Here is a 245,993-nt window from a genome sequence, read left to right as displayed (position 1 = left end):
GCAAAAGCATGGTAATGGAAAGAGTACAGCATCAACCTGTTCAAATAGTGCTTCTGTGCCATCCAAAAGAGGATCAGGAGGATATCGCTGAGATGGCTGAGGTGGTCGGTCACTGTCCATAGGGCAGGGTCAATGTTGAGTCGCGGACAGATTGTGTCAGTTCTTCCAGAAGCCCGCTGCATGTCTGAGCTGCCTCAATTACATGAATGGTGTCAGGGCTTTGTCTGCCAGGGTCTGGATAGCTTGGGTCATGAACTGGAAGTGGCCAACTGTACCAGTGCCATCCAGCGTATCCCTGACTCTGGTCAGCCCTCTGTTACAAGTTCTTTCCTCCCTCGGCCAGTGTAAATTGGACTCGAGGAGGAACCTGTTCCTGAGCAGTGGTTCGCTGGTGAGAGCCATCACTCCCGTAGGAGGGAGAGCTCCGGTGTGAGCTGACCATGTCCCAGACCAAGCAAAAGACACGCAATTCCTGGAAGAAAACCCAAGGCTGGGACCATACCATCAACAGGAACTGTGTTGTAATGGAGGCCGTGTACCTGACAGAAGAAAAACTTCATCAGAGTGCACCACCTTGGAGGAGGCTTGATGTAGAAGTATTGCGTCAGGGTCTGAAGACAAAGTCACTTCCTGAAGGCAAAGGCACACCAGCACTTGACCATCCTCTTTAAGCGGGAGACTCGGAACTGCCGCATTGACCCACTTAAGTTTTGTCCCAGAAAAACCCGACCAGCTTTTCTAGATAACAAAGTGTGAAGCTGGATGAACACAGTAGGCCAAGCAGCATCTCAGGAGCACAAAAGCTGACGTTTCGGGCCTAGACCCTTCATCAGAGAGAGTCTAGGCCCGAAACGTCAGCTTTTGTGCTCCTGAGATGCTACTTGGCCTGCTGTGTTCATCCAGCTCCACACTTTGTTATCTTGGATTCTCCAGCATCTGCAGTTCCTATTATCTCTGATCAGAGCTTTTCTAGATGGTTGTGACAAAGCCGGGGGAGGAACCAAAGTGACCAGTTGGTACCACAACATGGCGGCCACCAGCTGGTTTATGGCTGTCTCTCTCTACCCACTGAAAATAGAACCCTGCTATGTAAAATAGCTGCCTCACACATATGTTTTAAATTTGTCCCCTTTCATCTTAAACCCATGCCCCCAAGTATTTGAAATTTCCAACCTGGGAAAAAGACTGACTATCTACCATAGCCATACGCCCCTCATAAATTTTATATACTTCTATCACATCACTTCTCGGTCTTTGACACTCGAATGAAAAATTACATCCAAACTCTCCATATTGTTACTATATTTCAATCCAGGAAATATCCTCCTCTTTCGCACCCTCTCCATAGCCTCCACATATTTCCTATGATGTGGCAGCCAGAACAACACACACCACTCCAAATGTGGCCTAATCAATTCATGTACAGTTGTAACTTGGTTTGACAACTTTTTTATACTCAATGCCCTGACTAAGGAAGGTAAGCATATCGTATTCTACCTTTACCATCTTATTCACTTGTTGACACTTTCAGGGAGCTATGAGCTTGCACTCATGATGCCTCTGTTTATCATACTCCTAAGGGTCCGGTCATTTACTGTATAATTTTCTCTTGCTTTTGACCTCCCAAGATGCTCCACCTCACTGAGCCAGGTTAAACTCCATCCGCCATTTCTGTGCCCAACTTTCCAATTTTTTTAATAGTCGTGGGATATGGTGTTGTTGGCTGGCTAGCATTGATTGCTTGTCCCTAGTCGCTCTTGAACTGAGTGACTTGCTCAGCCAGTTCAGAGGGCAGCTGAGAGTCAACCACACTGCTGTGGGTATGGAGTCACATGTAGGCAAGTACAAGGTGAGGATGGCTGATTTCCTTCCCTGAAGAACATTAGTGACGCAGATGGGTTTTTTTCCAACAATCGACAATGGTTTCATGGTTATCAGTAGATTGTTGATTCCAGACATATTGTTTTTTTTACTAAAATTCCACCATCTATTGTGGTGGGATTCAAACCATAATCTCCAGTACATTCACTGAATTTCTAGATTAATAGTCTAGCAATAATATCAATAGGCCATTGCCTTCCCCCAAATGGTGCATATCCTGCTATATCTTTTGATAACCTTCCACACGATCCAGATTTCCACCAATTTTTGTGTCATCTACAAATTTAATAATTAGACTAATTATATTTCATCCAAATCTATAGTACAAAAAGTATTGGTCACAGACCTCTAGTCAGAAGAACACTGCTCCATAACTACCCTTTACGTCCTATGGCCATGACAATTTATGAATGGATTCAATGGATGGAAGGCTGGTTTGTGTGATGGACTCGGATGTGTTCACAACTCTGGTCATTTCTTGTGGCCTTGGGCAGACCAGTTGCCATAGCAAGCTGTGATGCATCCATATAGGATGCTTTCTATTGTGCATCTATAAAAATTGGTAAGAGACATTGTGGACATGAGAATTTCCTTAGTCTTCTGAGGAAGTAGAGACGTTGGTGTGCTTTCTTGACTGTAGAATGGATCAGGACAGATTGTTGGTGATCATCACCCCTAGGGACTTGATGCTCTTGACCACCATCTCCACCTCAGTGCCACTGATACAGACAGGGGCATGTTCTCTACTCTGCTTCCTGAAGTCAATTACCAGCTCCTATATTTGGTTGACATTAACGGAGAGATTCTTGTCTTTACACTATGCCACTAGGCTCTCAATTTCTTTCCGGTACTCTGTCTCGTTGGTGTTTGAGATCCTACCTACTGTGATGTCATCAGCAACTTGTAAATGGAGTTAGAGCAGAACTTGGACACATGGCCATGAGTGTGTAAGGAGTACAGTAAGGGGCTGAGTATGTAGCCTTGTGGGTCACTGGCATTGAGGATTATCCTTACTGATTGCGGTCTATGGGTCAGGAAGTCAAGGATTGAGTTGTAGAAATGGGGAACAGAGCCCAAGTTCTTGGATTTTGAAGGTGAGTTTGATTAGAATAATGGTTTTGAAGGTAGAGGTATAGTCAATAAGTAGGAGTTTGATGTAGGTGTCCTTGTTATCCAGATGTTCCAGAAATGAGCATAGGACCAAAGAGACAGCAACTGCCGCGGAACAATTGTGACAATAAGAAATTTGTAGTGGATCAAGGCAATCTGGGAGGCTGAAGTTGATATGTGCCATGACTAACCTCTCAAAGCTCTTCATAATGATGGATGTCAGATTCATTGGGTGGTAGTCATTAAGGTACGCTGTCTGATTTTTCTTTTGCACCTGGATGATAGTGGTCTTCTTGAAGCAGGTGGGAAAATCAGATCAGTGAAAGGAGAGGTTACAGATGTCTGCAAGTACTCCCGCTAGCTGGTCTGCACAGGATCTGTGTGCGCAGATCCCTGTTTGCCTAAGTGTTTTACAAGACACCCAAGACTTATTGCTTCTTAATATTGACATCTCCAAGAATATCAATATATTCCTCCCTAATCTTATGTCTTACATGTCTTTCTCCTTGGTGAATATCAATGTAAAATACTCACTAAGGTCTCACCCAATTTCTCTGGCTCCATTTGTAAATTCCGTCCTTTGTGCTTGAGTGGAATAAATCTTTCCTTAGCTATCCTCTTCCTCTTAATATACATATAAAATGCCTTGGCGATTCTCCTCAATACTACTTGCCAAGAACATTTCATGGGTCCTCTCAATCCTCGCAATTCTTTAGGTTCTTTCCTGCTTCCTTTATATTCCTCAAGGGAATTGTCCAATTTCAGTTTCACAAAAGTTACATACTCTTTCTTCCTCTTCTTGAAAAATCTTTCATCATTTCTTGCCGTCATAGGGTTCCTGAATCTTACCATTCTTATCTTTCATCCTCATATGCTGATCCTATTCTCTGATCAACTAGTTCATAAAAGGGTCCCATACATCGGATGTGGATTTACTGTCAAAGAGCCACCCCCAAATCTAATTTCTCCAGCTTCTGCCTAATACTGTTGTAATTAGCCTTCTCACATTTTATTATGTTTATTTATTCACAATCTACTTTCATATTCTATATTTCTTCTCTACATCAAAGTCAAGTGATGGGGAGTAAATGACCTTGACAACTAGAATGAGAGGTCATAGTTTTAGGAGTAGCAGATTTATGACCAGAAGCAATAGGAACAGGAATAAGCTGTTCAGCCCCTTGAGCCTCCTCTGCTATTCAATCAGATCATGGCTGATCTGACATTCCTCACATCGGTTTCCTGCCTTTTCCCTGTAAACCCTACTGATCGAGAATCATAGGAACATAGGAATTAGGAGCAGGTGTAGGCAATTCAGCCCTTTGAGTCCACTCTGCCATTCATCATGATCATGGCTGTTTTTTCCTTGTCTCAACTCCATTCTCCTGCCTGCTCCCCATACACTTTATCCAACTTTCCATCAACATATCTATTTCCTTCTCAAGTCTATTGATTCTGCCTACACTCCATTCTGGGGCAATGAGTTCCACAGATTTGCAATCCTGGGAGAAGTAGTTTCTGCTCATCTCAGTTTTGAACCTACCTCCTCTCAGTTTATATCTATAAACTCTTGTTCGAGAATGCCCCACAGTGGGGATCATCTGTTCAACTTCCCTTTAGCATTTTATATCGTTCAAACAGATCCCTCTGATTCTTCTGAACTCCAGTAAGTACAAGCCCAAGCTGTACAAGTGCTGCTTGTATGACAGTCCATTCATCCATGGAATCAACCTGATGAATCTCTTCTGAGCTGCCTCTAGTGCACTACATTCCTTCATAAAGTAAGGAGACCAAAACTGGATATAACATTCAAGCTGAGGTCTCACCAAAGCCATATATAATTTTAACAGTACATTTTCAGTTCTTTAATCCAGTCCTTTTGCTATAAATGTCAGGATTCCATTTGCCTTTCTTAGTATATGCTGCATCTGCAGAGCCACTTTCTGCAATTCATGCACAAAAATGCCCACATCCCTCTGCACTGACACACTTTAAATGTGCTTCCCATTTAAATAATAATTTGGCCTTTTATTTTTCCTGCCAAAAATGGACAACCTCACACTTAATACACATTAAACCCCATCTACCAGATTCTGGCCCATTCTCCTAGCCTGTCAATATCCATCTATAAACTCTTTACCTCCTCGTCACAGGCTGCTTTCCCATGTATTTTAATGTTATCTGCGAGTTTTGCTATGTTACACTCTGTCCCTGCTGGCAGATCATTTATATAATAGTTGAGGACTGAGAGACCATTAGTTACAGTTTGCCATTTAGAGAAGGACTGATTTACCCCAAGCCTCTGATTTCAGTCAGTTAGCCAACTCTCTATCCAAGCCATTACTCTACCCTTAATTCCCTGGGTCAGTATTTTATGTGGAACCTTGTCAAACGCCTTCTGGAAGTCTATATATACACCACATCCACCAGATTCCCATGACTCGCCTTGCTGATTTGATTTCCCAGCAAGTTTGTCAAGCGTGGCTTGCCCTCATGAAATGATGCTGACATTGGTGAATTCAGGTTTGTTTCTCCAAGTGTTCAGTTCTCTCTTCCTTTATGATTGGCTCTGGTAACTTCTCCACTACAGAGATCAAGCTAACTGGTTATTACGATGTGGAGGTACTGGAGTTGGACTATGGTGTACAAAGTCATAAGTCACAGGGCACCAGGTTATAGGCCAACAGGGTTTATTTGAAAGTACAAGCTTTTGGAGTGCAGCTCCTTTGTCAAATGAAGTTGCTTAGTAAATTCACCTGGTGCTGTATGATTTATAACTGGTCATTGTACAACATTCAGCACCATTCCTGACTTCTCAGGTACTGAAGCAGTCCATGTCAAAACGCAAGCAAGGTCTTAGCAAGAACGAACTTGTATCTCACTGCTGACATTCCCTTTAGCTTAGTCACGAAATCATGTCAAACAAGGAGGTGGCCAATGGACTCTTGCTCACTATGGTCAGGTTCAACTGCCACATGGAAGGGAATGAACTTCCAGACAAATGGAAAGGTTCTTTAGCGGAGCCATCAACCAACTCCTAAGTTAGACCACGATGTCGTCAAGCCAAACTTCTGAATCTATATTTATTTTAAATAGACAACCTAAACAGCCAGCCTTCCCCTTCCTCGTTGGCTCGAACCTGGCCATTGATTGGTCAACACAACCATCACTCATCCCTTTCCCATCAGGCGGCGCCAGCCGTTAAATTCACATTTAGTCCCGCCTCCGGCTCGCCGTCATTACTCCAAATATAGATTGGCCAATTAATCCATCAATCACTGTCATTGTCCGTTCTTTACTGGTTAACCAATCCATCAATTAAACCGGTGACGATCTGTCCGGTCTTCAAACTCCCGGTACTTTCCGACCGTGGATTGGTTCGTCTGTCCATCAATGAATTGAAGGGCGTTCAAGCATCGTGTCCGCTGCCTCGGTTGGTCCAATGTCTCCCAGACACAAACGGTTTTCATTGGCCCAGTGGTCACAAATACCGATAGTCGATTGGTTAATATTTCAATCAACCAGCAGTCCGCGCGCGTGGGGATGACGTAAGGTTCGGCGCTCCAATTTGGACCTGCCCCACCCACTGTATTCCAATTGGTCCTTGGGGCCAAATGTCGATTGTCTATTGGTGAACGGGGCCGTCAGTCAATCGGTTGGAGGCGGGGTGGCTGGTGCCGTCAGGTTTGGTTGAAGGGGACTGGTTGTGGGCCATTACCCTTGGCAAGATGGCGGTGTTTGCCGGTTTTGGTGACTGTGACCAAGTCTGTTTTCGTGTATATTGCGGTTAGAAGCCTCTTAGCTGTCCATACGCTTTGACGTGGAGTAGACTGGTTTGGTGTGTTTGGTGCTCGAATTGACTTGGCAAGAAGTGCTTTTCCTGAGCGCTTCTCCTGCTCCGCTCCCATTATATTTTTCTCTCTGCCTAATAAAATGGCAACCATGGAGAAATTGATGAAGGCCTTCGAGTCACTAAAGTCATTCCAGCAGGGACCGTCCAGTGAGGAGCCGGGGCAGAAACCGTGAGTAAAACGATCCTGGTGAGAGAGGGCTGGGGATGGTTTGTAGGGGAGCTGCTGGTGAATCCCGCTGACATTCAAGTACTTACAGAGATCTACAAACAGCAAAACGCGTGCGCGCAAGGATTAAATAACTAACGCAAAATTTCACTGTGGGATGGATTCCAATGTACAAAAATCGCACCCTGACGTCTGGTGTGCATTGGCATTTCATGGTGTCCTTCTGTACACTGGCGTGTCAGAGTGTGATTATGTACCAAAACATGCCGTGGAACCCATAGAATTCCTCCAGGGTGAAAGGAGGCTATTTGTCCCCTTGAAACCGCACTGACCCATTGAAGAGCATCCCACCTAGAACCACCACCCCCCCGCCCCACCTCTACCCGGGCCCTGACGTCCTAGTGTACAAAAAAATGTGCTGGCACGCCAATATGTAAAATCGTATACTGATGTACCAATGTACAAAAACACATGCTGGTGTGCAAGCTTATAGCTTGCCATGCTGATGTAGAACAGTACTGATACACCCATGTATAATAAGTGAACACTGACTGTCTGACATACAAACCAGGTGTGTTGACATTGGTACCCAAGTGGCTGGAAATAAATGATAGACAACTTGTATACAATTACACTTGTGCACAAATCAGATATAGTTCCAGGCTAAGAAATCTGGGAGATGATCATTAGTCACTCCTTTTTATTGTCTTATTTCTGTATATATTGAAATGACTCCTGTTGCAGTGGTGCATGTGAGATGTTTCTGCTTTGCTGGATGGTTAGAGATGGGAAGGAATAACAAAAATAAACTGCAAATCTACAAGTGTGAAACAATACTGTAAGCACTTGCTGTGCCAATCAGCATGTGGGGCAAAAACAAATGAGGTAATGTTTGCTGAAGATCCTACACCTAAAGTGCTACTGTTTTTGATCTCCATATGCTGACTGACTTGCTGAATGTTCCTAGTTTTTGTTGTTACTTTCTAGTTTTCAACTTGTACAGTGTGTGTAAGTTATGGATGTATATCAGTTTCTTGTTTTCCCTGGGAATATATCAATATTTGTTGTAGAGGCAGACAATGATGTTGAAATGGCTTTGGATTTATTGGGCAATGCTGAGTTTTTGTTTACAATGACGTGAAAACTCAGGTTGTGGAACGTGGAGTGGTGGAAGGGATATCAATACGTGATGTTTCCTTGGTCTTTATCCATACACAACAGCATTGTTGTCATACTTCTCATAGAAACTCAGCAGGGAGATGGGGAAAGAATATTTTAACTGCCAGGATTTCCACTTGCCCAGCATGTTCAGTCACTTTTTGTGAATCCAGCTCTGTAGCACTTTTTGCACTTGGTGCAATTCTGAAGAGAGATATTGCATTTTGCTGTGCATGAATGAGTGAAGATAATGATAAAATTAGTGGAAGTTGGGTGGGGCAGGTAACATAAAAAGTGAAATTGACAAAACTAAGTGGAAGGTACATCGCCTGGTGAGCATGTTATCTTTTTATGTTTTTGATAAAGATCTGCATTTGATACTGGACCTTGGTGAAATCCTTGGATTTCTGTGCATTGACACTGAAATACTTGCTGATTGATCTGTGTAATATGAGACTCCAGGCCTTGTGTGCCTCTTTGCGATTTTTAAGATGCAGTCGAGCTATAACTATGATTGATTGTTTATTTCCACTTCTGCATTATTTAAAATGCAGACATCTTCCAAGGTAAATATTTTTCTGGAAGTGTAATTTCTGCTTTTGGAAGCGGAACTCAATGAATGTGCTGCAGTTCTAGAAAGTCAAGGATACCTGTTTGTATAGCATATTGGCAAATGGATGATATCCACGAGGACAGTGCCTCCTTGAAATACAAGACATCAAGTTCAGGTAATCCTGTGAGAAATATGTTGAATTGCCACCATTATCTCATGTCCAATATTTATTACAAACAGTATATTTTCTTGCTTAATTGGGAAATCACGAAACTAACAAGGGTTCTTTTGGGAAGTAAAGCTGCTATCTCTACTTGTACTGACCTACATGTGACTCAAGACCAACAGCAATGTTGTTGACTCCTAGCTGTCTTCTGAAATGACTTATTAAGTTAGTCACTTCAAAAACAGTTATGGATGGGCAGCAATTGCTGGGATCGTCAGCATTGCTCATATTTCTGGAAAGGATCAAAAGATATTGCTTTATTGCAAATTGGACTTTATTCTTTGCATATAACCACTGATGTTTGCCAGTGGTTGTTAAGCAGGTGACTGCGTGGGTTTGTTGTAACCTTAAAGATGTTAATGGTGTCTGACAAGAGCCTGGGCGTTCTCTATTGATCACTTTGCCATAGCAGAGTTTATATCTTTTTATATGGATGTTTATTTGCAAATCAGTAATAGGATTGAAAGATCCTTTGTAGCTTGGGCTGGAGGAAAGGCAAATTCTTGTAATCTCTAAATAGTCTCTCCGTGATTTTATATTCTTTTGTTGTCTGTGGTGGTGGAGATGACTTTTCACTTGTAAATTCTGATCAATCTTGGAGTCAGGAGCAAAGGGGAGCCAAAATGCTAAGTCAAACAGTTCTTGAATTGACTTTTAGCCAAGAATTTTCCTTTGAGTAGTTGTGTGGAGTGCTGAGTGGCAAAAAGGCATTCATAAACTCAAATCATCAAGCCTGTTCCATCAAAAATTCCTCCACCTGATGGTAACTCCCACCTCTGCACTATCTCGTGCCGCCTTATTGTGCACTTTATGGTTGCCTTTAGAAAATAAGGATGGAATTAATTTAATCACCTTTTAATATAGTTAATAAATTGTTACTCGGGCATAAACAGTGAAAACCCTGCTTACTTCACTGTAATGCAAAGTACCTTTACTGCTATCAACGGTACTTGCCATTTATACCCCTGGCCCTAATTGCTAGCTTAGTAATATGGTTTTCTGCACTTTTTATTCATAATGTCAGAAAAATGATTTGACAGTTAATGAATTGGCCTCGTGCAGTTTTTGAAACTAAGTGATAAAGTTGCAATTAAAAAATGTGAATTAATATGGAAAATGTAATTTTTACCTGCCCAGATAAATTGTTCAGAGATAGCATAGGAAATAATTGTAAACCTTTCCAGTTTTTGAATTTTGAAATTTGTTTTTTAATTTGTGGTGAGTGGTAAGTGAAAGCCTTCGGTAACTTGTCGTTCAGTTTAAACTGCCTGGGGAAAAGAAAGGCTAAATGTTTTTTTTTATTAATTGGAAGTATTGTTGACTTGTTGGTGCCCTCAGAAGTGGTCCAGCAGATCTCTCAGGTTTACCTGGGATGGGCAATAAATGTGACACTGTCAGTAGTACTCAAATATAAAACAAAAAGTTGAATTATTTCAAAGTAAGGCATGGTGCATTGCCAGTGGGTTTAGATAACCAGTGAGTTGTAACCCAGATGACCGAGTGACTGACTAGTTTGCAATCTGAGTGGTGCCAACAGTTCAGGTGCAGTACCTGTATTGCTGAAGTGTGGTGACCCTCAGGTTAAACCACCAGCTTTAATGAGAGAGCAGTAGTATGGTAAGCTGGGACTAAGATGACTACTTTATTATGAAAAGTAACACAGATGGACATGGTGCTTCCAAACAGTGAGAGATTGTTCCCTCAGCTCTGACTCAGCAATTTTGCAGCAGCCAGTCATAGAGTCATACAGCACAGAAATGGACCCTTCGGTCCAACTTGTCTGTGCCGACCAGGTTTTCCAAACTAAACTAGTCTCAGTTGCCTGAGCTTAGCATACATCTCTTTAAACCTCTCCTATTCATATACCTGTTCAAATATCTTTTAAATGTTGTAACTGAACTTGCCTCTATGAACGAATGAGAGGATTTGAATATAGGAATAGCAAGTCTTGTTGCAGTTATGGCTTGGTGAGGCCACACCTTGAGCGTCGTGCAGTTTTGGTCTCCTAGTCTGCGGAAGAACAAGCAAATGGGACCAGTTCAGTTCGGGAAAACCTGGTTGGCGCAGACAAGTTAGACCAAAGGGTCCATTTCCATGCTGTATGACTGGCTGCTGCAATGTTGCTGAGGAAGTAGATTTTTGCTATTGAAGGAGTGCAGTGAAAGTTCACCAGACTCTTTCCTGGGATGGCAGGACTGAGGCATGAAGAAAGACTGGATCAATTGGATTTGTACTCACTGAAATTTAAAAGAATCGGTGGGGATTTCTTAGAAACGTGTAAAATCCTGATAGGCCTGGACGGGCTATATGTGTGAAGAATGTTCCTGATGTTGGGGAAATTTAGATCTCGGTGTCACAGTCTAGGAATAAGGCATAAGCCATTTAGAACTGAGATGAAGAAGAATGTTTTCACTGAGTTGTGAACCCTGTGGAATTCTCTACCACAGAAAGCTGTTGGGGCCAGTTCATTAGAAATGTTCAAGAAGAAGCTGAATGTGGCCCTTGTGGCTAAATGGAATAAGGGGTATGGAGAGAAAGCAGGAGTGGGATTCTGAAATTGTAAAATCAACCTTGATCATATTGAAAGGTGGTGGCCTACTCCTGCACCTATTTTCTGTTTCTATTATTTCCTCTGGCAGTTCATTCCATATATGCTAAAGTCATACAGCTTGGAACCAGACCTTTGGATCCAATTTGTTCGAGCCTGGGAGCAGTTTAACATAGGTTCAGGTGCGGGAAGCTGCTTCATCCATTTTTCACAATATTATCTCAATGGCCTTATTATTGGCATTTTCATGGGTAGTTGCAACTTTAGTCCTTTGAATAAGGAAGGTAATCTTGAAAATTCAGCATTGCAACAGTGATCTTCATTCTTCCCTTTCTGTTCTATGGGCAGGCTTTGCATCCTCCATAAATCTGAGCTCATTTTCAACAACTCCCAATAATACTCCTGAGGATCTTGTGTTGTTTCATATCTCGTTATACTAGCTGATGACATCCCAGTGATTGGATTTGTGGAAGCAGCAGTAGCTAAGTTGCAATGCCTGGTGATTGGGGTGGCAGCAAGAATACAACTTCTTCTGGTAATTGATTTTGAGGCTGGCAGGCTGTTTGAGACTCCAGGCCATACGACTTTTTCTTTCTTTATGGAATGAGTTGTCGGAGGAAATGGTGGAGGCTGGTACAATTACAACATTTTTTAAAAGCTATCTGGATGGATATATGAATAGGAAAGGTTTAGATGGATATGGGACAATTGCAGGCAAATGGCACTAGACTTATTTAGGATATTTGGCAAGTTAGACTCAAGTGTTTATTTCTGTGCTGTATGTCTCTGACTGTGTGTTTGCAAGATCTGGAATTTTTCTCTCATTTTGCTCTTTCTACTTTTTTAAAATTATGGTTCTGATTTTTAAAGAAATTATGGTGTAAATAAGCTGGTGCCAATGAATGGTGACTTTGTACACTTTTTCACACTAATCCTTTTTTTTGTAGAAATGCAGAACTGCAGGTGCTGCAAGTCAGAAAAATAGAAATTGCTGGAAAAGCTCATTATGTCTTTTGTTTTTTGGCTAGACATCCTCCGTGTTTTAAAGCTCTCAAGTTTGTTTTTGGATCTCTGAAAAACTGTCATGTCACTCCTTTCCGTAAGCTCTTAAGCCTCTGCAACCTCCTCCAATTCTCATAGTCTGTGCATCCCCAATTTTAACTACACCAGCACTTGGCAGCTGTGCTCTCAACTGCCAAGGCCACAACTTGTAATTCTTTTCAGAAAAGTATTTGTCTCTCTACTAACTTCTTTCAGGTGGCTCCTTTTAAAACCTACCACCTTGACTAGGGTTTTGGCCACAAGTTCTAATATCTCCTGATCTGGATTGCAGTGAACATTTGATAGCACTTACATGAAATGTTTAATGACATTATGCAATGTTAAAGGTCCAGTAGAAATGCCAGTGGTGATTGGGTTCAAATATTGTTTCAATCCTGCAGCCTGCAGTCCTAAAGGTGAGAGCTAATCGAATCCAAAGATGTTTTACCTGCTGTTTATGAGCAGTGAGGAACCAGTAAATGATTGTGATATATTTTGGTATTTTACAAAAGGATGTGGCCCTCTTTGATTTCTTTTACTGAAAATGAGAAAATCATCTGCTTTTGTTCCAGTAAATATTATTTGTTTTAGTGGTGTGTGTCTGGCATTTTCTGAATAGATTTTTAAACTACTAGGGAGTTGCGATTTCTGGTTTATGAAATGAAGTTAAGGCCACAACTGCATAAGCCACTATCTTATTGACTGGCTCAATGGCTGACGCATACTGCTATTTCTCATGTTCTTATTTACTGTATTCAGTATTGACAAGAACTGCTTAATGGCTTCTTATGAAATTTCTCTTTAATCATACTCCGGTGCAAAAACTGGTACATTGTGAATCATTATCTTAAGAGATTTGTTAAATTTAGTAGTTTGGTTATGTATAACTTGAATATTGCTGGAAAAGAGGCATGTTGAAGCTCTTCATCTTGCATTCATCAGAACATCGGAAGCGTACCTGTATACTGTGTGAGAGGAGCACATTGATTGATAGAAGGATTGCCATGGAAAATTAGACTGATTATTGACAGTTAACTTGCAGTGTTTGTTTAAATATTAAACTAGGCTGATTTCTTGGAGCAATACTCTGAGAAATGAACCAGTGAATGGTGGTTATCCGTCCTGAGTTTCAAATAGATGCATTGCATGACACATGTTTTCTGTCTTCAGAAAACAAGCTTGTGTATTAATATATATTAAGTTTCACTACTTGCAAGTATGCCACACTGTAAGCCCAACGAACAATCTAAAATTAGCTGTTAGCCAAATCTTCACACATTGAAAATTATCTAGGAAGTGCTAGAATCCAGCAATTAGATGTGATTCTGTAATTGGACTACGTTTATCCAGCAGGTTACGAAACTGTGATTGACATGTTTATATTCAACCATCATTTGAAAATCCATATTGAAATTAGGTCTCAAGTCAGCTGAGTAATAATCTTTTTTGGTTTTGTGGCGGTATTTGCAGTACTAAATTGTATCTATTTGAAATAGAGGAAACTGCGTTGTATGACTTTTTATGAAGAAAAGCAGATGGAATGTTTAATATAATAAGTACACCATGGAGTTCAGGAGAAACTTTCTTATATTCAGAGCATGGAACTTGTTATTACACAGGATGGGTGAGGTGACTAGCACAGATCTGTTGAAGGGGAGACTAGAACAACACAAGTGAGAAAGAGACAAAGATTCAGGGATAAGCCTTATTGAGAACATATATTTTAAGTTTTTCATTTTGCAGTTATCTAGAAGATGTGCAAGACCAGAAACCTGGATGTTTTTTTTCCCAGTAGGAGTTGTTTTTTTAACTACCAGATAACTATCTATTTTATATAAAGATGAGGAAAAGTGCACAAAGGTGTGATGTGGCTTCTCTGGATCATAAACACTAGTGCAAGCACAATTGGAGGTCATTCTGCCCATTGTGACTGATTTGGCTTTATGAAATTGCAATCAATCAATCCTACTGGGACAAGGAGAAAATTTAATAGAAACAGATCAGAGAACACAATTAAATAAAATCCAAGTGCTGGAGAAACTCAGTCTGACAGTATTTGTGACATGAGAAACACCTCTAAGTTGCTTAATTAGTGGTACTTTTGGACTGCAATTCAAAAGGTGGTTGACATTTTGAGTCCAAAATTACTCTTCATTGGACCTTTAGCTCATTGTACAATGTTTTGGATTGATAGCTCAGGCAGGTTCAACAGTATCGCCCACATTAGTCCTGAACAGTACTAGACATCGAACTGGAATAAAATAATGGCTTCTAAAACTAAAGTACATCTATAGAGCATAGAACATTACAGCACAGTACAAGCCCTTCGGCCCTCGATGTTGTGCCGACCCGTCATAGCAATCTCAAGCCCATCTAACCTACACTATTCCATGTACGCCCATATGCTTGTCCAATGACGACTTAAATGTACCTAAAGTTGGCGAATCTACTACCGTTGCAGGCAAAGCGTTCCATTCCCTTACTATTCTGAGTAAAGAAACTACCTCTGACATCTGTCCAAAATCTTTCACCCCTCAATTTAAAGCAAAGCCCCCTTTGTGCTCGCCGTCACCATCCTAGGAAAAAGGCTCTCCCTATCCACCCTATCTAACCCTCTGATTACTTTATATGTTTCAATTAAGTCACCTCTCAACCTTCTTCTCTCTAATGAAAACAGCCTCAAGTCCCTCAGCCTTCCCTTGTAAGACCTTCCCTCCATACCAGGCAACATCCTAGTAAATCTCCTCTGCACCCTTTCCAAAGCTTCCACATCCTTCTTATAATGTGGTGACCAGAACTGTACACAATATTCCAAGTGCGGCCGCACCAGAGTTTTGTACAGCTTCACCATAACCTCTTGGTTCCGGAACTTGATCCCTCTATTAATAAAAACTAAAACACCGTATGCCGCCTTAACAGCCCTCTCAACCTGGGTGGCAACTTTCAAGGATCTGTGTACATGGACACCAAGATCTCTCAGCTCATCTACACTACTAAGAATCTTACCATTAGCCCAGTACTTTGCCTTCCGGTTACTCCTACCAAAGTGCATCACTTCACACTTGTCTGCATTAAACTCCATTTGCCACCTCTCAGCCCAGCTCTGCAGCTTATTTATGTCTCTCTGCAACCTACAGCATCCTTCGTCACTGTCCACAACTCCACCGACCTTAGTGTCGTCTGCAAATTTACTAACCCATCCTTCTACGCCCTCATCCAGGTCATTTATAAAAATGACAAACATCAGTGGACCCAACACCGACCCTTGCGGTACACCACTAGTAACTGGTCTCCAGGATGAACATTTCCCATCAACTACCACCCTCTGTCTTCTTTCAGCAAGCCAATTTCCGATCCAAACTGCTATATCTCCCACAATTCCATTCCTCCGCATTTTGTACAACAGCCCACTGTGGGGAACCTTATCGAATGCCTTGCTGAAATCCATATACACGACATCAATCGGTTTACTCTCATCTACCTGTTTGGTCACCTTCTCAAAGAAGTCAATAAGTTTTGTGAGGCACGACTTTCCCTTCACAAAACTGTGCTGACTATCCCTAATCAATTTATTCTTTTCTAGATGATTATAAATCCTATCCCTTATAACCTTTTCCAACACTTTGCCAACAACTGAGGTAAGGCTCACTGGTCTATAATCACCAGGGTTGTCTGAACTCCCCTTCTTGAACAGGGGAACCACATTTGCTATCCTCCAGTCATCTGGCAGTATTCCTATAGACAATGACGAGTTAAAGATCAATGCCAAAGGCTGGGCAACCTCCTCCCTGGCTTCCCAGAGGATCCGAGGATAAATCCCATCCAGCCCAGGGGCCTTATCTGTCTTCACCCTCTGAAGGATTTCTAATACCTCTTCCTTGTGAACCTCAATCCCACCTAGTCTAGTAGCCCGTATCTCAGTATTCTCCTTGACAACATTGTCGTTTTCTAGAGTGAATACTGTTGAAAAATATTCATTTAGCGCTTCCCCTATCTCATCTGACTCCACACACAACTTACCACTACTATCCTTGATTGGGCCTAATCTTACTTTTGTCATTCTTTTATTCCTTAAATACCTATAGAAAGCCTTAGGGTTTACTCTGATCCTATTCGCCAACAACTTCTCATGTCTCCTCCTGGCTCTTCTGAGCTCTCTCTTTAGGGCTGGCTACCCCGTAGCCCTCAAGTGCCCTAACTGAGCCTTCACATCTCATCCTAACACAAGCCGCCTTCTTCCTCTTGAAGAGAGATTCCACCTCCTTCGTAAACCATGGCTCCTGCACTCTACAGCTTCCTCCCTGTCTGACAGGTTCATATTTATCTAGGACACACAGGAGCTTTTCCTTGAATAAGCTCCACATTTGTAATGTGCCCATCCCCTGCAGTTTCCTTCCCCATTCTATGCTCCCTAAATCTTGCCCAATCTCATCGTAATTGCCTTTCTGCCAGCTAGAACTCTTGCCCAGTGGTGTACACCTATCCGTTTCCATCACTAAAGTAAACATAACAGAATTGTGATCGCTATCACCAAAGTGCTCACCTACTTCCAAATCTAACACCTGGCCGGGCTCATTACCCAGTACCAAATTTAATGTGGCTTCGCCCCTTGTTGGCCTATCCACATACTGTGTCAGGAAGCCCTTCTGCACACGCTGGACAAAAACTGACCCATCTATACTACTCGAACTGTAGTGTCCCAGTCAATATCTGGAAAGTTGAAAGTACCCCATGACAACTACCCTGTGTCACTCACTCCTATTGAGAAACATCTTTGCTATCCTTTCCTTTACATATCTGGAACTATTTGGAGGCCTGTAGAAAACTCCCAACAGGGTGACCTCTCCTTTCCTGTTTCTAACTTCAGCCCATACTACCTCAGTTGACGAGTCCCCAAATATTCTTTCTACAACTATAATACTGTCCTTGACCAACAATGCCCTCCATCCCTTTTACCAACTTCTCTGTTCTTACTGAAGCATCTAAATCCCGGAACCTGCAACGACCATTCCTGTCCCTGCTCTATCCATGTCTCCGAAATGGCCACAACATCGAAGTCCCAGGTACTAACCCATGCTGCATGTTCACCCACCTTATTCCGGACACTCCTGGCATTGAAGTAGAGACACTTCAATCCAACTTCTTGCTCGCCAGTGCCATCTTGCGTCCCGAACCTTTATTTCGGACCATCCTACTCTCAACCTTTTCTGTAGTCGAACTACAATTTTGGTGTCCATCCCCCTGCTGAATTAGTTTAAACCCACCCGAACAGCCTTAGCAAATTTCTCCCCCAGGATATCGGTACCTGTCTGGTTCAGGTGAAGACCATCTTGCTTGTAGAGGTCCCACCTACCCCAGAAAGAGCCCCAATTATCCACGAATCCAAAATCCTCCCTCCTGCACCATCCCTGTAGCCACGTGTTCAACTTCTCTCCCTCCCTATTCCTTGCCTCACTAGCATGTGGCACAGTCAACAAACCATCGTCCTAGATCTACGCTTCCATCCTAGCTCCCTGAATTTCTGCCTTAAATCCCTGTCTCTCTTCCTACCTATGTCGTTGGTGCCAATGTGGACCACGACTTGGGGCTGCTCCCCCCCCCCCCCCCCCCCCCCCTTAAGGATCCCAAAAACACGATCCGAGACATCACTCACCCTGGCACCTGGGAGGCAACACCCAACCGTGAGTCTCTTTCGTCCCCACAGAACCTCCTATCTCTCTCCCTAACTATGGAGTCACCAATGACTACTGCTCTACTCCTCTTCCCCCTTCCCTTCTGAGCAGCAGGGACAGACTCTGTGCCATAGACCTGTGCCCCACTGCTTTCCCCTGGTAAGTCGTCCCCCCCCCCAAAAAAAAACAGTATCCAAAACGGTATACTTGTTGTTGAGGGGAATGGCCACGGGATCCCTGCACTGCCTGCCGGTTCCCTTTCCGTCCCCTGACCGTAACCCATCTGCCTTTTTCCTGTACTTGAGGAGTGACTACGTCTCTGTAACTCCTCTCAATAACCCCCTCTGCCTCCCGAATGATCTGAAGTTCATCCAGCTCCAGCTCCAGCTCCAGTTCCAGTTCCCTGACGCGGTTTTCAAGGAGCAGGAGTTGGGTGCACTTCCCGCAGATGTAGTCAACAGGGACACTAGTGGTGACCCTTACCTCCCACATTCTGCAGGAGGAACATTCAACTGCCCTGACCTCCATTCCCATTATTCTAAATTCCCAAAGAGACTGCTGAAAAATAAAGAATAAAAAATAAACTTGTTACCTTACCAATCAGGCACACAGAACCTTTCTTTATTGGTTAGAGGAGGAGGATGGGTGGGTGATACTACCCGGGTAGTGTTTCGGGCAACGCAACCACACAAATATATTACCTCACTCACTCACCAGTCCCGTGTCGGCTCCTGCTCACCGTCCCTCTGCCTATTCACGAGGTAAGCTTTTTAACGACTCAAAAACAGTGACTCACCGGCTTCCCGACAGGCCCCTGCTCCAAGCTCCCGCTCGCGCTGGCACAGTAAATGACAAACTGCAATGTAAAATTTTTTAAAACACATTTTTGTTATCTTGCGGACAGTTGTGTTCAGTTGTTTGAGTAAGTTGGTGATATTGTGCTAATAACCGCAGGTTAACTGAGATATTACGCTTTGGTTGAAACAAATGCAGCATCAAAACTTAATCACACATCCTTTATCTCTTTCTCACTTGTGGTCTTCTAGCCTCCCATTCATTACATATTTACTTTGCCCAGTATGTGCAATGTCAAGTTCTAACCACATTCTGAATTTAAAAAAAGTTTCTCCTGAACTCCATATTTTACTTGTTATGTTAATCTTCCTTTGTTATCCATGAACCTGAAACATGATAGGTTCAGGTGGCATAATAGTAATTGTTTGGAAAAGTATTTGATGCTGGCATAGTTATTCAAATACTGCTGCAATTTTTTAACTATCAGCTCAAAATGGAATTTAAAATGATACTACATACACAGGCCAGGTGAACTGTCACTCTTGAATTGTGCTAGAATCAGTGTGCCCATTGTCTTTAGTTCTTGCTACAAGCCTTATGGCATCTGACTTCACTCATCTCTCTAGCCGTTGTCCAGGATTGAGCCAGATCTCCCACAGTCTTGGCATTCTTATTTGACCCCACGCTGAGCTTTAGACCTGGTATCCTCTCCTCATGGTCTCCCTACTTCTACAGCTTTCATTTGTTTTGGCCATGACCTTGGCTCATCCTCAGCTGAATCTCTCATCCATTCCTTTGCTACCTGACAATTCTAATACTTTCCTGACTGGCCTCCCTCAGAGTATTCCCTGTAAACTGGCTTGTTCAAAATTATTCTGCCTGCATCTGCGCTTGCAGCAAGTCCCAGACATCTGTTGCCCTTGTATCTGTTGATCTATATTGATCCATCAGTTTCGCTCACTTTTTGAATTATCTTTGATTGGAAGAAACAAGTCTTTGAGGAATTCAATCTCTAACTTTCTTGAGACCTACAATTCTTTTGTTTCTCCAGTTCTTAGCCCTGTTTTAATCACTCTACCATAGATGCCTGCGCCTCTAGCTGTCTAAGCCTTGAGCTCAATTCTGTCCCTAAACCCTCTGTATTCCGCTTTAAAATGTTCCTTAAAACCTTGCTCCATGATTACCTATACTTTAATACGACTGGATATCTGTTGATATTGGATGCTGTATTAGTCAAGTGGGTTAGAACATAGAGCAGCTCAGAAATAGACCTTTCAGCCCACAATGTTCTGCTGAACATGATGCCAAACGAAACTAATCCCTTCTGTCTGCCGTTAGTCCACATCCCTCCGTTCCTGGTATATTCTGAATCTGCACAGCTAAGTCTTTATGGATCCCATGCATCTTAATCTTCTGGATGAGATCACCATGAGGGACCTTGTAGAAAGCCTTACTAAAATCCATGTCAACAACATCCACAACTCTACCCTCATTGGTGACTTTTTCAAAAAAATTCAATCAAGTTAGTAAGACATGACCTGCCATGCTGATTGTGTCCCTAGTCAGGCCATGCTTTTACAAATGTGCATAAATCCTATCCCTAAGAATTCTCTCCAATAGCTTCCCAGCCACTGATGTGAGACTCATCGATCAATAAAACAAAGAACAGGACAGCACAAGAAGAGGCCCTTTTGGCCCTCCAAGCCTGCACTGATACGTTTTGCCCTTCCACACTGAAACTGTTTTTACTTACAGGATTCATATCCCTTTTTACCCTTCCTACTCATGCATTTGTCCAGGTGTTTTCTGAATGCTGCTGTTGTCTGCTTCCACCACCACCTCCAAGCATTCATCATCCTTTTGTGTGAAAAATGTGCCTTACACAATTCCTTTAAACTCCCCCCAGACTATGAACCTGTGTCCCTAGTAATTTTCTTCATAGCTGTAATCACCCATACCCAGCAACATCTTGGTAAATCTTTTCTGTGCCCTCTCCAAAGCACCTGCATCCTTCTGGTAGTGTGGTAACCAGAACTGTATGCAATATTCCAATTGTGGCCTAACTGAAGTCCTGTAAAGCTGCAAGGTAACTTGCCTATCCTATAACCAGCCCCCTTCCAATGAAGGCAAGCATACCATAGGCCTTTTTTACCACCTTATCTACCAACTCTGCTGCCTTCAATGATGTGTGGACCTGCGCACCCAGATCCCTCTTATATATCAGTATTCCTAAGGGTTCTGCCATTCACTGTAATTTACACCTGTGCATGACCTTCCAAAATGTATCATCTGACATTTGTCCAGATTAAACTCCATTGACCGTTTTTCCACTCTTGCCTCCAACTGATCTGTATCCTCTGACAATCCTTGTTATCCACGATTTTACCAATCTATATATTGTGTACGAACTTAGTAATTAGACCAGCAGTGTTTTCCTCCAAATCGTTTATGTAGACCGTGAAAATCAGATGTCCCATCACTGATCCCTATGGAACATCACTAGTCCCAACCCTCCATTCTTAAAAAATATCCTTCCACTGTTACCCACTGTCTCATATGTGACTAAGTCAGTTCTGTATCCATCTTGCCAGCTTCCCCCCCGATACCATATGACCTCACCTTTTGTACTAGCTTCCTGGATGATCCCTATTTCCTTTCTTGAACAGAGAAACATTAGTTACTCACTAGTCCTCTGGAACCTTTGCAGTGGCTAACAAGGATACAAAGATGTTGGTCAAGGTCCCAGCCATCTCCTATCTTGCCTCTTTCAAAACCTGGGACTTATCCACCTTAATGTTCTTCAAGTGACCCAATGCCACTTCCTCCTTGATCTCAAAATGCCCTAGCCTTTTGGCATGCTCTGCATAAATCTTGCTGTCCTCCAAAACTTTGAGTGAATACCAGCGTAAAGTACTCATTTAGAATCTTGCCCATATCCTCTGCCTCCAAGCACAAGTTCCCTCATTTATCCTTGAATGGTCCTACCTTCTCCCCGGTTATCCTCTTATTTTTAATGTATGTATAGAATGTTTTGGGATTCTCTTTAACCCTAGTTGCCAAGGACATTTCATAGCCCCTTCTTGCACTCCTAATTCTCTGCTTGAGTTCTTTCCTGCTTTCTTTACATTCCTCATGGCCTGGTCTGATTTTGAACTTGCTAAACTTTACATGTGCTCATTTTCTTTTCCTTTTGATCCGCTTGGGAACCCTGCAGCCCAATGGTATCAATGTGGACTTCACAAGCTTCAAAATCTCCCACTCCTCCACCGCATCCCAAAACCAGCCCAGCTCATCCCCGCCTCCCTAACCTGTTCTTCCTTTCACCTATTCCCCCCCCTCCCACCTCCTAACCTCCTCCTGGACATGTCCGTCCTCCCCGGACTGACCTATCCCCTCCCCACCTCCCCACCTATACTCTCCTCTCCACCTATCTTCTCCTGTATCCATCTTCAGTCCGCCTCCCCCTCTGTCCCTATTTATTTCAGAACCCTCTCCCCAACCCCCTCTCTGAAGGGTCTAGGCCTGAAGCGTCAGCTTTTGTGCTCCTATGATGCTGCTTGGCCTGCTGTGTTCACCCAGCTTCACACTGTTATCTTGGATTCTGCAGCATCTGCAGTTCCCATTATCTCTGATCATAAATTTACAGTCTCCCTTGTTTTCCCAGGGTCCCTTGCCTTGCCATCCTTGTCCTTTCCCCGTAGTGGAACATGCTGGTCCCAAATTCTGATCAGCAGGTCTTTGAACAATTCCCACATAGCCCCTGTCTGATACTGATGTAATTTGCCTCCCCCAATTTAGTACCTTCCCACTAGGTTCTGACTTATCCTTATTCATAGCTATCTTAAAACTTAAGGAGTTGTGTTCACGGTTTCCAAAATGCTCTCCCACTGAAAGGTCAGTCACCTGGCCAGGCCCATTAGCCTTAGAACAAGTATGGTCCTTCCTGTGGCTTGTCTATCCACATACTGTAGCCAGAAGCTGTCTTGGATGCACTTGACAAATTCTACCCCGTCTAAGCTTAAGTGAGTCCCAGTCAATATTGGGAAAGTTAAAGGCACTCACTATGGCAACCCTATTGTTATTACATCTTTCCATAATGTGCCTGTGTATTTGTTCCTCAGTGTTTAGGTGGCTATTGCGGGTTCAATAGTATAATCCTATCAGAATGATTGAAGCTATCTTATTTTTGAGCTCTACCCCTGTAATCAGGTGAAAAAAAACCCAAAAGAAATGCGTATGCTGTAAATCAGGAACAAAAACAAATTTGCTGGAAAAGCTCAGCAGATCTGGCAGCATCTGTGGAGGAGAAAACAGTTAACGTTTTGGGTCCGGTGACCCTTCCTCAGAACGGTTCTGAGGAAGAGTCACCGGACCTGAAACGTTAACTCTGTTTTCACCTCAGTAGGTGAGCCTGTTTGATTCTGGGTGGTTTCAGATGTCTTGAGTGATACTAGAGCTACACTCATCTGGGCAAATGAAGCGTATTCCATCATTTATTCAATTAATACCTTTTTGATGGTGAACATGCTTTGGAGAGCATTATGCTTGATGAATTGCTCTGTCAACTTGTTCTGCCTCCTTCAGTGTGCATGCACAACCGTGTCCGTGTGCTGCTCCATCACTTTTAGAATTATACCCTTGAAAAATACTGCAAATTGAGTAATTTAGATGCGTCCTCTGTTGTAACATGAGAAACATAACTGTTGACTTGAGCGTATGAAGTTTCGATGGACTGTAATGACATCTGTTTTCAGGTGCTTGTTTATGTGGGGGAAATAAATGCTCGCTAGGATCCTGAGCAACTCTAATGCTGTGAAATTGCTGGCCATCTGCTTACCAGGTAAATTATCCAAGGCCTGAAAATAAGCAATAAGCAATAATCAATCTGTCACTGAGACTTGGTTGCCAGTACATTCACAGTTCAATGGTTTCAGTGACACAGCAGGGAAAACTTTCTTGCATTATCCAGTGATCCATGATATGTCTTTGTGTGTGAGTGCACAAAGAGATTGAGCATTGTGGATGTGACACCCCGTATGAACATCTGCTCTGCAACCACTTGCTGTTGAGTTTTCCACCTGAAATGAAGCCACTTGGTTTAGAAATTGGAGGCTAATCAAGTCCTGATGTGCATCTCCCTAAATAGGTATCCTGCAGTGAAGAAAGTAAGACTGTGAATTAAAATAAAAACACAGCTGGATGGTGCTGTGATGCAACCTTTGTGAAGAATTGCACGCAATATTGATAAACCCTCTTGTGCGTCGTCGTTGTGTGCAGGCACATGTCTGCTTGTTTGGGGAAGGGTGGGAGAGGAAGGTCAGTATAAGAGTTCATTAATGGCCAAAAAAGCAGCCCTCCTCACTTCTCTTGTTAGGGACATGAATAGCCAAGAGTCAAATGTCTATACCTCTGAGCAATCAGTTCAATTACACAGTTTCCTGCCTCATCGCATGTTGCCCCTGTTAGTGTTGATGTTTATCTTCTATTGTAGCTCGCGTTCCCACTTTGTTCTTGTTTCCTTTTTTTTCTGATTTATTTCACTCACCTATTCAGTTGAATGTTCAATGCCCAGATAGCTTCTGCCTTGGCCACTAACCTCGTAACTAACTTATGCAGCCGTCTAAGTCAGTGCATAGTTTCAATTGTGGCCTCTCGTTCTAACCCCTTAACTACTGGAATCAACCTGCTTCTACCTATCCAGGTACAAGTTGGGGTAATTAAGCTCCTCCAGTCTGTACTGCTACTCCTTTCTGTCCATTATTGGAATAGCAAGGTCAGTATCATTGCTAATTTCTGCTTTTGAAAAGTTGATAATGAGCCACCACTGCCTGCTTGAACTGTTGATCAGGTTTATTTGATTCTGGTTTTGAGGAAACAGCTATCGGGTGGGCTGTTAGTGAGATGGGGGTATCTTATGGAGCAAACATCTTGTGAACAGTTGCTTCCTGACATCCCTCCTGAATGACCTAACTTTAATTTTTAAGATATGCCCCCTTGTTCTGGACTTTGCCAATGATTTGTTTGATTTGGCTTTGGCTGTATTTCCACAGCAACATATTGTGTATGTGTCTTTGAACAATGTTTTCTTCTAAGTTTAAAGTTTAAGCATGTAAATCAGGTCATTAAATAGAAAATATGACATGGAAGTAGTCTTTGGCTGACAAATCATTTATCCTTAACTTAGCTATTTAACATGCTTTCCTTCTGAACACTTGCCTAATCTACACTTAAATATTGACATGGTTACAGCTTCAGACACCAACTCCAGCATTGCACGTCCTGACAGTTCTCTGATCAAATTGGTAACCGGTATAAATGAATACAAGAAACTTTAAAGTGGGAAGTTTTTGAATGAAGGGAAACCTGTAAATGCTTGAAGGGGTGTAAATGATAAGAAATAGTTGGGGATTCTTCCAAAGAGCTGCAGCACAGAGCTGTTGAACTGAACGGTGTTTGGTCACGCAACATTCCTTGATCCTCTAAACAGTACTGAGTACTTTACTAGTACCTTTGCAGACCAGTAACCTTTACTTCATGTTTTTCAACGTTTTGGAAAATCTTATTTTGAAAAGAGTAATTCTGTCCCTTTCAAAGCATGCATTGATTGGAGGTGGCCAATTACTGTTCTCACTTCTGTTTTCTCTAGGAAGAAAGAATCTGCCACAACGAAAAAGGACCGTGTAACTCACTGCCTGACTATATGTGAAAACATTGTTGCACAGTCGCTTAGGTAAATTAATTGCATTTTAACATTTGTTGAATTTTTGCTTGAGGTTACTCACTTGCTCTCTTCAAATGGGATGATAGTAATTGCCTGTGAATTTTGAAATGACCCACCAAACTTGATAATACTGGAGCATTCTTGTGTGAATCTTGAAGTAAATATCCTATTCCACTGAAATCTGCAGAGTCTGGTTTTGCTGAGGAAAAAAGAGTCAATAAGGAGACATGATGGATATTCTGTCATAGGGAAGGTAACTACCTCGCGGTATTATTACTGGACTGTTAATCCAGAAGTTTAGGCAGTATTTTTGAGACCCATGTTTGAATTCTGCTATGGCAGATGGTAGATATTGAATTTGTATTGAAAAAAGATTCTGGAGGTTCTTTTAATGGAGGACTGATGGTAATGTTAATTAAAAGGGATGATAGAATAAGTCCAGGGAGCATTTACCCAGTTATTTTTGCATCAATCACTTATTTAAATGTCTAACGTACATAAGCACAGGATAGAACATTCATCCCCTCAAGCCTATTCTGCCATTCAGTGAGATCATGACTGATTGTGGCCTAACTCCATATATCTGCTTTGTGCCTGTATCTCTTAATACCTTGCTTAATATCACAGATGAGCAACTATATGTTGAAAATTTGATATAGTCAGCCCAGATTTCAGAACTGAACGTGTTTTGAGTAATGCTACTGAATTATCGGAAGAAATGACATTTGGATTTTCACAATGACTTCATGATCCAATATTCCTTTTACTAAGGTGCGAGCAAATGGAGTTTTCAGATAGATAGCAGAATAAATAGTAACTTTGCTTTTAAAAAAAAAACAGAAAACACAGAATCACAGCTGTGTTGTGATGCACAAGGAGACCATTCAGCCATAATGTTTGCACTGATTCTCCAAATGAGCTTGATGACTTTGTATTATCCTGTTCCTAAGCTGATTTTGTGTATGGTTTGTTTGTTTGTTTGTGTGTGTGTGTTTTTAGATAATCATCAATGCCCTCTTGAATCTGTCTCTTCCAAGGAATGCATTCCACAGTCGTCTTCTCAAATCACATTTGCCACTTTTGTCAATTGCATTAAATCTGTACCCTCTCATTTTTGATTCCTGACTCTTACGAGACTGTGTGCATTCAGTGGCTTAATATTCCGATTGGAAAAGGTGGGCAGTGGTGTTTCACTGGAAAAGGTGGGCACTGGTGTTTCACGTCACTGAACTTGGGGCTCAGAATAAGATGTCAAAATTTGCAGGTGAATTTGAGGTATGACAATGGAAGTAATACTAAAATTTGATTTTATTTTTTAAAAGTGCACAGTTGCCAAATAATTTCCTTTATGAAAAGTGGGATGGTTTTTACCAAATACAACAGTTGCAGTTCATGATCTTCAAGGGATGTCAAATTAGACGGAGCTACAATTTTACAGCTCTGTGATGTGACGAATGAGATGTTGTGATATTCCAGCTTGTCTAAAAGTGGTCCTTTTTTTTAGTCTGACATTAGTTCAGAACCACAGAGATAATGAGAACTGCAGATGCTGGAGAATCTGAGATAACAAAGTGTGGAGCTGGATGAACACAGCAGGCCAAGCAGCATGGCTTTTGTGCTCCTAAGATGCTGCTTGGCCTGCTGTGTTCATCCAGCTCCACACTTTGTTATCTTAGCTCAGAACCACTGTGTTCAGACACTTGTCAAATGTAGGTCAGTATGAGCAATCTTATACATGGCTGCCTCTTTTTCCTTAATGCTGTAATCTCCTAACTTTACAGCCATCGGAGAGTCCTGTATACCTCCAATTCTGACTGACTATGCATCCTCAAATTTAGTTTGTTTTGCCATTGTCTTCAGCTTCCCTCATGCTATCCTCTGGAATTCTATCTCTGAATCCACTTTTTGTTCTTCCTCTTGTTAATCTTTAATGACATTTCTTCAAACTTTCCTTGAGCATGGATTGTCCTTATTTAAAGTTGATTGGTGTCATAGTTTGTTTGCTTTCATTAGCATTGTGTGTCTTTATTTTATTTCATTCTGTTGAAGGAACTTAGGAATATTGTTTACTCTTCTCTCCTATGGCTAGAGAACAGCTGGGGCAAAATGATTTGCAGAGCTGAATTTATGGACAAATGCAAACATTTTTACCCAGCAATCCCTACTTGCATTTCTTTTTTCAGAAACTCACCAGAATTTCAGAAGCTTTTGGGGATTGCTATGGAAATGTTTCTGCTGTGCTGTGATGACGCAGAGTCTGATGTCCGAATGGTCGCAGATGAATGCTTAAATAAAATTATTAAGGTAAGTTAGATATCTCGACCAGAGCAGTATCCCATTAGTTTGTCTCTGTCAAGCAGAAGACTTCAACATGAATTTGATTGTGTTCCTGTACTTGCACAAGGAAGAGGACCAAGTAACAGAAATCCAAATTCACAGCACTGACATCCCTGAGTTAAGTGGTGATGTCCGTCAAAAATGGCCCAAAGCAAAGAAAGTTTGACAGCAAAATGGAGGTTTCCCAGCTTGGATTTTAACAAATCTACCCACTGCTATGATACTGATTTGTTTGTGCACAGTAATAAGAAAATGAATCGTTTCTATTGTTTGGCAACCTAACAGTCTGCTTTCAGAACCTATATATTGAACAAGGTAGTGGGATGGTTAGTGAGTTTACACCTGTGATGTATGTTGCAGCGGGTATCGTCCAGGACAGTATGTCCTTTATTGAAATTGACAACCAAGATACATGGTCCAAGTGTCCTGTCTAAGGCCTCAACTTTGTAGAGACTGAAAGAGAAAATTGCCTCAATTGCATAATCATGACTCCAATCCAGGGGTTTGTAAAAGGCTAAGGATTTTAGGAAGAAGGCAAAATTGAAGAAATCTGGGGACAAATAAATTAGATAGGTATTCACAAGCATGAAGGGCATGGGGTGGAGCAAAAGAAGTAATGAGCATGGAAAATTATACTTCAAAGCCTTATTTTATATATGAACAAGGTGTAATAGTATGTTCTTCATCTTGTCAAATGGCAAGGTGGAGCCAACAAGATTATACCTGATCTGCTTGTGTTTCAGATTCCACATTCCCACTTACCTTGATTTTTATTTTCCTAGCGACAATATACGTATGTATTAAAATAATTCAATAACCCTGCTTCCAGTACCTTCTGAGATAGAAGGTCTTTGAGAGATTTTCTTGCCCTCATTTCTGTCCTAAAAAGTTGATCACTAATTTTTAAACAGTGCCCCTTAGTCTCGACTCACCCAAAGAGGGAATATCCTTTCCACATCAACCTCGTCAAGACCATTCAGGATCTTGTACTCTTTAGTCATTCTCTTTTTTTTTTCCCCTTTTATTCATTCACGGGATGAGGCGAGGCAGCATTTATTGCCCATCCCTAAATACCCAGAGGGCAGTTAAGAGTCAACCACAGTGCTGTATGTCTGGAGACACATTTAGCTAAACCAGGTAAAGGATGGCAGTTCCCTTCCCTAAAGGACATTAGTGAACCAGATAGTGTTTTTTTTTTCCCACCAATTGGCAATGGATTCATGGTCATCATTAGATTCATAATTCCAGATATTTATTGAATTCGAGTCTGCCATGTCAAGATTTGAACCAGGGTCCCCATAACGTTATCTGGGTCTCGGGATTAACAGTCCAGCAATAATACCATTAGGCCATCACCTCCCCATTTCTAAACTCGAGTGAAAACAAGCCTAGCCTGTTTAGCCTTTGCTCATAAGACTATCCACTCATTCCAGTTATTTATCTAGTAAACCTCCTTTGAACCCTCTCCAACACATTTATGTTCTTTTCAATAAAGAGATCAAAACTGAACACAGTACATCAGCTATAGTCTTAACAATGCTGTATATTACTGATGCTAATATGTTGAAATTTGTTTCCTGCCATGTGAAATTATGCCAAGTGGAAATTATTGAAATATATGTGAATGATTCATGACCCTTTTTTTTTTGTTTTAGCAGGCCTTAACTGACTCAAATCTGCCTCGGTTACAACTAGAATTGTATAAAGAAATTAAAAAGGTTAGTAAATGATTAGAGGAATGTTTCCAGTAAATGCATCTAAGAAATAATTACATGCAGCAAGCTTTTGGTGAGTTTGCTGTAATTATGTATTGTCTCTGGGATGTTTTTAAATTGGGCTTCACAAAGATAGTTTTGGGAGTGGAATGCATAGTCAGATTTTAAAGAAGTTTGAATATCTGTGTTTTAATTACTATTTAGTGCATCTTTGTGATTTATAGAGCTGACGAGGGTCTAGACCTGAAAGTCAGCTTTTGTGCTCCTGAGATGCTGCTGGGCCTGCTGTGTTCATCCAGCTCCACACTTTGTTATCTCGCACTCTCTTGTGTGAGTATTGGTCTTAGTGTAAGTGTTAAGCTCTTGCCATCCATGCTTGTTTGCATTTGAACATTAACAAATGTTGCAGATGGCGTGATACAAGGTGTGTGATTTATATATGTTAATTTTTTAAAGTTGGGATTTTAACCTGGTGGCATATAGGTGTTGGTTTTAATTTTGTGAAAAAGGTTTACAAGTTAATTAGTTCAGTCTTTCTGCAACCATGATTTAAGATTGGTGTGTGTCAGAGAGCAAGTCTGCAAGAATCCTGGACTATTTATGTTGTGTCGGTTTATAGCAAGAGAGAAAACATTTAAGCCATTAACTTGTCAAAGTCTCAGATGAGTATTTTTTCTCGATAGTTTTAAAAATACCTTTTTGTGGGGTTGGGGGGGTGGTTTGCATGTTGCCTGATTAGTGTTGTCTCTTCTAGAAAAGGATGTGATTTGGAGCAGTTAAGTGTTTCAGTTTGTGTAAGCCTCCAGATGAGGAGAATTTGGTTAGAAACCTGCACTGGTTATTACAACACTGAGGACGTCTGAGCTGAATTGTGTACGTTTGCAATGGAGGAAACATTGCAGCTCACAGAATAGGAATTGAGAAGAAGTAGTTCAGTCAAACTGCCATTTTGATAGGGAATGAAAATTTCCCTGGATTTGAGTTAACTGTAAAGTGCTGTTTGTTTTGAAATCTTTCAAACTGTTTATATTTACACAGCCTAGTTTATCTTTTTTTAAAATTTGTTCTGTGCAAAAGAATTTTATTCAGAACAAATCTGCAACTGCTTGTTCTAATGTTTCAGTGAAACATAATGTTAAATTTATAGTTTGTGTTTACTAATTTATTGAGCCAGATCTCTTTCCAGGATTTAACTTGTCCGATAGTAAGGTCAGCTAGGATTATGACAGCATTTGCCCTAATACACAGCTGGAAATATTTAGAGGTGTTGTTTGACTGTATTAGGATTCCTCAGGTACTGAGTTAAAATGATTTGGGTGTATTCGTTACCGATATGGTTAAATTTAACTCCTATTGTTACGGAGTGAAATTGGAACACATATATGCTATATAGTTTAAAGCTGAGTAGCATTGAAATTGAGATGGTGGGGATTTGGAACAATTTTATTGGGCAAGTTGAGATGATGCTGTCTTGATAGATGCTGAATTGAATAATAGGAATAATGTATTGTAACTGTATTTTCCAGTTAGTTCATGAGCTATGATGTATTTGGCATCTCCAAGCTCTTGTAATTTGGAGTTCAAAATAAAATTATTACCCGTGAATGATGTTAGTTGGGCTAGTACTTGAGAAAGCCAGTTAGGAACTTGGAGCATCCTAGAGCACCTTATTCAGCAGAAGTACTTTTTGTTCATTATAATGTGGGAAATGCAGCAGCCAATTTGAACACAGTAAACTCTTTTGAGCAGCAGTTAGAGAGTGGGAAAGCAGATAATCTGTTTTAATGACATTCATTGAGAGATGGTTATTTGCCTAAGCTGAAATAACTCCCCTGTTCCTCTGTAAAATAATACTGTCAAATCCAGTAGGCCTACCTGAGCAAATAGGTGGGGCATCTGTTTAGTCTCGTATCTGAAAGGTGGTAACTCTGATAGTGTGGTAAATTTCTCAGCACTGCCTGGGAAAATTGCCTAGATTATTTTCTTGTGCGCAGAGCTCAAGGTTAATAATATATGGTGACTGCACTTTCTAGTTAATTTATATGATATACTTATCTGGGCTCCTCAAAAGTTTTTGTAGTTGGAAATGTATTCTGGGATATTAACATTGGCCTGGCCAGTACCAAAAAGGAAGCATTCGGAGTCAAGCCAGGGTGCTGCCCACTAAACCATAGAGGATATATGCCCTTCCATAGTTATCTTCCAGAAGATGATAGTGGGTCACATTCTTAACTGCTACAGCCTGTTTGATAATGGTGCTTCCATATTGTGTTCAGTACAGGTTTCAGAATTTAAACCCTGTGATTACGAAATATTGGTGATGTACATTTGGCAGAATGGTGGGGAACTTAGAAATGGGAATTTCTCTTGGTACCCTGGCTACTGGTCTTTTCGATGGTTGCGTTTTCTGTTTTGGGAGGGGATTTGTTTTCTGTTTCCAACATGCAATCATGTGTTGCTTGAGCAACTATTCTTTTTCCCTTCGTTGCACAGAATGGCCCACCAAGGAGTTTACGGGCTGCACTTTGGCGGTTTGCTGAGCTGGCTCACCTTGTCCGTCCGCAGAAGTGTAGGTCAGTTCCGTGTGTGTATATTTCATTTAGTTGGTTTCTGCTGTCTTCAGACTAGAAGACTATTCCAGATCACTACTGCCTTTCTGTTAAATCAAACTTAATTTGGGTGTTTTTAAAATGTTTAGTTTATTTAGCATGAGATGATCATTCCATTAGGCTGAACACGTGACTGATTGTTAGGGTGAGCAAACTGAATTTTATTATCTGGAAACCTACAATACCTGAAATTCAAGTCTGTCCATCAATTTAGCACTTATTTACAGTCGAATTCAACATCTCCAAACTAACTTGTAAACTCAAATGTTTAAAGCATCCATAGTGTGGTGCAAAATTGTTCATGAAAACAAGTACAGTGATTAACTTCAAGCCTTTGTGAGCACATATTTTATCCCAATCCATCCATTGTTAATCCTTAAGATCTATGAGGGCTCTGTTCCTGAAAATGAAGAACTGCCACAACATCTAGTCAGTAGAAAGGCGAAGCTGAGGTTTTTTATATAGTACTTTTAGTACTTTGTGTTGTCTTCCCTCTTCTTTGAATTTTTCAATGGAATTCCTTGTTTTCATTTGGTGCCTACTGCAGCATGGCAGCTGGGGTTAAGAAGGGTCACAGAATGTCAGCTCTCATTCATCCACTTCATGCTGTTGTATATGAGAGCCCCTCTGTATTTTCCTATGTTTATTATCACGCCAAACTCTGATGTTTGTGCAAGGCACCGGGCCTAACTAGGTAACCAAATAGGCCAGACCATTTTGAATGTCAAAGCGTGAGTATTTTCTTCTGAACATCGTCTTGAAGATGCTGTATGATAAATGTTACTGCTTAATGTCAAAGAAATTGCAGAAAACTGTTTAATTGTCTAGGTATATATTCTAGAGCTGGTAAGTTTTAAAATCTGATATATTAGGACTCCTCAATAGTTTCATACTGTCTGCAGTGATTACAGTTGCTTTCTTTCCCCAACCCCTCTTCCCATTCTCATCTAGGCCATACCTTGTGAACCTTCTTCCCTGTCTGGCTCGGATCAGCAAGCGGTCAGAAGAATCAGTGCAGGAGACACTTGCTACTGCTGTGCCAAAGATCATGATGGCTCTGGGAAACTTTGCAAATGATAGTGAAATCAAGGTATTTTGCTTGGTCACTTTGTAGAGAAAACACTGTTTAGTTATTTTACTGTATATGCATACAGCACTTCACTGAATGTGTTAAACAGAGGGAATTCCACTGAGTTATGATGGATCGCTAACTCTTGGGTCTCTATTAAAACAGGGTTTGCTGGGATTTAATTAGTTAACTCAACTTAAATAGTTTCGCACCAGTAACTTGTACAGACAATTTAAGTGGTTTGGTGATTCTCAATCCCACCTATTATGTACCCTGTTGCCTCTTTGCTTGCTGACAATCTATCCAGTTATGCCTTGAAATAATTCAATGATTCTGCTTCCACTGCCTTTTGAGGGAGAGAATTCCAAAAATTTCTAACCGTATGAGAAAAAACATGTTGCCTCATCTCTGTCTTAAATGGTAGCCACCTTAAATTTCTTCCACAAATTTAATAAAGCCACTTTACATCTATACTGTTAGGCCCCATCAGGAAGTGAGTGTGAAGGGCTATTTTTAATGCTAGAATTAAATCAAATCTTACTGTCCTCATCTCCAATGGATAAAAGTCTAGCCTCCAATGTTTCCTTCAAAGATAACTTCTGCATTCCAAATGTTAGTGTTGTAAACCTTTGTCGGAACTGTTTTTGAATGGATTTGCATCCTCCCTTAACTTGGGAGACCAGTACTCCTGATGTGATTTCACCAATAACCTGAAAAAAATTTTCCTTCTTTTGTGTTCAATTCTGCTTGCAGTTATCAACAACATTCTATTAAGTTTCATGTTACTTGCTGTATCTGGATAATAATCTTTTCCGATTCATGTATTTGGATTCTGAGATGCCTCTGCATCTCAAAAGCCTTGATGTCGCCATTTAGATAATATGCTTCATACCTAAGTGGGCAATTTCACGTTTCTCCCCCCAAATACTCCATTTGCCAGATCTTTGCCCACATACTTAGACACATCTAAATGCCTTTGTAGCCTCATGCCTTTGTTCTGCTATTTGATAAGATCGTGAATAACCTGACAATGATTAATTCTGCTTTCCTGCCTTTCTCCCACATCCCTTCACATTCACTTGATGATCAAAAAATTATCTTAACTTGCCCTTGAATATATTCCATGACCCAGTCTCTCCTGCCTGCTGGGTGAGAGAATTCCATAGAAAAATGACCACTGAGAGAAGAAGGTGGTCCTCTATTGGAAAATGGTGCCTCCTTAAATTGTATCTCCTGGATTGAGCCTGCTTTGCTAACTAACATAATTATAGCTGATCTGGCTAAGATTTCAACTCGACTTTCCTACCTGCCCCATGTTTAATGTATAACTCCCTTGTCTGTCAAAAATCCACCTAACTCTGCCTTAAATGCATTCAGTGACCTAAACTTCACTTTTTTGGGAGAAATGCTTAACTGATATTAACAATCCTGTCAAAAATGTTTGTCCTGTCTCTGCGTTTGAAAGTTGACCTCAAGCCATTAATTGTTCGGCTAGCTTTAATCTTCATGCATGCCGCGCACGCCGCCCGCACGCACACTTCAGAGCAATATTCTCGTGGCATTTCCCATCAAGTCCTCCCACGGTCTTACAAGTTTCATAAGATCTCTTATAAATTCTAATGGGTAAAACCCCAACGTGCTCAACGTTTCCTCATAAGAAGAGCCCTCATTCCCAGGTATCTGTTAAATGAATCTTCTCTGAACTGATCTAACGTAATTTTAGCCACCTTCAATTCAGGAGACCAAACTGTACACTGTGCTTCAGATGAGGTTTCTCCAACGCAGTGTACAACTGTAGCAAAACATCTGTGTTTATATTCTGTTCCCCATGCAATAAATGACATTCCATTTCCCTTCCTAATCATTTTCTGTACCAACATACTAACCTAACAATTCATGTATCAGGACCTCCAAGTTCCTCTTTCGCACTGAGTTCTGTGCTCTTGCACTCTTGGTACTGCTTTTCTGTTCTTTCTGTTAATGGACAATTTCATTTTTCCCACATTAGACACTATTTCTCAAATATTTTCCTACTTTTTAAACTGTCTTGTATCCTTTCCCATACTCTTCATGTCCTCTTCAACTTATTTGTCTACCTAACCTATTGTCGTTGGCAACTTTAGCTATCATATTCCGTCTCTTTATCCATCTCACTGAGAGGGCTTGTAAATAATTGAGGCTAGAACTGATCCTGTTGGAATTCACTAGTTACTGGCCAATCCTGAAAAAGACCCATTTATCACTGTTGTCTGTTGTCAGAATAGAATCCCTACAGTGTGGAAGCAGGCCCTTCAGCCCAGCAAGTCCACAACGACTATCACAGCATCCCACCCAGACCCATCCCCCTATAACATCCCTAGTCTACACATCCCTGGACAGTACGGGCAACCTAACGTGGCCCATCTACTTCGCCTGCATTTTGAACTGTGGGAGAAAACTGGAGGAAATCCCCGCGCACATTGTCTGAGCGAAGTTTACACATTCTCCCAATCGCCAGAGGGTAGAATCGAATCCAGGTCCCTGATGCTGTTAGGCAACAGTGCTAACCACTGAGCCACTATGCTGCCCCAATATGGTAGTTGAGGGAAGTTTTAAACAAGGAATGGTGGACGTAAAGCAGAGGCACCACTAGGATTTGAATCCAGGATCTTCTGTTTACTAGGTGGGCGCATTGACAATCTAAATCCTGGCACCGAGGCTTCCTGTCAGCTAACCAATACTCTATCCATGCCAGTATTTCACACCATATATTCTTATATAGATAATGTTTGATATGGTAACCTAGCTCATTTTTTGGCAATACAGTAGACCATATTTGCTGGTTCTCCTTTATCCACTTGTCCTTTTTTTAAAAAAAGCTCAAGTAAGTACTGTTTCCCTCACGTAAAGCGATCTTGACTCTACCTGATCGCATTACAATTTTTGAAATATGTTTCTAGAACCTTCTCAGTAATGGAATCTAGCAACTTCCTGATGACAGATGTTAAGCTAACTAACTAGGCATACAGTTTCCTGCATTTTGTTCCCCTCCTTTCTTGAACAAAGTGTTACATTCTCTTCCAATCCCCTGGTACTCATATGCAATCCTAAGAATTATGGAAAACTATAACTAAGAAAATGCTATCTTTTGCAGTCACTTCCCTTCAATGCAGGTTATTTCCCATCCACTTGAATGTGCTCCCTCTCTCCGCTTGCTTGCTTGGTCTCCACCCTTCTGGCAAAAACGAATAATACATGGATGCTGACCTTCTGGATCCTAATAATTGCCTCTTTCTCAACAACACCCTCCTGTCTCTGACCATTGTCTAAATCTGAAATACCTAGCCTGAAGGAATAAATGTCTCCTGGAACAAATGCCCAGGTAACTTGTCCCTTTCTTGATGCTTCAGAGTCTGAATCTTGGACTCCAGCTTTAATAACTCTAAACTTCAGTTTATCTACATCTGATACTTGGTGCAGATGTGATTTCCCTGGATCTCTCAGGTGTCTGTCACCTCCCACCTGCCATAACTACAACATGCCACCTTTTGAGTTTAAAATATAGCAATTAACTGTGTAGTATTATGGCGTTTAGCTAGTTAATGCTTGTAAATGTAAACGAATACTTGCATCTTTCCGCTACTGGTCTAATCACCACCTTGCTCACCTAATTAAAGACTTTGGGTGTCACTTCACTGGTCTCCAAGTCTCTGACTTCCTGACTTGGGCCATTCCTTCTTATAAACAGTAGAGTAGCACCACCCCTCTGGCTGCACCGAATTTCTTTCTTACCAAATTCTAAGACTTAAGCATCTTGCTGAACTAAGTCCTGAGCTGTTACCTTTGTGTGACTATTGTTTGTTTTAATGACATTCACCCAAAAGAAGAATTACCCTAAACAGGAGACTCTAGTTGTAACTCTGTATATTTGGAGTTATTGGTGAGTCTTGTATTTAAAAAAAAAAGGACAGATTTAACTGTGTTAGGATATTCAGTTGCTATTGTAGTCAACACAAGGGAATCTTAAAAAAGGTAATACAGTGTGGAGCTAGAGGAACACAGCAGGCCAGGCAGCATCAGAAGAGTAGGAAAGTTGACATTTCTGGTCGGGCCCCTTCTTCAGAAATCTGAATTGATTATTGAAGAAGGGTCCTGACACGAAACACCAGCTTTCCTGCTCCTCTGATGCTCCCTGGCCTGCTGTGTTCCTCTAGCTCCACACTGTATTACCTCTGACTCTGGCATTGGCAGTTCTTACTATCTCTGAGGGAGTCTTAATGTCTTTTTAAAACCTTTAAAATAACCTTGTGCAAGTTACTTGCTCTTCTTGAGACTGTTGAATTACAGACAGGAAACATCTTCCCTGATATGAAACCATAGTTCATGGGTGCTCAGTAGGTCATCACAGCGAGAGGATTTGAGTGCTGAAGCGCGATGTGTCTTCCTGCAATTGTACAGAGCCTCGGTGAGACCACACCTGTAGTATTGTATTCAGTTTTAGTCTCCTTACCTGAGGTAGAGTCGTCTTGCTACAGAGACAGGGCAATAGAAATCTTTCAGACTGATTCCTGGGATGCAGGACTTCAACATGAAGAGAGACTGAATTGGTTACAACAACACCCACTGGTGTTTAGAAGAATGAGGGTGATCTCCTAGAAGCCTATAAAGCACTAGCAAGACTGGATGAGGTAAATGCAGGAAGGTGTTTGATGATTGGGAATCCACAACCAGGGGTTACAGTTTCAGGAAATGAAGTAGGCATTTAGGATTGAGATGACGTGAATTTGCTGACCCAGAGAGTAGTGAGCTGTGGAACACTCTGCCGCACCGAGCAGTCGGGGCCAAAACGTGGAATATTTTCAAAGAGTTAGATATAGATCTAGGGACTGAAGGGGTCAAAGGGTACTGGTAGAAAAGGGGAACAGGATATAGAGTTGGATGATCAGCTGTGATCTCATTGAATGGCGGAGCAGGCTTGTAAGTTGGAATGGCCACCTCCTCCTCTTTTCTGTTTCTATGTTTTTACCACTTTTGTTTCATTCACCAACTTGGCTACAGTACATTCACTTTCCTCATCCAAATCATTAATATACACTGTAAATAATTGTGACCTCAGCACTGACTCATGTGTCATTCCATTAAGACTGGCAACCTTAGTCCTACACTATTCTATCAGTTAACCAATCCTCTATCCATGATAATACAGTACTTTGAGTATGGACTTTTACCTTGTAGTCTAATTTGTGGTATTTTATCAAAGTTTCCTGAAAATCCAAAAGATCACATTCACTGCTATCCCTTTATATATTCCACTTGTTTTCCCATCAAAGAATTGTAATAAATTTATTGGGCATAGTTGCCCGTTCGTGAAGCCACATTGACTTTGCTTGATCATATTAAGTACATCCAAATGCTCTGCTGTTTAAATCCTTCACAGTAGATTCTTATTTTTCCCAGCAACAGACAGTATGATAATTGGCCTACTTTACCTTTATTTGATGTCTGCCCTTTGTAAGTACGTGTTACGTTAGCACTTTTCCAATCCTGTTGGACTTTTCCAGGTTCTAAGGATTCCTAAATGATTACTGCCAATGCATGAACTATCCTGTGGTTGCTTCCTTTAGAATCCTAGGATGCATCCCATTGATTCCAGAGGGCTGATTGTCATTTCCTGTTTTCCTAGTCTCCTTCCCTAATGAGGACCTGTTCACCACGGAGTCTGTTTATTTTGGTTTCTCTCTGTTTTATATGAAGCTCTTGCTGTCTATTTTGATGTTAGTTGCAAGTTTACCTCCAAAGTTTATTTTCTCCTTTTTTTTATTAATTTAGCTGTCTTTGATTTTTAAAACTTTCTCGATTCTTTGTTTTACCTCTAATCTTTGCGCTGTATTTTTTTTCTCTATTTACTGGGTTAACCATGGTTGCCTTATCTCATTTCTAGAATCCTCTTTCCTTGCTGGAATTTCTTTTGGGAGCCGTGAATTATTTTCTTTAAAACTATGCCATTGTTTCTTGACTGTCTTTGCTGCTAAATACCTTTCCAAGTCCCCTCCAGTTGATATGACCAATGATTTATGTGTGTCTTTGGAGATTAACTCTGGCAATGATAAGACCATAAGACATTGGAACAGAAATAGGTCATTCAGCCCATCAATTTTACTCCACCATTAAAGAGATCATGGTTGATCTGATAGTCCTCAATTCCACTTTCCTGCCTTTTCCCTTGAACACTTGATTCCCTTACTGATTAAAAATCTGTCTTGAATATGCTTAATGACCCAACCTCAACAGTGTGCTGTAGCCAAGAACTCCACTGAGAGAAAAAAATCCTACTCATCCATGTCTTAAATGTTTAACCTATTGTTTCTGAGATTATGCCCTTTGGTACTAGACTGCCCCATAAGGGGGCAACAACCTTTCAGCATGTACCACATTATGCACCCCCCCCCCCCCCCAAAGAGTCTTGTTTCTTCAATCAAGTTGCCCCTCATTCTTCTTTATTCTAATGAGTACAGGTCTAATCTACTCAACCTCTGCAAGACAGTCCCTCCACACCTGTTATCAACCTAGTGGACTGTCTCCAATGCCAGTTGATCTTTCTTTAGGTACAAACCATTTACAGTATTTAAGTTGTGGTCTGACTGTGTACTTCCTTACGTAATTTTAAGAAAACCTTTGCACTTTTATACACCATTCCCTTTGAAATCAGGACTTAATGTTCCATATGTCTTCCCTTTTACCTGCTGCACTTGGATGCTGGGCTTTTGTAATGTGTGAACTAGGATTCCCAAATTCCTCTGTCTACAGGTTTCTGCCACCTTTCTCTCTCTATTCAAGTATTCGGCTTGTCTATTCTTCCTGCCAAACATCACAATGGTAGTGGAATTGACCCTTTCTCCCTTTGATTGTGGGATGATATCACCAAAGACTGTTTAATGTTGCTGCCCACTTGCAGCTGTTGAAATATGAGCATTTTGAGACTGGACTAGGCAGTCATGGTCCCCACTACTGAACAATCTGCTCAGATGCATTCTTTGGTTTTGTACATGAAGGTTGTAAATCAGGACTGGATGTGCACCGAGAAAGCTAAAAGGAATAATTTTCGAGTAATGCATTATTTGAATGTTTTACCATAAGTGAGTCAGTCTTAAATTTTAAGATGCTTGGCCAGCACCTTAACCGGACTGGCCGTATAAATACTGTGGTATTAAGAGCAGGCCAGATACTGGATATTCTGCTGAGAATAGTGCTCCCCTAGACGAAACAAAACCCGTCATGAACTGCAAGGTGTAATTTAGGATTGTGATAGAATTCTCATTGTTTGCCTGGATGTGTGTAGCTCCAACAGTACTTGAGAAACTCAGCGGCGTCCTGGGCAAAGCTACCCATTTTGATTAGCATACCATCCAATTTTTAAATACTTGTACTCTGCCCACTAGTGCACAGTGACAATAGCGTGTAAAATCGACAAGCTGTACTGTTGTAACTCATCCAATGTCCTTTGATAGCACTTCCCGAACTTGTAGTCTCCATCACCTTGAAGAACAAGAGTAGCTAATAAGTCGAAACACCACGTTATGGAAGTTTTGTCTCAGTTCAGACACTTTCCTGTATCTATCATTCGTTATCCTGGATCCAAATTCTGGAACTCTCCTCCCTCATAGTTCTGAAGGAATATCTCACCATATGAAGTGCAGTGATTTGAGAAGGTGGCTTCTCAATACTTTCTCAAGAGCAGTTAGCAATTGATGATGTCTATCTCAAAAGTGAATTTTCAAAGAAGTGTTAACGAAATTGTTGGACTATGGGGATAACAAGAATGTAATTGATATTTGTGGATTTACTGTGGACATGACATAAGGAGACCAAGTGGCCATTTCCTATTTGCCAGATATTGCTTGTAAAACCCCTTTTTCATACCTTTTCAGACCGTTAGGATCCTCGTTGAGCCTGATGATAGCTTTAGATGAAAATTACTGAAGGATAGGCTCTCATGTTCAAAGACCTTTACTGCAGTTATCAGACAACTTATACAGAAAAATAAAAATCTGCTTGCACACTAGCCATTAAAGCTAAAATATGCCTTAAAACATTTTTACATGGTGCCTCCTACTGGTATAGATGTGTATCATTAAAAGTCCAGACCCCAGCTAGTTGTAGTATTTGTGCAAGCTCACTTCCCCTCTCCATTGTAGTTTTTTAAAACTAGTGTTTGAAAATTATTCCACTTGGGCTGTGTTTCAGAACCAACTTCCACCAACAGGGTGGCACTACTGTGATGCCTTATTCCTTGCAATCCCAAAAGCCTGGCTGTTCCACCAATCTCTCTTTGGAAGGAGGTTTGGCATCCTTCTTGGTAGCTAACAAGAAAATCTATCTTTGCTCTTTATGGCAACAACTGTTTTGCGATGTCTCTCTCAAAAATGTCATTGTCTCCCTTTGTGTTAAGCTGTGGAAACTTCCATTTGATTTTCTGTAGGTTTCAGTTTGGATTTTTCACCCCATTACAAGCAGATTATGGTCCTAGGTAGGTGTGTTGTATGACCACCATCCATCTTTTAGAATGTTCTGTTTAACGTAATTTTTAAAAGATATTTTACAACATTACCTTGCAAAATCCTGTTTTCATAAAACAAAAGTTTTAGCCTTGATCTGACTTATTCTTCTCTCTTTTGAGGCTAGCCCTATCTGTTCCTTCTCCATTGTTTGTATTTTTTCTTGGCCTGATTCTCAGAATTCAGTTCAGGATTCCGAAATGTTGCCTGACCATTGCGTTGCCAAGCTCTTTGTGTAACCATGGAAGAATGCAGTTCTGGCGCTATAATGCTATGTTAGCTTGTCCTTGAAGCTTGACTAGCTAGTGTCAGCTGAATCTCAAGGCTAAATTGTAATCTTGAGCTATTCCATTATGTTATAAGATATACCGCTTGAATCCACTTTGGAACAATATTTATGCTGGCAGGTGGCTCTTTTACCCATTCTATGAGGCAGAGTTTTATCAGGAGATAAATTATCTTGACTCAGTCTGAAAGGTTAGTTGGCACCTTTGCTGACCAACAGTCTGGCAGCCTTGTAGAAATACTACCCTAGGGATGGCCTAAAAGGGGTCAGAGTGGGACTTGGGTCTCCATCTAGGAGGCAGCCCTGCCCTTGAAAACTGCGGGCTGGCAACTCTGTAGTCTAACTGCATCAGAGAAAATGGTCTCTGCTGGGATTATAAGCACTCACAAGGAAAAGAGATGTCCCCTGAACTTGAGGCAAGTGTGGGGAATTTGGGCAGGCCTGGCTGGGAGACAAAAGATGTGACAAGTCATGTAAGGGAAGCAGGGTTGTGGGATAGAGGGGTGTGATCTTGGACATGGTGTGACATAGAGGACTCTCCCTAGCCTCCCAAAAGCAGTGCCTCACCTTCCTGCTTTACAGCATCCGATGCAGTCAAAGACTAAAATGGTACAATTGAAAGGTTGTCTTGAACCTCCACCTTCAACTGCTGTGTATCAGTTTAATAAAACCTGAAGATAGTTAACAGACCCAACCACATCGGCGTAAGGTTGGAGTCCCATACAGGCCAGACTAGATAAGAGTGGCAAGATTTGTTTCCTTGGGTTTTTACAACAATCTGACAGCTTCTTAGTTACTTTTATTGAGATCACTTGTATTTGTTTTTCAGAATTTAAAATTCTTCAACTACTGCAGTGTCATTTGAACTTGTTTTCTAGATAATTGGTCTCCTGCAGTGTAGAAGTGTTTTATGACTTCAACCTGAAAGATCGCACTCTAATTTTCAGCCTGTGCCTCCCGGTCTTAGATTGTCTGACCAATAGAAATTAGTGTTTTTTTTCTTGTACTGTCCATCAGCTTCCCCTTAAGATCTTGAAAATGTCAGCCACATGAACCCTGACCCTTGTAAATTCGGATGTTTAGGGAAGAGGTGCAAAGGGTGATGAAAAGTTCAAATACAATGTTGGTCTGTATCTTGAGGCTGGATTTCAAAAGCGACAGATGCGTCAGTTGTACTGGTCGTATCTTGTCGGGATCACTGCTGTCAGGCATTATATGTTAGCTTTGAGGAAAATGTAAATAAATTGAGTAGGAATAGACCATTCGCTCTTTGACCCTTCTGAACCAATCTCAAGAACTTTGCTGAACTGTCACAATTCCTCCAGTTACAATATCACTGTATTTCTTTAGTAGTGAAGAATTTGTGGACCTCTGTCTTTTGATATGCTTGAAGACTGGACATCCATAGCTCCCTGCGGTAGACGTAGAAGAACTTTCATTCCCTAACCAGGCCACGGCAGTGAGTGCCAAAACTTAACCTCTAGGTTACCAGGGAACGCAGAGAATTATAAAAATTCAAAACCTCTGAAATTTTTCCTCGCGCCAGCCCTAAATCCTAAATAATAACCTTTTATTTGTTTGTAGATTGCCCAGGTGGAGAAACATTTTTCACAGTAAGCACCCTTTAAAGTCCCAAGCAATTTTCAACACTATTCATTCATGGTATCCCTTCTACTCTTAGCTTCTCTCATAAGTCAATTACCTCATCCTGGGTTTTGTCTAGTAAATCTTTTACTATCCTTCCCTAAGTAAGGAGGCCAGAACTGCATATGGTTCTTTGTTTCTCTTCATTAATGTGTTGTATGTCTCATGTTTGCAGAAATATCTGGATTAAAGATTAAGTTAAGGTTAAATTATGAGGACAGGATTGGCATGGATGCATGGGACCTGTAGGAACAAATTACTGCAGATGCTGCAATCTGTTCTGAAAACAATAAATGCTGGAGATTGCAGTGGGCCAGATAGCATCCATGGAGAGACAGCAAGCTAACATTATGTCTCTCCATGGGTGCTATCTGACCCATTGAGATCTCCAGCAATTATTGTTTTTCAGTACATGGGACCTGTGTTTTATGATTGTGTGTAAACCTGGTTTTCATTGTTGTGATTAAAAGGGATGATCTGCTAGAGGTGTTTAAAGTGCTAAAGGTTTGATTTGGTAAGATGGATAAAATGTTTTCTGTAGTGGAGGAATTGATAACAAAGGGGCATAATCTGAAAAACAGTTAAGCTGTTTAGCAGTAAAATAAAGAAGCATTTCTTTACTCAATTTTATTGGTTGATTTTCTAGGCATGGTGTTGATATGAAATTCCATAACTTGCCAACATAAGCCCACATTGGGATGTAAGTTGCTGTTGTATAGGGCTTTCCACTTCCGTGGGTTAGGTGAGGGGTCTAGTATCAGATGCCTTGCACTGAATGAAGGGGGAAGATGACATGATAGCTGGAAGTACAGGCTTTGTGGAGAGTTTGAAAGTAGCAATGTGTTGGTGAGGCAGAAGGTTAGGAGCTTGCAGAAATGTTCAATCAACGTGCTAATTCTGTGTTGCAATTATTTGTTCTTCTCCACGTTGCAAAGATTTAATTGGGAATTATATGGTGTTTGTTAGAAATTTGTTGTTTTTTCCTCTGGTTGTCAATTCAGAAGTCAGTTGTGATTACTGATAACTTCCTTAAGTTAGTGAAAATTCTGACAGCTCGCTAGAAAATGAATTTGATAATAAACTAACTCTCCTTGTAACAACATGTGAGGCTGGATGAACACAGCAGGCCAAGCAGCATCTCAGGAGCACAAAAGCTGACGTTTCGGGCCTAGACCCTTCATCAGAGAGGGGGATGGGGGGAGGGAACTGGAATAAATAGGGAGAGAGGGGGAGGCGGACCGAAGATGGAGAGAAAAGAAGATAGGTGGAGAGAGTATAGGTAGGGAGGGGATAGGTCAGTCCAGGGAAGACGGACACAATGATGCCACCCGAAGGTTGCAGGAACAGCAACTCATATTCCGCCTGGGAACCCTGCAGCCTAATGGTATCAATGTGGACTTCACCAGTTTCAAAATCTCCCCTTCCCCAACTGCATCCCTAAACCAGCCCAGTTCGTCCCCTTCCCCCACTGCACCACACAACCAGCCCAGCTCCTCCACTCCACCCACTGCATCCCAAAACCAGTCCAACCTGTCTCCGCCTCCCTAACCTGTTCTTCCTCTCACCCATCCCTTCCTCCCACCCCAAGCCGCACCCCCATCTACCTACTAACCTCATCCCACCTCCTTGACCTGTCCGTCTTCCCTGGACTGACCTATTCCCTCCCTACCTCCCCACCTATACTCTCCTTTCCACCTATCTTCTTTTCTCTCCATCTTCGGTCCGCCTCCCCCTCTCTCCCTATTTATTCCAGTTCCCTCCCCCCATCCCCCTCTCTGATGAAGGGTCTAGGCCCGAAACGTCAGCTTTTGTGCTCCTGAGATGCTGCTTGGCCTGCTGTGTTCATCCAGCCTCACATTTTGTTGTCTTGGATTCTCCAGCATCTGCAGTTCCCATTATCTCTAACTCTCCTTGTATATTTTTAAATTTAGTCTTTGTTCTATTTGCATTATGAAGCTGGATCTTTGATTACTCTTGTTAAAAGCCAGAGCTGTAAACATGCCAGAACAGCTTGTATGTTATAACTGATGTCTAGGGAACGCAATGGTGCATCATGAGCTAAATCTAGTGACTGATGTCATGTATTTTCTCTCATTTTTGATGGCTGTCTTGTGAGTCAGACAGATTTTAAGAGATCTAGTATGAAATAAAAACACACAATTTTGGGGTCTGTTCCCAAAAATTAGACTTCTGTTTTCCTCCAAATATCATGGTAAATGTGGAGCTGGAGAAACACTGAGGGTCAGACAGCACCAGAGATTCGACATTTTGGGCTTAGACCTTTCTTCAGTCCTGATGAAGGGCCTAGGCCTGAATCGTCTATTCTTCTACCCCTCTGATGTTGCCTGACGTGCTGTGTTCCTCCAGGCCCACGCTGTATTGACTCTGACTCCAGCATCTGCAGTTCTTGTTATCATCGCAAGTGTACAAGTTTCAGGCTCTGCATTAATCAGATAACAAATCAGAGGAAAGAATTATTAACATTCAAAACTTTAATACTTTTAAAAATGCAAGTATTTTCTGGTCATCATGCCTCCACTGTTAACTTTTGTCCCAGCAAAGAAAATCTTCACAGAAACCATGGCCTTTTTGCTGCAGTCAGCAAGTTGTGTTTTGCGATTCCAGTCAGTGGCATTATCTGCTGGGAACGGTGCAGACATGTGGAGGGAACAGTCTGGTTGGGGGACCGGGGAGGATTGTGGGGAAATATATTTGTTTGAGTGAGCGGTCATGGGCAGTGATGAGCCAGTGTGCCCAGATAATTGTTACGTAGGAGTCAAGTATATTTGCTGGGTTTATTAAGCTTAAGAGACTTGGAAACATCCAAATTCTGACCTTTTAATAGGTTCTTTCAAAGATCATGAGACATGGGAATTACTCATTGAAAAGTTTAATTTTCCTGAGTAATTCTCATAGAGTCCGCTGTATCATTGTGCTGCATAGTCAAAATGTCAAGCCCAATCGACACTGCTTTGATGACACTCTGGCTGTTGGGATATCTGGGCCACCAGCTGAACCACTATTTCAGTGAAATTTAAGATGCAACGGTCTTGAGATTTTGTTTCTCTCAAGCTCAAGCTATCTTTCAACTCAGCGCACCTCGTTACATTGTGCAAACAGAACTCCTGCACCCCTCTCTACCTAAAATACATGTTGACAGTTCTTTTACAGCATTTTTGCTTCTACTCCCTGAAACTGTTTCAGGTATTGAAGTATTGTGTGTGGCAGTGGTCTTTGATACCAGTCTTGATTTACTCTTTGTGATTTATTGCCCATCTCCACGGCTGTTGCTGAAATACTTACTAGTGTACTCGTTCGCAGTAGACTTGACCAGTCTGTTGCCATGCTGGCTTACGTCCCAAGTTGCACTCACTGTAAACTGAAACTTTGCTATAATTCCACTTCCATATCCTAACCTACTCCCGTTTAGCTCTGTATCATCACTGCATTCCCTGAAAGCTACTCTTGGAATAGCTTCTGAACACTGTTATAATATTTCTTTATTTAACTGTGTCACATTTTGTCTGAAAGCTCTTGTGGAACTGTTTTGGATATTTAACTTTATGAATACTGTATTAACTACATTATGTCCCACTCACCCATTGCCCCCATTGTCTTATGACTTAACGAATCAATATTAAAATTCCCACCTCCTGTTTTAGAACCCTCCAAGTAATCACTGCCATTCTTATTTCTGCAATCTCCTCCAATATTGTAGTCAACGAGCCAAGGCGCACAGTCACTTCAGGTCTTTTTCGTACTTGCTCCACGACTGGTGGGCCAGGAGTTCAGCCTCTTGGGTGCCAGGCTCTGAAATTCATGCATGCATTGTCCATTGCCCCAGCGTTCTACCTTGTCTCGTATCTCGGTGTCAGGGACCTGGCTTTGATTCCAGCTTTGGGCAACTATCTGTGTCGAGTTTTCACATTTTTCTCATGACTGCATGAGTTTCTTCTAGGTGCTCAAGTTTCCTCTTGTGTCCAAAGGTGGATTTGCCATGCTTAAAAATTGCCCCATAGATGTGCAGTTTAGGTGCATTAACCATGGTTAAAAACAAAAAAAAAAACCTGCGTGGGGATGATAGGGATTAGGTGGGGGTGGGGGGGGCTGGTGTTGGTGATGCCAGTCTGGTTGGGATGTTGTTTGGAGGGTTGGTGAAGAGTCGATTGGCCGAATAGCCACCATAGAATTTCTATCATTCTAAAAACATATGAGGTTCATTGATAATAAAATGTGAGGCTGGATGAACACAGCAGGCCAAGCAGCATCTCAGGAGCACAAAAGCTGACGTTTCGGGCCTAGACCCTTCATCAGAGAGGGGGATGGGGGGAGGGAACTGGAATAAATAGGGAGAGAGGGGGAGGCGGACCGAAGATGGAGAGTAAAGAAGATAGGTGGAGAAGGTGTGGGTGGGGAGGTAGGGAGGGGATAGGTCAGTCCAGGGAAGACGGACAGGTCAAGGAGGTGGGATGAGGTTAGTAGGTAGCTGGGGGCACGGCTTGGGGTGGGAGGAAGGGATTGGTGAGAGGAAGAACCGGTTAGGGAGGCAGAGACAGGTTGGACTGGTTTTGGGATGCAGTGGGTGGGGGGGAAGAGCTGGGCTGGTTTAGGGATGCAGTGGGGGAAGGGGAGATTTTGAAACTGGTGAAGTCCACATTGATACCATATGGCTGCAGGGTTCCCAGGCGGAATATGAGTTGCTGTTCCTGCAACCTTCGGGTGGCATCATTGTGGCAGTGCAGGAGGCCCATGATGGACATGTCATCAAGAGAATGGGAGGGGGAGTGGAAATGGTTTGCGACTGGGAGGTGCAGTTGTTTGTTGCGAACTGAGCGGAGGTGTTCTGCAAAGCGGTCCCCAAGCCTCCGCTTGGTTTCCCCAATGTAGAGAAAGCCGCACCGGGTACAGTGGATGCAGTATACCACATTGGCAGATGTGCAGGTGAACCTCTGCTTAATGTGGAATGTCATCTTGGGGCCTGGGATGGGGGTGAGGGAGGAGGTGTGGGGACAAGTGTAGCATTTCCTGCGGTTGCAGGGGAAGGTGCCGGGTGTGGTGGGGTTGTAGGGCAGTGTGGAGCGAACAAGGGAGTCACGGAGAGAGTGGTCTCTCCGGAAAGCAGACAGGGGTGGGGATGGAAAAATGTCTTGGGTGGTGGGGTCGGATTGTAAATGGCGGAAGTGTCGGAGGATAATGCGTTGTATCCGGAGGTTGGTAGGGTGGTGTGTGAGAACGAGGGGGATCCTCTTGGGGCGGTTGTGGCAGGGGCGGGGTGTGAGGGATGTGTCGCGGGAAATGCGGGAGACGCGGTCAAGGGCGTTCTCAATCACCGTGGGGGGGGGAGTTGCGGTCCTTAAAGAACTTGGACATCTGGGATGTGTTTGATGCCTTTTTACGGAAGGAAGTCTGTGATCCTAGGCTGGTTTGACCAAATACGATTTCAGACCCACAAGAATGTTGCTTTTGCTGATGCTTAATCGCCCCCTGAAATGGCCGAGCAAGCCACTCTGTTTCGGGGGCATTTAGAATTGGGCAACAAATTCTGGTCCTGCTAATGATCCACATCCAATGAAAGAATAAAGGTGGGGTGGAGGGGGCGAAATGTGATTATAATTGCACGTTGCTGTGATTGGAGCAGTGTCTTGGAAAATAAACCCAGAAGGATATTTTACTAAGGTAACTATTCCACTAGTTAAACATTACAATATGATTCTGCAAGGATGTATGAGCATTTGAAGCAATATCAGGGTGGTTCTGAAATGTTGACTGACAAAATGTTAGGTATTGTACTATATAGTGTTGCTTGTTTATTAAATGTTCTTAGAAAATCTTATTCAGGACAATTGCATAACTATACAGAGGTTTTAACCATCTCTATGTATTTTCAAAATTTCAGATGCTACTGAAGACCTTTATTGGGAACCTTAAATCAAGTTCACCAACCATTCGTAGGACTGCAGCCAGCTGTGCAGTGAGCATCTGTCAACATTCGAGAAAAACCCAGTACTTCTACACTTGGTTGTTGAATGTGCTTTTAGGTAAAACTATCATGGTCAACCATTGCTATTAACATCTATATATTCATTAATTTTATGTCCTCCTCCCCCAACTCGGTCAGAGTGCTGTCATCACTAGCCAGACTGACATTGTTTTTCTCATCAAGATGATGGTAATGACCCTTCTACTTAAGTACTGCTGTCCACATTGTGAATGTGTTTCCATTGTGCTATTCTAGGCTTTGGTCCATGAAGCAAAGTTACTATGTCCCAAGGATAGGTAACTGTGTGAATTGTGGGTGCCAGTGTTCCCTAAATATTGCTGCTCCTTGTCCTCCTGGTGCTCTCCCTAGTGTCTGAAATGATACTCTTCACCGAGTCCTTTTTTAAAAAAAAGCAGAGCATAATCTGCTTTTGCTTCTTTATCTTCACTCTGAAGGTCACGCTGAGTACAAAATAATCCAGTCTTTATCTGAGGAATTTCTTCTGAGAGCAGAAGCAGTTCAAGGAAGTTAATAAAATGTGAGGCTGGATGAACACAGCAGGCCAAGCAGCATCTCGGGAGCACAAAAGCTGACGTTTCGGGCCTGGACCCTTCATCAGAGAGGGGGATGGGGAGAGGGAACTGGAATAAATAGAAAGAGAGGGGGAGGCGGACCGAAGATGGAGAGTAAAGAAGATAGGTGGAGAGAGTATAGGTGGGGAGGTAGGGAGGGGATAGGTCAGTCCAGGGAAGACGGACAGGTCAAGGAGGTGGGATGAGGTTAGTAGGTAGATGGGGGTGCGGCTTGGGGTGGGAGGAAGGGATGGGTGAGAGGAAGAACCGGTTAGGGAGGCACAGACAGGCTGGACTGGTTTTGGGATGCAGTGGGTGGGGGGGGGGAAGAGCTGGGCTGGTTGTGTGGTGCTGTGGGGGGAGGGGACGAACTGGGCTGGTTTAGGGATGCAGTAGGGGAAGGGGAGATTTTGAAACTGGTGAAGTCCACATTGATACCATTAGGCTGCAGGGTTCCCAGGCGGAATATGAGTTGCTGTTTCTGCAACCTTCGGGTGGCATCATTGTGGCACTGCAGGAGGCCCATGATGGACATGTCATCAAGAGAATGGGAGGGGGAGTGGAAATGGTTTGCGACTGGGAGGTGTAGTTGTTTGTTGCGAACTGAGCGGAGGTGTCCTGCAAAGCGGTCTCCAAGCCTCCGCTTGGTTTCCCCAATGTAGAGGAAGCCGCACCGGGTACAGTGGATGCAGTATACCACATTGGCAGATGTGCAGGTGAACCTCTGCTTAATGTGGAATGTCATCTTGGGGCCTGGGATAGGGGTGAGGGAGGAGGTGTGGGGGCAAGTGTAGCATTTCCTGCGGTTGCAGGGGAAGGTGCCGGGTGTGGTGGGGTTGGAGGGCAGTGTGGAGCGAACAAGGGAGTCACGGAGAGAGTGGTCTCTCCGGAAAGCAGACAGGGGAGGGGATGGAAAAATGTCTTGGGTGGTGGGGTCGGATTGTAAATGGCGGAAGTGTCGGAGGATGATGCGTTGTATCCAGAGGTTGGTGGGGTGGTGTGTGAGAACGAGGGGGATCCTCTGAGGGCGGTTGTGGCAGGGGCGGGGTGTGAGGGATGTGTTGCGGGAAATACGGGAGACGCGGTCAAGGGCGTTCTCGATCACTGTGGGGAGAAAGTTGCGGTCCTTGAAGAACTTGGACATCTGGGATGTGCGGGAGTGGAATGTCTTATCGTGGGAGCAGATGCGGCGGAGGAATTGGGAATAGGGGATGGAATTTTTGCAGGAGGGTGGGTGGGAGGAGGTGTATACTAGGTATAGCAGTTCAAGGAAGGCTAGTTTGGGGCGTATGTCTAAGGGGGGAAAATTGCATGCAAGGGGGCAGAATTTTTTTAAAAATTTCACACTATGGGCAATTCTCAGTAATGAATGATGAATAATGTTTAGCAAAACAACTAACAACAGTGGAAAGTCAAATACCTCTTATAGTGATGGAGAGGAATGCCGACTGCCACTTCAGCAAATGTGGCAGATTCTTTTGAGTGGAGAAAGATCCCACTGACTAGGTGAAAAGCTGATTATGGCTGTTTAATGTTTCACTGGTGCCAGTGAATTCCCCAAGCACTGAACTCCTTATACCAGCTGAAGTCAGACAGATTGACACTTGATAAAATCCAGTGTTTTGAAGGACATCCTCATCTTCAAAAGCGTTAGAAGTTGGGCCATTGAATATTTTTATGGCAGAGGTAGATTGATTCTTGTCAGATAAGAGATTTAAAGGTTATCTAGGGTAGATGGCAATGTCCAAGTTGAAATATAAACAAACTGGCTGTGATCTTATCAATGCAGAGCAAGCATGAGTGTTCAAATGACTTGCTTCTGTTCCTATTTTGTATTGTCCGTATGACCTGTTAAACTCACCTTCCAGCACTGCCATGCATAGCCTGCAATCGGAGAACCCTGTGTCATTAATCTGACTCTCCAGCAGCATGTGTTTCTGGCTGTGACTTTGCTATTTCTATGAATACTATCTTGGCATCCTTCAAAAGTCAGCCACCTGGAAGAAAAGAGGGAGTGAGCAATAAAATGGGGATAGTTGTTTGTGATATAAAATTCTGTGGGATGCAGTCACCTCTTTCTTGAGATGATACCCTAAATAGTCTAGTGTAGATCAGTTCTCTTAATAATAATGTGCTTGAGCTGTTGACAACAGTTAATGTATGTTCTTCAACTGTGGTTTTGGACCAAAACTGAGACTTCTGTTTTACTTCAGTGAGCTAACAATTGTTAGTTACTGCAACCTGTGAAGTCTCCATGTACCCCTATGGGAGTGTCTATAGATGAGATGCTATATTCGAAAGGAATGTGATTACTGTATATTTTTATGACATTGTAGTTATCAACTTGTCAAGAGGACTTAATTCAGTGTACTTTATTAAGATGGGTGACTGGTTTGGTACACCGTGTATTTTCATGAAAAAGCAATCTGTACGAACTGAAGAAAGAATACTTACGATCTTTTGGACCATTTCAGCCCCTTGAGTCTATTTCACTGTTCAGATGGGCCAAGTAAGTGCGATATGTGTCTTAATGGGAGCAAGAGGCTGGGCAGTGCGTCCAGAGCCACAGTGCATTGAATGGCTTAGATGTCATTCAAAATTAAGGAGTTTCAAAGAACAAAAAACTTAAGTTACTACATGCTAAAAGCCTAACCCTTCATGCTATGTAGTTTGTCCATTAGGCAAAAGTATTTTTGAACAAGTTTTTTGTTTGTATTTGATGTTTTGACTTTCCTGTATCTGTACAGCCACGTCAGGAAAAAATACATTTTTAACAATGGAGAAGTATATCAGAAATATTCAGAATTGTGTACAAATACTTGGGCTTTTTGTTTAAAGCTGAAGAAATGGGGCTCAGATACAAGACCATCGCCATCAACTGCTTCATCAGTGATATTTCTTTCACAAGGTCACAAGTTGGGATGTTTGCTTGCATAATATTCAACCCCTTTCAAGACTCTACTAAAGCAGTCCATTGTCCAAATGCAACAAGATCTGGACCATATCCAGGCTTGTGATTGGCAAGTAGCAAATAACATTCATGCTACTCGAGTGCCAAGCAATGACTATATCATACAAGATGCAAACTAAATATTGCACTTTGACATTCAAAAGTTTTACCATAATTGAGTCCCCTACTGCCAATATCCTGGGATTAGTGTTGATGGAAAACAACTGGATGAGCCATGTAGATATAGTGGTTATGAGAACATGCCAGAGGCTAGGAATACTGCAGCAAGTAACTCACCTGCTGGTTTTTCTGAAACTTGCCTGCTAGTACAAGGCCTGATTCAGGATGTGTGCAGTTCGCACACACTCAAGTTTGACGCCATCCAGGACAAAATCACTTGGCACCGCATAATGTCAGGCTGGCAGCGGTGATGGAGATAGTGTTCGGCTTCTGATCCCACAGCTCGGCTACTTGTGGGCACAATGCAGTGGAGCCGGCCGCATCCGCATCACCTTGCACATCATTGTTTGGTGGCTTTGTTGTCTTTTTGTGGCCATTTTCTCTGCGGGGCAGTTGGTTGGGGCTGGGACCTACACTGTCCCAGAACCATGGCTGACTCCAGCTCTGGCCGTCATACTGACGCTGCAGTAGCTTTAGAGTTGGGAGTGGAGGAGCCTTGAGCCAGAACCCTGGCGGCAGATGATGGGCCGTGGCATCTGGAGAAGTGTTGAAGGGGGAGGAGGAGATAAGAGAACTCAATTGCAGTAAAATCTTGCATTATATTCAGTATTTCAAGATGGTGCTGGATCATGGCACCACTTTGTCTTTTGCATAATAAAAATACAGTGAAGTGTTTTTAAAAACATATAATAATCTAAATCTAATCTAATTCACAAAAGCTCGCTTCCCGCTTCAGTGGCATGCAGTGGTAGTATGGCAGCAGCGTGTATCACCTTAAAGGTGAACTCACCAGGGTCCTCCCAAACCACATTCTAAACCCATCAGCTCTACCGCCTAGAAGAATGAAGACATGAGGAATATAGGAACAGCACCACCTGAAAATGTCCCTCCAAATTCCACACCATTTGACTTGGAACTATATTGCTATTGTTTCACCATAACTGTCTAAATTCTGGAACTCCCTCACGAACAACACTGGATGTATCATCAACTTCTCCAGAACAGTTAGGGATGTGCAACAGAGATAACAAGATGTGGAGTTGGATGAACACAGCAGGCCACACAACATCAGAGGAGCAGGAGAGCTGACGTTTTGGGCCTAGACCCTCCTTCAGAAATGGGGGAGGGGAAGGGGGTTCTGAAATAAAGAGGCGGGGGGGGCAGGCAGTTAGAAGATGGATAGTGGAGAGGACACAGACAGGTCAAAGAAGTGGGGATGGAGCCAGCAAAGGTGAGTATAGGTGGGGAGTTAGGGCGGAGATAGATCAGTCCAGGGCGGATGGACAGGCCAAGAAGGCAGGATGAGGTTAGTAGGTAGGAGATGGGGGTGGGGCTTGAGGTAGGACCAATAGATGCAATTGCTTGTAATGGTCATATCCCATGAACAACCTTTTTTTTTTCTAAACAAAACATCAAACTGGTATTGCCTAAGAACAAGTGGCCTAAAGTAGCCCTGCTTCATTGTAACCACAGTGTCCATTTAAAGATGAGAATATAGGAAATTTATATAGAGGAAGTGCATAAAATAGGAATAATGTGGGTTCTCATTGGCATGAAATCCAGGAAACTTAATGTTTAACCTAAAGTTGTGCAATATTTAAGCCAATTAATTGCTTATTCTGACTTTATTTCGGCAACTTGGCACTTATGATTGGGGGTAATTGCATGGATTGTGGATGAATAGCAGAAATCAAAACATTGAATGAACGGTACCAAATCAGGTGTCAACCATTTTTGAAGCCATGAAAAATTTTCTTCTCTTCCAGATTTGCTAGTCTTCTGGAATTTTCCACATCAGGGAACAGTGCAGATTCTCTGACATTAAGTGTATTCAAGATAGCGATCATTAGACTTTTGAACATAAGGAAATCAAATGATATGGGGATAATGTAAGGTGGGGTGGAGCAAGAGAATTGACCACTCCCTTATCGCAAGGGAGATCAGGTTCAAAGGAGCAAAAAGCACTTTCCCTGACATTAGAACATAGAACATTACAGCGCAGGGCCTGTACTGCCCTTCGGCCCTCTGCACCTGTGAAACCAATCTGAAGCCCATCTAACCCACACTATTCCATTATCATCCATATGTTTATCCACTGACCATCTAAATGCCCTTAAAGTTGGTGAGTCTACTACTGTTGCAGGTAGGGCATTCCATGCCCTTATTACTCTGAGTAAAGAACCTACCTCTGACATCTCTCCTATATCTATCACCACTCAATTTAAAGCTATGTCCCCTCATGCTAGCCATCTCCATCCAAGGAAAAAGGCTCTCACTGTCCACCCTATCTAATCCTCTGATCATCTTGTATGTCTCTATTAAGTTGCCTCTTAACCTTCTCTCTAACGAAAGCAGCCTCAAGTCCCTCAGTCTTTACTCATAAGACCTTCCCCTCCATACCAGGCAACATCCTGGTAAATCTCCTCTGCACCCTTTCCAGTGCTTCCACATCCTTCCTTCCAGTGAATGCAATATTAAAAGTGCGGTCGCACCAGAGTTTTGTATAGCTGCAGCATGACCTCATGGCTCTGAAACTCAGTCCCTTTACCAATAAAACCTAACGCACCGTATGCCTTCCTAACAACCCTATCAACCTGGGTGGCAACTTTTAGGGATCTATGGACATGGACACCGAGATCTGTCTGCTCATCCACACTACCAAGAATCATACCACTAGCCCAGTACTCTGTATTCCTGTTACTCCTTCCAAAGTGAATCACTTCATGCTTTTCCACATTCTCCTCCATTTGCCATCTCTCAACCCCGCTCTGTAGCTTGTCCACGTCCCCCGTAACCTGCAGCATCCTTTCGCACTATTCATAACTCCACTGACTTTAGTGTCATCTGCAAATTTGCTAACCCATCCTTCTATGCCCTCATCCAGGTAATTTATAAAAATGACAAACAGCAGTGGCCCCAAAACACATCCTTATGGTACACCACTAGTAACTGAACACCAGCATGAACACTTCCCATCAACCACCACCCTCTTGTCATCTTACAACTAGTCAATTTCTGATCCAAACTGCTAAATCACCCACAATCCTATGCCTCTCTATTTTCTGCAATAGCCTACCATGGGGAACCTTATCAAATGCTTAACTGAAATCCACATACACCGCATCAACCACTTTACCCTCGTTCTGTCTTGATTTTTAAATTAAAGAGTGTTGACTCCGACTGATCTGTTTTTTTTTTTGGAAAGATAAAGGATTTGATTTGATAACACCTGTAAATTTTGAAAGTAATGAAAACATAAACAGTGCCATCAGTGGTCACAATTTCACATTTGTTTAGCCTTAGTAATTAAACATGGTTTCTGCCAATTGATTTTACTTCGCTGTGAGAAAGTATGTAATGATTGCATATATTCTGCTGCAGGCTTTATGATCCCTGTGGAAGATGACCGACCCACTCCGCTTATTCTGGGAGTTATGCTCACCTTGCGGTACCTGATGCCCTTACTGCGGCAGCAAGTGAAGGACACTAGTCTACGAGGCAGCTTTGGTGTGACTCGGAAGGAGGCTGAAATTTCTCCATCCTTGGACCAGCTTGTACAGGTGTTGCATTTGGGTCAAACATAATAGAAGTGTTCTGAGAGGTGCTTATATTGTCTAATTGGATAAAGAGAATTTGGCTCATTTAATTCTTCTGTTGCAGGTATAGACCATCTGTTTTATCTCAGTTGAACGTAGCTCCTCTTAAAATCATGTGATTTAATCAGTCAGTGCCATTCTCCCGTATTTCCCGCAACAAGTCTCTCACACCCCGCCCCCGCCACAACCGCCCAAAGACGATCCTTCTCGTTCTCTCACACCACCCCACCAACCTCTGGACACAACGCATCATCCACCGACGCTTCCGCCATCTACAATCCGACCCCACCACCCAAGACATTTTTCCATCCCCACCCCTGTCTGCTTTCCGGAGAGACCACTCTCTCTCCGTGACTCCCTTGTTCGCTCCACACTGCCCTCCAACCCCACCACACCCGGCACCTTCCCCTGCAACCGCAGGAAATGCTACACTTGCCCCCACACCTCCCCCCTCACCCCTATCCCAGGCCCCAAGATGACATTCCACATTAAGCAGAGGTTCACCTGCACATCTGCCAATGTGGTATACTGCATCCACTGTACCCGGTGTGGCTTCCTCTACATTGGGGAAACCAAGCGGAGGCTTGGAGACCGCTTTGCAGAACACCTCCGCTCAGTTCGCAACAAACTACTGCACCTCCCAGTCGCAAACCATTTCCACTCCCCCTCCCATTCTTTAGATGACATGTCCATCATGGGCCTCCTGCAGTGCCACAATGATGCCACCCGAAGGTTGCAGGAACAGCAACTCATATTCTGCCTGGGAACCCTGCAGCCTAATGGTATCAATGTGGACTTCACCAGTTTCAAAATCTCCACTTCCCCAACTGCATCCCTAAACCAGCCCAGTTTGTCCCCTCCCCCCACTGCACCACACAACCAGCCCAGCTCCTCCACTCCACCCACTGCATCCCAAAACCAGTCCAACCTGTCTCCGCCTCCCTAACCTGTTCTTCCTCTCACCTGTCCCTTCCTCCCACCCCAAGCCGCACCCCCATCTACCTACTAACCTCATCCCACCTCCTTGACCTGTCCGTCTTCCCTGGACTGACCTATCCCCTCCCTACCTCCCCACCTATACTCTCCCCACCTATCTTCTTTACTCTCCGTCTTCGGTCTGCCTCCCCCTCTCTCCCTATTTATTCCAGTTCCCTCACCCCATCCCCCTCTCTGATGAAGGGTCTAGGCCCGAAAAGTCAGCTTTTGTGCTCCTGAGATGCTGCTTGGCCTGCTGTGTTCATCCAGCCTCACATTTTGTTGTCTTGGATTCTCCAGCATCTGCAATTCCCATTATCTCTGACCCCAGTGCCATTAGCAATATGGTTCTTATGTATTTTTGTGTGATTAAATGTATACAGTCAGAATAGGAAGGAGGGAGTGCAGTGGTATGATTTCTAAATGCTAACTTGCAGATAGTTGGCTGATTTCTTGTAGCCCTGCAAGGGTTCCTGTTCGTACGGAATTTTACAGTACTGAATTGGGCCACTCTTCCCAAGTGGTCTTTACCAGTGTTTATGTCCTGCACAGGCTTTCTCTCATTTTGGACCTTGCTGATCCACCATTCCCACTGGTATTTTCTTATCTTATATAACATGGTTAACAAAAATAAGTTGTTGCTCCTTCACACATCCTATCGAAATATTTTATTTCTTTCTTCCTCGTGCAATCATCTAACTTTTTTTTTATTTTTCAAATATTTAATCTAGTTTCCTTTTGAAACTTCCAAATGATCTAATTTTGACTTCATTCTATCCCCTTTGATCCCGGAACTTCCTTCCTATATTCGTGACACAACCCATGCCCTTCACCTTTTCTAAAACTTTCAATTCCCTGACTCCCAACACCTCATCTTCACCACGGAAATAGAGTCTACACACCTGTATCGCCCACTCTGAGGGCTGCTTCTTCCTCTTCTGTAGGCCCAGCTAGTCTCCCTCCACTGACACATTAGCTTGTCTAAACAGGTGCTCGCTCACTCAACAATTTCTCCTTCACTTCCTATAAACCAAAGGCGACTGTGGGCACCCACATGGGCCCGAGCTATGCCTTCCTCTTTGTAGGATTTGTGCATCAGTCCCTCTTCCACAGCTACCTTCACCTTCAACTTCACCTTTTTCTCCGCTAGATTGCTGACTGCATCGGTGTGACCTAGTGCTCCCACGAAGAGCTTGAGCAGTTCATCAACTTCACCAGCACCTTCCACCCTGTCCTCAAATTCATCTGCACTATTTCTGATGTTCCCTCCCCTTTCTGGACCTCTCCATCTCCATCTTCGGAAACTGACTCACCACCGACATCCATTTCAAACCACGTTGACTCCCACAACTACTTTGACTACACCACCTGTCATCAGCCATGCTGCAAAAATGCTATCTCATACTCCCAGTTCCTCTGTCTCTGCCACATCTGCTCCCAGGATGAGGCATTTTAGTCCAGGACATTCCAGACATACTGGTCCTTTAAGGTCTGTAATTTCCCCTCTGGAATTGAGCAGGCAGAGACAATGGGTCGACTGGGGCAGTCAGATTTATGGATTTTGGATAGGAGATAGAAACAGGCAGTGCAGAGTTGGGGAACTAACAGCTTTGGTAGGTGTGTTCAGTGATGAGGTTGTTGATTAGTCCTGGGAGATGATGGTTAGGTGATCTGAGGTGGGATCATTATTGAGAGGACGGTAGGAGGAGATATCAGAGTGTTGGCGTCTGGCCTCAGTGCTGTGGAGGTTAATACTAACACCATGCTACCCTTGTCAGCAGGTTTAATAGTGAAGTTTGGGTTGAAGTCAAGGGAGTGGAGGGCTGCCATCTTGCCTGGATGAGTGCAATTCCAGTAACACTCAAGAAGCTTTACAACATCCAGGGCAAAGCAGCTCACTTCACTGGTAGCACAACCACAAACATCCACTTCCTCTTCCACGGTGGCACTGTGGTTAGCACTGCTGCCTCACAGCACCAGGGACCCGGGTTCGATTCCAGCCTCGGGCGACTGTCTGCGTGGAGTTTGCACGTTCTCCCTCTATCTGTGTGGGTTTCCTCTGGGTGCTCTGGTTTCCTTCCATAGTACAGAGATGTGCAGGATGGGTGGATTGGCCATGCTAAATTGCCTGTAGTGTTCAGGGAGGTGTAGATTAGGTGGATGGCTCTGGGTGGGATGCTCTTGAGGTTCGATGTGGACTTGTTGGGCCGAAGGGCCTGTTTCCATACTGTAGGGATTCTATGATTCTGCCTTTTAGATAGCACAGTATAGGTTGTCACAGTTTGTTGAGCAGACGAAATTCTCTTCTTCTCATCCTCAATAACTTGTAGATTTTTTTTGTACTGGTATACAGTTGCACTAGTATTACTAGTACATCTCTCCCTTTCTGTCCTTGTCTGCTTTTCTCTACCTGCTAAAGTGCTTACTCCTGTTCCTATTTTCTATCTTTCTTTGTGTTTATTATCTCTACCTTCACTCTCCACTCTTCTACTTATGATTTTCTTATGCGTCTGCTGGTGATAATAAGATGAAAAGCTTCCTTAGATAGCACCTCTAAACCCACGATTATATCCTTCCAGAATGGCAGCAGATACGTGGGAACTTGTGCTGTCCTCCTGTTAGGTCACTTGTCATCCTGATTTTGGATTACTGGGTTAATATCTTGAAACTCCCTCCCTAATGGCATTGTAGATGTACCTGCACCGAATAGACTGTAGAAATTCTAGAAGGCAGCTCACCGCCGCCACTTCAAGGGCATTTAGGGATAAGTGATAAATGCTGGCTGAGCCAGCAATGCCCATCCTGTGAATGAGTAAAAATAATCTTCTAATGAAGATTTAGCCTGCCGGCTTTGCCTATCTTCATGTGGTTGGCTGACCCATGCGTCTGTAGTATGATCGTTGCTAGTAACACTTCAAAAATATATTCTATCAAAGTTCCACTGAATGGAAAATTTGCCATGTTCTTGCCAGCAGAAATATCAAGAACTATGAGCCTCTTTTGTTTTGTTTGGTATAGGCTTATGAATTGACATTACACTACACCCAGCACAGGGATCACAATGTGGTGACGGCGGCTTTGGAAATGCTGCAGCAATTGTTCCGTACCCCACCTCCCGATCTGCTCCGGGCCCTGACTTCTGCTGGCAGCATTACTAAAGTTAGCATTGCTCGTGATGATGTCTCAAACCGTGTTCGCAGCGGCAGTATCGTCGAACTCATAGGTGAGTCGTGTCTGTGTGTCTGTGTGTCTGTGTGTCTGTGTGTCTGTGTGTCTGTGTGTCTGTGTGTCTGTGTGTCTGTGTGTCTGTGTGTCTGTGTGTCTGTGTGTCTGTGTGTCTGTGTGTCTGTGTGTCTGTGTGTCTGTGTGTCTGTGTGTCTGTGTGTCTGTGTGTCTGTGTGTCTGTGTGTCTGTGTGTCTGTGTGTCTGTGTGTCTGTGTGTCTGTGTGTCTGTGTGTCTGTGTGTCTGTGTCTGTGTGTCTACACACCTGCAGCCTGATAAATTTAGCAGTTATTGAAGTTTGTTTAACTATTTTGTCTTTCGTTATGGTATACAACCATGCCATAGCTGATAAGCAAGGCAGATGGATGGAGTTCAGATACAGTTTAAAGGGAATCTGATAGAATGGCAGAACTATTTTGAGGAGTTGAGTTGCCTTCTCCAGGTCTCTGACTGCTTGAATAACTGGCAACTGAAATGTTTTAAATTATAGTGGATAAATGCACCAAACATAATTGTCACTTCTAAGTGATTAGAAGTATATAGTGACTTAATAGAGCCAAATAAAGTCAATAAATGCTTTAATGTTAGAATTTAGGATCCTAAGTATCTTTTATCCTTGTAGAATCAAGGACCAAGAAATATTACAACATCTAATCAATAAGTTCTGGTGATAAACAAACCAACACAGCTTGTTGCATGCTGTTGAGGTTGATATCAAATAACATAAAAGCTTAGCAGTGATCAAGGCCAATGATCAGACTTCTCTTCCTGTCTCTCAGTAGTCCTGAACCAATGATATAGTGTTCCTGAGGAATTGCAGTGTGCCATGTACTTGTATGATTTGAGTGCTGAATTCATTATTTTAATCTGGAGTTATAGTGGACTTGAAATGTTAACTCTGCTCTCCACACGTGCTGCCAGATGCGCTGAGTTTCCCTCTTTATTTAATTGTGTCTTTGGTGTAAATGCAATTGCCACATCAACTTGTTTAGTTGTGAAGTCAACTGTTACCATTTGGTTTATATCAGGTTGAAGCCTCCTGTACTGTGGATGTTCCTTGTGCATCACTGCTTATTGGGATTCTCCATTACCTGTAATCTTTAATCTCTTCAGCGCATGAAGAGAGTTATTCTGTCATTATAATCCCCAGATGTCTTCCAGACAATCTGGTGTCTCTCCAGTAACCAATATTCCTTTCAAAAATACCTCTGTGGTTATGTATTTGTCTAAAGTGTCTTTTAATGTAAAACCCACGGTTATTCTGTCTTAATAGCTATATATCTGTATATAACCATCAGAATAATGCAATATGAAAGGTAATTTTGCCCATCATCCCAAAAATTCTGTATTTCAAGTCTTTTCCATTGATTTGTTAGTTTTAATTTGCTGGCAATATAACCTTAGCGAGTACTTAGAGCAGAGCAGTATTAATATCATAACTTTAGTCTAAGAAAATTTGTGGAGGAATTTCTGTTCCTCCAGTCAGTGTAAAGGCAGAGTTGATGCTATTTGACGTCACTGGTAGGTACCAAATCCACTTGTTTTAATTCTGTACTACAGACAAACTGTTTTTATGACAGTTAGCTTCAGCCAGCTGAGTTGGGTAGAGGTTGAACCTTGTCCAGAGTTGCCTAGTGACCCTGATTGGAAAGTATGGACATTTAAGTACCACCACCACCCCCCCCCCAAAAAAAAAACTTCAGGCTCCACTATCTCAGCTCATGCAGGAACAGTTATTTGGAACAAGATACTGGAGGTAACTGGTGTCTGATTCAGCACCATTGGAGCAATTGACAGAATCAACGAGGAAAAAGAAAAATTGGTGCAAAAATGGGAAATGGTCCAACAAAGAAATATTCCATCTTTTCTCATGGCGCACCACACTAATATTTTTGAAAAGTGAGACTAATAAAGGTACATGATCATTTATTAAGTTGCTTATCCATATTCAACTTTAAATCTGTGCTCTTTACAGTAATTGTGTACCTCTTGTGCTTCTGTAATTTGAATGAGCAATAATATGGAGTAGGAGAATATTGCAGAATTCTTTCAATGCTTAGTTCTGTCTATGGGGAAAGGAGGTAGAAATACTTGCTGTCACACTCTCAGGATGTACATTCCAAATATTGAGAAATTTTCTCTCCCTCTTTTGTTTTGGTTTGGTAATTCAATATTGATTTATCTCTGTGCTAGACCCTTTACAGAAATCTGATGAATATTTTAATGTCGCTAAGCTTTTATTCTGCACCCTTGCCCTCATGGCCTACAGCCAGTGTGGGAAGAGAGCACTTTGAGTCATGCTGAGAAGCAGAATGAAATGTAAGCAGTGGAAGTTCAGCTGATGAAGCCTCTGAACTCTCTCTTTTTTGCATGCTCAGAAGTCTACAGTGAAGTAATGCGCACACGTTCATGCTAGGGCATCGTGTTATGCTGATGCGTGCAGCTTGCCGTGTCAATAAAAGATGTGTTTTTTTTATTCATTATTTGTGGGCTTAGAGCATTTGCAATTTACTGAATTGAGGCAGTTCATTTTCACAAAGAATTTTAACTTTGGCAGTGATAAATAATTGGGATTACTTGACTGCCTACGCATTGAGTTTGAGCTGGGCTGTTAGTTTTACAAGATTAGATGGAAGTGAAAAGTAAATAGTTGTGAATCATTTTAATTGAACAGCATCTACAATAGTTGTAGACAAATCAGGTATTTAAAAAAATGGGAAGTAAAATGACTATTAGCCCTGTAGTGAGACTGAGTGAGTCTGGGAAATTAAACATAGAAAATAAGGCAATAATGAATGACTTGGACAGAAACACTGCATCTGTCTTCACTGTGAAACAACAAATAACCTCTCGGAAATAATTGTAAATAAAAATGAGAAGAGAGGAATTTAAACCACCTACTGATAAAATAGTTAGAGCAAAATGCTGGCACCCCCCTGAGTAGGGGTGGCATAGTGACTCAGTGGTTATCATTGCCTCACAATGCCAGGGATCTGGGTTTAATTCTAGGCATGGGTGATTGTCTGCCTGTCTGCCTGTCTGCCTGTCTGCCTGTCTGCCTGTCTGCCTGTCTGCCTGTCTGCCTGTCTGCCTGTCTGCCTGTCTGCCTGTCTGCCTGTCTGCCTGTCTGCCTGTCTGCCTGTCTGCCTGTCTGCCTGTCTGCCTGTCTGCCTGTCTGCCTGTCTGCCTGGTTCTCCCTGGTTCTCCCTGCATCTGTGTTTGTTTCCTCAGGGTGCTTTATTTTCCCCCGCCATAGTCCAAAGATGTGCTGCTTAGGTGGAGTAGCCGTGCTCAATTGCCCACAGTATCCAGGGATACAAAGATGATGATGCTGATGATGATGACCATGAAACATTGTCAATTGTCGGTTAAAAACCCATCTGGTTCACTTACGTACTTTTGGGCTAATTATCTTATGCGACCTGGCCTACATGTGACTCCACACTCGGATGTGGTTGAATATGGGTGGTTTATGAAAGAGCAATAAATGTTGGCCTAGCCAGCAATGCCCCCATCCTGTGAGTGATTTTTAAAAATAACATGGGCGTTGCCAACATGTGCTGCTGTTGTTGAGAGGGTGGTGTTGAGATGCCATCTTGATCTTGAAAATCTACCAAGCTGTTGTGGAGGAACTTGTAAGATTTTGGCATTTTAATGGTTTTGGCACTGAAGGAACAGTCAGGATGAGGGGGGTAGTGTCCCCATATATCTGCTGCCCTTGCAGTTCTGAATGGAAATAGCCGTGGGTTTCGACAGTGCTGTCAAACAACCATTGGCGAATTTCAAGTGCCTCTTGTGGATGATACATGTTACTGCTGTGTGTTGGAGGTAAAGGGAATGAATGTTTGTGAATGTGTTTACACAATTGCCAGCTTTTTAAATTTTTAATTCCGTGTAATTTAAGTTTTCTTTATTTTTATTTTCAGATTTTATTGAATTCACATTCCACCAGCTGCTCTAGTGGGATTAGCACATTCCCAGAACCATTTTTACATGCCGAGTTTGAGACACCTTGAGAAATTCTTTTGTGGGGTGTGATTATTATTGGCAAGGCCAGTATTTGCTGCCCATCTCTAATTGCTCTTGAGGAGGAGGTGGTGAACTATATTCTTGAACAGCTGAAGTCCATCTAGTGTAAATACACCCCCAAAGTTGTTGGGAACTTCCAGCAAGAAAGCATATATCATTCAAAATCAGCTTGCAACTTGGCTGGGAAGGGAATATCTTGCATTTCAATGTTTGAAGGTTTCAAACCTTCAACCAAAAAGCTATGATACTTGAAAGTATCATAGCTTGCATTTATCAACCCAGTTTCTTTCAGCCCCTTTTGAAGCTTAAAACTTCCTCCCTGCTATATTCCTCCAGGTTACCTTTGATACCTCTTTCTGTGGCTAGTAATGGTAACCAATAATCTTTAATTCTGTACAGTGCTTCCAATCTTTTGCCAAGAAGGTAGTTGTTCTCAGACTTCGTATTTTGGCCTGACTGCAGTTTGTGGCTTTATCTAACTGTGAATGACCAGGAGGAATTCAAAGTGATTCTCCTTCAGCATAGTCATCACTCAGTTTTGTCTGTTTCCACATGCGCTCCATTCTTCCTCTTCTGACGGCCTGCAGGTAACTGAGCACCACTCAGCACGTCACTGCTTCTGGGTCACTTTGTTTTTTCTATTGAAGCCGTAGTGAGAGCAAGTTGCTAGTGTTAAGATTGTGGTCTCTTGGGCTGACAGATTGCAATATATTGAGCATGCAATAGAGGAAAACTGCAGCAAACTCGAATTTCTGATATTGAAGTGTCCTCCACCTATAAATGAGAGTTGTTAGGCTTATTTACATGCTAAGTGCAGAGGTGATTGGCAAGGAAAGTGAGTTTTTTTTTTGACTTGTGTTTTAGATTTGTTTTGTGTGGGTTACCATTTGAGATTGTTGATTGCAGACTTTTTTAATGATGCTGTTTCATTGTAGGTTGCCTTCTCTTTTCATGGCTCTATATTTCTTGTCTTGTTTTTTTTCCTTCTTCTTCTGTTCTGTTGCATGCAGCTGGAGGGGGTTCTCCATGCAGTCCAGTTATCCTCAGGAAGCAGAAAGGTGACTATCCACAATCCTTTCAATATGTATTATTGAACTATGAATTTCGAGCTGTACCATTCTTTGTGTCCTTTAGCTATAAAAATTGTTTTTTATGAAAATATACTGTGTGGCTGGATTTGAGTGAAACTTGTTTAATGATAGATGACATTTTCATGTTTCAGGAAAATGCCCAAACATTTGCCGTTTTTAACTTGCTGTGTGACTTGAACGCTGCAACTGTACTTTGGTTGATGTAAAAATAAGAATCTTGAGAGTTAATACCCTACTGTATTAGAGCTCATTATTTTGATCCCAGCTGATGATGTTGCTAGGCAAGTTAGATCCCAGTTAGGAATCTGGCTTAATAGGTCATATTTTTATTTTTGATTTTGTTTCGACAAAGTGGTTTCTTACTGAAATGTAAGCATGCAATGTTGCAGATTTTGCTTCAACAATAAAATGTAAGAATTTTAACAAAAGGATTGAAGATTTATAGGACCAATTCAATAATTTTAAAGTAGAAGTATAATATCATTAATCTCAAATCACTCCTTTTATAAGTTAAGAAGAAACTGTACAGTTTTTGTATAGCACCAAAACACACCCTGGCACCGTTCGCAAAGCATCACTTGTAATCACTCTAGTGTCCTTGTGCTTAACACGTCAAGTAACATAGACTGAACTGCAGTGGCTTTTTCCTGGAACTACCATACATCTGAGCTTCACTGTCCTCCACTTTAAATATTCACTTTAGGGTGTTAATTCCTTACACCACTACTGTGATTAATACTAACTCTTCTCTCCGGGTAATCTAATTCTGTGTATCAATCATTCCCTCCACAGGAGAACTGCTGTATGCAGCCATCCTGTTCTAAAGATGCACAGGACTGTCCCACTCGAAGTCAAACAGTAAACAAAAACTCTGTCAATTGACGTGAAGCTGGAAAGCGCAACAGGTCAGACAGCATCTGAAGAACACGAAAGTCAACATTTCAGGACTTGATGGGGAGGGGAGCCCAGAAGTAAGGGGGGGCGGGTCCACCTTCCCACTGACTGATCACAGTAACTTTCCATGTGCATCTGCCTATCACCATCCCATCTACCCTTCTGCCCCCCACCCTTCTCTATTTACGACTGGGCTCCCCTCCTCCTCCAAAGCCCTGATGAAGGGTTTCACCCTGAATCGTTGACTTTCCTGCTCTTTGGATGCTGCCTGACCTGCTGAGCTGCAGTCCTTACTGTCTCCAAGGTTGTGTGTGTGTGTGTGTGTGTGCGCGTGTGCGCGCGCTCGCTCGCTCGCTCGCTCTCCCGCGCGTGCTCGCTCTCCCTCTGATGCTAGCTCTTTGATTCGTGCTTTAAGATTCCTAAATCTATCTCTGCTGCAGCTTTCTCTTAAATCTTTCTAAAATATATTAAATAAGTACTCGGACAACAGCTGCATACACTAATGAGGGAACTGTTGTCAGGAGGCATTCTCCTTTGCTGCTGAGTAAATTGTGATGCCTAGCTCTGCACTATAATAATGAGGCTAATACTGCAGTGCGGTTTGACATGCTGTCATATTGATTTTTGACTTGTGCATTTCTTTTTTTGCAATATTTTGACATTTTGCAATCTTGAAATTAGCTGTGGGTGAGTGGAGACATGACGAATAGTTCAGCATTGAGTGCCTTTCAAACTAATTGCAGACACTTTAGTGTAATGCCCTGAATTTGCCTGCATCAGTCCCTGGATTTCAAAGTGAATGGAAAAATGCTTCACGTGCAAGCTCTGACAAAAACCCCAACCTGTTTCTAAGTGTGATGTCTTTAAGGTTATGGAAAAGCTTAGGTAGGTGGATGCAAAGATATTTCCACTTAGAGGTTAGCTCAGAATTCTGGACTATAGTAATAGTCACTATAAATTTGAACAAGGAATTCAGGAGAGAGAATGAGATGAGGACTGGAAATGGCAAGAAATAGCTGAGGTGGGTAACATTGATTGTATTTAAACGGAAGACAGGTAAACACAGGAATGACAGCAATAGAAGACTGGAAGTTCAGCATGCATCTTGCAGCTGCTCCTGGAATTGCAGGCTTAGTTCAAGATTCACTTAGTTTTTTTTACAATTATTAGTCATTTTGTTTCATTAACCTTCCAAAAAATCACAATTATGTTGTTTTAAATGGATTCTGCTCTTTTAAAATGAGGTTTTATGGGTCTACAGTGAATGGCTGAAGTTTTTAATCCTAAATTCACAAGTTAAAAATGTCTGTTTTAGAGGTGCTTTTTTCACATTGCAAAGGTTTCTTTTTTGATAAATTGAAATATTTTGAAATAAGTTATTTTCATTTCGGGGAGCTCGACACAACGTCACCTCTGGAGAAGACTATTTTCATTTGAGGAATTTATTGACGAAGCCTTTTTTATACAGTTAATCAGCTAAGTGGATGATTTTAAAGTTTTGTATTTAATGTATATTTTTAAAATTTTTCCATGTTGATATTTTCTACAGGCAATGAAAGGTAGCTTATTTTATATATAAGGTGTTATTGAAACCTTTTTTAAGCCTTCATGTTATTAAGGGCATATGAGGTACAGAGTAAGATGGCGAATAGATTTAGATAAGTTATTACACAGCAGGATCAGTCAGATAGACAGGTGACTGTTGGGAAAGGTAAGAAAGCAGTTCAAACGCCTTGGTGGCTATTCCTGTACCAAATAGATATTCACTTTTTGGAACTGTAGAATGGGATAGTCTCTCCAAGGAAAATGGAATGGCCAGTGAGTCATTGCACTCTTGGAATAATAATGTTAGACAGCATTTGAGAAGATTTAATAGACTTTTTTTTTACAGCGTACTCTCCTGTCAGGAAAAGACAGGAGATGCTACGGCAGAGAACATGAAATAGGATAGTTTGCTTTCCTAGTGTTAGGGTTAAGGATGTCTCTAAACGTTTCAAGCATATTGTTAAAGGTGAGATTGAGAAGCTAGAAATTATTGTACACATTGGTAGGAATGACGTTTTCAGAGAAAAGATTAAAGCAAGACAGAGAATTTAAGAGGTTAGGTCAAAGATTAAAATATCGAGCCTTGAAAGTAGAAATTTCTGGTTTACTCCCAATGCCAACTTGAATGAGCGAAGGAACAAAAGGTTAAAGGAGATTAACCAATGGTTGAAGAGCTGGTGTATTGTTCAGGGATTCAGGTTTTTGGAATGTCTTTTGAGATGGCAAAGACTTGTTCAAAAAGGATGGGTCTGACCTAAACTGGAAAGGGACCAATAACTTAGCATGGACATTTGCTCATTCCATTAAGGAAGACTTTATCCTGATAGGAAGGGGAGTGGAAGAATTCTAAGCAGCAGTCCAAACAGAAGGATTGATCAGGAAGGTTCTAAATGTGGGGAGTCAGTTAGTAAGGAAGGACGAGCTAGTCAGAGGATGTAGTAACTCTGAAGAACTAAATTTCGTTTATTTCACTGCAAGGGGCCTTACAGGTAAGGCTGATGAACTTGGCAGGTTTAAGATCATAGGATTGGCACATCGTAGCTATTACAGAAACTTAGCTGAGAGTTGAACAAGAATGGCAGCTCAGTGTTGTTGGTTTTAGATACTATAGGAAGGATAGAAAAGGAGGCAAGAAAGTGGTGGGGGGTGCATTGGCCTTTTTGATTAAGGAATACCGAATTTCTGTTAAACTGTCCAGTGAAAATATGACACAAGTTACAAACAAAAAAAACCTTTGGAATTGTCATATAAGGCCCCCAACAGTAAGAGGGAAATTGAGAAACAAATATAGAACACAGAACAGTACAACGCAGTACAGGCCCTTCGGACCACTGTGTTGTGCCGAACGTTTACCCAAAACCTAAGGCCTATCTAACCTCCCCCGCTACCTTATACTAGCAACCATATGCCTATCTAATAGCCACTTAGATGCTGTTAATGAGGCCGACTCCACTACCTTCTACAGCAATGCATTCCACACCCCTACCACTCTGAGTAAAGAACCTACCTCTGGTGTCTCACCGGTATCTACCTCCTTTCACTTTAGTACTCTGTACCCTTGTAAAAGCTACCTCCACCCAAGGAAAAAGTCTCTGGCTATCTACTCTATCTATATCTGTGATCATTTTGTACACCACTATCAAGTCACTTCTCATCCTTTGTCGTTCTAAAGAGAAAAGCTGTAACACTCTCAACCTTTCCTCGTAAGACCTTCCCTCCATTCCAGGCAACATCCCGTTAACTCTGCTCTGTACCTTTTCCAGCGCGCCCACATCTTTCCTGTAATGAGGCAACCAGAACTGGACACAATACTCCAGATGTGGCCGAACCAGGCTTTTGTATAGCTGAAGCATAACTTCACGGCCCTTGAAGTTGTGGAAGCAAGGTCATTGGGGTCATTTAAGAGACTGCTGGACATGTATATGGTCACAGAAATTTGAGGGTGCATACATGAGGATCAATGGCCGGCACAACATTGTGGGCTGAAGGGCCTGTTCTGTGCTGTACTGTTCTATGTTCTATGAACTCAATCCCTCTATTAATGAAAGCTAACACGTCGCCTTAACATCTCTATCCACCTGGGTGGCAGCTTTCGGGGAGCTTTTGGACAAGAACCCCAAGATCCCTCTGCTCCTCCATACTGCCAAGAATCTTTCTGTTAACCCTATGTTCTGCTTTCAAGTTTGTCCTTCCAAAATTAATCACCTCTCACTTTTCAGGGTTAAACTCCATCTGCCTCTTCTCAGCCCAGCTCTGTATTCCATCAATGTCCCTTTGTAACCTAGAACAGCCCTCCGGACTGTCTGCAGCGTGATGCACCTTCGTATCATCAGCGAACGTGCTGATCCACCCTTCCACTCCTTCATCCAAATCATTTATAAAAAGTCACAAATAGAAGAGGACACAGAACAGATCCATGTGGTACACCACTCGTAACTGGGCACCATGTTGAATATTTTCTGTCCACTACCACCCTTTTGTCTTCTAAGGGTCAGCCAATTCTGAATCCAATCTGCCACATTTCCCCCATCCCATGCCTCCTTACTTTTTGTATGAGCCTACCATGGGGAACCTTATCAAACGTCTGACTTAAATCCATGTATACCACATCCACTGCTCCACCTTCATCCACGTGTTTGGCCATCTCTTCAAAGAATTCAATAAGGTTTGCGAGGCATGATCTACCCCTCACAAATCTATGCTGACTATTACGAAACAAAACTGTGTGCCTTTCCAAGTGATCATAAATCCTGTCTCTGAGCCCTTTCCAATAATTTCCCCACCACTGATGTAAGGCTAACTGGCCTGTAATTTCCCGGGTTATCCTGTTTCCCTCTTTGAACAAGGGAATGATGTTTGCCTCTTTCCAATCTTCCGACACTATACCCGCGGACAGGTGAGGACGAAAAGATCATCACCAAAGCTGCTGCGATCTCTCTCTTCCCTCGCTTCCCATCAAATCCTTGGATAAATCCCATCTGCCCCAGGGGACTTATCTATCTTCAACTTCCTCAGAATTCCTAACACACCATTTTTACTAACAGCAGCCTCCTCTAGTCTATCTGCCTGTTTCACAAAGTCCTCCTCTATAACTAAGTCCCTTTCAGTTGTGAATACTGAAGAAAAACATTCATTAAGGACCTCTCCTATCTGTTTAGGCTCTGTGCACAAATTCCCTTTGCAATCCTTCATCAGCCCTACCCTTTCTCTGGTCATTCTCTTGTTCGGCACATATGTGTTAAAAAGCCTTGGAGTATTCCTTGATTGTATCTGCCGAGGTTATCCCATGTCCCCTTATAGCTCTCCCAAGCCCGCCCTTCAAATCCTTCCTGGCTAATGTATATCCTGCTACAGCCATTTCCGTTCCTCTGTTCCTAAACCTTACATAAGCTGCCGCCTTCATCTTAACCAGTCGTTTGACCTCTCTCAAGAACCATGGCTCTCTCACTTGAATGCATCTTCTCTGCCTGCTAGGGTCAAACATATCGAGCACATGCAGTATGCATTCCTTAAACAATCTCCACATTTGTGGTGCTCTTTCCTGATGGCGTCTGTTCCCAATTTGTTACCCAGTTCTTGCCTAACTGTAGTAATTACCGTTTCCCTAATTGTAAACTTTACTCTGCCATTTGTACCCATCCTTATCCATGACTATGGTAAAAGCAAGAGTTATGATCCCTACCGCCAAAATGCTGTCCTACCAGCAGGTCCAACACTTGGCCTGGTTTGATGCCAGGCACCAAATCCCAAGTGGCCTCTCCTCGTGTTGGTCTATCTACATACTGTCAGGAATCCTCCCTAACTGCACTGAACAAAATCTGCTCTATCTAAACTATTACAACTAAATGTTTCCAATCAACATTTGGAAAGTTGAAATCACCCATGACGACAACCCTGTGACTTCTGCGCCTTTCCAGTATCTGCCTTCCAACTGCTCCTCTACTTCTCTGCAATTATTAGGGGGTCTGTTTTCTGAAAAAAAACAAGTGACTGCTCCTTTCTTGTTCCTGACCTCAACCCAAACTGACTCTCTAGACATTTAATTCTCTAATTGCTTTTCAGTAGCTGCTTTTTGCACCCTGACTAGCAATGCCACTCCCCCACCTCTTTTTCCACCCTCCCTATTTCTTTTAAAGCATCTAAATCCTGAAACTTCCTCTCCCTGATTTTGCCCAAGTTTCTGTAATGGCCACGACATTGTAATTCCAAGTACCGACCATGCTGTAACTTCATCCACTTTATTTCTGATACTTCTAGCATTAATGTATACACACCTCAAACCATCTGTGTCCGCAATTATGCTCCATCGATCGCATTTCTTTCTCACCCATCTCACTCCCTGTTGTGTCTGTCGGAAGGCCGACTGTAGGGAGACCTCAGATATATGTAAGCATAATACGGTTGTAATAATGGGGACTGTCAATTTTCCAAACCTTGACTGGGTCTACCACTGTTGAAGGTTTGGGTAGTGAAGATTTTGTCAAATGTGTTCAAGAAAATTTTCTTTATCAATATGTGGATGCTCCTCCTAGAGAAGGAGCAAAACTAGTCCTTTTGGGCAACAAGGCAGGGCAGATGACTTAAGTAAAAGCTGGGGAATACTTTGGATCTAGCAATCATAGTTCTGTTAGTTTCAAAATGGTTATGGGAAAAGAATAAGCCCTGCAGTACAAGAGTAAAGCAAATTTTAATGGTATGAGACAAGTACTTTCAAAAGTTGATTGGAGTAGACTGTTTGCAGTTAAAAGGAAGTCTGACAAGTGGGAGGCATTCAAGAGTCTGCGAGTTCAGAGGCATTTTATTCCTGTTAGGAATGGAGGGTAAGGCTGGTAATATTTAAGAACAATGGATGAGTAAAGATGTATTGAGGTTCTAGTCAAGAATAAAAGTGAATTGTATTTTAGATGTAGACACCTTGGTTCAATTGAATCTCTTAATCAATATAAAGAATGTAGGAGCATTCTTAAGAGAAATTAGCAAAGCAAGGGGGTGTATGAGAGAGCATTGCAGAAAAGATTAGGGACAATCCAGAGAGACACGTCAAAAACTAAGAGCAAGAGTGTTGGGCCTGTTCAAGATCAAGGAGGTCATCTTTGTGTTGAACCCCAGGAGATGGGACAGATAATAAATAAATATTTCGCATTAATTTTTACTGTGAAGAAGGAACTGGAGTCTAGAGAATGCAGAGAAATAAACTTTGACATTTTAAATACAGTTCACATTACAGAACAGGAAGTTTGGGAGGTCTTAAAGAATATCAAGATGGATAAATCTCTGGATCCTGATTTGAATGTGTCACAGAACATTGTAGGAAGTAAGGAAGAAAATTACAAGACTCCTTGCAGAAATGTTTGCAACATCTATAACTATGGTGAGGTGCGTGATGACTGGAGGGTGGCTAATGTTACATGTTTGTTGAAGGATTATAAAGAGAAACTGGGGAACTATAGCCGTGAGTCTGCCTTCGTTTGCGTAAATTGTTGGAGGTGATCATAAAAGCTAGGATTTATGGACATTTTAGAGAGGCAGGGATTGTCTCTGGATAGCCTGCATGGTTTTGTCTGAGGAAAATAGCATCTCTCAAACTTCATTGAGTTTTTTTTGAGCAAGTTACCGAAAAGATTGGCAGAGGAATAAATGTTGTTTATTTGGATTTTAGTAAAACCTTTGACAAGGTTACACGTGGTAGACTAATCAGTAAAGTTAGGTCACATGGGATTTAGGCTAAGCTTGCCAGTTGGTTTCATAATTGGCTTAATGGCAGGAGACACTTAATGGCAGGAGACAGTAAGGGTGAAGGGTTGCTTTTTGGATTGGAGGCCTGTGACCAGCGATGTTCCACAGGAATCAATTCTGGGTCCTCTTTTGTTTGTCATTTATATAAATAATTTGGATGAGAATATAGAAGGTATAATTAGTAAGTTTGAGGACAGCACCAAAACTGGCACAGTAGACAGTGAAGAAGGTGTTCCAAGATTTCAGAAGAATCTTGATCAAATGCATCATTGGGCTAAAAATGGCAGATGGAGTTCAAGCTGGATAAATGCAAGGTATTGCATTTTTGTACAACAAACAAGGGTAGGACTTGTGCAATTAATGGGTAGTGTTGTGGAACAGAGGGACCTAGGGGCGCGCTTACATAGTTAATTTAAATTTGCATCACAGATGGGTAAAAACGCCTTTGGCACGCTTGCCTTCACTGTTCAGCCCTTTTGAGTATAAGAGTTGGCAAATCGTGTGGAGGCTGTATGGGACGTGAGGCCTTTTCTGGAACACTGTCCAATTCTGGTCACCCAGTTACAGGAATGATATTATCAAGCTGGAGAGAGTTCAGAAGAGATTTACCAAGATGTTGCTGGGTATGGAAGGTTTACGTTATAAAGAAAGGCTGGTTAGGCTGGGACATTTCTTAGAGGAGTGTGGGTGGTTGGAAGTTTATAAAATAATGAGAGTTATAGATAGAGCTAATGGTCGTTGTCTTTTCCCTAGGGTGGGGATTTCAAGACTGAGGCACATTTTTAAGGTGAGAGGAGAGGGATGTTTAAAAAAGACACGAGGCATGTTTTTTTACAGAGGGTGGTTTGTGTGTGGAACAGACTTGCTGAGGAAATTGTGAATGTTGATACAATCACAACGGTTCAAAGATTTTGGATAAGTATGTGAGTAAGAAAGGTTTGAAGGGACATGGGCGAGGAGTAGGCAGGTGGGACGAGTTTAGCTTGGAACTATTCCGCATGGACTGGTTGTACCAAAGGTCTATTTCTGTGCTGTATGACTCTGACTTCAACTCAATAACAGATTGTGATAGAATTCACTCCAAAATTTGAGAGGGAGAAACTGGAATTGGATGCACTTTCCATACATCCCTCAAAGTTGCGGCCCAAGTTGATAGGGTTGTTAAGAAGGCATGGTGTGTTGGCTTTCGTTGGCAGGGGAATTAAGTTTAAGAGCCGTGAGGCTATTCTGCAGCTCTATAAAATCCTAGTTAGACCACCCTTGAAATATTGTGCTCAGTTCTCGTTGCCACATCGTAGGATGGATGCGGAAGTCTGATTCCACAACGAAAGATATCGTTCCCTTGGCACCCCTGTCTGTCTTCCCCAGGGACCATTCTGTCCATGACTTGTCTGCTCCACACTCCCCACTAGCCCCACAACCCGGCACCTTTCCCTGGAACTGCACAAAGTGCTACACCGGCCCTGACACCTCCCCCCTCTCCTCCATCCAAGGACCCAAAAAATGTTTCCACATCACGCTAGGTGGATTGGCCATGCTAAATTGCCCGTAGTGTTCAGGGATGTGTAGATTAGATGGGTTATAGGGTGATGGGTCTGGGTGGGATGCTCAGGGCCGGTGTGGAAGTGTTGGGCTGATGGGCCTGTTTTCGTACTAGGAATTCTGTGAAATCTATGAATCAGGCAGATGTTCACCTGTACCTCTGCTAATGTGGTCCATTGCATCCGCTGCCCCTGATGTGGCATCCTGTACATTAGTGACACCAAGCGGAGGCTTGGAGACTGCCTTTGTAGAGCACCTGTGCTCCGTTTGCGACAAATGACAACACCTTCCGGTTGCGATCCCCTTTCCCCGATCCCCTGACGACATGTCCATCCTGGGCCTCTTCCAGTGTCACGTTGATGCTACCCAGAAACTGGTGGAGCAGCACCTCATATTCTGCCTTGGGATGCCTACAACCCATTGGACTCAATGTGGACTTTACTAGCTTCAGAATCCCCCCCCCACCTCATCCCATGACCAACCGTCCCCCTCATCCCTGTCTCATTGACCTGTCCGTCTTCTCCCCCACCTGTTGGCCCCCCCACCTCACTGACCAATCCCCAGCACTGCCTACCTGCACTCACCTATCACCATTCCACTTCCCTAGCTCTACCCCTCCACTATTTATTTCAGAGCTCCCTTCCCCCTCCCTCATTTCTGAAGAAGGGACCCAACCATGTATCCTTTCGCCTCTTACCTCCCAACTGATGCCCTCAATTCCCCAACCCTGGGAAAAAGACTGAATGCATTCATGCTATCCATGCCCCTCATGATCTCATATACTTCTGTAAGACCAACCCCCCCCCACCCCAATGCCCCCAGCCTCCTATGCTTGAAAGAAAAAATTCCTAACTTGTCCAACATTTCCCTGTAACTTTGTTCCTTGAGCCCTAGCAACATCCTTGTAAATTTCTTCTGCACTCTTTCCAGTTTAATAACATCCTTCCAATTGTAAGGTGACGAAAACTGAATATAGTACTCCCAGGTGCGACCTCACGGATGTCGTGTATAACTGCAACATAAGTTCCCAACTTCTGTACTCGATGCCCTGACTAATAAAGCGAGTGTGTCAAAAGCCTGAACTCCAAGGTCCCTCTGTTCCACCACGCTCCTTAAGGACCTACCATTCCCCATGAAACTTCTACTTTGATTTGACTTTCTAAAATGCCCCACACAAAGCTTAATTTAGGCAAACACGCTTTGCTATTTCTTGGCCTATTTCCGCAGCTGATCAAAACCTTGCTGCAATTTCTGATAACCTGCCTCACAGCACCAGGGATCTGGGTTCAGTTCCAGCCTCGGGTGACTGTCTGTGTGGAGTTTGCATGTTCTCCCTGTCTGCGTGGGTTTTCTGTGGCTGCTCCAGTTTCCTCCCACAGCCCAAGGATGTGCAGGCTAGATGGATTGGCTGTGCTAAATTGCATGTAGTGTTCAGGGATGTATAGAATAGGTGGGTTATGTGGGATGGGCCTGGGTGGGATCCTCTGAGGGCCAGTGTGGACTTGTTGGGCTAAGGACCTGCTTCTGCACTGTGTAGGACTTCTATGATAACAAACAACAATGGGTTCAGCACTGCCCCCTGAGTCACGCCACTACCCACAGGTCTCCAGTCCGACAAGATTCTTTCTGCTATTACTCTTTGCTTCCTGCCATAAAGCCAATTGTGTGTCCAACTTGCCAGCTGTCCCTTGATTCTTAGCGATCTAGCTTCCAGAGTAGTCTACCACGTGGAACCTTTTGAAAAGCCTTAGAAATCCATACGGGCTACGTCTACTGCCGTGTCCTCGTCAACCTTACTGGTCACTTCATCAAAGAACTCTTAACAAATTTGTGAAGCATGATCTCCCAAGCACAAAGCCATGCAGACTGCTCCTCATCAAACCCAGTGTTTAAGTGCACATTTCTCTTATCCCTAAGAATCTTCTCAAGTAACTTACCTACCACAGATGTTACGCTAGCTGGTTGATAATTCCCAGATTTTTCCTCTGTAGCCCTCCTTGAATAAGGGCACAACACTCACTGCCCTCCTGTCTTCCGTGACCTCACCCATGGCAAACCATGATGCAAATAAATCTTAGGATTAAATTTAAGTTTAATGAAGTTCTCCTAGCTAACAGTCAGCTCTCAAATGGCACCACCATAAGTTTTTTAAAATTATTTTAACTAAAGTTAATATCTTGGTTCAGTGGCAACATCCTCACCAATGAGGAAGGAGCTTGAGCATTGATCTTTCAATTTAGGATCTTGTATGGATAGTCAAGGCTGAATTTTGGCATTATAGGACACTACATTGCCAGATGACTCCTTCACAAGTCCTCTTTGCCCTCTCGGTTTAATGAAATTCTCCTGGCTATCATTCAGCTCTCAATCAGCAGCACCATGAATTGATTCACTAGTTGTTTATCTATCACTTTTTGTCCCAAACTTTCAGTCTCTTCTTATAACTGGTAATATTCTCAGAAATCTCATCTGCATTCTTGTTGATATCTTTCCTGAAGTGTCAGAATTGGGCACACTGCCCCAGCTGGAATCAAACCGTTGATTTATAGAGGTTTAGAATTTCTTTCTTGTATTTGTACTCTGTAGCTCATTTTATATCTAAGCATTCTTTTAATGCCCTTAGAACAATGTTCATCACTTGCGTGGTCACCTTCAAGGATCGTGTATATTTACCAATTATGTTCATGGTGTCTGTCTACAAAGTAGGAGTGTAGTGGAATATTCTCCACTTTGCAGCCACATTCAAGAAGTTCAGCACTGTCCGGTACAAAGCAGTGTGCTTCATTGGCACCTCAGTACACAATCTTCGACATCCAGTGCTTTCGCCAAGGACAAGTAGGGGCAGTACTGAATGTATGGATGGATTAGGAATTTCAAGTATTACTACAGAGTGTGCTTACCAATTTGGATGATTTGTTTTTGATAATTAATTTTCTGAACTTCTAAATAATGGGTTTGGCAGTTTATGCAAAATATTTCTTGGTTTACACTTGAAACTTTATTTTTACCCAATGTGTGTTAATAGGTAAAATGGTTTCCGGAGAAGAGGACGGGCTTGAAGATGATCCGGAGACCCGGTCAGAGGTCAGCTCAGCTACTTTTCCAGGTAAGGATCAGCAGTGTGTTCAGTGCTCGTTTCCCATGCTTTGTGGTCCTGCCACTTCCTCTACACTCCTCTGACTCTCTCTCCCACCTTCTCTTTCTCTCCCCCCCCCCCCCCCCCTCAAAAAAACCATGCCTGGCCCTGCTGCTCCCCCTGCTCCAAAAGTATATTGCCAGACAGTACAATCTCATGGAATTTCAGGACCAGGGTTTGCTGTTCTGTGAGCACAAAAGCTAAACTTTCCAATGAAAGGATGAGAACAGCTTGGTACGTTTATGTACTGGATCTCATAACAGTGTGAGAATAATCTCATTTCATAAACGTGTTAAGGTCTGGTATTTATTTTTAAAGTACATAATAGATATAAGCTTGCTAATGTGTTATTTTCACTCTCATTTTTAGGTTCAATGAACAGTGAAGTTGATGTTCCATCTCCTTCAGGGGTTTCAAACTTGGGGTCGACAAACCCACTTCCAGAAACTGCTGGACATGATATCATCACTCAGCAGCCACGTTCTCAGCATACTCTGCAGTCTGCAGAGTCTGTCGATCTCAATAGTTCAGCGACATCGGACTTGACAGGCCTTGCAGTTGAAGGGGACGTTGATGAGGCACTGAGCCGAAGTTCCAGCCAGATCAGCACCATTCAGTCAGATACCAATGTAGACCAGAACGATAGGACCAATCAGGCCATATCTCCGCTCAGCGAGAGCTCGCAGACCACCGAGGGCCCAGATTCAGCTGTGACCCCATCCGACAGTTCTGAGCTTGTAAGTGTGCAGTGGGCTGAGGGGGGCTCCCAGTCCTCCACTGAGGGTCCTGACATCTCTCACAGCTCCCCCATGGAGGGCTCAGACTTGGATACTACCACTTTCTCCTCCAGTTCCTCAGCTAGTGGCAGTGACAAGGTCAGCAGCTTGTACCCATTGAAATAGCTTTTGTTTTTTAAAAAAAAACTACTTTCCAAAGTCGCTGCTGTGACCCATCTGTGGCTGTGAGGTCATCTGGCTTCTGAACATCATCTGATGCTGGTCGCAAGTTGCACGTGTGGCCTAAAATGATTTTCCTGTTTTTGTTTTTCTTCATTTCACCCCCTCACCACTCAGTCTTGATCTTCTGTACCTCCCCACCATCCCTCCCCTCCACCCACAGCCACAACACCCGTGCCCCCCCCCCCCCCCCGCGACTCCCCTATTCCTCTGACACGTTTACTGTGACTCACCCCCTCACTTTATGCCTCCTCTCCTTGCTTCCCGCGCTCCACCCTCAAATTGGAGTTTCACTGGTGGTTCGCCTTTTACCCTGTCACTGCCAGCACCCCTTCACATCTCCTTGTGCCACTGACTCCCTCCCTTCCCCCTCTCTCTCACTTTGTGCCTTTTTTAAAAAAAGTTTTTGCTTGCTTTTGCTCCCTGAATAAATGCCTGGCCACAACGTGACCCTTCCGGTACAGCATCTCGACTGAATTCAGGAGCTTAGTGTGCATGGTTTGTTGGTGCTGGCCCACATCACCACTGCTGCATGCTGGCCTGAATGCTTTGAGAAGTTAAGTTGGGTTTTCCTGAACATTTTGGTGCCATCCTTGGATTTTACTGGGGGCTTTTAGCATGCAAACATTTTTCGTAAGTTGAAAAGGTATGCTAAGAAGACTTTTTTTTATTGAATCCTAAGTATGTGAAGTAAAAATTGTCACTTACATAAGATGGCTTTGACCAAATTTCTCAGTCTGATGCTGCCTTGAGAATTGAGTAGAACATATAGCTCCATATTTACGTACCTTACCTTCGTCCAAGAGTCTGTTAATTGAAATATATTTTCAGTATTTTTTCCGCTCATGTTTCATAGGTGGTGTGCCTTACTTAATGCTATTTGCCTCTTGTGGTTTTTACCTTTGTACTACCCACTTGTTGGTTCTGTTATCAACTGACAGTGATAGCAAAATTAATTCTTGTAAATCATTTTTCTTTAAATTCCAGAATCATTTCAACTAAATTAGCTGCCAGCTGTCAGTAGATGACACATGTGACAGTAGCTTTTAGAAGTGGGCTAGATTATTGCATAAAATGTCCTGGAGATTACAGAGAAATGTTGGAAATACTCAACTGTAATATGTGTAAGGGCAAAGAAGTTCCTTTTTTTTTTACCACTTGAACCCTTGGCTGACCTCAATATTTGACTTGCTGTGCATTTCCAGCTTTTAGATTCTCCACTTTTATCATTCCATAAATCAGCACAGAAGTAATGTATGATTTCACTGCTTCTGGCCACCGCTATGCCCGGTCCCCACCGCCAAACCCAGTATTGAACTTGATGAACTGTTGGAAAACAAACAACCTTTTGATGCAAGATCACAGTGGTGCTGTAATTAAGCATCTCTTTCCAGTTACTGCAAACCTCTCGGCATTTTTTTTGCAATCAGCAAAATAAAGTGAAGATCCACAAATACTGGAGATCTGAAACAAAAACAGGAAGTGCTGGAGAACCTCACCAGGACTGGTTGCATCTGTGGAGAGAAAAACCGCGAATGTTTTGAGTTGTGATCTTTTGTCATTATGGACCCTTCTGGCTGAAGGTCGCTATATTTGAAACATTGACTCTGTTTTACTTTCCTTAGAGTCAGTCAAACCTACTGAATTTCTCCAACTGTTTCTGATTTTGTTTTGCAAATGCCATTTTATTTTCTTTTTTGAAGAATTCATGGATTCTGCTGTAGCAGACCATCTATCTTCTCTTGGCTGCATAGTGATGTCAGCCCTCCCAAATATGACCGTACTCGGTTTTGCCCTTTATAATTGGAACATAACTAGCCTCAATTTGCTGCCTTTTCCTGGAGAAATCACTCTGCTTTTGTCTGGAGATATTGCCATGTTTCTCTTCCGCAAACCAAACAGTCTGATAGACCACTTGCCTGATTTATGAAGCTCTCTTAATTTTGGAGATGTGCCATCTGTTTATCTTTAGTCTTGCCAGCTTTTATCAGTTAGGTAAGATGATTACTGATCCCTGCAACCATCAAGGGAGTGATCAACACCTTTATTGAAAGGAAGTTGGAAGAAATGAGGATTCAATTAACTGGAAATGGTACAGATCTTGTGAAAAGTGTTGCAAATGAATACTGGATCTGCTTGTTTGAACCAGGTACTCGATGGGACAGATAGTCAGTATTCGGCTATGCAGATTGGACAGCTTCAAGATGAGGAGGAGGATACACCAAATACTCCTGGAGATGCACTTCTTGACAGTTTTGCAACTTCCACCCTCGGTATGTTGTCTTGACGTATTGAAACAATCCTAGGTATTAACAGCAGGGACTGAGCTGAGAATTGATATGACATCAATTTTCAGGTTGGTTGTACCTCATCACAAATGGCATTATTGTTCAAAATCTAATTGTTGACAATACTAAAGCATGTACTTGATACTTTTAACAATGTATTACTTGACAGTCTTCATGATGTGCTGAATTCCTCTTGCTCTTTATTTGTAACCATTTGCATGTTTCTCCAGCACTTTTGTTTTAGGGGTGAGAAATAGCATCATATTAGGGAAGACATCTTCATTTGTATTGGAAATGAAAACTAAGAGCCATATGTATGAAATAATCACTAATAAAAAAAATCCAATGGGAATTCAGGAGAAACTTATTTACCTAGAAAATGGTAACTATGTGGAAATGTCCACTACAAGGAATAGTTGCAGTGAATACAATAATTATCTTTTAAGAGCAAGTTAGGTTAATTCATGTTGGAGAAAGAAATAGAAGGATGTGCTGGCAAGATAAGATATAGTAGGGTGAAACGATGCTCAGGTTAAGTGTAAACACTGGTATAGTTTCTATGCTGTAGAATCTATGCAAAATAATCAAGACATAATCAATATTTTTAAACTTGATCTCTGATTTCTGTTGACAGTCATATTTTGTAAGACAGGCTTGATGTGTTGAATTCTGATGGAAAACAATGAAAGAAACTAATGGGCATGATCTGATCAGCTTAGTACATTTACTAAAATGTATTAACATTATGTAGATTATATTTGCTTGGACTTGCCCAATATATATGCTAGGCTTAGTTTCTACAATACACTGTATTGTGTGGTTTTCCTGAGAATTTGCAGAACTCTCCCTGATGAGAGTTGCTGAATTCAGATGTTACAAGTTCACAGCATAATTGAATTGACTCCAGCCTTTCACTTCATTTCTTGTGAATAGAGTAAACATCTCCTTCATCAACTGCAAAGGGAAGTTAGGTAATTATACAAGGCAAGAAGGAATAGAAACACATGCTGGTAGGGTGAAATGCAGTAGATTGCGAGGAGGTTCAGATGCAACTTGTATTTGGCATAAACCAGTTAGGCTGAATGACCTGTTTGTACCATATGTATAGTATGACAATTCCAGCAGTGCTGGCTAATGTCCCACATGTACTGACATGTGTTAACTTGCATCAAGTTTCATTTGCTCTGTGTTCACTGCCCTGTATTGGCTTCATGATGAGCAGTATCTAAATTAAAATTCTGAACCTCACTTTTACAGCCCTGCCCCCTCTCCTCCCTCTTCCCCCTCTGATATCTGTGTTCCTTCAAATCTTGCCTGTTCAATATCCCTTATTTTTAATTGTTCTCTTAGCATACATATAAGCTTACAGCTGTCTGGGCCCTCAGCTCTGGAATTCTTCCTCTTAAACTACCTGTCCTTCTTTCCAACCTTTTGGGAAACCCTTCAGAACTTAACACTTAGCATTAGTACCTCCTTTATTATTTGTTCTCAAATTTTGTGATTATGCTGCAGTGAATATTTATAATATTTTAGTGATCTATAAATGAAAACTTGTTATAAATGCCACATGTATGAGATCTTATGAGAATTGGAACACTGTCAACTGGGCCTCTGCTTCTCTGTCTGGAATTGTTAAAGGGAGCCTCACAAACACAAAAAGTCAAACAAAAGATGAGTTTTGGGGAAAGGACCAGGGCTATAGCCCTAAAATGTTGCATTATGATGTGCATGGTCTAAACCTGTCAAACCTGTGATAAAATGTTTTCATGTAGCCAAACTTTGACCACTTACTTTCCAAACCCTGACAGTATTTCCAGCAGTTTTGCTAAGGTTTCCTTAGATCTTGCTGTCTGTTTCCCAGTATACCATTTACTTTCCTTTGTTGACCTGCATGATGTTTAACTCCCCGGTTTGAGGAGGTGGTCAGGTTTGTAAGTCCCACGTTCTGAATTATATCCTCCAACATACAGGATTTTATGGAGAGCCAAGAGGCAACTGTAGATTTTTCTAGGTTAACAACTTTAGTTTTAAAATTAGAATGTTTGACTCAATATTCGAAGCACAGGCCGTTACCAATGATGGAGGGTCAAGATAAGTACACTAATTTGGCAGAATGTGCCTAACAGTGACCTATTGGGGCCTCACCTATTTGCTATTTATTATTAATTCAAGCAATAAGATAGAGAACCAAATATTCAAATCTACCAAAGTCAAAACATGGGTGCTTTTATATGTAGTACAGGTGAAGCCATATGAAGAGATATTTTTGAAATATACAAGTTTTTGAGGCTCTTGCTAGAGTGGATGATTAGAAAATGCTTCCTTTTTTTTTAAGGGAATCTAGAGCCAGGGCTGTCTTATTGAAGATGGAGATATTTCTTCTGTCAGAAGGACATTGATCTTTGGTGTTCTTTACTTGAAGGAGCAGTGAAGGCTGAGTTATTTAATATATTCCAGGCTGTGCTGGACTCATCTCTAATTGAGGGAGTTAAGGATTATGCGGACTGACAAGGGCAGTAATGAAGATCACAGTCAGATCTTACGTGATTTTATTGACTGGTGGAACAGGCTTTGTGAGGTAAAGTGGTCTCCCCCACTAATTCCTGTGTTCTTGTATCAATAAATGGTGAATGGGTAAAATTGATGCAAATGGATTTCAATTTGAGATGATCAACCTTAAAAAAAAAGATAAATAAGGATAGATCAATTCTGAAACGTTGTTTGGAGCTCCAAATAAAATTTGGTTTGTCTGAATATAGGTTATTAAAACTTCATGGATAAGTATGCAAAAGAGGTTGGTCTTCATATTTACAAGCTTGGATAATAATGCTGTACAATTTTGTACTCTGAGTTGAGATGAGGGGTGACCTCACTGAAACAAATAGAATTCTTAAGGGATTTGGCAGGGTCACTGCTGAGAGGATATTTCCCCTCATGGAAGATTTTAGGACCAGAGGGCACAGTCAGACTAAAAGGGTACTAATTATTTAAAACTGAGATGAGGAGTTACATCTGAGGGTTGAAAGTCTTTGGAACACCTTGCCGCAGAGAGCTGTAGGCAGGCAGAGTCCTTGTTTACATGTTAGGCTGAGGTAGATTCTTGATGATTAGTGAGTCGAGGGTAATGGGGACAGGACAGGAAAGTGGACATGAATATCAGACCAGCCATGATACTATTGAATGGCAGGGCAGGCTTGAGGGACAGAATGGCTTATTCCAGTTTCTATTTCTTATAGCTGTTTTTGGGATGAAGCCCTCACTTTGGTCAAATTGGATACTTGTTTGGTCTTTATTTATTAGGATTTATTGATCTTGGATGGTGTACGGTGCAGATTTACCAGAGTGACACCTGCATTCCGACAGTCAAATAACAAGGCCAGATTACAAAGTTGAGGTGTATTCTCTCAATTTGAATAGCTAAGGGGTGATTTACACAGATGCTCAAGAATTGTATAACTGAGTTGTATTGGGCTTTAGTGACATCACACACAAGTGACAATGGTTAGTTCTGGTCTCATTACCTGAGAAATTATATCTTTTTCACAAGGAGTGAAACAAAGACTTTCATCCCCTTACTTGCTGATGTACACCAACACCAAGTTAAGCATCTCCTCTGCTTTCAAATTCATATCCTTGTTTCTAGATTCCTCCATGACCTTGCTTGTCCCTATTTCTAAACTTTTCCAGTCCTGCAACCTTCCCAGATATCTGCCAGTTCTCCAATTCTGATCACTTCAGCACCGTCTATTTTAATATTTCCACCACTGTTGTTCTTCTTCAGCTGCTAAGGCACTAAGCTCTGGAATTCCCTCTGTAAACCTCTTGGAGTCTTCAACTACTTTTTTTCTCTTTTAAATGCTCTTTAAAGCTTCCGCCTACCTTAATGTCGTCATACTTCCTGTGATGCAATTTTAATGTTTTTCTGTCTTAAAGGTACTGCTTAAACTGCAGTTATTATAGAATTTTTCCTGGTATAAGTGACTATCTGATGGGCTGAGATAATGTATGATGTTCTTTGAAGTTAAGGAGAATGAGCAGTGGTTAAATTCAAGTGCACAGACTTCTTAAGAGGATAGGATAGATGCTGCGAGAGGATTTTATCCCAGTTGGGAAATTTGGAACTAGGAGCCATTGTCTTAGAATAAGGATTTAACCATTCAGATATAAATTTCTCTGCTCTGAAAGTAATAAAACCAAATTTTAGGCTTTGCCTCCTATTATCAAAACGAGTAACCCTTACTTCCCCACATAATAACACGTGCTACCTTGTTGACTGCTCACTTAACCTGCCTATGTATGTATCCTCTTTACAGTTTATAGTGCCACCTAACTATCAATGGCAATTCTTGGTTTGTTATTGTGGGGTTCATTATCTAAGTCATTCATGTGGATTATGTGTAGCTGGAGGGCTAGCGCTTATCCAGGTGGCACTTCACTTATTGCAACCTGCCATTGTACTGTGTATCATTCACCCTTCTCCTCTTCTCTCTTTTAACCAGCACTCCCATCTATGTAGTATATTACTTCTAACTACATGAATCTTGCCTGTTAACCTTTTGTGTGGCACCTTTAGCAAATGTGTTTTCTAAATCTGTGTATTACTGGTCTTCCTCACCAGTTACATCTTCAAAAATTCTTAACAAATTTGTCAAACAATATTTGTAAACCTTGTTGACTTTGTCTGATCATACAGTGCTTTTTGAGGTGTGTTGTTAAGACTTATTTAAAAATAGATTCCAGCACTTCTGCAATGACTGACTTAATGTCAGCATAAAAACTGAAAGAACTGTGAGTACTGTAAATCAGAAACAAAAACAGGTTGCTGGAGAATCTCGGCAGGTCTGACTGCGTCTGAAGAGAAATCAGTTGATGTTTCGGGTCTGGTTAACTATCCTCAGAATTGAGTGTTCTAAGGAATGGTCACCAGACGCAAAACGTTAACTCTGATTTCTCTTCACAGATGCTGCCAGACCTGAGCTTTTTCCAACAACTTGTGTTAATGTCACCGTAACTGGCTTTTAGACCCCTACTACTATTCCTTCTCTTGAATAGAGATGTTAGATTTCTGTTGTTGGAGAAAGGGTATTTAGAGATTTTGGTGAATAGTGTGTTAGAGTTGGGTGCTGTATTGACTGTTCATTTCATGCAAAGTGGGGTTATGTTAAGCACCAACAATATTTAGTGTGGCATACTTCATTGCGTGATGTTTGAAGGGTTGAGTGTGTTCAGAAAGGAAGTTTTCCAGCGTGTTTTTCCCTAACTCATCCTGTTTATTTCCTCAATTTTCTGCATCATAAAATATCTTCGTGTTTATATTGTCGTCATGAATTGGTGGCAAGCCTTTCAAATGGAAGATCAGAAGAGCAAGAGGCAAAGCATCAAATTATTGTGAACTTTAGTAATTGATAAAGTGAAGAGAATTTTTCAGTCCTAGACTGTCATAGGTATGGTGAGAGAGGTGCTGCACTGTTGGAGATTCCATTGCCACCATCTCCTAGAGACCCAGTTTCACAAGAACCTTTGTGAAAGGCCAGTGAGGTATCTTGAAAGTATTTTTGGTTTCATTCCTTTTTCCCCAATGCATCAACTCAGTCATCAAGTCTTTGCTCAAACCTAGCAACTTGTGAACCTGATATGAATGTGTTGTTGATAAAGCCAATCAAACTGTCCACTTGACCCTCAACAACCACTCCTGCTTGGTGAAGTGCCTTTCTTCATCTAACATGTAAGACCAAGGATGCGGTTGAAATTGGAAAACTCAGCAACTGTGATACTGAACCAGCATGGCAGAGGTACTGCCATCTAGTATTCTAGCATGCTGCCTTCCTAACTAATGTTTTCATGGTGCTAGAGAAGTGACCAAAACACACTCATTGGAACTCATGTACAGTGAGCACACGAAATAAAAAGCACATGTGGTGTTCTTAGTTGTAACTTGTAAGCCCTAATTCAGCTACATAGGAAAACCTATGTAAGGTAAGTGCAGGATACATGGAGGCTGAACTAATCTTTCTTGTGCATTCTCACTGACCGGAAGACGACTATAGTGCATTGATATAGCGCCTTATTGCGTCTCTCAGACGTATCAAAGCGCATCATGTACAATGCATTTTCTTTGAAATTCAGCAAATAATACGTTGGCAAAGGCAGCAGCCATTTGTACAACAAGATTCTGCAGGAAGCAATGAGGTTAATAGCTATTAATCAGTTTTTGATGGTGTTGTTGAGGAAGCAATGTTAGATTAAGGCACTAGGAGAATTTTTGAAACTTGTTTGAATAGTGCCATGGTGATTTTTACCTGAATCGCCAGAAGGGAGCAAAGGTAGTTAGGCCTCGTGCAATGTGCTGAAGGATTTCCCTGCCATGTTAGTGTCAGCCAAGGTAGTGGTGCTCAAGACTGACTGCAGCTTAACTTGGTGGCTGCCTGAGAGTAGGTCATCTGCTTCTAACTACAGCCAGGGAGTGGCACAAGTTGACCTAGAAAATTAGGGAGAAAATCTTGATATTTTAATTTAGAAAAGCAGAGTAGAAAAATAATTTCTCTTAATCTTACAGCAGTAAACAAATCTCATTTGTTAAGTCACATGGGCCACAGCCGGCAGTCCTCTGACAGCAGTGTTGATCGTTTTGTCTCGAAGGATGACTGCGTTGAGTCAGCAGATCTTGATACCAAGGTGAGAATCTTTATGTTGTACTTCTTAATCAAGGTTTCAATAGAGTAAATAAGGAGAAACTGTTTCCACTGGTGGGAGACCAGAATGCACTGTCTAATTATGAGTATCATACTTGTAGAAAGGATGTTGAAGCCTTGTAGAGGGTGCAGAGACCATCTCTGAATTCCTCCCAATTCAGACCTCTTATGCATCCCCAATTTTAACTCCACCTTTAGCAGCTATGTCTCTATCTGCCAGGGCCTCAAACTTAGTTGATGCCCTAGATCTCTTTTACCTCTTTCCCATCACAATATGGCACTCTTTAACATCTATCTCCTCATCTGTCCTGATGTCAACTTTTCAACTTAGATGTATTTTCAAACACAGTCTGACATTGTGAAGTGCTGTGCAAGTTTTATTCTATGAAAAGCATTTTTAAAATGCAACTTATTGTTGGAAGGCCATAAGAATGCAAGAATTAATTTTTAAGTTTTTATTTGAGAGAAAGCAAAACTTTGTTAATACTTAAGTAGTTAAATCAGTGTTTGCCTTATAGAAAGTGAGTTATGGAGTTGATGAAAAAATAAGGATGTGGCACATGATTGACTGTTATTTTGAATTGGTCTACATAATACAGGGTACAAATAGCATCTCAAAAATTGTTCCAAATCAGGAAATGGAAGGAAATGGGGAACTTGAGCAAAAAAAAAAATCCATTAGGGAAGTGGTACTGAACAAATTGTTGGTATTGTGGGCAGGTCCCTGTGTCTTGAAGAACTTTAATTCTAGGGTTTTAAAAGGAGTGGCTAGTGAGATGTTATGGGTTGGAAATTCTAAAATTTCCTCCATTCAGGTAACGTTCCACTAGATTGGAAAAAGTAGATGTAACTCCAATTTTTCAAAAATAAAGGAGTCAGAAAGCAGGAAGCCAAAGGTTAGTTAGCTTAATATCTGTCAGAACAGAGATGTTCAAAACTACTGTTATAAATGTTATAGGGCACTTGTAAAGGTCAAAATAATCGGGCAGGGTGAACATAGCTTTGTGAAAGGGAAATCTAGTTTAACCAGTTCATTGGAGTTCTTTTGAAAAAGTAACATGCTGTGTATAAAGCTAAATGTTGAATGTACTGTATTTGGATTCCCAGAAGTCGTGGTAGGGTGCCATTTCAAAGGTTTTTGTGGAAAAAGAAGCTTATGGTGTTGGTGTAGTCATACAGGCAGAAACTTAGCTATCTAGCAGGGAGCCAAATAGGCAAAAGTTGGCTATTTTCTCTTGGTAATAAGTAATGTGTCTCAACTTATTGCTATTTACATAAATGATTTCGATGAAGCATCTGAAAATATCATTGCTAAATTTCATGATGCAAAAGTAAGTGGGAAAAGTCAGTTGTGAAAAGGAAGGGGCTATGGAAGGAAGAAGGAAAAAACATATCTAATGGTGAAAGTTTGCAGATAGATGTATGTCCTCACACATGAATTACAAGAAGGTCAGTATGAGGGTACAACAAATATCTACAAAAATAATAGGATGTTATTGTTTATTGAGTTGAATACCAAAGTAGAGAGATCATAGTTCAGTTATACAAGGCATTAGTAAGACCATATCTGGAGTACTGTGCATAGTATTGGTCATTTTATTTAGGGAAGGATATAAATAAATTGAAATTGGTTCAGAGAAGGATAACTGGATTAATATCCAGAATAGTTCATTTGTCTGAATGAAGGAAGATTGGACAGGCTAGGCCAGTACCCACTGGAATTTAGAGTAAGGGGTCACGTATGAGATCCTGAGAGGTGCCTGTAGAAAGGATGATTTCTGTTATGGGAGAATGTAGAACTAGGAGTCACTGTTTTAAAACAATGTGTCCATTTAGAGCAGATGAGGAAAGATTCCTTCCCTGAAAGTCATGACTGTTTGGATCTTATTCTCGCAAAACATGATGAAAGCAGAGTCCTTGAATATTTTAAGGCAGCAGTTATATTTTTGATAAGTCAGGGGTTGAAGGTTTTCTTGGTCGGTGGGAATGTCAATTAAATCGGGGGAGTGATTGACTTGAATGACAGAGCAGGCTTGAAGAGCTGAGTGGGCTCCTACTTATCCGAATTTTTTCATTTGAAAAGTTGGAGGAATTGCAATTATTGCCACCTCACCACAGAATAAGTTTGAAGAAAGTATAACTGAACATTCAAAATAATGATTTTGATGACTCAATAAGAAAGAGTGATTTCTGCTGGTAAGAGTTGGTCACCAGCGAACAAACTGATGACCTGGAATCTATTGCCTAAATGTCTGGAATAAGCAAATTCATTTAGTATCCTTTAAAAGAGTATATTGAAAAGGAAGAATGGGAAGGAGTGAGTTGAGGCTAATTGTACAGTTCTTTCAAAGATCCATCTCAGTATAGACCAGTACTCTGCCAGTGCTGTATCATTCTATTGTACACAAGATTCCAAATGTTTCTGTTGTGAGGTCTTAACATTTGCCAAGAGAACTTTTCTGCTGTTTTGCCCTGCAGTCATTTTCTCTGCAGTGTTAAAATTTTTCAACTTTAACAAGGAATTGATGGTTTACAATGTCATTATTTCAATGACCAGTAATTACTTCCCAGAGAATAGTTTGTATCCTAACATTTCTGCAGTAGCCCTTCCTGCAACGTTCCATGTTCAGTCAGTGATGGATATAACTGTTTTATGGTGGATATTACTCTGACTATTTTCAGAGATGTTGTATGCTTTGTGAGACTTTTGATAATGTGGTGATGGCTAGCTGCTGTAGAAAGTGTTGGTTTACGAGTTTGACATTTGGAGTCTTGTTGCTGTGCATCTGTGTTGAATTATCCTTCATCTAAAGCTCTTGAACCTGCATAATGTGGTGAAAAATGTCACTAGCCACTCTTAGGTTCTTTAGCAGGGCAGGGTAAGTGAGTGTGTTCGTGATGAACATGGAATTTCCATGTTGAATGGAAATGTTTAATCTCATTTATCTTGCTTTTTAAAAGAAATTATTGATCGGAAAGTTTGACTAAACACCTTTCTCCTTCCCACACTTTAAGAAGGAACATCCTTAGGAGATTTAATGGGATGGTACCATGGCTGGGAGATTTTTAACTGCAAGTTTTTGCTGGAGAAACAGGAATTTTCTCCTTCGAGCAAAGGTACTCGAGGAGTGCAAGTTTTGTGTCAGATTTGCATAAAGTAGACGTGGAAGAATCAGTTTTGTTAGATGTTGTTACAAGGAAAAGGAACAAATTTTAAGATTTTGAGCAAAAGATAGAGGAACTACTCAGGGACAAAAAAATTACAACACAACGAATGATAATGACCTGAAATATTGTCTTTGAAGATGGTGGAAGGGGAGACAATTAATAATTTCATAAGAAAATTTGAGTCCTGGAAAGAAGAAACTTGTAAGGGCTACAAGGATAGAGTGGGGATAGGATTAATTGGCTTGCTCCATAGAAAGCCAAAGAGTCTTGATGAGCTGAATGGTGTCCTTTCTTGCTGGTAAATAACTGACCCCAGTATCTTGTGTTCTACTCTTTGTGATAGATGTGAAGTAGAAAATGAAAATAACACGAAACAATTGTAGCTTGGAAAATGATTCAGTTGTTTGTATATGTATAAGCTTTACTAAATAGAAGCAAAGGAATAAGAGTAGGCCATTTAGCCCCTTGAGCCTGTTCCTCAAATCACCTGAGATCACGGCTGACCTGTGGCCTAACTCCACGTACCTGCCTTTGGCCCATATCCCTTCGTACCTTTTGCTTTAGAAAATGTATCTATCTCTCTGATTTAAAATTTAACAATTGATTCAACACCCACTGCCATTTGTGGAAGGAGGTTCTAAACATTTACCATCCTGTGTGTGTAGAAGCACTTCCTGACACCCCTTCTGAATAGTCTGACCCTAAATCTGAGTAGGCCACTAATTCTAGAATCCCAATCGTTGGAAATAGTTATCTTTTTATTCAGCTTTTTCATTTATCAGCTTGAAGAGTTTGATCAGATCACCCCTTAACCTTCTAAATTCTAAAGAAAACAGGCCTCATTTGTATAATTTTGCCTCATAACTGTATTTGTGGTGTTACAGTAAATCAGGTTACACAGCATATCGAGCCACCAGTTAGCAAGACAACAGTATTCACTGGATATGCGATGCTGGCTGGAACAGCAGTTATTGTTCTGCCTAGCTGCTCTGGTGAAAATGGGAATGAGCTGCAGACTTGAACCTCTGCAGTCCGTTTAGACTCTCAATGCTATTCGGGAGGGAGTTCCAGGATTTTGATCTAGCGACAAGTGAAATGAAACAAAAACAAAAGTTGCTGGGAAAGCTTAGGTCTGGCAGCATCTGGGAAGGGAAGAAAAGTTAACCTTTCAGGTCTGGTGACCCTTCCTTAAAACATTGAAGCAATGGTGATTATATATTAGGATGGTGAGTGGCTTGAAGAGAAACTTGTAGATAGTAGTGTTGCCACACCTCAACCAAGCTTGTTCCTTGAGATGGAAGTGGGTGTGGGTTGGGAGGTGCTTGTTAAGAAGCCGCCTTAATTATCCTCCTAGATTTGCATTCCTTCAATTCTGACCCCCTAGAACATTGCTGATTTCCTTTGTCCCACATTTGGTGACTGTGCTTTCAGCTGCCCAAGCAATTAACTATGGAATTCCCTGCCTATACTACTTCACTTCTGTACCCATCCTTAAGATTTGGCAAAGCTTTTTGTAACCTGTTCCTAATATTGTCTAGTGTCAATTTTGTTTTTCCAATTCTCCCTTTTGTGGAACTTGACTATACTTCAGGATATTTTATTGCTTAATCAGTGATCTATCAATGCAGGTGGTAGTTGCCTGGTTTTCCATGCATCAGCAGGAGGCACTAAGATTCCAGCCATCCTTGCTTCCTATGTGGGGACCTGCACCATCTCTCCACTTCTGGGCTGTTAAATGTAAAATCTCTATAGTGTTGTTGTAAAATAGAATCAAATTACTGAAGAGGCTGGAGATCAGAAGGAAGAACAGAAAGTGCTCAAGAAACCCAGCAGGTCTGGCCGCTATTTATGGTAAGAAAAAAAGAAGTTGATGCTTTGAATCTAATACGACTCCTCTTCTGGAAGTGTTAATTCTAGAGTTTTCTCCCAAGTCACGTCAGAGTTGCCAAGTGAAAGCACTTGGATCCAAATGTAGTCTTTGCAACAATGTTAACTTTCACACATTAAGTGCAGAGTAATCTAATTTGCTTCTTGCTATTTTATAGTACAGGGATGTACGTTAGGGATAATTAGGAGACTTGTGGTCTTGAGATCAGGTTGGTGCCCCACCCCATTAAACTGTGTTTTAACATAGCCTCAACTTCAAAGAGCTGGCAGCGACTTCACACACTCCACATTGATTGTATCTTTAAATATAAACCCTTGGTAGTTATCCTATATCGATTAGTTCAGAACCTCAGCACGGAGTAATCAGTGATCTTTAAGACTGCTACTACCCATTCTCCCAGCAGGCAAAGGGGAAAAAATGGCGTAGGCTTGATTGGAAGCAACATGAGGCAGTGAGTTGCACCTTTTTTGAAGTCGCATTTTAGTTTTTTCTTCACCAAGATCGCCCTTGCAGGTTTTTTAAAACTGAACTCTATCTTATTGCATGCCTCATTTAATGAATAATCTCGTCAATGCGAATTGTGGTGCATTAATGGCTATATTTTGGAATGTGATAGTGTAGTCATCTAAAGAACAAAGTTAGAAGTACTACTCAGCAAGAACTGCAGATGCTGGAGTCAGAGATGATGACAGTACGGTGCTGGAAGAATGCTGCAGACCAGGCAGCGTCAGAGGAGTAGGTAAGTTGATGTTTTGAGTTGGGACCCTTCTTCAGAAATGGGGAGGGGAAAGAGAGCTTAGATAAATAGAGAGAAGGGGTGGGGCTGGGGAGGATAGGTGGGATGGTGATAGGTCAGTGCAGGTAGGGAGTGGTGGGGACTGGTCACTGGGAGTTGAGTGGTTGGGGGGGAAAGAAGATGGATAGTTTGTGTCAGGTCAAGGAGGTGAGGATGAGAGAGGGGTTTGGACATGGGATGAGGCTGGGGATGGGGAGACTTTAAAACTGGTGACATCCATGTTTAGGCCATCAGGTTGTAGGCTCCCAGAAGGTGTTGGCATTTGTCGTGTACAGAGCGTAGATACTAAAACAGATACACAGATTATATAGGTACCCTACACAGGGAAGCAATGGATTGAACACTAAATTTAATGTTGATGAAGCAAAGTGGGAAAACTCTGGTGTGGAACAGAGGCCTATGTTTGATGTTACTGTGTGGTTTAAGATGAATCATGATTTGATGTTAATTTCTTGACTGCTGTTGCCATGACAGCTGAGGACTAGTGTGTGGTTTTGCAGTTTAGATGTTTGCCTGTCGGCACGGATATGATCAGTATTCCTAGTTCCCACCTAGTTAAGATTTGATGTTTCCAACTTGCATGTTTTGGCAAACTTGCGTGTTCTCTACAGTTCTTCCCATGCAATAATAAGATGACACAAAGATTGAACTTTGACTTATTCTTCAGGCCTTGAGTTGCAGAAGGAAGCAATTTGGGTCATTTTTCTTGTTGAACAAGTGCTCTCTGTTTTCTAAAATGGACCATTTTCTCATTTTTGGCTTACTCAATTGTAACCATTATAGAATGTACTGCAAAGCACTGAAACTGAGACTAATCTGACCATGTCATCCAACCTAATCCCACTTTTCAGTTTTTATTACATAGCCTCCAACTGTTTATCCAAATATTGTTTGAAAAATGTTATAAGGACTTTTTCTCTATCACCCTCAGGCAATGAGCTCCCATTCCATACCACACTCTGGGTGAAAAATGTACTCATTGAATTCTCTTTGAATCTCTAACTTATCCTATATTTATGTTCCTGATTGTGGATTCCTTAACTGAAATAAATGGGATTTTTGGGATAATGGGAACTGCAAATGCTGGAGAATCCAAGATAATAAAATGTGAGGCTGGATGAACACAGCAGGCCAAGCAGCATCTCAGGAGCACAAAAGCTGACGTTTCGGGCCTAGACCCTTCATCAGAGAGGGGGATGGGGAGAGGGAACTGGAATAAATAGGGAGAGAGGGGGAGGCGGACCGAAGATGGAGAGTAAAGAAGATAGGTGGAGAGAGTGTAGGTGGGGAGGTAGGGAGGGAATAGGTCAGTCCAGGGAAGACGGACAGGTCAAGGAGGTGGGATGAGGTTAGTAGGTAGCTGGGGGTGTGGCTTGGGGTGGGAGGAAGGGATGGGTGAGAGGAAGAACAGGTTAGGGAGGCAGAGACAGGTTGGACTGGTTTTGGGATGCAGTGGGTAGGGTTGGGGGGGGGGGGGGGGGGAGAGCTGGGCTGGTTGTGTGGTGCAGTGGGGGGAGGGGACGAACTTCTTCCTCCGGTACATTGATGACTGTATCGGCGCCGCCTCTTGCTCCCCAGAGGAGCTCGAACAGTTCATTCACTTCACTTCAACACCTTCCACCCCAACCTTCAGTTCACCTGGGCCATCTCCAGCACATCCCTCACCTTCCTGGACCTCTCAGTCTCCATCTCAGGCAACCAGCTTGTAACTGATGTCCATTTCAAGCCCACCGACTCCCACAGCTACCTAGAATACACCTCCTCCCACCCACCCTCCTGCAAAAATTCCATCCCCTATTCCCAATTCCTCCGCCTCCGCCGCATCTGCTCCCACGATAAGACATTCCACTTCCGCACATCCCAGATGTCCAAGTTCTTTAAGGACCGCAACTTTCCCCCCACAGTGATCGAGAACGCCCTTGACCGCGTCTCCCGCAACACATCCCTCACACCCCACCCTCGCCACAACCGCCCCAAGAGGATCCCCCTCGTTCTCACACACCACCCTACCAACCTCCGGATACAACGCATTATCATCCGACACTTCCGCCATTTACAATCCGACCCCACCACCCAAGACATTTTTCCATCCCCTCCCCTGTCACCTTTCCGGAGAGACCACTCTCTTTGTGACTCCCTTGTTCGCTCCACACTGCCCTCCAACCCCACCACACCCGGCACCTTCCCCTGCAACCGCAGGAAATGCTACGCTTGTCCCCACACCTCCTCCCTCACCCCCATCCCAGGCCCCAAGATGACATTCCACATTTAAGCAGAGGTTCACCTGCACATCTGCCAATGTGGTATACTGCATCCACTGTACCCAGTGCGGCTTCCTCTACATTGGGGAAACCAAGCGGAGGCTCGGGGACCGCTTTGCAGAACACCTCCGCTCAGTTCGCAACAAACAACTGCACCTCCCAGTCGCAAACCATTTCCACACCCCCTCCCATTCTCTTGATGACATGTCCATCATGGGCCTCCTGCAGTGCCACAATGATGCCACCCGAAGGTTGCAGGAACAGCAACTCATATTCCGCCTGGGAACCCTGCAGCCATATGGTATCAATGTGGACTTCACCAGTTTCAAAATCTCCCCTTCCCCCACCGCATCCCTAAACCAGCCCAGTTCATCCCCTCCCCCCACTGCACCACACAACCAGCCCAGCTCTTCCCCCCCACCCACTGCATCCCAAAACCAGTCCAACCTGTCTCTGCCTCCCTCACCTGTTCTTCCTCTCACCCATCCCTTCCTCCCACCCCAAGCCGCACCTCCATCTCCTACCTACTAACCTCATCCCACCTCCTTGACCTGTCCGTCTTCCCTGGACTGACCTATCCCCTCCCTACCTCCCCACCTACACTCTCTCCACCTATCTTCTTTACTCTCCATCTTCGGTCCGCCTCCCCCTCTCTCCCTATTTATTCCAGTTCCCTCTCCCCATCCCCCTCTCTGATGAAGGGTCTAGGCCCGAAACGTCAGCTTTTGTGCTCCTGAGATGCTGCTTGGCCTGCTGTGTTCATCCAGCCTCACATTTTATTATCTTTAAATGGGACTTTTGTTGTCCGCACTATTTAGACAACTCCAAATTTTATATACTTGGTCTTCTGTCAGTCTCTTTCCTCAGATGCTATATCTTTAAAAGATTAGATTGATTTTTGACAGCTAAACAATTTGAGCGTTATGGCAGGTAGACTGCAGCAGATTTGAAAGGCCAGACAGTGTACTTCTACCTGAGATGATAAAGTGTGGAGCTGGATGAACACAGCAGGCCAAGCAGCATCTTAGGAGCACAAAAAGTGATGTTTGTACCTCACTGTTCCAAAGAACACGATCCTAGCCTATCTGATCTTTCCTCACACTAACATTCTGTGGTCCGAGGAACCCAAGACTCAGGTATAGGAACAGAATTAAGCCATTCAGCCCATCAACTCTGCTCCACCATTTAAACAGATCATGGCTGATCTGATAATTTTCCACTTCACTTTTTCTTACCTTTTAAAAGCACAGCTCCTGTCCCTTGCGGAGGGAAATTAGCCCTACTTTTGGGTCTGTCTTATGTGTCACTCCAGGCTCACAGCCCTCTGAAATAGCCAAGCAAACTAAAATTGAAAGTTACAACTGAAACTGAACCGAACTGGGTACCAGCAATAGCAGAGGCAAACTCTACCGTTTTAACCTGCAGTGGGCTCCTCAATACTGCACAGTGTAGATGGCACTAAAGGGTGTTTCCAAGTGTATTTACCAGCAATCGAGGAACGCTTTGCAGAACACCTACACTTGGTTCACACTAAACAACTGCACCTCCCAGTCATGAACCTTTTCGACTCCCCATCTCATTCCACAGACAATATGTCCATCCTGGGCCTCTCGCAGTGCCACAACAATGCTACCTGAAGGTTGCAGGAACAGCAACTCATATTCCGCTTGGGAACCCTGCAGCCTATTGGCATCAATGTGGACTTCACAAGCTTCAAAATCTCCCCTCCCCCTATTGCATCCCAAAACCAGCTCAGCTCGTACCCACCTCCCTAACCTGCCCTTCCACCTATCCCTTCCTCCCACCCCCATCTCCTACTTAGTAACCTCATATGCCCCCTTGACCTGTCAGTCCTCCCTGGATTGACCTATCTCCTCCCTATTTCCCCACCTACACTCCCCTTTACTGGCTGGATCACCACCTCTTTGACCTGTCTGTCTCCTGTCTCACAAGCGTCTATGGGCTTGTACCAAAATTCGGATAATTATCCCATAGACCAGTGAAGCAAAAGCTTGTTATAGTCGTAACTACAGAATTGTAATTTATGGACACTACTCCAGACATCACCATTTCAAAAGGCAAGGCTAATGCATTTGCATCTATCTTTGGCCAAAAGCTCTGATGGATGACCCATCTCCTCCACCACCCTATGGTCCCCATCAGAGATATGTCTTGAGCCAATCTGATTCACTCCACAGTGTGTTAAGAAATGGCTGAAAGTGGAGAACTTACCCAGGTATGTCCTGCCCACAAAAAAACAGGAAAACCCTATCCAATAAATTGCTGTCCTATCTGTCCATTTGCAGTTGTCACCTAAGTGATGAAATGGGTTGCTAAGAACGCTAAGAAGCAGCATTTGCTCAGCAAAAACCTGCTCCTCAATGCTGAGCCTGAGTTCCATCAGTGCAGTTTAACTCCTCTCCTGATTATTACTTTGGCTTAAGTATGGACATGAGAGCTAAATTACAGAGGTGTGAGAATGATTGCCCTCTTCGTTGTAAGGATAGAGGAAGGGATGTTTCTGATAATGCATAATATTCTACACCATGTGTGACATCTCCAGGTATTGATGTAGTTTGTGTTTGTATAGAATCATAGAATCCCTTCAGAATGGAAGCAGGCCATTTGGCCTATCAAATCCACACTGACCTTCGGAAGAGCATTCCACCCAGACCCAACCCCCAACTGTATCCCAGTAATCCTGCATGTCCTATGTCTAATCTACCTTGCCTGCACATCCCATATACTATGGGCAATTTAGTATCAATACACCTAACTTGCGCATATTTGGACTGTGTGGGAAGACACTGAAGCACCCAGAGGAAACCCACACAGATACAGGGAGAATGTTTGAGAGAGTTTGCACAGTCACCGGAGAGTGGATTCAGTCTTGGGTCCCTGGCACTCTGAGGCAGCGATGCTAACTATTCAGCCACTGTGTATCAAGATGTGGCTTGGGCTGATAAGTGTCATTGACGCTCTACTTGTGCCAGGTAGTGACATCTGTAACAAGATGGAATTGAACTAAAGTCTCTTGATCCTTTATGGTATTTTCTTATTATTCATTCACAGGATGCTGGAACTGCTAGCTAAGCCAGTATTTATTGCCAAGCCCAATTTCCCTGGAGAAGGCAGTAGTGAACTGTCTTTTGGTACTGCTGAAGTTCTAGAGTGGTGGGCCACCATTTGTACTTTCCAGAAGGGAATCAGCTTCACCGAATCTCCCTGCTATCAACTCTTTGGGAGTCACCACTGACAAGAAACTGAATTGTAGCAACTGTGTAAATACTGTGACTATGTACAAGGCACTCATCAGGCATGTGATGCCATACTGTCACAACCCACTATAAACTGGCCCCACTATTTCTGGAGTAGTACCAGATATATTAAGGCTTTTTTTAAGGAATGCACAGTATCCCAATTTACTTGACTTTCATACCAAGGTCAGTAGAAAACCCAGGCTGGGTTTCTGTACTGAAGAAGAATTATTATTTGTTAAAAGTGATGGGTCTATCGCTACAAGTAAATAGATATAAATCATTGGCATGCAGCACTAATAACTAAAACTCTAATCCCCTCAACGCCTCCTTAGACATGCGCACAGACTAATGAGGAGGATGATTTATTGGCAGAGGAAAAGCTGGAACATAAGTTCCATGATCTTTATGTAGCACTGTACAGCAGAAGAGTGGGCTGTTTGGCCCACCATGTCTGCACTGACAATGCCATTCCAAACTAATCCCACCCACCTGTGCATCGTCCTTATCCCACTATTCCCACCCTGTTTATCTGACTGTCTAAATGCCTATTAAATGTTGGTATTGTAGCTGCTGCTACTACCTCTTCTGGCAATGTGTTCCAGGCACCTAATACAGAGTGCAATTTTTTAAAAAACTTGCCCTGCAGAGCTCCTTTTATACTTAACCGCTTTCACCTTAACCTGTGCCCCTTGTATTTGACATTTCTGCCCGGGGGGGGCGGGGGGGGGGGGCAACTATTCATCTTCTCCATGCCCCTCATCATTTAGTGTACTTCTATAAGGTGGCCTCTCAGCCTCCAATATTCTAGCAAAAACAATCCAAGTGTGTCCAACTTCTCTTTTTAGTTCATACACTTCAATCTCAGCAGCATCCTGGTAAACCTCTATTTTCACCCTTTCAAGTCTCCTTCCAATAGTGTGGCAACCAGAACTGCACTTTGCTTCTCATTTTCATTTGAGGGCCAGACACTTGGTGTTCAGTTATCTTTTTCTGGAAGCACAGGGGCTTGTAAGAAGTACTGACTAATTCAGTTGGAAAATGTCTCTTAAAAACCTGAAACTTCAAGTCACAGCTCATAGCAGCTGCTACAGGAAAGCTATCTTCTTTTATAAGATGTGAGGCTGGATGAACACAGCAGGCCCAGCAGCATCTCAGGAGCACAAAAGCTGACGTTTCGGGCCTAGACCCTTCATCAGAGATCTTTTGTCAAGTTTAAACTGAGTGTCTTACTGCAGAGAACAGGCAGCATCTACTGGAGAGAACAAGTGTCTATCTCTGTTTGTTTGTGTATGTGTGTCTCTAATTTGTTTTAGCCTGCTCAGTTAGATAAGAACCAGTCAGCGTTATTTGTAAACAACAACTCTGCTCCTGCACATTGTGGGGAACCGTAACCACAAAAGAGCTCACAATAATAGGTATTGAATTCCTTGCTTTGAAATTATGCAACCATCCTGGTAAATCCCTGTCTTTAAAAACTGCCCCTTCTCCTTCTGGTCCAGAGTTTTTAAAGTCACAAAAATAAAAAATCACAATTCTTACAATACTCTAGATAAGTGCATCTCCATCAGTACTGCAGAAGCTCCACATCATCACTTGATTGATGCCAAATCCACACACATTCACTCCCTCTATCACCAATGCATGGTGGCAAGTGTATTTTTTCTGCAAGATACATTGCAAATTTTTCCTCTGAAAACCTATGTGATACTCAGCATCACACGAGTGCAATCCATTTGTTTTTGTGGAATGGATTTATACAATGTATTACTTTTTGAAGCTTGCTGACTAGATGCATGAAAAGCAACAAAAGCATTATAATGTAATTAATTTCCAATCATCCATTTATAGCTGATTAAGTTCTTCCAAATCAGCTGCTAATTTTGATATTGTTTGCAGGAAGTATATTGGCCAGGGGACTAGAAAATTCTACACTACTGTTGAGTGATGACCAATATTTATTGGAGCAGAATAATGGAGTATTCATAAAAGGCATCTCCCAACTGTGCAGTGTTCCCTTCGAGTCCTCGAACTTTTACGTTTTGGAGTAAAGCTGTTCAGCTCATTGCATTCATGCTAGTCACTAAGCTTCCATCTATTCTTATCCCATTTTTCAGCACTTGGCTCACTGTCTTGTATCCCACAGTGTGAAATAAATATATTGCAGATGCTGGAAGTCAGGAAAAAATGGCAAGATGTTGCAGGTACTTGGTATACTTGGAGAGAGTGAGGTTTCAAACTGATAAAACACTATGGATTCTGATGAAGGATCATCAACCTGAAGTGGTAACTGTTTCTCTCTCCATGGTCTGGATATTTCCAGCACTTTGAGTTTATTCTCCCAAATTAAAACGCTGAGGAATTTCAAATGCTCATCTAAATAGTGTGTTTTGGCCTTAACTACCTCAAATCCCCTCTAAACTTCCTTCTCATTACCTTAAAAGATGCTCCTAGGCAATTGACTTCTACCCTCCTCCCAATTTTTAAGTGGAAAAGTTTATCCTTCTCTAACTCATCTATATCACTTGTAACTTCTACATCCTAATCGGGTCCCACACTTTGCTTTCTATACTCTGAAGTAAAACAACCACAACCTATCTAGCTCTCCAAGGCTAATTGCACTAGCCCACGTAACATCCTGGTGAGTCTGCTCTGTTCCCTTCTCTTATGCTGAGTCAGCCCTGATTGTGTGCTCAAGGCTTTTGTGAGTATTAAGCTTTCAAAGTTCTGAACCAGAAGTGAAAGCATAGCTAACTTATATTGGTGCAGGGTGTTGGAAAGAAGTACAGAGATTCAGGTGAGAGGAGTTGGTGCCTTGCCATCACTAATTGCTCATTTACTTGAATATAGCAATTCAATGTAAATAACTTTGCCATCATTTTATTGTGGATGTGATTAATTTTGGGGAGTTAAAACCGAAGTAGTATTTGCATGTCAAAGTTTCATAGTTTGTAGATTTTGCTTTTACCTGAAGTTTCTCATGATCCTTCTGTTTATAGAGTTTTACTTTAACAAGTATTTCTGCCTGAATTAATTTGACATATTGGGGCAACAGAGGGGTTCATTTCAATGTATCTGTTTTGGTGAAGCCAAATATCTCTCGTGAAAAGTCAAAATATTACAGATGCTGGAAGTTAAAAATATAAAGGCAAGATGTTGCAGGTAGTCAGCATGTATGGAGATGAAAACATTAAGGTTTCAGATTGATAACACGCCATTGGTTCTGATGAAGGGCTATAACTACTATTTCTCTACCCACAGTCTGCTGGATATTTCCAACATTTTCAGGTTTTATACCTCAAGTTAAAATGTTAATCTTGGCTATTTAATGTTTGAGTGAATTTGCATTAAGTGAACTTAGTCGAGGCACAGATCATAAGACCAGGGAAGTATGTTGGAACTATGTAGGAATACATCAAACGATGGTGGAATACATTATCCAAAATCTTGTGGTTTCTCCTGTTTTTGGTGGAACTTGAAGGTGCTGACTATTCTGTCAGCGATTAGGAGGTGTGCTTCTTTGATGTTGAGTTGTTGTGAAAGGTTAAAGCCAGAAGGCAGTCAATGGCCTGTGCAGCGTGAATCTTGTGTCTTCTGTTGCTACACCCTGCAACTGGTCATTTCTTGCATGCTATCCTTCATTACTTTGACATTGCAGACGGCTCTCACTTGTCCACATGCTTATTTGAAGGAGAGGTTGCTGCCTAGCAGGTGGGAGTGCAAAATCTGGCCAGATGCCTCCTGCATAATTGTATCTGTTAGTCAGATCAACAAAGGAGATGGGAGTGGAACACTGGACCACTCTGATCAGAACAAGTCTGCTATTCGTTTCAGTAAGCAGCTAAGTGACCGATAAAATACTTTATGGGTTTGCATATTCTAGAAAAGTACCACATTTGATTTCATAAGTACAAAAATTGTACACCTGTCTATTTTTATCTAAAAACAGCCATGCCGGATAAAAGGAGACATTGGTCATTATACGGATGAGAATGCTGCCCCTTTGGTCCATTGTGTTCGTCTGCTTAGTGCATCATTTCTTTTAACGGGGCAGAAGAATGGTAAGCAAGATAATCTTGAAGCTTTGAACATTCACTCACTGTTTTGTTTTTGCCACATAATATTGACCCACGTGTTGAACTTTGCCTTGGCACAGGTCTTATACCCGACAGAGAAGTGAGGGTCAGTGTCAAAGCATTGGCAGTGAGTTGTGTTGGAGCAGCAATTGGACTTCATCCTGAAGCTTTCTTCAATAAACTGTACAGGACCCCACTTGAAGTTCTCGAGAGTCAGGGTAATGGAAAAATAATGTTTCGAATAATGCGTGCGTTCAACACAGCATGGTTCATTCATTTATTTTCTGCTTGAGTTTGAAGAAGGGAAACTTCACTATTAAAAATGTGAACTGTCCTCTCCATTTCTGCCTACATCTTTGTCCTTCCATTTCCCCCATGTTCATTGCTTGTAAATTGTTGTTCCTAACTCTCCACCTCAACCTTTTATCTTTCTCCTCTTGTCTTCCTCCCCACAATCACTCCATCATCATCCTCCTCCTTCGTTGATTCCTACCCACCTGCTCCTGTTTTCCCATGCTTAACTATTCCCACTCATCCCAATATTATCCTTGCTTGTTCCCTCCCTCTTATCTTTCTGATGATTGATGGATATCTTTCTGATGGAAAATGCCATCTTGAAACTTTAACTTTCTCATTTCCCAAAGATGCTACTGGACCTGTTAAGTAGATCCAGCATCTTTGTTCGTAGTTTAGCTTTCCAGTGCTGCAGTACTTTACTGTTAAATATTTGTCGCGTATTTACCTTCGTAATTATCAATTATGAGCATGTACTCCTTTGACAGTCCACTCATTTATAAGTATGAGACAAATTCTTAGAGTGTAGTGTGTCTAGCCCAGTCACAAACGATTCTTCAGTTCTCCTCTGCAGTTTACAACAAGCAGTTGGGAAACTTTGTTATAATACCTTGTAAGTTATTCCATGGTTTCAATGTAAAACTTGGCGAATACATGTTGAAAATTTTGGCTTGCAAATATATTTGCTGTTCTTTGTAAAACTGTTGGCTACAACTTATGGTGTGGCAGTAGAGAAAGAAATAATTGCAAAAGTTGGAAATCTGACATTAAAGTTGCAAACAGTTTTCTTGGAAGAGGCAGGACCGGCTAATGTTGAGAGTGATAATACCCTTGAGTCACAGCCATCGATCTTGTGTATTTCCAGAATATTCTATTTTTAATTGAAGATGAAATGGCTACAGAGGTCATTCTCAACACCCTCAAAGTGCATACTGGAAATCCACTAGTGTGTTCATGAAATGGAAACTTTGAAAGTAAAAAATGAACATATGCACTGTGTTGGAATGATTCTTGGCAAAGCTTTTTCAAATATTAAATATTATTGTCCATCCCTCGATGAGCATATGCTTATCTCAAGGTAGCTTAAGAGTCAACCTCTGTGATCCAGACCAAGTAAAGGTCAGCTTTCCTTCCCAAAAGAATGGTCAAGAAACCAGTTGTACTTTTTACGACCTGACAGCCTCATTGTTGCTGTTAACTGCTGACAGTCAGATTTCTAAAACAGACTAATCAGAACGAAGGGTCTAGGCCTGAAACGTCAGCTTTTGTGCTCCTGAGATGCTGCTGGGCCTGCTGTGTTCATCCAGCCTCACATTTTATTATCTTGGATTCTCCAGCATCTGCAGTTCCCATTATCACTAATCAGAACTCTCAGCTGCCAAGATGGAATTTGAGCTTTTTTTCCCGGTATTATTAGTCCTGACCTATAGATTTTCTGGATTCATAATCACTATATACTGTGGTATCTGACACAGAATTAATTGGTTATTTCCAATATGAACATGTGTAGCAGGTATAGACCATGGCTGATCTGATTGTAATCTCTGATCTATATTCCTGCCTACTTCTGATCACCACAGGCAGGCAGGTGCGCGCAGGCAAGACTGACACATGCGCGCCCCACCCCCCAGTGACCCTATCTTCTCAATTCTCCCAACAGAATCATCACAGGGCCTTATACATCTTAATCAAGTTGCTTGTTGTTCTCCTAAACTCCAGTGCATCCAAACTTAACCTTTTCAACCTTTCCTCATGGGACAGTCCACCCATTCCAGTTATTAGGCTAGTAAGCCTCCTTTGAACCCATTTCAATTTATTTTTACCCTCCTAGTATCTTGTGAATAAACTGTTGATCTGGTACACATCTTTGATTCCTTTCGTTCTGCAGAGGAGCAGTGTATTTCGGATATTTTAAAGTATGTCGACCATGGAGATCCACAGATAAGAGGCGCCACTGCCCTTCTGTCTTCAGCCTTCATTCACTCTGTTCTGACCAAGACCCGGTTTCATCCAGAAAATTGGCTTGCCATAGTACGAAGCACAACAGGCAAGTAGACTGTTTCACATTGGTTTTAATTCCATCTCTATTCTCTTCAGGTTTGCTTCCAGGGATACTGTTTGATTGTGCACCCTTAGTAATTGCTCAGTTGGAAAACAGACTGGCAGAAGGCCAGTGGGGATAAAGGGATCTTTTTCAGGATGGCAGTTGGTAACTAGTGAAGTTCTGCATAGGTCGGTGATGCAACAACATATTAACGATCTGGAGACAACGAACTAAGGACATTGCTTCTAAGTTTGCAGATGATACCAAGATGGAAGGAGGGACAAGTAGTGTTGGTTAAGCAAGAGGACTTGGGACAGGCTCAAAGAATGGGCAAACAAGTGGCAGATGGAATACAATGTGGGAAAGAATAAGATTATGAACTTTAATAGAAAGAATAGAGGTGTAACTGTTTTCTAAATGGGGAAAGGCTGTAGAAATCTGAAGCATGAGGTGACTTCACAGAATCCTGAACAAAACCCATAAGTTTAACATGCACGTTCACTTGGCACTAAGGAAGTCAGATACAAGGTTAGCATTCATTTTGAGAGGGCTAGAATACAAGAACAGAGATGTACTACTGAGGCTGTATAAGGCTCTGGACAGGGCCGCATTTGGAATATTGTGATCAGTTTTGGGCCACATATCTAAAGAACAATGTACCGGCATTGAAGGGCATCCAGAGGAGGTTTACAAGAATGATCTGGGGAATGAAGGGTTTTAGCATATGATGAGCTGTTGGAGGCTCTGTCAGTCCTCTGAGTTTAGAAGAATGAGGGGGGATCTCGTTGAAACTTAGAAACCTGGATAGAGTGGCCGTGGAGAGGATGTTTCTACTAGTAGGAGACCAGGACTCAAGGGCCCAATTTTGGATTGAAGGGGTGACCCTTTAGAACTGAGGTGAGGAAAAATTTTATCAGCCACCTCTGTGGAGTTCATTGCTGCAGAAGGCTGTGGAGGCCAAGTCATTGAGTGTGTATAGATTCTAGATTAGTAATGGGATCATGGATTGTGGGGAGAAGGTAGGAGAGTGGGATTGAGAAACATGTTAGACGTGACCAAATGGCAGAGCAGACTTGATGGGCAAAGGCCTAATTCTGCTGCTAGTTCTTATTGCCTTAACTGTACTTTTAGTTTCCCTTCTACAATTCTGATAGTTGCATGATGATTTCACAATGAATCCGTACAATTTTAATCAATCAGTTTTTAAGATTTTAAGCAAAAAAAACGTGAGAAACCCCAGAGCTGAAGAGCTTTGGATGCCATTGGTCCTCTAATGTGCCACTGGAAGTGAAGCTTTAGTCAGCTCCTGAAATTTCTGTCTGTACCTCTCTGCTTTGTTATAGTTTCTCCTCATCAAAAGCTTTTTTGAAAAATTAGCTGTTCAGGCGCACATTTAGTTACCTTCCTGAAATTTCCCTCCTACAACTGTTTGGAGTTCATAGAATCATAGAATTCCATGGTATAGAAGCAGGCTATTCAGGCCAGCAAATCCACAATGACCCTCTGAAGAGCATCCCACTCAGACCCATCTTCCTAAAACTGCATTTCCTGTGGCTAACACGCCAAATCTACACATCCCTGAACACTGGATAATTTTAGATTGGCCAATCTACTTAACTTGTACGTCTTTGCACTGTGGGAGGAAACCAGACCATCTGGTGGCATCCCACCCAGACACGGGGAGAAAGTGCAAACTCCACACAGACAGTTGACCGAGGCCAGAATCGAACCTGGATCCCTGGCACTGTGAGGCAGCAGTGCTAACCACTGAGCCACCGTACTATCCTCCTTGGAGTTGTCAGGTGCTTTGGGTAAAAGTTAATACTGTGTAAATGTAGGTGCAAATTATTAAAGTCTTTCTTCCTAAAATGTAAAAGGCCTGTTCCTTGTCCTTTCCTTTCAGGATGTGGAATCTCATTGGAGGATTGTGTGCCTTTACTTCAGAAAACACTGAAAGATAAATCATCTGTAACTTGCAAACTGGCCTGTGCTGCAGTCCGGGTATGTGTTCATCTCCGTCCTAAAAAAAACTGTCTTAAAGCTTTCAGGTTGCCATGATGAAGTCTGAGCATTCACCGTGTGGAGTACTATTTCTATTTCACTATGGGGTGCATGTCCAGTTGTATAATCACTATGTCACAGTATCTTGCATAGTGAATCAACCTCATCTTAAACTAAACTTGTGCCCCTAGTTTTAGTCCCCTGCTAGAGGAAACGTTATCCTGGTATCCACCCTATATGGCTCATATGTTTTAATAAGATCACCTCTCATGCTTCTAAATTCCACTGGGTATAGGTGTAGCCTGTTAAACCGTTTTTTTATAAAATGAACTCTTCATTCCAGGAATGAGTCGAATGAACTTTCTCGGTACACTTTTTCTATTCATACAGGGGATCTGGGCCAGCCTTTTATTGTTCATTCCTAGCTGCCCTGTTTATTGTAGGTGTACCCACAATGCTAGACAAACAGGAGGCTGGAAGAGCACAGCAGGCCAGGCATCTGGAGGAAAGGAGTAGTCAAAGTTTTGGGTAATACTGTCCTTCTGGACTGGATGTGGGTTTAGGGGGAGCTGCAGATGAGGGGGAGGGGTGGAGATAGAATGGAGGTAATAAGTGGACATTAGTGGTAGGTGCGATCTGGTTGGTGGCTGGAAGGGAGGGTTGGAAAATGAAATGGAAAGGAGGAGGTGGAGAATGGCTGGGGAGGTTATTTGAAAATGAACTTGCTGTCGAGGGGTGTAGAGTGCCCAGGCAGAATGTAAGATGTTGTTCTTCAAATTTGCATTGAGAGTCTCTGTGACACTGCAGGAGGCTGAGGTTAAACATGTTGGGAAGTAGAAATAGGCAGTGAACAGCATGTTAGATTGACCATTACAGGCCAAGTGAACATACTCAGTGAAATGATCACCTAGTCTGTGTTTGGTCTCACCGATGTAGAGTAGGCCACATTAGGAGCGCTGGAGGAGACGCCGGTGAAGCTCCGTCTCACGTGGAAGGACTGTTCAGGACCTTGATGGTGAGAGAGGTGGTGTATGGTGAGGTGTTGCATCTCCGGTTACAGGGGAAGGGCCTAGGTGGATTGGAGTGGTTGGTGGGGAGTGTGGTGCAAAGTAAGGAGTGGTGAAGGGAATGGTCCTTGTGGAAGGCAGAGAGGGATGGGAAGTGGAAAGTATTCCAGGTGGTAAAGTCTAGTTGGCATTGTGGAAGTGTTGGAGGGATGATATTTTGGATGTCGAGGCTCGTGGGGTGGAAAGTGAGCACAAGGGAGACCCTATCTTTCTTGTGTTTGGAGGGGGCATGGTGGTTAAGAGGTGTGGAGCGGATGGAGGACGCACAGTGGAGGGCTATCTGGATGACTGGAGAACAGACATCTAGGATGCTTGGGAGTGGATTGCCTTCTCTTTGGAGTAGATGCAACGGAGACAGAGGAATTGGGAAAACAGGGTGGAGTTTTTGCAGAATCCAGGGTGGGAGGTAGTGAAGGGTCAGTAGCTATGGGAGACTGAGATAACAAGATGTAGAGCGAGATGAACAGAGCAGGCCAAGCAGCATCAGAGGAGCAGGAAGGCTGAACCTTTGGGCCTGGACCCTTCTTCAGAAATGGAGGAGGTGAACAGGGTTTGTTGGTCTGTTGGTTTATAGTAAATGTTGGTTTGTAAGCCGTCACTAGAAATGGAAATGGAGAGGTCGAGAAACGGGAGGAAGGTGTCTGAGATAGACCAAGTGAATTTGAGGGTAGGGTGGAAGTTGTTAGAAAAATTGATGAATTGCGCCATGTAGATGTAATGGTGGCAGTTGAGAGGAGGTTCACTAGATTGATTCCAGAGATACAAGGTTTGTTTTATGAAGAGAATAGTGGGATGAAGCACTAATTTAGCCATTGATGTAACAGTGTAAGAGTTGGGGAACAGTACCGGCATACGTACTGAAGAGGGACTGTTGAACATTAAGCAACAAACCAGGCGAGTAGGGCTGGCACCCATGCACCATCACCAGCATCTTGATACCTGAGTCTTGGCTGACTTTTCCTATACTCCCCCACCCCCCTGCGTCACCTCTCTGTCAAACTACTCTTCTCCCTTCCATTCTTTTGATAGAAAAGCTGTCGGTTCTCAGTAGCTTCGGTTTTGGACGGAAGATGGGATGCTTCTTTTGGTGGATGAATGCACCACCTGGTGGGTCACTAATGAACTTCAATTGCAATATCCCAAGTCAACAATTGTTTGAATATACATCTGGAGGATGGTTTCCTTTTTATTTGGTGATCTTTACGTCATAAAGTTGATGATTTGAGCAGGCAGTGTTTGTAACTTCTTTTAGGATAATTTGTAAGGTGAGAATTTCAGATAATGGCGATGTTGTGGGTATTGTCCTCCTAGATTTCCATTATGTTGTTAATGGTCTGTCATCAGAAGCTAGAAAATAGCTCCTGTATTGTTCTAACACTCAACTTCTCTTTCTAATGACAGAAGTTATTCTAGTGCGTCTGCATCTGGAGTATCGTCAAGAGTTTGGCCCCCATACTTGTGGATGTAGATGTAATGGTGTCAGTTCAGAGAAGGTTCACTAGATTGATTCTAGAGATGCAAAGTTTGTTTTATGAAGAGAATTTGAGCAGTTTAGGCGTGGTCTCTGGGGGGTTTGGAAGAATGCGTGGAGATCTCAGAGAATCATAGACCTGTACAGCATGGAAACAGCCTTCAGTCCGACTTGTCCATGCTAAACAAGTTTGATAAACTCACCTAGTCCCATTTGCCTGTATTTGGCCCATATCCCTCTAAACCTTTCCTATTCATGTCTGGTTGTCTATTCAACCTGTCAAAATACCTTTTTAAATGTTGTAACTGTACCTGCATCTACCACTTCCTCACGCAGCTCATTCCACATACGAACCACCATCTCTGTGGAAAAAGTTGCCCCTCAGGTCCCTTTTTAAATCTTTCTCCTCTCGCTCTAAACTTATGCCCTCTGGGTTTGAACTCCCCTACCCTAATGAAAATACCTTTTCTATTCACCTGTGCTACCCAATCCGTGATGTTATAAACTTCTATAAAATCAGCCCTTAGCCTCCTGCTCTCTGGTGAGAAAAGTTCTAGCCTCTTCTAATAACTTACACCTCCAGTGCAGGCAATACCCTCCTAAGTCGTTTCTGAACCCCCTCCAATTTAGAACATAGAACTTTACAGCACAGTACAGACCCTTCGGCCCTCGATGTTGTGCCGACCTGTCATACCGATCTCAAGCCCATCTAACCGACACTCTTCCATGTATGCCCACATGCTCGTCCAATGACGACTTAAATGTTCCTAAAGTTGGCGAATTTACTACCATTGCAGGCCAAGCGTTCCATTTCCTTATTACTGCTCTGAGTAAAGAAACTACCTCTGACATCTGTCCTATATCTTTCACCCCGCAATTTAAAGCTATGCCCCCTTGTGCTCGCCGTCACCATCCTAGGAAAAAGGCTCTCCCTATCCACCCTATCTAACCCTCTGATTATTTTATATATTTCAATTAAGTCACCTCTCAACCTTCTTCTCTCTAATGAAAACAGCCTCAAGTCCCTCAGCCTTTCCTTGTAATACCTTCCCTCCATACCAGGCAACATCCTAGTAAATCTCCTCTGCACCCTTTCCAAAGCTTCCACATCCTTATAATGCGGTGACCAGAACTGTACGCAATACTCCAAGTGCGGCCGCACCAGAGTTTTGTACAGCTTCACCATAACCTCTTGGTTCTGGAACTCTATCCCTCTATTAATAAAAGCTAAAACACTGTATGCCTTCCTAACAGCCCTGTCAACCCGGGTGGCAACTTTCAAGGATCTGTGTACATGGACACCGAGATCTCTCTGCTCATCTACACTACTAAGAATCTTACCATTAGCCCAGTACTTTGCCTTCCGGTTACTCCTACCAAAGTGCGTCACCTCACACTTGTCCGCATAATTTAATAATATCCTCCTTTATAGCAGAGCAACCAGAACTGTACACAGTACTCCAAATGTCGCCTCACCAATGTCCTGTACAACTGCAACCTGATGTCCCAATTCTTGTGGTCAGTGGTCTGAGCAATGAACACAAATGTGCCAAACACCTTTATGATGAAGTAAACGTAGAAAGGACGTTTTCTTGTGGGGCAATGTAGAATGAGTGGTCATAGTTTTAGGATAATGGGTAGCAGATTGAAAACAGAGATGAGGAGAAATTAAGCCTCTAGGGAATCTGAGAGGTTCATTAACCTAGAGTGGAATGGATGCTAGGACATTGAGTAAATTTGAGGAGGAGATGGACAGATTAATTCGTAAAGGGTGGAAGGATTATGCAGAACAAGCAGGAAAGTGAAGTTGAGACCAGCACGCGATCAGCCATGATTGCATTAAATGGCGACACAGACTCAAGGGGCTGATAGGCCTAAATTGCTGTTAGTTCTTACGCTGTTTAAAGTAATACACCAAAGGCACAGTTGACAGTAGGCTCCAACCATACGACAACTATCATCTACAACAGTTAGGGTAGTAGATATGTGAGCACACCACTGCCTGCAAACTTATTACTGTAACTAGGAAATATATTGCTGTTTCTTCAGTGTTGTCAGGTCAAAATGGAAGAAGTCCCTCCTTCACAGTATTGTGGGTGTAACCACAGCACATAGACCGCAGCTGTCCATGAATGCAGCTTACGACCATCTTCACAAGGACAGCTAGCGGTGGATAATAAAGTGCAGCCCCAGTCAGTGATGCCCACAGTCTATGATTAAATATTTTTGAAACTGTGATCTGATGTTGTATTGGTTCAGAATTGGACAACATTGTGTAATTTAGATTTTGTACTGAGCTCACTAAGTATGGTTGTCTTCATGTGATTTTCTTCCAGCACTGTATCACAAGCCTTTGCAATAGCAGCTATAGCGAGTTGGGTTTACAGCTCACAATTGACCTCTTGACCTTGAAAAATAACTCTTACTGGCTAGTGAGGACCGAGCTATTAGAAACTCTGGCTGAAATGGACTTCAGGTAAGCTTGCTGACTGCTTAAATTAGTGGAGAAATGCAAACTGTTGTATATTGATGGACAAGTGTATTTAAAGCACCTGATCAATTGAGGGCAATTAAGAAGGGCAGAATCGCAATTGTTCTGGTGCACAAGAAGCTCATTGCCTGCACTAATTCTGGCTTAGTACCAATCTCCTGTCTTTTCTCCATCCTGAATGTTGTTCAGTTTAAATGGCCGGGTTGTCTTGGTCATTCCCTTGTAAAATGCCTGAATTGAATCGGTCTTTGCCACCCTTCCAGAGAGTGCTTTCAGGGTCTGTCCAGTCAGTGTGGAAGTATTTATCTTGCTTTTATGTTTAGCTTTCTTGGAAAACATTGCCAGCCTCCCCTCACCCTGTTTTTCAAATGTTGTCAAAGAATCATCAGTGTCCATGGTGGGCAGAAAAGGACTTGCCTGGAGGACAGTACTGTTGCCATTGCAGCACTCCCTTAATGCTGAACAACCAGGTTCATTTAGCTTACATTTATAAGCCCAGGAATGTATTTTGACTCATCAAAAAAGGAGCTTCTGGAAGACCATAAGACATAGGAGTGGAAATAAGGCCATTTGGCCCATCAAGTCCACTCTGCCATTTAAATCATAGCTGATGGGCATTTCAACTCCATTTCCCTGCACTCTCCCCGTAGCCCTCGATTCCTTCTGAGATCAAGAATTTGTCTGCCTCCGCCTTGAAGGCATCTAACGTCCCGGCCTCTACTAGAAGGATGCGAGGTTTATGAATCGAAGTTCTGGAGATTGGACCCAGACAACTGAAGTCACAGGAAACCATTAGAGATGTGCAAGTGTCCATGTCAAAGGAATGAGTCAGTCTTTGAGGTTCTAGGGTCGGAGAAGATGAGGGCTGATCAGACTGTGGGTGGATTTAATATAAATATGGAAATTTTCAGACAGAAATATCTATATGTACTAGGTGCTGTTCTAATTTTGCAAATAAGGGGAAATACCAATACTATTTTGGCATTAACCGGAGTGGTGGTGAAACCTTTGTTCCTCAGGCTAGTTGGCTTTTTGGAGAGGAAAACAGTGGAACTTCATAGAGGTCAACATCACTACACTGGGGTAAGTTTTCCACCATACTTCTGTTTCTTACAACTAATGCTGACAGTCTTTTTGCAGTCTTATAGTTATGTTGACAGCTGTGGTCCTGAGTGTTTTATTTTGTTTATTATTCTTAACTTGTTGTCCACCATCTCCTCATTCCCTCTAATGCAGGTGCTTAATTTAGACTATGCTGGGGTCTTGTTTCCGGGGTACCTTTCAACTTCTGGTGCAGTTCTTCTGTAATCTCACAGTGAGAGCTGCAGACTATTTAATCAGTAAGGATATTACAGCCAGGCTCACAACTGGTAGTGACCAGGTGCAGGAATTATCAAATGTGCACCCACACAAGCTTGGTTTTTGGCCCAACTCGTCTCTGCCAGTGTTGATGTGCTATGTGGGCTAGTTAATACCCTTTCAGCATAATCCTGGATTCTATTTTCGTTGTGTTTACCTGGCTTCACCTTGAGGACATCTATCCTTTTTGCCTCTACTGCTTGTGAACGCAAGTTTCACAATCTAATCACTGTCAGGGTGAAGAAGTTTATCCTTGCTGGGTTTGTTGATGGTTATGTTAAATTTTTGGTGGCCTGGATAATCAGAAATACTTCTCGAGCTGATCAAGCGTCCCCACCACCCCAGTTTTGTGTCTCTATCAGGTTGAGAGATAACCACTACAACACAGCTTGAACCTCTAATGCACATTTGATGGCACTAGGCCTGACCCAGGCATTTGACAAAATTTGATAGTAGGTTTCTTAAGGAAGGTTTGCTATACAGAGCGGTGGAGACAGTGGCTGGTGAATTAGGTAGGTGGTTGGGATCTGAAGACAATGATGCTGCTATTCCCATTAATCAGATGGAAAGAGTTTCAGCTGATCCTGTAATGGATGTCAGATGAGCAGTTTGTTTCTGTTTCTGTTTCTGATTTACAGTTTATTCAGCTTTTATTCAGATAAGTTAGCGTTGAATGTGGCCAGTGTGACTTCTGGGACCTGATGCCATGTTTCTGGATGTTGATGAGTGACGGAATGGAGATGAGAAATGGGAAGGGCCAAGGGCAGATTTTTGGGGTCTCCAGAAATGCTGCTGCAGTATATAGTAGAGAACTGTATAGGTGCAGGTGATAATTTGATGCTGGCAAGATCAGTCATTGTGAAAACAAGCAAATGCACTTGTATCCAAATGCTCAGTAGTTTAGGAGAAGGAAGATGTCAGAGGATATAGGAGGAACAAAGAAGAACAAAGAAAATTACAGCACAGGAACAGGCCCTTCAGCCCTCCAAGCCTGCGCCGGTCTAGATCCTTTATCTCAACCTGTCGCCTATTTTCCAAGGATCTGTATTCCTCTGCTCCCTGTCCATTCATGTATCTGTCTAGATATATCTTAAATGATGCTATCATGCCCGCCTCTACCACTTCCGCTGGCAATGCATTCCAGGCACCCGCCACCCTCTGTGTAAAGAACTTTCCACACACATCTCCCTTAAACTTTTTCCCTTTCACCTTGAAATCGTGACCCCTAGTTATTGAGTCCCCCACTCTGCGGGGGGGAAAAACCTTCTTGCTATCCACCCAGTCTATACCTCTCATGATTTTGTAATTCTCAATCAGGTCCCCCCTTAACCTCCATCTTTCTAATGTAAATAATCCTAATCTACTCAACCTGTCTTCATAGCTAGCACCAGGCAACATCCTGGTGAACCTCCTCTGCACCCTCTCCAAAGCACCCACATCCTTTTGGTAATGTGGTGACCAGAACTGTACGCAGTATTCCTAATGTGGTCAAACCAAAGTCCTAGACAACTGTAACATGACCTGCCAACTGTTGTACCCAGTACACTGTCCGATGAAGGAAAGCATGCCGTATGCCTTTTTGACCACTGTATTGACCTGCGCTGCCACCTTCAGGGAACAATGGACCTGAACATCAAGATCTCTCTGTTCATCAATTTCCCCAGGGCTTTTACAGTTACTGTATAGTTTGCTCTTGAATTGGATCTTGCAAAATGCACCACCTCGCATTTGCCTGAATTGAACTCCATCTGCCATTTATCTGCCCAACTCTCCAATCTATCTATATTCTGCTGCATTCTCTGACCGTCCCCTCTACGATCTGGTACTCCACCAATCTTAATGTCATCGTCAGCCTTGCTAGTCAGACTATCTATACCTTCCTCCAGATCATTTATGTATATCACAAACAACAGTGGCCCAACGTGGATCCCTGTGGAATACCACTGGTCACAGTTCTCCCTTTTGAGAAACACCCTTCCACTACTACTCTCTATCTCCAGTTGCCCATCCAGTTCTCTATCCATCTAGCTAGTACACCCTGGTCCCCATGTGACTTCACTTTCTTCATCAGCCTACCATGGGAAACCTTATCAAACGCCTTTCTGAAATCCATGTACATGACATCTACAGCCCTTCCCTCACCTATCGGCTTTGTCACTTCCTCTAAGAATTCTATCAAGTTGGTAAGACATGACCTTCCTGGCACAAAACCATGCTGCCTATCACTAATAAGCGCATTTTCTTCCGAATGTAAATAAATCCTATCCCTCGGTATCTTCTCCAGCAGCTTTCCCACCACTGATGTCAGGCTCACTGGTCTGTAATTACCTGGATTATTCTTGCTACCCTTCTTAAACATGGGGACAACATTAGCAATTCTCCAGACCTCCAGGACCTCACCCGTGCTTAAGGATGCTGCAAAGATATCCGTTAAGGCCCCGGCTATTTCCTATCTCACTTCACCTCCCCCACAACCTGGGATAGATCCAAGATGGTGTCAAGATTAGAGTGTTGTTAGAGCTGCATCATCCAGGAAAGTGGGGACTTGTCCACCCTAATGCCTTTTGGAATACCCAACACTTCCCTCTTCTTTATGCTGACTTGACCAAGAGTAATCAAACATCTATCCCTAACCTCAACAAGATTGATGATTAACAGTTTGCTTCTATCAGAGTCACAAAGAATACTATCTGAGGTGTTTGGTGTAATAGTGTGGTGGAAATCTGGAGGATCCTTGATGTTTTGGGAAAGATTGTATTTGGAATGTGACTGCATGTTCAAATACTTGAGACGATTACGGAGGTTGAAGTGGGTGCTGATGCTTGCATGGATTGTGAAGTGTTGGACATTGAGGAGAGTGAACAGCATGTGTCTGGAGATAATTCTCAACAATAATGTTGAGATCTAGGGACAGAGATTAGGTGGTCAACAGTTTCTCTTTAGAAGTGTTTATGTGGGTTTTGTTGGCTTGGCCAGTGTTTATTGCCAGTCCTCAGTTGCCCTTGAAGGTGGTGCTAACTACTTTCATGCCTTTGTATACAATAAATAGACCCGCGGTTACTTCAAGGAGGGAGTTTCCAGGGTTTTGACCAAGCAGCACTGAAGGAACTGTAATTGGGTGAAGTGGGGAGGTGGTACTGCTGCTGCTGGCTGGACAAATTGTGAACCTTCTACAGAATCCTAGCCTTTGCTGATATATATTTTTAAAGTATAATGTTACAAGCTGGTAATTACTGGAGGACATGTTAGAAACAATTGATAGGGTTATAACACTTGTCCTTTGAGCTTCAAGTGCTAGAGGGTTGGGGAAGTCCTGCCTAAGGTGCCTTGGCGAATCTTGCAGATAGCACACTCTTGCTCCTGAGCATCGGTGGTGGAGGGAGTGGATGTTTGAATATCTGGTGGCAGTCAAGCTGGCTGCTTTGTCCAAGATGGTGTCAAGATTCGAGTGTTGTTAGAGCTGCATCATCCAGGAAAGTGGGGAGTATTCCACCACACTCCTTATTTCTGCCTTGTAGATAGCTGACAGGTTTTTGGGAGTTATGAGGTGAATTATTTTCTGCAGGATTCTTTAGCCTCTTACCCAGTCTTGTAGTTCCTATTTATATTAACCAGACTAGTTCAGTTTCTGGTTAATGGTAAACCCCAGGCAGTTGATAGTAGGAATTCACATAGAGTCATAGGGCTATACAACACAGACCCATTAATCCAACTCATCCTTGCCAACCAGATATCCTGAACTGATTTGCCAGCATTTGGTCCATATTCTTCCAAATGCTTCTTATTTGTAGACCCCTCCAGATGCCTTTTAAAATGTTTTAATTGTACCAGCTTCTGTTACTTCCTCTGGCAGCTCTTTTCGTACTCACACCATCCTCTGGAGAAAAAAATTGACCTCCTGGCCCATTTTAAATTTTTCTCCTCTCTCCTTAAACCCATGCCCTCTAGTTTCAGACTCCCCTACCCTAGAGATATGGCCCTGGCTATTCACCTATCTAGGGACATGTTTACGTTTTCTCTTGTTAGAAATGGCTATTGCCTGGGATTTGTGTGGTGTGATTGTTACTTGACACTTTTAGCCGAAGTCTGGATATTGTCCGTGGACTGCTCAGTATCTGAGGAGTCATAAATGGTATTGAACATGATGTAGTCAGCAGCGAATATTCCCACTTCTGATCTTTATGGTGGAGGGAAGGTGAGTGGTGAAGCGATTTGTAGACTGTTGGGCTGAGGACATTACCCTTAAGAACCCTGCGGGGATGTCCTGGAGCTGAGATGACTGACTGGATTGAAAGGCGAGGATTTTGTGTGTGCTGTTACCTGGGTCCAGAATGCATCCTGATAGTCAAGCACAATCATGGGACAGTCTCAGGTGGGCATCAGAGTTGAAATTTAAAAAATGGTATTCATGGTGTAGTACAAAGTAAGAACAGTTGGAGATGGTCAAGAGCATCAGGTTCCTTGGAGTGATGGTCATGAACGATCTGCCTTGTTCCACCCATGTTGATACCACTGTCAAGAAAGCGTATTAATGCCTATACTTCCTCAGGAGGCCAAGGAAATTTGGTAGATCTGTAAAGTGTTCATGTTACCAATTTTTATAGAAAACAGTGTGTTCTGTTTGGATGTGTCGTCGCTTGGTATGGCAACTGCTCTACCCAGGACCATAAGAAACTGCAGTGTTATTGAATATAGCCCAGTCCATCACGCAACCAACCTGCTACCTATTGCCTCCATCCATACTTTGTCAGTGCCTAGGAAAGGCAGCCGACATAATCAAAGATCTCTTCCAACCTCTTGCATTGGGCAGAAGGTACAAAAGCTTAAACGTGCTTACCAACAGATTCGAGAACAACTGCTTCCCCACTGTTATTAGACTTCTAAATGTACGTCTTAAATTTTAAAGTTTGATATTGACCTTGCTCTTTGTGCACCTTCTCAGCAGCCACAACATTGTATTCCCCCTTCTGTTCTGTCACCCTGATGTGTTTGGTATGGTATGATCTTCCTGAACTGCATACAGAACAAAACCTTGCACTGTACCTAGGCACATAATAAATAAAATCAAAATAGACAATGCTGGAAATAAGCAGCTGGCCTGGCAGCACCAGTGGAGAGAAATGAAAATAACCTAACATATTGACGACCTTTCGTCAGAACTGAAACTTTATTTTTGCTTATCTCTATTGACGCTATTTCCAGTGTTGTCCATTTTTTAATTTAGATACCCAGTGTTTGCGGAAGTTTGCTTTTACTATGGTATGGCCCAGTTCTGGTAACTTTTTCTTTTTTAAGTTGTAAATCACTCACAGGATGAAGGCATCACTGGCTAGGCCAGCATTTATTGCCCATCTGTATTTGCAATTAAGAGCCAACAGCATTGATGTGTGGTATGCAATCGCATCAGCCAGACCAAGTAAGATAGCAGTTTCCTTCCTTGAAGGACATTGGTGAACCAGATGGGTTTTTCCTGACACTAGACAAGGGATTTATGGTCATTGTTAGCTTCTCAATTCCAGATGTTTTGAATTCAAATTCCACCATCTGATGGGATTTGAACCTGGGTTCCCAGAAAATTATATCAGAGATAATGGGAACTGCAGATGCTGGAGATTCCAAGATAATAAAATGTGAGGCTGGACAAACACAGCAGGCCAAGCAGCATCTCAGGAGCACAAAAGCTGACGTTTCGGGCCTAGACCCTTCATCAGAGAGGGTCTAGGCCCGAAACGTCAGCTTTTGTGCTCCTAAGATGCTGCTTGGCCTGCTGTGTTCGTCCAGCCTCACATTTTATTATCCCAGAAAATTATGTTGGTTTCTGGATGAACAGTGCAACGATAATACCACCAGGCCATTGCCTCCCTGCTCATTCCAATTAATGGATAGTTTCAGTTCCACCAGGCTTGCTCTGATTTATTCCATGTTCAGACTTTACTGAGCAATTAAGATTTTTTTCATTGTTACAAGGCATGCAGCTCTGGAATCCACGTTATAAGAGGAATGTGATTGTACTGGTGAAGGTGCTCAGGGGATTTGCCAAATATTACCTCGGCTGGAGACTTTTGAGAGCGATTGGATTGCTGTGGTTGTTTTTCTTGGAGCAGGGGAAACTTAGGTTGAGGGGGACCTGATTGAGATGTATAAAATTTAGAAGCACAGGTAAGGTAAACAGGAAGGAACTTTTCTCCTTTGCTGGAAGGGTTCGTCTGAGGTCATAGATTTCACTTAGGGAGGAGATTTGTATGGGATGTGAGGAAAAGAATTTTCACTTGGGGTGGTGGAAATCTCAAGCTCCTTACCTTCTGAGGGTGGTAGAGGCAGAAACCATCAGAATATTTAAGACGTATTTACGTGTACACTTGTGGTGCCAAGATATGCAAGTCTGTGGGCTAAATGCTGGAAGATGGGATTAGAACAGTTGGGTAGTCGTTTTTGACTGGCATAGATATCAGAGGGCCTTTTTCAGTGCTGTAGACTTTTATGACCCTGGGTGGTAACTAAAAAATCTAAGGCATTCGGGAGAAACCTCTTGATGGAGAGACAGTTTAGAATGGGGAACTTGCTGCCCCATGGACTGGTTAAAACAAATAGCATTGATTCATTCTAGGTGAAGCTACATAAATAGGTTAGGGAGGAAAGAATACAGGTTATTTCAGTAGGAACAGCTGGGTTGGGAGGAAGCTTATGGAAGCATTAAAGCTAACGCTGAACAATTGGACCAAGCATCTCTTGCTATGCTGTGGATTCTGTGTTTCTGCGTGTCTGCAATGGGACATTTTGATATGTTTCTAAATGCACGCTGCAGCTTATCTAATCAAATTCCTTTTAATTTGAAGATGTTGAAGCTACAGGAACGAGCTGTTAATGATGTCATCATTCATTTGCTTGGAGATGAGGATCCAAGGGTACGACATGTGGCAGCGACAACACTTGTGAGGTAATGATGGAGCAGAGAATGTTGGTGGGATGGGCTCTTGCTGTATCTCGATGTATGTACTTGGCCAAATGATGCCCAGTTCCATTTGCTAGGTGTCATTCCATGTTGCTACCCCTCTTAAATCATAGGAGTTGCTTCTCAGGAGGAAGCTGCTACCACCTCTTCAGCTGGAATGGTCTACTCTGACCCTCATTGCGTATGTGGCTTCACACTAGGTGCTTGTTGATGAACTTAACACGGGGCTTTTCTACGCAAATAAAATTGGGTCAGAAAGAGCACCAACCTGACAGTTAAATCATCTTCATACTCAGTAGCTGAAGCATCCTGACTAAATACCAACCTCTACTTCTCCACTGCCCTGTCAAAATCCATTCATATTATCTTCCATCTGGTTCAAGTCTTACTTACTGCAGAGATATTTAAAAGCATCTTTGAGAAGGCTAATTAGAAAATGTCTATATATTATTATGCATTTTATCTATCTCTACAGTACAAAGCACAGGGAGAAACACCACTTTGCCCAATGTGCCTCTCTTACCTCTTTGAAGGAGATATCTAGTTTGTCTCATTGCCCTGTTCTTTTCTAGTAGCTCAGAAATGTTTATAATGATACATCTAGTCTTTTCCATTGATGGTAAATATTGTGGTTTAATGTAACGTTCCAGAGACCTCAGTGCTGACACACCATTCTAATACTGAGGGAGCATTGCACTGCTGGACATTGTGGAACAGTTCTGAAGAAGTGTCACTGGACCCGAGATGTTAATTCTCCATGGATGTTGCCAGACCAGCTGAGTTCTTCCAGCAATTTCTAAGTCTTTTTGAGGAAATTTCAAACAGAATAGATAAGAGAACTATCGGTATGTTGTATTTGGCCTTCTAGAACATGTGTGACAAGGTACCGCAGAAAAGGTTAAGTCATAAGATGTTAAGCCTATGGTGTTGGAGGTAGTGTATTGGCATGGATAGAAAATTGGCTGATGGCCGGAAATGAGCGGATATAAGGGGTTGAGGTCCTGCAACCAGTGGGGTTCCACAGGGATTAGTGCTGGGACCACAATTGTTTAAAATTTACCTTAATTAACTTGGAAGAAGGAAGCAAATGTATTACAGATCAATTTGCAGATGAAACAAAGATAGGGCAGTATGTCGGTGCAGGCTTGGAGAGCCAAAGGGCCTGCTCCTGTACTGTAATTTTCTTTGTAGGTGGAAAGGCAAGTTGCATGAGGAATGCAAGCAGTTTAGAGAGCTATTGATAGGTTAAGTAGGTGAGCAAAAAAGTGGGAAGTGAGGTTAATTTTGGAAGGGAGCACAAAAGAGCAGAATACTATTTACTTGGAGAAAAGCTGCAACACAAAGGGGCTTGGGGGTGCCCCAAGCAGAAAACTGGTGCACAAATAAGGCTGATGGAAAGTTGGCCCTTATTTCCGAGGGGTTTGGAGTAGGTAACTCTTATGGACATTATCCATGGTGCTGGTGAGACCACATCATGAGGAAACATAATGAAAGATAGTATCTTTGAGGAAAGGTGGTATTTCAGTGGAAGCAGTTCACTATTAATGTCACCATTGTTTTTTATTCGCCAGCTATTTTAAGCAGGCCTCTTAATTTAACATGTGTAAACCCTTCATAATTTTAAATGCTTCTGTCAAACCTCCCCTTCTCCCGCTTCACTCATTTTCAAGTAGAATCTAGTACTCACTTAATTGTGGCTGTTAAAACTGGCACAAAATGAAAATTATTTGGGAAAGGCTCACAAAAGCTACTATCTTCTGTCTCGGGGAACTAATTAGCTGCTATAATATCCGTGCATCATTCCACCTTTATGGGTGGATTTTGCTATTAAGTGCAAGGTTGACCCCAGTCCTGACCCATTATATATGAAATCATAATTCAAATGCTTTGCTCTTGAACATCTAAATTTCGTTTTCTTCCCTTTGTTATTGCAGGCTGATACCTCGTCTCTTTTTTGATTGTGACCAGGGACAGTCGGATCCGGTGGTAGCTGTAGCCAGAGACCAAAGCAGTGCATATCTGCAGCTTCTTATGCATGAGACTCAATCTCCATCTCACCTTGCAGTTAGTACGATCACCAGGTACTGACCCTAATGAGTTACCTCATTCATTTAAGGTTGCCTCAATTATTGAATCCACTACTCTTTTTGCATGATTTATTTACTGTACTTCCAGTCACCTATCTGCCCTTTTAAGACCCTCTTTTACACCCTGCCTTTTTAACCCAGCTCTTGGTCACAAGTAATAACATTTTCTTCGCCTCAAAATTAAACTACTTCTGATAATGTCTCTTCGTTGGAGCACCTTGGGATGCTTTCCTCTTGAAAGTGCCATACAAGTGCAGTTGTGTGTAAATTGTACACCCTCCATGAGGAAGATACTAATTTTTGTCAGAATTGTAGTAACTAGTAATTGTGATCGTTGTAATAAAAACTGAGTGAGTATTTTGTTTTGTTTGGATTCTAAAGTCGAGGTAAAATAGCTGTGTGGTTTCAGTTCTGTGAAGTTAACTTTTCTTTTTGAAGAGAAAAGAAAATCATTTTGAATAGTAAGCCAAAGATACCATTGCCCGAAAGGCTTGGAATTTCAGTGCTTAGTAAGATATCTGTGGCGTTAGTTAATGAATGTTACAAAGTTGAACTTGTGTGACGTTTAGAGAAGCCTAATAGTTTGAGTTCAGCTCCGAATCAAGTTAGAGTTCAGAATAAGAGTTTGACCCCTGCAGAAGGTGAAGGTTAGTTTTTGAAGTCTTCAAGTTGTGCAAATTTGTATGGAAGTTATGAACTGATGGAGCTGCAAGGCATTTAGGCCATCATAATTGGAAAGGAATCAAAGGTCTCAAGTGGGAAGAAGTGTCCAGGCATCAAATATGAAAACAGGTAGTTCACAAAGAAATTAGAGTTAAGATAGCATGATATTTCTTGGTTTGAATACCTGTAAAGTATATGGCTAGAAAACAGTTGAACCTTTGCCTCTGTATTTAAAATGTGAGAGTTCTTTTTATATGCATGTTTTTTTCTCTATTGCAATAAACTTGTGTTCATTCCTTAAAGAATGTTGGCAACCTGAAGTGGATATGTTCATTGACTAATTATCTTGCTAGCAACTGCAGAAATTAAACTTGGGATTTACAAAGTCCCCTTCCACTCGAGGATTTGTCTTGTCCAGTTTGGATCATAACATTGGAAGTACTGACTAGTTTGTCACTTCGTCATGCAGTGAGCTTTAGCCTCTTTAGTAAATGAAGAGCGTAAAGAGTTTCATGTACAAGCAAGTCCACAGCAGTGGAATGCATCAACGAGTTTGTTCTCCAGTAGCTGGGAGGATCTATTGGAGAAAGCCAGGGTCTATTCAGTATTGTGCCTTCTCTTGGAGGCCAATATGGAGTTTCACCGTTCCAAATGCCTGCTATGTGGGATTTTTGTCATATTGAAATCAAACATTATTGTTTTCTACTGGATGGCTCATTGCCCTGAGCAGATTGGCTGTACCACTTGTTTGTATTATTTGTATGAAAGAGGTTGGTTGAATAGCCGTATTACTTTGCCAAGCTTAATACTTGTCCTTCTGCAAAAAATATCAGCCTTAATGTTCAAAGTTTAACCACTTTGGACTTGTTCTACTTTAGTGTGTGTGTGTTTGTGTTTCATTATATTGGTTATGTAAGTGGCCAGTGCTGTTCAAATTTGATGCCAAAAATTGTAGATACCTGACAGACTGAACCCTTGTACACAATGGGGCAGGGAAAGGATTGCCTCAACAAGACAGCAGTCCAGCGACTCACTTTTTTAAAAATTGCCTTGTAAGATGATTATAGCACATACTTGAATGTATAAATTGAATTTCTCTCAAAGTTCATATCTGTTTAACACACAACCACAAAGTTTTTAACCATGCCTGCAAATTGAACATTTTTTTCCATTTAAACTGCTAGCTTTGAATGAATTTTTTAAAAGATTATTTTGACTTTGACTCTGGCTTTTGTGTCTATTTTTTTTCTGCATTATCCAGAGCTTACAGGGGATTTAACATTTCACAAAGCACCACTGATGTGACGATAGAGAACAATCTGTCCCGTGTCATCACTGCGGTGTCTCATGCATTGACCTCGTCTACCTCCAGAGCACTTATAGTGAGTGATAACAGGGTTTTTAAAGACAATTTGCATGCTGTCTCTTCAGTAGTTTTGTGAGCCTGATCCATTTTAATACCTTACATTGTTGTTGGTAGTGGTGACTGATGGGTAAGCATATTGGCGTGACTTTGGTCTAATATTTTGGGTGGATTGATTATTATCTATCTTTAAAATAATAGACAGTTAAATCCTTCAATTTGTTATGTTTTCAATCACAAGTCCTGTCAATGAAGATTTTTAGATGCACTTACTGGGCATGGTCAGCTGCCGTTTTGTTTTGGAACATGCAGTGTGATTACATGGCCATTAGAGGGTTAATGCATGGGTTTGGGGCTTGCTTTCCATATACAAATTAATTTTTTTTTAGGATTTGGGACATCCCTGGCTACCCTTTGCTACCCATCCCTAATTGCCCTTGAGAAGGTGGTTGTGGTGGTGAGACGATATCTTGCGCTGTTCAAGTTAACATGAAATTTGGATGCCACAGTGTTGTTAGATTAGATTAGATTAGATTACCCAGAGTGTGGAAACAGGCCCTTCAGCCCAAAAAGTCCACACTGCTCTTGGAGCATCCCACCCAGACCCATCCCCCCGCAAAAACCACACCCCCCCGAACACTATGGGCAATTCAGCATGGCTGATCCACCTAGCCTGCTCATCTTTGGACTGTGGGAGGAAACCCACGCAGACACGGGGAGAATGTGCAAACTCTGCACAGACAGTTACCCAAGGCTGAAATCATCCCTGGCGCTGTGAGGCTGCAGTTCTAACCACTGAGCCAGGTTGGAAGTTATCAGTGAAGAAATAGTGATATGTTCCATATCAGGATGATGGAATTGTTGGAAGTTCCATGCATTTGCTGCCTTTGTGCTTCACAGTGGTAGAGGTCACATGTTTGGAAACAATTGCCAGGGGACCTCAGTTTTTTTTTTATTCATTGGATGTCAGTGGCATCGGTGACTGGACCAACATTTATTGCCCATCAATCATAATCAGTTGCCCTTGAACTAAGCTGCTGAGTAGGCTGTTTCAAAGGGCGGTCAAGAGTCAGCAACGTTGTTTAAAATCTGGAGTCATGTCTAGGCCAGACCCCACACAGAGATGGCAGGTTTCCATCTCCAAATTGGGTTTTTCCAGCAATTGACATCATTATACATTTAATTCCACACTTTGACTTTACTGAATTCAAATTCCACTATCTGTGTGGCGGGTTTGAACTTGTGTTCGGGCCCTTACATGGGTCTCTGGTTCACTAGTCTAACAGCAATGCTACTCCGTCATTACCTCCACTGCAGTTATTGTACTGCATTTTGTCAATGTACAAGCTGCAGCCACTATGCCTTGATAATGAAGCAAGTGAATGGTGAAGATGATGGTTTGGGTGCCAATCAAGAGGGCAGCTTCATCCTGGATGATGTTTAGCTGCTTGAGAGTTGTTGGAGCTTCACTCATCCAGACAAGAGGGTAGTGTTTAACTGCACTCCTGACTAGTGCCGAGTGGATAATGAACAAGCACCAGGGGATGAAAACCTTCCACCGCCGAGAACCGCTGGACTCTTGGAGTGCCAACAGCACTTCCTTCACAGCTGCCTGGTAGGAGATGTGGCTGTTGTTGTTACGTAATCGACAGAGTATCCCCAGAATGAAGATAAGATTGTAGGGCTGGGATCTGTTCCTGATGAAGTGAGGGTGCAGGATACTGTTGAGGGGCTATGTGAGTACATGACCTTATTGGGCAGCTGCATATGACCAGCACAGTCATGCAAAAAGGGGTCTTGTGACTTGAGGATTTGTGTGTTGCTGCTGTGCAAGGTCCCACTTCTTAGGAATTTCTGATTTACTGTCACCTCTCCACTTAACCCTTCCCTTTAACCAACACTCTTCCTGTAATTGACTGTTTCCTCATTTTGTGGCTGTGTTTTGATACCTGTTGTCTTGCTTGCAGCTTGGTTGCTGTGAAGCTTTGTCTTTGCTCTCCTTGAACTATCCTGTGTGTAACTGGTGCATCGGTTGGCACTGTGGCTATACGACCAACAGCTCTCAAGCATCCAGAAGCCATCTGTACAAGAACAGGGGGCGTTCATTCAGGTATGGGACAGAATTCAGCCTTGTCATAAAATTATCTCTTGTCGTTAATAACTGTTGGACCTTGTCACTTTTTTCTACCTCTAAGCTATCAAATGCCTAAAGCTGGGTCCTTGAAGTTGTGTAAGATTACTGTCTTAATGCTTCCCGTGCTTACAAACGTAAGAAATAGGAGGAGTAGTGGACCGTAGGACCCTTTGAATCTACTCCTATTCATTGTAGCTGAACTTCAGCCTCACCTTCAACTTCATGCCCTCTCTCCATATCCCTGCTTTCTCTAAAAGACCAGAAACCTGTTCACCCCAGCATCAACTTGCCTAAAGTTCATCTACACACGGTGTTTAAGGAGAAACTAACCAGTAAAGTGCATAGATCAAGTCTTTCGTTAAAACAGTAGTAAAAGATCTTCATGAACCTGCTAAGTGCAGGTACTGAGAACAACTGAAGTTCACAGAACTTTTTGCTACAGCAGTTCAATTCTCCCATTACCTGTACTGTCTTCCCTTTGTGCCTCTTTCCAATATATATCCACTTTTCCTCTAAAATATTCTTGATTTTTCTCAAAATGTGGAAAAGAAATCGGCAATAAAAAAGCAAGAGCTTGTTTCAAGCCAACAGCTTGATGCTTGATATCTGTAAAACTGATTTTAGTATTTTTAAGCTGTCAGAGTTTAACATGAGTCAGGCAACTCAGCTGTTTCGTTAATTCAAGAAAAGGTTATAATTGTAAAAATGAATCCGTAGAATCATCAGGAAATAATCCTTCTGTCCTTTCTTTATTTTGTCCACGACTCGGCTAATTTTATAACTTGACCATCATGCAAGAGGAATATTGACAATCTGTTCGTGCCATAATTGAACCAATCATCAAAGGCCTTGAGGGTAACGCTAAAATAATCCTGCCAGGACAAATTTGAATGATGCTTTGTTTTTGAGTTTCTTTATAATTCTTAGTATCTGGGGTTCACTTGAGATTTGTGCCATTTGCAAGTGTACATTAGTCTTCAGTATAAAAGTCAATATTATCTTAAAGATGCTAACGTTATTACATATACTACTTCTCCTTGTTTTATTAGTACAGTCATGTCCCCTCAAAGCATCCACACTCAATGAGCTGTCAGTAATACTGATCAAAATGTGATAATCATGAACCATTTGCATTAAGACCAATTTCAGCGTTTTCTGATTATTGAATCTTAGGCTTTCCATTAATTTCAGACAGAAACAGCTATAATTACTCAGTAATTCATTGCTTGTTAAGAATAGAAAACAAGAACAAGTACAAGTAAACACATACTAATAAAAAGAAACAAAGAGCTGCAGATGATAGAGATGAGAAAAAAAAATCACTTTGCCAGGAAAAACTTTTATCAGGTCTGGCAGTATCTGTAGAAAGAAAGCAGAGTTCATGTTTAAGGTCCAGTGACCCGAATATCTTATTGTTAAATGTTCAACTAAGTACTCTGGCCTCTCTAATTCAGTGTTAGTTTATAGTTTATATTGATGTAGCTGTATCCCCTACCCAACTCAGTCATACCAAGTTTAAAGGTGAAACTGCTTAAATGTGTATGCACAAATTTAAACAGGTCATAATCCCTGTGTGCGGTGTTATTATGTATAGACATAGAGGTATACAGTACAGACACAGACCTTTCAGTACAACTCATCCATGCTGACAAGATATCCAAAATAAATCTAGTCCCATTTACCAGCATTTGGCCGTATTCCTGTAAATCCTTCCTATTCATCTGTCCATCCAGATGCCTTTCAAATGTAATTGTAACTGTACCAGCCTCCACCACTTCTCCTGGCAGCTCATTCCATACAAGCACCACCCTTTGCATGAAAAAGTGCTCCTTTGGTCCTTTTTTAAATATTCCCTCTCTCACCCTGAACATATGCCCTCTAGGTTTGGACTTCCCCACCCTGGGGATTTACCGTATCCATGGCCCTCATGATTTTACAAACCTCTAAGGTCGCCCTTCAGTCTCTGACACTCCAGGGAAAATAGGCCCAGCCTATTCAGCCTCTTCCCTCTAGTTCAAACCCTCCAACCCTGGCAACATCCTTGTAAGTCTTTTCTGAACTGTTTCTAAGTTCAAAACATCCTTTCTGTAGCAGAATTGCTTTCAGTATTCCAAGAGTGACCTAACCAATCTCTTGTACAGCGCAACGTGGCCTCACAACTTCTTTACTCATTGCACTGACTAATAAAGGCAAATGTACCTAATGCATTCTTCACTATCCTTTTCTACCTGTGACTCCACTTTCAAGAAACTGTGAACCTGCACTCCAAGGTCTTTGTTTGGCAACGATCCCCAGACCAAAGTTGCAGGTCATCGTGGAGTTGGAAACTGAGTAAAAGATTATTTGTTGGAGTACTATGTACCATTCTGCTCTCCCTGTTATAGGAAGAATATTATTAAATTGAAGAGGGTTCAGAAAAGAGTCACCAGAATGTTGCCAGGGCTGAAGGGTTTGAGTTACAGGGAGAGGTTGGATAGACTGCTACCTTTTTCATTGGAGCGTAGGAGGTTTAGGAGTGACTTTATAGAGGTATATAAAATCATGAGGGGCATAGAAAAGGTGAATAGCAAAGGCCCTCTCCCCAAGATCAAGGGATTCAAAACTAGAGCGTGTATTTTTAAGGTGAGAGGAGAGATTTAAAAGGGACCAGAGGGATAATGTTTTCCACAGAGGGTGGTTCATACGTGAAATGAACTGCCAGAGGAAGTGGTAGATGCAGGTACAGTTACAACATTTAAACAGATAAATGAATCGTAAAGGTTTAGAGGGGTATGGGCCAAATGGGGACAAATGGGACGAGAGTAGTTTGGGAAACTTGTTGGTACGGATGAGTTTGATTGAAGGGTGTGCTTCCATGCTGTATGAGTCTGTGACGGTATATGGCAGTGTGCTAGCACAGTACTCCTGTGTAATACCTGACCATGGCTTGCAGATCACCATAGAAATGATATAGCACTGAAAAGGGCCATTTGGCCCATCTTATCCATGCTGACTCAAAGACACCCAGATGCCCTTTCTAATCCCATCTTCCTGCACATGGCCCAAAGCCTTGCAGCTTATAGCATTGAAAATATTTTTTGAAAGACCATAAGACATAGGAGTGGAAATAAGGCCATTCAGCCCATCGAGCCACTCCGCCATTTAATCATCGCTGATGGACATTTCAACTCCACTTACTCGCACTCTCCCCATAGCCCTTAATTCCTTCTGAGATCAAGAAAGAGTTTAGCACCTCTGCCTAAACCACCAACTCAAGCAGTGAATTCCAGATGCTCACCACCCTCTATATTTTAAAAAAAAAACTCCGCCAATCCTTCAGCCACTTTGCGTGAAGCTATGACCCCTAGATTATAATTCTCTGCCCAGGAAAACCAGATGCCTCCTGTCTACAATCTTTAACCTCACAGTTTTATGTATTCCTCAATCACATAGCCGTCAGCTTTCTCTGTTCCAAGGAAAACTGCCCCAATCTCTCCTCATGGCTACAATTCTCCAGCACTGGCAACATTCTAGTAAATTGTCTTTCCATTCTCCAGACCACTACGCTATCCTCTATGCAACCAATTGTTGGGTCAGCTGCAAGTTTCCCAGTTGTGCCCCTCTATGTTCAAGTCCATATTGTTAATGTATAAAACAAACAGCATGGATCTCAACACCCCAAGATCTGTGGAACACCAATTGAAACAGAACAGACAGACCTAGGGTTGCAGGCATATAATTCTTCAAAATTTCTATCACATATAGACAAGATAATTAAAAAGGCGCTTGGCATACTTGCCTTCATTGCTCAGCCCTTTGAGTGTAAGCGTTTGGGACGCTATGTTGTGTTTGTACCGGACATTAGTAAGTCGTCTTCTGGAATACTGTGTCCAGTTCTGGTTGCCCAGTTATAGGAGAGAGTTAAGTAGGAGAGAGTTCAGAAGAGATTTACCAGGATGTTGCTGGGTGTGCAAGGTCTAAGTTATAAGGAAAGGCTGTGACTTTTTTCACTGGATCATAGGCGGTAGGGAGGTAACTTGATAGAAGTTGATAAAATAATGAGAGTTATAGATAGAGTTGTCTTTTTTCTAAGATGGGGAATTTCAAGACTAGGGGGCACATTTTTAAGGTGAGCAGAGATGATTTTAAAAAAGACGATTTTTTTTTACATAAGGTGGTTCGTGTGTGGAATGAACTTCCAGATGAAGTGGTGGATGCGAGTAGACTTACAACGGTAAAAGACATTTGGATGGATAGATGAATAGGAAACGTTTGCAGGGATATGGGCCAGCAGCAGGCAGGTGGCACTAGTTTAGTTTGGGATTATATTTGGCATGAACTGCTTGGACCGAAGAGTCCGTTCCCGTGCAGTGTGGCTCTGACTATGCTAGGGCAGCCATCAATTGTTACCCTTTAATTTCTATTCCTTAACCAACTTCAGATCCAATTCTGTGCGTTAACCTGTATCCCATGGGCTTTTACTGTGACTTTGTCAAAAGCCTTTCTAAAATCCATGTCGACGACATCCACTGCGCTGCCTTTATCAATCCACCTTGTCACTGCTTCAAAGAATTCAATCAAATTTGTAAGGCGTGATATCCCTTTATAGCCATACTGACTAGCTTGACTAGTCCACATCGTTCTAAACTGACAGTTTATCCTATCTGTCAGGATAGATTCTAACAAATTGCCCACTGCTGAAGTAAGATTTCCTGGCCTACAATTGTTTGGCATTTTCTTTTGTACCTTTTTAAAGCAATGGCACCACATTTGCATTCAACTGTCTGGTGAAGACGGAAAATTAATCCTTAGCATCTGCTATTTCCTCCCCTGACCACCTTCAACATCTTACGAAACAAACAAACAATCAATCCATCCCTGGTGACTTATTCATTCCTTTAACCAGGTTTCTGATCTAGCAATGACGTTGTACTGTCATGTGTCTATTATGCCCTTAGATCATGTGCCTTGTTTGTAATAATCCTGGCATTGAGGTATAAACAGCTTAGCCCCGTCAATTTCTTTTGGATGTTTTTTAATCCTCTTTTCTTTTGTCTTTCTGAGCCATTGACAGCATCACTAACAAATATTTCATGTCCCATTTCCTGATCTGATTCTGACCCATCTAAACCTATACTTAGGTTTCCATTGCCCTGCCATTCTAGTTTAAAACCTCACCAATAGAATAGGCAAATGGCCCCACAAGGATATTTGCCTGGATGCAACCTGCCGGCCTGGTGCAGGTTCCATCTCCAGAAACTGTCCCAATGCCTCAGGTATCTAAATCCCTCCCTGGTACACTGTTTCTTCAGCCACACACTCATCTGATCTATCTTCATGTTCCTACTCTGGCTAGCACATGGCACTGGGCGAAATCCTTAGATTGTAACATTTTGAGGACCTACATTTTAATTAATCTCCTAACTTCCTATATTCAAATTGCAGGTCCTCATCGCTTTTTGTTTACGTATGTGTACCATGACCACTGGCTGTTCACCCTCCCACTCCAGAATATTCTGCAGTTGTTCTGTGACATCCCTGAACTTAGCACAAGGAAGGCAGCTGCCTGTACCCTTTACTGTTGAATCCGCTATCGCCATTGCTGTAGTGCCTCATGTTCTCCTCCTCCTCTTCTGTGCACCAAAGCCACCTTTTGGTATCATTAACTTGGCTGATGCTGCTTTCTCCTGAGAGGCCAATCCCCTGCAACAAGAAATAAACATTTCCCTCAACAGTTTGAAAGGGGGTCTCCTCCACTTCCTCCTGAGTCTCTTACTTTGACTGGTCACCCATTCTCTTCCTATGTCATCCTGACCTGCAGCGTGACAATCCCAACCAATTGCTGTCTGCAACATTCTCAACAGCATGGCTGCTCCACTGTTAGACCACCTGCAACTCTAGCTCCAAATAACAGTCAGCCAGCAGCTACGGCTAGACACACTTGTTGTGTACATAGTCATCATGGACTTTGAAAGTCTCACTTATTTCCTACATTGCAAAAGAGGAACATAACATGCGTGTGAGGCCGACTGTCATAGCTCCTCTCTACATTAAGCTAGTTACTCTCTTTAAGAGAATTTAAGGAAGCTGGGGACCTTCCTTTGTTTCAAACACTTGTTATAATTTAAAGCCCCTACCTTTTATTTTGACTACTATGTTATAATTTAAAACCTGTAAGAAAATTCACTACAGGTATCACTGACCAATTGGCTGTTTCCATTGGGACCGTGTCAGTTTCTGAAGCCCAGATTGAGACGGAACACCACGCTGAGTCTTTTAGCTTCACTTACTCCCTGACTCATTTAACTCCCTTTTTTGACCCGGCTCCAAAGCACGCTTATTTTGCCAATCATCCCTGACTGTGCTTGGTCAATCCTATGAATGCATACAGTGCCAATGATTTAAATCTGAGTCTAATAGATTCCAGTTTTTGTTAGATTTGGTATGTGCTGCTGTTACTTAAAAGGCAGGTTGACATCAGGTTAACAACAACTTATTCTTTGACTTCTAGTTTATCACAGAACAGTCCGACGGATGAACCCCGTAAAAACTGTACTGTCGGGATGGTCAATATGATACTGTCTCTGCTTTCCTCGGCCTGGTTTCCTTTGGACCTTTCCTCCCATCAAGATGCCTTAGTATTGTCTGGAAACCTGCTGGCAGGTAAGTGGAAACTGAAAGAATTGCGGATACTGTAAGTCAGGAACAAAAGCAGAAGTTGCTGGAAAAGCTCAGCAGATCTGGCAGCGTCTGTGAAGAAGCAAAAAAACAGTTCATGTTTTGGGCCCAGTGACCCTTCCTCAGAACTCTGAGGAAGGGAAACTGGACCTGAAAGGTTAACTCTGATTATGTATTTTTTCACATGCTGCGGACCTGCTGAGCTTTTCCAGCAACTTCTGTTTTTTCTTGGTAAGCAAGCAGACTGGTTTCTCCATTTCTCAGTTTGATGTTCTTAGTTGCTCACCAGCATACTTACTGCAGGTTGCCTTTTTTAGTCCCCACACTCTGTTGAAAGGAAATAGTTGTGTAGAATTTTATTTTGTTAATTCTCTCTTTTTGGTTCTGTTGAAGATGTTGAGTAGCATTGCACAGGCTTGAGTGAAGGACCTCACGTTGCAATCCAAACAACAAAGCCACATTGTTCCAGCTTTCTGAAGGCCATTGTTTCAATGGATTGTTGAGCTTGAAACAAACCAACCTGCGACCCAATGACACTTGGCCAATTAGAAGGGTTATGATCATGCTAGATGGAAGATAATGTGGGAATACGTGAGCTTATGCACTTTGGCAGGAAGAATAGAGGAGCTGAATATTTTTAAATGGAGAAAGATTGCAGATAGCTGCAGCGCAAAGTGATTTGGAAAACCACATGCATGACTCTCAAAAAACTAGCATACAAGTTTAGCACGTAATAAGGAAGGCAGATAGAACGCTGGTCTTTACTTCAAAGGAAATGGAGTTTATTAATAGGGAAATCTTGCTACAACTATACAAAACATTAGTTAGACCTCATCTGGAATATGTGAGCAGTTTTGGTCTCCTTATACAAGGATTGTTATACAGGTGTTGGACGCAGTCCGGGAAAGATAAACTAAGTTGATCCTAAATATGACAGATTTTCTTATGAGAAGAGGTTGAGTGGCTCTGGTCTGCACCCATTGGAGTCATGAAGGATGAGAAATGACCTCATTAAAACTGATGTTGAGCACTAGTTGCTTGGGGGGTGGGGGGAAGTGGTTAGAGTTGAGGACCATCTTGCATAATCTCAGTAGGGGGTCACCCAGTTATTTCCTCCAAGAACATAAGATATGGGAGAAAAATTAGGCCAGTCAACCCATCAATTCTGCCATTTTATCATGACTGATATGTTTCTCAACCCCATTCTCCTGCCTTCTCCCTGTAACCTTTGATCACCTCACAGATCAAAAACCTATCCATCTGTCTTAATTACGCTCAATGACTTGGCCTCCACAGCCCTCTGCTGCAGTGAGTTCCACAGATTCACACCCCCTGCCTGAAGAAATTTCTCCTTATCTCAGTTTTAAAAGGTCGTCCCTTCACTCTGAGGCTGTGTCCTTGGGTCCTAGTCCCTCTTACTAGTGGAAACATCTTCTCCACATCCACGGTATTGAGACCTCTCGCTATTCAGTATATATCTCCCTTCATCCTTCCAAACTCCACTGAATACAGATCCAGAGCCTGCAACTGCTCTTCGTATGTCAAGCCCTTCATTTCCAGGATCCTTCTTGTGAACTTCCTTGGGACTTCCTCCAAGGCCCACATATCCTCTCTTGTATATGGGCCTATAAACTACTCGCAGTATTCAAAATGTGGTCTGACTAGACATTTTATAACTTCAGCAGTACATCTCTTGTATGCTGGCCCCCTTGAAATTTAATGCTAACATTGCATTTGCCTTCCTAACTGCCAATTGAATCTGCACGTTAACCTTAGGAGAATCCAGAACTCCTCAGTCGCTTTGTGCTTTAGATTTCTGAAGCCTTAGCCCATGTAAAAACAATCTGTGGGTAGTCATTCTGTGGAATTCATTACCACAGAAGGCTGTGGAAGCTGGGTTATCAGTATATTACAAGCTGAAATAAATTTCTAATCTGCAAGGCAATCAAGGGTTATTGGGGAAAAAGCAGAAAAGTGGAGTTAAGGATTGTCAGATCAGCAGTGATCTCACTGAATAGCAGAGCAGGTTCAATCGGCTGTATGGCCTTTTGCTGCTGCTACAACCTGTGATCTTATGACTGCTGTCTAGCTGAAGATTGGTGAACTTGGTGCAGACCTAGACTCTTGGTTTTTTAACTAGTTGCTGTACTCTGGGAGCTGTGCTGTTCCACCTTTTGAGGAGATGTGTAAAATATAGCAACCTATAATTTACACATTTCAAATTCCCATTCACCAAGGGTTATCTCAATGCGATCAGAGATGGTCAATTACTGCTGGCCTCATCAATGACATACCCTCTCAGTGAAAATATTGCAAATAAATACAGAAGGAAAACTAATATCCCATAGATATTTCCCTTCTTTCCACCTGGAGGTTTTGGTTTCTTTCACTCATAATCGTTCTTGCTGTAATTTAATGAAAATGCAGGGACAGTACCTCCCAGTTTTTAAGTCTCCTTTCAAAACAGATGTGCTTGTGCAGTTTTCCTCGTTTGTAATGTCTGCACAGCCTTCTTTTGTTACTTTTAGTTTAGCTATTGACACAATCAGTAGTCAGACAAAGCCGAACCTCCAGACACTAATATTGGAAAAGTGCATAAACTATTATTCTTTGCTTCCGCACAGTTTTTCAATATATTGTTGGAAATGCATGAATACTTCATGTTATTCTAATTTGGTGATTAGTAATATCCCCAAAATATAGGAAATGGAAGAGCAATGAGCTTTCCTGCAGTTGGTGAGGCTTTCAGCTCTGTTCAGAAAGTTTTGCATCCCAATCCAGCCATACCAATGTAATTTTAGTTGGCAGAGATAATGGGAACTGCAGATGCTGGAGAATCCAAGACGACAAAATGTGAGGCTGGATGAACACAGCAGGCCAAGCAGCATCTCAGGAGCACAAAAGCTGACGTTTCGGGCCTAGACCCTTCATCCGAGAGGGGGATGGGGTGAGGGTTCTGGAATAAATAGGGAGAGAGGGGTAGGCGGACCGAAGATGGAGAGAAAAGAAGATAGGTGGAGAGAGTATAGGTGGGGAGGTAGGAGGGGATAGGTCAGTCCAGGGAAGACGGACAGGTCAAGGAGGTGGGATGAGGTTAGTAGGTAGATGGGGGTGCGGCTTGGGGTGGGAGGAAGGGATGGGTGAGAGGAAGAACAGGTTAGGGAGGCAGAGACAGGTTGGACTGGTTTTGAGATGTAGTGGGTGGGGGGGAAGAGCTGGGCTGGTTGTGTGGTGCAGTGGGGGGAGGGGACGAACTGGGCTGGTTTAGGGATGCAGTTGGGGAAGGGGAGATTTTGAAACTGGTGAACTCCACATTGATACCATTAGGCTGCAGGGTTCCCAGGCGGAATATGAGTTGCTGTTCCTGCAACCTTCGGGTGGCATCATTGTGGCACTGCAGGAGGCCCATGATGGACATGTCATCTAAAGAATGGGAGGGGGAGTGGAAATGGTTTGCGACTGGGAGGTGCAGTAGTTTGTTGCGAACTGAGCGGAGGTGTTCTGCAAAGCGGTCTCCAAGCCTCCGCTTGGTTTCCCCAATGTAGAGGAAGCCACACCGGGTACAGTGGATGCAGTATACCACGTTGGCAGATGTGCAGGTGAACCTCTGCTTAATGTGGAATGTCATCTTGGGGCCTGGGATGGGGGTGAGGGGGGCGTTGTGGGGGCAAGTCGCCTCTTGCTCCCCAGAGGAGCTCGAACAGTTCATCCACTTCACCAACACCTTCCACCCCAACCTTCAGTTCACCTGGGCCATCTCCAGCACATCCCTCACCTTCCTGGACCTCTGTCTCCATCTCAGGCAACCAGCTTGTAACTGATGTCCATTTCAAGCCCACCGACTCCCACAGCTACCTAGAGTACACCACCTCCCGCCCACCCTCCTGCAAAAATTCCATCCCCTATTCCCAATTCCTCCGCCTCCGCCGCATCTGCTCCCGTGATAAGACATTCCACTCCCGCACATCCCAGATGTCCAAGTTCTTCCAGGACCGCAACTTTCCCCCCACAGTGATCGAGAACGCCCTCGACCGCGTCTCCCATATTTCCCGCAACATGTCCCTCACACCCCGCCCCCGCCACAACCGCCCAAAGAGGATCCCCCTCGTTCTCACATACCACCCCACCAACCTCCGGATACAACGCATCATCCTCCGACACTTCCGCCATCTACAATCCGACCCCACCACCCAAGACATTTTTCCATCCCTACCCCTGTCTGCTTTCCGGAGAGACCACTCTCTCCGTGACTCCCTTGTTCGCTCCACACTGCCCTCCAACCCCACCACACCCAGCACCTTCCCCTGCAACCGCAGGAAATGCTCCACTTGCCCCCGCACCACCTCCCTCACCCCCATCCCAGGCCCCAAGATGACATTCCACATTAAGCAGAGGTTCACCTGCACATCTGCCAACGTGGTATACTGCATCCACTGTACCCGGTGTGGCTCCCTCTACATTGGGGAAACCAAGCGGAGGCTTGGAGACCGCTTTGCAGAACACCTCCGCTCAGTTCGCAACAAACTACTGCACCTCCTAGTCGCAAACCATTTCCACTCCCCCTCCCATTCTTTAGATGACATGTCCATCATGGGCCTCCTGCAGTGCCACAATGATGCCACCCGAAGGTTGCAGGAACAGCAACTCATATTCCGCCTGGGAACCCTGCAGCCTAATGGTATCAATGTGGAGTTCACCAGTTTCAAAATCTCCCCTTCCCCAACTGCATCCCTAAACCAGCCCAGTTCGTCCTCTCCCCCCACTGCACCACACAACCAGCCCAGCTCTTCCCCTCCACCCACTGCATCCCAAAACCAGTCCAACCTGTCTCTGCCTCCCTAACCTGTTCTTCCTCTCACCCATCCCTTCCTCCCACCCCAAGCCGCACCCCCATCTACCTACTAACCTCATCCCACCTCCTTGACCTGTCCGTCTTCCCTGGACTGACCTATCCCCTCCTACCTCCCCACCTATACTCTCTCCACCTATCTTCTTTTCTCTCCATCTTCGGTCCGCCTCCCCCTCTCGCCCTATATATTCCAGTTCCCTCTCCCCATCCCCCTCTCTGATGAAGGGTCTAGGCCCGAAACGTCAGCTTTTGTGCTCCTGAGATGCTGCTTGGCCTGCTGTGTTCATCCAGCCTCACATTTTGTTGTCCTAATTTTAGTTGGCACTTGTTCTCGCTAAATACTGAATAGCCGGAGGCACTGCCCTTTAATTGAGCTGGTAGCTTGAGATGGGTGCTGTCTGATTGTATTGACTTGAAAAATCCTGTATACACTTGAAGCAGGATTGCTGATTACAGTTAACAATCAGAAGAGATTGAGTTGATTTATTTGCTGCTGTAGCTTCCCTAAACCAGCTACATTTTACAGAAGAAGCAGATCCCAGAAGAAGCAGTGCTCATTCTTCAGCTAACACCATGAGGAGGGAATGAAGACTACTTTTCTTTAATGGGCTGTGGGTATCGCTGACAAGAACAGCATGTTACTCATCCCTAATTATCCTTGAATTGAGTGGTTTGCTTGGTCATTTCAGAGGGCAGTTAAGAATCAGTTGCATGGCTGTGGGTCACGTATGCCAGACTGGGTAAAGAAGGCAGATTCCTTTCCCTTAAGGACATTTGTGAACTGGGTGAATTTTTACAAGAGTTGATGATACTTCATGGCCGTCATTATGGAGGCAAGGATTGTATTCCAGATTGAATTGAATTTAGATTCTACTAATTGATTGTCATGGTGTGTTTGAACCCGTCTTCCCAAAGAAATATCCTGGGCCTCTGGATTACTAGTCCAGTGATGTTATTTCTGTGTCACTTCTTCTGATTAACAAGACTGGTCACAAATGGCCCTCCCTCTGAAGGCCAATCAATGCAGAAATGAGCTTAACCCTCACATTTTAGTTCTGTTGACAGCTGTTGCACCCAAATCACTGAAGAATCCGTGGGGCAATGAAGATGATGCTAGTACAACCACCAAACCTGAAGAGTCATGGCCTGCCTTGGCTGACAGGACCTTGGTTGTGATGGTGGAACAACTATTCTCTCACCTAATGAAAGTCATCAATATCTGTGCACATGTCATCGATGATGTTGCACCTGGCCCTGTGTTGAAGGTATGTGTATTTTTAAATCTAAAGTCAAAAGAGGATCAGTATTAGAAAGTGACCTGAATTAAACACTTGAATACGTTATTTCATGCTGTGGTAACCTGCACTAGGTGTAGCATGAGTAAGAACAGTTTGAGTACTTGTGTATATTTGGTGTTGTTTTGAGATAAAGTACAGTGCATATGGACACTAAAACAAGGGATGTGCAGATTGCATGATATAGTGGAGCTGAAGGATCTTAGTGAATGGCAGAGAACCCTCAATGGGCTGTATTGCCAACTCCTATCCCTGTTTCTAACATTATTCTGTGGCTTCCTCTCTGAGCCCTCCTATTCACCTGGCTTGTTTTTGCTCGTCCTGAAGACAATGATGCCTTGCTTGTTTTACGCACCTATAGGCATCTGCTCCCTCATCTAAGAGGCCGCTAGTCATTTGTGAACCCGAGTGATAAGAGCCAAGGGGTCATTTGCTGTTTTAGTCATTTCTAGTCTGTGCATGTGGCTGCTTCATGCAAGTGTTTCTGTGCTGTAATCTGAAACAAAAGCCCTAATCGTCTCTCTCTGTCCTTAGAGGAGGTGAAATCACTTTTATTCATCCATGCTGAAATTGGAGCTCAGTCCAAGCAAGAGTTTAAATCTAAAACACCCTTCACTCTCTTCTTCCTCAGCCTTTGCCCTGTATGGTACACTCTCCTTTCAGATTAACCGTCATTGGCCTTTACAGTACAGAAGGTGACCATTTGACCCACTGTGCCAAAACTGGCACTTCATAAGAGCTATTCAACGCATTCTGTATCTACTGTATTTCTCCCCTATCCTTTATGTAATTTGCTCATTATCCAGAAATATTTATTTTTGAAATATACATCTAATTCTCTTTATAATAATATATTATTTAGAAACTACTACTACAGCACTTAATGCAACATATATTTGACCATAACATGCTGTATTAAACCTGGATTATCTGAGCTTGACTGCATGATTTCACAATTAGGTTCACTGTGAAGCCATTACACAACTGATAGCTCATGTGAACATTTGGGTTGCAAGATATTACAAATATTGGAGGTCATGCTGTGTTTTGAAATTCGGGGAGGAAAACAAGTTTTGGATTACTGAAATTAATAACTGTGTATAATCTATTAGTAATTGTGTTTAACTTTGTGGGGAAAAGTGTGCTGTTAATTCATAAAATGCAATTTATGTCACAACTTAAACATTGAAGCAGTGGCTCAGAATTCAATGTGCTTTACTTTTCAGGCAACTCTCCCTTCACTTGCCAATACACCATCCCTCAGTCCAATCAGACGCAAGGGAAAGGAGAAGGAGTCAGCAGAGCAGGCAACTGCACCAATGAGTCCAAAGAAAATTACTGAATCCAACCCAGGTGAGAAAAGATTAATGTCTCAAACTGTTGGGCTACGGCTCTCGGGTTCAAAGTTTTACGAAGGGCAGAGCTTGCATTTTTCTTTAATTCGTGGAATGTGTGTGTCACTGGCAAGGTCAGCATTAATTGCCCATCCCTGAGTGTCTTGCTGGGTAATTTTCGAGAGCAGCTGTGATTCACTGACATTGCTGTGGGTCACCCAGACCAGGTCATAATGGCAGATTCCCATTTCTAACTTAATAAACCAATGGATTTTTATGACAGCTGCAGCCAATCACCATTACTGATGTTAGATTTTTAATTCCATATTTATTAATTGAATATAAATTCCACACCTACCATGGTGAAATTTGAGCCCACGTCCCAGAACACTAGCCTTGGCCACTGAAATGTTTAGTCAAGGGGCGTGAGACCTATGTCACCACTATCTTCTAATACCTTTCGCAAGCATAGGATACTCCAAAGCACTTTACAGGTGATAAAATGTTTTGTTTGAAGTGCAGTTATTGGTGTAATGTAGGAAAATGCAGCAGTTAATCTGTACGAATTAAAGCCTCGCAAACAAGAATCTGTTGACTATATCATCTTTCTTCATGGAAGTGTGTGTATGCCAGTTTTCCAGAAATCTGCAGCATTTTGCTTTCAATCTAGTGCTATACATTTGCGATTATCTGTAAGATTTATTCATTTTCTACAATTCACTGTGAGGAATTCATGGATGAAGAAGGGAGAATCCTAGCAAATTGTGTGCCTTAAATTGGTTCGGTCGATTCTTTGATAATGAAAAGCTGAGTGTTAGCAACATTATTTTTGTTTATCTATTTAATGAAAGAGTACTTGCGGCAGCTTTGGTTGGAGTGTCTGTCAAACAAATGCATGTGGTGTTGCGTGATGTATGCTGCAGGGAGACACCTGTTGCTGCCTCATCCTTCAGGGGAAGGCAAGAATAGGAAAGGTTTCACGGGTTATTCGGAGTTGAAAGCTTCAATTTGATTATGTGAACTGGGGCTTTGTTTTTAAGTTCCTAGCAAAGCAACTCTAGGTCTAATACATGTTTTATACAGTTGTGCAATAGAGTGGATAAGAAACTACTGGTCCTTGTGCCCGAGTGAAGGATGAAGTGCCATAAGCACAGTAGCTATGAATGGATCAAATAAAGCATACTGGATATTTCTTTACAAAATGTGGTGAGAATGTGGCGCTCACTGCCATGTAGATTTAATGGTATAGACTACTTTAGAAATTTTTGGACAAACTTGACGTACAAACAAGGAAACATGGAGACACAATTGGAACAGGCACCTGGAGTGAGGGCGGACTTGAATGAATTAGGTTTCCTTGGGAGAACAGGTCCTGGGGCACCCTGAAGTGGTAGCTGTAGCCATATTTGTATCCACAAGAGAAAATGAAACCATCATCCCAGATGTTCATTGGCATTATCATTGCTGAGTGGCCCATGAATCATCATCCTGGGTGTTACCAATGACCAGAATCTAAACTGCATTACCTATATAAGTATTGTGGCTACAAGGTGGAAGTCAGAGGCACACACTTTTCTGGTGAGTAATTTGCCTCCAGTCTCCAATTTCTGTCCACCCTCAGCAAGTCACAATCCAAGAGTGTAATGGAATACTCTCCTCTTGCCTGGATGTGTGCAGCTGCAACACCAGTCAAGAAGCTTAACATCATCCAGAACACAGTGTATCACTTGATTGGACCTCTATCCACCACTTTACACATTCACTTCCTTCATTACTGACACACAATGGTAGCAGTGTATGCTATCTACAAGATGCAATGCAGTAATTCACCCGAATTCTATCAACAGCACCTTTTGAAACCTGCAACCCCCACCTGCAGAAGAGGGCAGTAGATGTACGTGGACACCACGAGCTGCAGGTTCCACTCCAAACTGCACATCTTGACCGTGACCACCTTTTTTTGCAGTTGCTTGGTCACAGTCCTTGAAGTCTCTTTCTGATAGCATTGTGGGTTTCTGTGAACCCCTGGGACTGTAGCGGTTCCAGAATACAGCTCATGTCTACCTCTTATAGATCATTGGAGATGTCAATTTATGCTGCCTGACCTAGTGACGCCTGCATTCCATGAGTAAACATAAAAGCAGTCTTTAAAGCAAAAGTGACCTCTGTGGTTAGGTTCTCCTGCTTTAAATAAGAGAGGAACTTTTTAAAATGTTTACTGAGTGTTTTTCTGGGTGTTATTCATTCTGTTTGCAGCTGCCAGGCCTGCGGATGCTGTTGGAGCTGCACCAACAAGCAAATCTACCTCGCTTGGCAATTTTTACCACCTGCCTCCATATCTGAAGTTGCATGACGTCTTGAAGGCAACGTATGCAAATTACAAGGTACCAGCACAAAAATACCACCACAGCTTCCACACCCAATGTAATTTCACATAACCAGTAATTTAATGTTATAGAAGGTGCCACCAGTCTGTGTGTCTGTTGTGGGTATGATTGTATCTTTACCTTTTATAAAAGTCAAGTACACTGAATGCTAGAAATCTGAAATAAAAAGAAAGTGCTGGGGAACCTCAGATGTAGCATCTGCAGAGAGTGAAACAGCAATGTTATTGTTTCATGTCCAACATGAATTTTATTTGGAATGGAATTAAATTGTTTGTATGGGTTTTAAATGTCAAAAGCTAGAACGTGGGTTTGTGGAAAACCTATGCTATGGTACTCGAGCCTGGGGTACCGAAAATCAGGATGGTACAAGAACAGTTGGAAAAGCCTGAATTGTTCTTTTGTGATCAGATCAGGCTGAAGTGATTTACAGGAAGTAACTGAAGGAAGATATTTGGCCTGTTGTGACTATGTCAGGTGTATATAAGACAAGCTCCTACTCCCTTGACTTTTCCGTATGTTCCTTAAGCAGGTGGGTGAATAATTGTAAATCATAAACTTAAAATCATTGGTGAAAGACTTGGCGTTACTAGGATTTGCAATGTCCATTTGAAAGCTGATTTCATAGATCATTCTAGAAGTGGTGTTAATTACATGTTTAGGAATAACCAACTTAATTTAAGGAAATAGGTGACAGCTCTACTTTGGTCAAGGCATGGCCCTGAGAAATGAACCAATCAGAGTCAACATGCCAAGTTTAAATTTAAACTAAGACTGACAGTTAGCTGTTATTCTTACTGAAGTATTCTGTATGGCAGTACCTCTACCAATCAGCAACCTTGTCATACAGTGTAAAAGTGCTACATTGGTACTGTTGCAAGTGCCCTGCTAAGTACATGACAAAAACTGTTGACAGTCAATTTTTCCCAGTTTAACACCAATATAAGTAATTACAAGATTAGAGAATGGGCAGGTAGTAATTCTGCAAAAGGAAAATATGTTTTACCATTTATTGGAGATTTTTGAAAGAGGAACGTGTGCTGTGAACAAGTTGGGGCAGGCTGTCGTGTCGATGTTCGTTTCATTGATTTTCATGGCTCATTTGACCAGGTTCCGTGTAAAAGGTTACAGCATAAAGTTGAAGCTCATGACATAAGAATAACGTAGTAGCATGCTTATAAGGTTGGCTGGCTGACAAACCAAAGTATGCCTAAGTAGGTATTTTCCTCATTGGCTGGATTTGACTTTTTAATGATAATGACCTAGATGAGAGTAGCAAAGGGATGGTAGCAAATTTTCAGGCATGACAAAGCTAAGTAGGAAAGTAAACAGGAAGGCAGATCATTATTTGAATAGAAATTGTTGGGGAAGTGGAAGGTACAGTGAGTGCTGGCTGTCCTTTTTACACAACAATAAAAACAGAAGTTAATGGAAGAGCGCGGCAATTCTGGCAGCATCTGTGAAGAAGTAGTCAGAGCTAACAGTTTGGGTCTGGACCTGAAACGTTAACTCTGATTTTCTTCTTCACAGATGCTGCCAGTGCTTCAGCAGAATTTCTGAAGAAGGGTCCCGACCTGAAACGTCAGCTTTCCTGTTCCTCAGCTGTCTGGCCTGCTGTGTTCCTCCAGCTCTTCACTGTTTTCTCTGATTCTAGTATCAGCAGTTCTCACTATCTCTGGAGAATAACGTGAATCTGTTCACTTTGGCTGGAAGAATAAAAAGCAAAGTATTACTTAGCTGAGAATTATTGCTGAAACCTAAACTGCAGAGGGACCTGGATGTCCTAATATAATCTTTTGTATGCAGGCACTGCATGGAATTAAGAAGTCTAATGGCATGCTATCCTTTAATACAAGACAATTAAAAATAGAAGTAAGAATGCTGAATTTTGGTTATACAGGACACTGATGAGACTGCATCTCAAATACTGTGAGCAGATTTGGTTGCCTTAATTAAGAAGTAATATAAATGTGTTGGAGTTGGTTCAAAGGAGATTTACTAGATTGATACCTGAAATGAGTGAGCTGCCTTACGAAGAGGGATTGGACAGCCTAGGTTTGTTTCCACTGGACCTTTATAGAATGAGGAGAGACTGGATTAAAGTGTAGTAGATCCTGAATAGTCTTGACAAGGTGGACGTGGAAAGGATTATTCCTCTTGTTGCTGAGTCCAAAACTAGGCAGCACTGTTCAATCAAATTGTAGGTTGCCTTTTTATGTCAGATGAGAAATTTTTTTTGATTATACAACTTCAGAGTTCTACTTGAGAAGATGGTAGAGGTGTGGACATTGAATAACTTCAAGTCAGAGGTAGGCTGACACTCATTCGTCAAAGAAATCAATTTATTGAGAATGGATGGGAATGTGGGATTTGAAATACAAATAACCCTGCTTTTATTGTGTATCAGAGTAGGTACGACAGCCAAATTGAAACACTCGAAAATTTACTGGCAGCAGCTCAGCTTGCCCCTATAATTATTGACATACTCCTCTGAATGTCTGACCAATGCTGATGCTCTTCAGGGACCTGCTGACTTCACATTCACAAATATCATGCTAGTTACTCAAAAAGAATAAGACTTATTGAACAGAAACTAGCAACAGAAATAACATGTGAGCATCAAAGAAATGCAGAAAGAGCTTAGTTGATCAGTACTAATCTGTTGGTATCTGCTGTGAATACTTTAGTGTCTAAAGACTTCAGTTTGAAAGAAGGTATCCTTTAGCAAGTAAAACTGACAGGAATTTTTGTTTATTTTAAGTATACAGTTGAAGCTGCATGTGCAACTTGCAGTTTTATCCCAGGAATGATATTTTATACTTCGTCATCTTACAAAAAATTTGAGCTCTGTAATAAGAACATAACGTGAGAACTAGGAGCAGGAGTAGGCCATCTGACCCTTCGAGTCTGTCCTGCTGTTTAATAAGATCATGGCTGATCTTCTTGCGATTGAGCTCCACTTACACGCCCACTCACCATAACCCTTAATTCCTTTACTGTTCAAAAATTTGTCTAGCCTTTCTTAAAAACATTGAGAGGTAGCTTCAACCACTTCACTGGGCAGGATCGTGTTTAGATTTAACAAATAGTGAGCAGCAGTTGATGTATAGGGTAGTACTGTAGTCATTTCACACTGAAAGCTATCTTGAAATCCACCCCGCACTGAGAGAATATAAATACCACTATTCCACCGGCTCTAAGAGTTGAGTGTGAAACTAGCTGGTAAATTACTTCCAATCATCTGGTTACTGACCCTAACTCAATATTTTTCCTTAACTTCTATAGCTACATTTCTCTTTTTGCAGTTCAATTATATATTCTATATTAAATGTTTTCCTTCTGTTTCAGGTTACTCTGGATCTTCAGAACAATAATGAAAAGTTTGGCAGTTTCTTGCGAGGAGCTTTGGATGTTTTATCTCAGCTTCTCGAGATTGCAACATTGCCGGACATTGGGAAGGTAAATTGGTTTTCTGTAGACCAAGTTGTGTTAAATCTGCAGTGAGCCATGGTTATAGCATGGACTGACTTCATGTTGCCTGATCTCTGTATTACAAATGTGTATAGAGACAGTGAAAAGAGATTTCCAAGAATGGAATTAGAAGGAGCAGCAGGGTAGAATGGCCTTCTACTTCTCAGTCCTACGTACAGCTGATTGTTTTTACTTATCAGGATTGATTGAACAATTTAAAATTGCCTTTCCCCCCCCCCTTAATAGGAGAAAGCTGGGGAGTGACCATTTAGAGCTCTTTAAAATCATAATGCAGTTTGATAGGTTTGACTTAAAGAAAATGTTTCTGCTTGTGTGGAGATCAAGTCTGTGAAATAGATATATAATAGCCTCGAATAGTTCCAGTAAGAAACCAGGAGGAGCTTTATTTCCCCCACTGATAACGTATTGCTTGTTACGACATGGAATGTTTGAGGTGATGAGCAGTGATGTATACCAGCCTACAAATTAGCAGCAGGAATAGGCCATTCAGCTCCTTGAACCTACTCCACTGTTCAATAAGAAAATTGTTTATCTGATTATTTGCGTCCTCATCCACATCCGATAAACTTCATCCTGCTTTGTTTATGAACTCCATCTGCCATTTCTCAGCCCACCTCTGCATACTGTCAATGTCTTGCTGAAGCCTGTAATAGCCCTCGATGCTATCAACGGCACCTCCAACCTTTGTGTCATCAGCAAACATACTAACCCACCCCTCGACCTCCACATCCAAGTCATTTATAAAAACTACAAAGAGCAGAGGCCCAAGAACAGAGCCCTATGGGACACCACTCAGCACTGACCTCCAGGCAGAATATTTACCATCTACAATCACTCTCTGCCTCCTGTCAGCCAACCAATTCTGAATCCAGACAGCCAAATCACCCTGATTTCCATTCCTCCTGACTTTATGAATGAGCCTGCCGTGGGGAACCTTATCAAATGCTTCACTGAAGTCCACGTACACCCACATCCACTGCTCGACCCTTGTCAACCTGTCTCATGACCTCCTCAAAGAACTCAATAAGATTTGTAAGGCATGACCCGCCCCCCTCAAAGCCATGCTGACTCCCTTTAATCATGCTCTGCATGTGCAACAGCACATCCACATGAAATTTGACAGGGCAGGTCCTCGTCTTCCTGAAACAAATTTTCTGCTGTCTGGATAACTCTGGGGAGGCTTCTAGTGCTTGGCAGGGGTAGCAATTGACATAATTAGTGATGCATTTTGGAAGGTCAAATTTAAATGCTGAATATAGGATTAAAGGCAGATTCTCGGCAGTGTGGAGGAACAGCGGGATCTTGGTGTTCAAGTGCATAGCTCCCTCAAAGTTGCCACCCAGGTGGATAAGGTTGTTAAGAAAGCATATGGTGTTTTGGCTTTCATTAACAGGGGAATCGAGTTTAAGAGCTGCGAGGTTATGCTGCAGCTCTACAAAACCCTGGTGAGACCACACTGGAATATTGTGTCCAGCTCCGGTTGCCCTATTCTAGGAAAGACGTGGAGGCTTTGGAGAGGGTGCAAAGGAGGTTTACCAGGTTGAGGAGGTTGTCTGAGCTCTGACTTTTCTCTCTGGAGAGAAAGAGGAAGAGAGGTGACCTGATCAAGGTTTACAAGGTAATGAGAGGCGTGGATAGAGTCGATAGCCAGAGACTTTTCCCCAGGGCAAGATTGACTGCCACGAGGCATAGTTTTAAGGTGTTAGGAGGAAGGCATAGAGGAGACGTCAGAGGGAGGTTCTTCACCCAGAGAGTTGTGAGGGCATGGGATACTTTGCCAGTGGTAGTCGTGGAAGCAAAGCCATTAGTGACATTTAAGCGACTGCTGGACATGCACATGGACAGCAGTGAATTGAGGGGAATGTAAGTTAGGTTTGGCTATTTTTGGATTGGGATTATTCCACGGCACAACATCGTGGGCCGAAGGGCCTGTACTGTGCTATGTTCTAAGACCTTAACCACCTCTGACTTAAAATGTTTCAGACTCTGCTTCCACCTCCTTTTGAGGAATGGGGTTCCAAAGACCCATGATCCTCTGAGAGGGGGGGAAAAACTCATCACTGTCTTAAATGGATGCACTTCTGAATTTTTTTATAAATAGAATCTTAGTTCTTGTATATCTCACAAAAGGAAATATCCTTTCCATATACACCCTGTCAACCTTTCCTCATTTGATCCTTCCAGGTGTTAATCCAATAGACTGTCGTTGAGCTGCTTCGAATTAATTCATATCCATCCTTAAGTAAGGAGACAAGTACAGTGCTCAGATGTAGTCTCTCCAATTCCACGTATAACTGAAACATACTTTATATTTAGTTTCTCATGCTATAAAATTAACTTTCTGAGCAGCATGCTATATCTTTTTCCTAGCTGTTTCTGGTTCTGGTCACCACACTACCAGAAGGATGTGAATGCTTTGGAGATGGTACAGAAAAGGTTTACAGGATGTTAAGGGAGTTTAGACAAGTAGAAAAATTGGATAGACTGGGTTTGTTTTCACTGGAACATAGGAGGTTGAGGGATATCCTGATAGAAGTTTATGATCGAAGATTGTGAGTGCCATGGATAAAGTGGAAAGTGAGGCTTTTTCCCAGGATGGTGGGGTCAGTTACTAGGGGACACAGGTTCAAGGTGCAAGCCGGGGGAAGAGTTTACAAGAGGATGGACGAGACAAGTTTTTCCACAGAAAAGTGCCTGGAACGTGCCGCCAGAGGTGGCGATGGAAGCAGACACAATAGTCGCATTGAAGAACCACCTGGGCCCTTGGCTCCACACTGCACCCATCTTCATCTCAAAGATCATGAGGCTAAGAGATTCCTTCAGACTGCCACACCAGGCTGAGGATGCCACAGAGGGAGGCTGCTGTGAGAGGCTGGAGATTGCCCTGCCACACAGGGAGGCTGCTGAGATAGACCAGGAGTCAGCTCTCGCTGGAGGACAGGAATAGTTGCTTGCCAGAGCTTAATCATGTTCCCAGTCTGTCTCCTCTCCCTCATCGGAGAACAACTACAGTCCATCCAATTGGCCTTCATAACAAACTCTCCTGCCTAGGCTACATCCTGGTAAATCTCCTGTGCATCCTCTCCAGTGCAATCTCATCCCTCCTATAATGCGGATTCCAGAACTGCACGCATTAGTCTAACTGTGACTTAACCAACATTTTATACAGGTTCAGCATCACTTACATGCTGTTAAACTCTACATCTCGACTGACAAAAACAAGTATCCCACATGCCTTCTTAACCACTTTATCTATCTGCTCAGCTATCTAAAGAGATGAGTGGACATGCACACCAAGTCCCTCCGATCATCAGTACTTCCATGGGTCCTACACTTGGCCAAATGCATCACTTCACACTTAGCGGAAATGAATTCTGTTTACTACATATCAGTCCATCTGACTAGTCTGTTGATATCTTCCTGTAATCTGAGGCTACCACCCTCACTACTACTTCCTACCCCATCCATTTTTGTGTTAGTCTCTCTTATAGAGACTGCTATGTACTGGCCTAAAATGTGCTCCTGGATGCATTTCAAGAATTCTGGAATACTGAACTACTCAATCAGCTCCTGTCTCAATCATGTCTCAGCAGCAACTATGATATACCCCATATTTTAATTTCTACACTCCACTCATTTACCTGGTTCATGAGATTACAAATATCATCCAAACTTGCCAAACCCCCTTATGCCTTAATTGACCTATAATTTCTATGTCTTCCTTGCTCACTCTAATTTTGGTCATATTCTGGTGGGCAAGATGTGACAAGAAGTACATCACAGAGATCAATGTCCGGTGCTAAATTTTTAGAATTTGCAAAAGTGGATTGCATGAAGGGAGATAATGGGAACTGCAGATGCTGGAGAATGCAAGATAACAAAGTGTGGAGCTGAACGAACACAGCAGGCCAAGCAGCATCTTGGGAGCACAAAAGCTGATGTTTTGGGTGATGAAGGGTCTAGGCCCGGAACGTCAGCTTTTGTGCTCCTAAGATGTTGTTTGGCCTGCAGTGTTCATCCAGCTCCACATTTTGTTATCTTGCATGAAGGGATGCAAGATATATTTGCCAAATTTGCTGATGAGACAAAGAGAGGTAGAAAAGTATGTTGTGAAGGAGGACATGGAGATTCCAAAAAGATGTACATAATAATTGGGTAAACATCTGGTAAATAGAGTATAATATGAAATAAAAAAGTGGAATAGTCCCCTTTGGCAAAAATAAAAATGAAGCAAGTTATCTACATGGTGAGAGATTCATCTGCATCCTTCAGGTGAGCAATCTGGGAGTCCAAGCACAGTGCTGCAAAAAAGAACAAAAGAACTACACAGCACGGAACCAGGTCTTCGGTCCTTCCAAGCCTGTGCTGGCACATTTTGCCCTTCCATACTAAAACGGTGGTCACTTACGGGATCCATTTCCCTCTATTTCCTTCCTATTTACATATTCATTAAGGTGGTTCTTCAATGTTGCTATTGTATCTGTTGTTCTTGACTTTTATTTCCTAAGTGCTAGGCATTTTCGTTTTGTATTGTCTAAGATCTTGTCTATAGAAGCTGTACCTACATAGCTTTGTATCTAAGTTGGTGCTGACAGTGGTGATGTACAAACTTGTCACTAGACTTGTTGAGTATGTGTGACAATAACAGCTAATGCTAATTCTGTGTAAAATATGAAGAGCATTAGATAGACTTGATAGGAAGGAACTTTTTTCCCCATGGTGATAAATAGGTAAAGCATCACTAGACTATAGGACTGTGAGTGGCCACCACACCCAAGGTGAGAGATGTGACTGGGGAGGAGAATCCTTCACTGTAACGAGTATGTTTGTGAATTGAACCCACAGTGCTGGCGTCACTCTGCATCGCACACCAGCTGTCCAGCCAAGACGACAGAATTGATTCTCTCCCTTGGTGGAGAGAAAATGACCAGTGAACATAGATTTATCTGGAGCTCATTGTCTATCAAGGTGGTAGACACAGAAACCCTCATAACATTTAATAACTGTTCATGTGGCTCTCTGATTTAACAGACACATTAGAGGGATGCAGGCAAATGGGATTAGTTTAGAATGACATCATGGTTAGCACCAGTGTGGTGTGCTGAAGGGCCTGTTCCTAAGCTGTACTATTCCATATGATGCTGAAGTATTCAAGTCTATAGGTGAAGAACTGGAAAATGGGATTCAAGTGAAGTGTTGTTTTTGGCCACTGTAGGACTCGGTGACATGTTTATGCCTACTCTGGTTAGCTATCATTATTGAGTACCATTGTTGTCTTTTTTCTGTGCCATTGTTAACCTCTACGTTAGAAACTCCTATTTTAAACAATTACCTTTGTGACACATGGAGATCTAAATTCAGTACTTCCACCAATTTCTCCTTAAATGCACTGAAGGGGAAGTCTGGAAAACCCGTGAGAGAGAACGTTCTGCTAATACTTTGAAATGAAGGTGGATGGGACTTTTCCTGCTTTCTTTTCTGGATACACTCCTTAGCTTAAGACAGAAGGTTACACCTTGATCGTCTGCTGCTTATTTGTTGACAGTGGCTGCTGATTAAGTTTGATATGCACTGATCTCATTTCACTGCACGCAAGTTTCAAAGGCTAATTGCCTCCTTGAGTTTACCCATACTGTAATGCCATTTAAACAAAAGATCTTTCCTTGCGTTGAATCAGCCTTTCCATCATATTTTTTTCCATAATGCAACTTGTGTAAATGTTAGGATTCATCTGAGCTTATCCATTATGCTTTGCAGTTGTGTTGCATACCAAATGCAGGTTTAACTGATGCCCTTAAGGATGTGACAGCTATGTTTTAACTGCCTCAATGAAGTGAACTCCATCTCATGTGTTTTCATCATGCACCAATCTGCAGCCACTGAAACCGATATAATACCTAACATTGTTTCAAATCCCGTTGCAGTGTGTGGAAGAGATCCTTGGCTATCTGAAGTCCTGTTTCAGCAGGGAACCCATGGCAGCCACTATCTGTGTACAGCAGGTAAACCAGTTTCTGAATGCCTGCCCTTATATGAATTGCACAGTATATTTATGTGGCAAGAAATTTCTTTCACTGGCTGAGTTCTAGTTTGTGTTTTATCTCCTTTTTTTATTGATGCTGTTTTCGCCTCGAAAGTTGGATGATGCAACCCAAAACGCTGTTCTACCTGGTCTCTTTCCCCTGTAGTCCAGTATAACACACTGATTCAAATATTTGTTATTTTAAAAGATGAAATGTTCCCTATCTCACCCACTGTTTTCCCAGACATGTTAGATGTGTTTCTATGATTGGACAGCAATTACTGCATAATCCCAATTGTGCTAAGAATTGCTCAAACAACTAGCATTGTTCTATCTTCAAATATATCTGATTTGCACTCTCTAGAAGCTACATATATTCATTTGCAGAGCTCTGCCCTTTGCAGGCAAAAGGGATATGTCCAGACATTGCACCTGTTTTGAATAAAGAAACATGGGGAACGGTAGTTTCTGGGTGCATTGGCCATGACAACACCTTGACCAATCAAAACCAACCTGCCAAAATTCAGTGCTCCTTTTCTCACAAATGTGAATTATTGCCACCTTTTGATATTTATCTTTCTTGTACCTATCCTTGTAAGTTCAAGATGAAAAACTTTGACAGAATGCCTCTCTTTCAGTAATACTCAGATTTATTTAAATTAAAACTAGAGATGGGTAATAAATGCTTGCACAGCCTGCAACGCCCACATCTGAATGAATAAACGACACGTACTCTTGCCCTAGTAACCAATGGGCCTTGAATAAAACACTAGACCTCGGTATTGAAATGAAGGCAGTTTTGAACCTTAAATAATCAAATTCTGCTCTCTCTCTGTCCCCTATACCAAATGTGTTTTGTTTTTCCTCATTGTTCTCCTCATATGCTCATCGTTTTTGCCTTTTTTTTTGTTGTCGTTCTCACGTGTGTGTTTAATGCTTAAATCTTTGAACTCCAGTTATTGAAGACGCTGTTTGGAACAAATCTAGCATCACAATATGATGGCTCCTCTTCCAATCCCAGCAAATCCCAAGGAAAAGTGCAGCGCTTGGGCTCTTCCAATTTGAGGCCAGGTCTATACCACTACTGTTTTATGGCTCCCTATACGCACTTCACCCAAGCACTAGCTGATGCCAGTCTAAGGAACATGGTCCAAGCAGAACCTGAGCAGGACACATCTGGGTGAGGCATCATGTTGACTATGCAACAAAGTTACACAAAACTTGTACAGAGGTTTAGTCAGTCTATGTTTGGGAGTTACTGTGTGCTGTTCTGTTTTCCACATTACAAAAAAAGCATATTTAGAGTTATGGTGAAATGCAATAAAAGATTATGTGGGAACACCTAATGGGTTATTTATCATAAAATGCATTATTTCATGAGCAGCCACTGATGAGACCAGTATTTCTTGCCCCTTACCTGTCTCCTTGTGTACAGGTACTTATCAACCTATTGAGTTGGGAGCTTCAGGACTTTGACCCAGCTGCAAGGTAGTGGTTGACGAGGCTGGGTGTACATTTTGTTCTGTTAAAAGTGGGCATCAGTCACAAAGGGTGAATAGTCTGTAGCGTCTATCGCTAGATAGGAGGTGCCTCTGCTGTACAGTTTTAGTCATGAAGAGAAATTGGATAGACTGGAGTTGATTTCCTTGGAGCAGAGGAGTCTAAGGGAGAACATGATTGACACTATTAAATTGTGAGGGGTGTAGATGGAATAAATTCTTCCTTTTGGTGGAGGGATCAGACTTCTGGAGCATAGAGTTAAGGTAAGGGGTGGGAGGTATACAGAGTATGTGATTAATGTTTTCCCTCCCAGAGTGTGATCGGAATCTGGAACTCTGTGCCTGTAAGAGTAGCAGAGGCAGAAACCCTTAACGTTTGCTTTCGTTGGTCAGTGCGTTGAGTTATAGAAGTTGGGATGTCAAATTGCAGTTGTACAGGACATTGGTTAGGCCACTTTTGGAATAGTGTTTGACTCTGCTCTGGGAAAGATGTTAAGTTTGAAAGGGTTCAGAAAAGATTTAGAAGAATATTGCTGGGTTTGGAGGGAATGAGCTATAGGGAAAGGGTGAATAGGCTGGGGCTATTTTCCCTAGTATCGGATGCTCAGAGTTGACCTTTGTAGAGGTTTATAAAATCATGAGAGCAATTATTGGGGTGAATAGCCAAGGTCTCTTTTTTTTCCCCCAGGGCAGGGGAGTCTGAAACTAGAGGACACAGGTTTAAGTTGAGAGGGGAAAGATTTTAAAAGGGACCTGAAGGCTAACTTTTTCACACAGGGTTATGCACGTATGGAATGAGTTGCCAGCAGAAGTGGTGGACTCTGGTACAGTTACAACATTTTTAAAAGGCATCTGGATGGGTATATGAATACAAAGAGTTTGGAGGAATATGGGACAAATGCTGCCAAATGAGACCAGATTGGTTTAGGATATCTGATCGGATTGGACAAGTTCGACTGAAGGGACTGTTCCCGTGGTTCATAACTCTGACTATGTTGAAGAAGTATTTACATGTGCACTTGTGATCCAAGGCATGAGCCAAGGGCTAGAAAATGGCTTTAGAAGAACTCTGTGCTTGTTTTTCACTAGCACAGATTCGATGGGCTGAAGGATGGTTTTCTGTGCTGTAGCTCACTATGACTTTGTGACTCCAAGGCTGAGGGATGACTTGATAATTTAAAATTAGGGAGAGTTTTTGATGGGTTAGTCTAGCAAGGATGTTTGTGGGCATGTGGAATGCATTGCCAGCAGTGATAGTGGAGTTACATACTTTAGAGACTTTTAAGCGAATCTTGGATAGGCACATGGATGATAGTAGAATGTCTGGCATGCAGGGTAACTTGATCTTAGAGTAGGGTAGTAGGTCAGCACAACATCGTGGGCCAAAGGGCCTGCAATGTGCTGTTCTGTTCAATGTTCTATGTTTCCACTTCTGGGAAAGACCAGAATTATAAGATGGTCACTAAGAATGTAATGATTACATGATGTGCAGTATCATCCTTGACTCCTCCAATACTGAAGCAGCTATGTGCACATGCAAACAGCTTTGGGCAAGTTCCAATGAGTGAGTGTCAACTAATATTTGTGCCATACAAATGCATGGCAATGACCATCTGAACAAAAGAGAATGTGACCATTAAACCTTGAGGTTCAATGGCATTACCATTACAGAATTTCCCATTATCTAAACTGGCTGTAGTGTGTACCATCTGCAGATGATGCATTGCAATAACTTGTTAAACTTGACAGCGTAAATGCTGAGAGGATGCTTCTCCTCATGGGAGAGTCTTGGACCAGAGGATATAGTCTCAGAATAAAGGAGTGCTAATTTAAGACTGAGATACAGAGGAATTTTTTCTCTTAGAGGGTTGAGTGTCTTTGGAACTTGTTGCACAGTGAGCTGTGGGGGCAGAGACGTTGTGTGTATTTAAGGCTGAAATAGATTCTTAGGGATAGAGGAATCAAGAATTTTGGGAAAAGGCAGGAAAGTGAATGTATGGAATTTTGGATCAGCCATCATCCCATTGAACAGTGGAGCAGTCTCAAGGGGTCGAATGGTTTTAAAACCACCTTCAACACCACGTTCCAAACTCTTTGCCACCTTGTAGGATAAAGGCTACAGATATGTGGGAAAATCATCTGTAAATTTCCCTCCAAGGCACTCGCCATCCTAACCTACAGTTCTATTACCATTCCTTCACTGTTTCTGATTCACAGTGCTGGAGCTCCCCTTCAATTAGCATTGTTTCTTCAAATAGCCTTGAGTTTGAAGAGGATAATTTGGAATGGACATCAAATACTGGTCTAGTGAGCAGCACCCATGTTTTGGGAATCAATTACAGAAGTCACTTTGATAGTGAGTTCACGTTTTCACCACGTTTTCAAAACAAAAAACAGGTAATCTTACGGAAATCAACCTGTTCATTGATGTTATTACATAGCTCAGGAGCAGATGGGGCCTGAACCTGGGCATTCTGACTCAGAGGTAGGGATGCTACCACTATGCCATGAGATCCTTGATATTTATCTTTCAATTACTCTTATAACCAATAAGACTGAAAAGTAAACAATTATACCTTGAAACGAAAAGGAGATGCAGATAGTTAGCAATAAATCCAATAGAAATTCAGAACAAGCTTCATTTTCACAAGTGGTGATTAAGTGGGAGTTGCACGGGGATTAATTGAAGTAAAAAGTACAGATGCATTTAAGGGTTAGCTAGATCTCCTCCCTTTTGAAGGAGAAGGGAATGGATTGTTACATGGCTAAGAAAAGATAAAGGGATTTGTGAGTGGAACAGAAACACCAACATTGATGGGTTGAGCTGAAGGCTTCTTTCTGTGTCTTATATCCTTTGTATTCCTATGTGGAAGTTCTGTCATGTGAACACTTTAATATAAAGCCATTTCAAATTGTGATTCTTGCTTTAAAAAATTGATGTACTAAAACATTAGAAGTTAGTGAATTCTTATTGCTTATTTCATATTTTAGATGGTTTGATGTGCTGCAGAAGGTTTCTTCACAAATGAAAGTCAGCCTGACAAATGTAACCAGGCATCGAACTGATAAGGTACTTTCTGTTCTATCGAAATGTCCATTACTTTTTTCAGGAATGGGTGAGTTAACTGGAGAAGCCTTGGTGATCTGACACCAAAATCTACTAATAAAGCAATTGTAGTTTAGAACATTATTTGAAACCCAGTTGTAGCTTCAAAAGATGTGAAATTAGGAGTTGTGGAAGGAGAGAACGCAACTTTGAGCTGGGAGGGGGTAGAAAGTGGCTTTGAGTACGGTCGGACGCTCTGGAATTCTGTACTAAAGCTGCATTAAACTGGCTGGGGAAAGGCTGTGTTGTATGAAATTGGGAATTAATATAATATTGAATCTTCCTGCATCCAGGAATCTATTTGGCATTCTTTCTATGTTCTCCATCTGAGGTCATTCTCTTGTGACCGATATTAGTTTTAAATATGGGATCCATTAGACAGTAGAGAAGTTTGGCACTTTGCTTACTGATGCATTACAGAAGAATGATGTAGCTATTAGCTATTGTATGTAGAAAAGGTGAGAAAGGTGGGTCAATAGTGAAGAGCTTTGACAACTATAGATTGAAAGTCACCTGACACCCTCAAGTTGGGGAGATTGGCCATAGGCCAGAGTGCATGTTTCTTGTACTGTAAACCAAAGTATTTTGTTAGGATCGTTCTAATATGAATATGGCCAAAGGTAAAATAATTTAATCTTTACTTGAGGCAAGTCAGCAATACTGTATCAAAGTGTACTATATTATCTAGCCTGTCAGTTTGACCTGGTTAGTTGAGTCTTTTTTTTCATGGACTACAGGCTTTGGGCTTGAATTTGGTCAGTCTTGGAGGATCTGTTGCAGTATTTGAAAAGTAGTGATAGGTTCTGTTGGCTTGGTCAAAATTTCCAGCTCTGACATTAACAGCAAGTGAACCGGTTACCTCATACTAATTTGTGTAGAATGTGCTGTGTATTCCCCGCACTGACAATTGATGGTCTGGATTGCCTCTGGATGTTCTCAATGTGGTTTCTATGTATCTTTCCGCATTGTAGAACGCAATTCACAACTACATCCGGCTTTTTGAGCCTCTGGTCATCAAGGCCTTGAAGCAGTACACCACAACCACTTCAGTCCATCTGCAAAGACAAGTGCTTGATTTGTTGGCTCAGTTGGTACAACTCAGGGTGAACTACTGCCTACTTGATTCAGATCAGGTTGGTACTTACTTTGAGTTTGGAAACCTGTTTGGATGGAAAGCTATCTAGGCAAAAAGCGAATAAAAGTGATCATCAATATTTATTTAAAGGTGACCAGTTTTACTTTTCTAAATATTCCAGTATAAATCACCTTGATGTTGGAAAGGACAATCCAGAGTTTTAAGTACTACAGAATATTGTTCTGTAATAGCTTAAGGCTGCCACAACATATTCCTCTCTTTGCACACTCTTATTATGGACCTCTTTTACAATCAGGAGCAAAGGCAGCTAAATAGAGTTGTTGAAGCTCAGTTATGGTCTTATTTAATGACTGGTGCTGAATGGTTTGTTCCCATTATGTTCTATTGAAACTTGGCACTTAGCTTCTTACCAATAACTTTTGCTCTTTATGTAGAAAATGATTTGGAGTTTGTGAACAAGGATTAAAAGGGGTGGAAGTGAGAAACCACGTTGAGCGTACATCTCCATAGACTCTATCAAGAACAAAACATCCCACTTTTCATTGGCAGCCCATTCAACATTCTGTCCCTGAACCAGTAGATCACTCAAGCTCCATGAATTTTGCCTTCTACCTCTGTATTTACTGCCTGGCAGGACAGTGACAGCAAATACATAAGAGCACTACCATATGCAAGTTACCCTCCTTGAGTGTCACTGGGTCAAAGTCTTGGCACTCCGTTTCTCACTGCACTGTGGGATTGTTGGATTTCTTAAAGAGAACAGGGAAGATTCATTCAGGAAGACTAGACAAATATGAGAAAAATGGGATAAAATGAAGACGGGTGATAGAGGACGTCAATGGCTTATAGTCACTAGTATGAAACAGATGGATGGAATGTTTGTTTAAATATTGTAAATATTTAACGGTGGCTGAGTGGTTAGCACTGCACCCTCAGCACCAAGGACCCGGGTTCAATTCCACCCTCGGGCGACCCTCTGTGTGGAGTTTGCACATTCTCCCTGTGTCTGCGTGAGTTTCCTCCCAGGTGCTTTGGTTTCCTCCCACAATCCAAAGATGTGCAGGCTAGGTGGATCGGCCATGCTAAATTGCCCATAGTGTTCAAGGGTGTGTAGATTAGGGGGATGGGTCTGGGTGGGATGCTTCAAGGGGCAGTGTGGACTTGTTGGGCCAAAGGGCCTGTTTCCACACTGTAGCGAACCTAAAAAAAACTACATAATTCTATGATACAATTGTATTTCCTTCCTTTTGTAGGTATTCATTGGGTTTGTTCTGAAGCAATTTGAATACATTGAGGTGGGCCAATTTAGGTGAGTTCCAACAATAGTCAATGGCAATTTGGTACATTTATGAATCCTTGCATTTGTTATCATAGTGACTTTTCTCAAATTACTAATTGTGTCTTTGGTCTCATTGTCCTTCTGCAGGATTGTTTGAACTGTTTATCACTTGTTTACTAACAGTTATCTGTTGCAATTTTGCTAGGGAATCCGAGGCCATCATTCCAAACATATTTTTCTTCTTGGTATTGCTGTCATATGAGCGTTATCACTCCAAGCCAATCATTGGAATTCCCAAAATTATCCAACTGTGCGATGGGATCATGGCCAGCGGTCGGAAAGCTGTTACACATGGTAATGACCCTGACAAACTGTGTTCTTGTTGCATTGTTTCACAATATTTGTGTTGCATAACTGCTGTGAAATCTTTAGTCATAAGTGCTAATAGTAGAATTAGAATTGCAATTTCGTGTTGTGTGGAATTTCTACAATATTAGTTTAGTCTTTTTTGGCGATTGTATAGGTCTGATATTTCACAAAGAAATCCAGTTGAGAACTTAGTAGCAGCTCTTTGTTCAGAAAATGGAACTCTGTTATACCACAAGGTGTGTTTGCTGCAGATAGTCAGGGTAGGGAGAAGGGACTAGATGGATATGTGTTGAAGATAGGTGAGACAAATGGCATGAGGTTTGAGTGGAGTGTAAGTGCTAGCAAGTACTGGTTAGGCTGAATGTTTCTCAGTCATGTGTTCATTGTAAAGTAAACTCAAAACCAATGATGAGAATCCAAGATGAATTTACAATAATTTTGTTGAGAGGATTGGGCTTTGCGGTGAGTTTTTCTGTCTGGAAGTGGCTCCAAAATTGCTTAGCGACAGGAATAGGAATTGAGTTGACTTGCAGGCAAGCTCGGTTGTCTGATTATTGAGCCGGGAAGATCTTCCCCTGTTTCAGAGCACTAATGTCTGAATGACCAATCTGACTAGTTATTGGGGCTTCAGAGGGTAGACTTTCCCTGTGGCTGAACTTTTCACACTTAGCTTTCTGTTACCCTACAAAAGTGTAGCAGGATACTTGGTTGTAGGGATGTAGCTTTTGAAGTTCATATTGTGTAATCTGTATGAATGAGATTGCTATCCAGTTTGTAGTATAGCTTTGGTATCACCAATTTTAAATTCATTCGTGGGATTTAGGCATCACTACCTGGGCAAGCATTTGCTAAACGTCCCTAGTTACCGTGAGAAGGTGGTGAGCTGCCACCTTGCTCACTACAGGGATCAGAACAATTAAATTTTAGACTGTGCCTGCTTTCAATTTCTGACTTGCTGTTAGGCTACCAGTGATTGGGATTGCCTCAAAGTTACTCCAATATCTACACTCAAAACTGGTTATGTGTTGCAGATCACAGCTAGTGATGGACTGCTCATGAGTATGATTTGCTTAAATCTGCACCAGAAGCACTCCGTAACTGGATCAGTATACGGGTAATGGTTACATAAGATTAGATGGCAACTTCATTCTGGTTCTGGTGATGCAAGTGAACGTTGTGAAGAAAACACTTCTTTTAAGCTTTCAGTTGTTCCATTATGTAGTGCCAGCTCATCAGATATCACATGACCTGCCTCAATCTGAATTACATCTCAAATGTAGGCCATTAAAGTGGTTATTTAACCACTTTCTTTTTTTCTGAAACCTTTTGTCAGTATGTCCGGTGGCTCAGTGGGTTGCACTCTAGCCTCTGAGTGAAAGTGTTGAAAGCTCAATCCCTACTCAAGGGGCACAAGCACCTTTTTAGTGCAGTGTTGTGGGAGTGCTGATAAAGCATTAAATCACAGTTTTGCCTTCCCCCTTGGGTGGATATAAAAGGTGTTTCAGTGAACAGCAAGAGTTATCCCTGGTGTCTTGATCGATATCATTCATTGAATCAGCAGTGTTGTTAAAATAAGTTACTTAGTCGTAATTCCCTTGCTGTGCTTGAATTTGCTGCTGTTTCCTATGCTGACTGGATTTCAGAACAACTACAGTGGACGTAAAGCTGTTTGAGATGTCCTGAGATTGTGAATCGTGCTGTATTGATGTAAACATTCTGCAGATGCTGATGGTTGTGCTGTCAATTTTCAGAATTTTTTTTTTGTTAAATTTCAGAGCAGTTTGCTTAACTTTTGATCAAAACTTTCAGAAAGGTAACATGAGAACTAGGAGCCGAAGCAGGTCACACTGTCCGTTTGAGTCTCCTCCACAATTTTCATGTGATCATGGCTATTCTTTTTGCTTTCACTTGATTTTCCCACTGATTCCCTCTACCTCTTGATTCCCTAAGAGATCAGAAATCACTGTGCTCCAGCCTTGAATAATAGAGCACTGATACCTTTGGCGATTGGAGAATTCCAAACAATCTCAAATCTTTTTGTGACAATTTCTAAATTCTAAATGATTAGCCCTTTACCCTGAGGCTGTGCTTGCATGCTCTACATTCCCCAGTCAATGGAAACACTGCCCCTTATTATCCTGTCAAGCCTCTTCAGAAATGTGTATGTTTCACTGAGGCCTCCTCATTCTTCTGTACTCCAGAGAATGGAAGCATGTTTAGTCAGCCTATCATTATTGGACAACACTCTCATCCCGTGGACCAATGTGTTGAACCTTTTCTTTGTTGAAGAGCGCGCGCTTCTTGTGTCAGTTTTGTTTTGTAAGAATCCAACAGAAGTTTTCTTTTTGTATTTTGGAATAGCAATCCCGGCACTGCAGCCAATAGTTCATGATCTGTTTGTACTGCGAGGGACCAATAAAGCTGATGCTGGCAAGGAACTGGATACGCAGAAAGAAGTGGTAGTTTCTATGTTGCTGAGACTCATCCAATACCATCAGGTACATCCAACTTACTTTTTCCTAAAACCAGAGGCCCCTCGCTCCACTGCCCTTCACCTTCCTCATCCCCATTCCTCCTCTTCACATCCCCCCTCTTTAAAGTGCTTTGGAATTTAATTTGTCACTTGAGCCGGGATCATGAAATGGTAACGAAAGCTGGGCAAAGTAAGCATAGTCCATAAAGGATTGTATGCCATCCCACAGGACGCTGATTATAAGATACAAACAGAAGCTGCTATGTTACACCCTCATCGGTTCTGCCATTCGCATACATACTCTTTGTCATTCATGGGATATCAGCACAAATGGCTAGGCTAGCATTTATTGCCCTTGAAGGTGGTAGTGAACCATACACTTCAATCATCAAAGTCTGTGATGTGATGGTGCAGTGCTCTTAGGAATGGTATTCCAGGATTTTGATCCTGAAAAGCTGAAGTAACAGTGATATGGTTCTCAGTCTGTGTGAAGTGTGGGCTAAAGGTTTGCTTGGAGGTACTGGTATTCCTGTCTGCTGTTATCTTTGTTCTTCTAGGTGAGGGAGGACATGTATTTAGAAGCTTCTATTAAAATCCTTGTTGCAGTGCATTTTTAAATGGTATATGCCCCTGCTCTAGTGTGCAGTGGTATTGCAGAAAGTGAACATTTTTATGAATGATGATGGGGTACTATTCAAGTGGCTGTTTTGTCTTTGGTGTTGAGTTCCTCATCACTCTTTTATAATTTCATTCATCAGCAAAGGGAGGAGTATTCCATCACACTCTTACCATGTTTGTACTTGGTGGAATGGTCTAGGCAAGGCAGAATGTTGATGCATGTTAGATCAAGGGAAATTTTGTACCTGAACTCCATGTAACTATGTTGGTTCTCTTGGTCTTAATGTTTATTTATCAAAAATCTATCACTGTCTGTTTTGAAACTTTCCATTGACTGTGCAGCACCGACAGCACCTGGGGGGAAGGAGGTCCAGATTTCCATTAGCCTTTGTGTGTAACAGTGCTTCCTAACTTTACCCTGAATGGCCTCGTTACCTGTAGCTTTCAGATTGAACCCCATCCCCTTATTCTGGATTTCTTCTGTCTGTACTCAGTCAAATTGTTTTTAAACATCTTAATTGCATCACCCTAATCTACACCCTAATGAATATAGACTACCCTTTCCTTATAATTTATCCTCTGCCCCTGAACTATTGTTGTGCATCTACTCTGTACTCCCTTGCAAAGTCAATATGTTTGCTGTGAAGTGTGTGGACCTAAACTGACCTTGTTTGAGATTGCTTGATCTGTCAGCAGCCCATCAAAATTGAAAGTTTGTATTGTTAAGTTTGAGTTTTGGAAATTAGATGAAAGACTGGTCATTGGTCTGTCTTATTAGTGATCAAAGATGTTCACCCCGCCTAGTCACCAGCAAGCACCCTTAATATTGAACTTTATGATGGCTGCAGCTGATTAAACAATTAAGCAATTTTCCTATAGCCACTGTCTGGTCAACAATGTACGGCAATAGCCTTATTGACCAAATAAAAGGCTTATTTGCAGTGTTAAAGTACAGACGCTTAACCCAATCATATAACATTCCTTAGTCTTTTTTAAATAAAACTGATGATTGGGCCCCTCTATAAAACATGTCAATGTCTTTGACATGCCTTGGTTATTTTAACATAGAGGTGGAGACCCTGAGGTAGGCAGTTCTTGAGTGCCCTGGATGGATAGCGTCATCCTATTGAATACTTTGTTTATGTACATCTGTGATACAATCACATGTCTCCCTTCTTTACACCAGCCCCTTCCTCAGTTCTGTGTTATTGTTTGTGTTGTGTGTTACTTGTGTTCCAGTCTCCTCCTTTGTTCTTCTGTCCTCACCCCATCTTTGTCTCTCTACAGCAATAACTTGGATCTTGGCACACTTGCAAGATTGGGAAAGTTAGCATCCCCCTGTGAAATAAATCTGTTTTATTTGCCACACGTGTCATGTTAATCAATGTAGCTTTCGTTCATTGTGCACGGTTTACAGAAAGTGAATGGAACCTGAGGCATGGAAAACGTATGCCTCTTTCCTATTTTCCTTCACGTGTGGCCCACAGTCATTAGCCAGAGTGGACAGTAATACTTGAAAATTGCTTCAGCATTCTCCCAACATCCTAAAAGCAACTTTTTAATCCGCTGCCTATTCTAAACCCAGCTGTACAGGTGCTCCAAATTCAGGTGTCCCTTGGATGTTTGCATAAGTTAATGGCTGGAGTGTTTCGTTTTGTACATTGTGCATCAACTTTATTGATCTTTATCGTCCAGTCTGTTGTCCCCCTCATTACGTTGAGTTTCGTCGGCATCAATTGAGGAAAAAGCCCTATGCGAAGAAAGTGAACTGAATTTGGAGATCCTGGAAATGCACAGCACATCTGTCAGCAACTGTAACGGGAACTAATTAACCTGCCTGTGGACCTGTTTGTGCATACATGATTAATGATTCTGGTGTAGACATTTCGGGAGCACTGTTGGATCTGCTGTCTATTTCCACTGTTTCCCATCTGTCATGTCATGAGTTTTTGGTGTACAGTCTGTCCTTTGCTTCATCAGTGCGTGTCTCATGCCCAATTCTCCTTCGATGACTCTGTTTTAAATATTTTGATGAACTGATTTAGACAGATTAATTTCATGATTCCTGCAGTTATGAAAGACTACTTAATAATGGATGTGAGTTTGCTCGCTGAGCTGGAAGGTTCGTTTTCAGACGTTTCGTCACCATTCTAGGTAACATCATCACTGAGCCTCCGGTGAAGCGCTGGTGTTATGTTCCGCTTTCTATTTATCTGGTTAGGTTTCCTTGGGTTGGTGATGTCATTTCACTGTTCTTTTTCTCAGAGGATGGTAGATGGGCTCCAAATCAATGTGTTTGTTGATGGAGTTCCGGTTGGAATGCCGTGCTTCTCGGAATTCTTGTGCGTGTCTCTGTTTGGCTTGTCCTAGGATGGATGTGTTGTCCCAATCAAAGTGGTGTCCTTCCTCATCTGTACGTAAGGATACGAGTGATAGTGGGTCATGTCGTTTTGTGGCTAGTTGATGTTCATGTATCCTGGTGGGTAACTTTCTGCCTGTTTGTCCAATGTAGTGTTTGTCACAGTTCTTGCAAGGTATTTTGTAAATGACGTTCGTTTTGCTTGTTGTCTGTATAGGGTCTTTTAAAATCATTAGCTGCTGTTTTAGTGTGTTGGTGGGTTTGTGGGCTACCATGATGCCAAGAGGTCTGAGTAGTCTGGCAGTCATTTCCGAAATGTCTTTGATGTAGGGAAGAGTGGTTATGGTTTCTGGGCACATTTTGTCAGTTTGTTTGGGTTTGTTGCTGAGAAATCGGCGGACTGTGTTCATTGGTTACCTGTGCTTTTTGAATGTGCTATATAGGTGATTTTCTTCTGCTCCTCTTAGTTCCTCTGTGCTGCAGTGTGAACACTATTTCAACGAGCCACCACACACTGCAGCACAGAGAAACTATGAAGACCAGAAGAAAATCACCTATACAGCGTATTCAAAAAGAACGGGTAACCAATGAACACAGTCCGCCGATTTCTCAGCAACAAACCCAAACAAACTGACAAAATGGGCCCAGAAACCATAACCACTCTTCCCTACATCAAAGGCACCTCGGAAATGACTGCCGGGCTACTCGGACCACTTGGCATCATGGTAGCCCACAAATCCACCAACACACTAAAACAGCAGCTAATGATTTTAAAAGACCCTATACAGACAACAAATAAAACGAACGTCATCTACAAAATACCTTGCAAGAACTGTGACAAACACTACATTGGACAAACAGGCAGAAAGCTAGCCACCAGGATACATGAACATCAACTAGCCACAAAACGACATGACCCACTATCACTCGTATCCTTACATACAGATGAGGAAGGACACCACTTTGATTGGGACAACACATCCATCCTAGGACAAGCCAAACAGAGACACGCATGAGAATTCCTGGAAGCATGGCATTCCAACCGGAACTCCATCCACAAACACATTGATTTGGAGCCCATCTACCACCCCCTGAGAAAAAGAACAGGAAATAACATCACCAACACAGGAAATGACATCACCAACCCAAGGAAACCTAACCAGATAAATAGAAAGCGGGACATAACACCAGCGTTTCGTCGGAGGCTCACAGTTGATGTTACCTAGAATGGTAACGAAACGTCTGAAAGCTAACCTTCCAGCTCAGGGAGCAAACTCACATCTAGAACCTCAACCTGAGCTACACATCTTCTCAAAACTCACTAATTAATAATGTTCCGTCTACTGGATAGCTCCGCAGTTCAACAACTCTAAGTAGGCAGAATTATGGTGCAGCAACTGTCATGTCTAAGCCCGAATGCTGTGATAAACCAACTTTTCTTCCTTAAATAGATTTACAATAAACATCTTGAAATGGTAAGAATTGCAGGTTTAATTCTTTTGCGGTCAAAATTGACAAAATGTGCTCTTAAGCCTTTGGAAACAATTGAGTTTGACCTGTTTGAAAGTTGATGTTTAATCAATCAACTGGGAGCTCTGTACTGTTTCTGTCCGTTTGTTGATGCCTGACCTTGCGCCGGGGTGAAAAATGTCTTTTTGCGTGAAGATTGGAGTGGTGAGAACACAACCTTCAAAAGAAACTGCCTTTCTTGCTCCCTTCTTCTCACTAACCCTCCCCAACTCTCGGTATTAAAAATACCGTTCCCTACTTAGGTTGCCTTCTGTATTGACTGATTCTGTTGTGGAACTCTCGTTTATTCGTGATTTAGAGAAATTATTGTCCATTCAAACTCCAGTTCATGGAGCTAAATCAGTTCCCTTATCCAGTTGACTGATTTTGTACAAATACAAAACTGGGTTCAAAGATCAAACTGGTTGGAAAGCCAAGTTTAGGTTTCACAAGAAGGAGCTTTCACCTTAAAGAGGTTGTAAAATCATAAAACACTGGTAAACCCTGATACGAACAATTCCTGCAAAATGCAGTGAATCTGGAGCTAATTAAAATGATCAAGACTTAGATTTTTTTGTAGAGAAGAGGTATAGAATGCAGGTGGTAAATAAAGTTCATTTTCAAATCATCCAAAAGTAATCGGATCATGGGGCAGGATAGAGTGAGAGACTTCTTCCTGTTTTTCTGATTGGAGGAAAATTTGATGGATTCTGGAATCAGAACAAAGTTGCTGGAAAAGCTCAGCAGGCCTAGCAGCATTTGTTCTGAAGAAGGGTCACCGGACCCGAAATTTCAACTTGGTTTTTTTCTTCACAGGTGCTGCCAGATCTGCTGAGCTTTTCCAGCAACTTCATTTTTGTTCCAGATTTACAGCATCCACTGTTCTCTTGGTTTTTGAGGGATTCTGGGTTAGGGTTAGTTGCTGAAAGCAGTTTTTGCAATGGGTGTTAGAAATCTGGAACTCTTCCCCAAAAATCTGCAGATCCTCGAAGTCAATTGAAATATTGAAGACTGAGATCAACTCACTTTTTTTTGTTTGGTAAAGGTGTTGAGGCTGATCAGGTTGAGGTACAGATGAACCATACTCAAACTGTAAGGTAGAACAAGCTTAAATTGCTGTATGGCCTGTTAATAAATACTTGTGCTGTTCCACTTGTGGCCTTGGTGAATTCCTACCTTTTGTTACTCATCTGTTGGTCGTGCCTTCAGGTGGTATTGCCTCCTTAAACCTGACCACACTTTTCCCCTTTGTTCCTCCTCAGTATCTCCTGAAAAAAATGGACCTCCTCTGCTGTACTTTGGCTCACCAGTTGTAATGCCTCCTCTCTGGAATGCTGTCAGTTTTATCTGAGGATGTGTCAGTGAAGTTCCTTGGGACATTTTACTACTTTAAAGTCTTACATAAATTCAAGTTGTTTTTGTAAACAGCCCAAATCAGGGGATTAGAACCACAGGCCTCTATCAGTCTTAGCTCAATGAGCAGCTCGATAAAGACCGTGGGAAGTTTTAGAACAACTCTGCTGTTTGTCTTCAATTCCCTGGCCTTCTACTCTCCATCTCTGTTTCCCCATGAGTAGCAGGAGGGAACAGTCATCTCAACTTTCCCTTAGACTCTTGTTTTCTTTTGATGACATGAAAGTAGGCAGGTGAAATATGTAAATATTGCTGCATTGTTTTTCTTTGTTTCTGCAGGTCCTGGAAATGTTAATTCTGGTGTTGCAACAGTGTCACAAGGAGAATGAGGATAAGTGGAAACGTCTTTCGCGCCAGATAGCTGACATGATTCTACCTTTGCTGGCTAAACAGCAGGTACAGTCAAGCATATATGGAGACTCCGGTGCTAAAGCATTTGTGAACTGCTTTCACTGTTCCCTGCAGTGCTCTCTGCTCATGATTTTATTTCATAATATGTACAGATATGTCGATAATCTCTCTTTTCCTGGAGACTAGTGAGAGTGAGAGAGCATGGAGCTCACTACCATGGGCAGCAGGAAATATCAAATGCAATGAAGGGGAAAAGTGGATAAACATGAGTGGGGAATGTAAGGGCACCATTAGAGTTTGAGAAAGTTGTGTGGGAGGAGACTTGAGTGGAACTTAAACAGCAGCATGGGCCAGTTAAGCTGAATAGCCTGTTGATATGCTGCTGATTCTGTTTTGGAAATAAAGATTTAGTGTTTCTGCTTTGTGCAGTTACTAATTCTGGCACAAGTTGTGCCAGTTTTGAACTGATTTCTTTTTCCCTGAGTTTGTAGGGAAACTCATTTTGGTATCATCTAATGCAAAATTCAGAGCCAATTGGGCAATGTGTTAAAACATGTTTGTTTAAAATTATTGCTTTAAATTGTCCTTTTATAGTTTTAAAGTGGCAGCTTGATATGTTAGAAGCACTTTAACACAGAGTTCATCGCCTTTCTATAATCTTTTTAATGAAAGTCATCATTTTTACGTTATGTTGGAATATCGTAGTTTATTAAGTAAATTAAGACAAAGATCACAAGAATTATTAAGACTTACCTTTTATTATACTTGGCTCAAAAGCAAACATATAAACTAAGTTAATTTCTAAAGGATTGAAAAAGACATCCAAAGGACTGCTGTTAGTGGAACCTTGCAGTGAGGGTATAATTTAATGTGGGAACTTGGCAAATTTTGTGGGTGGATGTTGCTTCATTCATTCATTCAATGTTTTTAAAACATGCTAAAATTGCAGAAACTAGAATTTAACTACATAGCATCAAAAATTTCAGTTTAGTTTGGTGAATTGTATGAACAAAACACCACAGATGAGCAGAAATCCCAGGCCCCAGTGTTCTCATACAGCTGGTTAATGCAGGCAGTTCCTGTTTTTTATTTTTAGAATTCCTGTGGTCTGGAAACAGGCCCTTCGGCCCAACAAGTTCACGCTGACCCTCGGAGCATCCCATCCACCGATAGCCCACCTAATCTGCACATCCCTGAACAATATGGGCAATTTAGTATGATCAATTCACCTAGCGTGCACATCTTTGGACTGTTGGAGGAAACCCACGCAGACCCAGGGAGAATGTTCAAGTGCCACACAGACAGTTGCCCGAGGGTGTGATTGAACCCAGACCCCTGGCTCGTGAGGCTGCAGTGCTAACCACTGAACCACAGTGCTGCCAAATATGGTGAATTATATCATTAATATGGTGAAACATCATACAGTACTTGTTGGGAAATCTGAGAGGGCAGTCTTTACAAGGATGGCCTGAAGCAGGTTGATAAATCAAGGAGGAATTTGCAGTTATGATTGAATTTGTAAGCTTCGAATATGACCTCAATAAATTTTATCTTGTAGAAAAAGTGGATATAAATATATGCATTATTTATTATCTGGCTTGTGCAGATGCATCTGGATTCACATGAAGCCTTAGGTGTGCTGAATACACTCTTCGAGACAGTGGCACCCTCGTCCCTGCGACCTGTTGACATGTTGCTGAAGAGTATGTTTGCAATACCATGCACCCTGGTAAGCCACTCAGAATCTGACAGAAACCATTCCTGGTTTTAATTGCTACACCATCAGCAACATAATCTTAAGCTGGCTAGGCCCTAATCATGGAAACGACTTTCTATAGCTCTCTGTCTTCCCTTTTTACCACCTTTGCAACACTCCATCAAATCTGTCACTTGTGTCCCAGCTTTTTGGCCGATCAACCTGATATTTCTTTAAGTGGTTCAGTGTCCACCTTGTTCCATAAAGCTCTTGTGAAGCCAACTTTGGAGACTTTAATCTATTGGAGATGATATAAATTGCTATTTTAAGTTTGAGTTGTGTTGAAAGCAACTTTGTGAAATGATCCTTCACTTGTATCTGATTTGGGAGTGGGTGTTGGTGGCTACTCTATTCAAAAAGCAGGGATAGTGCTCAATTTTGTAAATTCGGCATGTAAAATCTTAAGCTCAATATTTTTCTTTTCTCCTGTCAGTAGCAAACCAAAGGAGTAATAACTCGAAGCTGTTTATCTTGTAGGCATCAGTTGGAACAGTTCAGCTTTGGATATCAGGTATCCTAGCTATCCTGCGGGTCCTCATTTCTCAGTCCACCGAGGATATTGTCCTATCACGGGTTCAAGAATTGGCCTTGTCCCCTTATTTGATTTCCTGCCAGAACATAACTTTGTTGAGGGACCGAGGGAATCTGACTGCCCCACCAGAGGAACCGAATGAAGACACACAGAGTAAACATCTCCCGGAAGAAACTTTTGCCAGGTACATGTGATTCACTAACTTCTAATAAAGTGTTAAGATAGTTCTGGATGTGAGTTTGCTTGCTGAGCTGGAAGGTTAGTTTTCAGGCATTTCGTCACCATTCTAGGTAACATCATCAGTGAGCCTCCGACGAAGCGCTGGTGTTATGCCCCGCTTTCTATTTATCTGGTTAGGTTTCCTTGGGTGGGTGATGTCATTTCCTGTGGTGATGTCATTTCCTGTTCTTTTTCTCAGGGGGTGGTAGATGGGCTCCAAATCAATGTGTTTGTTGATGGAGTTCCGGTTGGAATGCCATGCTTCTAGGAATTCTCCTGCGTGTCTCTGTTTGGCTTGTCCTAGGATGAATGGGTTGTCCCAATCAAAGTGGTGTCCTTCCTCATCTGTATGTAAGGATACGAGTGATAGTGGGTCATGTCGTTTTGTGGCTAGTTGATGTTCGTGTATCCTGGTGGCTAGCTTTCTGCCTGTTTGTCCAATGTAGTGTTTGTCACAGTTCTTGCAAGGTATTTTGTAAACTATGTTCGTTTTGCTTGTTGTCTGTATAGGGTCTTTGGCTGCTGTTTTAGTGTGTTGGTGGGTTTGTGGGCTACCCTGAAAACTAACCTTCCAGCTCAGCGAGCAAACTCACATCCAGAACCTCAGCCTGAGCTACAAATCTTATCAAAACTCACTGTTAAGATAGTGCTGCAAAAAGACACGGGTTGCTGCTTCCACATCAGTCAGAATGTCCTTGCATCAGGGTGTACAATTGTGGGAAATATGTAATCAAGATAGCAAATGGAATACGATCCTTTACTCCAAGAGGAACTAAACATAAAGGGAAGGATGTTATGCATCAATTATTACAAGGCATTAGTGAAACCACATTTTGAATACTATTTGTAGTTTTGGTTTCCTTATGTAGGAAGGATGTTAAATGCATTGAAAGTGATGCAGAGGAAGCCTACCAGATTGATACCTGGAATGAGTGTGGTGCCTTTATGAGGAAAAGGTGGACACACTGGGCTTGATTCCACTGGAGTTTTGAAGAGTGTGTTGTAATGACTTAATTAAAGTTCCTAAGATCTTGTCTAGGTGGATCTGGAAATAATGCACCCCCCCCCCCCCCCCCCCACCCCCCCCACCCCGGCCATGGGTGAGGCCAGAACTAGGGGCATGGTTTAATGTTAAGGAGTCACCCTTTTCGAAATAATTTTCCCTGAGGAATGTCACTTTGGAACACTGTGTCTCAGAAGTCTGTGGACCTGTGTCATTGAGTATTTTTAAAGCGTAGGTTGATAAGGTTATCAGGAGAAAATGGGAATCTGGGATTCAAAACACAAACCTTATGGGCTAATTGACCTATTTTTGCTTGTAACTAGTTTGTTCGTATTGCTGTAAACGAGAAACTAAGACTGCTATACATTCTGTGGCACTAAATGTAAATTAACTGGTGGCTTTTTCAGTGAGTGTTGTGTGCAAAATGTTTATGGTAGAGATTTTGAGGGATTTATGAAAAATGTCAATTTCCAAAAACACATTCTGTGGGTTGTTGTGCAAAACCAAAGCTTCTGTCCGTAGCAAAAGTGAATATTGGCACTCAAGACATGCAATATTTGGACTGTAATACTTCATAACATGGCTTTGAGAAAGTGAAAGTTTTTAAAATAGTCCACAAATAGATACATCAGAACTTGCTTTCGCCACCCTCTGTGTTCCATTTTATTGTAATTTGCTGAGTAATACCTCATCTCAGTTATTTGATTCACCGATGGTATTAAATCTTGATACTGATCTTCCTGTAACAGAACAGTTCTCAATATGCAATCTATCCAAAGCACCTCTCAATTTTAAGCACCTCCAAATCTTGTGCTAACTTTCCCTGCTCTAAGGAGATCAGACCCAATTTCTCTATCCTCTCTAAGCCCTTCATCACTACTAAATCTCCTCTGCTCCTTCCCCAAGTCTTGACATCCTACTTAGAAGTGAGTTACCCTGGATTAGACGCAATGCTATATCCGAGACCTAACTAGTGACCTAAAAAGATTTAGTATAACTTCCTTTTGTAAACTGTCTCTCTTTGTAAGGCCAGTGATCTTTCATGTCCTTTCAGCAGCCTGCTCACCTTTTTATGTCCGTAGATTTAACTTTCTGGGGATGTTTTGTGCTAGAAAACTGAGGTAGAAATACAGAAAATAAGAGCAGGAGCAAGCTATTTGGCCTTTAAAATCTGTCCTGCCATTCAGTGTGATCATATATTATCCTACTCACTACACTGTTCCTACTTTCACCCTATGCCCTTTAATCTCTTCAGCACGAAGAATTATGTCTAAATCCTTCATGAAAACATTTAATTTTTTGGGGAAATTTCTCCTTATCTCGGTCCTGAAAGGCCTACCTCAAATCCGTAGACTGTGACTGCCAGTTCTGGAATCCTAGTCATCGGGAAACTCCTTCTTGTGTTTAACCTGTTAAAATTTTATAGGTTTTAATGAAATGCCCCCTTGTTCTTATGAACTGTAGTGATCTAGCCCTAACCAATCCAGTCAATTCACAAACTGAAACCCCTCATCTTAGTAAATCTCCTTTAACATCTTTTCCAAAGGTTGACATCTTGATAGTTAGTTACTTCAAAATGGACATGGTACTCTAGCAGAGACCTAACTGGTAATTAACTAGTGCATTCTTCTGTTTGCGCAGGTTCCTGTTGCAGATGGTGGGGATCCTCCTTGAAGACATTGTGAATAAGCAGTTGAAAGTGGACATGAGTGAGCAGCAGCACTCCTTTTATTGTCAGCAGATTGGCACTCTGCTTATGTGTCTCATACACATCTTCAAGTCAGGTAACACTTTGTCCTTTCTGGAAGAAGTTTTACTGACTGAAATAGTTTAACAAATACTGACAGTTGACAATAAAACAGAAGTTTCTGGAAATGCTCAGCAGATCTGGCAGCACCTGTGAAGAAAAAGTCAATTAACATTTTGGGTTCGGTGTCCCTTCCACAGAACAGAACTGATATTTTTCCTTTACAGATGCTGCCAGACCTGCTGAGCTTTTCTGAAAACTTCTGCAGTTCTTTTGTGTTTTGTTTTACTGACATTAGATCTGTGCTTGGGCTATCATTCACATACATTCCCCTGAACACGGCTGCTTCTTATATTTGACGCTTCTCCCAGGATGTGGTACTTTAGTTCAGTTTTGAATAAGCAATGCTTTGGTTTAATGTCCCACCTGGGAGATCACAGCATGGATAATATTAAATTCTCTCAATGTGTGCTCTTTAGTGTCATGAAGTTGAGTTCTAGTCCCATTCCAGAGTCTTGAACTTAGACTGATGTTCGCAGTGCTGTGGTGAGTGGATTTCCTTGCAGATAAGATAGCAAGCTGAGGCACAGCCTTTCCTGTCAGGTACATGTAAAGTATGCCACATGAAGAGAAGTAGGAGAGTATCTGTGATATCTAGGAAACATTTATTCCCTGAACTAATATCACGGGAGAGAGTAAAATTCATCTAGTTATTATTGCTGTTTGAGAGAACTTGCTCTGTACAAATTGGTGTCACCTTTTCTCCCTTCCAATCTACAAAAGAACTTAAATGTTCCAAAGCACTTTGGAGCAGCTTTAGGTCATGAAAGGCGCTATATAAATGCATGTCTTCCTTCCTTTCTTTCAGGAATGTTTAGAAGAATCACAGCAGCTGCCACTAGATTGATTGTAGGGAACGGCTTTGATGGAAGCTTTTACACATTGGAAAGTTTGAATGCCTTGGTTCAATCCATAATTCCCACTCACCCGTCTTTAGTACTGCTGTGGTGCCAAATCCTACTGCTTGTGAACTACACAAACTACAGCTGGTGGTCAGAGGTGCATCAGACACCAAAGTAAGTAGAACTAATAGAAAGCTCTCAATTGCCTGTGAAATACAATAACACTGTCCTCTTTGGTAGATTGCTCCTTGCGTTTGAAATAAATCAGTCCCTGAATATAAATAGAATAAAGTTAGTAATTCTATCTTGACGTTTTATCTTGCAGTATTGTGTTCAAATTCCTCTATGGCATTTACCCAACTGAGCATCCTCCTGTCATACAATTCTGTTGTGATCTCTGCACTTCCCCAATTCTGCCCTTGTAACCCTCACTTACTTCACCCTACTAGTGACCCTGCCCTCAGCTCTGGAGTACCTTCGTTAAAACGTTTCTTCCAGCTTTCTTATAAAAGATTGTTTTAAAAACTGCCCCTCTAGCTTATTGGTCAGCCACTTGTTCTGTTGTCTCTTCCTTTTACTTGTTGCAAACTTTTTGCCTAATTCCACTCTTGAGAATGAAACAGCACTTGTGCTATTAAAACAATTTCAAGCCTTTTTCAATTGATAACAGAAAGGTGGTAGGGAAGAGAACAATTATTGCCAATCCCCTCCGCAACTCTATTAATTTTATTGTTCTATGTTGTACCATTTTATTTTTAAATAAAGAACAGCATAATAATGTATTAAACTCTCCCGTGTCCAAGAAAAGTTAAATGTCAGATAGGAAACCAATTAATTGCTATCCTGGGTAAGATTGGTGTTTGTGTTATAGTCCAATTAGAGGCTTTGAGTTTTGCCATCAGTTTCATTCATGTATTTGCACTCATGTCACTCTTGCTCAATCCTTTTTAGCTACCTACTCACTTTTGCTTCTGTGCTCACTCCCTGTCAATGGTGCACTCACTCCCAATCAACAGCAGGCTAGCTTTCTCACACTTCTGCTCCATATGTGTACTTGCTCCTCATTAGTAATATGCTTGCTTCCTGCTTGCGCCTTTGTACTGCACCCTTCTGCTCACTACCACAGTCGCACCCTGAATGAGGTGTGCTGACACCATTTCCTATCAGCTGTGAGCTTGCACCCTTCCACCCATTACCTGCTTGCACTCTTTCTCTACAACAGAAAGGCAGGCTAAAGCAGTTAATGTTGTGGTGATTAATTATTCTGCTCGTTACCTCCTGAAAGATTGTGTTGCTCCTGAGCAGAGTAGTTCATTTGAATCTGTCCCTCTCACTTGCTGAATGTGACAGGAGTTGCAATGTTGTGGGAACGTCAGCTACAATTTGTGCAGCAACCTGACATGGACAGAAGTTGTTCAGCTCAACATTCCTTTTCTGACTGATTTCTCCAAATTTTAGAGGGAGATGTGACACTGCAGACTGTGTACTTGTTTTCCTAACCTCCCGATTGCCTTTTAAATTCTTTTACAGCATGTGTATGTCCCTTGCCAGGTCAGAATTAGTTGCTCATCTTTAACAGCTTTTGAGTAGGTGGCAGTGAGTTGCCCTCTTGGAACGCTGCTATCATATTGTCTAGATACATCCGCAGTGTTGTTATTGAAAGGAGTTTAGTGTTGCTATTCAGCAGAAGTAAAACAACTGCAGTATATTTCCAACTTCAAGATGGTGGGTGGCGGGGAGACTGGTGATAGTGTTACCTTGTGTCTGCTGTCTTTATCCTTCAAGATGGTCAAGATCACACGTTTCAAACACTTAAAAGGCACTAAGGAACCTTGAGTTAGTGTTGCACATCTTTTAAATGGAACACACTGCTACACTGTGCAACAGTGGTGAATGGAGTGACGGGTAGGGTGTGGATAAAGTGGTCTGCTTTGTCACGAATGGGATGTATCTAGTTTCTTGAATCTTGTTGGAGCTGAATTCATCCAGAGAAGTACAGAGTATGCCATCGCACTCCTGACTTTGCTCTTTGCAGTTGTTGGACACTGCATCCTCCCTGCTGTACCATCCTTTGATGCTAATCTGTGTGATTGCAAAACATTATTTTTGTGGGTGATTCGGCTCACCTTTTGGCTCAACTCCCCCGTCCAAGATGTTGATAGTGAGGGCTTTCGTGATGGAAATGGCACTCAATGTCAAGAAGAGATTGTCACATTGTATCTTATTGAAGATGATCATTGCCCCCTTCCTCCCATTAACTTCAGTTTTGCTAGGGTTCCCTGATTCTATGCTTGGTCACATTTTGCCTTGAGGTGAAGAGCAGTCACTCACCCATCCCTTGTTGAGCTCGGCTCTTTTGTCTATGTTTGTACTGTAATGAGGTCAGAAGCTGAATGGACCTGGCACAATCCAAACTGGGCATCTCTGAGCAAGTGCTGTTTAACAGCACTTTTTGTTACTTCGTGACTTGAACATTTTTAGTCACCAATGATCTGATGAGGTAGTCATTAGCTGGATTTGTCTCCTTTTCTGGGCTGAGCATACCTCAGCAGTTTTCCCCACATAGCGAGCTACATGGCAATATCAGAGCTTGATTCAAACGAGGATTTATACATATGTGAATCTCACCAGTATTCTAAGACCGTGCTGCTACTTTGAGGAAAGATTTTGTTTCATTAGAAAAGCATTGTATCTTTTGTGAGATGTCTCTCTTTTTGTAATACAGGAGGCACAGCTTGTCGAGCACTAAGTTGCTGAGTCCTCAGATATCTGAAAATGAAGATTCAAAATCTGTGTCTAAGTTGGGTGTGTGCAATAGGGAAATAGTTCGAAGAGGAGCCCTCATTCTTTTCTGTGATTATGTGGTAAGATTCACTAGAATTATTATTGAGTTTTAAAGCAAAAGATTGATTTTGCAATGCTTTTAAGTATCATACAGAAGTGTTAGCTTAGTTGGTATAAAATTCAGCCTTTTGAATATGAAGATAATGGGTTTTGCTCTGTGTGCTTTTGTTAGCCAAGCAGATTCACTGTGGTAGCTCAGTTGCTTTGAGAGTGATGGAGCAGAAAATTCAGATGACACAGATGCAAACTGTGGTTGTGAAGATAAGCCATTTAACCTATTGAGCTCACTCCCAAAATTTTGTTTCTTTAAGCACCTGTTTTATTTCCAGCTCTCCATCTTTTGCCTATGTCTTGCAATTGTTCAAAGTAGAGACAGTTCAGTCCACTGTGTCTTGCTTTACCATTTTATTAAGTTGCAGTAATTCTACGTCTTTCTCAGCTCAGTTTCATGTCCTTTCTGCATTATCGATAGAACCTGACCTCTTCAGTCTGTTTCACTGTTTTGAAAAAGTAATGTGTACTTAACTTTTAGTTAACTATGTTTTTCCGTGAGAAATTGGGCTTTTAAAACGTTCATTCATCGGCCATGAGTATTGCCATCTAGGTCAGCACATGTTGTACCTCCCTAATTGCCCTTGAGGAAGGGGAGGTGAGTGACCACCTTGAACCCCTGCAGTCCATGGATGGATAGGTACACCCACTCTCAGTTAGAGGTGGATTCCAGGTTCATTTTTAGTGATCGTGTCAGATATTTATCTGTGAAAATGGATGTTTGCTGATTTCTGCCATCTGTTGTTCCAGTGTCAAAACCTTCATGATTCTGAGCACCTGACTTGGCTGATAGTCAACCATGTCCAAGATCTTATCAATCTTTCTCATGAACCTCCAGTACAAGATTTTATCAGTGCTGTTCATCGTAACTCTGCTGCCAGTGGCCTTTTCATTCAAGCTATCCAGTCCCGATGTGACAATCTTGCAACAGTAAGTACATTCTTCCCCAGTGTGCTTTTGTGCATTAACTCATTTAGTCGGCTCTTCGAGCTTCCTATTGATTGACTGAGTGATGTTAGGCCAGTGAGCATCAGAACCATCCATGGAATGAAGTTAGACCTTCAGCGTGTACTGATTTGGTTAAACTGGCCCCACTGGGGTTAAGCACAGTACTTTAATTCGAATGGTTGGAGAGAACCAAACGTGTCTTGCTGCGTCACTTCACCTAGTGTTAATAACGAAAGCTTCACTTTTAGCAGAGGGGGACTCTTTGATGGAATCAATAAGGAAAGGCCAGTGGAATGCTCTCGGGTCTGAATGGTGAGTGCTCAAGACTAACCCGCAGTGTTTCATTCTGTTGGAACAGGAGACGTAACTGTGCTGCATGTAGACAGTGGTTGGGTTGGCGCAGAGGGCAAGTGGTAGTTCTGATGCCCTTTTACTGGCCTCTGACATCCACACCTTTGGTGTTGAACGGTGGTGATTTTCACTTTCTGCCTACAGAGTTCTTCTCCCGTGTCTGCTGGCGACAGGTTGTGACTCTTAGGCTCAGATATGCATCCACTTTGGCCTGGCTAGTTGTTGGCAACGATAACTAGATCTACATCTGCAGTGTATTATTTGCTTGCTTAATGTCTGGTTGTAGCCCGTACCATATCAAATGGAAACTATCTCTCCAGTGAGGCCAATGGAACTTGAGTCAGATCTGCCTGGGTTGAGTAATTTGGAGCACAAGAGCAGGCTTGTATTCACGATCTCCATGAGTCCGCTTCTAACACGCTGCTTCAAAGTATAGCAACACGGTATTTCTATTTCTTTCTCTCCTTGTGTTAATCTAGTTTCCCCTTAAATGTATTTTTTCCACTCATTTCAGCTAGTGGCTGCCACCAATTACTCACTGCAGTAGTGAGCTCTAGGTCCCCATTGCTGTTTGGATGAATGTTTCTCCTATATTCCTCCCAAGATCAAATTCTTCCATTTGAATCTTATTGTCCTGTCTTCTCCTACCTGTAGCCAACTATGTTAAAGAAGACCCTGCAATGCTTGGAGGGGATCCACCTCAGCCAGTCAGGGGCAGTCTTGATGTTATACATTGATAAGCTCATCAGCACACCTTTCCGAGTCCTGGCACGGATGGTGGACACCCTGGCTTGCCGGCGAGTTGAGATGCTTTTGGCCGAAAGTTTGCAGGTAAAATGGAACCTTGCGCAGTGCCGCTGTCACCCTCGGCCCAGTCTTTTGACCATTTCCTCCCGATATGCGTGCAAAATTTCCCCATGTGCTTTCAGCTGAAGCCGTTTCTGAGCATAACTGCACAGAAGTATGTTATAGGAATATGGAATACAGCTCACAGATTTACAGGCCAGGAATCAAATAGTGGAGGTCAGCCTGCATGGCTATACTTTTTACTTGTTTAACACCATCTTTAACTTGGTAACACATATTTCAAAATGCTTCCAAGTACAACAAAGTCAAATTTCATACCAAACCAAAAAGAAACAATAAATGAGATGTTGAAGTTTGGTCAAAGAGTTAGGTGCAAGCTGGAGCTGACTTCTGCACTTAAATTTTTTTTCTTTGCTTTTTCGTGGGATGGATATCACTAGCATAGTCACCATTATTGCTTGTCCTTAATTTCCCCTGAGCATATTGGCGTGCTCAGTCATTTGAGGACAGTTAAGAGTCAAACATGTTCCTGACTCTCAAAGCTTTGTGCTGGGAGGGTTATATTGTGAAGTTCACTTACTGGATGACTACTGAGGGGGCTTACCTGTTTACATATTTATGTTTCTAACTTTCTTGTGTGGGGTTGATATCTGTTGTTGCTATGCCCAAAAATATATTGAAACAGGAATAATTAGAATAAATGAAGTTTTTGGCCATGTGGAACTTTTAATTTGGTTGAACAGAGCCATGTTGCTGAAGGTTTTTGTCTCATACTCCTCTGGAAAGAATGAAAAAATTTCAGATGACCACGAGAATTTGTATTACAAGAGGAAAGATTGCTGATGATTGACAAATCGATTGATATTCCAAGGCATTGTAAAGGAGAAGGCAACAGAGTTTCTCAGGCTTCTGGGTTATTTTAATAAAAGTGCAAAGCTTGAACATATTCCACTTGTTTGCAGGGAATAGGTGCTTTTGTGTGGATTTGTGTTGCTTCTGGCAAATGCAGTGAGCCTTATGAGCTCAACTGATTATTTTAAATCACTTGGAGATCAGCACATTCAGGATTGTTGTGATTATTTGAAATTTGGTCTTCCTGTGATTGTCGTCAAAACTGCAAGACACACCTTCAAAAACATGTCTCACTTTCCAGCTATATTAAAATGTTGCAACTCCTTTCATTCTGTTATTTGTCCTTGATTGAGTGGGCTGTCCATCCAGCTTGGCTCAGCTGGCTGAGTAATTAAGGTCATGTGGTCAGTCTGTATGAAGGGGGTCTCAACAATTTGAGTTCACCATTCCAGAAACTCGCTCCCATTTGTCCTTTTTTTAGTGTCAGAGCAGGAAAAATGAGACCTTGGTATAGTTTCTCATTTAGAATGATGGCATCTTTGATAGAATGAACTATCAGAGAAAAATTGAATCCTGAAACAACTGAAAGCAAGATTAGGAAAGAATGAATAAATGCTTTACACAGTTTAATTCAGATAGTGAATAGTGTAAAGCAGAAGGGCATGATTTATACATCCTTGAATCCTGAACAGCCTTCTGTCTAATTTTCTTACCAACTGCATGAACCTCTGAAGCTGGTGCATAGCAATGACTTCTGGAACCGGCAGTCAGTGCCGCGATTGGTGAGCCGATGTTGATTGCCATGTGCAGAACATCGCCAGCTCAGAGAGAAATATTTATCCTGGGTGAGATAAGGATGAAATGTGCTGGAATGAGAGAAATCATACGATATGTGAATGGGAACTGGAGAGTGCCCAAATGGTACTGTCTTTTTGTTTTTGGAAAGGAAGGGAAACCAACTTATTCAGCAAATAAAGGTGGCTTGGCTCACTATATGGAGACAACATTGGAGCCTGTAAGGATGAATCCACAACATACCTAGGTAAAGGGAAAATAAAATCAGCCAGGGGTTTTAACAGGTACCATTGTGTTCTCAACCCCTTACCTAATAAGAGATGGGAAGTGAGGAAATACAGTGAAAGTGGTATGTGAAAGTTTTAGGAAAGCCTTGGGACACTTGGTCAAAGTGTGTGAGTTGCAGCGATTGGCATCTAAAAATGAAGAGGACATATGAAATGACACCATGTTAAATTTCATGAATAGAAAGCAAGAGAGGGTTAATTGGCAATAAATTTAGCATGAGAGAATAGGAGACATGTTGAGAGAAAGTGAAGAAAGCAAAATTACAAGATATGTACACTGAGAAAGATGGGAAAATTGAGAGACAGTGAAAATGGAAGCAATATCTTTATGAAAAGGAAGTTGTATCAAGCCAAAAAGACATCCTTTACCTCCCAGCACACGGTTCACCCATCTCACTCCACTGTTCTGTCCATGGAAACTGCCCAATCTGCTAAGAGTCTCCTTTATTTTTTTGTTTAGTCTCAGATTTACAACTGTTGTGATTTATTATAAATTAATTTTAAAATAAAGATCCTCTTTTTTTTAGAATAGCGTTGCCCAAGTGCCCCGTGAAGAGTTGGAAAGGATTCAGCGTTATCTACAGACAACATGCCTTGCTCAAAGGTACAAAGACTTGAGTTGATCTTGGGTTTTATCCAGTTTTTGTCGGCAGGAGGGGCAAGAGGAGAATGCGTTCCTCCCTGGTGCCTCTGACAAGCAATGGAATTGAAACAATCAGTTACCACAGTGCCTTGTCTGAATGTGCGAGTGTAGGTGCTTTACCTTGTCTGGTTATGGGGGTGTTGGTGTTATTCCTGGTTCAGAGGTGTGTATGATCGTCCAGGGCTTTGTCTGGATGCAGAGTGGGCTTGGTTGGTGCAAGCCTTGCCTGGGTGTAGGTAGTGTTGCCACCATTTCTGGTCCAGACACAATGGACGCAATGCCTAGTTCTTTTTTGGGGGTTGTTGCCAAGCCTGGCCCCAGATGCACAGTGAAGCGTGTGAGGATATTGTCTGGTCTGGACCTAGGAATGTTGGCACTCAGCCTTGGCTGGTGAATTCATACTTGAACAGCCTTAATGAATTAAGACCTTTAGGATGTTGCTTTGCTTTAGAATCTGTTTTGGTATAAAAGTCTCAATTAACCTTCGGAAGAATAAATTCTGCTTTGATTTCAGACACCAAAGATTGTACTCCCTACTGGACAGGTTCCGTACAACAGTTGCCGCAGACACAGTGAGCCCTTCTCCAATCATAACCTCTCACCCACTGGATGGAGATAAGCTCTCTTCCATGGAATCTATCATTGTGGACAAGGTGAGAACACTAGGGCCGAGGGACAGCCTTTTCTCTGGGATCTTCAAGTAGATTCATAATTAAATTGAATGAGAATAGCAGAAGCTGGTTCTATTTCGTGAACTAATCATTTCTGTTGTGTTGCAGCATTATTGGCAGTAGTGTTTCAATAACTTAAAGGTTCTCATGATAAACCTAAGCAAATGGGCATAATTAATGACCTTTTGACATGGTTAGGTGAATAGAAAGAGACGCACTCTCAACTCCCATGTTTGGGTTATTGATTAGAGGTTATTAAGTAAAAAAGATGATGGACTAAGACAGTTGACTTCATTCTAGATGTTGGTAAACCATGCAACGTCCTGTTACAATGGTTTCAGCCACTCACTATCATTTAATGGAAAACTGTTTGTATCTGAATCTGAAGACGAAAGCATTAGAGAAGAGTTTTGCATTCGTTCGAAGTGAACCATGTTGTTAAAGTGAAGTGAATGATCCCTTTGGCAATGTTTCTGAGGTGAAGCAGGGGAGTTATCTGTGGTCTCCCAGGCCCATGTTTGTCCCTTATGCACCATCACTAACTGGATTATCCAGTCATTACCAAATTGCGGTTTGTGGGAGCTTACTGTGCTCAAATTGGTTGTTGCATTGCCTACTCTGGGCTCTTCTGGTGGGGTGATAGTGTCCTTATCTTTGAGTAAGGAGACCTGGGTTCAAGTTCCAGCTGCTTCAGAGTTATGTAGTAATATTTTTGAACAGGCTGATTAGAAAATATCTAGAACAGTGGTTGAGAGATAGCAATAACTGCAGATGCTGGAGTCAGCCAACACATTGGAGAAAGGCAGCATCCAAGGGGCAGGAAAGTTGATGTTTCAGGTTGGGACCCTTCTTCCATCCTGACTTCCCTGCTTCACTGATGCTGCCTGACCTGTGCTTTTCCATCCTAACATTGTTGACTCGAACAGTAGCTGTCCTTCAAAAAGTACATGCTAGGCAGTAAAGTGCTTTAAGATGTACAATGGCCAAGAAAGATGTATAAATGTAAATTATTAGATTTTTTAAGCTCGCTTGGGATGTTAACTGGTATAAAAACAGCATAAAGACTGCTGTGCTCTCCCACAAGCAGTACACCTAACAAAACGTGACAATTCAGGCAGAGGTGAGGTGCTTTCTTCTGAATAGTGAAAATGGAAAGCATGCTTAAGTAATGTTAGTGCTAGTGAACAGAATGACTTGAGACTGTTTCCCTTTCCTGCTGATCAGAGAAGAATGGTGCAGGGTTTGTGGGAGAAGAGTGTGTGTGAGAGACAGGTTCTTGAGATTTTTTAAAAAATCCTTTATGGAAAAACTACTTATTTGATTTACCACATTATTATCAGAAATCTGTTAGTTTTCAGCAACCTGAAAGCAGCCAAGAGCAAGATGTAACTGTTGGAATCATAGGTTATTTACAAGGAAGGAAGGACACTAATCAGTCCGCCTTGTCTGCTGTAGCCCTCTTAACTATGATGTTGAAAAGTTCTTGCAATATCTTATTGAGGTCAATGAACAAGAATTAAACTGCTATGACCATACTCAAAGTTTTTGTTCAGCTAAAGATACTTATACTGTTTTCTTGTATAACAGGACTGGTATGTTTTGCTTATTAAATGGCAATGCTGCAACAAGTTAAATACTGCTTTAATGGAATGCACTGAATTACTCAATAAACTGCCTGAAGATGACCTCCGCTCTGTCATGACTGCTAAGGTAATGGCTTAGTCAGGTTGTGCTGCATTTTTATTCCTACCTAATTTCCCAAGTGGATAAAGGAACTGAGTGTAGGTGGAATTCTAGAACAGTGCTTCACGGGACAGTGACAGAAAGAAATGAATGTTGTGAAAGATGGGAAAACTGAAGGCGTTAAAAGAGATAATGGGAACTGCAGATGCTGGAGAATTCCAAGATAATAAAATGTGAGGCTGGATGAACACAGCCGGCCAAGCAGCATCTCAGGAGCACAGATGCTGCTTGGCCTGCTGTGTTCATCCAGCCTCACATTTTATTATCTTGGCGTTAAAAGAGCCTTTTGGAAGGAAACTTCCTGTGCCTGTGGATCGGCATTTCTAACAGGAACATTTCTTCACAGTTGTGTGAAAATGTTGCCCCAATTTTCCACCAAAGTAATGGTAAGATCTCTCGCCTTCGGTTTCATTAGACAAATTTGTGTCTCTTCACTCTTAACCTGTCTGACAGTTTGTGACTGTTGGAAAAATGCTGCTACATTTAAACATTGAACTCCCTCTCCCACTCCCTGGGTGACATGTCCATCCTGGGCTTCCTCCAGTGTCACGGTGACAGTCCCCTCATCCACAAACTGGAGTTACAACGCCTCAGGAGCTGAAGCCCTATGGCCTAAACATGGAATTCGCCAGTTTTAAATCTCCCAATCCCCGGCCTCATCCCATGTCTAACCCTCCCTCTCGTTCCCACCTCCACAACCTGTCCATCTTCGTTCCCATCTATCTGGCCTACCCACCCCACTGACTAATCCCTGCTACCTTTTACCTGTACTCACCTATCACCATCCTACCTATCTTCCCCAGACCCACTCCTCTCTTGATTTATTTCCCAGCTCTCGTTCCCCCTCCTCATTTCTGAGGAGGGGTCCCGATCCAAAGCATCAACTTTCCTGCTCCTAGGCTGCCTGGCCTGCTGTGTTCCTCCAGCTGCACAGTGTTGTCTCTGACTCCAGCAATGGCAATTCTTGTTATCACATGGCAACCTAGTGCCTTTATTGCCATGCCATTTCAGGGAGAGCTGACAGTCAATCAGAACTTACTTTTGTGTTGTACCATTTTTGAACAACAGATGATGTTTTCAATGGGCTGTTGATCTTTCCTTTTTTAGGAGTTCAACCTGAACCTTCTGATGCCCTGCTTAGCTTTTGGTTTGTGTGGAATCTCTGCAGATCAAACTAGCGTGCTTTTTGAAACTGCCAGGAGAGTCACCTTGGACCATGTGGCATTCCATGTCCAGCACCTTCCTGGCAAACATCAGGTGTTCCAAAGGCTGTGTCCTTCTCCCCATTCCTCTTATTGGAATAAGATTGGTGAGCTTTACGGTAAGAGAACACTGCTGCAATTGGAGAAATCAAAAAATGAAGTTAAGACATGGACAGGAAAGAGTTGTATGGATGTTCTTAGTTGTTTTCCTGCTAATAATATACTTCTGAAGTGTAGCCGTGATTGTAACACAGAAAATCCAGCTGTTCATTTGCACCCCTGAAATAGCCATGTGATAATGACCAGAAAATCTGATGACCGTGTTGTTTAGAGGGATGTATAGTGGCTCAGGCACCTGACATAACTGCTGTTTTTCTTCTTTTGCATTCAGAAGAAGGATAGGCACATTTAATATCTCATTTGAAAGATAGCATGTTCAACAGTGTAGTACTCCCTCCGTGCTAAAACTTCAGCCTTGATGTCTGGAATGGATCTAGAACGTTATGAACCAGAGGCAAGAGTGTGATTGAAACAGCTGCTGAAACTTTGAGAGGCAGACAAAGTAAATAGATAGTCAGAGAAGCCTTCATTAAGAAAATGGTTCAAAACCTTCGGGGAGAAAGAGGGGAAAGTATGGTTGAAACCAACAACAGTACCACAAACTATATTGGAGAGTGGAAATAGCACGCGGGAAAAGACATACAATTCACTCTTCCATCCTGGAATACCATTTTGGAATGTCACTTATGGGGCTCTTAAAAAATGTTTATTTGTGAGTTGAGGGTCACTGGCTGGGCCAGCACTTGTTGATTAACCTTCATTAGTGAGTAGGTTCTGGTAAGCCATCTGTTGGGGAAAAAATTGTTTTCGTTTAGTCTGAGCCAGATTATCTTTTGCTCTTTTTGTCGAAATGGTTGTGATTAAGCCTCATAGATTTATGAAACGCTTTGTTTTACAGGGGATATGCAGTTCTATCATTCAGTTATTAGTCTGTGCAATGCCATGGCTCAGTACCTTCTCTCTCTACCCAAACTGCCACCATCTCTTCAGATTCCCACCGAAAAACAGGCTGATATTGCCAGCTTCATGGTCTTGTCTCTGGAGGTAAGGCTTGGAAACTTAGAGCAAAAAGACACCTTTGGATCCATTGACCAGAGTGTGCACGGACATTTTTGCAAATTTACATTGGCTTTCAGGTCGAATGCCACAGTTTTGTTGAGAGATGTAGAGGGACTTCCATTCTGTTTTGCCCTGTCCTCTCTCTTGTGTGACCATGCTCTGTTGAACCCATTGTGTTTGGGACCACTGTATGACAGTTTCATAGTCAATTACACTTAGCTTTCAAATCAAGAGCAGGGACAGGCCATTCAGCCGTTTGAGTCTGTTCTGCTATTCAGTAAGATTAAGGCACCTCTGACTGCAACCTCAAACCTGCATTCCTGCCTATCCCTGACAAACTTTGTCCAGTTCTGAGGAAAGGTTATCGGACCTGAAACGTTAACTGACTTTTTTTTTCCCCTTCTCGGATGCTGTCAGACCTGCTGAGCTTTTCCATCAGCTTCTGTTTTTGTTTTAAACTTTCCCCTTCTTGCTAAGAATCCATCTATCCCTGCCTTAAAAATATTCAAAGATTCTGCTCCACCACCTTTTCCAATGATTCTCAACTCTCTGGTTGAAATCGTTTCACCTCAACTTTCTTTTAATTGGGTACCTACTGATTTTTAAACTGTGACCCCTAACTCAAGGCGCTCCAATGAGAGAAGCCAACTTCTCCATATCTGCACTGACAGGACCCATCAAGTCATTGTTTTGATCAAGGATAAATATCTTTAGGGTATGGAAATTGGCCGTCTTTGCACACTCTGGCTTGCATGTGGCTCCAAACCAAAGTCATGTGATTGACTCTTAATTTGCCTGTGAAATTGCCAAACAAGCTACTCTTTTCAAGGATAGGTGGGTATGGGCAGCTCAACCCCCACACCCCATGAAAGAATAAAGATTAAAAGAAAATCACTGTTTACTCTTCTAAACTTGAGCAGACATAAACCTAGTCCATCCTTTCCTTAGAAGATAATCCACTTTGCAGGTATTCATTTGGTAAATCTTCTCCAATCCGCTTCCAACGTAGTTACATCTTTCCTTGAATAAGTTGATCAGTACTGTGCACAATACTTCAGAGGCCCAGTTGCGAACCATTTCGACTCCCCCTCCCATTCCTTAGACGACATGTCCATCCTGGGCCTCCTGCAGTGCCATAATGATGCCATCTGAAGTTTGCAGGAACAGCAACTCATATATGTTCTGCTTGGGAACCCTGCAGCCCAATGGTATCAATGTGGATTTCGCCAGCTTCAAGATCTCCGCTTCTCCCCCCCCCCCCCCCCCCCCACTGCATCCCAAAACCAGCCCAGCTCGTCCCCACTTCCCTAACCTGTTCTTCCTTCCCACCTCAAGCCGCACCTCCATTTCCTACTCACCAACCTCATCCTGCCTCCTTGACCTGTCCGTCCGTCGGTCCTCCCCAGACTGACCTATCCCCTCCTCACCTCCCCACCCGTACTATCCTCTCCACCTATCTTCTCCTCAAACCATCTTTGGTCCGCCCCCCCCCCACCCCCAACTATTTCAGAACCCTCTCCCCACACCCCTTTTCTGATGGATCTAGGCCCAAAACGTCAGCTTTTGTACTCCTCAGATGCTGCTTGGCCTGTTGTGTTCATCCAGCTCCACACTTTGTTATCTATGTATGGCTAATTAGGTTGGGTTTTCAATGCATTTTTAGAAACTGAGGTAACCCCAGTTAGCTGTGGATTTTTAAAACCTGGGATTTGGTAGCTTGGTACTGTAAGTGGTTCAATCTGTATACTTTGATTTTCTGTATTTGAAATAACTAGAGCAGCAACTGAGAACATTCTACCAAGTGTTTTAATTGAATCAGAAAATGGCTGAATGCTGGCAAACTGACACAATGGAAAACCTGTGAATGTGCGGCAAATCGGCCAGCAATAAAAGAGGCTAAAGCACACTCAAGTATTTGAACTTTAGGGCCATCTCACCTCCTCTCAGGAGCTTTAAGAACTGCTAAATACTTCAACAATGCCAGCAGGCAATGATGAAGCATTTGGGTGGATAGGTACAGGGTGGAGGCTACTTTGGAACATAATGTGGTCAATGCTGATGTTTAACTAAATGATCTATATCAGTGCAGTACATTCTCTGTATTTCTGTGTGCCCATTGTTATAATGTTCATGCCATTAATTATGGAAATATGATTTTGTCATTGTCATTCAGGCACTGTGTTGGCAGTTGATGCACGATCAGGTTCCATTAAGTCTGGATTTACAAGCTGCTCTGGATTGTTGCTGCTTAGTTTTGCAGCAGCCTGACATTTGGAACCTGCTGGCCTCGGTGACCTATGTAACTCAAGCTTGCTCGGTTATCAACTGCATCCGGTTCATCATTGAAGCAAGTAAGGGTTTGTTTTTATCCGTTGGTCAGAGTAATTAAGTACAATGAAGGAGTTTGGGAGAATGCTCATTTAAAGCATAAACCAGTTCGGCCAAACAGAATGATATATGCTAAGCGAATACTGACAACGTGGAGAGTTTTCCTTTGTCCTCAAACCTATTCCATACTGTGGCGTCTGGAGTATCATGACAATGTGCTTTCTGTCACTCTTCTACTACTTCTAATTCTAATTCATGAGAGATAAAAATTATTAAAAATTCTTAAGTTGATCAAAATGGCCGAGTCCAGAAACACTCATGAACCAAATGCTATCTGCAAGGGGACGGGTTCAACTCGGAGGCATGAAGAAAGTCAACACTAACCAGCAGTTTAACACAGATTCCTGGCTCTCTGGGACTAAGCTCATTCTGCTTGAGTTAAGCACTTGCTTCGCGCTGGTGTGATAGTCATCAGTTTGAAGCTTATAATAAGTCTGTTTAGCCCATTATATTTACCACACCTCCCCACAGGCCAGTCCCTGTCACCCAATAAGCTTATTTCCTTCAAGTGTCCATCCAGTTTTCTTTTGAAATCATGTGTTTCCACTATCATCATGGGCAGGAAGCTCTAGGTCATGGTCAGTAAATGTGCAGGTTCAAATGCGCTTTGATCTCTATCCCCTCGTTCTTGTATCATCACTTTTTTTTTAAAATCTTGTTTGACTCATCCAAATTGTTAGAATCTTGTACATCTCTATGAGATCTCCCCTCAGTCTCCTATGCTGCATTGTCTTGTGGCTCCACTGCATTAGATTGCCAAATCAGTGCTAACTGAAGAGCAGGCTGGTGCTGAGAGTCAGCCGGAATCAGACTGAAAATGCCCAGAAATATTTTCTGCAAGCAAATTGGACCTAGCATGTGGATTTGTATCATTACAGTTTGGGTTGGTGACGCACAAGTACTCTTGAAACAATCATTCTGATGGATTAGACAGTTTTAATGATGAAGGTTCACTTTGAGTTAAATATTTTCAAAATGTTGTTGCCCATTTGTAGAAACCTTTTTTTTTAATCCCCCCCCCCCCCCGTATTTACTTCGTGACAGCTTTGGTAATAGTGGTAGTTCTGCTGTTTTTGGATTCTGGCATTTCCTGAGGAGTGAGGGCGAAGGAGAACTCTCCAGGTTGTCAGTATTCGCTTAGCATATATTATACTGTTTGGCCGAACTGGTTTATGCTTTAAATGAGCATTCTCCCAAACTCCTAATATTAAGCATAATTTTGGTCCAGTTTCTGTAATGGTGTTCAAGTCCAGGTTTTGCAAGTAATAATTTGCCCTTTCATTTAGTCAGTTTGAAAAAAGCTGTTCCTTAGAATGACAAGTCTTAATCCTCAGATTTGGTTAAAAGCCTTGAGTTTATTGGTTTCAGCTTCTCTAATGCTGTCTAACTTCCTGTGTGTGTGATTCAAACTATGTTTATTTCAGTGGCAGTTGAGCCAGGAGAGCAGCTGCTTTTGCATGAGGAGAGGAGAAAGTCAAATCCTGATGAGACTACAGTTGTAGATGAGGAGAGTGAGGATGTGTTTGAGCGTAAGTAGATCTGACTTCACATTATCCCCTAAGAAACTCGAATTATCCTAGCAATCTACAGACATTTGAATACCGAAGTTCGTTCAAATTTATATTCTGTCGTTTTTGGAACTATTGACCCCACCTGCAGCAGAGCTGTGCTGATTTACAGCGGAATAGAGGCCATTCAGCCTGTTATATTGTTCAGTCCTTTTTCTCCTGTTATCCAGAATAAACTTACTGTTTTGTTCTCTGCCCACTGTCTTATCTGTTGCTTCAGACATTTAGTCAGCTTTTGCTTGAACAATGTAAAGGTTTCTATCTCAAACACACCCTTGACCATCTCATTCCATGCTCCAACAGTCCTCCGTGTGACAGAATTTCTCTCCCTACTCTCTCAAAGACTGTTGTAAGTGAGTGACTCTGCATCACCAATTTTGCAGTCAGTCTTTCCATATTCACTCTAATAAACCTCTTCAGTCCGGGGAGGTGATGGCCTAATGGTATTATCGTTAGACTATTAGTCCAAAGACCCAGGTTCAAATCCTGCCATGGCAGATGATGGAATTTGAATTCAGTAAAAATACCTGGAATTAAGACTGTAATGGCAACTGTGAATCGATTGTCGGAAAAACCCATCTGGTTCATTAATGTGCTTTAGGGAAAGAAAATACAACCCTTACCCAGTCTGGCCTGCATTGAATCCAGACCCACAACAATGTGGTTGACTCTTAACTGCCCTCTGGGCGATTATGGATGGACAATAAATGCTACCTAGCCAGCGACATCCTCATCCCATGAATGAATGAAGAAAAAAAAATAATTTTAAAAACCTCTTGAATCTCAGTTTTTATTGCACTGGAGATAGATTCAGCATCTTGTGTCTTCTCTTTACTATGTGTTACATGTTGACGTCATCCTCATGAATCATTGCCATCCTGCAATGAAGTTCCCAAACGTGCGCACAATGCTGAGGTGTAAGCAAAATAGAACTGCATCATTAGGCAAGTTGGTGGAATTGGCAGGCAGACAACAGATGAAATCGAATACAAAGGCCTCGACCCTAAACTTATTTAAAAGGAATCTGAATGTGCATTTGCGAGGCTACAGACCAGGTACTGGAAAATGGAATTACATTGGGCATACAGTTTCTTCATACAACTCTGGGATGATGGGCTGAAAGACCTGTTTTAGGCCATACTTTGTTTTTAGGTTCTATAGAAATGTGAAATGTTTTATTTTGGTAGGAAGAACACAGACAGTATGAAATAGAGTACAATTCTGAAAGGGTACAGGAGCAGAAGGACCTTTGTATAGATGTGTATAAATCAATTTCTTTCACTTGTGGGATGTGGATGTTGTTCATCCCTAGTTACTCTTGAGAGGGTGGCAGTGAGCTGTCTTGTTAAACTACTGCAGTCTTTGTGCTGTAGGTGCACCCACATGTCTTTAAGGGAGAGAATTCCAGGATTTTGATCCAGCAACAGTGACAGGTAAGTGGCCTGGGGGGAGACTTGCAGGTGGTGATGTTCCAATATGTATGCTGTCTTTGTCTTTCTAGATGGAAGTGGACGAGAGTTTGGAAAGTGCTGTCTAAGCATCTTTTGTGAACCTATGCAATGCATCTTGTACCCTGCTAGTACTGTGTGTATGTGGTGAAGGGAGTGGATGCTCTTGGATGTGATGCCAGTCAAGTTGGCTGCTTTGTTCTAGATGGTATCCAGCTTCTTGAATGTTGTTGGAGCTGCACCCATCCAGGCATTAGGAAGTAATCCATCACACTCCTGACTTGTTCCTTGTCGATGCTAGGCAGGCTTTGGGCGGTCAGGAGGTGAGTAACTTGTTGCAGTATTCCTCATCTCTGACTTGCTGTTGTAGCCATCATGTTTGTGTGATGGGTCCACTTGAGTTTTTGGCCAGTGGTAGCCTCAAAGATGTTAATAGTGGGGAACTCTGATGGTACAGCATTGTGATTCATGCTGTCTGTCCATTTCAGTGGCAGTGGTGGTGATTAGATTTGTCCCTTTATTGGTGATGGCCATTGTGTGGCATTTGTGTGGAGTGAATATCACTTGTTACTTGTTAGCGCAAGCTTGGATATTGTCTGAATCTTGCTGTATTTGGACATGGGCTGCTTCAGTGAAAGTGCCAGAATAGAGTGAGAGTGGTGGTTAATAAATTTTTTATTAATAGGGGCAGAGATATGAGGAGGTTTTGTTGAACTGTTATGAGAGTCTAGTTTGGCCTCTGCTGGAGAATTGCATCCAATTCTGGACCTCGCAGAAGATATGCAAAGGATGGGAGAGATCCAAAAAAGATACATTTTAAAAAGGAAAAATTTGTTCATTCAAAGCAATTTCAACATGATGGCTTGATGGCCTGCTTATGTCTGGTACTAATTCCGTGATTGTCAGTAGACGTGTAGAATTAAGAGCATAGCACGATTGAGGCCAATTGGCCTATCAAGGCTGTGTGTCAATTTCTTCAAAGAATTTGTCCCAATCTTTTCATTCTCTCTGCAGTATTTTCTATTTTGCGCCTTTTACCCAATGCCTTTTGAGCTCATATTGAATCTGAATCTATATCCATCAACTTGGCAGACAATGCATTCCCAATTCCCTAATCACTTCTGCCAAAAATAATTTTGGCTTCTGGTGTCTGGTTTGATCACCAAAAACACAAAATTCTGTTGGCTTCATATGCTGAGCTATTGCCTTCAGCGAATTGTGTTTTGAGCTCCAGGTCCCTCCTTCCCCTTCAGTGTGGATTTCTGTTGAGGTGACTGCAATAGTTGGAAATAATGATTCATTTCTTCTCAGTGACCCATTTGCCTGTGTCATAAGTTTGTAAATGTCAAACTTGACCATTAACAGACAGGAGAATCACAACAATCTTTTATTTGCGTTGCATTTTTCATGACCTGAAAATGTCAATAGTGCCAGACAACTAGTTGGGATGTTGTTGTTGTCATGTAGAAAATGAAGCAAGCATTTTTCTTGTAGTAAGCTCCTTCAAACAGCAATGAAATGATCTATTCTCATGATATCGTTTGAGTGACAGTGTTAGCCAATACACCTTGCTGCTCAAATATTGGAACGAGAGCTACTACATCCATCTGAACAAGTAAAGAAAATCTTGCTTTAAAATCTCATCCAAGAGGTGACATTTTTGGTGTTGACTTAAGGCTGAGGGTTTGCTACGATATATCAGTTATTTTAGTTAACTAGTTTAGACATGTTATAGTATATTTGAATTAAGAAGGACTTGAACCCAGAGGCAAGGGCACTACCCATGTGCCACAAGATCCTCTACACAACACTTCGTGCTATGTGATTAAGTTGAGGAGCAAAGTTTTCGAACCCGTTCACCTCCAAGAAACAAGTTGACTCCTGATTGAGGTGGCAGCATTCTTTCAGTGGACAAATTACTTTAAAATTCACGCTTTGGGGCAAAGACAAAATACGAATTTTTCAGATTTGGGTAAAGACAAAATATATTTTTTCCACAAGAAAGTGACCAAACTTTCTTTTAAAGCTCTGTGCAATAGCCTACACTCGAGCCCAAACGTAGGTGTGTGTTGCACAGTAACCAATTTACATCATTTTGAGATGTCGTGGAGAAGTCTTAAGCTGGTAAACATGAAAGTCTACCTCTCTTCTAGTTCGCATTTTCAGTTATTTTTCCTTCTTACTTGGCTGTACGACTTAGACTATAGTATTTTGTTTTACAGTTATCATTAAGGTGGTGCTGTTTTACCTCTTTAGTTTCCTTCTATTTTAGGATCCAAGTGCATTACGAACGCCTGTAATGTGATGACTGAAATGGTGGAGTGTCTCCAGACAGTACTGTCCTTTGGGCATGCCAGCAACACGCGAATCCCAGCATTCCTGAACCCAACTCTTAGGAATATTGGTATTAGCTTAGCCAGGCTTCCTCTAGTTAACAGCTACACCCGTACCCCTCCATTGGTGAGTATGAGCAACTTTGTGTTTGCTCTTGTAGCTTTCATCTGAAGAAGTCTGATGTTTTAGTAGAAAATTTTCAAAATATTACTGATGAACTTGACAATGAGATTGCTTCCACTTTCTGGAAATCCAGAACATGTGACACAGCCTCAAGTTAAGGCATAATCATTTAAGCCTGAGGTGAAAGTTGTGAATTTTTGAAACTCTGTATCTATGGATGCCACTTTATTGAATATATTCAAGGTTGAGATGGACTGGTGTTTGAGATCTTGGGAAGTCAGTGTTTGGGGAGCAGATGAGAAGGTGAACTGATGGCAGACAATAAGCCATGAGCTCATTAAATGGTAGAGCAGAGTTGAGGGTCTGTCTGATCCACTGCCCTCTCCTGTTTTTTATGTTCAGTGTTGATAAAATAATTTGCAAACTAACAGTGCATCACGTAGGAAATTGTATAATCTGCCGCACATGGGCACATTATTTTGATACCAGGCTACTGGGCTATGTTTTCTTAGTGGTGGAAAAGGAATTAAGCTCACAGGTGGGAATCTGAAATTAAATCAGAAGGTTGTTGAAGTGGACATCAACTACTCACATCTGAACAGAAAGTTGAGTTGACAAATGTGGTGTATGAGGGATAATGTGATTGGAGCAGTAATTCAACTTATGTAATTTCTGTTAGTGTTTACCATTTCCGTATTTCTTAAGTTCAACAAATACATGAAATTCAGTCATTGGTTTAATTAGTTTAACTTAAATTTTCTCACGTCTCGTGCTACAATCCTGTGGAAAACCTTTCTAATTCTGTGTATATACCAGTGTGTTTTCTGGTCAATTTAACCCTAAACCAAGTAAAATATCCTAATTACTTTCTTTCACTCTGTTCTCATTCCTCTTCAATTCCTTACCTTCATTGACGATTTGAGTCTAATCATGAATGTTAACTTTGTTTCTTCAACCACTAACCTTTGGAAGTGTATTCTATATTCTCACTAATCTGTCAAGAACTCCCCCTGCACTCTGTTATAATGCGCTATGTGGTCTCTGGAATTGCAACCTCAGGAGCCCCAGTTTAAAAATCAAGGCCTTCCATTTGAGACTGAAGTGAGGATTTTTTCCCCCTCTGGTTGCAAGTCCAGCTTGCATCACTTAACATATCTTTTTCTTTATTTTAAATGCGGCTATAAATTGGACTCCTAGTCTGCATCAGTCTAACAAGAAAAGACCTAATTTTTCAAGCCTTGCATTATTTTTGTTTCCTCATTTTTGAGACTCATTACCCTAATCTTGCCTCACTCAGTCTATAGTTCCTTCTAAAGCCTTCAGACCTGATGCTATCTGATTACCACTTCTTGTTTATCTTGCTTTCTCTCTTACAGTTTTGGTGTTTTGCACAATGGCCTTTTCTCCTTAATTTTCATTTCATTAACAAATGGCAGTTGCCACATTGTTCAAGTTATGTCAAGTTTCTTATTCTGCCTCAGTTTAAACATTCTTGGCTGCTGGGTAATGTAACAAGTAACAAAAATGATGTACTAATGACTTGTGAAACTGTCAAGAACATTGTTCCCTGCATTTTAGGCTTTGGGACATTGCAAATCTTGACTTGGATTAAGCAGATAAAATAAGAACCTGCATGTCACACGTCATTATATGTGAAATGCTCCCTTGTCATTAACTCTGCATTGAATTTACTCAGGTGTGGAAGTTGGGATGGTCACCACAAACTGCGGGTGAATTGGGTACAACTCTTCCTGAAATTCCAGTTGATTTTCTACAGGAAAAGGAAGTCTTCAAAGAGTTCATCTATAGGATAAACGTTCTTGGTAGGTGGCAAAAATTTCAGTGAAAATGCACACCATGCCATGGATATTTCTGACTGTCATTTATAGTGAGAGATGATAATAGTAAAACATAAGGTGCAGCAGAGTCTTTTAAAGGTCTACTGTTTCAAAATCAGAGCATCACATTTAATACTGAGGAGAGAAGATTTTTTTTCTCTTGGATGATTGTGTAAATCTGTGGAATTCTACTCCCCAGAAAGAGTGGCAGTTTTGAGTAGCAAAGGTAGAGTTACAGCTCTTTGATAAGGGAGTTTAGGATTTGGGGCTCCAGACTGAGAACTAGTTAATGCTGCAGTCACATCAGCCATGATCTTCTGAAATGGCGGTGCAGGCTTGATGGCCCAGTGCTCTACTCCTAATTCTTCTGTTCCTATTTTCACAGAAGTTGATTAGAAGCAGCTTTCATAATGTAGCATTATTCTGTGGTTTTTGTTGTGTTCTTGGACTCTATTGGCCAAGCTCTAAACTTGGGAAGAATTCATTGAGATATAACGTAGACTGTGTTGAAATGAAATCAGAAATAGTATGTACGATTCCTTCTATTTCAGGGTGGACAAGCCGCACTCAGTTTGAGGAAACCTGGGCAACCCTGCTTGGTGTTCTTGTGACTCAACCACTAGCAATGGACCAGGAGGAGGAAGTTCCACAAGAGGTACAATCAGATGGCTGTGAATGTTAGAGACGTAATCTAACTGAGCTGTTGTAGATGATGGAAGGAGTTGTTAGGTTGATGGAGTTGAACACATTTCGTCTGAAAGATGCCAATTTTTAGATGTTATAGTTGGACCATCTAAGATTGATATCTGGAAATGCCCCTTCTCACAATGTATAATGGAATTCTAGAAGTCTTTACCCAAGAAGCTGTTGTGGATTTAGGGGGAACAATTGAAAAATTCACAGTTGAGGTTGTTACATTTTTATAGGCTACAGGGATTAAGGTTTATGAAGCTAAGGTGGGTCAGTGGAACTATGATACAATCACTCATGATCCAACTGATGTACTAGACTTCGTGGGGTTGCACAGACTTCTGTTCCTACACTCTGCACACCTGATATTTTCGCTTTTTTGCTCATCTTCATAATTTGGATGGAGGTTTTTATTATTATGTCTTCGTTGTTGTAATAGCATCGTCTCTATTTTTACTAGGAGGACACAGAGAGGACCCAGATTAATATTCTTGCCGTGCAAGCAATAACATCCTTAGTGCTAAGTGCTATGTCAATTCCAGTGGCAGGGAATCCAGCCACCAGCTGTCTCGAACATCAGCCTCGTAATAAAGCTCTGAAGGCTCTGGATACAAGGTCAGTTGTATTGAGTCATAAATTATAGAAACAGCCTCTTTGGTCCAATTTGTCCACACTGACCAGACACCCCAATCTGACCTAGTCCCAATTGCCAGCATTTGGCTCATTTTTCTGAACTCTTCCTGTTCGTGTTCCCTTCCAAATGTTGTAAATGTACCCTTCCCCCCCCACCACCACCACACAACCACTTCCTCTGGCAGCTCATTCCATGCATGTCCCACTCTCTGTATGAAAAAGTTGCACGTTGGGACCCTTTTAAAAATTTTCCCCTTGCACCTTAAACCTGTGACCTCTAGCTATGGACTCCCCCCACCTTAGGAAAAAGACCTTGACTATTCACCCTATCCCCATGTGCTTTGTGACCTTATAAACCTTGAAAAGGTCACCTGACAGTCTCTGACATTCCAGGGAAGAAAGTCCCAACCTATTCTGCGTCTACCCATAACTGGAACCTTCCAGTCCTTGCAATATCCTTGTAAATCTTTTTAGCATCCTCTCAAGTTCAACAACATCCTTCCTATAGACTGGCAACCAGAATTAGAACATAACAGTACAGCACAGCACAGTACAGGCCCTTCAGCCTACGATGTTGTGCTGACCTATTGCCTAACTAAGATGGAATTACCTTGCATACCCTACATTATGCTACCATCTGTGTGCTTATCCAAGAGTCGCTTAAAAGTCTCTAATATATCTAACTCCACTGTCACTACCGGCAGTGCATTCCACACGCCCACCACTCTGTGTAAAAATTGTACTCGGTATTTCAAAATTGGCCTCAGCAGTGTACTCTACAGCTGCAATATGAAATCCCAACTCTTATATCAGTGTTCAGACCAATAAAGGCAAGTGTGTCAGACACCTTCACCGCCCTGCCTACCTACGATTCCATCTCAAGGAACTTTGCACCTGCACGCTACGGTCTCTTTACTTGAGAACACTCCCCAGGGCCCTATGACTAACTGTGTAAGTCCTGCCCTGGTTTGCCTTAACAAAATGCAATATCTTTATCTAAATTGAACTCCATCTGTCAATTCTTGGTCTTAAAGATCCCGTTGTACTCTGAGATCATCTCTGAAATACTAAGTTGCAAATTTACTAACCATACTTCCAATTTTCACTCCAAATCATTTATATAATTGACAAAAAGCAGTGGACCTAACACTGATCTTGTGACACACCATTGGTATAGATAAATCTTGTGTATGTCCAACTACAAAACAAAATTGACCTTTTTTTTATTTTTGTAAGAATGTCCATCTTAGCAATAACTTGCATTTATATAGTGCCTTTAACAGAGCAGAACTTTCCAAGGTGCTTTGCAGGATCATTATCAAGCACACATAGCAAGCTCGTAAATTGAATTAAAAAAAACTTCTGGTTTTAAAATTGCACACTTTCTCCTTGCCTGAAGTTTTGAATTTTGATGGAATTTCAGACATACTTGTCAGGTCTGACATTTTGGCAATTCTGTTCACAGGTTCGGGCGAAAATTGAGTGTCATTCGAGGAATAGTGGAGAAGGAAATCCAAGCAATGGTATCAAAAAGGGATAACATAGCAACACACTACCCTTATCAAGCGTGGGATCCTGTTCCATCCCTTTCCCATTCAACATCTGGTATTTATGCTCATAATATTCAACCCACTAGTTAGTCAGTGTTCATGTGCTGAATGTCTGTTGAATTTCATCTCTGGTAGTCTTGGATCTGGAATAGTGCGTAAGCCATTGTTATGTTGAATGGCAGAGCAGCCTCATTGGGCTGAATAGATCTACTACCTCCTATGTTTTAAGATATTCCGTATGTGATGATTTCGCTCAATGTTGAGAGGATGTAAGTCATTACAGAGGGATTGGTGGGGGGAGTGGGGCATGAGAAAGAATCCTCCTGTGTGTGTGTGTAGTGGTTCAAGAACACGCAATTAGACCCCTCTTTCGTGTATGGAGAGAGTTGCAAGTGAGAGACCCTGATGGAGATCCACAGCTGGATTACGTTTTCGAGCGAAGTCCTAGTAAACATTGTTGTGTGAATCTCTGCAAAGATGCGTATTTTGCAGTCTTTCCCAGCTTTCTAAAGTAAATAAAGACTGTTAACATGATCAAACTCTGCTTAATTCTTCAATGATAATTAATTGCAGCCGTATGTTATTTATTGAATCTGTTTTTAACCAGTTTTGGTTTTTTTTTTCCCCAACTTTGTTCAATCCAGGTGTCCTGATAAGCCATGAAAAGCTTTTACTGCAGATAAACATGGAACGGGAAATGGGGAACATGGATTATAAACTAGGGCAGGTATAGTGAAAGTGCATTTGATGTTCAGTGTATACAGGTTACTTTGCACTGTAGAATTTCACAGCTGAGCGCTACTCCATTCCTGCTCTCTGATCTGTATATGTGCATTTTCACAAATAACAGGAAGGGCGTATTGTACAAGTGTTACATCCCAGCTGATGTTATCGTTGGACAAGTCATCCCAAATAAAATCCTGGCTTGACAGATCATATTTTGTTCAGTTTTAGTTTTAACAAAGTGATGTTTCACTGAAAAACGAGCATGTAGTGCTGTAATAATAAAACAGAAGTTTATTAACAAAGGAAGTAAAGAAGAGTATAGAATAAACCAAGATAATAAAATGTGAGGCTGGATGAACACAGCAGGCCAAGCAGCATCTCAGGAGCACAAAAGCTGACGTTTCGGGCCTAGACCCTTCATCAGAGGCTCTGATGAAGGGTCTAGGCCCGAAACGTCAGCTTTTGTGCTCCTGAGATGCTGCTTGGCCTGCTGTGTTCATCCAGCCTCACATTTTATTATCCTGGAATCTCCAGCATCTGCAGTCCCCATTATCTCTAGAATAAACCAAACTATCTACTTAAATACAAATTCAAAGGTTTTTAAACACACAGTAAAACTTTAATTCCATTAATCCCAAACAGTCCTTCACAAATTGATTGATAGAAAAACAGTAGTTTTTCTATATTACTCAAAACACCACTCATGCGATACTTGCACCAGAGCCCCTTTATCCAACATCTTGATTAGATTAGATTAGATTCCCTACAGTGTGGAAACAGGCCCTTCAGCCCAACAAGTCCACACCGCCCCTTGGAGCATCCCACCCAGACCCATCCCCCTATAACCCTCACACCCCAGAACGCTACGGGCAATTTAGCATGGCCGATCCACCTAGCCTGTACATCTTTGGACTGTGGGAGGAAACCGGAGCACCCGGAGGAAACCCACACAGACACTGGGAGAATGTGCAAACTCCACACAGACGGTTACCCGAGGCTGGAGTCGAACCAGAGTCTCTGGCGCTGTGAGGTTGCAGTGCTAACCACTGAGCCACCGTGCCATTTAATAGATTTAAATCACTTGTGACTTCAAATTTTGGACTGGAACTGCAGAAATTGTCATAGGAAATAGGATGAAGAGTAGGCTGTTAGGCTCCTGGAGCCTGCTCCTCCATTCAGTAGGATCATTGCTGATACAAAGTTCCTCATGTCCACTTTCCTGCCTTTTCACCACAACCGTTGATTCCTCACTGATCAAGAATGGCAGATCAATTATGCCTTAAACATGCAAAAGGACTTTGTCTTCAAGGCTGCTTGTGGCAAGGAAGTCCAAGGATTCTCAACCCTCAGAAGAAATTTCTTCTCATTTCAGCCTTAAATTGTTGCCACTAAATTCTCTGACTGTGCCGTCTGGTCCTAGACTCTTCCATGACGGGAAGCATCCTCTCAGCATTAACCTTGTGAAGTCCCTTAAGAATCCAGTATGTTAGTATATGTTACAGTGGTTAGTGTCCCAACCTGTTTGACTTCTGATGAGACAGTCCCTCGTAACAAAGATCATCCCAATGAACCTTCTCTGAACTGCCTCCAATGAAATGCCTTTCCTCAAATAAGAGGGCTTAAATTGCTTACAGTACTCCAGATTTGGTCTCACCAGCAACTTGAATTTTTGGAGTAAAACTTTCCTATTGTTATACTCCAACCCCTTTGAAATAAGGGACAACATTCTATTAGCCTTCCTGATTACCTGTTGCACCTGTGTGGTAGCTTTCCCTGGTACATGCACAAGCCCCTCCAAGTCCCTTTTGTGTCGTAGCTTTCTACAGGTTATCTCCATTTAAATATTTTGTTCATTTGGTCTGTATTCCAAAATGAACAACTTTACTTTCATTCCCCCCATTATTACTCCATTTGCCAACATTTTATCTATTTACTTGACCTGTCAGTATATCTGTAAACTGTATTCCCCTCACCACTTCCCTTTCTACCTTTTCTTAAGTTCTTTGAGGATCTATGCATCTGTACTTAGCTTTAAATAACCTCTTCAGGTACTATTCCAACATTTCTGGGCCTAGCAGTAACTCTCACTTTAAGGTGACCAAGTTCACGTTTTGTTCCTTCTCTTCTCAGGGGCACTGGCCTATTCAGCCATCCTATTCTGTAGACTTTTTAGGACTGCCCTAATTCAGAGTAAAACTTATTAATAAATTGTTTTTTTCCCTTTGGTTTACAAAAAGCAAGTTCCAGAAATCTCTACAAATGTTGAGGTACTGTTATTTACCTTGCTGGGTCACAAGCTAACCTAAGAGAAACAAAAAAAGTATGTATTAGTCATGCACAAAAATCCATTCGTTCTGAAGCCAGGCTTCAAAGTATTTTATAAAAGATTTGTTATGGTTACATAGAGTTAATGATTAACTTCGGACCCACGAAACTCACAGGTTTCGAACTTGACTCGAGCCAAAATTCAAACGTGCAATAAATGACATTGAGATATTTAATGTCCTCATTTTTCAAGGATCGCAACATTCCTCCCTCTTTCCCCCCCCCCCAAAAAAAAACTCATTGGTCGAGAACGCCCTCGACCGTGTCTCTGTATTTCCTGTAACTCATCCCTCACACCCCGTTCCTGCAATAACAACCAAAACAGAATCGCCTTCGTTCTCACATACCACCCCACCTAACCTCATCCTGCCCTTGACCTGTACGTCCTCCCTGGACTGACCTATCTCCTCCCTACCTCCCCACCTACCCTCACCTTTTACTGGCTCCATCCCCACCTCTTTGACCTGTCTGTCTCCTCTCTACCTATCTTCTCCTCTATCCATCTTCTATCCGCCTCCCCCTCTCTCCCTATTTATTTCAGAACCTCCTTCCCCTTCCCCATTTCTGAAGAAGGCCCCAAAACGTTAGCCTTCCTGCTCCCCTGATGCTGCTTGGCCGGCTGTGTTCATCCAGCTCTACACCTTGTTACTTTAAATATGTATAAATCTTTTTCACAAAACAAGTGCATCAATTTGAAGGAGGAGTAAGCCATTTGGCCCCTCGAGCTTGCTTGACTACTCAGTAAGATCACGGTAGTTATGATTATGGCTTTAATTCCATTTACCCAACCACCCACAGTAACATTCAACTCCCTTTATTAGTCAAGCATCTAGCTATCTTCACCTTTAAAAACATTCTGTTATTCCCATCTCCACCATTCTCTGGGGAGGAGAGTTCAGCAGGCTTGAGGCTTCTTTAAGATTGCCGCTGAGTTTGCTGTAAAGTGATGCAGCAACTTTGAAATTTCCATTGTGTCAACATTTGATGTTGCACCAACTGTGATCAACCCTCTTACTGAGACATGGGAATCAAATGTCTGACCTCTTAATGCTGTTAACCACTGATTTTGAGTCTTAAACACAGAAACAGACCCTTTTTGTTCTTTGTTCTAGTCCATGCCAAACATTTGTAAGAGATTGCATCTCCACTGTAATGTCCTTCGTGACTCCATAACCTTTTGACACCGATGGCTGAGGCTTACAGATGTGGAATGGGGTGGTTGGTGGGTTGGTGCTTTGCAATAAAGTTTTTGAGGTCAAAAATCAGAGGAATAATTGAGGGGACCCTACTAATGTTTGGTAAATTATGTTCTTTACTCTTGACTTTGAACTCATGACGTGTTTGTCCACTTTTGTGCAGGTCTCCATTCATTCCGTTTGGTTAGGTAACAACATAACCCCTTTGAGAGAAGAGGAGTGGGATGAAGACGAGGAAGATGAAAGTGATGTGCCTGCTCCATCGTCACCTCCAACCTCTCCAATTAACTCCAGGTCAGCCTAGAATTGTCACCCACAAGCAATCTATTAATTCTTATCACCATCTTGCTGAATGCACTGTCAGACAGTACATCTCACTGGCCTAACTTTGTACACATTTAAGAGAAGGTTAGGACCCTATGCTGTGAGCCAAGTGTGCACATAGAACGTAGGCACAGTTTATAGAGTAAAGTAGAGAATGGATGTGTATCTTTGACAGTAGCAGAACAAGTTAAAAAGGCAGTTACAGAAAATATCTTGTGAATATTCATAGAAGACTAGAGTACCAAAGCAGAAAATTATGATCAACCCGTGTAAAGTGGAATGTTTCATGCAGTTATGTCCTCCACATCTTAGGAATGATGTCCAGAATTTGGGAAGGGCACAGATGCAATTTATTGGAAAATTGATTTTAAATTTTGGGAGAAGGTTGATTATTGGCTGAGAGAAATTTGATAGGTGTGTTCAAAACAATCAGCTAAAAATGCTAACATAGAGCACCCTCAATTCTAAGAATACCTGAGCAGGAGCATGCCATTCAGTTCCTTGAGCCACCTCCTCCATTCAATAAGATCATGGCTGACCTGATTGTAAACTCAATCCACATTTCTATCTGACGCAGAAAACGAAGTAGCAAGTTTTGAGAAGATTTGTAGCTCAGTTTGAGGTTCTGGATGTGAGTTTGCTCGCTGAGCTGGAAGGTTAGCTTTCAGACGTTTCATCACCATTCTAGGTAACATCAGTGAGCCTCCGATGAAGCGCTAGTGTTATGTCCCGCTTTCTATTTATCTGGTTAGGTTTCCTTGGGTTGGTGATGTCATTTCCTGTTCTTTTTCTCAGGGGATGGTAGATTGATTTGGAGCCACTGTGTTTGTTGATGGAGTTCCGGTTGGAATGCCATGCTTCTAGGAATTCTTGTGCGTGTCTCTGTTTGGCTTGTCCTAGGATGGATGTGTTGTCCCAATCAGAGTGGTGTCGTTCCTCATCTGTATGTAAGGATACGAGTGATAGTGGATCATGTCGTTTTGTGGCTAACGTCTGAAAGCTAACCTTCCAGCTCAGCGAGCAAACTCACATCCAGAAAACAACGTATCTACCTCTACCTTAAAAAAAAAAATTAAGGGCTGTGTTTCCATCATGTTTTCAGGGAGAGAATTCCAAATATTCACGACTCTTGAGAGTGAATATTTCATCTCATCTCTGTATTAAAGGGCCAACCCCTGATTTTAAACACTGCCATCTAGATCAAGGCTCTCCCATAAGAGGAATCATCCTCTCCACATATACTTATCAAGACCTCTCAGGATTTCTTATATTTCAATCGAGTCATCTCTTACTCTTCTAAACTCCAGATACATGCCTAGTTGGCCCAACCTTTCTTTTTAAGATATCTCATCCATTCCAGTAAATATTCTTTTGAGCTGCCTTCTTTACATGCTTCCTTGAATAAGGAGAACAGGACTGTGTACAGTACAGTTTTACCACTGGCCTGTGTAATGAAATGCATGTTGTGATCCAGCTAATCTTTCTACGGAAGTGGAGTTTGAGAATAAAGCCCGGTTCGATAGATTGTACTTTGCTTCTTTTGTTTAATATGGCAGTCTTTATTTCCTTGCATAATAAACTTCTAACTATAATGCAATTGCTCAATTACAATTAATCACAATTATAGTTGTGGATAAACAAAACTGAGACGCTTTTCTCCCCAGTACAATCTGTTCATTTGACAAATACTTCTTTTAAACTCAGTTTTTAAACTGTTAAGTATTTTCTATGAATCATTATACTACTGAGATCTTAGAATTTCCTGCTTTGAATAACCAATGCAGACTTCTAACCAAACGTTCCTGGCCTGGAAATTTTCCTGACTGAAATCCTTAATCTGAGATAACTTATTCACTTAACCTCTCTGAGAAAACCCCTTGATCTAGGAGAAATATACTTATGTTCAGTCATTCTCATTCAAAGTCAATTCAAAAGTCCATTTGCATTCGCTAACACCTGCTGAACTTGTATGCTAGTTTCTTTATTGTGTATGAGGAGTTCCAGATTCTTTGTACTGTAACTTGCTATAGTTTTTCTCAATTTGGATAATATTCAGTTCCTCTAGTCTTCCTGTCAAAATGCAGCATTATAATTCATATTCCAAGTTTTTGCCCACCTGTCTGGACTGCTCTGCAGACTCTTTGATTTGAAATAAATCTGTCAGGCATGATTTTCTCATGAAGCCATGCTGATTCTGCTTGGTTATGTATTTCTAAATGTTCTACTATTACATCCTTCATAATGGGCTGTAACATTCCTCAATAGCAGATGTTAAAGCTTGAATAAGGGTGTCACTTAAGCAGTTTTCTAATCCTCTGGGACTTTTCCAGAATCAAATTATTATTGGAAGACCACTGCAAGTGTATTATCTGTGTAGCTACTTCCTTAAAAATCCTCAGTGTAATCCATCTGATCCAGGGTACTTCATTTTAGTCTCCTTAGTTTCCTAAGTACTACTACTCTGATTTGTGTTTATTTCTTCCCTTTCTTTAAGCTCATTGATATTTTTGGAATGCTGTAAATTTCCTAAATTGTGAAAACAGATGCATAGCATTTATTCAATTTGTTTGACATTTCTAAGCTTTCACCCAATTTATTTTCATTGACTGGTTTAATTTTTTTCCTGTTCTTTTACCATAAAACCCCATAAATATAAACAAACTTCCATTAACCCTCCATGGGGCCTTCAGCTTTTCCCTCCCTAATAGAGGCTTTTTATTAAAATCATAGTTCTGGAAAGAAGTAACCTAGTTAATTATTAAACCCCTTCACAAAAATGGACCAAAACCCATCTGCCACTGGTTGAAATCCAAACTCCCTTAAACTATGTGTATATCTTTTCAATATATCAATCTGTCTCAAATTTCTTTACATACAATCTCTCTACATTTGCATTCAGTTTTCTTTGCATTAAATGATAACATTCTATTAACTTTCCTGATTACTGGTTGTACCTGCACACTAACCTTTTGCCATTCATGGATGAAGGCACCCAAATTACTTTCCGTCTCAGTCTCTCACTATTTAAGAAATGGGCTGCTTTTTTTTGAACTCTTTTTATACCAAAATGGATAATTGCATACTTTGCCATGTCATACTCCATTTACCTCAACTTTTCCGACTCACCGGAACAATCGATAGCCTCTTCTTCACAGCTTGCTTTCTTACCTATTTTTCACTTGTCACCAAATTTGCCATCATACATTCTATCCCTTCATCTGTGATTTATATGAAAATGTATACAGTTAAGGTATGAGCACCAATCACTATGGCATACCACTTTTTACATCTTGCCAATCTGAAACAGACCCATTTACACTTACACACTGCTTCTCTTGGCCAGCCAATCATCTTTCTGTGCTGCTCCTTACATCAAACTCGCATTTTCCACAGTCACCTTTGATCTCGTGGCTGATCATCTGGAAAACCATTTGATTTGAAGACAACATTGGAAGAATCCATCCCTTCCCAAGTATCAACAAGCCAAGCTAGCTTTTCAGTTGACCGTGTCCTTGTGGACTGTGGACCCATTAGTTATTGAATTACCAATTCACATCTGCTTCAGTTTCTCTTATTGTGCGGTAAACATGGCCAAACTCTGATCAATGACTCATGATTCTTTCCCACAGACTTGATAAGTCCAGAGGCAACGAAGGCTAGATACAGCGTACCCTACTGCTGTTAATATCTGATTCAGCATTAACTTAATATCTTTTGGTTTGAATGATTTAGTGCCAGACCACATGCCTATGTATTCGTATGCTAGGTACACAAAATGTTATGCTGTGAGAGTTTGATGGTTCCCAGTATGTGAATGAGAAAAAGCACTCTGGACAGGTGGTCACAGGATTGGTCAGATAAAGAAAGTCCTTCAGCTGATTCGCTTTTTTTTTCTGTGGTGAAATCTACCACAAATCTTGCATTTGTATAGCACATTACTACAATAAAAATGCCCCAAGGTGCTTCAGCTTGGTGTAATCAGCCAAAATTTAACAAAGCCACATCATAGCAAATAATGTAGTTAAAACCTGCAGGTTTAATGAGCGCAATAAAAATTTTAAATGAATTTAGGAAGGTCTGTCCAGAACTTAGGTGTGGTCATTTGAAGCTAAGTGGTGGACTTGAGATACCCAGCAAGATTGTAGTTGTGGAGATTATACAACGTAGGAAAAGTTGGAACCATGGAGGGATTTGAAAAGGAAGATGAGAAGTTTAAAACTGTGGCATTGGTGATCTGGAAGCTATTGCAAGTCATTGGATGAAGGAAACCTTATGAGATGTAGGATATTGGTAGTAGAGATTTGGTTGAGCTAAACTAACTATCTTCCTCATTCAGGCTTTGGCATTCTCCTGATCAGTCAGGCTTTCACATGTTTACTGCAAAGCACCATTTTCCCAGTACTGCAATGTCACCATGTGTCTGAGTGTCCTGTCCACTGGCTTGTAAAGTGAACACTGGTTATTTGTTCATCTTTGTTCTGCGGAAACTGCTTTTATAGTATCATTTAGAATTCCCTTTAATACTTAACATATTTTATTTCCAGGAAACATCGAGCTGGAGTTGACATTCATTCATGCTCTCAATTCTTGTTGGAACTGTACAGTCAGTGGGTCCTTCCCACAAACACTGGCAAGAAAACCCCTGTTGTCCTGGTCAGTGAAGTGGTGAGATCGGTAAGTGTTGGATCTGATTGTGAAATAGAAATCTTTTCCAGCATGCTGGAATTCTGTCTCTTTTTACCATCTGCTCACATTTCACAGCACTGCTGAGGTCTCTGTTGCTACTTTGAAAAAGCTACTTTGGTCCCAGCTTGGTGCCTTTCTGGTCAGAGTTAGTGCCACACTGCCCTGGGAAAGAAAGAACTTGGTTAAAGGAATAACTTCCATTATCTTGAACTTACAGCGAAGTAGTTCTAAGCTGTCGCTGCTGTTGTAATGTAGGAAGTGTGGTAGTTGGCACAAGCAGTAACGTCAAGTCAGAAAAGCTGCTTTCATTATTATTGTTGGTGGATGACTATGTGAGCGCTGCCTTGCATCTTCCAAGAGGGCACCTCAGTTGACCTTTTCATCGGAATGTTGACAGCTGTAATTGTATACTACTGATGGTGAGCGACATGTGATGAGACTGCGCCTTGAATCTATCATCATCTGACTCCGTGGTGAAAGTGCCACCTACTGAACCACAGCACTGTAATTCTCCTGGGTTTCATCTCCAAGGCAGTCAGGGAACCAAAACTGAACCTTGAACCTTTAACTCTTTTTCTGTCCTGATGCTGCCTGATCTGCTAAGTATTTTTAACATCTATTTTAATTATTTTTTATGTGATGATTTTAATCAACTACCTTAATATTGAAGATAATAAAATGTGAGGCTGGATGAACACAGCAGGCCAAGCAGCATCTCAGGAGCACTGCTCCTGAGATGCTGCTTGGCCTGCTGTGTTCATCCAGCCTCACATTTTATTATCTTGGAATTCTCCAGCATCTACAGTTCCCATTATCTCTGATACTACCTTAATATTGAAAATGGTTTGTTGTAAAGCTTTCTTTGATAAAGCTTCTATGAAGTCCTTTGGGCTGTTTTATGACATTAGAACTAGTCTGTCAGTGTAATTGGTTTTACCTACATCCTGTGATGCTGTGCAAGCAACTTCTCTAGCAAGCTTCCCGTATGAGTTGTATCTGTTTGACGCTCCCAGATATTGTGTACATGTTGATATTCAATGCGTGCTCCATTCTGTTCGCAAAATAGACTGTGTTCCTTTCCTTGTCCTCCTCTTCCTCCAGTTCTTTTTCCCAAACAATCTGCTCACTTTTCCCTTCCTGTTAGCATCCTATTGTAAGGTTTGCCTGCATATACCTACCATTCAGAGTTCAGACTTTTTTGATGCGCATCTGCTGTGAGCCTTGGACTTACTGTTTGACCTGCTGTAATCTGTACAAATTTAGAATCAACAGAATTAACTCAAATTCGTGAGATCTCTTTGACTATTGTTGAAGCCTGTCCTTCCTTTGCAGCTTTTGGCAGTCTCAGATTTGTTTACGGAGAGAACCCAGTTTGAGATGATGTACAACACTCTGACAGAACTTCAGAAAATTCATCCTGCGGAAGATGAGATTCTAAATCAGTATCTGGTTCCTGCTATTTGCAAAGCAGCAGCTGTTCTGGGCATGGTAAGGAGAAATTAAGTGGAAAAAGAAACTTACCTTGTCAACTGCTTTAGAAAACTGAAACCATGTGAAAATCCTGTTGTCTTCCAGTTTGTGCTGAAACATTGCATTCTTTGATAGATTTCAGCTGTAATATCTTACTGTTTATCCATATTGTGTCCATTTTATACCTTCACATGCTGTACATCCATCACTGGATGGCCAGGGCAATGACCAAACAATGCACTGCCCTTCACTCCACCCCAGTCACGCCATCCTGAGAATGGCAGCAAAACAGAAGGGAAAAATGCTGGATTAATTTGGAAAATTAATCTGAGACCTTCCTCTCTGATGCCAGTTGCTGCCACCTTGAGCCGAAAATGATGGCCAACCATTGTCTGCTGTCCAACTGTGCGTGGACTGCGATCTAAATGCTGGACTGCAGTGAATTCGTGGTTAATGCTTCATTTGTCATCTCAAAAATAAGTATCATTCTTCCATTAAAGAGCCAGTGCAGGCATGATGGGCTGAAATGGCCTCCTTTGCTGTACAATTCTGTGATTTGCACTCTGTCCTTTAGCAACGGAAATCTGGGTGAGGAGCAGTTGTTGCGAGTGATGTATAAATTTGTTCCTCTGAGACAGGTAAGAAGAGGTAAGATTAAGGAGCCTTGGATGACGGGAACAGAGGTACTTCTCGTCAAAAAGAAAAAGGTGGAGGAAGCAAGGGTCTAGCACAACTTTACAGGATTACAGGCTTGCTCGGAAGGAGCTCAAAAGTGGACTGAGGCGGGCCAGGAGGAGGGCATGAAAAAGGCTTGGCAGGAAGGATTAGGGAGAACCCGAAAGCATTTTACTCATACGTGAAGAATAAGAGAATGATCTGGGAGAAGGTAGGGCCAATCGGGGATAGCGTAGGGAACTTGTGCGTGGAGCCTGAGCAGATAGGGGAAGCCCTAATGAGTTTTTTTGCTTCGGTTTTCACTAAGGAAAGGGACCTTGTTGTGAATGAGAACTTTGAGGAGCAGGGAAACAGGCTTGAACAGATCAAGATTGAGGAAGTTGATGTGCTGGAAATTTTGGCAAACATTAAGATTGATAAGTCCCCAGGGCCAGACCAGATTTATCCTCGGTTGCTCCAGGAAGCGAGAAAGGAGGTTGCTAAGCTGCTGGCGAAGATCCTTGCTTCCTCACTCTCCATGGGAATCGTACCGGAAGATTGGAGGGAGGCAAATGTTGTTCCTCTTTTCAAGAAAGGGAATAGGGAAATCCCTGTAAATTACAGACCAGTCAGTCTTACGTCTGTGGTTCGCAAGGTTTTGGAAAGAATTCTGAGGGATAGGATTTATGACTATTTGGAAAAGCATAGAGTGATTTAAAGGGAGTCAGCATGGCTTTGTAAGGGGCAGGTCATGCCTTACAAATCTTATTAAGTTCTTTGAGGAGGTTACGAGACAGCTCGACAAGGGTCGAGCAGTGGATGTGGTGTACATGGACTTGAGCAAGGCAATTGATAAGGTTCCCCATGGAGGGCTCATTCATAAAGTCAGGAGATATGGGATACAGGGTGATTTGGCTGTCTGGATTCAGAATTGGTTGGCTGACAGGAGGCAGAGAGTGATTGTAGATGGTGAGTATTCTGCCTGGATGTTAGTGCTGAGTGGTGTCCCACAGGGCTCTGTTCTTGGACCTCTGCTCTTTGTAGTTTTTATAAATGACTTGGATGAAGAGGTTGAGGGGTGGGTTAGTATGTTTGCTGATGACACAAAGGTTGGAGGTGCCGTTGATAGTATCGAGGGCTATTGCAGGCTTCAGCAAGACATTGACAGTATGCAGAGCTGGGCTGAGAAATGGCAGATGGAGTTCAACCTGGACAAATGCGAGATGATGCATTTTGGAAGGTCGAACTTAAATGCTGAACATAGGATTAAAGGCAGGATTCTCGGCAGTGTGGAGGAACAGCGGGATCTTGGTGTTCAAGTGCATAGCTCCCTCAAAATTGCCACTCAAGTGGATAAGGTTGTTAAGAAAGCATATGGTGTCTTGGCTTTCATTAACAGGGGGATCGAGTTTAAGAACCGCGAGGTTATGCTGCAGCTCTACAAAACCCTGGTGAGACCACACTTGGAATATTGTGTCCAGTTCTGGTCGCCCTATTATAGGAAAGATGTGGAGGCTTTGGAGAGGGTGCAAAGGAGGTTTACCAGGATGCTGCCTGGACTGGAGGGCTTGTCTTACGAGGAGAGGTTGACTGAGCTCGGACTTTTCTCTCTGGAGAGAAGGAAGAAGAGAGGTGACCTGATCGAGGTGTACAAGGTAATGAGAGGCATGGATAGAGTCGATAGCCAGAGACTTTTCCGCAGGGCAGGACTGACTGCCACGAGGGGTCATAGTATTAAGGTGTTAGGAGGAAGGTATAGAGGAGACGTCAGAGGGAGGTTCTTCACCCAGAGAGTTGTGAGCGCATGGAATAGTTTACCAGTGGTAGTCGTGGAAGCAGAGTTGTTAGTGACATTTAAGTGACTGCTGGATATGCACATGGACAGCAGTGAATTGAGGGGAATGTAGGTTAGGTTATTTTATTCTTAGATTAGCATTATTCTCCGGCACAACATCATGGGCCGAAGGGCCTGTACTGTGCTGTACTTTTCTATGTTCACCTGGCCTGGACTGTGTGTAACGCCAGACCCACGGTGGCGTGGTTGATTCTTAACTACCTTCTACCTTCTGCAGGAGCCTCTCTGTTCAAGGGCAATTAGGGGCAACAAATGCTGGCCTTACCGGTGATGCGCTCAGTCCATAAAAAGTATGAAGGGGACAGTTATAATGTAGAATATAAGCTGGTCACTAATGCATCCAAAAGGTAAGACAGGTGAATAGTTAAATGGTGAAACATGCTGCCACAAGGAATAGTTAAGACAAGTAACAGATGCATTTAAAGCAAAAACTGAACAGGAGACTGCACAGATTGGATGTGAGTGGGAACCGAAACACCATCAGTTGATTTCTGAATGGCCTGATCTATGATTCTGTTTTCTTTTTAAAACAAAACTGTGTAAATGCAAAAACTTTTTGGAAACAGTAAATGCTTGCTTCACAGTGATTAATTTGTTCTTGCACATGCTTTTATCTTTTAGGATAAGGCCATAGCAGAACCAATAAGTCGTCTGTTAGAGACCACAATGCGGAGTACTCACATGCCATCTCGAATAGGAGCACTGCATGGAATCCTCTACATTCTGGAGTGTGATCTACTGGATGAGACAGCAAAGCAGCTCATTCCGACCATTAGTGTTTACCTGCTGGCCAACCTGCGTGGCATTGCCCAGTATGGAATTTAATTGCTGGATGGGTTGCACATGCCTTGATTTTATGTTTTACACAGAATTCCTCCTTCATTGGATAGTGAGATTAAGAATGTTACCTCCTGTTATGTTGTTTAGAAACATCTTTGTATTTTAGATGTGAGAAAAACACTGAACTTCATCTTGTCGAGATGAATGTTGGTTTATATTCACATACTCACGCTGCCTTTTTGGAGGAGCTGTACTCCCTCAAAATATTTTGAAGTCTGACTACTTTTTTTTAAGATTTTGGGAAAATGATGTGTAATTGTCTTGAAACATCATAGATTCCTAACACATGGAGTTATTGATCAAATGCAGAAAATTGGTTTCTTATCAGTTAGTTTGTACTAACCCGGAAACAAGATGAGGCAGATTCTCACTTGCTGAATCTTAGGATGTAGGAACAGTGCGTGCGTGGTAACCTGTTCCTCCCAAGAATGTTATACTCACCACATGCTTTGTCTCAAGGTAGTTTTGGTGCTTTTTAATCATGGAAACAGTACCAGTAGTGAGTGTCTCATCGGTTAAAGTTCTAACACAACCAAGGTTGTTTTAAAGATGACTGGACATTCAGCATTGTTCTAATAAACCCATTTAGTTCACAGTTGCTGCATGATGATATTAATTTGCAGTCTCATATTTGTCCACCACTTACTACTAGTTACTGATGATATCTCTAGTGACTGCCAACTAATGCCAGATTTTAGAAATAGAAAATCTGTCTGCTCTGTACTTGTTCTCCACAACTCAGTGCATTTAATATGAGAACTTGAACTGTTTTCTGAGCAATGACAATGCAAGTGTTACAGGGAAGAATGGAATGGCATAATAGGTGTAATGCTTCCTATGTTAAATGTAAAATGAGCCCGATGTTAATACCACTCCTAGCACCTGAATTTCATGTAATATTACTGACCAATTCTTTTTCCTTTGCAGCTGTGTCAACATTCACAACCAACAACATGTGTTGGTCATGTGTGCAACGGCTTTTTACCTCATTGAAAACTATCCGCTTGATGTGGGCCATGAATTTACTGCAGGCATCATTCAGGTATCATTTACTTGTATCACTTAAGGCCATTAAAGTAATGAGGCCAAACACACATGAGAGGGAAGGGTTACCACTTTGGGTGCTGTGGCCTTTTTGAAAATAATAAGAATGTTAAAATATAATGCAGAAGGTGCCAAAAAAATTAAAAAGCAAAATATCATAGCTACTGAAAATCTGAAATAAAACTAGAAGATGCTGGGAATGCTGAGGTGGTCAAGCAGCCCTGAGCAGAGTGGAATAGAGTTAACGTTTCAGATTAATGACCTTTCAGCAGAAAGACTGTCTGGTGAAATGCCATGACCTTAAACAATAACTTTGTGTCTCTCTGCCAGGTCTGTTGAGTACTTTCCATATTTTCTGATCTAGTGCAGAGAATTACAAGAACGAGATGAGTGCTAAGGTGTTTGAACTATTGGGAATGACTAACAGGCTTGGAGGAGTTCAGTGTTATGATCTCAACTGATGATCTTACTTGACAAGCCTGATACTAGAAACTTTGCTTTTTTAAATTTTAACAGTGATCTTTCATTGAAATGTGGGCAGAATAGACTGCAGATTTTCTTTTGCAACAAAGAAGAATTGTGTTACACTATAAAGGGGAAAAAATTGTTGTGTAAACATATAGAAGTTTTAAAATGTTGTATAAAACAGGACAAATAGAAATCGATTCTCCAGAATCCACAGTTCCCATTATCTCTGATCTCAAATCGAAATCTCATCTATTTCCCAACTCCTCCATGTTGCACCATTGTAAATTCTGAGAAATCCATGCTTTTGTATCTTTAGGTTTGACTTAACTGCTGCTCATCACTTCTGTCCTGCAACCTGTGAAGCTACCTTACATGGATAGTTTAAAATGGAAGCTGAGACACTCTCAATCTTTGAATTGTCTGCTGTTTTCTGACTAGTCACTTCTCATCTGGAAGTGTCGCAAGCTTTTCTTAATGTCCTTTCTACTCCTTTGGCAATAATCTATAATTGTCTTGAATCCAATCTGATCATCTCCGAAATCACCCCAAAAGCTTTCAATTTCTAATTTCTAAACCAAAATAATTTCCCGGTTAATCTAAACCGAAATCAAGCTGATGCTTTTCATTATTTACTGATTGTTGCAAGCCCCACAGTATGAACAAAAAAATCATCTAAAACTGCAAGAAGTTTGAGATAGAGCTTGTGATATCCTTGACTAATTTGTTCTGGTACAACTAGAATACAGGCATCCACCCAACGTTCTGGAAAATTGCCCGGGTGTGTGCTGAACACAGTGAGTAGGACAAATCCAACTCGGCCAATTACTGCCCCATCAGTCTACTCTTGCACTTCAGTAAAGTGATAGAACACGTCATCAATAGTGCAAACAAGTAGTACTTGGTGATAGAGATAATGGGAACTGCAGATGCTGGAGAATTCCAAGATAATAAAATGTGAGGCTGGATGAACACAGCAGGCCAAGCAGCATCTCAGGAGCACAAAAGCTTTTGTGCTCCTGAGATGCTGCTTGGCCTGCTGTGTTCATCCAGCCTCACATAGTACTTGGTGATAACCTGCTGACCAACACCTAGTTTGGATTCCACGAAGGCTGTTTAGCTTCTGACCTCATTAATATCTTGGCTTAGACCATGGCAATGGAGCTGAATTCCAGAGGTGAAGTGAACGTGACCGCCCTTGATATAAAGACTGCATTTGACTGGGTGTGACATCAAGGAGCCCTGGCAAAACTGGAATCAATGGGTATCAGGGAGCAAACTCTCCAATGGCTGAAGTCATACCTGACACATAGGAAGATGGTTGTGTTTGTTGGAGGTCAGCCATCTCAGCTCCAGGACATGTCTGCAGTAGTTCTTCATGGCAATATCCAAAGCCCAGTCAACTTCACCTGCTTCATTAATACTTTCTTCCCATTATAAGATCAGAAGTAGGGATGATTGCACAACGTTCACCATTTGCAACTCCACAAATATGGAATTCATCCATGTCTAAATGCAACAAAACCTGGACAATACTCAAGCTTGGGCTGAAAGGCAGAATGTTATATTCATGCCACACAAATGTCAGGCAATGACCTTCACGTAAAAGATAGTCTAACCACTGCCCCTTCCTATCACTGAATCGTCCGCTATCAATATTATGGGGGTTGGAGGGGTTACCATTGACCAGAAACTGAAGTGGAATTACTGTATAAAACACAATGGCAAGATCAGAGGCTAAGAATATTATAGTGAGTAACATGCCACTTTTTTTTTCATTCACAGGTTGAGGGTATTGGCAGCTAGGCCAGTGTTTATTGCCAAAGAGGACAGTTATGAGTCAGCCACATTGCTGTGGGTCTGGAGTCACCTGTTGGCCAGACCAGGCAAGGATGGCAGTTCACGTGAACCAGATGAGATTTTCCTGACAATCAGCAATGGTTTCATAGTCAACATTACACACTTAATTCCAGATTTTTATTGAATTCAAACTCCACTATCTGTTGTGGCAGGATTTGAACCCTGTCCCCAGAACATTATGTGGGTCTCTGGATTAACAGTCCAGTGAAAATATCAGAGTCATTGCCTCCCCTCCTTACTCCCCAAAGCCTGTTCACCATCTACAAGGTGCAAGTCAGGAATGTGATGGAATAATTTTAAAGTTTTGGCAAGATCTGTAGCTTAGGTTGTGGATGAAGTGGTTGACTTACTCACTGAGCTGGCTTGTTCTCATTCAGATGTTTCATCACCATGCTAGGTGACATCATCATCAGTGGAGCTTCCAGTGGAAGCAATGTTGTTCTACTCTGCTTGGAATTTATACTGTCTGGTCTGTTTATGGTGAGTATTGTCATTTCTGGTTTTGATCTGCATGGGTTTGTATATGGGGTCCAATTCTGTGTTTGCTGACTATGTTACAGATGGAGAACCATGCCTTTAGGAATTCCTGTGCATGCCTATGTTTGGCTTGGGCGAACACAGTTACCTTGTACCATTTGAACTGATGGCCTTCGTTGTCTGAGCACACCAATATTAAAGAGTTTATCGTGCCGTTTTGCTGCTAGTTGATTGTGTATTCTGATGGCTAGTTTCCTTCCCTCTTGTCTGACATAATGTTTGTGGCAGCCGTTGAATGCTATTTTGTAAACCACGTTGGTTCTGCATTTTGTGGGAATGGGATCTTTAATCCTTGTGTGTGTTTGTCATAGAGTGGCTGTGGGCTTGTGGGATACCATGATTCCTAGTTTTCTTAGGAGTATCGTTGTGTCAGTTCTGATATGGTCTTGATGCAGGGCAGTGTGGCCAATGTGTTAGGGTGTATTGTGCCCTAACAGACAACAGGAGCACACAGTACACCCTAACACACTGGCCACACTGCCCTGCATCAAGAATATATCAGAACTGACACAACAATACTCCTAAGACCATTAGGAATCATGGTAGCCCACAAGCCCACAGCCTTCCTGTGAAAAACACACACAAGGATTAAAGACCCCATTCCCACAATATGCAGAACCAACACGGTTTACAAAATACTGTGCAACGACTGCCGCAAACGTTATATCAGACAGGCAGGAAGGAAACTGGCCATCAGAATACGCAAACATCAACTAGCAGCAAAACGACACGATGAATTCTCCTTCATATCCAGACATTCAGACAATGAAGGCCATCAGTTTAACTGAGACAAGGTATAGGAGCCCAAACCTGCATGGCTCTCCACCTGTATTGCAATCAACAAACACATAGAATTGGACCCCATAGAGATCAAAACTGGAAATGACAGTACTCACCATAACAGACCGGACAGTATAGATTCCAGGCGGAGGCTCCACTGATGATGTCACCTAGGACAGTGATGAAACATTTGGATGAGAAAAGCTAGCTTGGCGAGTAAGTCAATAACCTTCAGTGATGGAATACTCCCCACTTGCCTGGATGGGTGCAGCTCCAACAACACTCGAAGCTTGACACTAACCGTGACAAAGCAGCCTGCTTGGTTGACACCATGTCCACAAGCATTCACTCCCTTCTCATCTGCTCAGTAGTAGCTGTTTGTATAAACCATAAGATGCACTGCAGAAATTACACAGCACCTTCAACACCCATAACCAATTTTATCCAGTAGGGCAAGGGCAGTGGATACATGGGAACGTTACCACCTGCACTTTCCCCTCCAAGTCACTCACCATCCTTACTTAGAAATATATTGCTATTCCGTCAGTGTTACAGGGTCAAATCCTGTATTACCCTCCTTTTTAAGGGCATTTTAGGTCTACCTACAGCACAAGAACTGCAGTGATTCGAGAAGACAGCTCACCAGAACTCAAGGCCAACTAAGCATGGCAATAAATGCTGGCCCTACATCTCATGAGTGATTAAGGGAAAGAAGATTTGTAATTGCCTGCACTCTGACAATACTGGATTAGAGCATCCTTCTAGAAACGACTACGACCCATTTCACTCGTGTGAAATCCAAGCATTCGAAAAGTTATATAAATCATACACCTTTCATCCCACTTGCAAAGAAGGCGGTTGAGATAATATGGTAGAGATCTTGAAGATAACGATAGAGTGGGCCAAATGACCTGTTTACTATGCTATTGAGTGGATGTAAATGTTTGTTTATCTATGAAACTAAGATTTGAGTTTCTGGGAAATCACTGGGTACCCCCTGAGTACTACTAAAGTATTGGGTTATAGCTTAAAATTTTAATCTAAGCCTGAAGTTAGGCTGTAGAGGGATATATTGAAACAGGACAGTGTGATGGACCTACTGCATAACAGTTTCACGTAACCCACTGTTCCTATACTTATCTAATCAAACCACATTTACGGCAAAATATTCAGGTCCATCATTTGATTGCATATTAAAAGTAAATGTGGGTTTGTATCCCCCTCTTTGTGAATAATAATGACATTTTTAAAATTTTGTAACCTAATCTTCCTGGATCCTTGAGCTCAATAAGACAGTGAGTAATGAAAACAATTGGATCAACTGGGTCATGGCTTCCAGGTCTTACATGTAATATGCCTGGAGTGGAGTTTGAATGTAAACACTTCTGAGTATAGTGCAATCTTCTGAACTAAGTTGATGTACAGTGAAATAACTAAATTATTACCAGGCATTATTATATTTTTATTAACGATTAATTGCAAGGATACTTGGCCTCCCTCCTAAAAAAAAACTCAATTTCTCAAAGATGCAGTACAGTAAACACCTTCATATGATGCCTTTGTCTGTCACCAGTTGAGAATATCCTGTGTCATTGTTGTGTTACGTAAAAGGACGTGGATGCAGAGTCCTTGACTCTAAAGCAGAGGGAGATACCCCCTTGGTAAGTAAGGGGATGAAAAGTTATTGAGAGTAGCTGGAATGTGGAGTAATCAGATTAACTGAACAACCTGAAGGAATGTTGGAGTTTGCTGAAGCTGCTGCTCCTGCTTCTAACTTGTATGTTCATCTGAGGTATGCAGTTTCCATGTTTAAAGCTGCTCCTCCTGATGTTTAGATGTGTGGAGTAATGGTTTCTGGCAGTGAGGAATCCACACCTTCCATAATCTACCACTGTGTCTTGCGTGGGATGGAAAGACTTCTTCTCTCGGAGCAGCTTTCACGTTTGGATGGAGAAGCCTTGGTGAAGCTCAGTGTGGATAGATTAAACATGCACAGCCCTCATCGAGCCATGGCTGCCCTAGGACTGATGCTAACCTGCATGTATACAGGTACTGTGTTGATGCGTTGATGTAACACAGGAGGGGTCATCTCTCTACTTGCCTGATCAATAGTTGTGAATGAAGAAAGGCTTATTTTGAAGCTGTCAACATCTTAAAGAAGCAATGTATTTTCTTTATTTGTGAAGAGGCAATTTCTGTTCTTGACGTATACTTGGATGCATTGAGGTTGTGGTTACAGTAATGGTTAAGAGATTGTCAAATTAAATCCTAGAATCTGAAACATCTAGAATTTTTCTATTTGGAAAAGAAGGTTGAAGGAGATCTAAACGACATTGAAAATAATGATGGATTTTGATGGAGTGGATGCCAATGCTCCTCTGACAAGAGACCCTTGATCAGAAGACGTTGATGTAAGATAATTGGCAAAAAAAAATCTAGGAGTAAGAGGGAGGAAAATTTGCAGTTACTCTGATCTGGCGCACTGCTGGATAAAGTGGTGAATACAGATTCAGTAGTGACTTTCATAAGGGAATTGGATAAATACTTGAATGTTTTTTTTAATCTTGCATTGCTAGGAGAATTAAGTCCAATGGGGTTCCTCTTCAAAGTAGGCACAATATCCTGATTAGCCACCTATATAGATCGATCTTAAAAGGGAACACACACCCATCCCCCACCTCCCAAGCATTGTAAGCATGAGACTCCAGTCCCATAATCTGTGGCCGACTCGTTGTACTCCTAGAAGTTATGATAACAATGGAGTATCTTGTGCACCGCATCGTGACACTCACTCTGGCTCTCAGCTCACCGGAAACCCCATCCCCCACCTTGTGCTCTGGTTGCAGCCTGCTATGCTCTTAACTCGTGCTAAGCACCCTGTCCTACTTGATTCTGTAAAAACGACTGAAACATTTGAAACTAGAGAGGCATTTGAAAAATAACAAGTTTATTGGTTCTCCAGTTTGTCTAAGTCAAAGCTATTTTGACAGTATAATGCCTAGCCTAATCTTTGATGCAGGCACCTACCTGTGGCATCATTAACAATGTTACAAGTACTGTGACTAAGTAGATGATGGCAGCAAGTACAATCTTAAAAAAATTCACTGAATGGAAGTTTCAGAAGCTAACGATGGATAATTAGCAGCCTGGTTCACTCAGCTCGGAAGTAAATAAAACAATTCTTTTTGGTTGTTTTCTTAAATAAACAAAACAACATTCCATATATAGAGTGAGTCAGAGGTGCAAGCTTCCTTTTTTTAAAAAGAAAAAGACATGTATGTAATTTCAGTCTCTCAATTGTTTGTGTTGTGAACAGGCAAAGAAAAGAGCAGCCCGAGTCAGAGCTCGGAAACCGATAGCACAGTACCAGACAACGAATCCGTTATTGTGGCAATGGAGCGGGTTTCCGTCCTCTTTGACAGGTGAGATTTTTGTTCCTGGTGGTTTGATGAGAAATTTAACTGTTGAAGTATCCATCCACAAATCAGGTCTGCCATACCCTCTGCTTTCAAGTAGCTGCACTCTTTTTAAAAATTAAGCTTTTAGTCCGTAACTCTTGAACCCTTGATCAAAGATTGTGTTCCCTGTCCTTTAGAGGTCTCTTACAATCTGTGCCTGAGACTTGTTGAATATTGGACAGTGTAAACTCGTATTTTGTGTCCACCTTGAGTCTTTTCCGTAGTCAGCTGTTCCTTCCAATCCTGACCGCCATCTGACTGTTCACAGCTTTGGCACTTGACACTGAGCTTCCCTCTCTCTAATGTGTCCATTGACAAAAGACAAAGATACGACACAAGAAATCATTTGTTTTGTTCAGTGAATTGTGTGATTTGGAATGTATGCCCGAAGGAATGCAGAAAGAAGATTCATTAGTAACATTCAAAAGGGAATTGGGTGAAAACATGAAGGGAAATATTTACAGGTCCGTGGGGAAAAGAGCATGGTGTTGGGATTGATTTGGTAGCTTAAAAAGCCAGATCTTGCAGACCACCAAATGACAGCCTTCTCCGTCGCATCATCTAAGAATCTCTCAACCCACCTGTTTCTGCCTTTGTTTTTCTCCAGACTCTACTACTCCTGCCCAGTCTTGCAGCTTCATTAAGCTTACCTGCTGCTTGTATCCTAATTTGCAGCAAGTCCTGCTCACTCATCACCCACACCTCCAATTTTAAAAATTCCCCCATTGTGTCAAATCTTCCCATGACCCCGTCACTGCAAACCCCTGGCTTTACCACCTCTGTACTCTCAATTTCTTTTTGTGATGAGCAGCCAATTCACTTAACTATGTGGACCCTTCACATTTTTTGAAGTGGCCTGTATGTCTGGGAACAGAAATCTGCTGATTTGTATGTGGCATGCATAGAAACTCCTGGCTTGCTATGAGATTGCACAGCTAAGAGAGAACACTGTCTGTAACTCCTCAAAATCCCTGCCAATTTTCCAGTTCCAGTATATTTTGTATTCTGACATTTCTTTTAATTGCTACTCCAGTAGTGGCTGCATTTTCAATTTTCTAGGCATAAAGTTTTGGAATGCCCATCTCATTTCAAGTTAAAGTAGGTGATTGTTTAAAGACAAAAGCCTGTGATTTATAACTGTTTCTGTAAATTGACCATCAGGTTGTGAGACTGGATGGTGCCCTCAGTCTAATCCATGTGCTCTAACTAAATCCCTTCGAAAGACTTTTGGGACTTTTTGGACTTAACCCATTGTAGGATACGATGAGGTTTGAGTACACAGGCTGAGTAAACATATCATTCCATGTACAGTTGCTGAGTATCTGCAATGCAGACCTAGCTGTTGAACAGTGGACAACAAAGAATGGTTTGCTGGATTGAATAGCACATTCATCAAAGGAAAATAATAGAGGCTTTCTGTCAGGAGCTGAAATCCTTTCACAGTAAGAATTGTGGCCCACCCAGTACCAGAATCAGTGAATATGAAAAGTATAATGAAGTAATGGAGACATTTTCAGTGAACTTGCTGCCTACAATTAAGAAATCAACACAAGTAACTTTATGTTGGTAGAAACAAAATACTATTCAGATGGCTGGTCTGAATTTTTAGGAATAAAAATATAAAGCAAGTGAGTATTCACATGCTTTGGGTCAAGAGGTGCTGTTTCTGAATTCAGCTAAACATTACTGAATGGTACTAACAGTCTTGTACGCACTGAATGGTTTTGCACCTTTGCAACTGCGCTGTGCATCATTGATCACTGATCAAACGGGTGCAAACCACTGGGATGACTGCACAAGACGGCAGCACAGTAGTTAGCACTGCTGCCTCAGCACTAAGGTTCAATTCCAGCCTTGGGTGACTGTATGGAGCTTGCACGTTCTCCCCATTGCCTGTGTGGGTTTCTGCCAAATGTTCCAGTTTCCTCCCACAGTCCAGAGATGTGTAGGTTGGGCGGATTGGCCAAGTAAAGATTGTCCATAGTGTACAGGAATGTATAGGCTAGGTGGATTAGCCATGGGAAATTTCATGTTATGGGGACACGGCAGGGGCCTGAGTCTGTGTGGGATGCTCTTTGGAGGGTCGGTGCAGACTCGGTGAGCTTATTGGCCTCTTTCTGCACTGTAGGGATTCTATGATGCCTGCTGTGGCCTAACCCAAGTTCTGAATAGTCCCACTCTGCTTGTATAATCTATTCTGACTGATAAAGGCAAGTGTTATGTGTGCCTTCCCAAATACCCTGTTAAGCTGTCCTGTCACCTTCGGGGATCTGCGGAAAAGCACCCCAAGATCCTTCTGTTCCTCTAAACTTACTAGTATCTTGCCATCCTGGGGGATCTTTGCTTTAATCTTTGATTATTGTTGCTTGCTGGAATAGTAGCGGTCAAGAGCACAACGTGCTTTAATACTGCTGGACAGTAGGGTATCAGGTGACTATAGATCTAGTTTTGGGTGTTGTGGAGAATATTTGTTAAGACTCAGTGCTGTCTCAGAGCCAGTGAACTGGGCATGTCGCTGAGGGCCCAGTATGTGTCCAGCATCCTTGAACTGCAGAACAATGTGAATCAAAGTAATGCATTGTTAACAGTGTGGAGCTGGAGGAACACCGTATGCCAGGCAGTATCAGAGGAGCAGGAAAGCTGATGTTTTGGCTCAGGACCCTTCAATTTCTGCTCCTGTGATGCTGCTTGACCTGCTGTGTTCCTCCAGCTCCACACTGTTATCTCAGACTCCAGCATCGGCAGTTCTTACTGTCGCTGATGCATTGTTAAATTGTTCTACCTGGAAAATTAGGAAAAAATTCTTATTATGTGCTGAATTTACTTAATCTTTCTGCATCTGAGATACTGGAAAAAAATTTTAGAATCAGGCATTTATTTTGGGTATGTCCAGGTTTTTTGGTGTATTTTTAGAGGAAATCATTCATCCCCTCCACTACTGGCACTCAGTAGCAGCAGTGTGTACTATCTTCAGATGCATTGCAGCAATTCAGAGAAGATCCTCAGACCACATCTTCTAAAGCAAAAACAGCTTCTATTTTGAAGGGCAAGGGTGGAAGGCACATGGTAATGCCACCAACTTCAAGTTCCCCCCCAAAGTCACGCACTATTCTGACTTGGAAATATAATGCCGTTCCTTCACTGTCACTGGGTCAAAATCCTGGAATTCCCTCCCTAATGGCATTGTATGTCAGTCCACAGCAGGTGGACTGCAGCAGTTCAACAAGGCAGCTCACCCACCTTCTCAAGGGCAGCTATGGCTAGCCAACATTTATTGCCGTCCAATGACGTTTGCATCCCGCAAATGAATATTTTATAAAGTTGAATCTCTCTCTCTCTCTCTCTCTCTCTCTCTTTTTTAGAATCAGGAGGGGCTTCCCTTGTGAGGCAAGGGTTGTGGCACGCATCCTTCCACAGTTCCTTGATGACTTCTTCCCACCTCAAGACGTGATGAACAAAGTTATTGGAGAATTTATTTCCAACCAGCAGCCCTACCCACAGTACATGGCCACAGTGGTTTACAAGGTATTGGTTTTTCTTCCTTGTGCAATGTAGAACCAAGTTATTCAGCCATCTAGTCTGTACCAGTCTAAATGCTGTACAAAGACCCTATCTCGCCCTACTTCATCTACCTGATCAGTATGCTTTTTATTCCTTTTGTCCCCTCACTACTGCCTGGCTTTTCTTTAACAGTGCAGTATGGTGACCAAACAAGTCTTCAATGGAATAGCATAGTGATTATAAAATAATTGTGTATAAATTACAGAAGTATTCCATTGAATACCATATTAAAAATTTAGAACACGTGAAGATGTTAATATTTTCCTTGCAAAAGAGGTCTCCTAATGTCCATGTTCATGTTATTTGTTCGCAGTAAAGACATTCCTCAATGGTCATTGCTCTAGTTTTGCAAAGCTATAAGTCCTTCTGGGAGGAAAGGAGCAGGTGGACCAGGTGTGCTGCTTCACCTCTCATTTTTAAGAGATGAATAAGATTAGAAGAATTGCAGCAGCCTTAGACCACTTTAGCCACTTAGCTTGCTGCAATTCCATAAAATTATGATTCATCGGATAGTGGACTTAACGTTCTTTTCTTGCCTGTGTCATGACCTAAGCGAATGGTAATACTGAACGAAGTACTGGACAAATCAAATTTCCATGTGAAGCCTGGCTTTGTAAAGCTTGTTTGCAGTGACAGCATTTTGAGCTTTGGCCTTTTTATCTGCTCTAGGTTTCATTGTCAAGTACTTTTCAAATGTTATGTTACCAACTCAAGTTATGGTTAATTTTTCTCAAGCTTGTCACACAGGTTGTCCAGCTGGTCTCTCAGCTTTACAAATGTTTCTTTGATAAATTTGAGGTTCTTTCACATCAGCCCTAATGGCCAACAGTAATAAGGAAGTTCTTTTATCCCACCCATTAGAACATTTTTGACAATAAGCTCTAATCTTTGTCTTTAAAATTTGATACTTTCCTTCCATTAGTACTTGAGGTTGTGGATCATAACCTGAAAATATTACTTGATTTATTCCCAAAATGCTCATTATATCTTTGATTAAAATGTGATAATATTTGAACTTTGATCTGATTGTCTTTCTTTGAATAATCCATGTCTTACCAAAAAAAATTGAGTTGATAGGCACCGCCTCAGTAAGTCTGTTTTAAGCATCCATAATTATTATAAGATATTGATTTCCCCTCTTGTTTTCAGGTAGGGGCCCTATGTAATCTATTAAAATGCTATTAAGTGGTTTTTTTTTTAAAGCTGATGGTGGAATTAAAGGTGCAAGTAATTTATTTGATGGTTGGTGTTTCCGCACACCTGACATTTATGGCATGTTCAGCAAAATTTAACTAAATCTTCACTTTATCCTGGACAATAAAAATGCTGTTATATTTTATTTTGCATTTTCCTAATGCCTAAGTCACCTGCCATTTTAATTTCACGAGGCACCCATAACATTTCATTATGATACTGAAATGGCACTACCACCTGATGGATGATTGGCCATCAGTCAGAGCACAAGTAAGCCATTCAGTCCAACCTGCTCATCCACTTCTTATAATAAGATCCCTCAGTGGCTAGAAGCACCTAGTGAATTTTCTTTGGACTGCCCGCAATGTCAGTATATCTTCCCTTTGATAAGGGGACCCTCACTTTAGCCTAAGTGTAGTTTAACTAGTACCTTGCATAGTTGTAGCAAGATTTTTCTACTTTTATACTCCTTTCCTTTTGAAATAAAGACCAATAATGGATTTGTTGTCCCTGTTATCTGCCAAACATGTATGATAGCTTCATGTCATTATGCATGAAGTCTTTGGAATCCCCCCTGCACTGCAGCTTTCCGCACACTGTCCATTTAAATAGTAATATTCAACTGCTCTATTATTTCTTGTCAATGTGCAAAACCCCACTTTTTTTTCTCATACTATTTCCATCTGCTGTGTTGCCCATTGACGAAGCCTTACAACTCACGTTCCCATTTAGCTCTGTATCATCCATAAATTTGGAAATTTTCTATTTGATCCCCACCTCTAAATCATTGATATATTTTGTGGACAGTTGGGGCCCCACTAGTCTCAGCCTGCTAATGCAGAATCACCCACTTATTCCTACTCACTGTTTTCTGTTTGTTAGCCAATAATTATTCCATGCCTGTACATTACCTCCGATCCCACATGCTTAAATTTTTCTAACCAGTCTCCTGTGGGGGACTTTATCAAAAGCCTTCTGTAAATCTAAGTATGCCACGTCCATCCTTCATTAGTTTTGTTACTAATACCTTATTTAAAAGAAACCCAAGAAGTTCATCAAACATTATTTCCGATTCACACATCCATGCTGATAATGCCCTCTCAGATTATCAATTCAGTGCTTATTTCTGCCACTGTTTAATAGATTCTAGCATTTCTCTACTACTGATTAAGGCTGATGTGTCTGTAGTTCACTACTTTCTCACTTGTTCTTCTCTTAAATAATAGGGTGACATTTGCTACCTTTTTCAATCTACAGGAATCATTCCTGAATCTATAGAATTTTGGAAGATAATCATCAATGCATTGACCATCTCTATAACTATCCCCTTCCACACTTTGGGATGTGGACCATCAGGTCTTAAGGATTTATCATCCTTGAGCCCATTTGATTTCACAGTACAATCTTTTTACGAATGCTAATTTCCTTCAATTTTCATTCTCTGTAGCTACTTGGATCTCTACTTTTGAGTATTCCTGGTATCATCATCAGTAAAAATTGACATAAAGTAATGATTTTATTATTGCAGCCATATCTCTATTCCCCATGAAAAATTTTTCTGACTCCGCCTGAAGTGGATTCATACTCGTTTTAACCAAACATTTCCTTTTTTAATGTACCTATTGAAGCTTTTGCAAATCATTTTTATGTTGTTTGCTAGATTATAATTCACATTCTGTTTTCCCTTTCCTCATCAGTTTTCTGTTTTTCCTTTATACTTGAAAAAACTCCCAATCCTCAGAATTATAGGTATTTCTGGCAAATTTATGGGCCTTTTTTGATCCTATGCCTCCTTCGTTTGCCATAGTTGACAAACTGCATGTATTTTTGTACTTCGACAGAATGCTATAAGTCATGCAGTAATTCTTCAAAGACTGTTCATTGCCTGTATACAGTCAGGCTTTTCAATGTATTTTTCTCAATCCATCTCAACTGATTCATGCTTCATGCCTTCATGATTTCCCTTGTTCAATTTAACATACTTGCTTCACAATGAACTACCTTACTTTAAAATATAATGCAACATTATATCATATCGTGGTCAGTCATCCCTAGAGGTTCTCTTACAAGATTGTTGATTAGACCTTTTTTTATTCACCTGTGAGACGTAGGTCAGTTTGGCTGGCCAGTACTTACTGACCGTCCCTAGTTGCTGCTGTGAAGGTGGTGAGCTGCCATCTTGAACTACTGCAGTCCATGTACTGTAAGTAGACCCACAATGCCATAGGGACCGAATTCCAGGATTTTGATCCAGCGACACTGAAGGAATGGCAATGTGGTGAGTAGCAGGGGAACTTGCAGGTGATGTTCCCATGGATCTGCTGCCCTTGCCGTATGCGGAAGTGCTTGTAGGTTTGGAAGGTGCTGTCTAAAGATCTTTCATTATATAATACTAGATCTAAAATCGTATGTCCTTCAGTTTACTCCTCACCATGCTGCTGTAAAAAAAACCCTCAAATGCCAAAAACATGTCCGTTACAAATTTGGCAGTGCATTGATTTTCCCAGTCTGTACGCAGATTTGATGTACTGATGATAACTATGTTGCCCGTGCGACATACTTCTCTCATTTCCATACCTCTCACTGCCGTTACTATTTCGTGGTGTACAAATAACTCTGACCGATGTCTGCTACTCTTTCTATTTCTTAGTTTTATCTAAATACATTTCACACATTGCTTGTCCTATCTGAGAAATTCCTTCAATAATCCCATCCCTTATAATTAGTCCAACTCCACCTCCCATTCCTTCTTCTTTACCTTTCCTAAGCGTCAAATATTCCTTAAATATTTAGTTCTGAATCCTGGTCACCATGCAACCATGGCAGTTAGATGGTTCTCATACATTTCTATTTGTGACTTTAAATTGCCTACTTTGCTTCAATGCTGCATGCAACTTTGAAAACAGAATGTCAAAAAAAAAATATACTTGATGCTTGGTGTTTTTTTTATTAAATTCATTCATAGGGTGAATAGACTGAGCTAGTATGTACAGCCCATCCCAAGTTGCCCATGAGAGGTGGTGTGGATCTGCTTTCATGAGCCGCTGAAGTCTGTGTTCTGTAGGTAGACCCACAGTACAGTTAAGGAGAGAGTTCTTCTGTATTTTAATCTTCCCACCATTTTTATAAACATCCTTCGGCCATTTTTACTTCCTTTCAATTTAAGTTATTCTTGGGCTCCCATCCCACTGCCAACTAGTTTAAACTCACCCCAACAGCATGAGCAAATCTGCCTGCAAAACTATGGGACCCAATCCCATTAAGGTATAATGATGCAGCATGTACAGGTCCCACCTGCACCAGAACCTCAATTTGTCAGGAATCTAATGCCCTGTCTCTTACACCACGTTCTTAAGCAGTGTATTCAGTTGCTGAATTCTCTTGTTCTTGTGCTCAGTAGCTCTCTGTATTGAGAGTAATTTTGAAATTACTGCTTTTGAGGTTATGCTTTTTAAAACTCGTATCCTAACTCTCTGAAATCACCCAAGCAGACTTCATCCCTCTAATCAAAGTCATTGGCACCAATGTGGACCACAGTTTCTAGCTGCTCCCCCTCCTCAGAAGAGTATTCTGTGGTTGCTCCATGACATTCTTGTTTCTCGCACCAGGGAGTGAAACACCATCCTAGAGTCACATTTACTGCGACAGAAACACCCTGTTTGACTGTGAAATCCCCTATAATTATTGCTCTTCCATTCTTTTCTTTCCCCTACTGTGCAGCGTGGTTGTTTATCATGACACTGGCCTGGCTCTGGCTGCATGCCCCTGATGGATAGTTGCCCTCACCAGTTTCTGAAATAGATAACACATTAGCAAGCACCTTAGATTCCTGCAGATGTACTTGGATGGGACACTAATGTGTCCTCTAATGAGAATAGTTTATTAACACACCCCTGAGGGGTGAGCCTGAGATGTCAGGGCCTTAATGGCAACCTCTGCTGGTATGGAATTTAAACTGCTGTTGATGGGACTCCGCAACAAAAGCCATGCGACCGACCAACTGAGCGAACTGACCCCAAGGCGCACAAATCAGTGACTTTTTCTGCTGATCTGTAAAGAAAAATTTGAGTTTTTTCTAGTTACTTAGATCACTTTTTAGTCAGTCTTCTGAACTAAAACCACTTCTGGTCTTGCTCTTTCTCTGCCGTAAAAGCTCAAATTGATAATCACTTGTGCAATTCTCTCACCAGGTAGCTTGTTTAATCATTAAGATTAAGTCACATGATATTTTGGAAATGTTGTTTGACCCAGTGCTAAAGTTGGGTTTCTTACCCATCTTTGGGGGGAAAAAAAACTGAGTTCACAGAGCTAAAAACAAAAATTCTTCTTGCCTGTACTTTAGAACCAAAGTTCCTAAATAATATAATATAAACCTTCAACCTTATTCTGTCCCTTGACTTCCTTTTCAATCAAAATCTTGTCTAATGCAGCCCTGAACACTTTTAGTGATCCGGAATCCCACAGTTCACCGTAGCGGAATTCCCTAAACTAATAACCCTGTGAAAGAAGAAATTCCTCCTCATTGAGAGAGATAATGGGAACTGCAGATGCTGGAGAATTCCAAGATAATAAAATGTGAGGCTGGATGAACACAGCAGGCCAAGCAGCATCTCAGGAGCACAAAAGCTGACGTTTCGGGCCTGGACCCTTCATCAGAGGGGTCCAGGCCCGAAACGTCAGCTTTTGTGCTCCTGAGATGCTGCTTGGCCTGCTGTGTTCATCCAGCCTCACATTTTATTATCTTGGAATTCCTCCTCATTTCTGTCTTTGGTAGGAGACCATTGCTTTAAAGTGTGTCCCCAGTGTTGGACTCTCCTATGAGAGGAAGCATTGTCTCTTGGTTTATCCTCCAACTCTTTGTTTCTGTGTTTCTCAGAGTATAGACGCAATACGCCCAGTTTTTCTTCACAAAGTAACTTCTTGATCCCACAGCTGAACTTTGTCTAAAGTGCTTCGTGCAAGCAAGTCTTTTTTTAAAAATAGTTATTTCCTCTATCTTCTCCTTTTGAGCCCTGTACAATTTAGCATGATGCCTCTGAGGTGAGGCTGTAAAACCAAAACTGCTCGTATTCTCTGGTGCCATACTTTCTTGAACTCTGGAACTGTTGAACCCATTATATTCTGAATTGATATTGTGTTCTTTCCTTTACAGGTATTTCAGACTTTACACAATACTGGGCAGTCTTCCATGGTGAGGGATTGGGTAATGCTATCGCTTTCAAACTTCACACAACGAACACCAATAGCAATGGCAATGTGGAGCCTCTCCTGCTTCTTCGTTAGTGCTTCAACCAGTGCATGGATCTCAGCTCTGTATCCTTTATTAATAATTGCCAGGCTTATAGGTGCTCAGATCCAGAGTTAGACAAGATTGTGATTGAATTAAGCTGGTGCATAATGTGTTCTTTCGAACTTACCATTACCTGAGACAGTTACAGGTACTGCTAAGGGCACAAACTGAAATGTTGAGGTGGCCAAAGATGTTTTAGTGGTCCAATTGGCATTTTATTGTAGTTATCACGCAGACTAAATGTTTTTTAATGCTTTTTTTATTAAACTTTCTGGCATTTCTACATTGCAACAGTGACTACAATTCAAAACCATTTCATTATAGGTAGAGCATTTTGGAAAGTCCTGGGATTGCAAGAGGTTACCTTTCTGTTGGGATCACACACTAAAGACTCTCTTTGTATGTTTTAACCTTTTTTCTATTCTCCAGTCTCAACCACATGGCAGGTGGTTTGGGCACATAATCAGGGCACAATATGAACAGATGTCCAATCAACTCACCAGATGAAGGATTTAGGAAGAATTTCTGTATATCAAAAGCTGTGAGAACGTAGATTCACTGCTACACAACATAGTCTGTACTATACTGTACAGTTCTTCAGCCCATGATGTTATGCCAAACTTTTTTTTTAACCCTAATCCTAAGGTCCGTCTAACCTCCCCGTACGTTATACTATCATCCATATGCCTATCTAGTAGTCACTTAAATGCCCCTAATATGGCCGACTCAACTGCCCTCTCTGGCAATGCAGTTCAACCCCTACCACTGTGAGTAAAGAACTTCGCTCTGCTGTCTTGCTGATATCTACCTCCTTTCACTTTAAAACCATGTCCCCTCGTAATAGCTGCCTCCACCCTCCGGAAAATGTCTCTGGCTGTCTCTCCATACCTCTGATCATTTTGTACACCTCTATCAAGTCACCTCTCATCCATCATTGTTCTCAAGAGAAAACCCCTAGGTGTCTCAACTTTTCATCGTAAGACCTTCCCTCCATTCCATTCCCTCCATCTTGGTAAATCTCCTCTGTGCCTTTTCCAATGCTTCCACATCTTTCCTGTAATGAGGTGACCTAAACAGGACACAACACTCCAGATGTGGCCGAACCAGGCTTTTGTATAGCTGGAGCATAACTTCCCGGCTCTTGAACTCAATCCCTCTATAAATGAGAGCTAACGCACTACACACCACCTTACCAACTCTATCCACCTGGGTGGCAGCTTTCAGGGGACTTTGGACATGAACCCTGAGATTCCTCTGTACTGCCAAGAATCTTGCCATTAACCCTGTGTTTTGCTTTCAAATTTGTTCTTCCAAATTGAATCACCTCACTTTTTTCAGGGTTAAACTCCATTTGCCACTTCTCAGCCCAGCTCTGCATCCTATCAAATGTCCCTTTGTAACTTAGAACAGCCTTCCACATTGTCTACAACTTGACCACAAAAATTGGTTGAAGCAGAGAATGTTGTCATATTGAAGGGAAGTTTGATGTATGCAGGTGTGAGGCTGGGATGGAGGAGCAAGGAGGGCGGGGTGGAAACAGATCACTGGACTAGGAAGAGACATAAACTAATTCAGCTGAATAACCTCAACTTGTACAATCCATGTAATTTTATTTCGTACAGCTGGAAAGAAAGAGTATCATAACAGGCTGCTCCAAAATACTTCATAGACAGCAAATGTTTGAAGTGTATTTTTGTCATAATGGGACAAACACTGAAGAAAATTAATTAAAATTTAAACTACTTTCTTAATAATTAATTGGACTCTGGCAAGGCCGGCATCAGTTACACAGCTAATTGCTCTTGAGAGGATGGACTGCTTTCTCGCTTGGTAATGAAAGGAAATTTGCACAGCAGCAACATATTTAAAATTCCAAATGTCTGTGATATCCTATCTTGTTTGCAGCAGAACCTTCCAGGCTCTCTCTTTGGTCACCTATGCATCGACTAGAATCCCATTACAGAGATGTACAGCATGGAAACACCCTTAGACCTAACTTGTCCGTGCTGACTAGATATCCTAAATTAATCTAGTCCCACTGTGCCAGCATTTGACCTATATCTGTCTAAATTCTTCCTATTCAAGTACACATCCAGATGCTGTTTCAATGTTGTGATTGTACTAGCCTCCACCACCAACTTTGTCATTGCATTCGCGGCTGAGAAATGGCAGATGGAGTTCAACCTGGATAAATGCGAAGTGATGCATTTTGGAAGGTCAAACTTAAATGCTGAATATAGGATTAAAGGCAGGATTCTCGGCAGTGTGGAGGAACAGCGGGATCTTGGTGTTCAAGTGCATAGCTCCCTCAAAGTTGCCACCCAGGTGGATAAGGTTGTTAAGAAAGCATATGGTGTTTTGGCTTTCAGTAACAGGGGGATCGAGTTTAAGAACCGCGAGGTTATGCTGCAGCTCTACAAAACCCTGGTGAGACCACACTTGGAATATTGTGTCCAGTTCTGGTCGCCCTATTATAGGAAAGATGTGGAGGCTTTGGAGAGGGTGCAAAGGAGGTTTACCAGGATGCTGCCTGGACTGGAGGGCTTGTCTTATGAGGAGAGGTTGACTGAGCTTGGACTTTTCTCTCTGGAGAGAAGGAGGATGAGAGGTGACCTGAAGGAGGTGTACAAGGTAATGAGGCATGGATAGAGTCGATAGCCAGAGACTTTTCCGCAGGGCAGGACTGACTGCCACGAGGGGTCACAGTTTTAACGTGTTAGGAGGAAGGTATAAAGGAGATGTCCGAGGGAGGTTCTTCACCCTGAGAGTTGTGAGCGCATGGAATAGTTTACCAGTGGTAGTCGTGGAAGCGGAGTCAATAGTGACATTTAAGCGACTGCTGGACATGCACATGGACAGCAGTGAATTGAGGGGAATGTAGGTTAGGTTATTTTATTTTTGGATTAGGAATATTCCACGGCACAACATCGTGGGCCGAAGGGCCTGTATTGTGCTGTACTTTTCTATGTTCTTTATACGCACCATCGTATGCACGAAAATGTTCCCCTTCGGTCCCTTTTAAATCTTTCCCCTGTCCCCTTAAATGTATGCCCTCTAGTTTTTGCCTCCCCTGTCTTGGAGGAAAGACCTTGGCATTTCATCCTGGCCATGTCCCTCATGATTTTATAAACCTCTATAAGGTCACCCTTCAGCCTCTGATGCTCCAGGGAAAATAGCCCTGGCATATTTAGCCTGTCCCTCCAACTCAAACCCTTCAATCATAGCAATATTCTTACAAATCATTCTGAATCCTTTCAAGTTTCACATCTTTTCTATACCATGGAGACCAGAATTGAATGCAGTATGCCAAAAATGACCTAAGACTTGCACAGCCACATCATGACACCCCAACTCCTATACTCAATTTATTGACAAATAAAGTCAAACATACCAAATGCCACCCTTTACTCTTTCTACCTGCAACTCTACTTTCAAGGAGCTATGAATCTGCACCCCAAGTCCTCTTTATTCAGCGGCACTCCGCAGGACCTTACCATTAAGTGTATAAGTCCTGTCCTTATTTGCCTTTCCAAAATGCAGCACCTCACACTTATCTAAATTACAATCTATCTGCCATTCCTTGGCCGATTTGGCCCATCTGATGAAAATCACCAGATCCCAGAATAATGAACGTGCCCATCCTGACCTTGATGAATAAGAGACATATACCAATTCCCTGAAATAGCAATGAGTAGAGAATCTATTTTCATGATGCTGGTTGAGAGATTTATATTGACCAAGACACACACGATCCCAGCTGATGTTATCACTGGACAAGTCGGATGCCAGAATGAAATTTGACTTGATAAATTATTTTTTTAAACCATGGCAGTCCGAGGAAGGGGCATACAAATTATCCAAAAAGCAGCAGACCTGATGATTGGATGCAGTTTAGATTTCAGCAAAGCAAGACAGTGGGTTATATTAAGGGGTTGGGGGCAGGGAGGAGTAGCAGAGCATGAAAGTAAGCTTAAGGGAAACATGCTAACTGATACAATCTTCTGTAGGTATGTGTAGAGAGAAAGATTACTGAAGACAACTTTAAGTCAAACATGAAGTTAAGATGGGGAGCAATGAGTTGCAGATCAATTAAATACATATTTTGGTTTTATTTTCATAAAGGAGGACATAAATAATTTCTCAAAGCTTGGGGAACAGGGTCTAGTTAGTAAGCGGGAGGAACTGAAGGAAATAAGTATTAGTAGAGAAATGGTGTTGAAGAAATTGATGGGATTAAAAGTGAATAAACCCCAGGGTCCAATAATCTATGTTCCAGAGTACTTTAGGAAGTGGGCCTTGAAATAGTGGATGAAAGATAGTCACCTTTCAAAATTCTATAGGCTCGGGAACAGTTCCTGTGGATTGGAGGGTAGCTAATGTAACTGTACAATTTTAAAAGAGAATGTAAAGAGAAAGGGAATTATAGACCCATTTGCGTGGCGTCAATAGTGGGGGAAAATGCTAGAGACCTTTACACCAAGATTTAATAGCAGAGAATTTGGAAACTGACAGGATCAGACAGTCAGCATGGATTAACAAAAGAAAAAGCATGCTTGACAGATTTATTAGAATTTTTCAAGAATGTAACTAGAAGAGTGGATGGGGAGTGCAGTAGATGTGGTTTACTTGCAATTTCAGTAAACATTGAATAATGGAGCAAATGGCAGGAGGCAGTAATGGTGAAGTGTTGCTTTTTGGACTGGAGACCTGTAACCACTAGTGTTCCACAGGGATCGGTTCTGGGTCCTGTTGTTTGTCATTTATAGAAATGATTTGGATGAGAATATAGAAGGTATGGTTAGTATGTTTGTGGCAAAGTAGGTAATGAAGAACATTCCCTAAGATTATAAAGGGATCTGGATCAAATGGGTCAGTGGACTGAAAAATGGCAGATGGTGTTCATGTTGGAAAAATGTGAGATATTGCATTTTGTTACAACAAACAAGGAGTAGGGCTTATATAACTAATGGTAGTGCCTTGGGTCGTGTTGTAGAACAGAGGGCCCTCTGGGTGAAGGTACATAATTCTTTGAAGTTTGTATCACATAGACAGGGTGATTTAGAAAGGTGTTTGGCATGTACCGTCATTGCTCACCCCTTTGAGTGTAGGAGAAAGCAAGTCATGTTGAGGTTGTACAGGATATTGATAAGGCTTCTTCTGGAATACTGTGTCCAGTCCTGGTCACCCAGTTATAGGAAGGATATTATCAAGCTGGAGAGGGTTCAGGAGAGATTTACCAGGATGTTGCTGGGTATGGAAGGTTTGAATTATAAAGAAAGGCTGAGTAGCCTGGGATTACTTTCGGTGGAGAATAGGAGGTTGAGAGGTGACTTGATAAAGGTTGAGAAATCGGTGAGAGGTATGGATGGAGTTAATGGTATAGTTGTCTTTTCCCTAGGATGGGAGATTTCAAGTCAAGGGGGCCTATTTTCAAGGTGGCAGGAGAGATTTTAAAATGAGAGATGCAAATTTTCTTATAGAGGGTGGTTTTGAGTGTGCAATGAACTTCCTGAGGAAGTGATGGATGTGGGTACAATCACAACACTTAAAAGACATTTGGATAGATGCATGAATGGAACAGGTTTTGAGGGATATGGGCTAGGAGCATGCAAGAGGGACTAGTTTAGCTTGGGATTGTGTTCAGCATGGATTGGTTGGACTGAAAGGTCTGTTTCCATGCTGTATGACTGTAAGAGATTTGCATGTAAAGTATAAAGGCGCTTGGGATTTGGGATAACGTACCAATGTAGAAAACTGGTTGGCAGACAGGAAACAATGGCTCTTTTGAGAGGAGGTAGTGATTAGTGAGTTACCACAGGAACAGTGCTTGGACCTCAGTTATTCGCAATACAGATGATTTAGATGAGGATCAAATCGTAATATCTCCAGGTTATAGATAACACAAAGCCAGGTGGAAGCCGAGCAGTGAGGAGAGTGTAGAGATGACTAATTGTGATTTGGGCAAGTTGAATGAATGGGTGAACGCTTGCAACAGTGAAAACAAAAAAGGCAGATTATTATCTGACTAGCGATAGATTAGGAAAGGGGGAGCTGTAGTGAGACCCTACTGTTAAAGGTAAGCATGCAGGTGCAGCAGTCGGTGAAGATTTCAAATGGTATGTTGGCTTTTATAGTGAGAAGATTCAAGTATGTGCAGGATGTTGTGTGTATGGAACGAGCTGCCAGAGAAAGTTGTGGAGATGGGTACAATTACAGCATTTAAAAGTCACGTTGCTATGTATATGATAGGAAAGTTTTAGAGGAGTGTGGGCCAAATGGTGGCAATTGGGACTTCTGATCGGGGTGCTCGAATTGATCTGAAGGGTCTGACTCTACAGGAACAGTGATAACTTGCTGTTATTGTACAGGATCTTGGTGAGACCATGCCTGCAATATTGTATGTGGTTTTGGTTTCTATTTCTGAGAAGAATGCAGAGGCAGTGTAATGCGCGTTTACCAGACTGATTCTTGGAATGGCAGGATTGATGTATACAGACTGGATCAGTTAGGATTATATTCAGTGGCACTTAAAAGAATTAGGTGTCATCTTATTGAAACCTACAAAATTCTAACAGGACGAAACAAGGTAATTGCAAGAAGGATGTTCCTGTTAAAACAGGAGCCCAAAACCAGGGGTCACAGTCTCAGGAGAGATAATGGGAACTGCAGATGCTGGAGAATCTGAGATGACGCGGTGTGGAGCTGGATGGACGCAGTGGGCCAAGCAGCATCAGAGGAGCACAAAAGCTGGCGTTTCGGGCCTAGACCCTTCATCTTTTCCGATGAAACATCTAGGCTCGCAACGTTAGCTTTTGTGCTCCTAAGATGCTGCTTGGCCGACTGTGTTCTTCCACTCCACACTTTGTTGTCACAGTCTAAGGATAAGGGTTAAGCCTTTTAGAACTAAGATGAGAAATTTCTTTACTCAGACAGTGGTGGCCTGGCATCCTGTATCACGGAAAGAGGTTGAGGCCAAAACATTGAATATTTTCAACAAGGGGGTAAATATCTTTCTTGGGAATAAAGGGATCAAAGGCGGGGGGCGGGGGGCGGGGGCGGGGGGGGGGGAAGAGTGGCTACAGAGTCCTGAATTAATCATGCTAAAAGGTGGAGCAGACTTGAAGGACTGAATGGCCTACTCTTATTTTATACGTCTTGCACTAAAATTAAGCACGCAAGACTATAGGTTTTGTTTCAATAATAAAACAAGTTTACTAGCCAAAAGAAATAAAGATGAAACAAAGCTCTCTAAATATAAGATAATAAAGTGTGAGGCTGGATGAACACAGCAGGCCAAGCAGCATCTCAGGAGCACAAAAGCTGACGTTTCGGGCCTAGACCCTTCATCAGAGAGCTGATGGCCTGCTGTGTTCATCCAGCCTCACATTTTATTATCTTGGAATCTCCAGCATCTGCAGTTCCCATTATCTCTAAATATAATGCAGTTTGAAACATTTCAAAAAGACATGAAAGCAAAGTCCCATGTATTGCAACACTATCATTTTACAGTTACTCGAAAACCAAGAAAATTGCCCTTCTTTGTCAAAACTGTAGATTTGATTTAATCACATTCTCTTGGTTCTGGTCCTTTGATCTGAGAGGTCTTTTCTATGGAATATTCAGACCAATGAGATTTTAGGCTTTATCACTTATGCAATAATAATGAATGCTGACTTCTAACCAAATACTTCTGGTCTGGAAGTTCCACAAACTAAACTGTTTTGCTGAGGCAGCATATTCCCTTAAGTGTCCTTTGTCAGAGAGACTATACTTGCATCTGCTTTCAGTTAGGCCTCCTTCAAACTGAATTCAAAGGCTTTTGAATTAGCTTTAGAATACACTTGTTCATCAAAGAATCTCTGCCATCCAATAGCTTAAGGGATTTTTCCTGTTGAAAACCCCACAAAAATGTGTAGACTTCCATTAATGTTCTAGGAGGCCTTGCTGTCTGAAACAAACTGGCTTTAAATAACAGTTCAAGAAAGACTGACCTAGTTAATTTTTAAACCCCTTCACAAAATGAAACACCCATATAGCAGTAGTTTAAAATCCAAACTTTAAAAAAATACACACAAATCACCGTAAAGAATTCCAATGTCTTGGTATGTTTTGCAACCACCTGAGAATGAAGATGGAGCCTTGATTTAATATCTGATTCAGCAGGTTGGTAACTCCAGCAATGCACCATTCCCTTAGTACTATAGTGAAGTGTGAGCTTACATTATGGACTTGTTTCTCTGGCGTGAGATTTGAATGCACCATGTTTGGATTTGGAACTAGGCTACCCAGTGAAGCAAGGCTAATTCACTGCAATCATGCTCAAAGCTTTTGAATTCTGGAGATTGCAGTAGTTAATGTGCTGTAAGAGATCTTGTGAATGTTTTATGAAATATGAATGTAATGGTTAAAGGAGAGTAATGTGCTGCTAGAGATTAAATATGGAATTGTAGCTGACTTGATGCACGTTATTTGGAAAGGTCAGAAAACATTCTCTCTAAATCAATCATAATCCTCAGTCATTACAGAGCAGACTACAGTATATAAAGTATTTGAGAGCTTTCTAACTCTGGTTGCGGATGAGGTTGTCAATTATGCTCGTTGAGCCTGTGGGTAAATGTTTTGTCACCCTGTTAAGTAACATTGTTGGTGCACCTCCGGTGAAGCATTAGTGTTCTGTCCTGCTTGTTATTTATATGGCATATGTTATAGCAAACAGAGGCATATAAATAACAAGTGGGTCAGAACACCGACACTTCACCGGAGGTGCACTGATGATGTTACCTAGCATGGTGACAAAACATTTGTAACCAAATCCACAGGCTTGATGGGCATGTCCGCAACCTCAGATTACATGATAGTTAAAGCTAAACTATTTCTTAACTGCATATCTAGCCTCCCCCACATTATCAGCCGAATGGGTAAGGCTGAACAAGTGGATATAAATCTCTTCTGCTTGTTGGCAATGGACTTCTACAGGAAACAGATTGATGAGGAGCTGGATCGCCGTGCCTTCCAGTCAGTCTTTGAAATGGTGGCGACCCCTGGCAGCCCCTATCGCCAGCTGTTGACTTGCTTGCAAAGCATTCACCAAGTTGCTCAATTCTGAATGGCAGCATCTGGAGACTTGGAGGACTTTGTAAACATAGCAGTGGTACACGGGGGAACGGGACAAGACAAGAATCCCTTTCTAACAATCTCAGTATTCTCGAGTCACACTCCCAGCATGTTCCTTCCAAATGTCCTGACTGTTCAGTTGTTGTAATGTGGTTGTATGTCGAATTTAGTGCATATAATCACAAAATGTTAATCTTCTCAGGATGTAAGATGTGGTATATAAGTAAAACTGTCTTTTAATCGAAGATTTATATATCATGTAAAGTATGTACAATTCTAAAACCTGTGGTGCATGAATTTACCCCATAATTTGCAATGAACAAAATCATTATGTTGAATATCTTCCGTGTCTGTCCTTGGCTGTGGATGAAGTTTTGAGTGCATTTTAAGAACAGGTGTGACTGTGGTGAATGAGTGAATATTTATTTTGATTTGATGCAGGCCCATAATGCACCATTGAGTTCACAACTTTCATCAAATGGCGTTTGATATCTTAATGAAAGTATGTGTCTATGTACTATACAAAGAAAATATATTTATTATTAGCTGTGAAGTTAAAGACATATCATGGTCTGGTATTCAGATCACATTTGATAGGGCAAAATGAATCAATTCTATCAAGATGATGTATTTGGTGGAAAATGAAATCTAGTATGTGGGTTTGATATTATGAGGTTAAACATTACAGTAAGTCAAGAGTTTATAACTGTTAATCTCAACATAAGTCCATGTTCAAATTAGTCTCTCTTCCATATCTGAACTTCCATAACATTTCCAAAAATCTTTTTGTTTGTCATTTTTGTGGCTGTGGTTTTAAAATGACATCAGATTAGAGTAAGAAACCTATGATGGATTACTGTAGCAAAACTCTGAAAATGTTAACAAATTGAACTTTGGTCATTTTGTGAAGGCTCAATTTGTTTGCAATTTTTTTCCACATCAGAGATTTGAAGTGCAGGTGAACGTATAAAACACAAACTTGGCTAATCATGCAGTTACTGATTTAAATCATCATTTCAGCGTATAATTCTATTTTAGGTGTTAGAAAAATCAACCTTGGAAATGCTTAAGTCAAGAAGTAATCTTGTTTTCTTTTGTCAAAATATAAGGTTTGTATTTCTTTTGATATCTACATCAAGAATTTTCATTTTAAGATGAATGTGTGTGAATGCATCTTTTCATATCTGCTTCCGCATGTCTAATACTGGGACGGACACTTGCACATGTTGATGAGAACAGTGGATTAAATGGCAGGGCCACCAGGTTTGTTCAAGTATGATGATGTTTGCTTAATGGTCGGGATTGGGGGAAGGGGCTTGCGGGAAGGTTGGCGGGCGGGTGGGCAGGAGTGGGATAAGAATTTGAATTTTTATTGTAGTTTCCAAATTTAATGCTGTACAACCTGTGCTTCTGACAATGTTATTTAAATATTGCTGACAATAACTAACAAACTTAGACTTGGCCAGTTCTTACCATAACAAAGTGGAAATTTCCTCATGGTATGTATTGTGACAACCTCCTGCCTCTGAGTGTCATACTGTTGCTGTGTCCCGTGTTAGACTGTCTATTTTTATTTATATATACATATATATCGCTGAACAGACTGTCAATAGTAATACAGGTATGGTGGAGCTGCTTCAAAATTCCACAAAAAGACTCTTGATCTGACAATGTTTATACAATGGCAATGACAGACAAATGGCTGGAGCTCTTGTATTAAGTGTTAGTCCTCATAGTATCCATTAAAACATAATTGAAATGTTGCATTTTAATTCTAAATGACTTAATTTGCACTTTGAAAAATAAAATAACTTACTGAAATATACCTTGAATTTGTCATCTTTTGTATTCTGAAATGAGCAAGCATCAAGTCAGCTTATAACCCAATAGATGGGGGCTAGACATAAGTCTACAACGTGAATGTATATGGCAGCAATATTAGGCAACTAGTTTGGTAATGACAGCCAGAGTGGGACTGGAAGGGACAGGTTGTTCACAGAAAAAAAAAATCAGCAAATAGGGTTAAATGGGGAAAACTGGTAAATAGGCAAAATTAATGGTTCTTAAATACAAGTAAGTATTTGTAACAAAAATACATTAATGGCACAGAAAGAAGTATTTGTAACAAAATAAATACATTAATGGCACAGAAAGAGGCTAATGGATACACTTTTGTAGCCTCTACAGAGACAATAGCTACAAGATCAAAACTGTTAAGTAAATATTCAGGGGTATGTGATTTTTTTTTGAGTGGACAGGCAGGAAAGAAAGTGTGATAGGTAGCTTTGATCACAAGATGAAGGAGTAGGAGTACATTATTCAGCTCATTGACTCTGCTCTGACATTTAATAAGATTGTGGCCGATCCAATGATCTTCATCTTTACTACCTTTCCCCCATCAGTATTGATTCATCTACTGATTAAAAATATCATCTTTGAATATACTTAACCTACCTCTACAGTCTTCTACAGATTCACTACACTATGACAGAAGAAATTCCTCATCAGTCTTCAAATACACGATCCTTAAACTGACAGTATGCCCTCTGGTTGTAGACTCCCACAAGGGGAACAAACTTTCCATATCAAATAATGGGTGTCTTGGCAGCTCACTGGTTAGCATTGTGGCCTCAGTGCCTGGGCCCTGGGTTCGATTCCACCCTCTGGCAACTGTGTGTGAAACAAAGAAAATTACAGCATAGGAACAGGCCCTTTGGCCCTCCAAACCTGAGCCGATCGAGATCCCCTGTCTAACCTGTCATCTATTTTCTAAGGGTCTGTGTCCCTTTG

General features: G+C 41.9%; 1 protein-coding gene across 6 annotated transcripts; it reads left to right on the top strand.

The window, feature by feature from the left end:
- Window positions 1-6,693: 6,693 nt before the first annotated feature.
- Window positions 6,694-245,024, top strand: htt (huntingtin). 6 transcript variants are annotated; one of them, XM_059644889.1, is made up of 67 exons: window positions 6,694-7,013; window positions 25,650-25,733; window positions 27,908-28,028; window positions 29,720-29,779; window positions 32,270-32,349; window positions 33,337-33,475; window positions 49,815-49,956; window positions 56,982-57,160; window positions 61,190-61,394; window positions 66,434-66,481; window positions 79,257-79,337; window positions 79,737-80,104; window positions 82,473-82,596; window positions 89,168-89,286; window positions 104,623-104,734; window positions 104,830-104,967; window positions 106,932-107,090; window positions 108,991-109,088; window positions 113,963-114,102; window positions 115,137-115,200; window positions 122,313-122,413; window positions 124,363-124,509; window positions 126,440-126,560; window positions 128,509-128,651; window positions 135,166-135,317; window positions 141,247-141,446; window positions 142,703-142,829; window positions 145,067-145,194; window positions 148,543-148,653; window positions 154,611-154,688; window positions 155,665-155,888; window positions 159,199-159,277; window positions 160,285-160,446; window positions 161,663-161,718; window positions 161,894-162,042; window positions 164,419-164,555; window positions 170,709-170,825; window positions 172,387-172,509; window positions 173,014-173,252; window positions 175,932-176,074; window positions 176,906-177,113; window positions 179,665-179,803; window positions 180,585-180,764; window positions 181,788-181,964; window positions 184,402-184,478; window positions 185,032-185,170; window positions 186,776-186,898; window positions 188,039-188,252; window positions 189,092-189,237; window positions 191,426-191,603; window positions 193,065-193,169; window positions 196,929-197,116; window positions 198,810-198,936; window positions 199,503-199,606; window positions 200,102-200,256; window positions 201,740-201,879; window positions 202,469-202,551; window positions 206,235-206,365; window positions 210,940-211,069; window positions 212,414-212,569; window positions 215,682-215,872; window positions 216,828-216,942; window positions 222,422-222,635; window positions 223,903-224,008; window positions 227,407-227,569; window positions 233,952-234,112; window positions 242,982-245,024. In XM_059644889.1, exons 1-67 carry the CDS (start codon window positions 6,925-6,927, stop codon window positions 243,193-243,195), a joined length of 9,351 nt encoding a protein of 3,116 aa, XP_059500872.1. In that variant the 5' UTR covers window positions 6,694-6,924; the 3' UTR covers window positions 243,196-245,024. The 6 variants fall into 6 exon arrangements, with proteins under 6 accessions (XP_059500872.1, XP_059500871.1, XP_059500874.1 ...); XM_059644888.1 differs by having other exon boundaries at window positions 29,717-29,779; XM_059644891.1 differs by lacking the exon at window positions 66,434-66,481.
- The last annotated feature ends 969 nt before the right edge of the window (window positions 245,025-245,993 follow it).

The sequence above is a fragment of the Stegostoma tigrinum genome, chromosome 3, assembly GCF_030684315.1.
Source record: "Stegostoma tigrinum isolate sSteTig4 chromosome 3, sSteTig4.hap1, whole genome shotgun sequence".
Lineage (NCBI taxonomy): Eukaryota > Metazoa > Chordata > Chondrichthyes > Orectolobiformes > Stegostomatidae > Stegostoma > Stegostoma tigrinum.
Note: the sequence above shows the minus strand (reverse complement) of the source record. Positions and strands in the feature narration are given on the sequence as shown.

What these genes read in the sequence shown, in the direction of transcription:
- htt (XM_059644888.1), top strand. Translation starts at nt 6,925, where the DNA reads ATGGCAACCATGGAGAAATTGATGAAGGCCTTCGAGTCACTAAAGTCA. An exon ending in GCCTACTTGATTCAGATCAG is followed by an intron (nt 160,447 to 161,662) that starts GTTGGTACTTAC and finishes TTCCTTTTGTAG; the next exon opens with GTATTCATTGGGTTTGTTCT. An exon ending in GATGTGACAATCTTGCAACA is followed by an intron (nt 180,765 to 181,787) that starts GTAAGTACATTC and finishes TCCTACCTGTAG; the next exon opens with CCAACTATGTTAAAGAAGAC.